Source organism: Scyliorhinus torazame, chromosome 9, assembly GCF_047496885.1.
Source record: "Scyliorhinus torazame isolate Kashiwa2021f chromosome 9, sScyTor2.1, whole genome shotgun sequence".
Classification (NCBI taxonomy): domain Eukaryota; kingdom Metazoa; phylum Chordata; class Chondrichthyes; order Carcharhiniformes; family Scyliorhinidae; genus Scyliorhinus; species Scyliorhinus torazame.
This window is the reverse complement of record NC_092715.1, coordinates 202,355,209-202,640,509: the sequence shown is the minus strand read 5'-3', so window position 1 is coordinate 202,640,509 and position 285,301 is coordinate 202,355,209. Positions and strand designations below refer to the sequence as shown.

At 49.7% G+C, this 285,301-nt stretch overlaps 3 protein-coding genes across 10 annotated transcripts in view; 1 reads left to right on the top strand and 2 right to left on the bottom strand.

Annotated features, from left to right (window-relative positions):
* Positions 1–43,710: 43,710 nt before the first annotated feature.
* Positions 43,711–196,109, bottom strand: LOC140429688 (glyoxylate reductase/hydroxypyruvate reductase-like). 5 transcript variants are annotated; one of them, XM_072516991.1, is made up of 10 exons: positions 196,001–196,109; positions 195,400–195,454; positions 100,893–101,023; positions 94,996–95,068; positions 88,226–88,342; positions 85,519–85,607; positions 61,736–61,840; positions 60,684–60,819; positions 45,750–45,898; positions 43,711–45,623 (listed from the first exon to the last, which is right to left on the bottom strand). In XM_072516991.1, the coding sequence occupies exons 1-10, from the start codon at positions 196,092–196,094 to the stop codon at positions 45,502–45,504; spliced, it is 1,071 nt and encodes a 356-aa protein (XP_072373092.1). In that variant the 5' UTR covers positions 196,095–196,109; the 3' UTR covers positions 43,711–45,501. The 5 variants fall into 5 exon arrangements, with proteins under 5 accessions (XP_072373092.1, XP_072373091.1, XP_072373093.1 ...); XM_072516990.1 differs by lacking the exons at positions 195,400–195,454; positions 196,001–196,109 and adding an exon at positions 141,548–141,767; XM_072516992.1 differs by lacking the exons at positions 195,400–195,454; positions 196,001–196,109 and adding an exon at positions 141,548–141,764 and having other exon boundaries at positions 45,750–45,880.
* On the top strand, positions 195,922–227,806 carry LOC140429686 (uncharacterized). Of its 2 annotated transcripts, XM_072516989.1 has the most exons (7): positions 195,922–196,028; positions 197,365–198,651; positions 204,492–204,661; positions 219,696–219,822; positions 220,547–220,655; positions 221,865–222,007; positions 226,677–226,828. In XM_072516989.1, exons 2-6 carry the CDS (start codon positions 197,543–197,545, stop codon positions 221,982–221,984), a joined length of 1,635 nt encoding a protein of 544 aa, XP_072373090.1. In that variant the 5' UTR covers positions 195,922–196,028; positions 197,365–197,542; the 3' UTR covers positions 221,985–222,007; positions 226,677–226,828. The 2 variants fall into 2 exon arrangements, with proteins under 2 accessions (XP_072373090.1, XP_072373089.1); XM_072516988.1 differs by lacking the exon at positions 221,865–222,007 and having other exon boundaries at positions 195,923–196,028; positions 226,677–227,806.
* A 53,176-nt stretch (positions 227,807–280,982) lies between these two features.
* Positions 280,983–285,301, bottom strand: part of zcchc7 (zinc finger, CCHC domain containing 7) — a 387,489-nt gene continuing 383,170 nt past the window's right edge. For all 3 annotated transcript variants that reach the window (XM_072516987.1, XM_072516986.1, XM_072516985.1), the window contains one exon: positions 280,983–282,085. In XM_072516987.1, the coding sequence (XP_072373088.1) occupies positions 281,502–282,085 (584 nt within the window). In that variant the 3' untranslated portion in view covers positions 280,983–281,501. The remainder of the gene's footprint in view (positions 282,086–285,301) is intronic.

Sequence of the window (285,301 nt, the reverse complement as noted above, 5' to 3'; positions counted from 1 at the left end):
GTGGAGGGGAAGAGTGGGGGCGGGGGTGGAGGGAAGAGTGGGGGGGGGGAGGGAAGAGTGGTGGGGGGGGAGGGAAGAGTGGTGGGGGGGAGGGAAGAGTGGTGGGGGGGGGAGGGAAGAGTGGGGGGGGGGAGGGAAGAGTGGTGGGGGGGAGGGAGAGTGGGGGAGGGAAGAGTGGTGGGGGGGGAGGGAAGAGTGGTGGGGGGGGAGGGAAGAGTGGTGGGGGGGGAGGGAAGAGTGGTGGGGGGGGAGGGAAGAGTGGTGGGGGGGGGAGGGAAGAGTGGTGGGGGGGGTGGAAAGAGTGGGGGGGGTGGAAAGAGTGGGGGGGGTGTGGAGGGAAGAGTGGGGGGGGTGGAGGGAAGAGTGGGGGGGGGGTGGAGGGAAGAGTGGGGGGGGGTGTGGAGGGAAGAGTGGTGGGGGGGGGGGTGGAGGGAAGAGTGGTGGGGGGGTGGAGGGAAGAGTGGGGGGGGTGGAGGGAAGAGTGGGGGGGGGTGGAGGGAAGAGTGGGGGGGGGGTGGAGGGAAGAGTGGGGGGGGGTGGAGGGAAGAGTGGGGGGGGTGGAGGGAAGAGTGGGGGGGGGGTGGAGGGAAGAGTGGGGGGGTGGAGGGAAGAGTGGGGGGGTGGAGGGAAGAGTGGGGGGGTTGGAGGGAAGAGTGGGGGGGGGTGGAGGGAAGAGTGGGGGGGTGGAGGGAAGAGTGGGGGGGGGTGGAGGGAAGAGTGGGGGGGGATGGAGGGAAGAGTGGGGGGGGAGGGAAGAGTGGTGGGGGGGGGAGGGAAGAGTGGTGGGGGGGGGAGGGAAGAGTGGTGGGGGGGGGAGGGAAGAGTGGTGGGGGGGGGAAAGAGTGGTGGGGGGGTGGAGGGAAGAGTGGGGGGGGGGTGGAGGGAAGAGTGGGGGGGGGTGGAGGGAAGAGTGGGGGGGGTGGAGGGAAGAGTGGGAGTGGGGGGTGGAGGGAAGAGTGGGGGGGGTGGAGGGAAGAGTGGGGGGGTGGAGGGAAGAGTGGTGGGGGGGGGAGGGAAGAGTGGTGGGGGGGGGAGGGAAGAGTGGTGGGGGGGGGGTGGAGGGAAGAGTGGGGGGGTGGAGGGAAGAGTGGGGGGGGGTGGAGGGAAGAGTGGTGGGGGGGTGGAGGGAAGAGTGGGGGGGGATGGAGGGAAGAGTGGGGGGGGAGGGAAGAGTGGTGGGGGGGGGAGGGAAGAGTGGTGGGGGGGGAGGGAAGAGTGGTGGGGGGGGGGAGGGAAGAGTGGTGGGGGGGGGAAAGAGTGGTGGGGGGTGGAGGGAAGAGTGGGGGGGGGGGTGGAGGGAAGAGTGGGGGGGGGGTGGAGGGAAGAGTGGGGGGGTGGAGGGAAGAGTGGGGGGGGTGGAGGGAAGAGTGGGGGGGTGGAGGGAAGAGTGGGGGGGGTGGAGGAAGAGTCGGGGGGTGGGGGGGTGGAGGGAAGAGTGGGGGGGGGTGGAGGGAAGAGTGGTGGGGGGGGGAGGGAAGAGTGGTTGGGGGGGGGAAGGGAAGAGTGGTGGGGGGGGTGGAGGGAAGATTGGTGGGGGGGGGTGGAGGGAAGAGTGGGGGGTGGAGGGAAGAGTGGGGGGGGTGGAGGGAAGAGTGTGGGGGGGGTGGAGGGAAGAGGGGGGGAGGGAAGAGTGGGGGGTTGGAGGGAAGAGTGGGGGGGGTGGAGGGAAGAGGGGGGGGGGAGGGAAGAGTGGGGGGTTGGAGGGAAGAGTGGGGGGGTGGAGGGAAGAGTGGGGGGGTGGAGGGAAGAGTGGGGGTGGGGGGTGGAGGGAAGAGTGGGGGGGGTGGAGGGAAGAGTGGGGGGGGGGGTGGAGGGAAGAGTGGGGGGGTGGAGGAAGAGTGGGGGGGGTGGAGGGAAGAGTGGGGGGTGGTGGAGGGAAGAGTGTGGGGGGGGTGGAGGGAAGAGTGGGGGGGTGGAGGGAAGAGTGTGGGGGGGGGTGGAGGGAAGAGTGGGGGGGTGGAGGGAAGAGTAGGGGGGGTGGAGGGAAGAGTAGGGGGGGTGGAGGGAAGAGTGGGGGGGGTGGAGGGGAGAGTGGGGGGGGTGGAGGAGGGGGAGGAGGGGGGGGAGGGGGGAGGAGAGAGGGGGGGGAGAGAGGGGGGGGAGAGGGGGGGAGGAGGGGGGGAGGTGGGGAGGGGAGGAGAGGGGAGGGGGGGAGGGGGGAGGGGGAGGGGGAGGGAGGGAGGGGGAGGGGGGAAGAGGGGAGTGGGGGGGAGTGGGGGAGGGGAGTGGGGGGGAGTGGGGGAGGGGAGTGGGGGGGAGTGGGGGAGGGGAGGGGTGGGGGAGGGGAGGGTGGAGTGGGGGGAGGGGAGGGGGTGGAGTGGGGGAGGGGTGGGGGGTGGGGGGTGGAGGGGGAGGGGGGAGGAGGGGGGAGGGGTGGGGGAGAGGAGGAGGGGGAGGGGTGGGGGAGAGGAGGAGGGGGGAGGGGTGGGGGGGAGGAGGAGAGGAGGAGGAGGGGGAGGGGTGGGGGGGAGGAGTGAGGGGGAGGAGAAGAGTGGGGGGGGGGAGGAGTGAGGGGGAGAGTGGGGGGGGAGTGGGGGGAGGAGAAGAGTGGGGGGGAGGAGTTGGGGGGGTGGAGGGATGGAGTGGGGGGGTGGAGGGGAGGAGTGGGGGGGTGGAGGGGAGGAGTGGGGGGGTGGAGGGGAGGAGTGGGGGGGGTGGAGGGGAGGAGTGGGGGGGGTGGAGGGATGGAGTGGGGGGGTGGAGGGGAGGAGTGGGGGGGTGGAGGATGGAGTGGGGGGGGTGGAGGGGAGGAGTGGAGGGGAGGAGTGGGGGGGTGGAGGGGAGGAGTGGAGGAGTGGGGGGGTGGGGGGTGGAGGGGAGGAGTGGGGGGGTGGAGGGGAGGAGTGGGGGGGGGGTGGAGGGGAGGAGTGGGGGGGTGGAGGGGAGGAGTGGGGGGGTGGAGGGGAGGAGTGGGGGGGGTGGAGGGGAGGAGTGGGGGGGTGGAGGGGAGGAGTGGGGGGGTGGAGGGGAGGAGTGGGAGGGGAGGAGTGGGGGAGGTGGAGGGGAGGAGTGGGAGGGTGGAGGGGAGGAGTGGGGGGGTGGAGGGGAGGAGTGGGGGGGGAGGAGTGGGGGGGGTTGGAGGGGAGGGGAGGAGTGTGGGGGGGGGTTGGAGGGGAGGGGAGGGGAGGAGTGTGGGGGGGGTTGGAGGGGAGGGGAGGAGTGGGGGGGGTTTGGAGGGGAGGGGGGGGTGTGGAGGGGAGGAGTGTGGGGGGGGTTGGAGGGGAGGGGGGGGGTGTGGAGGGGAGGAGTGGTGTGGAGGGGAGGAGTGGGGGTGTGTGGAGGGGAGGAGTGGGGGGGGTGGAGGGGAGGAGTGGGGGGGGTGGAGGGGAGGAGTGGGGGGTGGAGGGGAGGAGTGGGGGGGGTGGAGGGGAGGAGTGGGGGGGGTGGAGGGGAGGAGTGGGGGGGTGGAGGGGAGGAGTGGGGGGGGTGGAGGGGAGGAGTGTGGGGGTGGAGGGGAGGAGTGTGGGGGGGGGGTGGAGGGGAGGAGGGTAGGGCGGTGGAGGGGAGGAGGGTGGGGGGGGTGGAGGGGAGGAGGTTGGGGGGTGGAGGGGAGGAGGGTGGGGGGTGGGGGGGTGGAGGGGAGGAGGGTGGAGGGGGGAGTGTGGAGGAGGGTGGAGGAGGGTGGAGGGGGGAGTGTGGAGGAGGGGGGTGGAGGGGAGGAGTGTGGAGGGGGGGAGGAGTGTGGAGGGGGGAGGAGTGTGGAGGGGGAGGAGTGTGGAGGGGAAGAGGGGAGGTGTGCGGAGGGGGAGGAGTGAAGGAGGGAAGAGGGGAGGAGTGTGGAGGGGGGAGGAATGTGGAGGGGGGAGGAGTGTGGAGGGGGGGGAGGAGTGTGGAGGGGAGGAGGAGTGTGGAGGGGAGGAGTGTGGAGGGGAGGAGTGTGGGAGGGGAGGAGTGTGGAGGGGGGAGGAGTGTGGAGGGGAGGAGGGGGAGGAGTGTGGAGGGGGAGGAGTGTGGAGGGGGTGGGGGGGAGGAGTGTGGAGGGGGTGGAGGGGAGGAGTGTGGAGGGGGTGGGGGGGAGGAGTGTGGAGGGGGGTGGGGAGAGGAGTGTGGAGGGGGTAGGGGAGAGGAGTGTGGAGGGGGGTGGGGGGGAGGAGTGTGGAGGGGGGTGGGGGGAGGAGTGTGGAGGGGGTGGGGGGGGAGGAGTGTGGAGGGGGGTGGCTGTGTGGGTGGGAGTAGTGTGGAGGGGGGTGGGAGGAGTGTGGAGGGGGGTGGGAGGAGTGTGGAGGGGGGGTGGGAGGAGTGTGGAGGGGGGTGGGAGGAGTGTGGAGGGGGGTGGGAGGAGTGTGGAGGGGGGTGGGAGGAGTGTGTGAGGGGGGTGGGAGGAGTGTGGAGGGGGGTTGGGAGGAGTGTGGAGGGGGGTGGGGAGGAGTGTGGAGGGGGGTGGGAGGAGTGTGGAGGGGGGGTGGGAGGCGTGTGGAGGGGGGTGGGAGGAGTGTGGAGGGGGGTGGGAGGAGTGTGGAGGGGGGGTGGGAGGAGTGTGGAGGGGGGGTGGGAGGAGTGTGGAGGGGGGTGGGAGGAGTGTGGAGGGGGGGTGGGAGGAGTGTGGAGGGGGGGTGGGAGGAGTGTGGAGGGGGTGGGAGGTGTGGAGGGGGGGGTGGGAGGAGTGGGGGGGGTGGGAGGAGTAGTGGGGGTGGGAGGATTGGGGGGGTGGGAGGAGTGGGGGGGAGGAGTGGTGGGGGGGAGGAGTGGTGGGGGGTGGGAGGAGTGGGTGTGGGGGGGGTGGAGGAGTGGGTGTGGGGGGGGTGGGAGGAGTGTGGAGGGGGGGTGGGAGGAGTGTGGAAGGGGGGATGGGAGGAGTGTGGAAGGGGGGTGTGGGAGGAGTGTGGAGGGGGGTGGGAGGAGTGTGGAGGGGGGGGTGGGAGGAGTGTGGAGGGGGGGTGGGAGGAGTGTGGAGGGGGGGGTGGGAGGAGTGTGGAGGGGGGGTGGGAGGAGTGTGGAGGGGGGGGTGGGAGGAGTGTGGAGGGGGGTGGGTGGAGGGGGGGTGGGAGGAGTGTGGAGGGGGGTGGGAGGAGTGTGGAGGGGGGTGGGAGGAGTGTGGAGGGGGTGGGAGGAGTGTGGAGAGGGGGTGGGAGGAGTGTGGAGGGAGGTGGGAGGAGTGTGGAGGGGGGGTGAGAGGAGTGTGGAGGGGGGGGGTGAGAGGAGTGTGGAGGGGGGGGTGGGAGAGTGTGGGAGGGGGGTCGGAGGAGTGTGGAAGGGGGAGGAGTGGGGGGGAGGAGGAGGGGGGAGGAGTGTGGAGGGGAGGGGAGGGGGAGGGGAGAGGGGGAGTGGGGGGAGGGGAGGGGAGGAGGGGGGAGTGGGGGAGGGGAGGTGGGGGGGGGGAGGGTGAGGAGGAGTGGGGGGGAGGAGTGTGGAGGGGGGGAGGGTGGAGGGGAGGGTGAGGAGGGGGAGTGGGGGAGGGGAGGTGGGAGGGGGGGAGGCGGTGAGGAGGAGTGGGGGGGGGAGGAGTGTGGAGGGGGGGAGGGTGGAGGGGAGGAGGGGGGTAGGAGTGGGAGGAGGAGTGGGGGGAGGAGAAGAGTGGGGGGGGAGGAGTGGGGGGAGGGAGTTGGGGGATGGAGGGAAGGAGTTGGGGGGGGTGGAGGGAAGGAGTGGGGGGGTGGAGGGAGGAGTGGAGGGAGGAGTGGGGGGGTGGAGGGGAGGAGTGGGGTGGGGTGGAGGGGAGGAGTGGGGGGCGGTGGGAGGGGGAGGAGTGGGGTGGGGTGGAGGGGAGGAGTGGGGGGCGGTGGAGAGGGAGGAGTGGGGGGGTGGAGGGGAGGTGTGGGGTGGTGGAGGGGAGGAGTGGGGGTGGTGGAGGGGAGAGTGGGGGGGTTGGAGGGAGGGGGGTGGAGGGGAGGAGTGTGGGGGGGTTGGAGGGGAGGGGGGGGTGTGGAGGGGAGGAGTAGGGGGGGTGTGGAGGGGAGGAGAGGGGGGGTGGAGGGGAGGAGTGGGGGGGTGGAGGAGGGAGGAGTGGGGGGGGTGGAGGGGAGGAGGTGGGGGGGGTGGAGGGGAGGAGGGGGGGGTGGAGGAGAGGAGTGGGGGGTGGAGGGGAGGAGTGGGTGGGGTGGAGGGGAGGAGTGGGTGGCGGTGGAGGGGAGGAGTGGGGAGGGGAGGAGTGGGGTGGGGTGGAGGGGAGGAGTGGGGGGCGGTGGAGGGGAGGAGTGGGGGGGTGGAGGGAGGTGTGGGGGGTGGAGGGGAGGTGTGGGGTGGTGGAGGGGAGGCAGTGGGGGGGGTGGAGGGGAGAGTGGGGGGGGGGTTGGAGGGGAGGGGGGGTGGAGGGGAGGAGAGTGTGGGGGGGTTGGAGGGGAGGGGGGGTGGAGGGGAGAGTGGGGGGGTTGGAGGGGAGGGGGGGTGGAGGGGAGGAGTGTGGGGGGGTTGGAGGGGAGGGGGGGTGTGGAGGGGAGAGAGTAAGGGTGGGTGTGGAGGGAGGAGAGGGGGGGTGGAGGGGAGGAGTGGGGGGGTGGAGGGGAGGAGTGGGGGGGTGGAGGGGAGGAGTGGGGGGGGTGGAGGGGAGGAGTGGGGGGGTGGAGGAGAGGAGTGGGGGGTGGAGGGAGGAGTGGGGTGGGGTGGAGGGGAGGAGTGGGTGGCGGTGGAGGGGAGGAGTGGGGAGGGAGGAGTGGGGTGGGGTGGAGAGGGAGGAGTGGGGGGGCGGTGGAGGGGAGGAGTGGGGGGTGGAGGGGAGGTGTGGGGGGTGGAGGGGAGGTGTGGGGTGGTGGAGGGGAGAGTGGGGGGGGTGGAGGGGAGAGTGGGGGGGGTTGGAGGGGAGGGGGGGGTGGAGGGGAGGAGTATGGGGGGAGGGGAGGAGTATGGGGGGGTTGGAGGGGAGGGGGGGTGGAGGGGAGGAGTGTGGGGGCGTTGGAGGGGAGGGGGGTGTGGAGGGGAGGAGTAGGGGGGTGTGGAGGGGAGGAGAGGGGGTGGAGGGGAGGAGTGGGGGGGTGGAGGGGAGGAGTGGGGGGGTGGAGGGGAGGAGTGGGGGGGGTGGAGGGGAGGAGTGGGGGGGTGGAGGGGAGGAGTGGAGGGGTGGAGTGGGGGGGGTGGAGGGGAGGAGTGGGGGGGGGTGGAGGGGAGGAGTGTGGGGCGGGTGGAGGGGAGGAGGGTGGGGGGGTGGAGGGGAGGAGGGTGGGGGGGTGGAGGGGAGGAGGGTGGGGGGGTGGAGGGGTGGAGGGGGGGTGGGAGGAGTGTGGAGGGGGGTGGGAGGAGTGTGGAGGGGGGTGGGAGGAGTGTGGAGGGGGGTGGGAGGAGTGTGGAGGGGGGTGGGAGGAGTGTGGAGGGGGGTGGGAGGAGTGTGGAGGGGGGTTGGGAGGAGTGTGGAGGGGGGTGGGAGGAGTGTGGAGGGGGGTGGGAGGAGTGTGGAGGGGGGGTGGGAGGCGTGTGGAGGGGGGTGGGAGGAGTGTGGAGGGGGGTGGGAGGAGTGTGGAGGGGGGGTGGGAGGAGTGTGGAGGGGGGGTGGGAGGAGTGTGGAGGGGGGGTGGGAGGAGTGTGGAGGGGGTGGGAGGTGTGGAGGGGGGGTGGGAGGAGTGGGGGGGTGGGAGGAGTAGTGGGGGTGGGAGGATTGGGGGGGTGGGAGGAGTGGGGGGGAGGAGTGGTGGGGGGTGGGAGGAGTGGGTGTGGGGGGGGTGGGAGGAGTGGGTGTGGGGGGGGTGGGAGGAGTGTGGAGGGGGGGTGGGAGGAGTGTGGAAGCTGGGATGGGAGGAGTGTGGAAGGGGGGGTGGGAGGAGTGTGGAGGGGGTGGGAAGAGTGTGGAGGGGGGGTGGGAGGAGTGTGGAGGGGGGGTGGGAGGAGTGTGGAGGGGGGGGTGGGAGGAGTGTGGAGGGGGGGGTGGGAGGAGTGTGGAGGGGGGTGGGAGGAGTGTGGAGGGGGGGTGGGAGGAGTGTGGAGGGGGGTGGGTGGAGGGGGGTGGGAGGAGTGTGGAGGGGGGTGGGAGGAGTGTGGAGGGGGGTGGGAGGAGTGTGGAGGGGGTGGGAGGAGTGTGGAGAGGGGGTGGGAGGAGTGTGGAGGGAGGTGGGAGGAGTGTGGAGGGGGGGGGTAGAGGAGTGTGGAGGGGGGGGTGAGAGGAGTGTGGAGGGGGGGTGGGAGGAGTGTGGGAGGGGGGTCGGAGGAGTGTGGAAGGGGGAGGAGTGGGGGGGAGGAGGAGGGGGGAGGAGTGTGGAGGGGAGGGGAGGGGGAGGGGAGAGGGGGAGTGGGGGGAGGGGAGGGGGAGGGGGAGGAGGGGGGAGTGGGGGAGGGGAGGTGGGAGGGGGGGAGGGTGAGGAGGAGTGGGGGGGAGGAGTGTGGAGGGGGGGAGGGTGGAGGGGAGGGTGAGGAGGGGGGAGTGGGGGAGGGGAGGTGGGAGGGGGGGAGGGTGAGGAGGAGTGGGGGGGGAGGAGTGTGGAGGGGGGAGGGTGGAGGGGAGGAGGGGGGTAGGAGTGGGAGGAGGAGTGGGGGGAGGAGAAGAGTGGGGGGGAGGAGTGGGGGGAGGAGTTGGGGGGATGGAGGGAAGGAGTTGGGGGGGTGGAGGGAAGGAGTGGGGGGGTGGAGGGGAGGAGTGGGGGGGATGGAGGGGAGGAGTGGGGTGGGGTGGAGGGGAGGAGTGGGGGGCGGTGGAGGGGAGGAGTGGGGTGGAGTGGGGGGCGGTGGAGGGGAGGAGTGGGGGGGTGGAGGGGAGGTGTGGGTGGTGGAGGGGAGGAGTGTGGGGGTGGAGGGGAGAGTGGGGGGGTTGGAGGGGAGGGGGGGTGGAGGGGAGGAGTGTGGGGGGGTTGGAGGGGAGGGGGTTGTGGAGGGGAGGAGTAGGGGGGGGTGTGGAGGGGAGGAGAGGGGGGGTGGAGGGGAGGAGTGGGGGGGTGGAGGGGAGGAGTGGGGGGGGTGGAGGGGAGGAGTGGGGGGGTGGAGGGGAGGAGTGGGGGGGGGTGGAGGAGAGGAGTGGGGGGTGGAGGGAGGAGTGGGGTGGGGTGGAGGGGAGGAGTGGGTGGCGGTGGGAGGGGAGGAGTGGGGAGGGGAGGAGTGGGGGTGGGGTGGAGGGGAGGAGTGGGGGGCGGTGGAGGGGAGGAGTGGGGGGGTGGAGGGGAGGTGTGGGGGGTGGAGGGGAGGTGTGGGGGTGGTGGAGGGGAGGAGTGGGGGGGGTGGAGGGGGAGAGTGGGGGGTTGGAGGGGAGGGGGGGTGGAGGGGAGGAGTGTGGGGGGGTTGGAGGGGAGGGGGGGTGGAGGGGAGGAGTGTGGGGGGGGTTGGAGGGGAGGGGGGTGTGGAGGGGAGGAGTAGGGGGGTGTGGAGGGGAGGAGAGGGGGTGGAGGGGAGGAGTGGGGGGGGTGGAGGGAGGAGTGGGGGGGTGGAGGGGAGGAGTGGGGGGGGTGGAGGGGAGGAGTGGGGGGGTGGAGGGGAGGAGTGGAGGGGTGGAGTGGGGGGGGTGGAGGGGAGGAGTGGCGGGGGGTGGAGGGGAGGAGTGTGGGGGGGGTGGAGGGGAGGAGGGTGGGGGGGGAGGAGGGTGGGGGGGGTGGAGGGGTGGAGGGGGGTGGAGGGGTGGAGGGGGGAGTGTGGAGGAGGGGGGTGGAGGGGAGGAGTGTGGAGGGGGAGGAGTGTGGAGGGGGGAGGAGTGTGGAGGGGGAGGAGTGTGGAGGGGAAGAGGGGAGGAGTGTGGAGGGGGGTGGATGGAGTGTGGAGGGGGGTGGGAGGAGTGTGGAGGGGGGGTGGGAGGAGTGTGGAGGGGGGGTGGGAGGGAGTGTGGAGGGGGTTTGGAGGAGTGTGGATGGGGGTGGGAGGAGTGTGGAGGGGGGTGTGGGAGGAGTGTGGAGGGGGTGGGAGGAGTGTGGAGGGGGGGTGGGAGGAGTGTGGAGGGGGGGGGTGGGAGGAGTGTGGAGGGGGGGTGGGGAGGAGTTTGGAGGGGGGGTGGGAGGAGTGTGGAGGGGGGGTGGGAGGAGTGTGGAGGGGGGGTGGGAGGAGTGTGGAGGGGGGGTGGGAGGAGTGTGGAGGGGGGGGTGGGAGGAGTGTGGAGGGGGGGTGGGAGGAGTGTGGGGGGGGGGGTGGGAGGAGAGTGGGGGGTGGGAGGAGTAGTGGGGGTCGGAGGATTGGGGGGGTAGGAGTGGGTGTGGGGGGGGTGGGAGGAGTGGGTGTGGGGGGGGGGGTGGGAGGAGTGTGGAGGGGGGGGTGGGAGGCGTGGGGAGGGGGGGTGGGAGGAGTGTGGAGTGGGGTGGGAGGAGTGTGGAGGGGGGGGGTGTCAGGAGTGTGGAGGGGGGGGGTGGGAGGAGTGTGGAGGGGGGGGGTGGGAGGAGTGTGGAGGGGGGGGTGGGAGGAGTGTGGAGGGGGGGTGGGAGGAGTGTGGAGGGGGGGTGGGAGGAGTGTGGAGGGGGGGTGGGAGGAGTGTGGAGGGGGGGTGGGAGGAGTGTGGAGGGGGGTGGGAGGAGTGTGGAGGGGGGTGAGAGGAGTGTGGAGGGGGGGTGGGAGGAGTGTGGGAGGGGGGGTGGGAGGAGTGTGGAGGGGGGTGGGAGGAGTGTGGAGGGGGGTGAGAGGAGTGTGGAGGGGGGGTGGGAGGAGTGTGGGTGGGGGTGGGAGGAGTGTGGAAGGGGGGGAGGAGTCGGGGGGGGAGAGGAGGAGGGGGGAGGAGTGTGGAGGGGAGGGAGGGGAGGGGGAGGGGAGAGGGGGAGGGGGGCGGAGGGGGGAGGAGGGAGGGGAGGTGGGAGGGGGAGGTGGGAGGGGGAGGTGTGAGGGGGAGGAGGGGGGGAGGGGGAGGAGGGGGAGGAGGAGGGGGGAGGGGGAGGGGGGAGGAGGGTGAGGGGAGTGGGGGAGGGGAGGGGAGGGGAGGAGTGGGGGGGAGTGGGGGAGGGGAGGGGAGGGGGAGGAGTGGGGGGGGAGTGGGGGGAGGAGAAGAGTGGGGGAGGAGTGGGGGGAGGAGGAGGGGGAGGAGTGTGGAGGGGAGGGAGGGGAGGGGGGAGGGGAGAGGGGGAGGAGGGGGGAGGGGGCGCAGGGGGAGGAGGGGGCGGAGGGGGAGGGGAGGTGGGAGGGGGAGGTGTGAGGGGGAGGAGGGGGGGAGGGGGGAGGAGGAGAGGGGAGGGGGAGGAGGGGGAGGGGGGAGGAGGGTGAGGGGAGTGGGGGAGGGGAGGGGGGGAGTGGGGGAGGGGAGGGGGGGAGTGGGGGGAGTGGGGGGGAGTGGGGGGAGGAGAAGAGTGGGGGGGAGGAGTTGGGGTGGAGGGAAGGAGTGGGGGGGTGGAGGGGAGGAGTGGGGGGGGTGGAGGGGAGGAGTGGGGGGTGGAGGGGAGGAGTGGGGTGGGGTGGAGGGGAGGAGTGGGGGGGGTGGAGGGGAGGAGGGTGGGGGGGTTGGAGGGGAGGAGGGTGGAGGGGGGGAGTGTGGAGGAGGGGGGTGGAGGGGGAGGAGTGTGGAGGGGGAGGAGTGTGGAGGGGGGAGGAGTGTGGAGGGGGGAGGAGTGTGGAGGGGGAGGAGTGTGGAGGGGAAGAGGGGAGGCGTGTGGAGGGGGGAGGAGTGAGGGGGGAGGAGTGTGGAGGGGAAGAGGGGAGGAGTGTGGAGGGGGGAGGAGTGTGGAGGGGGGAGGGTGTGGAGGGGGGAGGAGTGTGGAGGGGGGAGGAGTGTGGAGGGGAGGGGGGGAGGAGTGTGGAGGGGGGGAGGAGTGTGGAGGGGGGGATTGTGGAGGGAAGGAGGGGGGAGGAGTGTGGAGGGGGAGGAGTGTGGAGGGGAGGAGGGGGGGAGGAGTGTGGAGGGGGGAGGAGTGTGGAGGGGGTGGGGGAGGAGGGTGGGGGGAGGAGTGTGGAGTGGGGTGGGGGAGGAGAAGAGTGGGGGGGAGGAGTTGGGGTGGAGGGAAGGAGTGGGGGGGTGGAGGGGAGGAGTGGGGGGGGTGGAGGGGAGGAGTGGGGGGTGGAGGGGAGGAGTGGGGTGGGGTGGAGGGGAGGAGTGGGGGGGGGTGGAGGGGAGGAGGGTGGGGGGGTTGGAGGGGAGGAGGGTGGAGGGGGGAGTGTGGAGGAGGGGGGTGGAGGGGAGGAGTGTGGAGGGGGAGGAGTGTGGAGGGGGGAGGAGTGTGGAGGGGGGAGGAGTGTGGAGGGGGGAGGAGTGTGGAGGGGGAGGAGTGTGGAGGGGGAGGAGTGTGGAGGGGAAGAGGGGAGGCGTGTGGAGGGGGGAGGAGTGAGGGGGGAGGAGTGTGGAGGGGAAGAGGGGAGGAGTGTGGAGGGGGGAGGAGTGTGGAGGGGGGAGGGTGTGGAGGGGGGAGGAGTGTGGAGGGGGGAGGAGTGTGGAGGGGAGGGGGGGAGGAGTGTGGAGGGGAGGGGGGAGGAGTGTGGAGGGGGGGAGGAGTGTGGAGGGGGGGAGGAGTGTGGAGGGGAGGATTGTGGAGGGGAGGAGGGGGAGGAGTGTGGAGGGGGGGAGGAGTGTGGAGGGGAGGAGGGGGGAGGAGTGTGGAGGGGGGAGGAGTGTGGAGGGGGTGGGGGAGGAGGGTGGGGGGAGGAGTGTGGAGTGGGGTGGGGGGAGGAGTGTGGGGGGAGAGGAGTGTGGAGGGGGGTGGGGGGGAGGAATGTGGAGGGGGGTGGGGGGGAGGAGTGTGGAGGGGGGTTGGGGGGAGGAGTGTGGAGGGGGGTGGGGGGGAGGAGTGTGGAGGGGGGCGGGGGGGGAGGAGTGTGGAGGGGGGCGGGGGGGAGGAGTGTGGAGGGGGGTGGGGGGGAGGAGTGTGGAGGGGGGAGGAGTGTGGAGGGGGTGGGGGGGAGGAGTGTGGGGGGGAGGTGGGGGGGAGGAGTGTGGAGGGGGTGGGGGGGAGGAGTGCAGAGGGGGGTGGTGGGGAGGAGTGTGGAGGGGGGTGTGGGGGAGGAGTGTGGAGGGGGGTGGGGGGGAGGAATGTGGAGGGGGGTGGCTGTGTGGGTGGGAGTAGTGTGGAGGGGGGTGGGAGGAGTGTGGAGGGGGGTGGGAGGAGTGTGGAGGTGGGTGGGAGGAGTGTGGAGGGGAGTTGGGAGGAGTGTGGCGGGGGGATGGGAGGAGTGTGGAGGGGGGTGGGAGGAGTGTGGAGGGGGCGGTGGGAGGAGTGTGGAGGGGGCTGGGAGGAGTGGGGGGGGTGGGAGGAGTAGTGGGGGTGGGAGGATTGGGGGGGGTGGGAGGACTGGGGGGGAGGAGTGGGGGGGTGGGAGGAGTGGGTGTGGGGGGGTGGGAGGAGTGGGTGTGGGGGGGGTGGGAGGAGTGGGTGTGGGGGGGTGGGAGGAGTGGGTGTGGGGGGGGTGGGAGGAGTGTGGAGGGGGGGTGGGAGGAGTGTGGAAAGGGGGGTGGGAGGAGTGTGGAAAGGGGGGTGGGAGGAGTGTGGAGGGGGTGGGAGGAGTGTGGAGGGGGGGTGGGAGGAGTGTGGAGGGGGGGTGGGAGGAGTGTGGAGGGGGCGGGAGGAGTGGAGGGGGGGGTGGGAGGAGTGTGGAGGGGGGGGTGGGAGGAGTGTGGAGGGGGGGGTGGGAGGAGTGTGGAGGGGGGGTGGGAGGAGTGTGGGGGGGGGTGGGAGGAGTGTGGAGGGGGGGGTGGGAGGAGTGTGGAGGGGGGGTGGGAGGAGTGTGGAGGGTGGTGGGAGGAGTGTGGAGGGGGGGTGGGAGGAGTGTGGGAGGGGGGTGGGAGTGGGGGGGGAGTGGAGTGGGGCGGGGAGGAGTGTGGAGGGGAGGGAGGGTAGGGGGAGGGGAGAGGGGGAGTGGGGGGAGGGGAGGGGGGAGGGGGAGGTGGGAGGAGGGGGGAGGAGGAGTGGGGGGGAGGAGTGTGGAGGGGGAGGGGAGGGGGAGGGGAGGAGGGGGGAGGGGAGGGGGGAGTGGGGGAGGGGGGGGAGGGGAGGGGTGGAGTGGGGGAGGGGAGGAGGGGAGGGGGAGGAGTGGGGGGAGGAGTGGGGGGGAGTGGTGGGGAGGAGAAGAGTGGGGGGAGGAGGGGGGGAGGAGAAGAGTGGGGGGAGGAGTGGGGGTGTGGAGGGACGGAGGGGGGTGGAGGGGAGGAGTGGGGGGGAGGAGTGGGGGGGTGGTGGGGGGAGGAGTGGGGGGGTGGTGGGGGGAGGAGTGGGGGGGAGTGGTGGGGAGGAGAAGAGTGGGGGAGGAGGGGGGGGAGGAGAAGAGTGGGGGAGGAGTGGGGGGAGGAGTTGGGGGGGTGGAGGGAAGGAGGGGGGTGGAGGGGAGGGGTGGAGGGGAGGAGTGGGGTGGGGTGGAGGGGAGGAGTGGGGGCGGTGGAGGGGAGGAGTGGGGTGGGGTGGAGGGGAGGAGTGGGGGTCGGTGGAGGGGAGGAGTGGGGTGGTGGAGGGGAGGAGTGGGGGGTGGAGGGGAGGTGTGGGGGGGTGGAGGGGAGGAGTGGGGGGGTGGAGGGGAGAGTGGGGGGGTTGGAGGGGAGGGGGGTGGAGGGGAGGAGTGTGGGGGGGGTGGGAGGGGAGGGTGGTGTGGAGGGGAGGAGTAGGGGGGTGTGGAGGGGAGGAGTGGGGGGGGAGGGGAGGAGTTGGGGGGTGGAGGGGAGGAGTGGGGGGGTGGAGGGGAGGAGTGGGGGGGTGGAGTGGAGGAGTGGGGGTGGTGGTGGAGGGGGAGGAGTGGGGGGGGTGGGGGGGTGGAGTGGGGGGGGTGGAGGGGAGGAGTGGGGGGGTGGAGGGGAGGAGTGGGGGGGGGTGGAGGGGAGGAGTGGGGGGGGTGGAGGGGAGGAGTGTGGGGGGGGTGGAGGGGAGGAGTGAGGGGGGGTGGAGGGAGGAGGGTGGGGGCTCTGGAGGGGAGGAGGGTGGGGGGGTGGAGGGGAGGAGGGTGGGGGGGGGGTGGAGGGTGGAGGGGGGAGTGTGGAGGAGGGGGGTGGAGGGGAGGAGGGTGGAGGGGGGAGTGTGGAGGAGGGGGTGGAGGGGGGAGGAGTGTGGAGGGGGGAGGAGTGTGGAGGGGGAGGAGTGTGGAGGGGGAGGAGTGTGGAGGGGAAGAGGGGAGGAGTGTGAAGGGGGAGGAGTGAGGGGGAGGAGTGTGGAGGGGAGTTGGGAGGAGTGTGGCGGGGGGATGGGAGGAGTGTGGAGGGGGGGTGGGAGGAGTGTGGAGGGGGCGGTGGGAGGAGTGTGGAGGGGGGGTGGGAGGAGTGTGGAGGGGGCTGGGAGGAGTGGGGGGGGTGGGAGGAGTAGTGGGGGTGGGAGGATTGGGGGGGGTGGGAGGACTGGGGGGGGAGGAGTGGGGGGGGGTGGGAGGAGTGGGTGTGGGGGGGTGGGAGGAGTGGGTGTGGGGGGGGTGGGAGGAGTGTGGAGGGGGGGTGGGAGGAGTGTGGAAAGGGGGGTGGGAGGAGTGTGGAAAGGGGGGTGGGAGGAGTGTGGAAAGGGGGGTGGGAGGAGTGTGGAGGGGGTGGGAGGAGTGTGGAGGGGGGGTGGGAGGAGTGTGGAGGGGGGGTGGGAGGAGTGTGGAGGGGGGGTGGGAGGAGTGTGGAGGGGGCGGGAGGAGTGCAGGGGGGGGTGGGAGGAGTGTGGAGGGGGGGGTGGGAGGAGTGTGGAGGGGGGGTGGGAGGAGTGTGGAGGGGAGGTGGGAGGAGTGTGGAGGGGGAGGGGAGGGGGAGGGGAGGAGGGGGGAGGGGAGTGGGGGGAGGGGAGGGGGAGGGGGAGGTGGGAGGAGGGGGGAGGAGGAGTGGGGGGAGGAGTGTGGAGGGGGAGGGGAGGGGGAGGGGAGGAGGGGGGAGGGGAGTGGGGGAGTGGGGGAGGGGAGGGGAGGGGTGGAGTGGGGGAGGGGAGGAGGGGAGGGGAGGAGTGGGGGGGAGGAGTGGGGGGGAGTGGTGGGGAGGAGAAGAGTGGGGGGAGGAGGGCGGGAGGAGAAGAGTGGGGGAGGAGTGGGGGTGTGGAGGGACGGAGGAGTGTGGAGGGGGCGGGAGGAGTGCAGGGGGGGGGTGGGAGGAGTGTGGAGGGGGGGGTGGGAGGAGTGTGGAGGGGGGGGGTGGGAGGAGTGTGGAGGGGAGGTGGGAGGAGTGTGGAGGGGGAGGGGAGGGGGAGGGGAGGAGGGGGAGGGGAGGGGGAGGGGAGGAGGGGGGAGGGGAGTGGGGGAGGGGAGGGGGAGGGGGAGGTGGGAGGAGGGGGGAGGAGGAGTGGGGGGAGGAGTGTGGAGGGGGAGGGGAGGGGGAGGGGAGGAGGGGGGAGGGGAGGGGGGGAGTGGGGGAGGGGAGGGGTGGAGTGGGGGAGGGGAGGAGGGGAGGGGAGGAGTGGGGGGGAGGAGTGGGGGGGAGTGGTGGGGAGGAGAAGAGTGGGGGGAGGAGGGGGGGAGGAGAAGAGTGGGGGGAGGAGTGGGGGTGTGGAGGGACGGAGGGGGGTGGAGGGGAGGAGTGGGGGGGTGGTGGGGGGAGGAGTGGGGGGGTGGTGGGGGAGGAGTGGGGGGGAGTGGTGGGGAGGAGAAGAGTGGGGGGAGGAGGGGGGGAGGAGAAGAGTGGGGAGGAGTGGGGGGAGGAGTTGGGGGGGTGGAGGGAAGGAGGGGGGTGGAGGGAAGGAGGGGGGTGGAGGGAGGAGTGGGGGGGTGGAGGGGAGGAGTGGGGTGGGGTGGAGGGGAGGAGTGGGGGCGGTGGAGGGGAGGAGTGGGGTGGGGTGGAGGGGAGGAGTGGGGGTCGGTGGAGGGGAGGAGTGGGGTTGTGGAGGGGAGGAGTGGGGGGTGGAGGGGAGGTGTGGGGGGGTGGAGGGGAGGTGTGGGGGGGTGGAGGGGAGGAGTGGGGGGGTGGAGGGGAGAGTGGGGGGGGTTGGAGGGGAGGGGGGTGGAGGGGAGGAGTGTGGGGGGGGTGGGAGGGGAGGGGGGGTGTGGAGGGGAGGAGTAGGGGGTGTGGAGGGGAGGAGTTGGGGGGTGGAGGGGAGGAGTGGGGGGGTGGAGGGGAGGAGTGGGGGGGTGGAGGGGAGGAGTGGGGGTGGTGGTGGAGGGGAGGAGTGGGGGGGTGGGGGGGTGGAGTGGGGGGGGTGGAGGGGAGGAGTGGGGGGGTGGAGGGGAGGAGTGGGGGGGGGGGTGGAGGGGAGGAGTGGGGGGGGTGGAGGGGAGGAGTGGGGGGGGTGGAGGGGAGGAGTGTGGGGGGGTGGAGGGGAGGAGGGTGGGGGGGCTGGAGGGGAGGAGGGTGGGGGGGTGGAGGGGAGGAGGGTGGGGGGGTGGAGGGGGGAGTGTGGAGGAGGGGGGTGGAGGGGAGGAGGGTGGAGGGGGGAGTGTGGAGGAGGGGGTGGAGGGGGAGGAGTGTGGAGGGGGGAGGAGTGTGGAGGGGGAGGAGTGTGGAGGGGGAGGAGTGTGGAGGGGAAGAGGGGAGGAGTGTGAAGGGGAGGAGTGAGGGGGAGGAGTGTGGAGGGGAGTTGGGAGGAGTGTGGCGGGGGGATGGGAGGAGTGTGGAGGGGGCTGGGAGGAGTGGGGGGGGTGGGAGGAGTAGTGGGGGTGGGAGGATTGGGGGGGGTGGGAGGACTGGGGGGGGAGGAGTGGGGGGGGGTGGGAGGAGTGGGTGTGGGGGGGTGGGAGGAGTGGGTGTGGGGGGGGGTGGGAGGAGTGTGGAGGGGGGGTGGGAGGAGTGTGGAAAGGGGGGTGGGAGGAGTGTGGAAAGGGGGGTGGGAGGAGTGTGGAGGGGGTGGGAGGAGTGTGGAGGGGGGGTGGGAGGAGTTTGGAGGGGGGGTGGGAGGAGTGTGGAGGGGGCGGGAGGAGTGGAGGGGGGGTGGGAGGAGTGTGGAGGGGGGGGGGTGGGAGGAGTGTGGAGGGGGGGGTGGGAGGAGTGTGGAGGGGGGGTGGGAGGAGTGTGGAGGGGGGGGGTGGGAGGAGTGTGGAGGGGGGGGTGGGAGGAGTGTGGAGGGGGGGTGGGAGGAGTGTGGAGGGTGGTGGGAGGAGTGTGGAGGGGGGTGGGAGGAGTGTGAGAGAGGGGGGTGGGAGGAGTGTGGGAGTGGGGGGGGAGTGGAGTGGGGGGGGAGGAGTGTGGAGGGGAGGGAGGGTAGGGGGAGGGGAGAGGGGGAGTGGGGGGAGGGGAGGGGGAGGGGGAGGTGGGAGGAGGGGGGATGAGGAGTGGGGGGGGAGGAGTGTGGAGGGGGAGGGAGGGGGGAGGGGAGGAGGGGAGGGGGGGAGTGGGGGAGGGGGAGGGAGGGGGGAGGGGAGGGGTGGAGTGGGGGAGGGGGAGGAGTGGGGGGGAGGAGTGGGGGGGAGTGGTGGGGGGGAGGAGTGGGGGGGGAGTGGTGGGGAGGAGAAGAGTGGGGGGAGGAGGGGGGGAGGAGAAGAGTGGGGGAGGAGTGGGGGGAGGAGTTGGGGGGGTGGAGGGACGGAGGGGGGTGGAGGGGAGGAGTGGGGGGGTGGTGGGGGGAGGAGTGGGGGGGAGTGGTGGGGAGGAGAAGAGTGGGGGGAGGAGGGGGGGAGGAGAAGAGTGGGGGAGGAGTGGGGGGAGGAGTTGGGGGGGGTGGAGGGAAGGAGGGGGGTGGAGGGGAGGAGTGGGGGGGTGGAGGGGAGGAGTGGGGTGGGGTGGAGGGGAGGAGTGGGGGCGGTGGAGGGGAGGAGTGGGGTGGGGTGGAGGGGAGGAGTGGGGGTCGGTGGAGGGGAGGAGTGGGGTGGTGGAGGGGAGGAGTGGGGGGTGGAGGGGAGGTGTGGGGGGGTGGAGGGGAGGAGTGGGGGGGTGGAGGGGAGAGTGGGGGGGTTGGAGGGGAGGGGGGTGGAGGGGAGGAGTGTGGGGGGGGTGGGAGGGGAGGGGGGGTGTGGAGGGGAGGAGTAGGGGGGTGTGGAGGGAGGAGTGGGGGGGGAGGGGAGGAGTTGGGGGGTGGAGGGGAGGAGTGGGGGGGTGGAGGGGAGGAGTGGGGGGGTGGAGGGGAGGAGTGGGGGTGGTGGTGGAGGGGAGGAGTGGGGGGGTGGGGGGGTGGAGTGGGGGGGTGGAGGGGAGGAGTGGGGGGGGTGGAGGGGAGGAGTGGGGGGGGTGGAGGGGAGGAGTGTGGGGGGGTGGAGGGGAGGAGTGTGGGGGGGTGGAGGGGAGGAGGGTGGAGGGGAGGAGGGTGGAGGGGAGGAGGGTGGGGGGGTGGAGGGTGGAGGGGGGAGTGTGGAGGAGGGGGGTGGAGGGGAGGAGGGTGGAGGGGGGAGTGTGGAGGAGGGGGTGGAGGGGGAGGAGTGTGGAGGGGGGAGGAGTGTGGAGGGGGGAGGAGTGTGGAGGGGGAGGAGTGTGGAGGGGAAGAGAGGAGGAGTGTGGAGGGGGGGAGGAGTGTGGAGGGGGGAGCAGTGTGGAGGGGGGAGGAGTGCAGAGTGGAGGAGGGGGGAGGAGTGTGGAGGGGAGGAGGGGGAGGAGTGTGGAGGGGAGGAGGAGGGGGGAGGAGTGTGGACGGGGAGGAGTGTGTAGGGGCTGGGGGAGGAGTGTGGAGGGGGTGGGGGGGGAGGAGTGGGGTGGGGGAGGAGTGTGGAGGGGGGTTGGGGGAGGAGTGTGGAGGGGTGTGGGGGAGAGGAGTGTGGAGGGGAGTGGGGGGGAGGAGTGTGGTGGGGGGGAGCAGTGTGGAGGGGGGTGGGGGGGGGAGGAGTGTGGTGGGGGGGGAGGAGTGTGGAGGGGGGTGGGGGAGAGGAGTGTGGAGGGGGTGGGGGGAAGGAGTGTGGGGGGGGAGGAGTGTGGAGTGGGGTGGGGGGGAGGAGTGTGGAGGGGGGTGGGGGGGAGGAGTGTGGAGGGGGGAGTGGGGGAGGAGTGTGGAGGGGGGTGGGGGGGAGGAGTGTGGAGGGGGGTGGCTGTGTGGGTGGGAGTAGTGTGGATGGGGGTGGGAGGAGTGTGGAGGGGGGGTGGGAGGAGTGTGGAGGGGGTGGGAGGAGTGTGGAGGGGGGTGAGAGGAGTGTGGAGGGGGTTTGGGAGGAGTGTGGAGGGCGGGTGGGAGGAGTGTGGAGGGGGGGTGGGAGGAGTGTGGAGGGGGGTGGGAGGAGTGTGTAGGGGGGTGGGAGGAGTGTGGAGGGGGGTGGGAGGAGTGTGGAGGGGGGTGGGAGGAGTGTGGAGGGGGGTGGGAGGAGTGTGGAGGGGGGTGGGAGGAGTGTGGAGGGGGCGGTGGGAGGAGCGTGGAGGGGGCGGTGGGAGGAGCGTGGAGGGGGCGGTGGGAGGAGTGTGGGGGGGTTGGGAGGAGTGTGGAGGGCGGGTGGGAGGAGTGAGGGGGGGTGGGAGGAGTGGGGGGTGGGAGGAGTGGGGGGGAGGAGTGGGGGGTGGGAGGAGTGGGTGTGGGGGGCTGGGAGGAGTGGGTGTGGGGGGGTGGGAGGAGTTTGGGGGGGGGTGGGAGGAGTGTGGAGGGGGGGGTGGGAGGAGTGTGGAAGGGGGGGTGGGAGGAGTGTGGAGGGGGGGTGGGAGGAGTGTGGAGGGGGGGTGGGAGGAGTGTGGAGGGGGGTGGGAGGAGTGTGGAGGGGGGGTGGGAGGAGTGTGGAGGGGGGGTGGGAGGAGTGTGGAGGGGGGGTGGGAGGAGTGTGGAGGGGGGGTGGGAGGAGTGTGGAGGGGGGGTGGGAGGAGTGTGGAGGGGGGGTGGGAGGAGTGTGGAGGGGGGGTTGTGAGGAGTGTGGGGGTGGGTGGGAGGAGTGTGGGGGGGGTGTGAGGAGTGTGGAGGGGGGTGGGAGGAGTGTGGAGGGGGGGTGGGAGGAGTGTGGAGGGGGGTGGGAGGAGTGTGGAGGGGGCATGGGAGGAGTGTGGAGGGGGGGTGAGAGGAGTGTGGAGGGGGGGTGGGAGGAGTGTGGGAGGGGGGTGGGAGGAGTGTGGAAGGGGGGGTGGGAGGAGTGTGGAGGGGGGTGGGAGGAGTGTGGGAGGAGGGGGGAGGAGTGTGGAGGGGGGAGGAGTGTGGAGGGGAGCAGGGGGGGAGGAGTGGAGGGGGGAGGAGTGTGGGGGGGGTGGGAGGAGTGTGTGGGGGGGGTGGGAGGAGTGTGTGGGGGGGTGGGAGGAGTGTGGAGGGGGGGTGGGAGGAGTGTGGAGGGGGGGTGGGAGGAGTGTGGAGGGGGGGTGGGAGGAGTGTGGAAGGGGGAGTGGGAGGAGTGTGGAGGGGGGGTGTGGAGTGTGGAGGGGGGGTGGGTGGAGTGTGGAGGGGGGGTGGGAGGAGTGTGGAGGGGGCGGTGGGAGGAGTGTGGAGGAGGGGGTGGGAGGAGTGTGGAGGGGGGTGGGAGGAGTGGGGGGGTGGGAGGAGTGGGGGGGAGGAGTGGAGGGGGAGGAGTGTGGGGGGGGTGGGAGGAGTGTGTGGGGGGGGTGGGAGGAGTGTGTGGGGGGGTGGGAGGAGTGTGGAGGGGGGGTGGGAGGAGTGTGGAGGGGGAGTGGGAGGAGTGTGGAGGGGGTGTGGGAGGAGTGTGGAAGGGGGAGTGGGAGGAGTGTGGAGGGGGGGGTGTGGAGTGTGGAGGGGGGGTGGGTGGAGTGTGGAGGGGGGGTGGGAGGAGTGTGGAGGGGCCGGTGGGAGGAGTGTGGAGGGGGGGGTGGGAGGAGTGTGGAGGAGGGGGTGGGAGGAGTGTGGAGGGGGGTGGGAGGAGTGGGGGGGGTGGGAGGAGTGGGGGGGTGGGAGGGGTGGGGGGGAGGAGTGGGGGGGGGTGGGAGGAGTGGGTGTGGGGGGGATGGGAGGAGTGGGTGTGGGGGGGTGGGAGGAGTGTGGGGGGGGTGAGAGGAGTGTGGAGGGGGGGTGGGAGGAGTGTGGAGGGGGGTGGGAGGAGTGTGGAAGGGGGGTGGGAGGAGTGTGGAGGGGGGTGGGAGGAGGGTGGAGGTGGGGTGGGTGGAGTGTTGAGGGGGGGCGGGAGGAGTGTGGAGGGGGGGCGGGAGGAGTGTGGAGGGGGGGCGGGAGGAGTGTGGAGGGGATTTGGGCGGAGTGTGGAGGGGGGGTGGGAGGAGTGTGGAGGGGGGCTGGGAGGAGTGTGGGGGGTGTGGGAGGAGTGTGGAGTGGGGGGTGGGAGGAGTGTGGAGGGGGGGTGGGAGGAGTGTGAAGGGGGGGTGAGAGGGGTGTGGAGGGGGGGTGGGAGGAGTGTGGGAGGGGGGGTGGGAGGAGTGTGGAAGGGGGGTGGGAGGAGTGTGGAGGGGGTGTGGGAGGAGGAGTGTGGAGGGGGGGGTGGGAGGAGTGTGGAGGGGGGGTGGGAGGAGTGTGGAGGGGGGTGGGAGGAGTGTGGAGGGGGGTGGGAGGAGTGTGGAGGGGGGGTGGGAGGAGTGTGGAGGGGGGGTGGGAGGAGTGTGGAGGAGGGGTGGGATGAGTGTGGAGGGGGGGTGGGAGGAGTGTGGAGGGGGGTGGGACGAGTGTGTGGGGGGTGGGAGGAGGGGTGGGGTGGGAGGAGTGGGGCTGTGAGGAGTGTGGAAGGGGGAGGGTGGGAGGAGTGTGGAAGGGGGAGGGTGGGAGGAGTGTGGAAGGGGGGGTGGGAGGAATATGGGAGGGGGGTGGGATGAGTGTGGAAGGGGTGTGTGGGAGGAGTGTGGAAGGGGGGGAGGGGGTGGGAGGAGTGTGGAAGGGGGGGAGGGGGTGGGAGGAGTGTGGAAGGGGGGAGGGGGTGGGAGGAGTGTGGAAGGGGGTGTGGTAGGAGTGTGGAGGGGGGGTGGGAGGAGTGTGGAGGGGGAGGTGGGAGGAGTGTGGAAGGGGTGGGTGGGAGGAGTGGAAGGGGGGTGGGAGGAGGGGGGGAGTGTGGAGGGGGGGAGAGGAGTGTGGGGGGAGGGAGAGGAGTGTGGAGGGGAGGGAGAGGAGTGTGGTGGGGGGGAGAGTAGTGTGGAGGGGGGGAGAGGAGTGTGGAGGGGGGAGAGGAGTTTTGAGGGGGAGGAGTGTGAAGGGGCAGAGTGAGGAAAAGGGGGGAGGATTGTGGATAAGGGGGGTGGATAAAGGGGGGGATAAGAGGGGGGTTGGGGGGATAAGGGGGGGTTGGGGGGGATAAGAGGGGGGGTTGGGGGGGGATAAGAGGGGGGTTGGGGGGGATAAGGGGGTGGGGTTGGGGGGGATACGAGGGGGGGGTTAGGGGTGTTAAGGGCGGATAAGAGGTGGCTTAGTGGGGATAAGGGGGAGGATAAGAGGGGGGGGATAAGAGGTGGGGGATAAGGGGGGATAAGAGGGGGGGATAAGAGGTGGGGGATAAGGGGGGGAGAGAGGGGTGGATAAGGGGGTGATAAGAGGGGTGGATAAGAGGGGGAGAGGGGGGGAGAAGGGGAGGAGAGGGGGGATAAGAGGGGGAGGGGGGATAAGAGGGGGAGGGGGGATAAGAGGGGGAGGGGGGATAAGAGGGGGGGGGGATAAGAGGGGGAAGGGGGGATAAGAGGGAGAGGGGGGGTAAGAGGGAGAGGGGGGGATAAGACGGGGAAGGGGGTATAAGAGGGGAAAGGGGGGATAAGGGGGGGGATAAGAGGGGGAGAGGGGGGATAAGAGGGGGGGATAAATGGGGGGGATAAGAGGGGGGTATAAGAGGGAGAGGGGGTATAAGAGGGAGAGGGGGTATAAGAGGGAGAGGGGGTATAAGAGGGAGAGGGGGTATAAGAGGGAGAGGGGGTATAAGTGGGGGAGAGGGGGGATAAGAGGGGGAGAGGGGGATAAGAGGGAGTGAGGGGGGTGAGAGGGGGGATAAGAGGGGGAGGGGAGGGGGTAAGAGGGGGAGGGGGGATAAGGGGGAGGGGGATAAGAGGGGGAGGGGGAGGGGGGGATAAGAGGGGGAGGGGATAAGAGGTAGGGGGGATAAGAGAGGGGGGATAAAAGGGAGGGGGGATAAGAGGGAGGGGGCGGGGATAAGAGGGAGGGGGGGATAAGAGGGAGGGGGCGGGGATAAGAGGGAGGGGGGATAGGAGGGGGCGGCGATAAGAGGGGGGGGATAAGAGGGGGAGGTGGGTAAGAGGGGGAGGGGGGATAAGAGGGGGAGGGGGATAAGAGGGAGAGGGGGGATAAGAGGGAGAGGGGGGATAAGAGGGAGAGGGGGGATAAGAGGGAGGGGGGATAAGAGGGAGGGGGATAAGAGGGGGGATAAGAGGGAGGGGGATAAGAGGGGGGATAAGAAGGAGGGGGGATAAGAGGGAGGGGGAGATAAGGAGGGGGGGATAAGAGGGAGGGGGTATAAGAGGGGATAAGAGGGAGGGGTGGGATAAGAGGGGGGGATAAGAGGGAGGGGGGGATAAGAGGGGGGATAAGAGGGAGGGGGGATAATGGGGATAAGAGGAGAGGGGATAAGGGGGGAATAAGGGGGGGGGAGAGTGGATAAGGGGGGAGTGTGGTTAAGGGGGGTAGATAAGGGGGGGGAGTGTGGATAAGGGGGGGAGAGTGTGGATAGGGGGGGAGTGTGGATAAGGAGGGGGGAGAGTGGATAAGGAGGGGGGTGTGGATAAGGGGTGAGTGTGGATAAGGGGGGAGTGTGGATAAGGGGGGTTGAAAAGGGGGGGAGTGTGGATAAGGGGGGGGAGTGTGGATAAGGGGGGAGTGTGGATAAGGGGGGGGGAGTGTGGATAAGGGGGGAGAGCGTGGATAAGGGGGGGAGAGTGGATAAGGAGGGGGGAGTGTGAATAAGGGGGTGTGTGGATAAGGGGGGAGTGTGGATAAGGGGGGGAGTGCGGATAAGGAGGGGGAGTGTGGATAAGGGGGGGAAGAGTGTGGATAAGGGTGTGTGTGGATGGAGTGGGGAGTGTGGCTGGGGGTGGGGGGATTGTGGAATGGGGGGGGGGGAGTGTGGATCAGGTTGGAGTGTGGATCAGGGAGGGGTGTGGATAAGAGGGGTGGATAAGGGGTGTGTGGATAAGAGGAGGGGTGGATATGTGTGGGGGGGTTGGGTAAGGGAAGGGTGTGTGTGGATAAGGGGGGGTGGAGTGTGGATAAGGGGGGTGGGGGGTGCGGATAAGAGGGAGGGTGCGGATAAGAGGGCAGGTGTGGTGCAGATAACAGGGAGGGGGGTGCAGATAACAGGGGAGGGGGTGCGGATAACGGGAGGGGGGTGCGGACAACAGGGGAGGGGGGGGTGTTGTGTTATGTAATTTGGAATAACACAAGCTGCCACTTGATGCAGTTTTGAGTAAAAGGTGCTCCAGACTTAGAAGTGAGTTCAATGTGTTTTATTGAACTATTAGCTGAGTTCTCAATGAGTTCCACTCTCTGCTAATCTAAATGCAGTAACTCAGTCTAACTGAACCAGCCTTGCTCTCAGCTACGTGCTGGGGTGTGATGCTGAGGATACACCCTGTCTCACTCTGTAGATGTTGGTCTGTGGAAAGAGGCGGGGTGTGAGTGCCTCATCACTTTTATAGTGAAATACCACCCCTGAGTGTCCTGACTGCTCATTGGTCATGTCCTATTCTGTGTGTTCATTAGCTGCATGTTTGCATATCATGACATCTCCCTTTTTTTATGTTTTGTTGGCGTATGTGAATGTATTTACATGTGAATGAGTCTGTCTAACGTGACTGACGGAGGACAACAGAACAGAGCAAACAAAACAAATGTTCACAAGTCCAGTCTCTGAGGCCTGGGTCTGATCCTGGTTGACCACCGGAGAGGTGGCGGAGGGGACGATGGTGCCTTGACAGGCGGGATGGAAGCCTGACTGGTGGCCTCGTGGTGCGAGGTATCAGGAGGTGGCAATTCAACATATGAAGGAGAAAATGGTTGCACGATGGAGCCATCAGCCATACGTACAACATAAGAGCGGGGCGCGGCCTGTCGAACAACGACAGCCGGGGCAGACCACCCACCATCCGGTATCTTGATCCTGACAGTGTCTGCCGGGGATAGCATGGCCAGATCGGTGGCATGGGCATCATAGCCCTGCTTTTGACGGTCTCTGAGCTGCTTCATCTTCTGCAGCACCGGGAGGTGATCCAGGTTGGGCAGGTGTATGGCTGGATCGTCGTCCGCAGGTCGCTGTTCATCAGGAGTTGAGCCGGCGACATGCCAGTGGACAATGGAGCCGCCCTGTACGCGAGCAGTGCAAGGTGTATGTCGGAAGCAGAGTCCGCGGCCTTGCAGATGAGCTGTTTCACAATGTGCACCCCTTTCTCGACTTTTCCATTGGACTGCGGATAGTACGGACTGGAGGTGACATGCTGGAAATTGTATGACCTGGCAAACGTGGACCATTCTCGACTAGTAAAGCACGGGCCATTGTCGCTCATGACGGTGATTGGGATGCCATGCCTTGGGAACGTCTCCTTACAGGCTTTGATGACGGACCGAGGGGTGAGGTCCGGGAGCTTCAGCACCTCAGGGTAATTCGATAAATAGTTGATGATCAATACGTAATCGTGATCATTCGCATGAAAGAGGTCGATGCCAACCTTGGACCACGGAGAGGTCACTATGTCATGCTGTTGGAGTGTCTCCTTGCTCTGCGCTGGCTGGAACCGCTGACAGGTAGCACAGGTCAGGACCATGTTTGTGACGTCCTGGCTGATGCCGGGCCAATAGACAGCTGGCCGGGCTCTGCGTCTGCACTTCTCAACGCCCAGGTGTCCCTCATGAATCTGACGCAGCACCAAGCTCTGGCGACTGAGTGGAATGACAATCCTGTCCAGCTTGAGGAGGATACCTTCTCATCTGTCGCCAGGAGAGTGCTAGCACACAGCTGCACCTGTGATTCGATGTGCTGGATGATCTCCAGCGGTTCGCTGTGGGGGGGGGGGTGACGGAGCGGGACAATGTATCAGTGATGATGAGCTCCTTGCCAGGTGTGTACACCAAGTTGAAGTCATACCTCCTAAGTCTAAGCAGGATTCTCTGCAACCGAGGCGTCATGTCGTTCAGGTCCTTGTGGATGATGTGGACCAGAGGCCTATGATCCGTCTCGACAGCGAATGTCGGCAGGCCGTAGACAGAATCATGAAATTTGAAGACGCTGGTGAGAAGACCCAAGCACTCCTTCTCAATCTGTGTATATCTGGTTTCAGTGGGCGTCATCACCCTTGATGCGTAGGCTACTGGTGTCCAAGATGATGTGTCATCTCATTGAAGCAACACCGCATCAATGCCATCCTGACTCGCACCTGTGGATATCTTTGTCTCCCGGTCCGGGTCGAAGAATACCAGGACTGGTGCAGTGGTGAGCTTGGCTTTCAGCTCCAGCCACTCTGTCTGGTGTGCCACCTTCCACTCAAAGGCAGTTGACTTTTTCACCAGGTTGCGTAGGGCCGTGGTGTGTGTGGCCATGTTTGGAATGAACTTGCCCAGAAAATTGACCATACCCAAGAAGCGCAGCACCGCTTTTTTTGTCTTCAGGGATCTTAGATCTGGTCACCTAGGAACTTGAGCGCCGATGTGCCAAAACAACATTTGGACCTGTTTAACTTTAGGCCGTTGGCATGTACACAGCGGAATACCTTCTGGAGACGGGACACATGTTCTTCAGGGGTCTTGGACCATATGATGATGTCGTCCACGTACACACAAACCCCTTCAATGCCTTCCATCATCTGCTCCATGATGCGATAGAATATCTCCGATGTCGAGATGATGCCAAATGGCATGCAATTGTAGCAGTATCTGCCAAAAGGCGTGTTGAAGGTGCAGAGCCTTCTGCTGAACACTTCCAGCTGGATTTGCCAAAATCCCTGTGATGCATCCAATTTGGTGAAGAAGCGCGCGTATGCCATCTCACTCGTGAGTTCCTCCCGCTTCGGGATGGGGTAGTGTTCCCGCATGATATTCTTGAGATCCTTGGGATCAATGCAGATGCGCAGGTCCCCCGAAGGCGTCTTTACGCACACCATCAAGCTGACCTTGGATATGATGCCTTTTTGCTGAAGATCCTTGAGCAGTGCCTTCAAGCCCTCTCTCAGTGGAGCAGGAACTCGTCGTGGTGCATGGACCACTTGCTTGGCATCAGGTCATAGCAGAATCTTGCCCATCCCATCGAACACATCTGGATACTGGGCGAGGATGTCGTCGATGCCGGACTGAAGATCCACATGGGAGGATGTCGTGGTGTAAACCCTTTGAATGAGGTTCAGCTGCTTGCAGGCGTGCGCACCTAGTAGGGATGCCCTGTCCGGTTTAACAATTTCAAAGTGTAACCGTGCGTGTGTGTGTCGGTTGGATACGTGCAGATGGCAGGATCCCAGTGCCGTGATGGCATTCCCGTTGTCATCCAGGAGCTTGCAGGCAGCTGGAAGGACCGTGGGGGGCTTCTTAATGCGTCTGAAGTCTGCCTGTGAGAGGAGGTTGGCAGAGGCACCTGTGTCCCGCTTGAACTGGATGGGCAGTGGTTGACCTTCATCACTGCTTGCCATTCGTCCTCGGAATCCATAGCTAGGATGGATTGGACTTGCGATGAGTCTGGTGTGGCATATTCACACGTTGTAATAATGCCCACACGGTAGGCGTTGTTGCACTGCCGGGATCAGAATCCTGTAGGCGTTGTTACACACTCCGGATGCGCCGTCGTCAGAATTGAAATGAAAATCGCTTATTGTCACAAGCAGGCTTCAATGAAGTGACTGTGAAAAGCCCCTAGTCGCCACATTCCGGCGCCTGTTCGAGGAGGCTGGTACGGGAATTGAACCATGCTGCTGGCCTGCCTTGGTCTGCTTTAAAAGCCAGCTCTTTAGCCCTGTGCTAAACCAGCCCCTACCTTGAGTTTGCAGATAAGGATACCTTATTTGTTCAGATGACAGAAGCTTCAAAAACGTTTCTGGGGAAACATTCAATTCCGATGGCTCTGATGACCCAATAGGTCAGTCTGCAATAAAGCAGAATATGCAAGATACACTACTAACAGGATGGCAAAATCGTACGGCTACGAACAGGTTCCAAGACTATAGGAGATCGGGACCCGGAAATTATGAAGACAGAAACCAGGGGAGGGGGGGTTTGGATAAAAGGGGAGGGGGGGGTGGATAAGAGGGGAGGGGAGGGGTGTGGATAAGAGGGGAGGGGAGGGGTGTGGAGAAGAGGGGAGGGGGGTATGAATAAGAGGGGAGGGGGTGTGTGAATAAGAGGTGAGGGGGGTGTGGAGAAGAGGGGGGTGTGGATAAGAGGGGAGGGGGTTGTGGATAAGAGGGGAGGGGGTTGTGGATAAGAGGGGAGGAGGGTGTGTGGATAAGAGGGGAGGGGGTGTGCGGATAAGAGGGGAGGAGGGTGTGGATAAGAGGGGAGGGAAGTGTGGATAAGAGGGGAGGGGGGTGTGGATAAGAGGGGAGGGGAGGGGAGGGGGTGTGGATAAGAGGGGAGGGGGGGTGCGGATGGGAGGGAGGAGGGTGTGTGTGGCTGGGAGGGGAGGGGTGTGTGGAGAAGAGGGGAGGGGGTATGAATAAGAGGGGAGGAGGGTGTGTGGATAAGAGGGGAGGGGGGTGTGGATAAGAAGGGGTGGATAAGAGGGGAGGGGGTTGTGGATAAGAGGGGAGGAGGGTGTGTGGATAAGAGGGGAGGATGGTGTGCGGATAAGAGGGAAGGAGGGTGTGGATAAGAGGGGAGGGAAGTGTGGATAAGAGGGGAGGGGGGTGTGGATAAGAGGGGAGGGGAGGGGAGGGGGTGTGGATAAGAGGGGAGGGGGGTGTGGATAAGAGGAGAGGGGGGTGTGGATAAGAGGAGAGGGGGGGTGTGGATAAGAGGGGAGGAGGGGGTGCGGATAAGAGGGGAGGGGGTGTGGATAAGAGGGGAGAGGGGTGTGTGGATAAGAGGGGAGGGGGTGTGGATAAGAGGGGAGGGGGGTGCGGATGGGAGGGAGGAGGGGGGTGTGGATAGGAGGGGAGGGGTGTGTATAAGAGGGTGGGGTGTGGATAAGAGAGGGGGGTGAGGATAATAGGGGGGTAAGGATAAGAGGGGAGGGGGAGTGGATAAGAGGGGAGGAGGGTGTGTGGATAAGAGGGGAGGGGGGGTGGATAAGAGGGGGGGTGGATAAGAGGGTGGGTGGATAAGAGGGGAGGATGGTGTGTGGATAAGAGGGGAGGGGGGTGTGGATAAGCGGGGAGGGGTGTGTGGATAAGGGGGTGGATAAGAGGGGAGGGGGGTGTATGGTTAAGAGGGGAGGGGGGTGTGGATAAGAGGGGGGGTGGATAAGAGGGGAGGAGGGTGCGTGGATAAGGGGAGGGGGGGTGGATAAGCGGGGAGGGGAGTGTGAATAAGAGGGGGGGTGGATAAGAGGGGAGGAGGGTGTGTGGATAAGGGGAGGGGGGGTGGATAAGCGGGGAGGGGGGTGTGTATAAGAGGGGGGGTGGATAAGAGGGGAGGGGGGGTGGATAAGAGGGGAGGGTGTGTGTGGATTAGAGGGGAGGTGGGTGTGTGGATAAAAGGGGAGGGGGGCGTGGATAAGAGGGGAGGGGGTGTGGATAAGAGGGCAGGGGGTGTGTGGATGGGAGGGGAGGGGCGTGTGGATAAGAGGGGGGGTGGATAAGAGGGGAGGTGGATAAGAGGGGGGTGTGGATAAGAGGGAATGGGGTGTGTGGATAAGAGGGGAGGAGGGTGTGGATAAGGGGGAGGGGCTATGTGGATAAGAGGGGAGGAGTGTGTGGATAAGAGGGGGGAGTGGGTAAGAGGGGTGAGGGTAGGGGGGGTAAGGGGAGGGGAATGTGTGGGTAAGAGGGGGGTTGTGGGTAAGAGGAGAGGAGGGTGTGTAAGAGGTGAGTAGGTGTGGGTAAGGGGAGGGGACTGTGGGTAAGGGGAGGGGGTGTGTGGGTAAGGGGGGGTGGGTAACAAGGGAGGGGTGTGTGGGTGAGAGGGGGTGTGGGTAAGAGGGGAGGGGTTGTGGCTAAGAGGGGAGGGAGGTGTGGGTAAGAGGGAATGGGTGGGTGTGGGTAAGAGGGGGTGTGGGTAAGAGGGAAGGTGTGTGGTTAAGGGGCCAGGGGGATGGAAAGGGGAGGGGGTGGGTAAGAGGGAAAGGGGATGGGTAAGAGGGGAGCTCTGTGTGTAAGGGGGAAGGGGGGTGGGTAAGAGGGGAGGGGGGTGGGTAAGAGGGGAGGGGGTTGGGTAAGGGGGGCGGGGGTGTGGGTAAGAGGGGAGGGTGTGTGGGTAAGATGGTTGGGGCGTGTATGTAGGAGGGGAGGGGGCTGTGGGTAAGAGGGGAGGGGAGGGTGGTTGTGGAAAAGGGGACGGGGGGTGTGGGTAAGAGGGGAGGGGGGGTTGGTAAGAGGGAAGGAGGTGTGGGTAAGAGGGGAGGGGGGTTGGTAAGATGGAAGGAGGGTGTGGGTAAGAGGGGAGGGGAGGGGGCGTGGGTAAGAGGGGAGTGAAGGTAAGTTGTGGGAAAGAGGGGAAGGGGGTGTGGATAAGAGGGGAGTGGGGATGTGGGTAAGAGTGGAGGGCGGCATGTGGCACAGTGGCTAGCACTGGGACTGCAACGCTGAGGATTCGGGTTCGAATCCCAGCCTTGGGTCACTGTGTGGAGTTTACATATTCTGCACATTCTTCCCATGTCTGCGTGGGTTTCACCCCCAGAATCCAAAAATGCGCAGGTTAGATGGATTGGCCTTGCTAAATTGCCCCTTAATTGGGAAAAAATATAATTGGGTACTCTAAATTTATTTATTTTTAAAGGGGGGGGGTGCGGGTAAGAGCGGAGGGGAGGGGGGTGGTAAGAGGGGAAGGGGGGGTGGTAAGAGGGGAAGGGGGGGTGGTAAGAGGGGAGGGTGGGGTGGGGTGGTAAGAGGGGAAGGGAGGGGGTGTGGCAAGAGGGGAGGGGTGTGTGGGTAAGGGGATTATGTGGGTAAGAGGGCGGGGGGGTATGTGGGTAAGAGGGACGGAGGGTGTGGGTAAGAGGGGAGGGGGGTGTTGGTAAAAGGGGGGGTTGGGTAAGAAGGGAGAGGGGTGTGAAAAAGGGGAGGGGGGTATGGGTAAGAGGGGAGGGGGTGTTGGTAAGAGTGGAGGGAGTGTGTGGGTAAGAGGGGAGGGGAGTGTGTGTGTAAGAGTGGAGAGCGGTGTGTGGGTAAGAGGGGAGAGGGGTGTGGGTAAAAGGGGAGGGGGGGTGTGGGTAAGAGGGGAGAGGGGTGTGGGTAAGAGGAGAGGGGGTGTGGGTAAGAGGGGAGGGGGGTGTGGAGGGGGGTGTGGGTAAGAGGGGAGGGGGGTGTGGGTAAGAAGGGATGGGGGTGTGGGTATGAGGGGAGGGGGGTGTGGGTAAGAGGGGAGGGGGTGGGTATGAGGGGAGGGAGGTGTGGGTAAGAGTGGAGGGGAGGTGTGAGTAAGAGGGGAGGGGGTGTGTGGGTAAGAGGGGAGGGGGTTGTGAGTAAGGGGAGGGGGGTGTGGGTAAGAGGGGAGGGGGGTGTGGGTAAGAGGGAAGGGGGTGTGGGTATGAGGGGAGGGGGTGTGGGTAAGAGGGGAGGGGGGTGTGGGTAAGAGGGGAGGGGGGTGTGAGTAAGAGGGAAGAGGGTGTGTGGGTAAGAGGGGAGGAGGGGTGTGAGTAAGAGGGGAGGGGGGTGTGGGTAAGAGGGGAGGGGGTGTGAGTAAGAGGGGAGGGGTGTGTGGGTAAGAGGGGAGGGGGGGTGAGTAAGAGGGGAGGGGGTGTGTGGGTAACAGGGGAGGGGTGTGTGGTAAGAGGGGAGGGGGGTGTGAGTAAGAGGGGAGGGGGTGACTGGGTAAGAGGGGAGGGTGTGTGTGGGTAACAGGGGAGGGGCGTGTGGTGAGAGTGGAGGGGGGGTGTGAGTAAGAGGGGAATGGGGGGGTAAGAGGGCCAGAGTGTGCTGACAATTGTGTCGCAAGCCGGGGGGGCTTTCTGCCAGGGCCGAGATGAATAGTGGGGTGTGGCCAGGAGGTGGGCTGTGGGGTCAGGACTGGACACGGAATACCGTTGCCGCAGCCGGCAAGGCAGCCATGCAGCTGCACACACTGCTAACAGCCCACTTTGAACCTGGTGCCACGGGTCACCTAGGTGTCCCCCCAGACGACCCATCAGTTGAAGGGCACGCTCCAGCACATCTTTTTGGCTGGGATAAATGTGTGTGGGGAGTGGAACATATATGTGCGGCTGCAGCTTGTCAGCCTCCCGAGTGTCAATCACGGACCCGGTGTATCCCGCACCATTTTTCACGCGGCACCGGTGCTAGCCCCTCAACAGTAGTGGAATTTGGTCCAGGTGCGCCGGTGTTTTTTCTGTCATAAAAGTCCACGTAAAAGTTCGGCTCACCGGTCTATTGTTCCCAGGCTTTTTGCTGCGACCCTTCTTAAACAAGGGCTCAATATTTGCTACCCTCCAATCTTCAGGCACTTCACCTGTGGCTGTCGATGATTCAAATATCTCTGCTAGGGAACCTGCAATTTCCTCCCTTGCCTCCCACAACGTCCTGGGATACATTTCATCAGGTCCTGGGGATTTATGTACCTTGATGCGCTTTTAGACTTCCAGCACCTCCTTCTCTGTAATATGTACACTCCTCAACACATCACTATTTATTCCCCCAAGCTCCCTAATATCCATGCCTTTCTCAACAGTAAATACCAATGAGAAATATTCATTGTGGATCTCATCCATCTCTTGTTGATCCGCACATAGATGACCTTTTAGATCCTTAAGAGGCCTACTCTCTCCCTAGTTACTCTTTTGTCTTTTATGTATTTGGAGAAGCTCTTTGGATTCTCCTTTGCCTCATCTGCCAAAGCAATCTCATGTCCTTTTTTCCCCTCCTGATTTCTCTCTTAACTCTATTCTGACAACCTCTATACTCTTCAAGGGATCCACTTGATCCCTGCTGCCGATGCATGTCATATGCCTCTTTCTTTTTGACCAAGGCCTCAATATCCCAAGTCATCCAGGGTTCCCTACTTCAACCAGCCTTGCCCTTCACCCTAAAGGAATGTGCTTACCCTGAACCCTGGTTAACACACTTTTGAAAGTCTCCCACTTACCAGCCATCCCTTTGCCTGCCTACAGACTTCCGCAATCAACTTTTGAAAGTTCCTGTACCATCAAAATTGGCCTTGCCCCAATTTAGAATTTTAACTTTTGGGCCAGATCTATCATTTTCCATAACTCAAAACAAATGGAATTATGGTCACTGGTCCTAAAGTGATCCTTCACTAACACTTCTGTCACCTGCCCTTCCTTATTTCCCAAGAGGAGGTCATGTTTTGCCCCTCTCTAGTCTAGTCAATTCTACCCATATAAATTCAGGCGAACCCTCGGATATATCCCTTCTCAGTACTGCCGTGATATTCTCCCTGATCAAAAACGCAACTCCCCCTCCTCTCTTACCTCCTGTTCTACCTTTCCGATAGCATCTGTACCCCGGAACATTGAGCTGGCAGTTCTGCCCCTCCCTTAGCCATGTTTCACTAATAGTTATAATATCCAAGTCCCACGTACCCACCCATGCCCTGAGTTCATTTGCCTTGCCCATCAGGCTTCGTGCATTGAAATAAATGCAGTTTAATCTAGACTTCATTTGCTCTGTGCCTTGCTTTCTCAGACCATCTGTCCGGTCATGTTTTGTACACTTTCCCTGAGTTTTATTTCTCTTAGCCTTACTGGATCCATTACCTGAGTTCTCCACAGACTCTGTACTCTGTACTGTGGCCCGTTTTGATTTTTGACTTTGGTTTCTCTGCCTTTCACTTTTCCCTTACTGCCTTTTGTTTCTGTCCCCACTTTACTTCCCTCCGACTTCCTCCATCGGTTCCCATCCCTCTGCCACATTAGTTTAAACCCTCCCCAACAGCACGAGTAAACACGCCTCCTGGGACATTGGTTCCAGTCCTGCCCAGGTGCAGACCATCCAGGTAGTACTGGTCCCACCTCCCCCAGAACCAGTTCCAATGTCCCAGGAATTTGAATCCCTCCCTCTTGTACCATCTCTCAAGACACATATTCATCTTATCTATCCTGACATCCCTACACTGACTAACACGTGGCACTGTAGGTCCTACTTTTTAGTTTAACTCCTCCTAACTCCTTAAATTGTAGGACCTCATCAGGTTTTTACCTCATTGTTGGTGCCTATATGCACCACGACAGCTGGCTGTTCACCCTCGCCCTCCAGAATGTCGTGCAGCCACTCCTAGACATCCTTGACCCTTGCACCATGGAGGCAACATACCAATCTGGAGTCTTGTTTGCATCCGCAGAAATGCCTGTCTATTGCCTTTGCCATTGAGTTCCCTGTCACTATAGTGCTGCCACTCTTTTTCCTGCCCTCCTGCTCATCAGAGCCAGCCAAAGTGCCATGAACCTGGCTGCTGCCACCTTCCCCTGGTGAGCCATCTCCCCAACAGTACCCAAAACAGTATATCTGGTTTGGAGGGAGGTGACCACAGGGGACTCCTGCGTTGCACAGGTCAAAGAGAAGCGTTGCGCAGGTCAAAGAGACACAGCCTGAGTGAGTGAGACACAGACAGAGTGAGAATTTGAAACTTGGTAATTTGGTGCAGTGAGGTAACCAGGAAAGGTAAGTGATAAATCTAATTCTGTTGTTTTTCAGTTAAAAGTGCAGTGTAGATTAGTGTCTGATTGGCTGAAGCTGCCCCCACCCTAATTGCTGAGAGGCAGTTATCTGGCAGTCACCTGAGGCCTGTTTAGGGGCACAAAGGTACACATTGTATTCTTCTCTTTGAAGTTTAAGTAGTGTGAGTCATCCTAAAGTCTTTATAAAAGACAGACAGAAAGCGCACTGAGTACGCGTTGTGCAGGTCAAAGAGACACAGCCTGAGTGAGACACAGAGTGAGAATTTGAAACTTGGTAATTTGGTGCAGTGAGGTAACCAGGAAAGGTAAGTGATAAATCTAATTCTGTTGTTTTTCAGTTAAAAGTGCAGTGTAGATTAGTGTCTGATTGGCTGAAGCTGCCCCCACCCTAATTGCTGAGAGGCAGTTATCTGGCAGTCACCTGAAGCCTGTTTAATTACCAGTGAGGTAATTCGGTGAAGAGTGGGAGAAGGTGCTTTTTCCTTACTGTTTTGTTCTCTCTCTTTCTTCTGGCCTGTAACGTTTAATCAGCAGGGAGAGAACCTGAGGACATCTGAGACCCTCAGAAGGTAAGTAAGTGATTTTTACTCATTTTTACTTTTATTACCTTTTCAAATTGTGTGTGTGGGCGGGGGGGGGGGGGGCTGAAGTGACATCACAGAAAAGCTGTGACCTGAGTGGCTGGTTGGGAATCTACACTAAATTTAAAAAATTAAGCATTAGTAACTAATTAAACATAATTACTTAATTATAATTTAGAGGGGTACCTCAGCCAGAGATCGGAGAGTACTATATTTAGCTTTCACATTTATAGTAGAAATATAGTGCTAGGAAACAGATAGTTAACAGTAACTTAAATTTTTTTTTTTACTTTTAACTTTAATTTACTGATTAATTGACGCAATGTCAGTTATAGGGGTGCAGTGCTCTGACTGTGAGATGTGGCAGGTCCGGGAGGCTTCCAGCGTCCCGGATGGCTTCATCTGCAGAAAGTGCACCCAACTGGAGCTCCTCACAGACCGCATGGTTCGGGTGGAGCAGCAATTGGATGCACTTAGGAGCATGCAGGTAGCGGAAAGCGTCATAGATAGCAGTTATATAAATGTGGTCACACCCAATGTGCAGGCAGAGAAATGGGTGACCACCAGAAAGGGCAGGCAGTCAGTGCAGGAATCCCCTGTGGTTGTCCCCCTCTCGAACAGGTACCCTTTGGATACTGTCGGGGGGGATAGCCTATCAGGGGAAAACAGCAGCAGCCAGAGCAGTGGCACCACGGCTGGCTCTGATGTTCAGAAGGGAGGGTCAAAGCGCAGAAGAGCAATAGTAATAGGGGACTCTATAGTCAGGAGCACAGATAGGCGCTTCTGTGGACATGAAGGAGACTCCAGGATGGTATGTTGCCTCCCTGATGCCAGGGTCCAGGATGTCTCCGAACGAGTAGAGGGTATCCTGAAGTGGGAGGGCAAACAGGCAGAGGTCGTTGTACATATTGGTACTAACGACATAGGCAGGAAGGGGCATGAGGTCCTGCAGCAGGAGTTCAGGGAGCTAGGCAGAAAGTTAAAAGACAGGACCTCTAGGGTTGTAATCTCGGGATAACTTCCTGTGCCACGTGCCAGTGAGGCTAGAAATAGGAAGATAGAGCAGCTAAACACGTGGCTAAACAGCTGGTGTAGGAGGGAGGGTTTCCGTTATCTGGACCACTAGGAGCTCTTCCGGGGCAGGTGTGACCTATATAAGGACGGGTTGCATCTAAACTGGAGAGGCATAAATATCCTGGCCGCGAGGTTTGCTAGTGTCACATGGGAGGGTTTAAACTAGTATGGCAGGGGGGTGGGCACGGGAGCAATAGGTCAGATGGTGAGAGCATTGAGGGAGAACTAGGGAATAGGGACAGTGTGGCTCTGAGGCAGAGCAGACAGGGAGAAGTTGCTGAACACAGCGGGTCTGGTGGCCTGAAGTGCATATGTTTTAATGCAAGAAGTATTACGGGTAAGGCAGATGAACTTGGAGCTTGGATTAGTACTTGGAACTATGATGCTGTTGCCATTACAGAGACCTGGTTGAGGGATGGGCAGGATTGGCAGCTAAACGTTCCAGGATTTAGATGTTTCAGGTGGGATAGAGGGGGATGTAAAAGGGGTGGCGGAGTTGCGCTACTGGTTAGGGAGGATATCATAGTTGTACTACGGGAGAACATCTCAGAGGGCAGTGAGGCTATATGGGTAGAGATCAGGAATAAAAAGGGTGCAGTCACAATGTTGGGGGTTTACTACAGGCCTCCCAACAGCCAGCGGGAGATAGAGGAGCAGATAGGTAGACATATTTTGGAAAAGAGTGATAACAACAGGGTTGTGGTGATGGGAGACTTCAACTTCCCCAATATTGACTGGGACTCACTTAGTGCCAGGGGCTTAGACGGGGCAGAGTTTGTAAGGAGCATCCAGGAGGGCTTCTTAAAACAATATGTAGACACTCCAACTAGAGAAGGGGCGGTACTGGACCTGGTATTGGGGAATGAGCCCGGCCAGGTGGTAGAAGTTTCAGTAGGGGAGCATTTCGGGAACAGTGACCACAATTCAGTAAGTTTTAAAGTACTGGTGGACAAGGATAAGAGTGGTCCTAGGGTGAATGTGCTAAATTGGGGGAAGGCTAATTATAACAATATTAGGTGGGAACTGAAGAACCTAGATTGGGGGCGGATGTTTGAGGGCAAATCAACATCTGACATGTGGGAGGCTTTCAAGTGTCAGTTGAAAAGAATTCAGGACCGGCATGTTCCTGTGAGGAAGAAGGATAAATACAGCAATTTTCGGGAACCTTGGATAACGAGAGATATTGTAGGCCTCGTCAAAAAGAAAAAGGAGGCATTTGTCAGGGCTAAAAGGCTGGGAACAGACAAAGCCTGTGTGGAATATAAGGAAAGTAGTCAGGTACTTAAGCAAGGAGTCAGGAGGGCTAGAAGGGGTCACGAAAAGTCATTGGCAAATGGGGTTAAGGAAAATCCCAAGGCTTTTTACAGGTACATAAAAAGCAAGAGGGTAGCCAGGGAAAGGGTTGGCCCACTGAAGGATAGGCAAGGGAATCTATGTGTGGAGCCAGAGGAAATGGGCGAGGTACTAAATGAATACTTTGTATCAGTATTCACCAAAGAGAAGGAATTGGAAGATGTTGAGTCTGGAGAAGGGTGTGTAGATAGCCTGGGTCACTGAGATCCAAAAAGACGAGGTGTTGGGCGTCTTAAAAAATATTAAGGTAGATAAGTCCCCAGGGCCTGATGGGATCTACCCCAGAATACTGAAGGAGGCTGGAGAGGAAATTGCTGAGGCCTTGACAGAAATCTTTGGATCCTCACTGTCTTCAGGTGATGTCCCGGAGGACTGGAGAATAGCCAATGTTGTTCCTCTGTTTAAGAAGGGAAGCAAGGATAATCCAGGGAACTACAGGCCGGTGAGCCTTACTTCAGTGGTAGGGAAATTACTGGAGAGAATTCTTCGAGACAGGATCTACTCCCATTTGGAAGCAAATGGACGTGTTAGTGAGAGGCAGCATGGTTTTGTGAAGGGGAGGTCGTGTCTCACTAACTTGATAGAGTTTTCCGAGGAGGTCACAAAGATGATTGATGCAGGTAGGGCAGTGGATGTTGTCTATATGGACTTCAGTAAGGCCTTTGACAAGGTCCCTCATGGTAGACTAGTACAAAAGATGAAGTCACACGGGATCATGGGTGGATACAGAACTGGCTAGGTCATAGAAGGCAGAGAGTAGCAATGGAAGGATGCTTTTCTAATTGGAGGGCTGTGACCAGTGGTGTTCCGCAGGGATCAGTGCTGGGACCTTTTCTGTTTGTAGTATATATAAATGATTTGGAGGAAAATGTAACTGGTCTGATTAGTAAGTTTGCAGACGACACAAAGGTTAGAGGAATTGTGGATAGCGATGAGGACTATCAGAGGATACAGCAGGATTTAGATTGTTTGGAGACTTGGGCGGAGAGATGTCAGATGGAGGTTAATCCGGACAAATGTGAGGTAATGCATTTTGGAAGGTCTAATGCAGGTAGGGAATATACAGTGAATGGTAGAACCCTCAAGAGTATTGAAAGTCAGAGAGATCTAGGTGTACAGGTCCACAGGTCACTGAAAGGGGCAACACAGGTGGAGAAGGTAGTCAAGAAGGCATAGGGCATGCTTGCCTTCATTGGCCGGGGCATTGAGTATAAGAATTGGCAAGTCATGTTGCAGCTGTACAGAACCTTAGTTAGGCCACACTTGAGTGTTCAATTCTGGTCCAGAAGGATGCGGAGGCTTTAGAGAGGGTGCAGAAGAGATTTACCAGAATGTTGCCTGGTATGGAGGGCATTAGCTATGAGGAGCGGTTGAATAAACTCGGTTTATTCTCACTGGAACGACGGAGGTTGAGGGGCGACCTGATAGAGGTCTACAAAATTATGAGGGGCATAGACAGAGTGGATAGTCAGAGGCTTTTCCCCAGGGTAGAGGGGTCAATTACTAGGGGGCATAGGTTTAAGGTGAGAGGGGCAAAGTTTAGAGTAGATGTACGAGGCAAGTTTTTTTACACAGAGGGTAGTGGGTGCCTGGAACTCGCTACCGGAGGTGGTGGAAGCAGGGACGATAGTGACATTTAAGGGGCATCTTGACAAATACATGAATAGGATGGGAATAGAGGGATACGGACCCAGGAAATGTAGAAAATTGTAGTTTAGTCGGGCAGCATGGTCGGCACGGGCGTGGAGGGCCGAAGGGCCTGTTCCTGTGCTGTACATTTCTTTGTTCTTTGTTGCCTTCCTACTCTTCTGTCTGGTGGCCACCCATTTCCTATCTCCCTCAGTAATCTTTAACAGCGCTGTGACTAACTCGCTGAACATGCTATCCACGACTTCCACAGCATCATGGATGCTCCAAAGTGAATCCATCCACAGCTCCAGAGCCGTCAAACGGTATAACAGAAGCTGCAGTTGGACAAACTTGACGTGAGGACTGGAAGGGTCCCTGAATTCCCACATCACACAAGAGGAGCATGACACGGGTCTGGGATCACCTGCCATGACTTAACCTTTAATTTAACAACAACTACAATACAAATAGAAAAAAAGAAAAGAAAAATTACTTACCAGTCACCAGCCAATCACTTACCTGCTGGCTGTGATTTCATGGTTTGATTTCTTTCTACCTCCCACTTACCCTCGAGTCTCCCTCATAGGTCCGCCTCTCCACTCCTCTCGATGATCAGCACCTCTTTCCCCTCAGCACCGAACTCCCACTCAGCTCCAAATTCTCAATACCCTCACTCTGGCTGAAATCTCACTCTGGCTGACTGGACATGTGCAAGCTCTCTGGTTGTGCGCATGCCTAACCTACTGCCTTACATACAGCTGAGGTGAGCTGAGATGACACACACAAGTTTAAAATTCCTAAGTAATCGCCCCTATTGAGGCCCTAATCAGGCCTCATGGAGGGGGGAGGGAAGATGGAACAAAGAGAGGGAGGGCCGGGCAAGGGGAGCTTAAGATCATGGCTGATCCTCTATCTCAACTCGTGGAGAATTCGTCAGGTTCACACTGAGTGAAGACATTTCTCCTCATCTCTATCCTAAATGGCCTACCTCCTATCCTGAGACTGTGACCCTTTGTTCTAGAACCCCCCCCCCCCCCCCCAAGCTAGAGGTAACAAACAGGGGATGTAGGTGAGGGTGGGGAGGGGGGCCCAGAGCCCTCTCCCACTTCACCCATATGGGTGGAGGTAAGAAATAACAAGGGGAAGACGTTGGTGAGAGGAGGAATTTCTTCTCTGAGAGGGTAGTGAATCTGTGGAATTCTTTATCGCAGAGAGCTGTAGACCCAGGTCGTTAAGTATGTTCAAGGCTGAGATAGACAGATTTTTCATCAACAAGGGAATCGAGGGTTATGGGGATAAGACGGGAAACTGGAGTTGAGGATTATCACATCAGATTATTCATGATCTCATTGAATGGTGGAGCAGACGTGATGGGTTGAATGGCCCACTTCAACTCCTATGTTTTATGGTCATATGGTCTCCCTGTAGCCCTGCATGCACATTCTTAATTTTCAAATGCATTAGCAGTTCAGAGAGGCTATTCAGGAAGGCCCCGCCTTCTCAACCTCACCCCTTGCCTGAGGTGTGGTGATTCTCAGGTTAAATCACCACCAGTCAGCCCTCCCTTCAAAGGGGAAAGCAGCCTATGGTCATCTGGGACTATGGTCACTTTACCTTACCTTACCCTAGAAGCTTTTCAGATTAATTTATTAGACTAATTCCAAAGAGGCAGCATGGTGGCGCAGTGGTTAGCACTGCTGTCTCACGGCGCCGAGGATCCAGGTTCGATCCCGGCCCCGGGTCACTGTCCATGTGGAGTTTGCACATTCTTCCTGTGTTTACGTGGATCTCACCTCCACAACCCAAAGATGTGCAGTGTAGGTGGATTGGCCATGCTAAATTGCCCCTTTGTTGGGAAAAAAAAGAATTGAGTACTCTACTAAAGAAAACTAGACTAATTCTCAGAATGGGCAGCTTGTCTTGTGAGGAAAGTTTGGAGAGGTTGGTTTTGTATCCACTGGAGTTTAGAAGAGTAAGAGGCAACTTGATCGAAAGCTTTAAGATCCTGAGGTGTATTGACAGGAAAGATGTGGAGAAGACGTTTCTTTTTGTCAGAGAATCTAGAACTAGGGGTCACTGTTAACAAATAAGGGGTTGCTCATTTAGGGCAGATGAGGCAAAATCTTTTCTTTCAGAGGATTCTGAGTTTCCGGAACTCTCTTTCTCAAAAGGCAGTGGAAGCAGAATCTTTGATTTTGAAGGCCGAGATAGAGAGATTCTTGATTAGCAAGGGGGTGAAAGGTTATTGGTAGGCAGGAATGTGGGGTTGAAGTTACAAGCAGATCAGCCACGATCCTCCTGAATGGCAGAGCAGGCTCGAGGGGCCGAGTGGCCCACTCTTCCTAATGTGTACGTTTGCACAAATAATCCAATTCCCTTTGAATGCCTCAGTTGAATCTGCCTCCACCACACTCTCAGACAGTGCTTTCCAGATCCTACCACCTGTGTCAAAATGTTTTTCCTCACGTCGTCATTGCTTCTTTTTGTCGTTGCACCCACTGGTTCTTGACCCTTTCACCAATGGGAAGTTTCTCCCTGTCTACTCTGTCCACACTCCTCATGATTTTGAATACCTCTAACTAACTCTCCTCTCAATCTTCTCTTCCTCTGGGAGAACAGCCCCAACTTCTCCAATATAAAAGCAAAGTACTAGTAATGCTGGCAATCTGAAATATAAACAGAAAATGCTGGAAAAACCCAGCGGGTCTGGTAATATCTGTGGAGGGAGAAACAGAGTTAACGATTTTGAGTCCGTATGACTTCAGAACAGAAGCAGAACTCTGAAGAAAAGTCATGCAGACTCAAAACATTAACTCCCAATGATGCATTTGCCAGCATTTTCTGTTTTCATCCTAACTTCTCCAAACTGCCCGTGGTACTCAAATTCTTCATCGCTGGAACCATTCTCGTGAATCTTTTCTGTATCCTCTCTAAAGCTTGCACATCCTTCCTATAAATGTGGTACCCAGAACTGGATGTAGTACTCTAATTGAAGCCAAACCACTGATTTATCCAAGTTTAGCATAACGTTCTTGTATTTTTGCTCCATGCACCTGTTTAAAAAGCTCAGGATGCTCTATGTTTTATTAACCGATAATTACTTCAGCATTTTATGAGGATTGAAGAAATGGCAAGACAGCACAGGAAGTTAAACTGGCTGTTTTAAGCTGTTACTTCCAACTAACTAGATGTTAACTTGCGTGCAGTAACACCTGCTTCAAAGAGTCTAAGTGTGAAGTGAATAGTTTCATTTGCAATCATATTTTCCGTGCTTGGAATATTTCCCCTTTTGAGATCTCTGGACCTTAATGGTGGGTCAGTTCTTCTGTTGCCTGGTGGCGTGAACACCATTTGCATCTCATGAATTCTCATTAAAACAGTTGCTCACTGAAATCTCGTCAGGCATTCCAATCTTGCATCATGCCATCAGGAAATCATGTCAGCCTTAAACCCATTTGAAAAAGTGACGTACCTAAGGCAGACCTCAGTTTATTTGAGACTTCGAGGTGAGTGCAACGTACATATCTGTAGTCAATGCAGAACCATTGGCTACCTATCATTATGGCATGGCTGCTTTGGTGCAATGACACTGAGCTTCTAAATAACCATCCAGTATTATGGTAGGTCTGGCAGTAACATATATTGGTGGTGACATTTAACCTACTCTCACAGCTTCCTTTGTAAAGAGGAGTCTTCACCCACATTAATGCTGTGTCAAAACAAGGTGTTTTTACCTTGTTTGCATACGTGGGTGAAATTGCATATTGTTATCATGCAGATTCACCTGCCTGCTAACCTCTTGTCAGCCCTCTTATCATTGTAAACAGTGGAATATCGCTTTGCACAAAGCATTTACATCAATTGCCACTGTCAGAGACAACATTTATTTGCTGTCTACTTCCCGTAATCAGTATGATTTATATTCAAAGAGGTGTGTCTTACCTTTGAATGTGTATGCCAATTAAATAATTCAACAGCAAGCTTTTTTGAGTTTAAAATACAGAAGGCTATTTATTATCTCACTTACCCCAAATTAATGCAGTGTTACACATGTGGTCTAACTCAAGCATACACACACACACAAAGATTGGATAAAGATAGTACACTTTGACAGATTACAGTTAATTCAGTCTCTGACTTCTAATTTCCAGCCTCCCACATGGCAGGCCTGTGGTTTCTTGAATGGATTTGATGATTTAAAGTTGAAGTGAGGGTCTTGTAAAGTGAAGGGTTCACAGCAGGTTGCAAGGTTTCTTGTTGTCAAATATCTAGGAGGTTGGTTCTCAGTTGAGCTTTGAAACTGGAACAGGTTAAATACTTAGCTTGCTTGATAACCTGCAGCTATTTTCAGAGTCTGGTTCTCAGACTGGTTGATGACTGATGATTTTGATAGATCTGCTGTGTGCAGGAATTGTAAGGATGCAGTCCCGGAAACCAGCTTTGATCAGATGAAAGCTAGGTTTAACACTTCTCAGGCCCACCCAGTGTAATGTGAATGGGGGGGGGGGGGGGGGGGAAGATTGGAGAAACTTGGGATTTCCAGCCTTGAAAGGAGTGAACCTGATAGTGCTGAGCAATATAGTAAATGGTGGGTCAGCTATGGCTCAGTTGGAAACACTCTGAGTCTGAAGGTTTTACATTCAAATCCCGCTCCAGAACTGGGGACAATAATCAAGGTTAACATTCCAGTGCAGTAGAGGGAGTGCTGCACTACCAGAGGTGCCGTCTTTCAGATGAGATGTTAACATGTGGCCCCAGTCTTTCCTCTCAATTGGACATAAAAATCCCATGGCACTATTTGAAAGAAAAGAGAACTTATATCTGATGTCCTGGCCTATCTTTACCCCCTCAATCAACATTACAAAACAGATTATCTGGTCATTATCACATCGCTGTTCGTGGCTGTGCGCAAATTGGCCCTCACTTCTCCTACACTAAATCAGTATCTCCACTTCAAAAATCCTTTATTGGCTGTAAAGCACATTGAAATGTCCAGTGGTCGTGACAGACACTATTCTTTCTGTTTATGGTGTAGAAAAATATATCTGGGTATAGGGTTGACAGGAACTTAACATAAGACAGATATTGGGAAGAGTGATTAATATTGAGTCCATAAGCCTCCACTACCTTAGCTATAAGTTCAGATTTTAATGAGCAGACTGGCACTGCGATGCAAAGGGGTAGAGTATGGTGAACATTTGGATGAGCTAAGATAGGGTGAGCTTCCTCATTCCATATTTACCCTGTAAAGGGTTCACACTTCAATTATTTGCTGGACGCCAGTAGTTTAAAAGTTTGATTGACACAATTTATGCCTAACAATCTTTCCCTGCATTCAAACAAAAATAAAAGATGCAAAAGTAGATATCAAATGTGATTTAAGAGACTTTTGCAATTGTGTACAACCCAGTTCTTTTTTCTTACAGATATCCTCACCTCCACACTCCACCACTAACTTGGCAATTACTGAATCAGAGATCAGTCTCAAAATGCCACTTTACAGTTATTCTGATTCTCTCTTAAAATACAGGCAAAAAGTAACTAGGTTGCACTTAAAAATGTGAGTTTTAGTAACCATTTTTCAGAGATAAATGACTGATATTAGAGTTTATGAGCAGTTCCAACTTTATTACAAGCAAGGTTCATTTCTTTGAAACAGCTGAACAAGACTTTTCATATTTGTAATCTTATAACTAATCAGGGGTGCATCAAGTTTCAGGTCATGGGCTCTATGATAGAAGGTACCCTCCTAGCTAGAGCACAACCTCCCACCTCACAGGGTCAGCTCCTTGGGCATCGGTTCATCCTTGAGGCCTGCCAGGAGGTTATTGACGGTCAGCACAGCCATGGCAGTGCGAGTGGCGATGGTAGCACTTGCGACATGTGGCAGAATAACTGGAAGTACAACATGAAATGAACCAAACTGAAGTGGTAGCATATACTTTATGTTGCAACATAACAAAATCTAAATTACACAAGATATTAAAGAGCAGCAATTTCTTTTTCAGTGTTGTGACTTACCACAGTTTTTCAGTGCAAAGAGAGGATGGTCGGTGGGTAATGGTTCAGGAACAGTGACATCCAATCCTGCTGAACCAATCTGACCAGTAGTCAGAGCCTGATAAAGATCATTCTGGTTCACCACAGCTCCTCTGTGGAGGAAAAGACAACTTTAACAATATTTAGCCGATTTTAGATGTTTCCCTCTGCACTGCAAACAGAATCTGAATTAGAAAACGGAATACGCTCATTCTACAATCTGAAGATATAAACTGCTGCAGAGACAGTGTAAGACTTGTCAAAAGCTTTCAGAGTGCTGGTTAGAGGTTGCTCAGAAGCAGACCAGGGTTTATTACCGATGTTCTCACCAGCCTGTGGTTTCCCCACTTTCTATAAAACCGCAAATGCTGTTGGCCATTTTTATGGCTCCATTTACCCTTTCAGAGAGTCATATATTTCAGTCTTTTCAGTCACACCCTTTAGGGTCCTTCCATCAATTGTATCGTCCTATTTATTATTCTTCCTCCCAAAATGTTTACCCCACATCAAATTGCATCGGCTGCCTGTCTGCCCATTCTGTTTTCCTGTCTATAACTTTCTAAAGTTTTACAATCCTGTTCATTATTGAGTAAGTCCCAAACATCGATGTTCATTGCAAATGTTGATGTTGTGCCCCTATATTCCAGTTGTTATCATTTGTATATGTCAAGTAGACCCAGACCTGATCCCGGGTGTACAACACTTGCAACCCTTCTCCAATCGCAGCAACAATACCCCATTATCGGTGAGGGGGTATAGCTCAGTGGTAGAGCATTTGACTGCAGGTCAACAACCCCCAAACCATCAACCAAATTTCTATCCATGTCTTATATATTTCCTTTTATACCATATACCTGAATTTTGTTAATAAGCCTTGAGACATCTTTTTGAAAATCCATGTAAACAACATCTGTATTCCACCGTCTATCCAGTAATTTTAAAATAATCTACATCTACACATCTACAACTTGTCTTTAACAACATCATGCTGCGTATCTGTGAATAACCCACCCATTTCTAAATGTTCACTAATTTTATCTGACATTATGGATTCTAATCAGGCATGCGGATGCTGAGGCGAACACCCAAAACCCCATCCATACCCACCAGCCCACTATTCACTATGTAGAAAGCTCATGAGATCAATACAGACATTGGAAAGTCTGTAAAATGCTCATTAAACTGCCACTGCAAATGCCATGCATTTATGACTATCTGGATCATATGCCCAATAATGGTAAATACAAAATAAGTACTAGGCACCAATCAGCAATACCACTAGTCATGCCTGAGTCCCCAATGTGACAAAATATTGGATAACACCTCTCTATAGTGACATGGTCCCTTTGAACAGACACCCACTCATTTCATAGACTTTAACTGGTGTGGAAAGAAGGCAGGAGGAGACTTAAAAAAAAAAATTAGAGTATCCAATTCTTTTTATTCCAATTAAGGGGCAAATAAGCAAGGCCAATTCACCTACCTTGCACATCTTTGGGTTTGTGGGGGTGAGACCCTCGCAGACATGGGGGAATGTGCAAACTCCACACAGACAGTGACCCGGAGCCGGGATCAAACCTGGTCCTCAGTGCCGTGAGACAACAGTGTTAAATACTGTGCCACAGTGCTGCCTCTGGCAGGACGAGATCTGTTGTTGATGTAGAATAGAGGAAGTTTTACCCTGAACTAGACCGAGCTGTAAGTAACCTGGAATGATCATTAGTGACATGGGGTGGAAAAAAGTCGGAAATGTTGCATTTTTTAACCTGAAATCACAAATTTCACCCATTGTTGGACCTAATGAAGACTGGATATGTTTTACATGGAAAAAAGTCTAACAGCACACAAGACAGCGAATTGGCCCATCTTGATGGTATTGGCTCTTTGACAGAGCTAGCCAGTTAATTGCAATCACCGAATCCTCTATTGCACGACAAATGTTTCCATTTCAAGTAGTTCGCAATTTCCTTTTGAAAATTACGAATGAATCTGCTTCAATCACCTTTTCAGCTAGCACCTTCCAGATGATGATAACTCTCTGTGTAACAAAAATTTCCTCATTCCAGCAACTACTTCCATACTCCACCCTCCCATCTCAGTGCTTTTGCCAATTATCTTCAATCTGCATCGTCCTCTGGTTATCGAATGCCCTGCCAGTGGAAATAGTTTCTACCTACTCCATCAAAACCTCTCAATTTTGAACACTCATGTTAATAGGTTAGTTCCTATTTCTCTACCAGCCATAACTGTAACCCAAGTAGTCTCCTCTCTCATTAGCAATGGCGTTGCCAACGGAGCTGAAATTCCTGGTCATTTCCATCCAAGCTGTAAGTTTCATAGGGTCAGTCCGGACTGTCCATGCCAGCTATAAACATTTTATTAAGGTATTTATGGTTTTACAACAACAACAAAATAAACAATGTACATGAATTTATAAACATAGTGCAAAAGCCGTCTTCCTCCGTTACAGGTTCCACCGTTACAAACCTGCTACTCTAAACTAATCGAACTTCCACACCCCCCCCCACCCCCCCCCCCCCCCTCTGCAAAGAAGTCGACGAACGGCTGCCACCTCCGGGCGAACCCTAACATTGACCCTCTCAAGGCGAAGTGGATTTTCTCCAGACAGAGAAAGCTAGCCATGTCAGTTAGCCAGGTCTCCGTCGTCGGGGGCTTTGGGTCCCTCTAAGCTAATAGAATCCGTCTCCGGGCTATCAGGGAAGCAAAGGCTAGGACGTCTGCCTCTTTCTCCTCCTGGATTCCTGGGTCTTCCGACACTCTGAAAATCGCCACCTCTGGACTCGGTGCCACCCTTGTTTGCAACACCTTGGACATGACATCCGCAAACCCCTGCCAGAATCCCCTAAGCTTCGGACATGCCCAGAACACATGGACATGGTTCGCTGTTCCTCCCGCACACCTTGCGCACCTATCTTCTATCCCAAAGAACCTGCTCATCCGGGCCACTGTCATTTGGGCCCGGTGAATGACCTTAAATTGTATCAGGCTGAGCATGGCACATGTTGTGGACGCCCAGAGACCATCCTCCATCTCTCCTCCTAACTCCTCTTCCCACTTGCGTTTCAACTCCTCGGTCTGCATCTCCTCTGACCCCATGGGTTCCTTGTAAATGTCAGAAACCCTCCCTTCTCCCACCCACACTCTAGAAACTACCCTGTCCTGTATCCCCCTTGGTGGTAGGAGCAGGAAGGCTGAGACTTGCCTACGTAGGAAGTCCCGCATCTGCAGGTACCTAAACTCCTTTCCCCTCATCAATCCAAATTTCTCCTCCAGCTCCCTCAGGCTAGAAAAGCTCCCCTCCATAAACATATCCCCCATCCTCTCAATCCCTGCTCTCTGCCATCTCCGAAACCCTCCATCCATCCTTCCCAGGGCGAACCAGTGATTATTACAGATTGGAGACCACACGATGCTCCCTCCGCCCCACATATCTCCTCCATTGCCCCCAGATCCTCAGGGCCGCCACCACCACGGGGCTGGTGGAGTACCGTGCCGGTGGGAATGGCAGAGGCGCCATTACCCTCGCCCCCCAAACTGATGCCCTTGCATGAAGTCGCCTCAACACGCTCCCATACCGACCCTCCCCCGACCACCCGCTTCCTAATCATGGCTATATTCGCCGCCCAATAATAATTACTAAAGTTTGGCAGAGCCAGCCCGCCCTCCACCCGGCTCTGCTCAAGCATCTCCTTTTTTACTCGCAGGATCTTACCCGCCCATACAAAGCCAGTGATTACCTTATTGATCCATTTAAAATAGGACCGTGGAATAAAGATGGGGAGACACTGAAACACAAACAGGAATCTCGGGAGGACTGACGTTTTCACTGTCTGTACCCTCCCAGCCAGTGACAGCGGGAGCGCGTCCACCTCCGAAAGTCGTCCTTCATTCGGACTACTAATCGGGCCAAATTTAACTTGTGCAGCCGTTCCCATTCCCGTGCCACTTTGATGCCTAGGTACAGAAAGCTTCCCCCTACCACTCTAAACGGCAGCTCTCCCAGTCGCCTCTCCTGTCCCCTTGCCTGGACTGCGAACATCTCACTTTTCCCCATATTTAGTTTATACCGCGAAAACTGGCCAAATTCCTCCAGAATCCTCATGATTTCTTCCATCCCCTCCAGTGGGTCCGTTACATACAGGAGCAGGTCGTCTGCGTAAAGCGAGACTCTGTGTTCCCTTCCCCCGGGATCAGCCCCTTCCAGCCCTTTGAGGCTCTCAGAGCAATTGCCAGTGGCTCTATGATTAACACGAACAACAGCGGGGAGAGGAGGCATCCCTGTCTCGTCCCCCGATGCAGCCTGAAATAGTCTGATGTTGTCCTATTCGTCTGTACGCTCGCGACATGAGCCTGATACAACAACCTGACCCAGTCAATAAAGCCCCGCCCAAATCCGAACCGTCCCAGTACCTCCCACAGATATTCCCATTCCACCCGAAAGCCTTCTCTGCATCCATTGCGACCACTATCACCACATCCCTACCTTCTGGGGGCATCATAATAACATTTAACAACCTTCTTACATTGGCCACCAACTGCCTACCCTTAATGAACCCCATCTTGTCCTCCCCAATCATGTCTGGAACACAGTCTTCAATCCTAGAGGACAAGATTTTGGCCAGCAGTTTGGCGTCCACGTTCTATAGGGATATCGGCCTGTAGGACCCGCATAGCTCCGGATCCTTGTCCCGCTTCAGGATCAATGAGATTGTGGCCTGTGACATCGTCGGGGGAAGCACCCCACGTTCCCTTGCCTCATTGAATGTCCTCATCAACAGAGGCCCCAATATCCCAGAGAACCTTTTATAAAACTCCACTGGGTACCCGTCCGGCCCCGGGGCTTTACCCGACTGCATGGCCTTCAGACCTTCTGCTATCTCCTCCAACCCGATCGGGGCCCCCAGCCCTTCTACCAACCCCCCCCGTCCACCTTCGGGAAATTCAGCCCCCCTAAAAAGTGCCTCATCCCCTCCAGCCCCGTTGGGGGTTCCGACCCATACAGCCTACTGTAAAACTCTTTGAACCCCTGCTGAGTCTCCTACCAGGTTCTCTTCTCCGTCCTTTACTTTCCCAATCTCCCTGGCTGCCTCCCTCTTTCTAAGCCGCTGCGTGAGCATTCTGCTGGCCTTCACGCCATGCTCATAGATCGCCCCCCCTCACCTTCCTCAGCTGCTCTACTGCCCTCCCTGTAGTTAACAAGCCAAAATCCGCCTGTAGCTGCCGTTGTTCCCTTACTAGCCCTGCCTCTGGGGTCTCCGCATACCTCCTGTCGACCTACAGTATCTCCTTTATCAGTCAGTCCGTCTCTGCTCTGCCTGCCTTCTCCCTATCGGCCCGTATCGAGATCAGCTCCCCTCTAACAACCGCCTTCAATGCCTCCCAGACCACCGCCGTCGAAACTTCACCCGTGTCATTGACTTCCAGGTAGTTCTGAATACATTTCCTCAGCTGCTCGCACACCTCTTCGTCAGCTAAAAGTTCCTCGTCCAGCCTCCAGTGCAGGCGCTGGCTGCTCTCCTTGCTAACCTGTAGGTCAACCCAGTGCGGGGCAGGACCTGAGATTGTGATTGCTGAATACTCCGTGTCCACTACCCCCGTCAGTAGAGCCCTATTCAAAATAAAAAATCAATCTGAGAGTACAATTTATGCACATGTGAGTAGAAGGAGAATTCCTTCACTCTCGGCTGCCCAAATCTCCCTGGGTCCATCCCCCGCCCCCCCATCTGCTCCATAAACCCCTTTAGCTCCTTCGCCATTGCTGGCACCTGCCCGCCCTTGAGCTCGACCGGTCAACCCAGGGTCAATAACTGTTAAAGTCCCCTCCCATGACCAACTTATGCGAATCCAGGTCCGGAATCTTCCCCAACATCCTCTTTATAAACACCACATCATCCCAATTTGGCGCGTACACATTTACTAGAACCACCTGCAACCCCTCCAGTTTCCCACTGACCATAATGTACCGGCCTCCCACATCCGCAACTATTCTTCCTGCCTCAAATACCACTCGCTTATTTTTTTTAAAACAAATATTTTATTAAGGTATTTGAAAATTTTTATAACAGTAACAAAAACAATGACATCAACATGGTAAAATAAACATTTCCTCCCCCAGCCCAATCTTCACACACCTCAGCCATACAACAATCTGCCTGCACCCCCCCCCCCCCCCTCCCACCCCCCTTGGAATACTGCACCTGCTGACATTTTTAATTTTCCCCGAGAAAGTCGACGAACGGCCGCCACCTCCGGGAGAGCCCTAACATTGACCCTCTTAAGGCAAACTTCATTTTCTCAAGACTGAGAAACCCAGCCATGTCACTAACCCAGGTCTCCACACTCGGGGTCTTCTTGTCCCTCCACATTAATAAGATCAGTCTCCGGGCTACCAGGGAGGCGGCCAGGACGTCGGCCTCTTTCGTCCCTTGAACTCCCGGATCTTCCGACACTCCAAAGATATACCACTCGCTTATTAATCAGGATCGCGACCCCTCTAGTCTTCAAGTTCAGCCCCGAGTGAAAAACCTGTCCGACCCATCTGATAAGTTACTCTAAGGTGCGTCTCCTGTAGCATTATCACGTCCGCCTTCAGTCCTCTCAAATGCGCAAACACGCGTGCCCTCTTAACCGGCCCATTTAGCCCTCTCACATTCCATGTGATCAGCCTAGTTGGGGGGCTCATCGCCCCCCCCCCCCTCGCCGATCAGCCATCACCTTTCTTGGGCCAGTCTCCAGCCCGCACCCCAAGCATCCGCCGGCCCTCCCCTAGGCAGCCTCCACCCTGACCTCCTTTCTGTCCCACAGCAAATGTCCCTCCCCTGTCAGCAGAACATTTTACCCCCCTCCCCCCACCCTAGTAACAGCACTATGTAAACCGACCCCTTCGACAAGCATAACATCTGCTCACCCCCCACTACGCTTCTGTGAGCTAGCCCGCCCAGCTAGCTTGGTGATCCCCGCCCATGGCACCAGACATTCTCCCACCTATTGTTCCCCCCCCTCCCCACCCGGCTCGGACGCACATATTCAAAAGAAAAGCAGTCCCAGCACAATTGCCCTAAAAAAAGAAAAAAAAACATTTTAAACAAAGAAAAGATCGAACGGAAGATCCAGCATCTAACAAACACACCTCCATCCCCCATCAGTGCAAATGTAAACTTTAACTCATTCAGCTCTGCGACAGGCTCCAAATCAATACAGAAGGCAGAAGGCATTACAAATAACGTCCCAAAAAAACAAGAAACCTTTTTAACGTGCGCTTTGCAGCAAAGTTCAAAGTCCTCAGTCCGCCACCAGTCTTTTCCTTCTAGCGAAGTCCATCACTTCCTCGGGCGACTCAAAATAAAAATGTTGCTCCTCATACGTGACCCAGAGACGGGCCGGATACAGCAGTCCAAACTTCACCTTTTTCTCAAAAAGCCCTGAGAGATTACATCACTCAGGCTGGAAGCAACCTCATTCATTCTGATTTATCTGATTGAGCCTGCTCTTCTCCTGGCCACCTCCGCACTTAGATCCTGATAGATCCACAGGATACTGTTCTCCCATTTACAACTCCGTGTCTGCCTGGCCCACCGTAAAATACGCTCCTTGTCCAAGTACCTGTGGAATCTCACCGCCATTGCCCTCAGCGGGTCCCCCACTCGCGGCTTCCTCGCGAGCTCTCTGTGAGCCCTGTCGACCTCCAAGGGTCAGGAGAACATCCCATCCCCCAGCAACTTCTCGAACATGCCCGCTATGTATGCCCCAGCGTCCGCTCCTTCGGACCCCTCCGGGAGACCGACGATTCTCAAGTTCTGCCGGCGGGACTTATTCTCTCGGTCCTCCACCTTCTCTAGGAACCTTTTCTGCTGGTCTCTCAGCATCCCCACCTTCAATTCCCCCTCAGTTTGAAGTTCCTCCTGCTCAGCCAGCGCCTTCTCTACTTTCTGGATCGCCCGACCTTGGGCATCCAATCCAAGTTCCAGCCGCGCAATTGATTCTTTAATCGGGTCCAAGCATTCCTGCTTCTGCTTGGCGAAGCCCTCCTGAATAAACTGCACCAGCTGCTCTGTTGACCACTGGGTCGTCAAGCCAGGACTCGGGTCATCCGCCATGCTTTCTCCCGCTGCAGCTTCAGCCCAAGCCTTCTCTGTTCATCTATTTCTTCCTCTGCGAGCGCTTCTAGTCCGCTTCGCCATGCACTAATGTAGGAATCCACTCCACAATTGCCTCGACCATCAATTTATCAAATCAAGTCCGATAAAAAATCGGGGGGAAAGGTCCAAAGGTCCAACCCGAGCGGGAGTCACCAAATGTGCGACCTACTCCTTCATAGCCGCCACCGGAAGTCCTGTCCACGCCAGCTATAACTAGTTTGCAACATTGTTATTACATTCAGTGGGGGGGGGGGGGGGGTTTGATTTAAACAGCCCTGAGAGATTACAGGCTGGAACCAACCTCATTCATTCTTTTAGCCATGGCACTGACACTCCTTGGCTCTCAGCCGAGTACAATTCTGTGTTTTCTTTTCATGGCTGCATCGCTGAAACCCTCATATCCGTCCTATTCAGAGTTGGGAGATGGTCTCAGTCTCCAGCAAGCTCTCCCCTGGGCTGTCCCATGACCTAAGAATGCTCTTTCATGTTGGTGCAGACCCTGGTGCATCACCATATAACTCTTGTGGAGTGGCAATGTTTGTGTTGGAAATTATGATGGTGAACCCTCAGGATTTGTTTTTAAATGTATTTTATTACAAATATGTATCAAAGCAGGTTACAGCAAATAAACATCCCGGGCAACATATTTCCCAACAATCAACTATACAGTCTGTACAGATTTTTCCCCTTTTTCACCCCTCCCCCTCCGTTCCTCATCCCCTCTCCACCCACCCCCCCTGTGACGAACAGATCCTCAAACACAAAGAACAAAAAAGAACAAAGAAATGTACAGCACAGGAACAGGCCCTTCGGCCCTCCAAGCCCGTGCCGACCATGCTGCCCGACTAAACTACAATCTTCTACACTTCCTGGGTCCGTATCCCTCTATTCCCATCCTATTCATGTATTTGTCAAGATGCCCCTTAAATGTCACTATCGTCCCTGCTTCCACCGCCTCCTCCGGTAGCGAGTTCCAGGCACCCACTACCCTCTGCGTAAAAGACTTGCCTCGTACATCTACTCTAAACCTTGCCCCTCTCACCTTAAACCTATGACCCCTAATAATTGACCCCTCTACCCTGGGGAAAAGCCTCTGACTATCCACTCTGTCTATGCCCCTCATAATTTTGTAGACCTCTATTAGGTCTCCCCTCAACCTCCTTCGTTCCAGTGAGAACAAATCGAGTTTATTCAACCGCTCCTCATAGCTAATGCCCTCCATACCAGGCAACATTCTGGTAAATCTCTTCTGCACCCTCTCTAAAGCCTCCACATCCTTCTGGTAGTGTGGCGACCAGAATTGAACACTATACTCCAAGTGTGGCCTAACTAAGGTTCTATACAGCTGCAACATGACTTGCCAATTCTTATACTCAATGCCCCGGCCAATGAAGGCAAGCATGTCCTATGCCTTCTTGACTACCTTCTCCACCTGTGTTGCCCCTTTCAATGACCTGTGGACCTGTACTCCTAGATCTCTTTGACTTTCAATACTCTTGAGGGTTCTACCATTCACTGTATATTCCCTACCTGCATTAGACCTTCCAAAATGCATTACCTCACATTTGTCCGGATTAAACTCCATCTGCCATCTCTCCGCCCAAGTCTCCAAACAATCTAAATCCTGCTGTATCCTCTGACAGTCCTCATCGCTATCCGCAATTCCACCAACCTTTGTGTCGTCTGCAAACTTACTAATCAGACCAGTTACATTTTCCTCCAAATCATTTATATATACTACAAAGAGCAAAGGTCCCAGCACTGATCCCTGTGGAACACCACTGGCCACAGCCCTCCAATTAGAAAAGCATCCTTCCATTGCTACTCTCTGCCTTCTATGACTTAGCCAGTTCTGTATCCACCTTGCCAGCTCACCCCTGATCCCGTGTGACTTCACCTTTTGTACTAGTCTACCATGAGGGACCTTGTCAAAGGCCTTACTGAAGTCCATATAGACAACATCCACTGCCCTACCTGCATCAATCATCTTAGTGACCTCCTCGAAAAACTCCATCAAGTTAGTGAGTCACGACCTCCCCGTCACAAAACCATGCTGCCTCTCACTAATACGTCCATTTGCTTCCAAATGGGAGTAGATCCTGTCTCGAAGAATTCTCTCCAGTAATTTCCCTACCACTGAAGTAAGGCTCACCGGCCTGTAGTTCCCTGGATTATCCTTGCTACCCTTCTTAAACAGAGGAACAACATTGGCTATTCTCCAGTCCTCCAGGACATCCCCTGAAGACAGTGAGGATCCAAAGATTTCTGTCAAGGCCTCAGCAATTTCCTCTCCAGCCTCCTTCAGTATTCTGGGGTAGATCCCATCAGGCCCTGGGGACTTATCTACCTTAATATTTTTTAAGACGCCCAACACCTCATCTTTTTGGATCTCAATGTGACCCAGGCTATCGACACACCCTTCTCCAGACTCAACATCTACCAATTTCTTCTCTTTGGTGAATACTGATGCAAAGTATTCATTTAGTACCTCGCCCATTTCCTCTGGCTCCACACATAGATTCCCTTGCCTATCCTTCAGTGGGCCAACCCTTTCCCTGGCTACCCTCTTGCTTTTTATGTACGTGTAAAAAGCCTTGGGATTTTCCTTAACCCTATTTGCCAATGACTTTTCATGACCCCTTCTAGCCCTCCTGACTCCTTGCTTAAGTTCCTTCCTACTTTCCTTATATTCCATGCAGGCTTCATCTGTTCCCAGACTTTTAGCCCTGACAAATGCCTCCTTTTTCTTTTTGACGAGGCCTACAATATCTCTCGTTATCCAAGGTTCCCGAAAATTGCCGTATTTATCCTTCTTCCTCACAGGAACATGCTGGTCCTGAATTCCTTTCAACTGACACTTGAAAGCCTCCCACATGTCAGATGTTGATTTGCCCTCAAACATCCGCCCCCAATCTATGTTCTTCAGTTCCCGCCTAATATTGTTATAATTAGCCTTCCCCCAATTTAGCACATTCATCCTAGGACCACTCTTATCCTTGTCCACCAGTACTTAAAAACTTACTGAATTGTGGTCACTGTTACCGAAATGCTCCCCTACTGAAACTTCTACCACCTGGCCGGGCTCATTCACCAATACCAGGTCCAGTACCGCCCCTTCCCTAGTTGGACTGTTGACATATTGTTTTAAGAAGCCCTCCTGGATGCTCCTTACAAACTCCGCTCCGTCTAAGCCCCTGGCACTAAGTGAGTCCCAGTCAATATTGGGGAAGTTGAAGTCTCCCATCACCACAACCCTGTTGTTTTTACTCTTTTCCAAAATCTGTCTACCTATCTGCTCCTCTATCTCCCGCTGGCTGTTGGGAGGCCTGTAGTAAACCCCCAACATTGTGACTGCACCCTTCTTATTCCTGATCTCTACCCATATAGCCTCACTGCCCTCTGAGGTGTCCTCCCGCAGTACAGCTGTGATATTCTCCCGAACCAGTAGCGCAACTCCGCCTCCCCTATTACATCCCCCTCTATCCCGCCTGAAACATCTAAATCCTGGAACGTTTAGCTGCCAATCCTGCCCTTCCCTCTGTAATGGCAACAACATCATAGTTCCAAGTATTAATCCAAGCTCTAAGTTCATCTGCCTTACCCATAATACTTCTTGCATTAAAACATATGCACTTCAGGCCACCAGACCCGCTGTGTTCAGCAACTTCTCCCTGTCTGCTCTGCCTCAGAGCCCCACTGTCCCTATTCCCTAGTTCTCCCTCAATGCTCTCACCTTCTGACCTATTGCTCCCGTGCCCACCCCTCTGCCATACTAGTTTAAACCCTCCCGTGTGACACTAGCAAACCTCGCGGCCAGGATATTTATGCCTCTCCGGTTTAGATGCAACCCGTCCTTCTTATATAGGTCACACCTGCCCCGGAAGAGCTCCCAGTGGTCCAGATAACGGAAACCCTCCCTCCTACACCAGCTGTTTAGCCACGTGTTTAGCTGCTCTATCTTCCTATTTCTAGCCTCACTGGCACGTGGCACAGGGAATAATCCCAAGATTACAACCCTAGAGGTCCTGTCTTTTAACTTTCTGCCTAGCTCCCTGAACTCCTGCTGCAGGACCTCATGCCCCTTCCTGCCTATGTCGTTAGTACCAATATGTACAACGACCTCTGCCTGTTTGCCCTCCCCCTTCAGGATGCCCTCTACCCGTTCGGAGACATCCTGGACCCTGGCACCAGGGAGGCAACATACCATCCTGGAGTCTCTTTCACGTCCACAGAAGCGCCTATCTGTGCCCCTGAATATAGAGTCCTCTATTACTATTGCTCTTCTGTGCTTTGACCCTCCCTTCTGAACATCAGAGCCAGCCGTGGTGCCACTGCTCTGGCTGCTGCTGTTTTCCCCTGATAGGCTATCCCCCCCGACAGTATCCAAAGGGGTATACCTGTTCGAGAGGGGGACAACCACAGGGGATTCCTGCACTGACTGCCTGCCCTTTCTGGTGGTCACCCATTTCTCTGCCTGCACCTTGGGTGTGACCACATTTACATAACTGCGATCTATGACGCTTTCCGCCACCTGCATGCTCCTAAGTGCATCCAATTGCTGCTCCAACCGAACCATGCGGTCTGTGAGGAGCTCCAGTTGGGTGCACTTTCTGCAGATGAAGCCATCTGGGACGCTGGAAGCCTCCCGGACCTGCCACATCTCACAGTCAGAGCACTGCACCCCTCTAACTGACATTGCGTCAATTAATTAAAATTTAAATTTAAATTTAAAAATATATATATATATATATATTTTAAAAACAATTTCAAAGTTACTGTTAACTATCTGTTTCCTAGCACTAGATTTCTAATAGAAATGCGAAAGCTAAATATAGTACTCTCTGATCTCTGGCTTAGATACCCCTCTAAATTATAATTAAGTAATTATGTTTAATTAGTTACCAATGCTTAATTTTAACACGGTCACAAACATCCCCCACTTTTTCTCAAACCCCCCTGCTGAGCCCCTTAACTCATACTTTATCTTCTCTAACCGCATGAAGTTGTACAAGTCACCCAACCAAGCCGCTACCCTCGATGCCCACCGCCATTCCAGTAAACTCCGCTGTCGTGTAATCAGAGAGGCGAAGGCCACGGCATCAGCACTTCCTCCTCTCCATGAGCTCCGGCTTCTCTGAAACCCCAAAAATCACCACCAAAGGGTCCAGGTCCACCTCCTCCTCCACTATCCTGGCTAAGACCGCGAACACTCCCGCCCAGAATTTTCCCAATTTTTCGCAACTCCAAAACATGTGCGTGTGTTTCGCTGACCCCCGCCCACACCTCTCACACTCATCTGCTACCCCCTGAAAGAACCCACACATTCTCGCCTGAGTCATATGCACCCTGTGCACCACCTTAAACTGTATCAGGCTCATCCTTGCACAAGAGGAGGTCCCGTTTACCCTTCGCAGTGCCTCATCCATACTCCCCAATTAATCTCCCCTCCCATCTCCGCTTCCCATTTCTCCTTGATCTTTACCACCCTCTCACCTCCCTTCTCCCCCAGCCGCTTGTATATATCCCCAATTCTTCCCTCCCCTTCCACATCCGGAAGCAGCAGTCGCTCCAGCAGGGTGTAACCCAGCAACCTAGGGAACCCCCTCCAGACCTTTTGTGCAAAGTCCCTAACCTGTAGATACCTGAACTCACTACTCCTCGGCAGCTCTACCCTCTCCCTTAGCTCCTCCAGACTGGTGAATCCTTCATCCAAATACAAATCCCTCACCTTGGCCAGCCCCACTTTCCTCCACCTCCTGTATACACTATATCCATCCCCCCCGGCTCAAACCCATGATTCTCGCACAGCGGTGTTAGCACCGACATTCCTTCCATCCTAAAATGCCTCCTCAGCTGATTCCATATCTTCACCGTGGATTGCACAACTGGGCTCCCTGAATATGTATTCTGAGCCATTGGCAACGCTGCCATAGCCCTCAAACCAGACCCCTTACAAGATTACTCCTACATCCTAACCCACTCTATCCCTTCTCCTTCCCACCACCACCGCACCTTGTCCACATTCGCCGCCCAATAATAATGAAGCAAGTTCGGCAATGCCAACCTCGCCTACTGCCTCTGTAGCAGGGTCCTCCCCACCCTCGGCACCTTCCCCGCCCATACAAAGTCCGAGACCATTGTGTCTATTTTCCGAAAAAAGGCCTTTGGTATAAAGATTGGGAGAGCCTGAAAGATAAACAAGAACCTCTGCAGAATATTCATTTTCACCACTTGGACCCTCCCCGCCAACATTAAATGCAGTGTATCCCACCTCCTAAGATCCTCCCTGGCCTCCTCCACCAGCTTCGTTAAGTTCCACTTATGGACCCCGTCCATTCCGTCGGTACCTGAATCCCCAAATACCTATGCACCCTCAGGATTATCGTCCTCTTTCAAACTGTCTTCTTCTGCAAGGTCCAAGTGCTGAGAAGTACTGTGAACAATGTAATCCATAAGTAGACCTGTCAAAGTGACAGCAATCTAGCATAGAGACAAGCAGCCCTCAGTACTATTATATTTTGTCAATATAAATGAAGGACAAGCTATGGAGAACAGAATACCTTGTTTGAGAACCTCTCTGTTCATAGTGAATAGAATAGCCATTTCTAGTTGGTAACACACTAAAGTAAACACATAGAAATACAGGAGTTTTATTTTAAATGTGCATGGAGGTAAATTCTCAGGTCAGTCCTTTACCCCATACGCTAGGCCTACCCCCATCTGAAAACACCTCAGTAAACCAGAGTCCATGCCTTACCTGCTCGTGTTGATAAACACTGCCGTCTTTTTCATTTTTGAAAATAAATCTTTGTTGCACAAGCCGTTTGTCTCCGGAGTCAAGGCACAATGCACTGTCACAAAGTCCGATTGCTCTGCCAGTTTATCCAGGGGCACTGCAGTGGAGGAGTCAACATCAGGACTTGCATTGGCCAAAAGCAACTGAACTTTCCATTTTTACACCGTCCCCAATTTGATTGTGTAGTGAATATATGTTCAATAGTGGTTTTCAAGGGGGAATTGGATGAATATTTGATTAACAACAATTGCTGGGTTATCAGGAAAGAGCGGGGAAGTGGATTTCTTTTCAAAGGACTTGGTACAGACTCAATTGACAGGATTTACATTTAGAGCAAGGTTGGAAATTGTGGAAAGGCAGAGGGTTGCAAGCCTGGTGTCTTCCTGCCACCATGCCATCCTGCCAGCGATGGCGAGATCAATTGGACCATCTGAGTGGCCAATTCAGGATCTCTTCCTGCCTCCCCTGGCATTTTACCAGTGGTTGGGAGTCCCTCCACCGCATGAAGAGGTCACATAGTGATACCTAGCGGGCTATGGGGAGGGGTGGGCCACATCTATTTGGGCACTCTTTGAGCCATGGAGGCTCACTTGGGCTCTCCAGGACAGGCAGCCGTCCTTAATAGGGCCTGACTGACAAGATATGGACCAGATTTCTCAGCACAAGCTCATCTATGGTTAGACCACTATATATTGTGCATGACTAGTTGCTCTTGACAAGGTGGTGGTGGGTATTCTTTCTGAGTTACAATTCTGTTATACAACAGAGTGACCTCTGGAGCACATCAGAGAACATTGATGTGGGACTAGACACACAGCTAGACCGGATCTGGTAAGGACAGCCAATTTCCTTTCCAAGGGGACATTAATAAATCAGTTGGATTTTTGCAACAACCTGACAGCTTCATGATCATTGTAATCTGATGCATAGATTCACAAATTATCACTGATATATGCACAAACACTTTCACAGTTATAAATGGGCCAGATAGCCTGGCGCCACTGCTCCCTCACCATATTCAGCCTGTATCTCTGCAGCAATCTCCGGCTTTGGCTCAAAATCCGTGTACAGAAATTTCTTTACACCAAATGGCTTCAAGCGCCGTGCAACAGCTAAACCTTTGGAGAGACAAAAGGCAACGTCAACCCATCCTGTCATTAAAACCTTTTAAAATTGGGTCTGACCTCCAATGGGATTGCACACAGCAAGAGTCAGGAAAATGTGACGTCTTCAGGTGCAGTGAAGACAAAGAGCCAGAGTGATCATTGGTCCAGCATGTACAATAATAATCCGTCTTCAATTCATAGTCAGCCCTTTGGCCTTTATTTTAGTACTTTGAAATTGCACAAGTGGGAATCCCATTGGCTGGAGGGAGGACAGTGCACATCCATTTCAGATTTTGGGTAATTACAGCAAATCCACAAATAATTTTGTTTGCTGAGAGCCTATGTTGGAGGTCCTGGGACTTTTGTGGGGGTGAGGAGCGCATTAAGTGAGCTAACCTACAAAACCTGGAGTAAACCGCATTATAAAATTCACACGCGTCTGTTCATTGTTAGAGTCAGTAAATTAACTGATTTTGCTTGCTGTATTATATCATTGCTGTGTGTAACCAGCGCTATTCACTCTGTTCCTTGGTGGCACACATTAGCAGGGGCTTGCTATCACAATTGGTTAACACTACTTAAAGGCAGCCTGCATCTCTAAAAGGGGAGGTGCACTCTGTGGTTGCAAGAAATGGTGAGAATATTTTCAAAAGAGCATCTGGACTGTGACATTTTTGTGCAATGGCTGAACAAGCGAGAGAGTGAGCACCAAGGTTTTCTGACAATGCACCGGACGTCTTGGTCCAAGAAGTGGAAAGAAGCAGAGACGCCCTGTATCTGCAGGAGGCCTGCCAGACCCTGTTCAGGATGCAGCGTGAGAAGTAGCAGGGGAGGGTTATGCCAGGAGTGTTGCTCCAAGAACATGCAGTGCAGGAAGAAGAACAATGATCTTGCACGAGCTGTCAGGGTGAGTGAATTCACCTTCAAATGGCAGATCCTACCAACTGCATCACCGACCACATCCACTGCTTGAGCAACTCCAACCCATCATCCAACTAACAATAAGCTTTATCAATCAGTATTCAAACCTAATATTCATTTCCCCAAATAAACAAAATACTGCAGATGCTGGAATCTGGAACAAGAACAGAGGAAGCTGGAAAAATTTAGCAAGTCTGCCAGCATCTATCAGGAGAGAAACAGAGTTAACATTTTAAATCATGGACTCTTTGTCGGAACTGACAGGAGGGCAAATGTTAGAGCAAAAGAAACTGTAACAAAAGTATCACTGTTAAGAATTTAAGAACAAATGAGAGATGGCCCAGTGTGAGAGGAGGAGGAGTTTTGCATTGAGACAATACATATATGAATATTTAAAAAAAGAAGGGGTGGTATTTAAGATGGAGGAGAAAGGTCAAAATCTAAAGTTGCCAAATGCAATGTTGAATTGTGAGGGCTGTAATGTACCTAACCGGAGGATGAGATGCTGCTCCTCCAGCCTGCACCGGGCTTCTCTGGAGGATTGCAGCAGATCTACGCTCTGCAATCCTGCCACATCCAGTCATGAATGGTGATGGACAATTAAACAACTCACTGGAGAAGGAGGCCATCCCCATCCTCAATGATGGAGGATCCCAGCACATCTGTGCAAAAGACAAGGCTGTAGCATTTGCAACAATCTTCAGCCAGCAGTGCCGAGCGGATGATCCACCTTGGTCTCCTCCGGAGATTCCCAGCATCACAGATGTCAGTCTTCACTCCACATGATATCAAGAAAAGGCTGAAGGCACCGGATACTGCAAAAGCTACGGGTCCTGACAATATTCGGCAATAGTACTGAAGACTTGTGCTCCAAAACTTGCTGCACCCCTAGCCAAGCTCTTCCAGTACAGCTCCAACACTGGCATCTACCTGGCAATGATAAAAATTGCCCATGTGTGTCCTGTACACAAGAAACAGGACAAATCCAACCCAGTCAATTACCACCCTATCAGTCTACTCTCCATCATCAGCAAAGTGATGGAAGGAGTCATCAACAGTGTTATCGACCGGCACCTACTCAGCAATAACCTGCTCAAGGACGCCCAGTTTGGATTCCATCAGGGTCACTCAGCTCCTTATCTCATTACTGCCTTGGTTCAAACATGGACAAAAGAGCTTAATGCCAGAGGTGAAGTGAGGGTGACATCAAGGCAGCATTTGACCGAATATGGCATCAAGGAGCCCTAGCTAAACTGGAGTCGATGGGAAAAAACTCTCTGCTGGTTGAGGCCATACCTGGCAGAAAGGAAGATGGTTGTGGTGGTTGGAGGTCAACCATCTCAGCTCCAGGACATCACTGCAGGAGTTCCTCAGGGTGGTGCCCTAGGCCCAACCATCTTCAGCTGCTTCATCAATGACCTCCCTGACCTCCCTTCCATTATAAGGTCAGAAGTCGGGATGTTTGCGGATAACTGCACAATGTTCAGCACCATTCGCGACTCCTCAGATATTGAAGCAGTCCATGACAAATGCAGCAAGACCTGGACAATATCCAGGCTTGGGCTGAGAATTGGAAAATTACATTCATGCCACACAAGTGCCAGACAATGCCATCTCCTGCAAGAGAGGATCTAACAATCGTCCCTTGACATTCAATGGCATTACCATCGCTGAATCCTGGGCATTACATTGATCAGAAACTGATCTGGACTAGCCATATTGATACTGTGGCTACCAGGCCAGGTCAAAGGCCAGGAATCCTACGGCGAGGAACTCATCTCCTGAACCCCCCAAAGCCTTTCCACCGTCTACAAGGCATAAGTCAGGACTGCAATGAAATACTCTCCACTTGCCTGGATAAGTGCAGCTCCAACAACACTCAAGAAGCTCGACATCATCCAGGACAAAGCAGCCCACTTGATTGCTCCTCCTTCCCCAAATATTCAATCCCTCCACCATCAATGAACAGTGGCAGCCGTCTGTACCATCTACAAGATGCACTGCTGGAATTCACCAAGGTTCCTTAGGCAGCACCTTTCAAACCCACAACCACTACCATCTAGGACAAGAGGCACAGATACCTGGGAACCCCACCACCTGGAGGTTCCCCTCCAAGTCATTCACCACCCTGACTTGGAAATATATCACTGGGTCAAAATCATGGAACTCCCTCCCTAACAGCACTGTGGGTGTACCTACATTTCAGGGACTACGCGGTTCAAGAAGGCAACTCACCACCACCTTCTGAAGGCAACTAGGGTTGGACAAGAAATGCTGGCCTAATCAGCGACACCCCCATCCCGTAAATGAAATTTAAAAAAATTGAAGCAGGCCAACGACGGACATGTATAAATACAAAATGGTGCTGAGTTAAATTGTGAAGATGAAGAAAAATTCTGACTCAATCTTACTGTCACAGGATGAGGTTCCTCACTAGGATTAGTAAGATTCGAGCAAGAGCAGTTGGGATAGAGCACATCCTGAGCGAGACACAGCCAGAGTGAGGGAGTGTATTTGGAAATTTGGAGTAAGGTGGGAATTGACTGTTTTCAATAAAACAATGGAGATTAAGGGCAGCCTGATAGAGGCCTACAAGATTGTGAGAGGCATGGACAGAGTGGATGGGCAGGCACTCTTTCCCAGGGTGGAGGGGTCAATCACTAGGGGGCATAGGTTTAAGGTCAGTGGGGCAAAGTTTAGACGAGATGTTCGAGGCAGGTTTTTTACAAGAGGGTGGTGCGTGCCTGGAACGTGCTGCCAGGGGAGATTGTGGAAGCAGATACATTGACGGCGTTCAAAAGGCATCTTGTCAAATACCTGGATAGGATGGGTATAGAGGGATATGGCACTAGGAAGTGCTGAGGGGTTTGGCCAAGGGTGGTATCATGACTGGTACAGGCCTGGAGGGCCAAAGGGCCTGTTCCTGTGCTGTATTGTTCTTTGAACTGGTAAGTTTTTAAAAGATTTTTAAAGTTAAGTAGATTAGTTGAAAGGTTATCAAGGTAGCTGACTCAATTGTGTGACAGTTAACTCTCAATCACCTAAAGCCTTAATAGGAACTCAATAGGTATTGATTACTGATTACTGTTGAAGCTTAATGAGTGTGTGATTCATCTCAGCTCTGTTTAAGAAAGGGATTGTTGGAAGCACCCATGAGCACTTGATAGCGAGCACAGCCTGAGTGAGACACAGCCAGAATGAGTGAGTGCATTTGGAGCAAGGTGGGAATTTTTTGAGGTGACTAGATGTGTAGATTAGGGTAGTGCAGTTGACTTCAGTCAGGCTTTTGTCAAGTTCCTTCATGGGAGACTGATGAAGAAGGTAAGGGCTCATGGAATCCAGGGCAATTTGGATCCAAAATTAGCTTAGTGGCAGGCGGCAGATGGTCAAAGGTTGTTTTTGTGATTGGAAGCCTGTGTCCAGTGGTGTACCACAGGGATTAGCGCTGGGTCCCTTGTTGTTTGCAGTATACATTAATGATCTAGATGTGAATATAGGGGTATGATCAGTAAGTTCACAGATGACACAAAAAATGGTGGTGTAGCAAATAGCGAGGAGGAAAGCCTTAGATTACATGATGACATAGATGGGCTGGTCAGGTGGGCAGAACAGTGGCAAATGGAATTTAACCCTGAAAAGTGTGAGATTCGGGGGAGAATGTCCAAAGATCCCTGAAGGCAGCAGGACTGGTAGATAAGGTATACAGTATACCTGCCTTTATTAGCCAAGGCATAGAATATAAGAGCAGGGAGGTTATGGTGGAGCTGCATAAAACACTTGTTAGGCCACAGGTAAGGTACTGTGTGCAGTTCTGGTTACCATACTATAGGCAGCCTGATTTACGAGGATGCTGCCTGGGCTGGAGCATTTCCACTATAAAGAGAGGCTGGTTAGGCTAGGGTTGTTTTTCTTAGGAGGGGACTTGGGGATTGAGGTGTACAAAATTATGAGGGATGTAGATAGGAAGACACCTTTTCATCTTCGTAGAGGGGTCAATAACCAGGGGGGCATAGATTTATGGGAAGGAGGTTTAGAGGGGATTTGAGGAAAATCTGGAACTCACTGCCTGAAAGGGTGGTAGAGGTGAGGACCTTCACAACATGCTAAGAAGCATTTAGATGAGCACTTGAAATGCCATAGCATACAAGTCTATGGACCACGTGCTGCAAAATATGATTAGAATAGATTGGTGTTTGTGGCTGGCACAGTCACAAAGGGCCTCTTTCTGTGCTGTAAAACTTTCTGACTCACTAGTTCTGCTGCAAAGGAGTCAGATGGGAACTTTGAAAAAGGTTGGTGGGTGTGCATAACCAAATACTTGGTGCACTAGAAAGCCTATGTACAATGTCAAGGAACATGATAGGGTCCGGCACCAATCTTGCACAAGGATTGCACAGAGCTTGCAGCCCATCTTTTCCATTAATGGAATAGGTGGTCACCTCTGGTTCAGCACATCCGTGGACCCCAGCGTGCCATAGTATCTGATAGCCAGTATCATCGCTTGCATTGCAGTTCTAACAGCTTCTAGCAGTGGAAGCTCCAACTGCTGTGCTTGTGGCTCTAAATACCACTGTTCAAAGCAGCTTTGAAATCCAATGGAGAAGGATTTCTTAGGAGCTGTCCTGGAAGAGTGGCAGTGGTTTCATGGAACACTACTCTGCTGTCCACTCTCAACATGACTGCATTCCTACTCTCGCCATTGGCACTCTGCCAATGTACTTATTTTTGCCTGTTAGCCAGCCAACTCAGCCTGCTACAATCCAGGCCAAGATGGTAGACTCTGAATCCTCCAAGCCCAGAGCAGCTCGAGACTGCCTCTGGAGGCCATTTGCATTTATCCTTAGCAGCATTCCACCTTCTATGCTGCAACGACTGGAAAGAACCGGTCCTAGGAGCACTAGGATGGACAAAGATACAATTTATAAAATTAGTTTAAACTGTGCATTTTCTGGTGGTTTTTATGTGTGCTGTCAGGGAGAGGATGATGCTCCATGGTGGAAGGGTTATGGCATTGTTGCTGAATAGAATACTAGGAGAGCTTATGAATTTATGTGACTATGTAAAGTCCAGCAGAAAGGGGCTGTCTAGGTTTTATAGAATCACAGAATAGTTACAGCACAGAATGTGACCATTTGACCATGTAGCTCGCTGCCTACTCTCTCACCCTTTCCCTATACCCCTGTAACTATTTTTCTCTTCCAGTGCTCCACTAATTCCCTTTTGAAAACTACAATTAAGTCTCCACCCACCAAACACTCAGGCAGTGCATAACCACTCACTGAGTAAAAATGTTTTTCCTTATGTCACATTTGCTTCCTTTGCCAATCACTTTAAATGTGTCCTTTGATTCTCAACCTTGCCACCAACGGGAACAGTTTCTCTCTAATGACTGTCTCGACCCCTCATGATTCTGACCACCTCTATCAAATTTCCCCTCAACCAGCTTGTCTCTTAGGAGAGCAACCCCAGCTTTGCCAATCTATCCACAAAACTGAAGTCGCTCGACCCTCGAACCATTTCATATTTAAAAATACATTTCTGGGATGTGAGCATTGTTGGCAAGACCAGCATTTGTTGTCTGTCACTAATTGTTCTTGCGAAGGTGCTGGTGAGTCACCTTCTTAAGCTGCAGCAGTCTATCTGCTGGAGGTACAAAACAGTGCAGTTAGGAAATAAGTTCCAGGTTTTTGACCCAGTGACAGTGAAGAGACAGGGCAACATAGTCAGGATCATATGTGACTTGGAAAGGAACTTTCAGGCGGTGGTATGTGTTTGCTGCCCTTGTCTTTTCAGGTGGTAGAGATTTGCATTTTGAAGCTGCTTTCAAAGAAAGCTCTTGAGTTCCTGCAGTGGATCTTGTAGAGGGCATACACTGCTGCCACTGTGTGCTAGTGGTGGAGGGAGGAAATGTTTATTGTGGCAGATGGGCTGCCAATCAAGCTTCTTGAGTGTTGTAGGAGATTCTTGCTTGGAGATGTCATTGCTTGTCACAGTGTGGCAAAAATACTACTAGTCACTTGTCAGCCCAAGCTGAATGCTTTCCAGGTCTAGCTGCAGGTAGGGATGGACTGCTTCAGTATCTGAGTTGAGAATGGTATTAGAACATACAGTGCAGAAGGAGGCCATTCGGCCCATCGAGCATGCACCGACCCACTTAAGCTATCACTTCCGCCCTATCTCCATTACCCAATAACCCATCCTAACCTTTTGGTCAGTAAGGGCACTTTATCATGGGCAATCCACCTAACCTGCATGTCTTTGGACTGTGGGAGGAACCGGAGCACCCGGAGGAAACCCACGCAGACACTGAGAGAACGTGCAGACTTCGCACAGACAGTGACCCAGCGGGGAATCTAACCTGGGATCCTGGCACTGTGAAGCCACAGTGCTATCCACTTGTGCTACCGTGCTGCCCTATTGAAAGCCTTATAAGTACTGTGGCTCTGGAAATGCAGGCACAAGCTAGGAATGGGCTGGAATATTTTACACTTGTCTGGATGAGTGCAGCTCTAACAATATTCACCACCAAGTCAAAGCAGCCCAATGACAGACACCCCATCCACCACCTTAAACATTCACTCCCTCTATCACTGATGTACAATCTGCATACAAATTACGCGACACATTTCAGCAACTCACCAAGGCTCCATCAACAGCACCTTCCAAACCTGTGACCTCTACCACCTAGGGCAGCAGATACCTAGGAACACCACCACCTGCAAGTACCCATCCAAGTCACACACCAACCTGATTTGGAACTATATCGACATTCCTTCACTGTCTCTGGTCAAAATCCTGAAACTCACAGCACTGTCAATAACACTTCCTATCACTTTTCTGATGGTCAAGAAGGGACAGATGGGGTAGTAATTGAGTGGATGGGATTTGTCCTGCTTTTTCTGGATTGGATATACCTGGGCAATTTTCCACGTTGTAAAGTAAATGCCAGTACTGTAGCTGTACTGAAACAGCTTGGCTAGGAGCATGTCTTATTCTGGTGCACAAGTCTTTGGAACTGCATTCGGGATGTTCTCATAGCCCACAGTCTTTGCTACATATAGTGCTTTCAGCCATTTCGTAATATAAGGTGGACTGAATTGAATTGACTGAACAAAGAAAATTACGGCCCAGGAACAGGCCCTTCGGCCCTCCCAGCCTGTGCTGATCCAGATCCTTTATCTAAACCTGTCGCCTATTTTCCAAGGATCTACTTCCCTCTGTTCCCCACCCGTTCATATATCTGTCTAGATGCACCTTAAATGATGCTATCGTGCCCGCCTCTACCACCTCCACTGGCAAAGCGTTCCAGGCACCCACCACCCTCTGCGTAAAAAGCTTTCCACACACATCTCCCTTAACCTTTCCCCCTCTCACCTTAAAATAGTGACCCCTTGTAATTGACACTCCCACTCTTGGAAAAAGCTTGTTGCTATCCACCCTGTCCATACCTCTCATAATTTTGTAGACTTCAATCAGGTCCCCCATCAACCTCCGTCGTTCCAACAAAAACAATCCTAACCTACTCAATCTTTCTTCATAGCTAGTTCCCTCCATACCAGGCAACATCCTGGTGAACCTCCTCTGCACCCTCTCTAAAGCATCCACATCCTTCTGGTAATGTGGCGACCAGAACTGCACGCAGTATTCCAAATGTGGCCTATCCAAAGTCCTATACCACTGTAACATGACCTGTTGACTCTTGTACTCAATACCCCGTCCAATGAAGGCAAGCATGCTGTATGCCTTCTTGACCACTCTATCGACCTGGGTTTCCACCTTCAGGGTACAATGGACCTGAACTCTCCGATCTCTCTGTACATTCATTTTCCCCAGGACTCTTCCATTGACCGTATAGTCCCCTGTTGAATTGGATCTTCCAAAATGCATCACCTCGAATCTGCCTGGATTGAACTCCATCTGCCATTTCTCTGCCCAATTCTCCAATCTATCTATATTTTGCTGTATTCTCTGACAATCCCCCTCGCTATCTGCAACTCCATCAATCTTAGTATCATCTGCAAACTTGCTAATCAGACCACCTATACCTTCATCCAAATCATTTATGTATATCACAAACAACAGTGGTCCAAGCACGGATCCCTGTGGAACACCACTAGTCACCTTTCTCCATTTTGAGACACTCCCTTCCACCACTACACTCTGTCTCCTGTTGCCCAGCCAGTTCTTTATCCATCTAGCTAGTACACCCTGAACCCCATGCGACTTCATTTTTTCCATCAACCTGCCATAGGAAACTTTATCAAACGCCTTACTGAAGTCCATGTATATGACATCTACAGTCCTTCCCTCATCAATTAACTTTGTCACTTCCTCAAAGAATTCTATTAGGTTTGTAAGACATGACCTTGCCTGCACAAAACCATGCTGCCTATCACTGATAAGTCTATTTTCTTCCAAATGTGAAATAGATCCTATCCTTCAGTATCTTCTCCAACAGTTTGCCAACCACTGATGTCAAGATCACAAGTTTATAATTCCCTGGATTATCCCTGCCACCCTTCTCAAACAAAGGGACAACATTAGCAATTCTCCAGTCGTCCGGGACCTCACCCGTGCTCAAGGATGCTGCAAAGATATCTGTTAAGGCCCCAGCTATTTCGTCCCTCGCTTCCCTCAGTAACCTGGGATAGATTCCATCCGGACCTGGGGACTTGTCCACCTTAATGCCTTTTAGAATACCCAAAACTTCCCCCTTCCTTATGCCGACTTGACCTAGAGTATTTAAACATCCATCCCTAACCTCAACATCCATCATGTCCCTCTCCTTGGCGAATACCGATGCAAAGTACTCATTAAGAATCTCACCCATTTCCTCTTGACTCCACACATAAATTCCCTCTTTTGTCTTTGAGTGGACCAATCCTTTCTCTAGTTACCCTTTTGCTCCTTTTGTACGACTAAAAGGCTTTGGGATTTTCCTTAACCCTGTTAGCCAAAGATATTTCATGACACCTTTTAGCCTTCTTTATTGCGTGTTTAAGATTTGTCCTACTTTCCCGATATTCCTCCAAAGCTTCATCAGTTTTAAGTCGCCTAGATCTTATGTATGCTTCCTTTTTCATCTTAGCTAGTCTCACAATTCCACCCGTCATCCATGGTTACCTAATCTTGCCATTTCTATCCCTCATTTTCACAGGGACATGTCTGTCCTGCACTCTAATCAACCTTTTCTTAAAAGACTCCCACATCTCAAATGTGGATTTACCCTTAAACAGCTGCTCCCAATCCACATTCCCTAGCTCCTGCCGAATTTTGTTATACTTGGCCTTTCCCCAATTTAGCACTCTTCCTTTAGGACCACTCTCATCTTTGTCCATGAGTATTCTAAAACTTACGGAATTCTGATCGCTATTCCCAAAGTAATCACCGACTGAAACTTCAACCACCTGGCTGGGATCATTCCCCAATACCAGGTCCAGTATGGCCCCTTCCCGAAATGGACTATTCCCATACTGCTCTAAAAAACTCTCCTGGATGCTCTTTACAAATTCTGCTCCATCTACGCCTCCAACATTGAGGCATTTGAGCAATGAGGGCATTGAAACGTTTATTGGATAAACATATGGATGATAATGGTATAGTGTAGGTTAGATGGCTTTTGTTTCGGTGCAACATCGTGGGCCGAAGGGCCTGTACTGCGCTGTATTGTTCTATGTTCTATAACACTACATGAGTCCCATTCAATGTTGGGGAAGTTAAAATCTCCCATCACGACCACCCTATTGCTCCTACATATTTCTATAATCTGTCTACATATTTGTACCTCTACTTCATGCTCGCTTTTGGGAGGCCTGTAGTAAAGTCCCAACAATGTTACTGCACCCTTCCTATTTCTTAGTTCTACCCATATTGCCTCAGTGCTCGAATCCTCCATAGTGCCCTCCTTAATCACAGCTGTGATATCATCTCTAACCAGTAATGCAACTCCTCCACCCCTTTTACCTCCCTCTCTATCCCTCCTGAAGTATCTATACGCTGGGATATTTAGTTGTCAATCTTACCCTTCCCTCAACCAAGTCTCAGTAATACCAATAACATCATATTCCCAGGTACTAATCCAAGCCCTAAGTTCATCTGCCTTACCTGCTACACTTTTCACATTAAAACAGATGCACCTCAGACCACCTGTCCCTTTGCGTTTATCATTTTTTCCCTGTCTACTCTTCCCCTTAGTCACAATGAGTTTATTATCTAGTACCTTCCTGGCTTTAGTTGCTGCCTCTTTACTGACCTCTAACTTCCTAATCTGGTTCCCATCCCCTGCCACATTAGTTTAAAACCTCCCCAACAGTGTTAGCAAAAGCACCCTCTAGGATATTGGTTCCAGTCCTGCCCAGGTGTAGACCATCCGATCTGTAATGGTCCCACCGCCCCCAGAACCGGTTCCAATGTCCCAAAAATCTGAACTCCACCCTCCTGCACCATCTCTCAAGCCATATATTCATTCTGACTATTCTTGAATTTCTACTCTGACTGTCTCGTGGCACTGGTAGCAATCCTGAGATTACTACCTTTTGAGGTCCTTTAACTTATCTCCTAACTTCCTAAATTCTGATTGTAGGACCTCATCCCGTTTTTTACCTATATCGTTGGTGCCTATATGCACCACGACAACGACTGCCATCTGTGATGATGTGGACCTCCAAAAGAGGACAGAACTGAAGATGATTGTAAATGCTTCAACTTTACTTTTTGCACTGATGTGATTGGTCCTGCAATCATTGAGGATGAGAATATTTGTGAAGTTTAATTATCCATCACCATGCATTTGAGGTGGCAGGACTACAGAGTTTGGGGATTGTGTTGATCTGTCTACTTCCACTGTTCGGTATGCCTTTAATCTTGTGTTGTACCAGGCTGACATCTCATTTTTGTTGTATCTGTGGTACTGTTCCTAGCATGCTTACTTGTTCTCTTCATTGAACCAGGACTGATTCTCTGGCTTAATGGTAATGGTAGGGTTGGGGAATATGCTAGGCCATGAGATTGCAGATTGTGATTAAATATAATTCTGCTGTTTATGGCCTGTAATGCCTCATGGAAATTCAGTTTTAAGCTACTTGATCTGTTCTGAATCTATCCCATTTAACGTTGTGCTGTGCGACACAACACAATGGGGGATGTCCCTCAAGTGTGAGGACGGGAATTATTCTCCACAAGGATTGTGTGGTGGTGATTCCTGTCAATACTGTCATGGACAGATGCATTTACAAAAGGCTAGCTGAAGAGGGTGAGGTAAAGTTTTATTTCCCTTGTTGGTTCTCTCACCTTCTGCCCAGTCTGACAATATGCCTTCAGGATTCAGCCAGCTCGTTCAGTAGTGGTACTTCTGAGCCACTGTTGATAATAAACATTGAAGTTCTCCAATGAGAGTACATTCTGTGCCATTGCTACCCTCCAATGTTTCTTCCAAGCGATGTTCGACATGGAGGAGTACTGATTCATTAAATGGGGAAGGCGTTAGGAGGTGATCCAACAGGCAATTTCCTTCCCCATGTTTGCCATGAAATGTCATGGGGTCCAGCATGAATGTTGAGAACTCACAGGGCCACTCTCTCCCAATTGTATAGCACTATACTGCTGCTTCTGGTAGGTCTGTCCTTCTGGTGGGACAGGTCATACCCAGGGATGATGGTGGAGGAGTCTGGGACATTGGCTGTAAAGCATGATTCCGTTGTCAAAATCAGGCTGTGGCTTAGGCAGCACTCTCATATATTTGGCACAAATAATCAGATGTTAGTGAGGAGGACTTTGCAGGGTCAAATAGGCAGGGTGTACCATTGTTGCTTCCGGTGCTTAGGTTGATGCCTGGTGGTCCATCCATTTTTATTCTTTTTGACTTGGAGTTTGATATAATTGAATTGCTTGCGAGACCATTTCAGAAGGCAGTTAAGAATTAACTACGTTATCGTGGGTCTGAAGTCACATGAAGGCCAGACCAGGTAAGGATGGCAGATTACTCTCCCTGAAGGACATTAGTGAACCAGATGGGTTTTTATGACAATTCGGTAGTTTCATGGCCATTTGTACTGAGACTAGCTTTTGTCCTCTGGATTACTGCAACACTGCCATTACTAAATGCACCTTCTCTAAAGCCTTCATATCCTTCCTAAAATGTGGTGCCCAGAATTGGACACAATATTCCACTTAAATCCAAATCATTGTTTTATAAAGATTCATCATATCTTCATTGCTTTTGCACCCCATGCCTCGCTTTATATTGCCCAAGATCCCATGTGCCTTATTAACCACTTTCTCATGCTGCCTTGCTGCATCAATGTCTTGTGCAAATATACCCTACCGTTCTCTCTGTTCTTATACCCACTTCAGAATTATACCCTTTAGTTTATATTGCCGCTCCTCATTCTCCTACCTAAATCACATCACTGCACTAAATTTTATGAGCCACATTCGTCCATTCCACCAGCCTGTCTATATTCTCTTGATGTTTATTACTATCTTTCTCACAGTTTACAATACTTCCACGTGTCAACTGCAAATTTTGAAATTCTGCCCTGTACACCCAAGTCATTAATATATCTCAAGTACCAGATAATGGGGAGCCCCCTTGTATACCTTCCTCCAATTTGAAAAACAACCATCCACCAATGTTCTCTGCTCCCTATCACTTTGGATCCTTGCTGCCACTGTCCCTTTTATTCTAAGGGTTTCGATTTTTACTGGCAAACAGAGGGTGGTGAATTTGTGGAACTCTCTACCCCATAGTGCAGTTAGTGCAGTGGAATCGGAGTCATTAAATGGTTTCAAGGAGATAGATATATTTCTGATTGTAAGAAATGGGTTAAAGAGATATGGGCAACAAGTGGGGATGTGGATTTGAGATCAGTCATGATCTGATTGAATGGCGGAGCAGGCTCAAAGGACTGAATTGCCTACCTGTGCTCCTAATTCCTATGTTCCTTATGCGCCTGCTCCTCATCTGATAAATGGTGGCAAGAACAATTCTCTCAGTGGCGAGGCTGTGCAACATACTAGCACAAATTTAGATATTCGCTCAGCTGAGTAATGCAGGACACCAGCAGCGCAATGTCTGCAAGGCAAGTGTTTTTTATGACACAGATGGTGTGCTCCACAATGTTCTCATTTGTAAGCATAATGCTTATGCATGCAGTGGTTCTGAACTGGGATGAAGGACCATGTTGACATATGGACGATAAGGGAATAGTGTAGATGGGCTTTAGAGTGGTTTCACAGGTCGGCGCCACATCGAGGGCCGAAGGGCCTGTACTGCGCTGTAATGTTCTATGTTCTATGTATGGGTGGTGGTATCCCCTGTCACCAAATAGTTGGCCTTTGACCTGCCATGGTGGGTCAAATATAACTCCTGCAGAATGAGGGAACTGTGAATACTGCCAGGTTAACGGGCATTAATTTATATGGTGTGCTGCCTGTGTTGTACACCAGCTGTACATTGAGGCAGTGGAATACCATTCAATTCACGAAAATGGTCACATTCACATGAGGTTTGTGCAAGACAATATGCTTGCAATCAATGACAATTGCCCCTTAATTGGAAAAAAAAATAATTGGGTACTCTAATTTATTTTTAAAAAGTATAGGAAAGTTCCAAGAGTGGGTAGGATTGTACCAGGAGACAAAATAAATAGTCCAGCAGCTAATCTATAACCAGGGGTGGGGATGCTTCACGCCAGTTAACCTCCCACATCTGACCAAAAGGTTAAGATAGTGTGTTGCTGAAACATTTCAGAATGGCAGCATTTCGGTCAAATCAGCAATGCAGACTGCAATGCACTATCAATTATCACAAAGACGAGAATAGTGGAACAATCGAGGCTTTATTGAGCAAGATGTTGAGCTTCCTGTAGCTGGAACCAGAATGGCTGCAGTACAGGAGAGCGTACACATTTATACACCGCCTACTGGACAGAGCCAGCAGGCAGGGATTTACCCTTGTACTTCTAATATACGGGCAGTGCCGTAATACATATAATATACTACTCGTGGTGACTACCACATTCCCCTGTTTAAAAAAAGAGTCCGGCGGGGATGGTGGAAAACATTACATGTTAAGTCTGTCGGGGGCCTTGACCCTCCTCTGCGATCGCCTCAGTCCTGCTGGTGATCTGGGCGCCGACTTGGTCACCTGTGACTCCGGGAGCGTGTTGTCCTCATCTTCGTTATCCCTGAGTGGGAGGACGGATCCTGCTGGAGTGGGGGCTGTGGTGAGGTTCGCTGGAGGGAGGGTGAGTGGTGCAGGGGTTAATGAGGCAGCCGGGGGGGGGGGGGGGGGCGGCGGCGGTGGTGTCAGGTCGTGGGTGGGGATCCCGCGGGTGCCAGGTCCTGGAGGGAGACTCTGTCTTGGCACCCGTCGGGGTGTGCCACGTAGGCGTACTGCGGGTTAGCATGTAAGAGGTGGACTTGTTTGACCAAGTGGTCCGACTTATGGGTCCGCACATGCTTCCGGAGGAGGACGGGTCCAGGAACTGTCAGCCATTTTGGGAGCGAGACCCCGGAGGTGGACCTCCTGGGGAAGGCAAATACACGTTCGTGAGGGGTCTCATTGGTCGCGGTGCAGAGGAGCGAACGGATGGAGTAGAGCGTGTCGGGGAGGACCTCCTGCCAGCGGGAGACTGGGAGATTTTTAGACCGCAGGGCCAGCAGGACGGCCTTCCAGACCTTCCCGTTCTCCTTCTCCACCCCGGGGGTTGTAGCTGGTCGTCCTGCTCTAGGCGATGCCCTTGCTGAGCAGGAACTGACGCAGCTCATCACTCATGAAAGAGGATCCCCGATCGCTGTGGATATAGGTGGGGAAACCGAACAGAGTGAAGATGGTGTGCAGGGCTTTGATTACCGTGGCAGAAGTCATATCGGGGCATGGGCTGGCGAAAGGGAACCGGGAGTACTCATCAATCACGTTCAGAAAGTACGTGTCGGTGGAGGGGAGGGGCTCTTTGAAGTCCATGCTGAGGCGTTCAAAGGGGCGGGAGGCCTTCACCAGATGTGCTCTGTCTGGCCGGTAGAAGTGCGGCTTGCACTCTGCGCAGACTTGGCAGTCTCTGGTGACAGTCCTGACCTCCTCAATGAGTAGGGCAGGTTGCGGGCCTTGATGAAATGGAAGAACCGGGTGACCCCCAGGTGGCAGAGGTCATAGTGGAGAGCCCGGAGTCGGTCCACTTGTGCGCTGGCACATGTACCACGGGATAGGGCACTAGGGGGCACGTTGAGATTCCCCGGGCGATACAAAATCTCGTAATTATAGGTGGAGAGCTCGATCCTCCACCTCAAGATCTTGTCATTTTTGATCTTGCCCCGCTGTGTATTATTAAACATGAAGGCAACCGATCATTGGTCAGTGAGGAGAGTGAATCTCCTGCTGGCCAGGTAATGCCTCCAATGTCGCACAGCTTCCACAATGGCTTGGGGCTCCTTTTCGACAGAGGAGTGCCGAATTTCAGAGGCATGGAGGGTGCGGGAAAAGAAGGCCATGGGCCTGCCCGCCTGGTTGAGGGTGGTGGCCAGAGCTACGTCCGATGCATCGCTCTCCATCTGAAAGGGGAGGGACTCGTCAACCGCGTGCATCGTGGCCTTGCGATGTCTGCCTTGATGCGGTTGAAGGCCTGGCGGGCCTCAGCTGGCAGGGGGACAACTGAACTGAATGAGTGGGCGGGCCTTGTCTGCATAATTAGGGACCCACTGGACGTAGTAGGAGAAAAACCCCAGGCATCAATTCAGGGCCTTGGGGCAGTGGGGGAGAGGGAGTTCCAGGAGGGGGCGCATGCGGTCAGGGTCGGGCCCTAGGACTCCATTTTCCATGACAGAGCCAAGGATGGCAAAGCGGTTGGTGTGGAACACGCATTTCTCCTTATTGTATGTGAGATTAAGGAGTTTGGCGGTCTGGAGGAATTTTTGGAGGTTAGCGTCGTGGTCCTGCTGATCGTGGCCGCAGATGGTGACGTTATCTAGGTACGGGAAGGTGGCCCGGAGTCCGTACCGGTCAACCATTCGTTCAATCTCTCGCTGGAAGACCGAGACCACATTAGTGACACCGAAGGGAACCCTAAGGAAGTGATAGAGACGGCCATCTGGTTTGAACGCAGTGTATTGGCGGTCCTCCCGGCGGATGGGGAGCTGGTGGTCGGCGAACTTCAAGTCCACTGTGGAAAAGACTCGATATTGCACAATCTGATTGACCATGTCAGATATGCGTGGGAGGGGGTACGCTTCAAGCTGCGAGTACTGATTGATGGTCTGACTGTAGTCAATGACCATCCTGTGCTTCTCCCCAGTCTTCACTACCACCACTTGAGCTCTCCAGGGGCTGTTGCTGGCCTCAATGACCCCTTCCCGCAGAAGCCGTTGGACCTCCGACCTGATGAAGGTCCTGTCCTGGGCACTGTACCGTCTGCTCCTGGTGGCGACGGGTTTGCATCCGGGGTGTGGTTTGCAAACAGGGAAGGTGGATCGACCTTTAGGGTCGTGAGGCCGCAGACGGTGAGCGGGGGTAGGGGTCCGCCGAAAAGTTAGACTTTGGAGATGGCATTGAAAATCCAGGCCAAGTAACCGGGCAGTGCAGAGGTGGGGGAGGACGTAGAGGCAGAAGTTGCTAAACTCTACGCCTTCGACGGTGAGGGTCGCGATGCAGTACTCCCGGATTTCCACGGAATGGGATCCGGAGGCCAGGGTGTACCAGGAGGGAGCAGCACCTTACCGTAGTGGGGTGGATGAAGCTCTCTGTGCTCCCGGAGTCAAAAAGGCAGGTCGTCTTGTGCCCATCAGTCTTCACCGTCGTTGTCGCGGTCGTTAGGTTGCGGGGTCGGGACTGATCCAGGATGATCGAGGCGAGCTGCGGCAGATGCTGGGAGGTCCCGGGCTGGTCAGCGGTGGTGGAGGTAGCGGCAGGCGATGAATGGCCAGACGGGCAGGGGTCCTGAGACGCCGTCCAAAATGGCGCTGAAGATGGTGGCGCCCATGGGGCGCACATGGCGGGCGGCAAAGATGGCGGCACCCACGGGCCGCACGTGGCTTGCGGTGAGAAAGATGGCAGTGCCCACGGGCCGCACGTGGCTTGCGATGGGGAAAATGGCGGTGCCCCTGGTTCGCACGTGGGGTTGTAGGAACGCCGGGCCTGGAAACAGCGGCGACCGACCGGGCCTGGCAAACAGAAGCGAAGTGTCCTTTCTTCCCACACCCGTTGCAATTCGCGCTCCGCGCCGGGCAGCGCTGCCTGGGGTGTTTGTTTTGCCCGCAAAAATAACACTTGGGCCTCCCAGAGTTGGCTGGCTGCCACGCGGTGCAGGCTTGTGGTCAGCTGGTGTCGGCAGCTGGTGGGGCCCACGAGGGTGCCGCGCGGTCGGGGGCGTAGGACTGAACATTACGGGAGGCCGCTTCTAATGAATTAGCGAGCTGCCTAGTCCCCGCAAGATCGAGCGTACCCCCTTCCAGTAGCGCTGGCGGACATACTGGGGGGATAGCCTATCAGGGGAAAACAGCAGCAACCAGAGCAGTGGCACCACGGCTGGCTCTGATGTTCAGAAGGCAGGGTCAAAGCGCAGAAGAGCAATAGTAATAGGGGACTCTATAGTCAGGGGCACAGATAGGCGCTTCTGTGGACGTGAAAGAGACTCCAGGATGGTATGTTGCCTCCCTGGTGCCAGGGTCCAGGATGTCTCCGAACAGGTAGAGGGCATCCTGAAGGGGGAGGGCAAACAGGCAGAGGTCTTTGTACATATTGGTACTAACGACATAGGCAGGAAGGGGCATGAGGTCCTGCAGCAGGAGTTCAGGGAGCTAGGCAGAAAGTTAAAAGACAGGACCTCTAGGGTTGTAATCTCGGGATTACTCCCTGTGCCACGTGCCAGTGAGGCTAGAAATAGGAAGATAGAGCAGCTAAACACGTGGCTAAACAGCTGGTGTAGGAGGGAGGGTTTCCGTTATCTGGACCACTGGGAGCTCTTCCGGGGCAGGTGTGACCTATATAAGAAGGACGGGTTGCATCTAAACCGGAGAGGCATAAATATCCTGGCCGCGAGGTTTGCTAGTGTCACACGGGAGGGTTTAAACTAGTATGGCAGGGGGGTGGGCACGGGAGCAATAGGTCAGAAGGTGAGAGCATTGAGGGAGAACTAGGGAATAGGGACAGTGGGGCTCTGAGGCAGAGCAGACAGGGAGAAGTTGCTGAACACAGTGGGTCTGGTGGCCTGAAGTGCATATGTTTTAATGCAAGAAGTATTACGGGTAAGGCAGATGAACTTAGAGCTTGGATTAGTACTTGGAACTATGATGTTGTTGCCATTACAGAGACCTGGTTGAGGGAAGGGCAGGATTGGCAGCTAAACGTTCCAGGATTTAGATGTTTCAGGCGGGATAGAGGGGGATGTAAAAGGGCAGGCGGAATTGCGCTACTGGTTCGGGAGAATATCACAGCTGTACTGCGGGAGGACACCTCAGAGGGCAGTGAGGCTATATGGGTAGAGATCGGGGGCGAAATTCTCCTACCCGCCCCGCCACATTTCTGCCCCGACCGGCCGGCGGGAGTCTCCGTAACACCGGCCAGTCAATGGGGTTTCCCATTGTGGGGCAGCCCCATGCTGTCGGGAAACCCCCGGGCGCCGGCAAAACGGAGACTCCCGCCGGCAGAGAATGACGCCCCAGGAATAAGAAGGGTGCAGTCACAATGTTGGGGGTTTACTACAGGCCTCTCAACAGCCAGCGGGAGATAGAGGAGCAGATAGGTAGACAGATTTTGGAAAAGAGTAAAAACAACAGGGTTGTGGTGATGGGAGACTTCAACTTCCCCAATATTGAATGGGACTCACTTGGTGCCAGGGGCTTAGACAGGGCGGAGTTTGTAAGGAGCATCCAGGAGGGCTTCTTAAAACAATATGTAGACAGTCCAACTAGGGAAGGGGCGGTACTGGACCTGGTATTGGGGAATGAGCCCAGCCAGGTGGTAGATGTTTCAGTAGGGGAGCATTTCGGTAACAGTGACCACAATTCAGTAAGTTTTAAAGTACTGGTGGACAAGGATAAGAGTGGTCCTAGGATGAATGTGCTAAATTGGGGGAAGGCTAATTATAAAAATATTAGGCGGGAACTGAAGAACATAGATTGGGGGTGGATGTTTGAGGGCAAATCAACATCTGACATGTGGGAGGCTTTCAAGTGTCAGTTGAAAGGAATTCAGGACCGGCATGTTCCTGTGAGGAAGAAGGATAAATACAGCAATTTTCGGGAACCTTGGATAACGAGAGATATTATAGGCCTCGTCAAAAAGAAAAAGGAGGCATTTGTCAGGGCTAAAAGGCTGGGAACAGACGAAGCCTGCGTGGAATATAAGGAAAGTAGGAAGGAACTTAAGCAAGGAGTCAGGAGGGCTAGAAGGGGTCACGAAAAGTCATTGGCAAATAGGGTTAAGGAAAATCACAAGGCTTTTTACACGTACATAAAAAGCAAGAGGGTAGCCAGGGAAAGGGTTGGCCCACTGAAGGATAGGCAAGGGAATCTATGTGTGGAGCCAGAGGAAATGGGCGAGGTACTAAATGAATACTTTGCATCAGTATTCACCAAAGAGAAGAAATTGGTAGATGTTGAGTCTGGGGGAGGGTGTGGAGATAGCCTGGGTCACATTGAGTTCCAAAAAGGCGAGGTGTTGGGTGTCTTAAAAAATATTAAGGTAGATAAGTCCCCAGGGCCTGATGGGATCTACCCCAGAATACTGAAGGAGGCTAGAGAAGAAATTGCTGAGGCCTTGACAGAAATCTTTGGATCCTCACTGTCTTCAGGGGATTTCCCGGAGGACTGGAGAATAGCCCATGTTGTTCCTCTGTTTAAGAAGGGTAGCAAGGATAATCCCGGGAACGACAGGCCGGTGAGCCTTACTTCAGTGGTAGGGAAATTACTGGAGAGAATTCTACAAGACAGGATCTACTCCCATTTGGAAGCAAATGGACGTATTAGTGAGAGGCAGCACGGTTTTGTGAAGGGAAGGTCGTGTCTCACTAACTTGATAGAGTTTTTCGCCGAGATCACTCAGATGATTGATGCCGGTAGGGCAGTGGATGTTGTCTATATGGACTTCAGTAAGGCCTTTGACAAGGTCCCTCATGGTAGACTAGTACAAAAGGTGAAGTCACACGGGATCATGGGTGAGCTGGCAAGGTGGATACAGAACTGGCTAGGTCATAGAAGGCAGAGAGTAGCAATGGAAGGATGCTTTTCTAATTGGAGGGCTGTGACCAGCGGTGTTCCACAGGGATCAGTGCTGGGACCTTTGCTCTTTGTAGTATATATAAATGATTTGGAGGAAAATGTAACTGGTCTGATTAGTAAGTTTGCAGATGACACAAAGGTTGGTGGAATTGCGGATAGCGATGAGGACTGTCTGAGGATACAGCAGGATTTAGATTGTCTGGAGACTTGGGCGGAGAGATGGCAGATGGAGTTTAATCCGGACAAATGTGAGGTAATGCATTTTGGAAGGTGTAATGCAGGTAGGGAATATACAGTGAATGGTAGAACCCTCAAGAGTATTGAAAGTCAAAGAGATCCAGGAGTACAGGTCCACAGGTCATTGAAAGGGGCAACACAGGTGGAGAAGGTAGTCAAGAAGGCATACGGCATGCTTGCCTTCATTGGCCGGGGCATTGAGTATAAGAATTGGCAAGTCATGTTGCAGCTGTATAGAATCTTGGTTAGGCCACACTTGGAGTATAGTGTTCAATTCTGGTCGCCACACTACCAGAAGGATGTGGAGGCTTTAGAGAGGGTGCAGAAGAGATTTACCAGAATGTTGCCTGGTATGGAGGGCATTAGCTATGAGGAGCGGTTGAATAAACTTGGTTGTTCTCACTGGAACGAAGGAGGTTGAGGGGAGACCTGATAGAGGTCTACAAAATTATGAGGGGCATAGACAGAGTGGATAGTCAGAGGCTTTTCCCCAGGGTAGAGGGGTCAATTACTAGGGGTCATAGGTTTAAGGTGAGAGGGGCAAGGTTTAGAGTAGATGTACGAGGCAAGTCTTTTACGCAGAGGGTAGTGGGTGCCTGGAACTCGCTACCGGAGGAGGTGGTGGAAGCAGGGACGATAGTGACATTTAAGGGGCATCTTGACAAATACATGAATTGGATGGGAATAGAGGGATACGGACCCAGGAAGTGTAGAAGATTGTAGTTTAGTCGGGCAGCATGGTCGGCACGGGCTTGGAGGGCCGAAGGGCCTGTTCCTGTGCTGTACATTTCTTTGTATACACAGACTTCATGCCCGTGATGTAAGCATCTCTAATTAAAAGTTCTGTGTGCTGGACTGCCGAAACTGCCTGGCAGTTACAGTTTCTACCTAGAATGTGCAGGGCACGCCAGAAATCGTCCAGAGACTCCCCGGGGAGTTGCTGTCTCGTGGCCAGGAGGTGCCTGGCGTATACTTGATTTACTGGTCGAATGTAATGTCCCTTCAGGAGCTCCATCACTTCGGAGTAGGTGGGCGCATCCCAGGTGAGGGGAAAAATGTCAGGGCTCACCCGTGAATAGAGGACTCAGAGCTTCTGCGAGTCCGAGGGTTCTTCAGCGGCTGTCCTGAGGTAACTTTCGAAGGAGGCTTGCCAGTGGTCACAGGCGGACGTCGCGTTGGCTGCTTGAGGGCTCAGCTGCAGGCGATCAGGCTTGATGCGGAGATCCATCGTTTAAAAAATCTTGCTCAATAAATTGATGCACTATCAACTACCACAAAGACGAGAATAGTGGAACAATCAAGGCTTTATTGAGCAAGATGTTGTGCCTCCTGTAGCTGGAACCAGAATGGCTGCAGCACAGAACAGCACACACATTTATACGCCGCCTACTGGGTGGAGCCAGCAGGCAGGGATTTACCCATGTACCTCTATTATACGTGTCGTACCGTAATACATATAATATACTACTAGTGGTGACTACCACACAGACTGACTGGCGTTTTAATATGCCTGAACTGCAAGCTACCATCAAATGTTCGGTGTGCACGTACAAATCCCTTTGCTGATGCCCAGTGCACTTCCCATCAGAAGTTTGCATGCACCATTTCTGATGTCATGAGTGCTCAATGGTCCTGGGAGTGGCTCACAGAAGAGGCTACACAGCCCAACTGTGCTCCCCTCCATTATTAAAATCAAGCAGCAAAAACATACAGATCTGAAACTCTGTCCGAACATGCTGGCTCAAATTACAACTGAGCCCTTTTAAGTATGAATGACGTACAAACCAAGACTACATGCAGGTCTGACAATCAACTTTGTAATTATTATCCATCTTCAGTGAAGGGTAGTCAAGGTGCAGCTGGAGTTTGAGAAGAATAAAGCCCTCACAGAGCACTTGAAATCCTGATTCTTAAATGACAGGAAGTCAGCGTGCAGGATGTTTGTTTTAAAATAAGACCTTCCAATGAGACTGTGTAGTGAAGTAGAAACACAATCTTCTCCCTACCTCCCACCTGAATTACCAGTCAAAATTGATTATTCCAGATTTTTGGGTGGAACTTTTTTATTTTGAGCTTTGGACTCCATTCCCCCCCCCCCCCCCCCCCCGCCCACCCCGTGTCATCCACCATTCTTTGTCCAGAGAGTGGGAGGAGACCTGTGCCCTTCTTCTGAATAATATAGCCCTGTGTCTAATCAATGGAAGCTTGTAAGAAATGCAAAGTGATTCTTCCTTGGATTTTCTTTTCCTTTCTGTGAGAATGGATTAAGACAGGCTAAACAGTCTTCTTGTCTACAATTATTTTTGTGATGAATGACTCACCTATTCTTCCCAGTCCCACGATCCCCACAGTGCTGTCGGACAGTCCATTGCCACAAAGCCACATGGGTTTCCATGTGCCCCAGCCACCGCTGGAAGTAGAAGAGTTTCAGGTTATAAGAGCGTTGCAGATTGGATCGAATCAACTTGAAACCTTTTTTGAACATCACATTTTGAAAGATGAAAGAACCATTCTAATACATAAACTTGCTGAGCTAGAAAAATATACAGGTCCAGAAACTGGCTATGGCCCATTTTTGATCGTAGGCAGTCCCACAGTCCAAAGACGTGCAGGTTAGGTGGATTGGCCATGCTAAATTGCCCTTAGTGTCCAAAAAGGTTAGGAGGGGTTATTGGGTTACGGGGATAGGGTGGAAGTGAGGGCTTAGGTGGGTCGGTGCAGACTCGATGGGCCGAATGGCCTCCTTCTGCACTGTATGTTCCATGTTCTAGATTGGGTTTTGGGTCTTATTGACATTATTTGGAAGAACTGCTGAATTTCAGGTGCTTGCCTCATTTCAACAACTCATGAACTCATTAACTCAGTGGAGCAGTTCTGGTGAACTTTGAGCAATGAGTGAGTCTCTAGCATAGATTTCAACCCAAAATGCCCGGTTTGCCACCCAAAAATGGCTTACTATCCTATTTGCATCAGAGCTCTGACAGCTGCCATACTCGAAGGAACCTCTCAACAACCAGCAGAAATGCTGCCAGTTTTAAGCAGGACCCAACGCACACCCTGAAGACCCAACCGCCCATCAGGTCAGGGAAAGACCCAGAGGGGGACAGGCATCATTGGTCGTTCGAGGAGATGATGGACAGCATGTACTGCAGGAGGCTCCGTCTCAGCAATGAGGCAGTGCAGCACCTACGCCATGTCCTTGTGGACTTGGCACCCGTGGAGGAGGACACCCACTCCTGGTGGCCTTGAAGGTCACTACAGCCCTGAACTTTATTTATTTTAAATTTAGAGGACCCAATTATATTTTTTCAATTAAGGGGCAATTTAGCATAGCCAATCCACCTACCCTGCACATCGTTCTGTGTTGTGGGGATGAGACCATGCAGACACGGAGAGACCTGTCTTCTAGGAGAATGGTACACCAAATGGGAGTGAAAAATATACGTAGGACAGGTAGAAGGGGTGGTCTTAGAATGAGGAGAGACGAAAGGAGGCACATCTGTAAATTAACCTCCGAGGTCCCAGAGAAACTAACTGTCTGTCTGCTTTGTTCTGGGATCGAAGCTGAGCCACCTCTCAGAACAGGGACATACCAGTTAACAGAGGTTGGTCGTTATCAGAGGTTGGCCTAATAACTCGATTATATACTCCAATCTTTCTTTGTAATCCAAGAGGAGGTATTTAGCCTAATCCAATTGAATTAATTAGGAGAGATAGAAATAATGACAGGTCGATGTAATGTATATTTTATATTCATGCATGGGTTGTGGGTATTGCTGGCAATGATAGAATGGTTGCAGCGGAGGTCATTAGACTCGAGCATGTCCATGTTAGACCTCCTATAAGAATTAGTTAGCTAATCCCACACCCTGCCTTTCCCCCGTAGTCCTGCAATATTTTTCTCTTCAGGTGACTATCTATTTCCCAATCTTCCTCTGCCGAATGCTAAGGCAGCGCATTGCAGATCCTGACCATTTCCTGCATAAAGACGTTTTTCCTCATGTCGCCTCTGTTTTCCTTTTGCCAATCACTGCCTCTGGTTCACTGCCCTTCCGCCGCCGATGGGAACAGTTTCCCCCTATCTACTTTGCCCAATGCAGGATTTTATTGCCCATCCCTAGTTACCTTGGGAAGGTGATTATCATAGATTATCATAGAATTTACAGTACAGAAGGAGGCCATTCGGCCCATCGAGTCTGCACCGGCTCTTGGAAAGAGCACCCTACCCAAGGTCCACACCTCCACCCTATCCCCATAACTCAATAACCCCACCCAACACTAAGGGCAATTTTGGACACTAAGGGCAATTTATCATGGCCAATCCACCTAACTTGCACATCTTTGGACTGTGGGAGGAAACCGGAGCACCCGGAGGAAACCCACACACACACGGGGAGGATATGCAGACTCCGCACAGACAGTGACCCAAGCCGGAATCGAACCTGGGACCCTGGAGCTGTGAAGCAATTGTGCTATCCACAATGCTACCGTGCTGCCCTTGTGGTGGGTCTTCTTAAATTTTCCCCAGCCGCACCCTCAGAACAGTAACCAGTGAAGGATTAGCAACATGGGTCCGAATGAGATTTTGCTTTCACAGGACACAAAAAGTGCCCACATTATTTAGAGGGAAAACCCAGAAATAAATGTAATTTGTAGCACTTGAACCTTTGTGTATTGTAAAAATCGGCTGAAGGACAAAGCTAATTTTGTATTTGAAAATGGGCACATGTTGGCTGGAATTCTCCGGCAGTTGCGATCACTTTTCCCACCAGCAGCACATCTCCGCCCACTGGTTTCCTGGCAGCATGGGTTGGCTACAATGACAAATCTCATTGACAAGTGGCGGGAATTCAGAATTCCGCCACCAGGAAATGACGCGCTGCAGAGAAAGACACAGCTGGGGGACCAGCAATCCCATCCCTCATCTTCGATACAACTGACATGGTAACTGCACACAACTGAATCCAATCCCCTTTGCTTTAAACATTAAGTGATAAATTTCAGGCAGTAACATAAAGGTCAACTTACTTTTTGGCTTCAGCTACTGCCTCCATCAGTCGACGAGCCGTCGCCAAGAGCAAGGCCACGGTGAGTTCAGCAGTGGCATTGGTCAGGACATCGGGGGTGTAGCCCACTCGAATTCCCCTTCAAACACAGGAAATATGGAAATCATTATTCCACTTTGCAATAGGCTCAGTCACTGTGTAATTTTCAAACTTGTCTTGAACTTTTTTTGTGTTTAAAGTTAAAGGCAGGGTTTGCCTCACACCTGGAAACCAGAGACCTGTAGGAAGTGGCCTTTGTTTGTTAGCCACAGACAGTTTTGATGTTCTGATTACATTAAGCTAACCCACAGCTACTGAGCAGTGAACAACACTTGTGCTGTGCCAATTGTTTCGAGCAGCCATTACTAGAGACAGATGAATAAATAAAGCCCTGAAAGACAGATTCACAGTTTTTCATCTCATTGAACTCACAATGACATTTGGATGAATCAAAGAGAAAAAGGATATTAAACATGAGTGTTTATGGGGCTGCTAGAAGGAGGACATAATGGAGAGATTCCGTCATAAATGAGGAACAGGCTTGTGATACAAAAAAAGTGTAATAACTGCAAGAGTCAAATTGAGTGACGGTGTGTTTTCACCATCATTAACAATATTAACATTCTTGCTGACCTGGTGGTCAGGTTGCACATTTTGGATATCTGAAAGGAGAAAGAAAGAAGGGTATGGTTGTAGTGGAGAGAGTGGAGGAAAACAAGAAGTGTATGCTCACACCATCTGCAGCCTATAAATCCGAAGAGATTGTGGAATGAGGAAGAAGTGGGATATAAGAAGGGGAATTAAGTTTGAGGATACTCTCATCTTTGCTGATTTCAGCCTGACCGTTGACCACTGCTTCAGCAATGGGCATTTCCGTAATGGTCAGCACTGTCTCCACCATGGGGTTAGGTTGGGCAAGCACATCTATCTGTTCCTGAATTGGCCTTGTAGCCTCCAATTGTCCACCATGTTGTGACATGCCTTTAAGGAATAGCAGCAGGCATCACTAGAAGTGAAGTGTGTCATCTAATCCAGTCTTAGTTTCACTTGGGCTTGTGAGCTGAAAACACACACCGCTCCAGTGCTGATGTCTTCAAGCTTTCTATCCGTGTATTTATGTTCTAATCTGCCCAGTTTAAATAAATGAACCCACAACACAGTAAGTGTTTGGTGCCTTTATATCATTAGAAAAACACAGCATAGTGTTCAGGGATGGTCAAACAGCCTGGCAACAAGATTAAATACAGATCAGGACATGGTGAACAGCCTTAAAATGTGCTACATAGCATGAGATGACCCTTGATGTTTTAATCAGACCACAACAAGTTCACGGTGTTGACATCACATCTTGGTGACTGCACAGAAAGGATTTAAAGACATTGTGCAGAGAGTGTACTCAAATGAAGAGCTGGTCAGCAGATGGATCACTCGTGGTGAGATTGCAATGCATAACCTGTCAGTTCCTGAGAGGAACAATGCGTTGAGAGGACCAGCATGAGTTTAGTTCAGCTGGAAAGACTAGTGGCCTGGGCAAAGTCTTCATATAAAAGTTTGCGATTATAAAGTGTGGCTTCAGGACAATTAAATATAATGAATAAAATGAGGAGAAACGTCAAAGTGATATTGTTAGCATATCCACTAAGAACCCTAGTTTGAATGGGATGCAGCTGACCGACTATCCGAACTCTCCCTGTTTAGATATGTGTGGTGAATGTATTATGCCAATAATCCACCATTGTATTTGTATCTGTGCTGTTGCCCTTGTATTTGTATCTGTGCTGTGCTGTTGCCCTTGTGGGCTCCTCCTATGGGCCATTGTATGGCATTATCCAAAGGGGAACATGTTGGGGCCTGTACAGGCTCGGCCCCTTGAAGGGAGGTATAAAGAGCAGTCGACCTGTCGGTGGTTCTAAGTATTGGATCAGTCGCAGGCAGACACTGTTCTAAGTTGATTAAAGCCACAGTTTACTTCTACTCCCGTCTCGAGTGAATTGATGGTCGCATCAATTTAATCAACTTAAACGCAACTATGGAATCGGCCCTCAAACCTGACCGACTGGAACTCGATCCGCAGGCCGTGGAAGCGAAATAAATTTTTTCGCACTGCCTGCTTCAAGGCATATTTCGCAGCCTCCTTCACAACTTCCGTCACCGACGAACAGAAGCTGAGCCTCCTCCACGCACAGGTGAGCCATCGAATCTCTGTTCAACCCGACGAGGCCTCCTCCTACGCAGAACCCCTCGCGATGCTCGAACACCTCTATGTACGTGAATGAGGTCTACGCGCGACACATCCTCACCACTCGCCGCCAGCGCCCCGGGGAATCGCTAGAAGACTACCTACGCGACCTCAAAGCCCTCACACGCAGCTGAAACTATCAGGCCGTTACGGCCACTCAACATATGGAACTCGCCGTCCGAGACGTCTACGTGGCGGGAGTCCGGTCCAACCACGTGAGACAGCACCTCCTCGAAAAGGGGGCCCTGGACCTGGATCAGACGGTAAAGTTAGCCTCCTCTCTGGAAGTAGCGTTCCAGAGCCTTAACGCGTTCCCGGCTGACCACGCGACCCCCTCGTGGACCCTGACCAAAGACTACCCCAGGCCTGTGCCGCGCGGCCGCCCGCCCACCATGGAGGACTACCCTGCTAATTCTGCGGCCAGTCCCAACACCCCCGGCAGAACTGCCCGGCCCGTAACGCGAACTGCAGCAGCTGCGGGAGAAAAGGACATTTCACCAAAGTTTGCCTGGCCAGGTCCAAGAACTCTAACTCACAGGCCCGATCCTCAGACTCACAGGCCAGCAGTGTGGCAGCGTGTCTGCCGACTCCACCCCCTGTAGATGCGTCATCAGCCTCGTACTATCCGTGGGGGCAGCCATCTTCCAGCCCTCACAGCACGTGCCACTCACGGGGGCTGCCATCTTGGCCATCCTCTCCCACGCGGCCGGCCACATGCGATCCATGGGGCCGCCATCTTGGACGCCATCTTCCTCACCGCTCGCCACGCTCGACCAACGGGGGCCACCATCTTGGCCGCCATCTGCTACGCCGCTCGACGCATACGATCAACAAGGGCAGCCATCACGGAACCACCCCAATACCTCCGACCACGCCAGCTACCCACAACTCAGCGTGGTCACCCTGGACCAGTCGCGACCCAAGCACCTCCGGAGCTCCATGATGACTGTCCCGGTAAACGGGTGCGAGCGCCTTGCCTTTTTGACTCCGGAGCACAGAGAGCTTCATCCTCCCGGACATGGTAAGACGCTGCTCGCTCCCAATTTTCCCGGCGCACCAAACCATCTCCCTCGCCTCTGGGTCGCACTCGGTGCAAATCCGAGGGTGGATTACTGCAACCCTCGCAATACAGGGCACCTCGTACGCCAATTTTAAATTATATGTGCTCCCAGACCTCTGCGCTCCTCTCCTATTGGGACTAGATTTCCAATGCAACCTCAGGAGCCTAACCCTGAAGTTCGGGGGGGCCCCTACCCCCACTCACGATATGCAGCCTCGCAACCCTAAAAGTCGACCTTCCCCCACTCTTCGCAAACTTCACCGCCGACTGCAAACCAGTCGCCACCAGAAGCAGGCGGTAGAGCATGCAGGACAGGACTTTTATCAGGTCCGAGGTCCAGCGACTCTTGCGGGATGGAGTCATGGAGGCCAGCAATAGCCCCTGGAGAGCTCAGGTGGTGGTCATCAAGACCAGGGAAAAGAACCGGATGGTTGTAGATTACAGCCAAACCATAAACCGGTACACGCAACACGGATGTGTACACCCTTCCCCGGATTGCAGACATGGTAAACCAGATCGCACACTACCGGGTGTTCTCCACGGTGGATCTGAAGTTTGCATACCCCCAGCTCCCAATCCGCCCGGAGGACCGCCACTACACGGCTTTTGAGGCAGACAGCCGCCTTTTCCACTTCCTCCGGGTCCCCTTTGGCGTCACGAATGGGGTTTAGGTGTTCCAAAGAACAATGGACCGAATGGTGGACCGGTACGGGCTGCGGGCCACATTTCCGTACTTGGACAATGTCACCATCTGCGGCCATGATCAGCAGGACCATGACGCCAACCTCCATAGATTTCTCCAAACCGCCTAAACCTCACGTACAACAAGGAGAAATGCGTTTTCTGCACAACCAGACTAGCCATCCTCGGCTATGTCGTGGAAAACAGGGTTCTAGGACCCGACCCTGACCGTATGCGCCCCCTCCTGCCACTCCCCCTCCCCCACTCTCCAAGGCCCTGAAGAGGTGCCTCGGGTTCTTTTTCATATTATGCCCAGTGGGCCCCCAACTATGCGGACAAAGCCTGCACACTAATCCAGGCCACCATCTTCCCACTGGCGACTGAGGCCCGCCAGGCCTTCAGCTGCATCAAGGTGGACATCGCCAAAGCCGCGATGCGCACGGTGGACGAGTCCGTCCCCTTCCAGGTGGACAGCGACGCATCGGAGGTCGCTCTCGCCGCTACCCTCCATCAAGCAGGCAGACCGGTAGTGATTTTCTCGCGTACCCTCACCACCTCTGAAAATCGGAACTCCTCAGTTTAAAAAGAGGCCCAAGCCATCGTGGAAGCCATATTGCACTGGAGGCACTACCTCGCTGGTAGGAGGTTTACCCTCGTCACCGACCAACGATCGGTAGCCTTCATGTTCGATAATACGCAGCGGGGCAAAATCAAGAACGATAAGATCTTGAGGTGGAGGATCGAACTCTCCACCTACAATTACGATATAATATATCATCCTGGGAAGCTCAACAAGCCCCCAGATGCCCTGTCCCGCGGCACATGCGCCAGCGCGCAAGATGACCGACTACGGGCTATCCATGATGACCTCTGCCACCCCGGGGTCAGCCGGCTTATCCACTATATCAAGGCCCCCAACCTGCCCTACTCCACCAAGGAGGTCAGAGCTATGACCAGGGACTGCCAGATCTGTGCGGAGTGTCAACCGCACTTCTATCAACCAGATAAGGCCCACCTGGTGAAGGCATCCCGGCCCTTTGAGTGCCTCAGTATCGATTTCAAAGGGCCCCTCCCCTCCAATAACCACAATACATATTTCCTCAAAATTACTGATGAGTTCTCCCGCTTCCCCTTTGCCATCCCTTGCCCCGACATGACCACGTCCACCGTCATTAAAGCCCTACATAGTGTCTTCACCCTGTTTGGGTGCATCGCTGGCAGGACCAGAGAATCCCACCGCCAGCAAATGGTCGGCGAATTCAGGCTTGTGTTTTAGTCAAATCACTAGCCAAAATCAGACCTAACTGGGGAGCTACACTGAACATGTGCAGCATATATTTACAGGAATAATACCTGGATTCGAAGGGTAAATTGTAAAGAGAGTTTGCACAAATTAAGGTCATATTCCCTGGAATTTAGAACGTTAATGGGACAATCTGATTGAAGTTTAATATATTGGTCGGAATTCTCCGGTCATTGCGATTCACTTTTCCCAGAGAATCCCGCCACCAGTGAACGGCGTGCCACCGAGAAACACGTGTCCGGGGAACCGGAGAATTCAACCCAATAAAGGAAGGGCTAGTTTTTTTCTAACTTCCCTTAAAGGGGAGTCCAGTACTGTGGACAACACTGAGGGCACAGTCTAAAGATTAGAGACAGGCCTTTCAGGAATGAAACTAAATGCTGAACTTTATGAGCCACTTATGGGCAGGAAAACAGGCAGGTGGACCCGTAAATTAGGGCACCATGTCATTGGCGGCATACACACTGCCAGTCCACCCACCCCTACCTGCTCTGTCACCTGTCTGTCGCCCAGTTGAGGCTCTTAAGTGGGAAATTAATGCTCAATTAAAGTCTCATACCCCCCTCATGATGCCTAGTATGTCTCTCAGCTCCTCGCTGGAGCTCGACAGCCTGACCCTGGAGAGATCTTGGACATATCTCAATGTGCAGGTCCAACTCTGACACCACCTGCATTACCAACAATGACCACTGCCCCTGCATGGCACTGCCAGTGTGCAGAGCTGCTAGCCTTTGATTGGCTGGCAGTTCTGTGAGGTGGGAATTCCTCCTGGAGTCAGAGGGAAGTCCTGCCTCACACTAATAAAAGCGGCAGTTCCCTAAATGTTAACGAGGGCGAGTCGGCTAAACAGATGTGGGCCCAGCCCCAAAATTTACATTGGTGTGCAGGGAGCCCGCTCTCAGTGCAAAATCTAGCCCCAAGAAACTTCTACACAAAAAGGGTAGTGAAAGTTTGAAACATTCTACTGGAAATGTCAATTGATGCTAAGTTAATTGTTAATTTTAAATCTGAGATTGATAGAGTTTTGTCAATCTCGGGTATCAAGGAATTTGGGGCAAAGAGGGTTGTATGGAGTTATCTCCCAGACTAGCCATGATCTTTTTGAATGGTCTATTCCTGTTCCTATGTGATGGCTCAATTAATTTAACTCTAACAGCCAGCAGGCAGGAGAGATCCTTCCACGCCCCCCCCCCCCCCCCCCCCCGCCCCCAACTAGTCTGGGCTGAAATTGAACCCAAAACCCAGTGATGATAGGCTAGTGTCTGATCCATTGTGTTACTTGAGTCGGGTGTCTATATTTCTCAAGAGTGTAGATATCGGATAACAATAAGCATAGCACATTGCTGTATAGTTTGTGAGATTCAAAACTCTACAATAAATAGGCAAGTTAATGAGAGTATAACATTATACATAAGGGTCTTTTAGTGTATGAAATTGATAACATTGGCATTTTATTTTCAAATATTTTACCTTTTTTTAATTTCTTCCGGAGAGAGATGATCAAACCCCACCGACATGGTGCTGATAACTTTCAATTTGGGCCCTATATCAGGAAAAAAAATCTCAAAATGAAATCAAGCACATAGCAGTTCTGTACAATGTTGAACTTAGCCTGAGAATTAAAAAGTTTTCACATTTTACTAGCTAGCTATTGCAGCCAATGAGAATTGTTATTACATTACGAGCGTCCAATTGAAGGCCTGGGTGAGCCTCGTCTCTGTCGCAGAAATTCTGTCTCAGAGTGGGAGGTTATAAGTTCAAGACTCATTCAAGACAGTTCTGCAGATGAGAGTTCCAGGACTGGATTTAACATGACGCCGTAGTCCCTGCTGTTTTGGCTAAAAGGTCCGTGTGGGATGTCCACTCATGAGTAATTTGGCTGCCTGATAGGAATTGGGCAGCCTTTTTACTATTAATTGAGTTGAGGCATGACTTCCACCCCTCAGTAACAGGCGGTGATTGTGTGGTTGCACAAATTTGTCGAGAAGGAAAAGATTGTACGACGGGCCAGGGAGAAGTGCGACTGTGAATGGGAGGCGAATTGTATCCAAATATATCAAGATATTGGTGCAAAGCTGGCAAAGAGACATGTAGGATTCAACAGGGCCAAGGCGGTGTTGTAGGGAGATTTGGTTTGAGGTGCTGTACCCGGCGAAACTTTGGGTTACACTTGAAGGCCGGGAGGACTATTTTGAAACACCAGAAGAGGCTGAAGAGGCTAATGACTTTATAAGGTATCATAAACTGGGGGAGAACTGGGAGTTGGTGTGAAATGGAGGAACTGTATCTGCAAAGGTTGGAAGTTATGGTAGTTATATGTTGCCAGAGGATGGGATTTATTTTGTCTTTTTTTTCTTGTACTTTGGGGAATTATACATTTGAAAGTTTGTAAACACCCCCCCAGCCATGCCGTCTGTGGTGTTTTTCTTTTTGGAGAAGACGATTTGTGACTTTGGGTGTTTTTTTCTTTCCGGGTAAGGGGTGTGTATGGTGGGGCCCGCTGGATGGGGTTGTAATTTGAGGGGTATTCAGGTGGTGGTGGGGCCGCTTGCACAAGCCAAGAAGGAATTGGGGGGGGGGGGGAGGTTGTGCAGGGGAGGGGGCTTTGAGCGGGAGCTGCCACGCTGGCAGGTAATGCTGGTGAATGGAGGTGAGGTGGAGAGAAGGCCGTGAGTGGTGTCGGGGTCGGAAAGGGGGAGGGGGATTGCGATTTGGCAGAGTTGGAGACTGAGCGCAATCATGGATGGAGAGGGGAACTATTTTGGATGGGCCTGATTGAGGTGGTTTTGGATGAGGTAGAGCCAGAGAGGGACGATGGAGGACGGCAGAGGGAAGTAGAGGAGCAAGCCTCCGGTAAGAATTGCAACATGGAACGTTCAGGGGTTAAATGGACGGTTAAGAAGTCCCGAGTTGGACTTCCGGTGACGGCGGGCGGGAGGCGGCTGCACAATGGAGGGCTCCCGTTCGGGAACAGCATTTACGGGGCTTTAAGCCCGGTCCCAGGGTCCACGGAGGCGCCAGAAGCAGGGAGAAGGCACGGAGGAGACACAGTGAAGACACAGAAAAAAAAAGAAAAATGTCGAGGGTGAGCAAAAAAACGGCCATTAAAAAAACAGGTGAAGGGCCGTCGAGGAGTGGAAAGGTCACCGCGGGGTCACCAAGAAAAATGGAGGCTGGAGCACCAGGGGAGGCCGCATTGCTTACGGCTGAAGAAATAACTAAGGTGATGGTGGCGGAATTCGAAAAGCAGTTGGCGCAGATTGCGAAATGTATGGAGACGGCGAGGAGGGAGGTTTTGAGTGTGCTGGTGGAGGAGGCGGTTTCCCCGGTGAGGACGGAGGTGGCGAGTGCAGTGGCGGAGGTGCGAGAGCAAGGGGAGGCGCTGAAGGAAGTGGAGGAGATGTTCTTGCAGCACAGTGATCAACTTGCCTCGATGGGGAAGGAGATGCGGAAGGTGATGGGCACTAACAAGGATCTGGGAGGAAAAATGGAAGACCTGGAAAACAGATCCAGGCGACAGAATTTGAGGATTGTGGGGCTGCCCGAAGGAGTTGAAGGACCGAAGCTGACTGAGTATTTTGCCGCGATGCTGGCAAAACTATTAGGGGAGGATCCCTGCCGATATGAACTGGATCGGGCTCATCGGTCGTGGAGGCCTGTACCAAAGGCGAGTGAGCCGCCAAGGGCAGTGACTCTGTGCTTCTGTAGGTACAGTGTGAAGGAGAAGGTCCTGAGCTGGGCCAAGCAGAAGCGGGTGGTGCAGTGGGCTGGAGCTGGTATACGTGTATACCAGGACTTTACGGTGGAGCTGGCAAGGAGGCGAGCTGCCTTCAACCTGGTGAAGAGGGCACTGTACATTAGCAAGGTGCGGTGTGGCATTGTATATCCAGCGAAGCTGAGGGTGACGTACAAGCTCAGGGACTTTTATTTTGGAACGGCGGAAGCAGCGGAGGAGTTTGTGAAAGCAGAAGGACTATGGCAGAACTGACAAATTGAGGAATGGCCATGTGCCGATGTAACCTCATGACTGTATTTTCTTCTTTTTTGTATCACTGCGTGCGGGTGTAGAGGCGAAAGGAGGCAATTTGGACAAGGGAAGGGACGGAACTTTCTCTCGAAATGAAGGCTCTTTGGGGTGTAGGTGGATATGAGGGGTTTGTGTGCTAAAAGGGGATCTTTGGGCTTTCCTAGGGCCGGGCAAGTGGGAAAGGGACCCGGGCGGGGGCCTCCACGCTGGCCGGTTTAGGCTGGCCAGTGAACGGGAGTGAGGTGGGGGAGGGGCTGCGGCCATCGGAGCCTGGCAGAACAGGGTCCGAGTGGTCTAGCCTGGGGGGGGAAAGTTGGGGGGAAGGAACTGAGGTTGGGAGGAGGAGTTTTACAAGAGGCAGTGGACGGAAGGAGCTGGAGACTTGGAGGGGGGGGCGGGGCTGTGTAAGATTAAGGGTGACTACGGGTAATCCCTGATTCCTTTTTGTCATTTGTTTTTGTAAACATGCGGGCTGAGGTTTGGGGGTCGGTGGGTAGATGGGATCGTTGTTACGATGGGGAGTGACATATCTTGCTGACTGTTGTTTATTGTTGATGGATGTAAATGTGGGAGAAAATGTGAAAAAGGAGGCGAATAAAAAAAAATTTAAAAAAAAAAAAAAAAGAGGTCCCGAGTTTTTGCGCACCCGAGGAGTTTGAAGGCGGAGGTGATCTTTTTACAAGGGACTCGCCTCCAAGTGAAGGACCAGGTTAGGTTGAGGAAGGGTTGGGTGGGAAGACTCAAAGTCGCTGGGGTGGGGGAGGGGCGGGGGGGGGGGTGGGTTGTCATTTTGTTGAACAAAAGAACTGGGTTTGTGGGGGCCAAGGAAGTGTGGGACCCGGGGGGGGGGGGGTGCTAAAGAGATATGTGATAGTGAGTGGGGTGCTGGAGGGGTTGCCGATGATGCTAGTCAATGTATATGCTCCAAATTGGGACGATGCGGGATTTGCGAGGGGTTTGCTGGGAGCTAAAGAGTTGGTAGAAAGGAAGAGGTTGCAGGGGCCGTTCGATAGGTTGACGATGGGAGGGGTGGTAGGGCAGCAACGGAGAGCGAGGGGGGTGCAATATAAATGTGGTGAGAAGGCATGCTAAGGAGGCAGTCTGCTTCCAGGGAAAAAAGGTGCGACTAGAGAAGGGGGAGGTACTGTCAGAGACAGGAGGATAAATGAGGTGTCCAGTTGGTACAACGAGAAGTTGTACAGGGCAGAGCCGGGTGGAGAGTAAGGAATTATGGGATGATTCCTGGATGGATTAGAGTTTCCAAGGTTTGAGGAAGAGAGGAGGCAGGCATTGGAGGAGCCGGTGGGGCTGAGGGAGGCGATTGACAGCGTTAGAGGGATTGTCGGGTAAGGCTCCAGGGCCCAACGGCTTTCCAACAGAGTTTCAACCGCATTTGTTGGGGATGTTCAATGAGGCGATATGGTTATGACTCCGTAGTGGGGCGAGTGCCGGAGGTCATTGTCTCTATGGATGCAGAGAAGGCTTTTGATCAGGTGGAGTGGAGGTATCTATTTGAGATCTTGGGTAAATTTGGGTTTGGCCCTAAGTTTGTGGCCTGGGTGTGTCTGTTATATGTAGCTCCGGTGGCAAGTTTATGTACAAATGAGACAAGTTCACGGAGATTTGGGCCACAGAGAGGTATGAGACAGGTGTCCACTGTCGCCGTTGCTGTTCGCGCTGGCGATTGAGCTCTTGGTGATGGGCCTTAGGGAGTCCGTGGAGTGGCAGGGGATTGTGAGAGGGAGCATCGGGTGTCGCTGTATGCCGACGGCCTGTTGTTGTTCGTTTTGGACAGTATGGGGAGGATCATGGGAATATTGAAGATGTTTGGAACCGTCTCTGGGTATAAGTTAAATGTCAGGAAGAACGAGGTGTTTACGGTGAATGCGATGGGGCGGGGGCCAACTTGGGGATGTTACCATTTAAGGTAGCTAGGGAAAGATTCAGGTACTTGGGAATCAGTGACGAGGGAATGGGCAACTTTGGTGGAGGAGATGAGGGGGGATTTTAAGAGATGGGATACATTACACCTAACACTGGCAGGGAGGGTGCAGGTTGTAAAAATGAATGTGCTGCCAAGGTTCCTGTTAATTTTCCAAACCTTCCTGAATTTTCTCCCAAAGGCTTTCTTCAGGAAATTGGAGACAATGTTTTCAGAGTTGATATGGGCGGGGGAGGTGCCGAGGGTAAAGAGGGCCCTGCTACAGGGGGAGAAAGTGGGGGTTGTCATTCCCGAACCTGCTATTGGGAGTGAATGTGGAGACGTCGGAGAGAATTCTATCATAGAATCACAGAAGCATAGAGTTTACAGTGCAGAAGGAGGCCATTCAGCCCATCGATTCCGCACCATACCTTGGAAAGAGCACCCTACTTAAGCCCACACATCCGGTGGCTCAAGTGGTGAGGATCAAGAGCAAATGGGTGGAGGAGTTGGGGGGGGGGGGGGGGGGGAATGGGCAGGGGTCTGTGGTGTGAGGCAATGTTCGTCGGGAAGATGGGGAAGGAAAGGGATGGGGAAAGTGTAGGGGTTAAAATGGGAAAAAACTGTACAAACCGTAGACTTGAGTTGTGGAGTGTATTGGGGTATATGTTAACGTTTTTACACATGTTTGGAACAAAATACACTTTTAAACAAAAAGAAAGCCATTGGTAAGATTGGATTGCAGGCATTTCAAAAGATATCCCTGAAAGTTCACAGACAAATTATTCTGCCGGGATCCAAGGGAGAGAGAGAACAGCTAGACTCAGCCTCTGTTATGTAGGAATGTGGGTGAGCGTTTACGCTCGTATTGATAAAAACATATTTGTGAGGATGTAAAATAATGCTGGAAGATTCACAGAGCTTGAGCTAGAGAGAGGATCTGAAAGATAACCCTCACTGTGAAGGACAATTCTGGGGTTACCAGATTGAGAAAGAAACAGGAGTAAACCCTCAGGAGCTGAGACTCACATGACTGATTCAAGGAGAACTGAATGGCTACTTATTGAGATAATGTAAAGTATAATTGTTAAGTGGGATTTGTCCGTCGTGTTGAAAGTAAAAGGGGAAAGTTCTGTTCTGCGCTTTTTAAATATAAGTTGGCTACCAAAATAGTGTTTAATCCAAATTGCTTTTAGTTTGTTTATTACAGTAAAAGTTTTACAACATGAATTCTTGTTATGCTATCCGTTCAGCTATTCATTGGAAGTTCAAATTTATTTTAAAAACGTATTGGTCTGTATGGGGGTCATAGCAAAATACTCAATGAGCTTTCTGCAAATAAAAGATATCATTACATACTTCAGATTTTAAATTTAACAATCACAAAGCACATCATTACAGAGGTTGAATAGTTTATACCTGCAGCATCTAGAAGTTCCTTGTCTATTTTCTCAGTCAATAAACAGTACAGACCATCTATTCCGGCAACTCCTTTCAACAGTTCTGTACGAGGGACAGGGTCATCAGAATCCCAATGCTTCACATCACAGCTGAAACAAAAAAAAACACCAAAATGGACCTGTTAGATTGTGGATCCGTGGGAGGACAATATCTTCGGACCATTGAGCCCCCTCCGCCATTCAAATAGATCATGGCTGATCAACTACCTCTTTTGCCATTTTCCCTAAGATCCCCATATCCCTTCATGAAATCATAGAATTTACAGTGCAGGAAGCCATTTGCCCCATCGAGTCTGCACTTACCCACTGAAAGAGCACCCTACTTAAGCCTACACCTATGCCTCCATCCTATCCTCGTAACCCAGTAACCCCACCTAACCTTTTGGACGCTAAGGGGCAATTTAGCATGGCCAATCCACCTAATCTGCACATCTTTGGCATGTCATTAGTAAATGGAAATTTATCTTCTGTCTTAAACTTGTTTAATGATTGAGTTTCCACAGCCTTCTGGGGTAGAGAATTCCAAAGATTCACTACCTTCTGAGGCCTCTTGTTCCTGCTGGTGGCCAAGGCTGAGCTGCTTCCGCTGCTGGAAAAATGCTGCAGAGGGGGGGGTGGAGACGGGGGGGGGGGGGGGGGGGAGGAGAGAGACGGGGAGGGGGGGGAGAGACGGAGAGGGGGGGAGGGGAGGGGCAATCCCATAAGACTGTACGACACAGGAGCAGAATTAGGCCATTCGGCCCATCGAGTCTGCTCCACCATTCAATCATGGCTGATATGTTTCTCACCCCCATTCTCCTGCCTTCTTCCCATAACCCCTGATACCCTTGTTAATCAAGAACCTTTCTATCTCTGTCTTAAAGACACTCAGTGATTTGGCCTTGAGTTCCACAGATTCACCACCCTTTGGAAGAAATTCCTCCTCATTTCCGTTTTAAAGGATCGTCCCTTCAGTCTGAGGCTGGGCCCTTGAGTTCTAGTTTTTACTACTAGTGGAAACCTCCTCACCAAGTCCACTCTATCTCGGCTTCTCAGTATCCTGTAAGTTTCAAGAAGATCTCTCTCCTCATTCTTCTAAACTCTAACGAGTGCAGACCCAGAGTCCTCAACCACCCCTCCTATGACAAGCTCTTCATTCCAGGGATCATTCACAGCCGCTTATCTTCATTCCAGGGATCATACTCAGCCCCTCTGATTTTATCTTATATCTTGAACCGCTGCTCTTTAGTTGAAGAGTTTAAGCTTATCTTCTAATTCTGATGAAGAATCTGCACAGGAGTCTTACTTTTTCTTTATTGTAAAGCTTTAATTGCAAAACTTTGCTGTTTCAGTTATTCAAGATCTATTTTCTGCTGCAGTTAAGTGTGGCTCCCCCTGCTGGATGGTAGCAGCCACAGCACACATTCCCACAATAGCCCTGAATGACGTCCTGGACAGGGATTTCTCCCAATTGGTTGCTGTGACTTCTGCTTCCCAACAATACCCTGCCATTTTCAGTGGATTTTAAAATGGAGCAGCTGGGCAGGGGTTAAACCTACAGGCCAAATGTAACACTGCAGATCAAGCAGGCCACTGCTGTTCCCAAACATTCAGACTTCCATTCAGCGAACTTTCTCCGAAGGAAACCCACACTATCCCCCCACTCCGAAGAGAAGCTGGTGCACGACCAGAGGGTCGGCGGGAATCCTGGGACTAACCCAAATAGCATGGGTGAAAGTTATTCCCTTCCCCAGTGAGACTTATGGAACTAGGCCTTCCCATCTGGTGTTGAGGAACGCAGCTCTTTTGATTTTGTGCCCTGGTCATAGAATCATAGAATCATAGAAGTTTACAGCATGGAAACAGGCCCTTTGGCCCAACCAGTCCATGCCGCCCAGTTTTTACCATTAAGCTAGTCCCAGTTGCCCGCACTTGGCCCATAACCCTCTATACCCATCTTACCCATGTAACTATCTAAATGCTTTTTGAAAGACACAATTGTACCCGCCTCTACTACTACCTCTGGCAGCCCATTCCAGACACTCACTACCCTCTGAGTGAAGAAATTGCCCCTCTGGGCCCTTCTGAATCTCTCCCCTCTCACCTTAAACCTATGCCCTCTAGTTTTAGACTCCCCTACCTTTGGGAAAAGATGTTGACTATCTACCTTATCTATGCCCCTCATTATTTTATAGACCTCTATAAGATCACCCCTAAGCCTCCTACGCTCCAGGGAAAAAAGTCCCAGTCTATCCAGCCTCTCCTTATAACTCAAACCATCAAGTCCCGGCAACATCCTAGTAAATCTTTTCTGCACTCTTTCTAGTTTAATAATATCCTTTCTATAATAGGGTGACCAGAACTGCACACAGTATTCCAAGTGTGGCCGTACCAATGTCTTGTACAACTTCAACAAGACGTCCCAACTCCTGTATTCAATGTTCTGACCAATGAAACCAAGCATGCCGAATGCCGCCTTCACCACCCTGTCCACCTGCGACTCCACCTTCAAGGAGCTATGAACCTGTACTCCTAGATCTCTTTGTTCTATAACTCTCCCCAACGCCATACCATTAACTGAGTAGGTCCTGGCCTGATTTGATCTGCCAAAATGCATCACCTCACATTTATCTAAATTAAACTCCATCTGCCATTCGTCGGCCCACTGGCCTAATTGATCAAGATCCCGTTGCAATCCTAGATAACCTTCTTCACTATCCACTGTGCCACCAATCTTGGTGTCATCTGCAAACTTACTAACCATGCCTCCTAAATTCTCATCCAAATCATTAATATAAATCACAAATAACAGTGGACCCAGCACCGATCCCTGAGGCACACCACTGGTCACAGGCCTCCAGTTTGAAAAACAACCCTCTACAACCACCCTCTGCCTTCTGTCGTCCAGCCAATTTTGAATCCAATTGGCAACCTCACCCTGGATCCCGTGAGCTTTAACCTTCTGCAACAACCTACCATGCGGTACCTTGTCAAAGGCTTTGCTAAAGTCCATGTAGACAACGTCTACTGCACTGCCCTCATCTACCTTCTTGGTCACTCCCTCAAAAAACTCAATCAAATTTGTGAGACATGATTTTCCACGCACAAAGCCATGCTGACTGCCCCGAATCAGTCCTTGCCTCTCTAAATGCTTGTAGATCCTGTCTCTCAGAATACCTTCTAGCAACTTACCTACTACAGACGTTAGGCTCACCGGTCTGTAGTTCCCAGGCTTTTCCCTGCTGCCCTTCTTAAACAAGGGCACAACATTCGCCACTCTCCAATCTTCAGGCACCTCACCTGTGGCTGCCGATGATTCAAATATCTCGGTTAGGGGACCCGCAATTTCCTCCCTAGCCTCCCACAACATCCTGGGATACATTTCATCAGGTCCCGGGGATTTATCTACCTTGATGCGCTTTAAGACTTCCAGCACCTCCTCCTCTGTAATATGCACACTTCTCAAGCCATCACTATTTATTTCCCTTAGTTTCCTAACATCCATGCCTTTCTCCACCGTGAATACCGATGAGAAATATTCATTCAGGATCTCACCCAACTCTTGTGGCTCTGCACATAGATGTCCTTGTTGATCCTTAAGAGGCCCGACTCTGTCCCGAGTTACTCTTTTCCCCTTTATGTATCTGTAGAATCTCTTTGGATTCTCCCTTGCATTATTTGCCAAAGCAATTTCATGTCCCCTTTTTGCCCTCCTGATTTCCCTCTTAACTCTATTTCGACAATCTCTATACTCTTCAAGGGATCTACTTGATCCCAGTTGCTTATGTACGTCATATGTCTCTTTCTTCTTTTTGACCAGAGTCTCAATATCTCGAGTCATCCAGGGTTCCCTACTTCTACCAGCCTTGCCCTTCACTCTAAAGGGAATGTGCTTACCCTGCACCCTGGTTAACACATTTTTAAAAGCCTCCCATTTACCAGCCGTCCCTTTGCCTGCCAATAGTCTCCCCCAATCTACCTCTGCAAGTTCCTGTCTGATACCATCAAAATTGGCCTTGCCCCAATTAAGAATTTTAACTCTTGGGCCAGACCTATCATTCTCCATAGCTATCTTAAAACTAATGGAATTATGGTCACTTGTCCCAAAGTGATCCCTCACTAGCACTTCTGTCACTTGCCCTTCCTTATTTCCCAAGACGAGGTCAGGTTTTGCCCCCTCTCTAGTCGGTCCATCCACATACTGAATGAGAAATTCCTCCTGAATACACTCAACAAATTTCCCTCCATCCAAGCCCCTAATGCTATGGCTGTCCCAGTCAATGTTGGGAAAGTTAAAGTCCCCTACTACTACCACCCTATTATTCTTGCAGCTATCTGTAATCTCCTTACATATTTGCTCCTCAATTTCCCGCTGACTATTTGGGGGCCTGTAGTACAGTCCTACCAAGGTGATCTCTCCCTTCTTATTTTTCAGTTCCATCCATATAGACTCAGTGGGCGAACCCTCGGATATATCCCCTCTAAGTACTGCCATGATGTTCTCCCTAATCAAAAACGCCACTCCCCCTCCTCTCTTACCTCCTGTTCTATCCTTTCTATAACATCTGTACCCCGGAACATTGAGCTGCCAGTCCTGCCCCTCCCTTAGCCATGTTTCAGTCATAGCTATAATATCCCAGTCCCATGTGCCCGTCCATGCCCTGAGTTCATCCGCTTTGCCCGTCAGGCCCCTTGCATTGAAATAAATGCAGTTTAATGTAGACCTTCCTTGCTCTCTGCCCTGCTTTCTCTGGTCATGCTTTACACACTCTCCCTTCCTGCCTTTTGTTTCTGTCCCCACTGACTTCCTACATCGGTTCCCATCCCCCTGGCACATTAGTTTAAACCCTCCCCAACTGCACTAGCAAACACCCCCCCGAGAACATTGGTTCCGGTCCCACCCAGATGCAGACCGTCCGATTTGTACAGGTCCCACCTCCCCCAGAATCGGTCCCAATGTCCCAGGAATTTGAAACCCTCCCTCTTGCACCATCTCTCAAGCCACGTATTCATCCTAGCTATCCTGTCATTCCTACTCTGACTATCACGTGGCACTGGTAGCAATCCTGAGATTACTACCTTTGAGGTCCTACTTTTTAGTTTAACTCCTAACTCCCTAAATTCAGCTTGTAGGACCTCATCCCGTTTTTTACCTATATCGTTGGTGCCTATATGCACCACGACAGCTGGCTGTTCACCCTCCCCCTCCAGAATGGTTACAGTGCAAGCTTTTGCCAGGGGTGCGCCAGTGCCGAGAGGGTGTGCAGAACATGCTAGGAAATTCCACTGGGCCGCTGACACCCTGCATCACACAAGAGGGGGAAAATAATTGCTGTTTACTGGCCTTGAAATGTTGTGAATGCAGGTGGCATGAAAATTTCCAAAGCTGCATTTATACTGTTGGCACTTTTGGTCATTGTCAATGTGTCCCGTTGCCACTAGGGGGTGATAGATGCATATTTAAAATGCATTTATTTCATAAAGGGGCCTAAGTCTTTCATTGTGTCCCAACTAAACAAAAAGCTGGGCCAGACTACGTAGTGTCAGAAGGTTGTGAAATAAGCATATTCTTCCTCTGGCCTCATCATTACAATAATTCTTAAGGCTCAAAAAAAGTCCCCTGTCAGTATCCCTCGCATAATTTCATAGGGAGACAGTGATGTAGTGGTAATATTACTGGGGTAGTAATCCAGCAACCCAAAATAATGGGCTCAAATCCCACCATGACTCGAATTTAAATTCAATTAATAAAAAAAACCATGGAATATAAAGCTAGTCTCAATGGTGACAATCATTGATTGTTGTAAAAAAAAACAACCATCTGGTTCATTAATATCCCTGTAGGAAATAAAATCTGCCATTTTAAAAAATATAGATTTTTATTGAAGATTTTAACATTTTATATTGAGAATTTACAAAGCAAAACCAAACTAGGACATGTATCAACAAAAGAAAAACTTCCAACAGACAACTCTAAATAACCCCCCTTTATGAAAATACTTTGCATGCAAACTTTACATGGCGGAAATCTGCCAACTTTAGCTGGTCTGGTCTAGCCTACATATGTTATTTGGGTTTGGAGTCTGAAATGGCCTAGCAAACAATTCCGTTCCGAGGGCAATGGGAGTGGGCAACAATTGCTGGCCTTGCCAGTGATGTCCACTCCTTGTGAGACAATAAAAACCAAGCTGACTGACTAGAGGACAGCCTTGAAGACACCAACAACAGGAACTTCGGGTGGGGCATGTATAGTAAAATATGTGCAGGGACATGTAAGCAGAGCAGACATGCTCACACTGTATTGTGTGCCATTAAAAATACACAATAATGATTGTAATTGAGCAAGTACCTGAAAATAAGGTATTTGCACCTAACGGATACTTCTATTGTACTGGCTAATAAGGGATGCACAAGATTCCAATCTTCAAATGCCCCAACCACAAATTCTATATGATTTGGGATTACATCAGGTGGTGTTTTATTTCTTCATGGGTTATTAAAATGTCCAGTTTGGAAAAAAAAATACAATGTTGCATTTATTTACAGTAATGCCTATCTCATCTTTGGGGTGTCATAAAGTGCTTCCCAGTTAATTAGGTACTTTTTTGAAGTGTGGTCAGTGTTGTAACATTAAAAAAAAAGACAGCCAATTTACACCGCAAGCTCCCATAAACAACAATGAAGAAATGACCAAAGAATGTGTTTTAATGATGCCGGCCAAGGGATAAACATTGGTCAGGCCATCAATGAGAACTCCTTTTCTCCGTTGCAAACAATTCCATTAAATCTCTTTTGCCAGCATTGTCTACTAGAAATAACGGACTAGCCAATGGTGTACCTACGATGATGCCACCTTAGCCACATACACTAATTTTGGAAAACATCTTATACATACAGGCACGAAAATGTACTTTGTGTACATTTACTGAAACATATACCATCATTCATAATCAATGATCAAAAAACAATTGCACACTTTACCTGTCTAGACCTGGATTAATTTTGCTTCCAATTTCCACCCCTCTATGGTCCATCTCCAACACTTCCCTTCCTTGACTTTTCTATCTCAATGAATGGGGATAGACTGTCCACTAGTATCCATTACAAGCCCACCGACTCCCACAGCTACCTTGATGACAGCTCTTCATGACCCACATCCTGTAAGGACACTCTCCATTCTCTCAGTTCCTTCGCCTCCGTTGCATCTGTTCCGATGATGCCACTTTCCAAAATGGTGCTGCTGACATGTCTTCATTCGTCCTTAATCATGGTTTCCTACCCATTGTGGTCAACAAGACTCTCAACCGTGTCTGACCCATCCCCTGCACCTCTACTCTCACCCTTCCCCTCCCTCCCAGAACCAGGATAAGGTCCCCCTTGTCCTCACTTTTCACCCCATCAGCCTCCGCATTCAAAGACTCATCCTCCGAAAGTTTTGTCAATTCCAGTATGATTCTACTACCAAACATATCTTCCCCTCACTCCCCCGTCAGCATTGTGCAGGGATCGTTCCCTCCGAGATACCCTGGTCCACTCCTCCATCATCCCAACACCTCGCCCTCTTCCACGCACCTTCCCATGCAATCGCAGAAGGCGTAACACCTGCCCCGTTACCTCCTCCCTGCTCATCTCCCAAGGGCCTAAACACCCTTTTCAAGTGAAGCAGCACTTCACGTGCACCTCCTTCAATCTAGTCTATTGCATTTGCTGCTCCCAATGCAGTCTACTCTACATTGGAGAGACTAAATGCAGACTGGGTGACGGCTTTGCAAAACACCTCCGGCCCATCTGCAAGCAGGACTCAGACCTTCTTGTCGTTTGCCATTTCAATTCACCGTCCTACTCTTATGTCCACATGTCCGTCTTTGGCCTGCTGCAATGTTCCAGTGAAGACCAGCGCAAACTGGAGGAACAGCACATCTCCCACAGCTACCTTGACTTCATCTTCCGATTAGGCAAGTTACAGACTTCTGGACTCGAACTTTGAGTTCAACAACTTCAGACTGTGAACTCACTCCTCCACCTTCCCCCCACATTTATATTTCTATCAATTTATTTTCATTTCTTCCATAGATCTGTTTTTCCCTTGCTATTGTTGTCCTCCCACCCCACGTGGACCATCCGATCTCTGTTCCTAGTTGTTCTTTGACACACTTCTTACCTTTGTTCTGCCATTAACACATTCTAATCTCTTAATGTGCAACTATAAATACTAGTTTTGATTTGACTTAAATTACTATTTTGAAGTTGATCTGAATTACTATTTTTTAATTGTTTAATTTGACTTAAATAACTATTTTGGATTGATTTTAAATTACTATTTTTAAGTTAATTTAAATAACTATTTTAATTTCAATTAAATAACTATTTTTAATTTGTTGTCAGATCTAGAGGGATAAATACTCAGTTTTTAAAAAAAAAATCTAATTAAATAGTATACGGGGATTGGATTTAATCTGACACAAAAACATCTTTCTAAAGTTTAATTTAAAGGAATAAATCATGGCAGGACAGCTCCAAGGCATGGTCTGCTCCTCTTGCTCCATGTTCCAGTCCCCAGGGTCAGCATGTGTGCAGGAAGTGTCTCCAGATACAGCTCCTGGAGGCTCGAGTTTCAGAGCTGGAGCAGCGGCTGGAGACACTGTGGAGCATCCGCGAGTCAGAGAGCATCGTGGATAGCACGTATAGAGAGGTGGTCACACCACAGGCTCAGACTCCGCAGGAAGGAAGGGCAAGGGTGACCACCAGACAGAGCAAGAGAGCGAGCCAGGTGGTGCAGGAATCTCCTGTGGCCATTCCCCTGCAGAACAGATATACCATTTTGGATACTGTTGAGGGGAATGGCCTCTCAGGGGAAAACAGCAGCAGCCAAACTCGTGGCACCACGGTTGGTTCTGCTGCTGAGGGGAGGAGTAATAAGTGTGACAGTGTAATAGTTATAGGGGATTCAATTGTAAGGGGAATAGACAGGCATTTCTGTGGCCACAAACGAGACTCCAGGATGGTATGTTGCCTCCCTGGTGCTAGGGTCAAGGATGTCTCGGAGCGGGTACAGGACATTCTGGAGGGGGAAGGTGAACAGCCAGTGGTCGTGGTACACATCGGTACAACTGCCATAGGTGAAAAAAGGGATGAGGTCCTAAAAGCAGAATACAGGGAGCTAGGAAGGAAGTTAAGAAATCGGACCTTGAAGGTAGTGATCTCAGAATTACTACCGGTGCCATGTGCTAGTCAGAGTAGAAATGACAGGATTCATAGGATGAATACGTGGCTGAAGAGATGTTGTCAGGGGGAGGGTTTCAGATTCCTGGGGCATTGGGACCAGTTCTGGAGGAGGTGGGACCTGTGCAAACTGGACGGGTTACACCTGGGCAGGACTGGAACTGATGTCCTAGGGGGGCTATTTGCTAGAGCAGTTGGGGAGGGTTTAAACTAATATGCCAGGGGGATGGGAACTACGCAAGGAGTCAGAGAACGAGGGAGCCAGGTCAAAAGCAAAAGGTAGGAAAGTGAATAAGAAAAGTGATAGGTGGAGAAACCAAGGGCAAAATTCAAACAGGGCAGTAGAGAAAAATATTGGGAGCAAGACAAGCATTGTGAAAAAGACAAACTTAAAGGCTCTGTGCCTCAATGCACGGAGCATTTGCAATAAAGTGGATGAACTAATCGCGCAGATAGATATAAATGGGTATGATATAATTGGGATTACGGAGACATGGCTGCAGGGTGAACAGGGATGGGAACTGAATGTCCCAGGGTTTTCAGCATTTAGGAAATACAGGCATAAAGGAAAAGGTGGTGGCGTGGCACTGCTGGTTAAAGAGGAAATTAACACAATAGTGAGAAAGGATATTAGCTCTGACAATGTGGAATCTGTGTGGGTAGAGTTGAGAAATACCAAGGGACAAAAAACATTAGTGAGTGTCATACATAGACCCCCAAACTGCACTGGTGAGGTTGGGAAAGGCATTAAACAAGAAATTAGATATGCATGTAATAAGGGAATATCGGTGATCATGGGTGATTTTAATCTTCACATAGATTGGGCAAATCAAATTAGCCACAATGCCGTAGAGGAGGAATTCCTAGAGTGTCTCCGGGATGGTTTTCTTGACCAATATGTGGAGGAACCAACTAGAGAGCAGGCCATCTTAGACTGGGTACTGTGTAATGAGAAGGGAATCATTGCCAATCTGGCTGTACGAGATCCCTTGGGGATGAGCAACCATAACATGATAGAATTTTTTATCAAGATGGAGAGTGAAGTAATTGATTCGGAGACTAGGGTGCTGAATCTTAATAAAGGGAACTATGAGGATATGAGGCGTGAGTTGGCCTTGATAGATTGGGGAGAGTTACTTAAAGGGATGACAGTGGATAGACAATGGCAAACATTCAAGGAACGAATGGAGGAACTACAGCAACTGTTCATTCCTGTCTGGCACAAAAGCAAAGATGGCTTACAAAGGAAATTAGAAATAGTATCCGATACAAGGACGAAGAATACAGATTGGCCAAGAAAAATAATAGGTCTGAGGATTGGGAGCAGTTTAGAATTCAGCAAAGGACAAAGGGATTGGTTAAGAAGGGGAAAGTACAGTATGAAAGGAAGCTTGCAGGGAACATAAAGACTGACATTAAGAGTTTCTACAGATATGTGAAGAGAAAGAGACTGGTAAAGAGAAATGTAGGCCCACTACAGACAGGATCAGGGGAATGCATGATAAGGGACAAAGAAATGGCTGAGCAATTGGATACATACTTTGGTTCTGTCTTCACAAATGAGGACACAATTCAGATCCCAGAAATGTTGTAGAATGAAAGGTATAGTGAGAGGGAAGAACTGAAGGAGATCAACATTAGTAGAGAAATGGTGCTGCGAAAACTGGATTGAAGGCGGATAAATCCCCAGGGCCTGAGAATCTGCATCCCAGAGTGCTTAAGGAGGTGGCTCTGGAAAAAGTTGGTGCGTTGGTGGTCACCTTCTGGGATTCTATAGACTCTGGAACTGTACCTGCAGATTACTTCACTCCGATATTCAAAAAGGGAGGTAGGGAGAAAGCAGGGAATTATAGACCAGTAAGCCTAACATCAGTAGTGGGGAAAATGCTTGAATCCACTATGAAGGACTTTATAGTGGAACATTTAGAAAGCAGTGGCAGGATCAGTCAGTCAGCATGGATTTATGAAGGGAAAATCATGCTTGACAAATCTGTTGGAATTCTTTGAAGAGGTAACCAGTACAGTCGACAAGGGGGAGCCCGTCGATGTGGTATATTTGGACTTTCAGGAGGTGTTTGACAGAGTCCCGCATAAGCGATTATTGTGCAAAATTAAAGCGCATGGGATTGGGTGTATTTCGGTGGATAGAAAACTGGTTGGCAGAGAGGAGTAGGGATTCATGGGTCCTTTTCAAATTGGCAGGCAGTAACTCGTAGGGTACCACAGGGATCGGTGCTAGGACCCCAGCTGTTCAGGGGGCCTCCGGATTTTTTTTTTTAAAATTAAATTTTTTCAAAAGTTTCCCGCGAAATCAGGAGCAGGGGAACTGGGCCCTCGGGAGAGGAGCGATCCGGCCCCCCCCCCCCCCCCCCCAGCAGGGTGCGACGAGCGGCGGCCCGGACCGAGCAGCGGGGAACAAAACGGGGACCGTCCGACCGACCCTCCCCCCCCCCCCCCCCCCGGCAGCGAACACCATGAGGCAGGAACAAAGAGGGACTCCGGACCAGAAGCCTCTCTCTCTCTCTCTCTCTCTCCCTGGGTGAGTGAGGGAAAAGGAAGGAAAAAAGAACTTTTGCAAAAACAAAACTCTGAAAAGAAAACTTTTAAAACTTAAAAAACAAAAACAAAACTATTTTTGCACTTTTCTTGTTCTCACCCAAAACAAGTTCACCTGAGAAAAATTTTATAAAAGAGGAGGAAAATAAAGTGGCAAAGGAGAGAAGGGAGGGGAGAAGAAAAAGGGAAGGGGGGGGGGAGAAAATAAATAAATAAATAAGAGGGGGGGATCGGGGGAAAAAAAGGGGCGGGGGGAAATGCCAGAAGGGTGCAAAGCAGAGGGAGAAGGGGCACCAAAGGCAGACGGGGCAATGGACGAGCCAGTTCAGGCGAGCCAATCAGCGAGCAAAGCGGCAGAACGGAAGTATCGCCGCATCAAAAAGAGCTGGGCAGACAGGTGCAGTGTCCCCCGGGGCCAGAGGGGAGCTGGAACTGGAAGGCAGCCTTTGCCGATGCACTGAGGGAACATCAGCAGGTAAACAAGGCAGAGGCTAGGGCAGATATAGAGGCCGCAGTGCAGGCAGCAATGGCCAAGGCCCTGGCGGAGGTGCAGCAGGCCCTGGGCAGAGCAGAGGAGAAATTGGACGCCCAAGGGAAGAAACTGGAAGCCCAAGAGGCGACCATCAAGGAGCTGGAGAAAGCAGCAACTGACGTGAGCGACTGGATCATGGCCCTGGAGAGGGAGGTGGCGAGACTGGGCACAACACAGGGGAGCCTGAAGGGCAGACTAGACGACCAGGAAAACTGCTCGAGGAGGCAAAATGTCAGGATAGTGGGCTTACCAGAGGGGATCGAGGGTAGAAACCCCACGGCATACGTGGCCGAGATGCTGGGCAACTTAATGGGGAAGAAAACCTTTCCCAGCCCACCAGAAATGGACAGAGCACACCGGTCGCTGCGCCCGAAGCCCAAAGCAGGGGAACACCCGAGAGCAGTTATAGCTAAACTGCACCGGTACCAAGACAGGGAAACAATCCTGTGCTGGGCCATGAAAAACAGAACCTGCAAATGGGAATGACATGCCATTAGAATTTACGAGGACATTGGGGCAGACCTAGCCAGGAGACAGGCCGAGTTTAATAGAGCGAAAGCAGCTCTTCACAAGAGTGACGTGCATTTTGGTATGCTGTACCCAGCGAAACTTTGGGTCACATACCAAGAAAGAGAATACTTCTTTACAGCCCCTGCTGAAGCAAACAAGTTTGTCGAGGAACACGGGCTGGAAAACCACCAGCGAAGGTAGAAATGAGGGGCCCCTGGCAGGGGGCAACAACACTCCGACGGGGGGGAGGGGAGGGGTGAGGCAACGCCAGGACCTCCAGCCCCCGCCACGGCGAGCGCACCCTGAGCTAAGAACAGACCACTGCCCGAGGGACCGCTTCAGGTGGGAGGCCAGGCCCCAGCACGAGGGAACGAGAGTAGCGGAGAAGGGAGAGCAAGCAAGAGGAGTGCAGGGTAGGATGGGGGAAGAGCAGGCAGAAAACCGTAGAGGCCGGGCAGGGGAAAAGCGAGACAGTAACTCCCGAGAGGGGGGCCACCATACTAGCGGGAAAGCTAGCGTCGGGGGCATGCAACAAAGCAGGGCCGCAGCGCGCCCCCAACAGGGGGGAAGGCGCCAGGCTGGAGGTGGGGGGGGGGACCACTCAACAGAGACGGGAGAGCAAACCGGGACAGGAACAGGGGAAAGAGGGACAAAGGAGGGGTACAAGGGAGAGGGGGAAAAGGGGAGAGACCGGGAGGGGGGGGGGGAACACAGGGAAGGAGAGACCGGGGAGGGGCGACACAGGGAAGGAGGGACAAACAGGGCTAGAAAAGGAATCGGGCTACAAAGTGCCACAACCAAGGGCTCGAAACAAGGAATCGCTGCAAGCACCCACCCAGCACAGTCTCTCGGCGAAGGGAGACCCCAGAGTGCAGGGGACTACCCCGCATGGCGGACGCACAGTGGGCGGCCATGTCGGGTGCCCCCGGGACAAAGGGAAACCCTGGAGCGCAGGGACCCGACCGCATGGAGAGAGCAGTGACAGCGGCCATCCTGGACGGCCCCCTAACAAAGGGAAACCCCGGAGGGCAGGGGTGCGTCCACCAGGTAAGTATGGTTAATCCCACAGGAGCGAGGGGCCAGAAGCCCCCCACCAGGATAGTCACCTGGAACGTAAGGGGACTCAACGGCCCAGTGAAGAGGTCCAGAGTCCTCATCCTCCTAAGAAATATGAGGGCCGACATAGTCTCCCTCCGAGAGACACACCTGAGAGAGCAGGATCGACTGCGGGTAAGAACGGGCTGGGTGGGACAAACCTACCATTCCTGCTATGGAACAAGGGCCAGGGGGTGGCAATATTGATCGGCAAGAGGACGATGTTTAGGGCAACAAAGACGGTTACGGACCCAGGGGGACGGTATATCATGGTCGGCGGGGTCCTGGATGGGGCACCGGTAGTACTAGTTAACGTGTACGCACCCAACTGGGACGACACAAGCTTCATCAAGAAGACCATGGCAGAAATCCCTGACATAGCGACGCATCGACTAATCATGGGGGGGGGGGGGTGGACGGGACTTCAACTGTGTACAGGACCCAAAGACAGACAGATCAAACCTCAAGATGGGGAAAACCTCAAGCATGGCAAGGAAACTCAGTCACTTTATGGAGCAGATGGGAGCGGTGGACACCTGGAGGTTCGCCCACCTGAGGGAGAAGGAATTCTCCTTCTTCTCCCCAGTACACAACGTATACACCAGAATTGACTTCTTTGTGGTAGGGAAAACGGTGCTTCCGGGGATAGACAAGGTGGGAATACTCCGCAATTGTGATATCAGATCACGCTCCACACTACATGGATGTGAGGCAGGAGATGGGCAGGGCCCAACGCCCACATGGAGGTTGGACGTCGCCCTACTAGCGGACAAGGCCTTCAACGAAAGGTTATCACGGGCCATTGCAGAGTACACAGAACAACCAGAACGGGGGGGTCTCAACCTCCCCGTTCTGGGAAGCACTAAAGGCCGTACTAAGAGGGGAAATCATCGCTTTCAAAGCGCAAAGAGATAGGGAGGAAAGGGTGGCCAGGCAGCAGCTGGTCGACTCCATACCGGAGGTAGACCGTAAATACTCTGAGGCCCCGACCGTAGAGCTCCTGGCGGAGAGGAAAGAGCAACAAAGGAATTTTGACCTGCTCTCCACCAGGAAAGCAGTGCTTCAACTCAGCCAAGCACATGGGACCCTATACGAACACGGAGACAAAGCCAGCCGCCTGTTGGCACACCAGCTGAGAAAGCAGGCAGCCACCAGAGAAATTGCACAAATCAGGGATACCAGAGGCATGCTAGAAACAGAACCAGAAAAGTTCAACAAAACCTTCTAAGCCTTCTACCAAGGGCTGTACACCCAGAGCCCCCAATGGGGGAGTCTGGGATGAAACGGTTCCTTGATGGACTGGACATTCCAGTCGTGGGGGAGGGCAAAAAACGGGGCTTGGAAGCACCACTAGCAGTGGGAGAGATCATGGACAGCATTAGCTCCATGCAGGCGGGGAAGGCGCCGGGACCCAATGGGTTCCCGGCGGACTTCTACAAACAATTTGCGACAGCACTGGCTCCACACCTGCGGGAGATGTTCACAGACTCGCTAGTGAGGGGCACACTGCCGCCCACGCTAGCACAGGCCTCAATCTCGCTGATACCTAAGAAAGACAAAGACCCAACAGAATGTGGGTCATACAGACCCATCTCACTGCTGAATGCAGACGCCAAAATACTGGCCAAGATTCTAGCCAAAAGGCTAGAAGACTGTGTACCTGAGGTGGTCGCAGAAGACCAGACGGGCTTTGTCAAAGGTAGACAGCTTAATTCGAACATCAGACGCCTGCTGAACGTGATAATGACCCCCTCCGGAGAGAGAACACCAGAGGTGATCGTCTCCCTAGATGCAGAAAAGGCCTTCGACAGAGTTGAATGGAAATACCTCATAGAGGTACTGGAGCGGTTCGGGCTTGGAACAGGGTTCACCTCCTGGGTAAAACTCCTATACAACGCTCCCATGGCGAGCGTACGGACCAACAACACCAACTCCCGATACTTCCAGCTGCACAGGGGCACCAGACAAGGGTGCCCACTGTCCCCGCTGCTGTTCACTCTAGTGATTGAATCACTATCAATCGCGCTCAGAGCAGCAAAAAGCTGGAGGGGGATCCGAAGGGGAGACAGAGAGCACAGAGTCTCACTCTTGCAGATGACCTGCTCCTCTACATTTCGGATCCACAGAGCAGCATGGACGGAATCATCACGCTCCTGAAAGAGTTTTGCGCCTTCTCGGGCTACAAACTCAACATGAGCAAAAGCGAGATCTTCCCGGTACACCCACAAGTAGGTGGGGCAGCACTAACGGGACTGCCGTTTAAACAAGCCCGACTCAAATTCCGCCACCTGGTGATCCAAATAGCCCATGACTGGAAAGGGATCCACAAATGGAACCTCACCAGTCTGACAGAGGAAGTAAAAAAGGACCTGTAAAGATGGAACACACTCCCACTCTCCCTTGCGGGGAGAGTCCAGACGATCAAAATGAACGTGCTGCCCAGGTACCTCTTCCTATTCAGATCCATCCTGATCTACATCCCCAAGGCCTTTTTCAAAGCACTAGACAAACTAATCATGGCGTTCGTATGTGGGAGGGGAAGAATGCTAGGATCCCAAAGAAGGTCTTACAGAAAACAAAATCCAGGGGGGGGGCTAGCCCTCCCAAACCTACAATTCTACCACTGGGCGGCGACGGCCGAGCGAATAAGGGGATGCATCAAGGAGCCAGAAGCCGAGTGGGTGCGCACGGAAGAGGCCTCCTGCATGGGGACCTCCCTCCGGGCCCTCGCCACGGTGGCGCTCCCATCCCCATCCCCACCCAAAAAACACTCCAGCAGCCCGGTGGTAATAGCCACCCTCCAGTCCTGGAACCAACTACGGCAAAAATTTGGCCTGACCAGAATGTTGGGTAAAGCTCCCATCTGCAACAACCATAGGTTCACGCCAACGCTGACTGACGCCACCTTCAAAAGGTGGGGACAGGACCGAAGGACACTGACAGTCAGGGACCTATACACGGACAGTAGGATCGCAACACTGGGCGAACAGACAGAGAAATTCCAGCTAGCCAGGGAGAACGAGCTAAGATACCTGCAACTAAAAAACTTCCTACGAAAGGAGACAGGGGCATACCCACAATCACCACGACAGACATTACTGGAAGAGTTACTGGACGCAAGCATACAAGATGGGCTACATTCTAGAGTTCTAAAGGAGACAGCTGAAGAAATAGTGGAGGCGTTAGTTATGATCTTTCAAAAGTCACTGGAGTCAGGGAAAATCCCAGAGGATTGGAAAATCGCTGTTGTAACCCCCCTGTTCAAGAAGGGAACAAGGAAAAAGATGGAAAATTATAGGCCAATTAGCCTAACCTCGGTTGTTGGCAAGATTCTAGAATCCATTGTTAAGGATGAGATTTCTAAATTCTTGGAAGTGCAGGGTCGGATTAGGATAAGTCAGCATGGATTTAGTAAGGGGAGGTCGTGCCTGACAAACCTGTTAGAGTTCTTTTGAAGAGATAACAAATAGGTTAGACCAAGGAGAGCCAATGGATGTTATCTATCTTGACTTCCAAAAGGCCTTTGATAAGGTGCCTCACGGGAGACTGCTGAGTAAAATAAGGGCCCATGGTATTCGAGGCAAGGTACTAACATGGATTGACGATTGGCTGTCAGGCAGAAGGCAGAGAGTTGGGATAAAAGGTTCTTTTTCGGAATGGCAACCGGTGACGAGTGGTGTCCCGCAGGGTTCAGTGTTGGGGCCACAGCTGTTCTCTTTATATATTAACGATCTAGATGATGGGACTGTGGGCATTCTGGCTAAGTTTGCCGATGATACAAAGATAGGTGGAGGGGCAGGTAGTATTGAGGAGGTGGGGAGGCTGCAGAAAGATTTAGACAGTTTAGGAGAGTGGTCCAAGAAATGGCTGATGAAATTCAACATGGGCAAGTGCGAGGTCTTGCACTTTGGAAAAAAGAATAGAGGCATGGACTATTTTCTAAACGGTGACAAAATTCATAATGCTGAAGTGCAAAGAGACTTGGGAGTCCTAGTCCAGGATTCTCTAAAGGTAAACCTGCAGGTTGAGTCCGTAATTAAGAAAGCAAATGCAATGTTGTCATTCATCTCAAGAGGCTTGGAATATAAAAGCAGGGATGTACATCTGAAGCTTTATAAAGCATTAGTTAGGCCCCATTTAGAATACTGTGAGCAATTTTGGGCTCCACACCTCAGGAAGGACATACTGGCACTGGAGCGGGTCCAGCGGAGATTCACACGGATGATCCCAGGAATGGTAGGCTTAACATACGATGAACGTCTGAGGATCCTGGGATTATATTCATTGGAGTTTAGGAGGTTGAGGGGAGATCTAATAGAAACTTACAAGATAATGAATGGCTTAGATAGGGTGGATGTAGGGAAGTTGTTTCCATTAGCAGGGGAGACTAGGACCCGGGGGCACAGCCTTAGAATAAAAGGGAGTCACATTAGAAGAGAGATGAGGAGAAATTTCTTCAGCCAGAGAGTGGTGGGTCTGTGGAATTCATTGCCACAGAGGGCGGTGGAGGCCGGGACGTTGAGTATCTTTAAGACAGAAGTTGATAAATTCTTGATTTCTCAAGGAATTAAGGGCTATGGAGAGAGAGCAGGTAAATGGAGTTGAAATCAGCCATGATTGAATGGTGGAGTGGACTCGATGGGCCGAATGGCCTTACTTCCACTCCTATGTCTTATGGTCTTCTAGATAAAGGAAACTGTAGTGACATGTATGACCGACTGGTAGAAGGGACCGACACTGTATTGGACGCAACAAGAATGAAGTGGGAGGAGGACCTGAGGATCGAAATAGGGTGGGGACTCTGGAGCGAAGCACTGCATAGGGTCAACTCCACCTCCACGTGCGCAAGGCTCAGCCTGACGCAACTAAAAGTGGTGCATAGAGCCCACTTAACAAGAACCCGTATGAGTAGGTTCTTCCCGGAGGTGGAGGACAGATGTGAGCGGTGCCAAGGAGGCCCGGCCACAGTCCTGCCCCAGACTTGTGGAGTACTGGACTGCCTTCTTCGAGGCAATGTCCAAAGTGGTGGGGATGAGGGTGGAACCATGCCCGAAAGTGGCGGTCTTCGGGGTTTCAGACCAGCCAGATCTATTCCTGGGGAGGAGGGTGGACGCCCTTGCCTTTGCCTCCCTGATCGCGTGACGTAGAATCCTGTTCGGTTGGCGGTCAGCAGCACCACCCAAAGCTGCAGACTGGCTGTCCGACCTCTCGGAATCTCTCCAAATGGAGAAAATCAAATTTGCCATCCGAGGGTCAGACAGCGGCTTCCACAGAACATGGGAGCCATTCACCCGATTGTTCCGGGACCTGTTTGTGGCCAACAAACAAGCAGAATAGCCAGGTAGCCAAGAAACAGGGGAGAGTAGCCAAAGCATCAGAGGGAGAGATAGACCGAGAGGGGGGGGAGGGGGGGGGCAACTGTACAGAGCTGCTGCTGTTGAGCGGGGGCATAATACCGTCCGATGGCTTCTCAGGGAAAATGTAAACGTCAGCAGCAGCAGCGACCCGTAGGGGAGTGGGCGTGAATGCTCCGTTGGGAGGGTGTGGGAAGACTGAGGCGCGTGGGGTCACGTCTAGTCAATTGCTATTGTATATTCTCTTTTTGCACTATGTTAATGTTCACTCTATTTTGCTGTGTTAGGATTATTACTATTTATTATGAAAAACTTTGCAAAACTTTAATTTAAAAAAAATATTTTTAAAAAAAGGTTTGGCGAGTGGGCAAACCAATGGCAGATGCAGTATAATTTGGATAAGTGTGAGGTTATTCATTTTGGAAGCAAAAACAGGAAGGCAGATTACTACCTGAATGGTTGTAAATTGGGAGAGGGGAGTGTGCAGCGGGACCTGGGTGTCCTTGTGCACCATTTGCTGAAGGTAAGCATGCAGGGGCAGCAGGCGGTAAAGAAGGCTAATGGTACATTGGCCTTCATTGCGAGAGGTTTCGAGTATGGAAGCAGGGATGTATTGCTGCAATTGTACAGGGCCTTGGTGAGGCCACACTTGGAGTATTGTGTGCAGTTTTGGTCTCCTTCTCTGAGGAAGGATGTTCTTGCTCTCGATGGAGTGCAGCAAAGGTTTACCAGACTGATTCCAGGGATGGCGGGACTGTCTTATGAGGAGAGATTGACAAGATTGGGATTGTTCTCGCTGGAGTTCAGAAGAATGAGGGGGGATCTCATAAAGACTTATACAATTCTAACAGGACTAGACAGGGTAGATGCAGGGAAGATGTTACCAATGATGGGTGTGTCCAGGACCAGAGGTCACAGTCTGAGGATTCAGGGTAAACTATTTCGGACAGAGATAAGGAGATATTTCTTCACACAAAGAGTGGTGAGCCTGTGGAATTAATTTCCACAGGAAGTAGTTAATGCTAAAACTTTGAATATATTCAAGAGGCGGCTGGATAATGCACTTGGGGAGAATGGGATTAAAGACTATGGGGAGAAAGCAGGATTAGGCTATTAAGTTGGATGATCAGCCATGATCGTGATGAATGGTGGAGCAGGCTTGAAGGGCCAAAAGGCCTCCTCCTGCTCCTACCTTCTATGTATCTATGTATCAGCACTTTTCTTAGCCTTGATCACCCCCATTTACATTCCCTTTATCTTTCTGTCCATGGCATCTTTGCCAATCTCCACCTATCGCTGGCCCCCTATCCAGCCTCACTGCTTCATCCCCCCCATCCCCACAACAATATAAATATGTCATTTACCTTTTTGACTTACTATCTCACTGACAAATGTAAAATGGCTAAAGTCCACATGCATGTCCATGTGAATGAGCACAGGCACAAGGACAGTGCTTAGTACTTGATTTTTATTTACTGATTCAAAATACAATTAGCCACATCTGGCATCCTGATTAATTATGTGTGGCTGGTGGCTAAAGAATTGGATAACACTGATTTATGTCTCCTGGAGTAGTTTAACTTCTAATGCAAAAGATGGAAAATTATATCTTTCTGTTTCAAATCTGTAGTAAATGACATTTTAGGAAGAAATATCAAAGTTCATCCAAAGCATTTTGAATTGAAGCAACTGGATAACCCATTAACTGAACTGTGTCGTTGATTAACTACGGTGAATGAGTGGGGACATTCCTTCTGAAAAATGGGAAAAATACTTATTTTCTTCATAATGTGCCAACCTGCTAATGAAATTGCATGAATATGTGGCCTTGTAATGTGGAATTTTTTGTATGTTCTTAGTTATGGAGAAAATCCTCCGTTTAAAATAATCAGAAGGAATGTCACCTCGATCAGTGGAATAAGGATACACTGGAAAGGAACATGTTTGCTGTTTGAGAGAGGCTGCTGTGTACAATGGCAGATGTGTTTGGCCACATAACAGTTGCCTCTGTGCTTCTTGTGAATCTTTTCTTCACCCTTTCTGAAATTTTCACATTCTTCCTGAAGTATAATCTTTTTTTAAAAAAATTGTTTTTAAAAATAAATTTAGATTACCCAATTAATTTTTCCCAATTAAGGGGCAATTTAGCGTGGCCAATCCACCTACCCTGCACATCTTTGGGTTGTGGGGGCGAAACCCAAGCAAACACGGGGAGAATGTGCAAACTCCACACGGACAGTGACCCAGAGCCGGGATCGAACCTGGGACCTCGGCGCCGTGAGGCACAGGGGCTAACCCACTGCGCCACCGTGCTGCCTTTTTCCGAAGTATAATGTCCAGAATTGCACACAATATTCCAGTTTACATGTTTATCGTAACAAGAAAGAACTTGTATTTACATACTCAGGATATCATTATGCAATATCGACAATGCAGTACCCTCCAAATTTGCGACCTCAATCAACTACAAAGATAAGGGCAGCAGGAGCATGGGAACTCCAACATCCACATGTTCCCTTTCCAATTACACACTACCTTGACTTAGATATCGATCGTTGTTCATTTACTGTCAGAGTCAAAATCCTGGAATTTCCTTCACCATAGAACTATTCAAAAATGTAGCTCACTACATTTCTGAGAGCAATTAAGAATGGGTAATAAATGCCAGTCTTGTCAATGATGCTGTATTCCAAGAATGATTTTTTAAAAAAAATTTCCTCTGAAGTTGAACAGCTAATGCTTTACCAGCAAAAAATAGGAAGGGCCAGCAAACAGTAATGAGATAAAGGAATAGGCACTTTCCTATTGAAGGAATGTTGATCAGAACATCAAGATTAAATTGTATGCATCTGAACAGACAGATGGTGGATTATCTTAACATCTCACTTGAAGGGGCTGGTTTAGCACACAGCTAAATCGCTGGCTTTGAAAGCAGACCAAAGCAGGCCAGCAACACTGTTCACTTCCCATACCAGCCTCCCCGAACAGGCGCCGGAATGTGGTGACTAGGGGCTTTTCACAGTAACTTCATTGAAGCCTACTTGTGACAATAAGCGATTTTCATTTCATTTCATTCAAACGCAGTGCCACCAATAATGCGGTACTCCCTCAGTAGGGCATTGAAGTTTCAGTCAGACTTTTGGTCCAGAAATTGATTCATGTTGGCCTGCCATTGCGATCATGGCATTGGAATTGGTAAACCCAATATACAGGTGCTATTAGCTCCTATATCTGGTTCACCTGCTGTTGAGTCTTTGTGTTTTTGAGTATAAAAATTGGCAAGTCATGTTGCAGCTGTATAGAACCTTATTTAGGCCGCACGTGGAGTATAGTGTTCAATTCTAGTCGCCACACTACCAGAAGGATGTGGCGGCTTTACAGAGGGTGCAGAAGAGATTTACCAGGATGTTGCCTGGTATGGAGGGCATTAGGTATGAAGAGAGGTTGAATAAACTTGGTTTGTTCTCACTGTAACGAAGGAGGTTGAGGGGGCGACCCGATAGAGGTCTACAAAATTATGAGGGGCATAGACAGAGTGTATAGTCAGAGACTTTTTCCGAGGGTATAGGGGTCAATTTCTCAGGGTAGAGGGGTCAATTACTAGGGGGCACAGGTTTAAGGTGCGAGGGGCAAGGTTTAGCGGAGATGTATGAGGCACGTTTTTTTACACAGAGGGTAGTGGGTGCCTGGAATTCGCTGCCGGAGGAGGTGGTGGAAGCAAGGACGATAATGATGTTTAAGGGGCATCTTGACAAATACATGAATAGGATGGGAATAGATGGATACGGATCTCGGAAGTGTAGAAGATTTTAGTTTAGACGGGCAGCGTGGTCGGCGCAGATTTGGAGGGCCGAAGGGCCTGTTCCTGTGCTGTACTTTTCTTTGTTCTTTGTCGACATAAGTTTGACACAGCACTTGTTCTGGCAATGCACAGTCACACTGTTTCTCTTCTTGTATATGACTGTGTACAGCCTTAGGGTAAAATGGTGTTGACGAATGTGATATAAAATAGTTACTTTAGAGATATTAGTTAATGTAATGTAGAGGTAGGCCAGTCTAATTCTGGTGAGTTCACAGACAAAGGATTTCAGACCGCATGGAAAAGCAGGAAGAGGTGTGTCCACCAAAGCAGGAGAAAAGGATGCTGAGTAATAGGGGCCAGAGGAAGGGATTGGAAGTGAGCCAATCAGAATAGATCAAACAGGTCAGGAGGGATATAGGATGACCTATGGGCGTCGAGTATGTGAAACTTGATACCATTTAAATTGATTTGCAGAGATCCCTTTGTCTCTTTGTTCATTCGCTTTCCTGGATGTAGGAGACTGGATGTGTCCTATGTTTCTGTGAAAGGAATCAAGCTTGCAAGCTAAATAAAATAACTAATGCTGTACCTGCAAATCCATCTCGACTTTTATTGAGGCCAGACTGACAGGTAAAGAAACTTGGGATTCAACATTTGGTGCCGAAAACCCGGGATTTCTCAAGACGGTTCTGACCAACTGCAAAATCAGAATTAGACTGGTTATGAACAGGAGGATGGGGAAAGAGGGCCCACAATGCAGAACTGGAAAATGACCACGCATTGATTTTTCCCCTCTTCTTATCGTCTGGTCACTCGCGGTTGGTATGGAAAGATCGTCTCGACGAAATCAAAGGTCAGTCTGGGGATTACCAATTTAATTGATGGGATTTCATATTGTTGATTCGGCTTGGGTTAGGGTTTTGAGTTGATGTGACATCTCGAATGATGGTTCAATTCCAAGTATAAGTGTTTTTAAGGCTGATGTGACTTCAGTACTGAGGGTTCAGTCTATCAGGGATAGTCAGCATGGCTTTGTGAAGGGTAGGTCATGCCTCACAAACCTTATCGAGTTCTTTGAGAAGGTGACTGAACAGGTAGACGAGGGTAGAGCAGTTGATGTGGTGTATATGGATTTCAGCAAAGCGTTTGATAAGGTTCCCCACGGTAGGCTATTGCAGAAAATACGGAGGCTGGGGATTGAGGGTGATTTAGAGATGTGGATCAGAAATTGGCTAGCTGAAAGAAGACAGAGGGTGGTGGTTGATGGGAAATGTTCAGAATGGAGTTCTGTCACAAGTGGAGTACCACAAGGATCTGTTCTGGGGCCGTTGCTGTTTGTCATTTTTATCAATGACCTAGAGGAAGGCGCAGAAGGGTGGGTGAGTAAATTTGCAGACGATACTAAAGTCGGTGGTGTTGTCGATAGTGAGGAAGGAAGTAGCAGGTTACAGAGGGATATAGATAAGCTGCAGTGCTGGGCTGAGAGGTGGCAAATGGAGTTTAATGTAGAGAAGTGTGAGGTGATTCACTTTGGAAGGAAAAACAGGAATGTGGAATATGTGGCTAATGGAAAAGTTCTTGAAAGTGTGGATGAGCAGAGGGATCTAGGTGTCCATGTACATAGATCCCTGAAAGTTGCCACCCAGGTTGATAGGGTGGTGAAGAAGGCCTATGGAGTGTTGGCCTTTATTGGTAGAGGGATTGAGTTCCGGAGTCAGGAGGTCATGTTGCAGCTGTACAGAACTCTGGTACGGCCGCATTTGGAGTATTGCGTACAGTTCTGGTCACCGCATTATAGGAAGGACGTGGAGGCTTTGGAGCGGGTGCAGAGGAGATTTACCAGGATGTTGCCTGGTATGGAGGGAAAATCTTATGAGGAAAGGCTGATGGACTTGAGGTTGTTTTCGTTAGAGAGAAGAAGGTTAAGAGGAGACTTAATAGAGGCATACAAAATGATCAGAGGGTTAGATAGGGTGGACAGTGAGAGCCTTCTCCCGCGGATGGAAATGGCTAGCACGAGGGGACATAGCCTTAAACTGAGGGGTAATAGATATAGGACAGAGGTCTGGGGTAGGTTCTTTACGCAAAGAGTAGTGAGGCCGTGGAATGCCCTACCTGCTACAGTAGTGAACTCGCCAACATTAAGGGCATTTAAAAGTTTATTGGATAAACATATGGATGATAATGGTATAGTGTAGGTTAGATGGCTTTTGTTTCGGTGCAACATCGTGGGCCGAAGGGCCTGTACTGCGCTGTATTGTTCTATGTTCTATGTTCTATATGGGTAGAAAGGCTGATGCGACTTCAGTACTGGGGGTTCAGTCTATTATATGGGTAGAGAGGCTGATGGGACTTCAGTAGTGAAGGTTCAGTCTAGAATAACTGTTTTTAAATCTGAAAAGGATTCAACTCCATGTGTGAGTTCTGATTCGGCTTGGGTTAGGTATGGAGTTGATGGGACATTTGAAATTGAAGATGGTTCAACTCTATGTGTGAGTGTTTTAAATATATAGTTGATTAAGCTAAAATTGTACCCTTGGACTGTGGTGGCGAAGGGCACAGTTCTGAGGACTAGTTGAGATTGTGGGGAATGCTGCATATTGGTTGAAGCAGAAGTCGATCAAAGGGTTAACAGCAGCAGCCAAAGTTAAAGACAGACAGTGCTTCTCACTCAGGCCTTGAGATAACAGCAGCAGCCTGTAGTGTAATCGGATACCTTTCCTTTGAGTCAGTGAACTCCAGCAAAGTTACGTTTTGAATTAATTAAAGGAAACCAGTGGGTTTCTCCACCTCTTTGATAAAAGTTATTATTTTCGAAAGCAATTGATTGAAATTGCCAGAATCTTAAGTTTTACTTACTTGAAATAATGTTTATCTCATTTTATCTGGAGATTAATAGAAACTTAAAGAAGATCACGGACACCATTTTAAAAAGTGTAAATCTGGAGATGATAGTTGACTTTGCCAACATTTTTGTGAATGTAAGAAAAACTTGTTAAAAGAAAAATTGTTAAGATAAAGAATTAATTAAGTTGTAAATGTTATACAAGTTTATGTTAAGCAAATCGTAAATTTAGTTCTGAGTTGAGATCAGAGCTAAGCTTGCAAGTTGCAGTAATTCAATTTGAATTTTCAAACATTTTTAAGTTTAAAAAAAAAACACTGTTAGAACCTTTTCAATCGCTTTGCCAAGAAAAAAAAAACGCGCAAGTAGAGACAGGAAAGGCACGGGTCAAACAAAAGATGAGCTACGTCGTTCAATGGCTGGCCTTGAATTGACAGAAAATGTTATATTCAATAATTTAGAAAATGTTCACTAAAAGTTCCGACTGCACCTGTAGCATTGTCTGCACTAATTCCAGAACCACCAGAGTATAATAATTGATATCCAGTCACTGCTCCCAGATTCCAATTATGCCAGTAACGCAAGCCCTTTTGGGTGATAGTATGGGTCCTGATTTACCATCTTCACGATCAGTAGAGAAAGAGGAGCTCTGTTCCGCAAGCCCAGTTAGCTCTAGGACCAGATCTCGGACAGCGAGAGAGGGGCTTGATCCTCACCAGAAACAATTAAGTATACCACCTAAGTCTCTCCAAACTAAGGAGAAACCACAAGGTTCGGGAACAAAGGAAGCTACAACAGATGATTTTGAAGAGAAAGAACTCCCTCTAGTGACAGGGAGAGACGTCGAAGTCTTGGAACAACCAGGGGAAATAGCTAGAGTGCCCCCTGGTGAGATTCGGAGACAGTTGCCGATTAGGAAGATACCAAACCCACCCAAAGGGACCCTCAGCTCCTTTTTATGGCCCACCGCATGCATCAACAGCTTTACAACTGCCGCCCCCTCTGAGGGGCCATTGGTCTACTGGGAGAAGAGGACGGGGCAGATATAGAGGGAGCAATGCATGTTTTCATTGCGGCCGTGCAGATCACTGGCAACAGGAATGCCCCTTTAAAAGACAGGCAGGGAAGGAGATTATCCGACCCAAAGGAGGGGGTACCCACCAAGGGGAGGACAGACGAGATACACTGACTTCTCCCAGGCAAACCCTTTCCCAACACAGGATTGACTAGCTAATTTAGTCATAAGGACTCTCCAATCGGACAGGGAACCTATTATCTCTCTGCAGATAGGAGATCAACATCACTCATTTGTAATCGACACTGGAGCAGTCATGTCTTCTGTGCAATCAGAACTTCGACTACCACTATCCGACCACACGCAGCAATTGTCGGGGTTCCAAGGACAGGTGTGTGAGTATCCTATTTCTGAACCTGTGACAGTCACTTACGAGAATAAGTCTGCAGATCATCAGTTTGTAGTGACTACTGGATTGGACTGTAACTTGTTGGCCCGAGATTTACTGTGTATCTTCCAGCTACAGCTAGAGTGCGGAGACGAGGGGGTAACGGTTAAATCATGGAGGATGAGACAACAGTGCTATATTTCTATCACCCCACAGTGGTGGACGTTAGACATTGAACATTCACTGCATCACGTTACCCTGGCCTATGACAGAACCGGACAAAACAGGGAGTTGGAGGACAAATACCGGCCATTAATTGGGACCGAATGGCCAGTCAAGGTTACAGCCACAGTCACGGGAAAAGAAGGTACAGCCGATTTTGTTACAATATCACCACATTTATGGCCACAGTCAGCTTCGGTAAGCCCTCATATTACACGTCAGGTCCACGACCAGTACCATGCCAGGGATCTGGGACGAATGGTAAGGAGGGCAGTGGATCATTCGGATCCAACAGAGTACGCACTTCAAGTCATGCCGGACGGCACTACCATAAAATATTTTGAGGTCCCTGAAACAATTAACACTCGACTGCAGCATCATTGGGGACATGATGTGTTGGAATATGTCAATCCACAGGTCTGGGCGGAATACCCATCACAAGTGGGAAAGACAAATGTTACACCTATTAAGGTAATGATTAAGGATCATGTAAAGCTACCTTCCATTCGGCAATACCCCCTGAAATCCCAAGCTGCTCCGTCTATAGACAAATTAATTCAAGAGCTGTTGCAACAGGGTATTTTGGTCCCTTGCCAATCAGAATGTAACACCCCCATACTTGCTGTGCCTAAACCAGCCAAACCAGACCAGTACCGATTAGTACAGGATTTACGTTCAATCAATGCCATCGCATAGCCGTTACATGCTCTCACCCTCCAACAGGATATTACGGTGTATAGCTCCCACTCGGTCATCGGACTACTGAGGCAACTGCAGACTCAGCATCTTACCGCAGCTCGTCAGAATAGGTATGAGGTATACCTTTTGAACAATCCACGTCTGACATTTAACCACTGTACCACCATCAATCCAGCCTGTTTTCTTAGTGGTCCCCCTGTCCATGAAGACGCACCTGGCCACGACTGTTTAGCCTGGATTCAGGAAACTACCACAATAAGGGGCGATTTGAGTGACATTTCGTCAGAACAACCTGACATGATTATGTGTGGTCAAATATCCCACCGGGGTTTAGTTAATGACTTACTGCAGGCCCTCCTTATGCCCGCGCAGATTTCCGTTATTAAATGCGCTGCCCACACAAATGGTAAGGCCCCAGTTGACGTTGGTAATGAACAAGCAGATTGTGCAGCGCGGACAGCCGCGCAAATTCAGCAAGTAATGGTGCCTAAAATGTTAAGTCAGACTAACCGATCTACTATAAATATGTCTGCTTCTGACAAGTCAATGCCAACCATCCAAGACGTCATAAGGTTACAGGAGGACGCTCCTGAGAGTGATAAACAAATGTGGAAACGGTTAGGTTGTACATATGATTCTGTTTCCTCTTTATGGACCACGCCAGCACATCAGACTTGTATGTCTGATGTACTGGCTTTATAGGTCATTGAATGTGTACACTTTGCAACTCATTGTGGGGCTCGAGGGACTAGTGATTTGTTGCTGGACACTTGGTGGCACCCTAAAATGCAGGGGTTGGCCCAAAGCATCAGTAATCGGTGTTTGATTTGTCAGCAATATAACACCGGAAAAGGTATCCCTTGTGGGATGGGGCAAACCCCGTTGCCCAGTGGTCCCTTTGAGACGCTCCAAATGGATTACATTGAGTTGGAAAGGTGTCAATGTTATAAATATGTTTTGGTCATTGTGGATGTGTTCAGCAGATGGGTCGAGGCGTATCCGACTATCGATAATAAAGCTGCTACTGTGGTTAAAGTTCTGATGCGGGAAATCATTCCCCAGTACAGTAGACCAGCTCAGTTGAGTTCTGATAACGGGCCTCATTTTCTTGGACAGATTAACCTGCCTCCCTTCTCCAGTGCTATTTTACAGGTGTGGAGCATGATGGGGTGGCTACGCACCGTCTGTGTGCTATTTGGCCTCACCTCGCTTGGAGTGTTATTGGCAATGGACATGGAAAAGGGGAATATTACCAACCAATCTACAAGGATACATCACCTATGCAAAGGTGATGTTCTTCGCTGCCCCCATATATGAGGACATGGTATCGACTCATGGAAGGTCGTCAAAGTTAAGGAGAATGCAGGAGTCATGAAGCAATTGCACCAGTCCCGGCGATGGGAAGGGAACATTATATGGACATTGCCTTGTTTTTGGAATACATGTAAATTTGATTTTGGATGTGTTAAGATTGGTGCAATAAAGGTAACATCAGGCCGTCAGGAGAGCGTAGGAAGAGGCTATGAGAAAGAGAGGGGGACTAGAGAGAGGACGGGGCGTGTGAGAAGGGAAGTACAGCTAGAACGTAGGTTACCGGGAGATACACTTAAGTTAGTTAAAGGCCAAACTGAGGAAAACCCGGGTAGTATGAATCTCTTTTACCAGATTTACCACCGCTTGTATGGCCACGGACGGGTTGTCTGCTACCCGAACCCCGCAGCAGTGTCTAGGTTATTTTCTGTTTCACCGCTTTGGGGCACTCCCCAAACGGTGGTTCATTGTCAGCATTCCGAGCCACTGCCCGAGCAAGTCACTCTTCCTTACGATCCGGGCTCAGCACCACCGGCTATTTGCCTTCCCCTTCCTCGGGATAATTACCATTCACAGTACGATAGGCTGCGACGGTGGAGGGCGTACAAACCTAGCCACTTCACTCCCAATAGGGATTCCCGGTCGTACGAGAATTGTTTCCGCAGTGAAGGATACGGCTGTTTGCTGGTAGAGGTGGAAACGAATATAACATGTCTGTTCCCCACCTGTACGGACAGGAGGTGCCATATCACCCAGGCGTCTGGCCAATGCGTTTGTTACAACACCACTTGCGTTCCATTGAACGCCAGCCTCCAGCTCCTTTGTGGCTGGGCGAATGTCTCTCATATCACTGGTGGGACTAGGGCTTTCCGCATTGCTAGGCGGCCCGAATGGGCGTTTCAAAGCTGGATAAACTGGGCTACTGGGGGATCCTTACGCAACCGATATACTGATTGTGATGCTAGCCTGCACACGGAGCAAGGATACTACTTTTTATTTAATGGCACAGCGACCAACGTTTTGTCACCCCCATTTCCCCGCCAAATTGCTATAGGGACTCTAGTCCCTACCACAGTCCCCTGCCCTTCGGCGTGGAAGCTGCATAATCAGTTAGCACGCCGGGCAGTCTCTGCTGAATTTTGCAAGAACTGGAAAAAACCTCAGGTTCTCGCACCCAACCGGGGCCACTCAGCCGGATGGGGAATTCTGAGCGTCTTGACACTGGGAGGTGTGGGGGGTTCCTTGGCTGTCAGTGATAGGAATTATTTTATTTGTGGCCTTACCATCTTGGGAAATGAAACCTTGGGAGCCCTCGGGGCAATAATCAAGGAATTGTCTCAGCTACGGTTGTTTGCAATGCAGAACCGGTATGCTCTTGACTATCTTCTGGCCCGTGAGGGTGGGGTATGCGCCATAGTGCAGGGCAAGTGTATCATGGGAGTTCAGGACTTGACCGCTAATATCACTAAATTTATGGATCACATACGGGATCACCTGGACGGAATGCAGGATCCTGGCTCTTGGGGTAACTGGGGATTTGGGGGTTGGAAGGACTGGTTGATAAATATGGCCATGTATTTAGTGGTGGCTATCGGCTGCATCTTTGTGGGCCTAGCTATCCTTAAATGTGTGTTGGGTAGAATGCGGGGTGCACTGGAACAGATCAACGCCCCTAAAATCTTAACTGTTAAAATCCATGAGGGTGCAGCAGATGAGGGGGGGCTAAGCCAGGAATTGGAAATGCAGCGATGGATCTTTTTAGATGAGGAACCGTAGCTATGGATTGGATAGTTCGGTTATCATGGAATGATAAAAGGAGGGAATGACGAATGTGATATAAAATAGTTACTTTAGAGATATTAGTTAATGTAATGTAGAGGTAGGCCAGTCTAATTCTGGTGAGTTCACAAACAAAGGATTTCAGACCGCATGGAAAAGCAGGAAGAGGTGTGTCCACCAAAGCAGGAGAAAAGGATGCTGAGTAATAGGGGCCAGAGGAAGGGATTGGAAGTGAGCCAATCAGAATAGATCAAACAGGTCAGGAGGGATATAGGATGACCTATGGGTGTCGAGTATGTGAAACTTGATACCATTTGAATTGATTTGCAGAGATCCCTTTGTCTCTTTGTTCATTCACTTTCCTGGATGTAGGAGACTGGATGTGTCCTATGTTTCTGTGAAAGGAATCAAGCTTGCAAGCTAAATAAAATAACTAATGCTGTACCTGCAAATCCATCTCGACTTTTATTGAGGCCAGACTGACGGGTAAAGAAACTTGGGATTCAACAGTGAAAGCACCTTACTCAGTCTCTCCAGTCTCAGCAGTACTTGATAGCCCGGCATTCTATCAGACTGTCTGGCTCCCCTTCTGTGATCTGCATAAAACTTTGCAGTGCCCTTTGTCACTGCATTATGATCGCGAATCGCCGATCAATACTGATGTCCCTCAGCTCTGGATTCTTGGTGCATGTCCTGCATCCTAATAGCAGCTCAGCTTTGCTCTGTCATATTATAGAGTGTGAAGTTGCTCTATGCTTGAACACATTTTGCAGCAACCCCTCTTTCCAATCTTTGCCCTCAGTCTGAATAATACTCATCTGTTTTGACTGCCTGGGTGCAGTCTGTGATGGTGAATGCCTGTGATTTGCATGTAATCTGCAAAGTTTGTGAAATAAATTAATAATAATCTTTATTATTGTCACAAGAGTGACTGGTAGGCCAAACCTTGCAAATATTTCAGTCAATGCAGAAACCATTTTCTCTGTTGTAGATCTCATCACAACATGTTCATAGTAACAAGTGTAATAGTCGATCACCACTAGTACGGACTCTTCTGACTGAAGTGGACCCAAGATATCAACTGCCACATCTTCCCATGGTCCAGCCAGTAACAATTTGCTGCATCCAGGCTCTGGTGAATTGAGTCTGTTGCCAAATTGACAACCATGACATGTTTTGACAAACTGCTCCACATCTTTCTTCATCCCTGGCCACATTACTTTGGTTTGTAAGTTTTGCTAAGTGCCAACAATTTCCAAGTGGCTCCCATGAACTCACATCACCAGTCCAGGCCTTTTGTGGCACAGCAAGTTTGCTGCCTCTGAGAACACACTTCCCAATTGTGCACAGTTCAAAGTGATGCATGCTTTATCTGGGAAATTCTCCCAATTTCCAGCTTGGGTTTTCTGTCTGGTGTCATCCAATTCTGTACCCTTGTCTGACTCTCTTTCAATCTCTCTCTAGTTGTCATTGTTCTGCGTGTAGCATGAACTGCCATAAACCATACAAATGATTCTACTTGCTTCTCTAGTGAGGATTGGTGTGTTTGATCCTCCCTCATTTGTTGTGACAGTGGGTCAGCAATGTTCATCTTTCCAGCAATGTGAAGTACTGCTGGAGTCTCAACATCCACCTTTCGATTCTGGCACATGGTTTGAGGGAAATTGAAGTTTAATGATTTGTTTTAGTTTAGTTTGCACACAGTTGAGGTATGCCGACCCAATATGGTTTTATGCTGAATTCTGGGACACAAGCTCATCACATGATGTGGTCTTGATATCACACTCAAACGTGACAAGGGACAAAGAACATATGACCTTAAGGTGGTAATATAAGACGCAAGATTGAACAATTACTGGTACAGAACTATCCGACTCCCTCGCAATTAAAATTTCTGTTCTTGAAATTCGAAGTCCTATTGTGCAAAGAAAAAGTGACTTTATTTCCCACCGTGTAACCATCTTTGATTTTGTAAGTTTCGGCTCAGGTTCTGTAAGTAGCTTTTGTAACTCTGTAGTTCTTTTAAAGTTATATATCTGTTAGTTGAATATACTGTGTTATGTTTACCAGACTGATCACCAAGAAAAGGTTCACCATTCTTCTCAATCACTACAAATCTTGTCTTTACATTCCAATCTCCAGCTCTCACATCCACAATTAAGTATCTAGCAGTTTCCAGTGGGGTTTTGGATGTGTAATGTCATGTGGGAGTACCTTTAAGATATGGATGTTTAAGCAATGTACCTTTAAGAAAACAGTGATGCCATAGAGTGGGTGGAGCTCAGCTCAGTTCAGCCATTTTGAAGTTTGGTTTTGCAGTTTAAAACGTGCCTGGCTGTTTTGCTATGAGCTGATTAAAAGGAGAAAGCCAGTTTGAGACAGCAGCTTGAGAAGTTCTGGTTTGCTGTGAGTTGCTTGAAGGGAGAAAGCCAGTTGGAAAAAGCAGTTTGTGTGTGTCTGTGTGTGTCCAGAGAGCTGCAGGAAAAAAGCAAGGTACTGGAGCTGAAGTCAACCAAGCTAATATGTCTCTGCCATTCTACAGAATATATATATATCCTTTAACCTGATGTGATACTGTTTAAAGGTGTTAAGTCTCTTGGAAGTTTGAAGGAACATTTTAAGGAGTTGTTTACTGTTGCAATGTTTTCTTAACTTTGAAGTAAGGGGTGTTCAGAGATCCAATGTTTATTTAAGATGTTAAGTTGAGTTCATGGAATAAACAGTGTTTTGTGTTTAAAAACCCACGTGTCCATAATTGTAATCCCACACCTAGGGAAAAAGCCGTGTGCTATGAAAAGCAACAAATACATTAAAGGGAGAGGTTGGTTGAACTCCATGATACATTTTGGGGTTATGAAAACGCCTCGCCCATAACAGTAACAATAAAGCTTTGTACACATTTCAAGATCTGCACTCGATTCTTTCTATCTTCAGTTCATTTCACAGTGCTCTATCGATGACTTAATGTCTGAATTTACATTAACACCAACAGCAATCATTGGAATTTTCTTGTGGTAGCTTCCATTGACAGAAAACATGTATCCATAGAATCTTGACAGTACAGAAGGAGGCCCTTCAGCCCATTGAATCTGCACCGAGCGTCCAGAAGAGCACTCTCCCTGGGCTCAATTTCCCACCCCATCCCCATAATCCCACACATTGATCATGGCCAATCCACCTAACCTGCACATCTTTGGATTGTGGGAGGAAACTGAAACACCCAGAGGAAACCCACGCAGACATGGCAGAATGTGCAAACTCCACAGTCCCAAAGACTAGAATCGAACCTGGGTCCCTGGTATTACGATCGCAGACTTGACCCCAACAGTGGCTAGGAGACAGCACAGAAACTCCAATATTTTGTTTTAATTTTGTAATACTGTGAGGAAAGGATACCTCGCTCCAAGATTGATTTCACGAAAAATAAGAATGCGGTTAATCAAAACAAACTCTATTACTAACACGGTATTAAAATATCACACTACATAATAGCTTACAATTATCGCTTAAAAAAATGTTATTTAGTACAATGAATACAGTAACCCTTAGCTATACTACCTTTATTCCCATTCAAACAACAACAAAAACCCACTCAGTTCTCAATCCACTGTTAAAATACAGCTAGCGCTCAGCAATACCTGCTTTACAGAGATGTTCTTTGAGAAAGGGAGATCCTGTGACACTGCTTTAAAGAAAAACTCTGAATCCTATCAGAACCATGCAAGAAACTCTGGCTGTATTTCTTCAAAAGCTTCTTCAGCTCACCTTCTAATCAGGCCATTCTGAACTGCTTGGAAAGACTGTTATCTATCCACAGATATATTTTATGAACTGCAGTGAGAGCAAAATGCTTGACTTCTGCTCACAGCGCCATCTAGAACTTCCACTGAACTGCTTTTCTGCAAAATGCCTGATACCTTAGCTCCACCCAATAACTACATCATCTTACCAAGTTGAAATATAATTAAACTCCACAGGGAACCCCCCTCCCCCCAAATCCAAACAAAGCTGCATTAGCCCATGCTTTTTACAGTGCCTTAATTGCACCGCTGGCTCCCAACCTTTCAAACCAGGATTTGTTAAAACATGACTGCAGCAGTCATACACACACTAACCCAGTTTTTTTTAACCCTTATTGCACCAAATATCGTTAATACCATATATCTGAAATTCCTACATTCATATCACTGGTGCTGTTTAATCACTGTGCCACCGTACTGCCCTTGATTGTTTTTCGTCTCCTCACTCTCTGCAGCATCTCACAGTTCTGATACTTTCATTTCTTTTTGCTTTATGTGGTTTGCCAGGCTTCCCTATCTGTCTGCGAGGCTTCCCCTCCATCTCTCTGTCCAGCTTTGCTTCGACACTTCATGGCAAAAATGATCTTTATCACCACATTTTCTGCTCATCTTCCCTTTGGCAGAACCGAGGTATCTCTTCCATAGTACCCCAGGTTGCCACATCCAAAACATTCTCTTTCAGATTTTGCTGTTTATACTTCTACGAAGCTGGATTCTTTTGCGCCACTCAGTTAACCTCAACTTTTATAATGCCAAAAAGCAAGGGACCATGTTTCATGCTGTGAAATTGTGAATCCATTGCTTCCAATGTGGCTGTTATTTTCAAAATATCATCCAATATTATGTCACCTTCTACTTTCAGCAGTTTAAACCTCAATTTATCCGATGTGCAATGTTGGACCACCTGACCCATTATCTGGTTATTCAGATCCGTCACAATATAATTTCATCCATCCGCGCCGGCCTCAAATAAGTCACAAATTGGGTGACTGTTTCCCTCTTTCTGTCTCATCTGATGGAAAACATACCTTTGGAATGTGACATTTGGCAATGTCACATAATAGTCCCACAGAGCTTTCCCTACACTTCATAATTCGGCTTTTCTCATGTGTCAGACAACATCTTGAAAGTCTCCCTCACTGAACCATCCACATTGAACAACAAGCAGGCCCCTAACTGTGCTTCCTGCGCCACCATTGCCCCACCCAAAAAACAACTGCGACAGTCAGCTTATGCTTCAAACGCCTCCTGCCACACTTTCCGTTTCACTTTGAAAGTGCTGGCACGACCATTGGATCAAACGGCTGTGCTGAATGTAAGAAATTGGTATATATATTGTATTTTATAGCTGTTACAATAAAAACAATTAAGCCTGAGTTCAGGAATATATATGTGTTTCAGTATTATTAAAGAATCTAGGTTAAGGTTTCCAGACACTGGCTGCAGAAGGTGATTTCTCTCTCCATTGGTTTCTATTGGTGGTCTCCTCATGGGGACTCCTTCCCCAGCTCCCCCCCTCTCTCTGGGACCTCTCTCTCGTCACTCTCTGGGTTCCCTCTTTGGGACCACTCCCTATCCCCTGTCCCAGGGCCGTTCTGTTATGATGCCCCACTCCTGGGTCCTGTGATTTGATTTTCATGCCGGTTTCTTCCATGCAGGCTCACCAGGCACTTGTCCCCAGACTGGAGATCTCAGAATGCTGCACATGCACCATCCACTCCTGATCTGGGCATGCGTGCAAACTCCCATGGCACCCTGAAACTTGTAGTTCCCATCCTCAAGTAAGTCAGGATTCCTAAACCTTACACTCATGGCTTTTCAAAGGATTATCTGATGTTATGTCAGGGATGGAGACAGATCCTCTAGAGTCTTTGGGCAGTGAAGAGTTTGCATTTGTTTTATGGAATTTTCTGAACTAGCCCCATTGAAACAAGTGAGTGGTGCCTGAATTCAGATTTGAGGTTACAGCATGGGTTGGAGTGGGGTCGGTTTTATTTGTAGACCCCAAACTACCAAAGGGTTGATAAGAATTTTGAGATAACAAAAGAGGGCATTCTTTCTATTCTATTCAATTCAGTTGCACGCTATGGAATGTTTTGAGATGGCCTTTATTTAAAGGGTTTGTTGATCTCGATTCTCTTATCATGACCAGATTTTTATCTGTTGCTGGTGAATATTTTATTGGAATCATTTACTTTTCTGGAAGGGAGCAAAGTTTAAACCCATTTCCAAATATGCAGCCCCATAGCCTCTCTCTCCCTCACTGTTTTGGAACCACACTTTAACTCACTCTTTCTCAAAATAAAGCTCCTACTTTCTCTACTCCTAATTTCTCTCAGCTTTTTCTCCTTTCTACAATTTTCAACTCTTTAAAACCTCAACTTGCCATTGTGACTTCTCAATTTACTTCATTTTTGTTTTATCCTTTTCAGCCTAAGTCTTGGTCCTTCATTTCAATTTTCCCATTAGTTAAAATAGTCTGAATGAGGATGGAGATGAGCTTCAGCAAGTTGAGTTACAAACCAGGTTGAACCATCGCTCACCTCCCCCGACCCACCACTTCATCCCAGAATAACCACTTTGCATGTAGTGTTTCCTGCAAAAGCAGGGCCGGGATTCTCCCCTACCCGGTGGGGCGGAGGGTCCCGGCGGGGTGGAATGGCGGGAAGCACTCCGGCGTTGGGCCGCTCCAAAGGTGCGGATTTCTCCGCACCTTTAGGGGCCAAGCCCTCACCTCAAGGCCTTTGGCGCCATGCCAGCCGGGGCCGAAGGGACTCCACCGGAAACCCGCGCATGAGCGGGAGCGTCAGCGGCTGCTGACGTCATCCCTGCGCATGCGCAGGGGGATCACTTCCGCATTGGCCATCGCCAGCCGGAAGGAAAAGAGTGCCTCCATGGCACAGGCCCGCCCGCGGATCGCTGGGCCCTGGGGGGGCACCCCCCGGGGCCAGATCGCCCCGCACACCCCCACCCCCCCAGGACCCCGGAGCCCGCCCATGCCGCCAGTCCCGCCGATAAGGTAGGTAGTTTGCGTCACGATGGCGGATCTGGCATGACAGCAGCGGGACTTCGGCCCATCGCGAGCCGGAGAATCGCCGGAGGGGGGGGGCATCGACCAACGTGATTCCCGCCCCCACCGAATTTTTGGTGCCGGAGAATCCGGCGGCTGGCGGGGGCGGGATTCACGCCGCCCCCCCCCCCCCCCCCCGGCGATTCTCCGACCCGGCGGGGGGGGGGGGGGTCGGAGAATCCCGCCCAAAGTCTTTTTTTTGCACAGCGCGTGGCTAATCATAACATTATTGTCGGAATGTCATGATTGTATTTACGCTTTGTAAGACTGGACAGGGAGCACTGGCTAAACCTCTGACCTACAACGCATGAGAATTTGCCAGTGACTCAGAAACATGTCCAAAAATGTGAACATTATGGTCATGAACACGGTGGCTGAAAGTCCTTTCATCAATGGACTCTAACAAAAATTAAGTGGTGATTGATGAGATGCTCCATAGATTTTAGCTGATCAACCAAACTGCAAATTAATAGCTGCCCTGGCATGGACAGTCCATGCAAAGATTTAGCTTCAAAATGGTGGGGGCTATAGTACTTATCAATTGGTCTATGGAAGGAATCCGTGCCCTAGAAGGGACTACATTTAGCTCATTTTTTTTCTGTACACTTGAATGTTTCCATTACGGTGGAAGTCTGATAAAATTCAGAGTTCTAAGGCATCACATAAGACCAGGTCGGCAAAACTTTAATGCTGGGGATTTAACGTACTATAAAAGGGTCATAAAGGGTGGAAAGATCTGGGTAAAGTGATAGGATGTGAAGACATGACAGCAAGTCCTCATCAGAGTAGTTAAATTAATAAGGTCTGCTCATCTTGGTTCATTCAGATGGATTACAAACTTTCAGAATCTGAGCAATTAATAGAAGATGATGAGGCATCCTGTACCTCACATACTCATATATTTGACAGTTATGAGGAATAAAATACAGTGGATAAGAGGCCGGATGGCAATAGGCAGAATGATACCGATACACAGAACAGGGATGTCATATCCAGTCCCATCCTGCTTAGACTAGGTACCCAAGTGACGTACATACCAGAATCATCCAGTCAATGGAGGGATCATAGAATCTACATGGTAGAAGGAGGCCACTCAACTCATCGAGTCTGCACCGGCTCTTGGAAAGAACACTCTGACTTACTGAAAGTAGGCTGTACTCAACTAAAAGCAGATCCAGGAATGTTCTACTGGCAGCACAAAGAGAAACTCTCCAGCATCTTTATGATGCAAGTTGATGATTTCCTATGGGGACGTTTTGTGGAAATTAAGCAATTTGTTTAAAAATAAGGAAAAAGGGAAATTTAAAATTGGAAGTGAGGGGGCCTCGAATTGGGGTAACTAATTTCCCCTGGTTGTTCCTTTGAAATTACTCCTGTTTTCCAAAATGATTATTTGGGGTTGTCGCTATACAGCAACTGAGGTGCAGCAATTGATAAAGTAGACTAAGTGTCAGTCTGGGAGTGGGACTGATTGCTATATGGACAGAGATAACCAAATACTTTGCAGTTAAAACACAATCCAGGGAACCGCTTTGAGAAACTCCCTTGCTCAGTCCGCAAGCATGACCCCAACCTTCCTGTTCCGTGCCATTTCAACTCAGCATCTTGCTGTCATGCCCACATGTCCAGCCTTGGCCTGCTGTAATGCTCCAGTAAAGCCCAACGCAAGCTGGAGGAGCAGCACCTAATCTTCGGATTAGGCACATTACAGTGCTCAGGCCTCAACACGAGTTCAACAATTCTAAACTGTGACCATTCCCCTCCATGACTGGGCTCAGCGATAATGCCCCTTTGTTCTGCCAACATATTCCTGTTAAGGTTGAATGAGTTACCACCAGAGACAGTGGCCCTAAACATCATTTTCCCTTCAGATGCTAACTGGCTTGTTGTGTATGTCCAGCATTTGCAATTTCTCTTTTGAATTGACTGCACCACATCCGGTACTTGTACCATTGGAATTGTAATGAGAAGTCACAATGTTGAGATAGGAAGGAGACAGGAGGGGGAACAAAGGTTCTTGCATAGGGACCGAGCCCAGAGGAACAAAACAACATTTTAAAGAAATCCTGCCAATCCCCTTCATGAAGAGCAATTAAATAACTTAAGTGTTAAAGACCCTGTGGACAGGATTGTTTTGACATTCTGTCCCTCACGATCTCCGGATTATTTTTGTTTTCTGATTTGGATCACTGGAACTGATTCCAGTCCCTTGTCCCACTGATCCACACTCAGTACTCAGGGTTCCTTGCAATTTCAACTTCAAGTTTCATAGTTTAAATAAAGTAGCTGTAAGTCTTGACAACTGACGGGTTAGTCTCTGCAAGTGCAATTTAAAAGGTCTCAACGGTAGGTGGCTTTGACATATCCCCCTGCAACGAGAATGCTGCCTTAAGGAAGACACTGACCCTTTCATCTGTCCCCTGCTCCTTACTCACATGCCCGAGTCCTGGAGCAGCCGCAGAGCTTCCCGGGGTATCCTGCGAGTCACATACACCCTCGCCAGCTGCCGATTCCCCTGCATGGTGTGTCCCGCTTTACTGGTCACAGCTCGGTTCAGCTCTGTCAGAATACCGCGGCTCAAGCCCCTCAGCCACATACTGCCAGCTCAAACCGCCAGTGCAAACAGGGACTTTGAGATGCTCCTTTCCAGTGCTTCTAAGTTTATTCAAACAAGAGGCGGCTCCCACATTGCCCAATGTTTGATCTAACTCAGGCCGCCCTGGACATGGGCCAGTTTTGCATGAATAATCGTCCAGCACATGGGTTTTGATCCCTGTGCCGGATGGATTTGGCATCGGCCTCCTTGCTCTACCCATGGTGGAGGTTGTGGCACTGGGGGTTGGAGCTGCTTTTGGCAGAAAACTTAATACAAGTCGTCCAGACCAAGTGACTTATCCACTCTAATCATTGCCAGCCTTTCCAGTACATCCATCTTAGAGGCAATGCATAGCAGTCACAATCTCAATTTATTGTAGTTAGCTGATGGTCTGTCAACCACTGTTTGTTGATGTACCATTTGTCAATGTACTCTCTTGATTATTCTTTCTGTCTACCATGTACATACTGTGTACGTTGCCTTAGCCGCAGAAAATACTTTTCACTGTACTTCGGTACATATGACAATAAATAATCAATCAATCAATTAAGCAAACATCATACTTTGCCCCTGCCCCTCCCCAACCCAACTCCCCTCCCTCCCCCCATCACCTCGGCCAGGCCCGACTCCCCAGGCGGCACGGTGGTTAGCACTGCTGCCTCACGCTCCAAGGACTCGGGTCCGATCCTGGCCCTGGGTAATTGTCTGTGTGGAGTTTGCACATTCTGCCCGTGTCTGCATGGGTCTCACCCCCACAAACCCAAAAATATGCAAGGTAGGTGGATTGGCCATGCTAAATTGCCTCTTAATTGGAAAAATGTTAAAACATTTTTTTTTAAAGATATCGTCATGATGCACAATCAATGACCACAGAAGTGAGGTTGTAGTCCAACTGAAGGCTTTAATAAGCTAGATGTTTCCCCCAGCAGCTCAGGTACAGAATGAGGGCTGCTGGGGCGGCACGGGTTCTTATACCCCCCTAGCAGGGCGGAGCTACCATACAGCTTGACCAATAGTAAGCATACAACATCTACCAATGGTGTTCCAGCATTACCAGGTACCGTAATACCTCTACACAGACTGCCACATTCACCCCGTTAAAAAAGTCCGGCGGGGGTGGTGGCCTGATACTACAAACATGGTAACGCGGTAGAATTAGTTATGGAGGTACTGTAATACCTCCGTACAGCGTTTTGTAACTATTTACAATTCTATTAGCTATTTACAATTTATGATTTAAATTTACAATTTAAAATGAAGCAATCAGTCGATCGGGGGCCCTGGTCGTCCTCTGAGATCATCGGAGCTTCGGTGGTGACTCCGGTGGAGGCTCGGGCGTCTGTGACTCCGGGAGTGTGGCCTCAATCTCTGTGGCAGCTTCGACACCCCTAGATGGCGCTGGTGGGGAAAACGGTTGACCTGGGAAGGGAGCGCCTGCGGGGTGCGTCGGTGGGTGGGGGGGCCTAGACGGGGCCGGCGGAAGGACCAATCCTCCTGTAAGGTGCCCTGGTGGAAGGGAGGGTGGGACTGATGGCTGGGGTGTGCGTGGGGCTCCAGGTCTCCTAGGGAGACCGTATCTTGTCAGCCGTCGGGGTACTGGGGGTTAGCGTGGAGAAGATGGACCCTCTCGACCAACGGGTCCGACTTGTGCGCCCGCGCGTGTTTTCGGAGCAGGATGGGTCCGGGAGCTGCCACCCAGGTCGGGAGCGAGGTCCCAGAGGAGGACTTCCTGGGGAAGACAAGGAGCCGTTCGTGAGGTGTCTGGTTGGTTGTGGTACAAAGCAGTGACCGGATGGAGTGGAGGGCATCCGGGAGGACCTCGTGCCAGCGGGAGACCGGGAGATTCCTGGACCGTAGGGCCAGTAGGACGGTCTTCCAGACCGTTCCGTTCTCTCTCTCTACCTGTCTATTACCCCGGGGATTGTAACTGGTCGTCCTGCTCAAGGTGATGCCCTTGCTGAGTAGGAATTGACGCAGTTCGTCGCTCATAAAGGAGGACTCCCTATCACTATGTATGTAAGCGGGGAACCCGAACAGTGCAAAGATGCGATGGAGGGCCTTGATGACGGTGGTTGCGGTCATGTCGGGGCAGGGGATGGCGAATGGGAACCGGGAGTACTTGTCAATCATGTTCAGGAAGTACGTGTTGCGGTCGGTGGAGGGGAGAGGGCCTTTGAAGTCCATGCTGAGGCATTCAAAGGGACGGGAAGCCTTTATCAGGTGCGCTCTCTCTGGCCGGTAGAAGTGCGGTTTGCACTCCGCGCAGATTTGGCAGTCCCTGGTGGCTGTCCTGACCTCCTCGATGGAGTAGAGCAGGTTGCGGGTCTTGATAAAGTGGAAAAGGCGAGTGACCCCCGGGTGGCAGAGGTCCTCGTGGAGGGCTCGGAGGCGGTCCACTTGTGCGGTGGCACATGTGCCGCGGGATAGGGCATCAGGAGGCTCGTTTAGCTTCCCGGGGCGATACAAGATCTCGTAGTTGTAGGTGGAGAGTTCGATCCTCCATCGCAAGATCTTATCGTTTTTTATCTTGCCCCGCTGTGCATTATCGAACATGAAAGCAACCGACTGTTGGTCAGTGAGGAGAGTGAATCTCCTGCCGGCAAGGTAATGCCTCCAATGTCGCACAGCTTCTACTATGGCCTGGGCCTCCTTTTCGACTGAGGAGTGGTGGATTTCGGAGACATGGAGGGTACGTGAGAAGAAGGCCACGGGTCTGCCCGCTTGGTTGAAGGTGGCCGCCAGAGCTACGTCAGACGCGTCGCTCTCGACCTGGAAGGGGAGGGACTCGTCGATGGCGTGCATCGTGGCCTTTGCAATGTCCATTTTGATGCGGCTGAAGGCCTGGCGGGTCTCTATCGACAGGGGAAAAGCTGTGGATTGGATCAGGGGACGGGCCTTGTCCGCATAGTTGGGGACCCACTGGGCGTAGTAACTGAAAAACCCTAGGCAGCCTTTCAGGGCCTTGGAGCAGTGAGGGAGGGGGAACTCCATAAGGGGGCGCATGTGTTCAGGGTCGGGGCCTATAACTCCATTTCGCACTACGTAGCCGAGGATGGCTAGGCGGTCGGTGCTAAACACGCATTTATCCTTGTTGTATGTAAGGTTATGGATCTTTGCGGTCTGGAGGAATTTTCGGAGGTTGGTGTCGTGGTCCTGCTGGTCGTGGCCGCAGATGGTGACATTATCGAGATACGGGAATGTTGCCCGTAAACCGTACCGGTCAACCATTCGGTCCATCTCACGCTGGAAGACCGAGACCCCGTTGGTGACACCGAAGTGAACCCTTAAGAAGTGATAGAGCCGCCCATCTGCCTCGAAGGCAGTGTATTTGCGGTCACTAGTGCAGATGGGGAGCTGGTGGTAGGCTGACTTAAGACCTTGTAATGCGCGATCCTGTTTACCAGGTCGGATATGCGGGGGAGAGGGTACGCGTCCAGCTGCGTAAACCTGTTGATGGTCTGACTGTAGTCGATGACCATCCTATGCTTCTCCCCGGTCTTTACCACCACTACTTGAGCTCTCCAGGGACTGTTGCTAGCTTCAATGACTCCTTCCCTCAGTAGCCTTTGGACCTCTGACCTAATAAAGATCCGATCCTGGGCACTGTACCGTCTGCTCCTGGTGGCGACGGGTTTGCAATTCGGGGTGAGGTTCGCAAAGTGTGAAGGCGGATTGACCTTGAGGGTCGCGAGGCCGTGGACAGTGAGGGGGGGGGGGGTATAGGGCCACCGAATTTGAAAGTTAGACTTTGGAGATTACACTGGAAGTCTAAACCTAGGAGTGTGGCCGTGCAGAGGTGGGGAAGGACGTAGAGCCGGTAATTTTTAAACTCCCTTCCCTGGACTGTGAGGTTTGCTACATAAACCCCTTTATCTTTACTGAGTGGGAGCCGGAGGCCAGGGAGATTTTTTGATTAACGGGGTGGACGAGGAGAGAACAGCGCCCCGTGCCCGTTGATAAGTACAATCGTTGTAGCAGTTGAGAGTGTTCGAGGCCGGGACTGATCCAGAGTCACCGAGGCTAATCGCAGCAGTTGAGTGTTCTCTTCGGGCGGTGTGTGGTCAGCCGAGCTGGGGTCCTAGGAGTCCATCCAAGATGGCGGCTCTCATTGGTCGCACATGGCTGGGGGTGCACAAAATGGCGGCACCCATCCATCTAACGTGGCGACAAGATGGCGGTGCCCGGGGGCCGCACGTGGCCTTGGAGTAGGAAGATGGCGGCACCCACTGGCCGCACGGGGACTGTGGAGAGGTTTGTGGCGGCGATCCGCATTCGCCGCCGGAGACCGCGGCGACCGCATGGGCCTGGAATACCACCACAATATGGCCCTTTTTACCGCATCACTTGCAGGTGGATGCGCGGGCCGGGCAGCGCTGGCGAAGGTGCTTGGCCTGCTCGCAAACGTAGCTGCGGGGCCCCCCGGGGTTGCCAGGCCGCCTTGCAGCACAAGCTTGTGGGGGGGTGGGGGATGTCTCTGGGTCGGCTGCGGAGGGGTTCCACGCTGCCCAGGGGGCTGCCGCATGGTCAGGAATGTAAGCGCGGGCGTTTCTGGAGGCCACGTCCAGGGAGCCGGCAAGGGCCTATGCCTCCTTGAGGCCGAGGGTGTCTTTTTCCAGCAATCACTGGCCGATCTGGGAGGACAGCATACCTGCCACGAAAGCATCCCGGATCAAGAGTTCTGTGTGGTCGCTCGCCGAAACTTGTGGGCAGCTGCAGTTTCTCCCCAACACCAGGAGTGCACGGTAAAATTCTTCCCGCAATTCCCCAGGGATTTGTCGCCTCGTTGCTAGCAGTTGTCGGGCGTAGACCTGGTTTACTGGGCGGATATAATGTCCTGTTAGCAGCTCTATTGCCGCATCGAAGTCTTCCGCGTCCTCAATGAGGGTGTAAATTTCCGGGCTCACCCTCGAGTGCAGGACTTGCATTTTCTGCTCTCCCGTGGGTGTGTTTTCGGTCGTTCCGGGATATCCTTTAAAACACACCAGCCAGTGCTTGAAGATTGCCGCTGAGTTTGCCGCATGGGGACTGAGTTGCAGACACTCCGTCTTGATTCGGAGCTCCATCCTTTTAAATCTAGCTTATTAAATTGATGCACGATCAATGACCACTAAAGCGAGGTTGTAGTCCAACTGAAGGCTTTAATAAGCTAGATGTTTCCCCCAGCAGCTCAGGTACAGAACAAAGGCGGCTGGGGCGGCATGGGATCTTATACCCCGCCTATCAGGGCGGAGCTACCATACAGCTTGACCAATAGTAAGCATACAACATCTACCAATGGTGTTCCAGCATTACCAGGTACCGCAATACCTCTACACAGACTACCACACTTATATACTTACCTTCTGGTTTACGGCAGCTAATGTCACAAAATAGACTCACCTGATGAAGGAGCTGCGCTCGGAAAGCTAGTGATTTGAAACAAACCTGTTGGACTTTAACCTGGTGTTGTAAGACTTCTTACAAAATAGGGGCCATGGCTTACTTACCTGCGTTAATTTGTCGTTGATGGTGGGCCCAGCGAGCGAGCTGCACTTAACAGATTTCACCTGGTGTGAGTCGGAGGCTTGAGCAAAATAGGATCACATGGATTTCCAGGTAAGCACTTTCGAGTGGTGGGGCAATCCAACTCAATTGACACTTCATCAGAAGTTATGCCCATATCTCCTTATGTGGCTTATTGTCACATTTTTCTTGATAGTGCTCTTTTAATGTGTCTTAGGATGTTTTACTATGCTAAAGCTGTTGTGTAATTTATTAATACTGTTTCTCACTAAAGTTAGGGATGTGTGGCAAGCTATATTTATGTTTCTTGTTTCTCACTTATTTTCATGCTGAAAATATCCCACACTATTTGTAAAACAGCAGTTTGCGATCATGCAAAGTAGCCAGTTGAAATATGTACTTTCTCTTGATGATATCAGCTGGTATCTACCCGGTCCTTTCGAGGCAAGGTGGAAAAGCAACGGAACCTCCCGGCGGAATGACTACAATAAGTGGTGCTGCCTCCAGCGGGTTTCCCAGGAATGAGCTGCTCAACAGGGGTGGGTAGGAAGGTAATCAACGTAATTAAGCCCTGAATCAAAGGCCCATAGTCACACAAGACCACCCTGTGCCTGGAGCCCAGCAACACTTAGGCGTCAACCAGTCGGCGGGAATTCGAGGGACACCAGAGGTTGATCAAAATGTCAGTATCAGGGAGTCACAAAGCTCAAAGAGGTTCGATTGTGGCCACAGGCGTTCCTGGGAATGGGTTTCCCTGCTATTGGTCACCTATTGGAAGATCCTCCCTGCTGGCCACTGCTTATTCGAGTGGGGAAATGCAGGAGATCCTGCTCATCTAATTTTGTTTCCACCTGCTCCAAGTTATCCCCACATTTAACATCCCACCCGATCAAAACCCACCTATTCATGGGGTTCAACTTTCCACTTTTGAACCCGATTGTGTCACAGTTGACACTTTTAAGAATATATAGATAATTAAATCGTAGTAAACAGTGGGTTTACGCCAGCTGCAGCCTGCTTGGTTGAGGTATAAAATATAGATTAAATCCTCCAATCAGAGTGCCTGCTCTGGTGGTTGCTTTATACCGTCCTATTGTTATATATCATGGGATTGCCACAGATTGTTTAAAAGCGCAGTATTTTCAAATTTCACTTTGTTTAATTAGTAACTTTTCTGCAAATAGAATGTTGGTTTCCTGTCCTGCTGACCTTTTGACTGCATTACCCAGAATATTTCAAATGCACTTTGAACATTTAGCATATTTAGCATAACTGCTCTTTTATCTCCTCGCACCCCCCCCCACTTTTTGGCCTGCATGTTCTCATTTTGCTCAAACTTGGTGTGTACAAATGTTCAGAGATTTAATCATAATCCTCATCAGTGCTGCTTATGACCAGCTTGCTGGAGATGCAATTGAAGTGTGACAAACTGAACAACATCCCTTTTCCCTTCTCCTCAAATAGAACATTTCACTGCTGTCGTGGGCTCAAGCCAGCAATCTGAAGACTCTGAGACAGATCAGTGAGAATGACAGCCAGTCCCAAGAATTGGGCTGACAACCTTTCAGTTGTGAGTCAAACATATAACTGCTTGAGCTATTGGGCCACCCTTATTCTATTGTTAAGAGTGCAACAAGACTTCGAAAGCTTAATACCTCATCTAAATATCGCACACATATTCAGGACATGGGGCCAAAAAACTCAGCAACCATTAATCCTCTGTGAGCTGCTCTCGTATTTCTAGCTCTGAAATCAAAAGTGTCTTGTTTTCAAAAGTTTGTTTCCTGACAACTGTGAATTAAAGAATCCCCACCTTAAATCATTTTTAGCCTGCAAGACATAAGTTGGCCCAGGGGAATAGTGAAACATAACAAACATCTGCACAATTGCTACCCTTCTCTTAGCTTAGAACTGCCTTGTACATATTAAGTGCAATGATGAAATAACTTTTAATGTGTTTTAAATTGTATACAATGTTTAATGGGAACATCCATCAGGGTGGAAGATGCTTTAACAATTCCAATGGCCCACAGCTACCGAAATCTGGAACCAGAACAACTTGAAGAAAACAAACATTTTTGTCACGGGTGGTTAAAGAGGTCAACCTCTGTGACTTGTTCAAGCCATATAGAGAAAAACAAATGAAAACTACATGCAGATAATATTAATAGTTAGCATTACCATTTTGCATCCACACTAGTTCTGCAAAAACTCTCATGCATGCTTGCACTTTTTATTGTGCATAGAGAAAAACATGTGGGCAAAATACTGACAAACGCTGTAAACGTTTATGAAAATAGTCAAAGAACCAAATAGAATATGGCACAAAAAAACAGGCCATTTGGCCCATCTGCTCTATGCCAGTGTTTATGCTCCACAAGAACCTCCTCCCACTCTCTAGCCCATATTTTTTGTAATTCGTCGATGGGTTGCAGGCATCGCTGGCTGAGCCAGCATTTATTGTCCATCGCTGAGGGAATTTAAAAAAATAAAAATAAAATTTTATTAAGGTTTTCACAGAATATCAATAACAAAATGAAAAAGGAACCAAACAAGGTTAAATACAAAACAGTCAAAAAACAACCCTCCATACCCCCTCCCCCCTGTACATAAATAATAAATTGACACCCCAACTTAACACAAAGCCAACATAGCAAATATATAGACCCCCTCAGATCCCCCAGTGTAAATAAACATAAATAAAGTAAACCACCGCCCCCCCCCCCTCCCTGAGTTGCTGCTGCCATTGACCAATGTCTACCGTTCTGCCAGGAAGTCTAAGAACGGTTGCCACTGCCTGAAGAACACTTGTACCGACCCTCTCAAGGCGAATTTCACCCTCTCCAACTTACTAACCCCCAGGATTCCACGCTTGGGGGCCTCGCGTCCTTCCACTGAAGAAGAATCCTCCGTCGGGCTACCAGGGACGCAAAGGCCAGAATACCGGCCTCTTTCACCTCCTGCACTCCCGGCTCCTCTGCCACCCCAAATATTGCAAGCCCCTAGCCCAGTTTGACCCTGGATCCTACCACCCTCTACACCGTCCTCGCTACGCCCTTCCAAAATTCCTCCAGCGCTGGGCATGCCCAGAACATATGGTTTGCTGGGCTCCCTGAGCACCTAACACACCTCTCCTCACCCCCAAAAAACCGACTCATCCTTGTCCCGGTCATGTGTGCCCTGTGCGGCACCTTAAACTGTATGAGGCTGAGCCTCGCGCACGAAGATGAAGAGTTCACCCTCCCTAGGGCATCTGCCCACATCCCTTCCTCAATCTCCTTTCCCAACTCCTCCTCCCACTTACCTTTCACCTCCACCACCGAGGCCTCCTCCTCCTCCTGCATCACCTGGTAAGTTTCTGAGATCTTCCCCACTCTCCCCCCCCCCCCCCCCCCCCCCCCCCGGAGAGCACCCTGTCCTGTACTGTGCGTGGCAGCAGCTGCGGGAATTCCACCACCTGCCGCCTGGCAAATGTCCTTACCTGTAAGTACCTGAAGGTGTTCCCTGGGGGGAGCCCATACTTCTCCTCCAACTCAGCCAGGCTCGCGAACTTCCCGTCCACAAACAGGTCTCCCAACCTTCGTATCCCTGCCCTGTGCCACCCCGAAAACCCTCCATCTGTCCTCCCTGGGACGGACCGGTGGTTCCCCCGTATTGGGGTCCACACTGAGGCCCCAACTTCCCCCCTGTGCCACCTCCACTGTCCCCAGATTTTGAGGGCAGCTGACACTACCAGGCTCGTGGTATACCTCCTTGGAGGGAGCGGCAGCGGCGCCGTTGCCAGCGCCCCCAGACTCATACCCACACAGGACGCCGTCTCCAGCCTCTTCCATGCAGCCCCCTCCCCTTCCATCACCCACCTGCGCACCATCGTCGCATTGGCGGCCCAGTACTACCCACAGAGGTTGGGCTGCGCCAGCCCCCCCCCCCCCCCCCAATCTCTACCCCGCTCCAGGAACACCCTTCTCACCCTCGGAGTTCCTCACGCCCACACAAACACCATTATGCTCCTGTTAACCCGCCTAAAAAAGGCCTTTGGGAAAAACACGGGGAGGCACTAGAATAGGAACAAAAACCTTGGGAGCACCGTCATTTTGACTGACTGCACCCTACCCGCCAAGGACAGCGGCAACGCGTCCCACCTCTTGAACTCCTCCTCCCATTTGCTCCACCAGCCTTGTGAAATTAAGCCTATGCAGGGCCCCCCAGCTCCTGGCCACCTGGACCCCCAAATACCTGAAGCTCCTCTCTGCCCTTTTTAGTGGGAGCTCGTCAATCCCCCTCTCCTGGTCCCCTGGGTGAACCACGAACAGCTCGCTCTTCCCATGTTGAGCTTATACCCCGAGAAATCCCCGAATTCCCTAAGGATCCTCATTCGCTCTGGCATTCCCCCCACCGGGTCCGCCACATATAACAGCAAGTCGTCCGCATAGAGCGACACCCTATGCTCCTCCCCACCCTGCACCAACCCCCTCCAGTTCCTAGACTCCCTCAGTGCCATAGCCAGGGGTTCAATCGCCAGTGCGAAGAGCAGGGGGGACAGGGGACACCCCTGCCTCGTCCCTCGGTGCAACCGAAAGTACTCAGACCTCCTCCTGTTTGTGGCCACACTCGCCATCGGGACCTCATACAACAGCCTGACCCACCTGACAAACCCCTCCCCAAACCAAAACCTCTTCAGCACCTCCCACAGGTACCCCCACTCTACCCTATCGAAGGCTTTCTCAGCGTCCATCGCCACCACAATCTCCGCCTCCCCCTCCCTCGCCGGCATCATGATAACGTTCAGAAGCCTCCGCACATTCGCGTTCCAACTGCCTCCCCTTCACGAACCTCGTTTGGTCTTCAAGGATGATCTGCGGCACACAATCCTCAATCCTCGTGGCTAAGACCTTCGCCAGCACCTTGGCATCTATGTTTAGCAACAAAATCGGCCTGTAAGACGCACACTGCAGGGGATCCTTGTCCCGCTTCAAGATCAAGGAGATCATTGCCCGGGACATCGTCGGGGGCAAAGCCCCCCCCCTCCCTTGCACCATTAAAGGTCCTAACTAGCAACGGGCCCAACAGGTCCATATATTTTTTATAGAATTCGACCGGGAAACCGTCCGGCCCCTGTGCCTTCCCCGCCTGCATGCTCCCTATTCCTTTGGTCAGCTCCTCCAGCCCAATTGGGGCCCCAAATCCTGCCACCAGTCCCTCCTCCACCTTCGGAAACCTCAATTGGTCCAGAAAGCGGCCCATCCCTCCCTCCTCCAGTGGGGGCTGGGACCGATACAATTCCTCATAAAAGTCCCTGAAGACCCCATTGATGCCATCCACACTCCGCACCACACACCCTCCCCTGTCCTTAACTCCCCCGATCTCCCTAGCTGCGTCCCACTTACGAAGCTGATGCGCCAGCATCCGGCTTGCCTTTTCCCCATACTCATAAATCGCCCCCTGGGCCTTCCTCCACTGCACCTCCGCCTTCCTGGTGGTCACCAGGTCGAATTCGGCCTGGAGGCTGCGCCTCTTCCCCAACAGTCCTTCCTCAGGCATCTCCACATACCTCCTGTCTACCTTCACCATCTCCCCCACCAGCCTCTCCCTCTGCTCCCTCCTCTCCGTGTGGGCCCTAATGGAGATCAGCTCTCCCCTAACCACTGCCTTCAGCGCCTCCCATACCATCCCCACTCGGACCTCCCCATTATCGTTGGACTCCAGGCACCTCTCGATGCTTCCTCGGACCCGCTCACTCGCCTCCTCGTCCGCCAAGAGCCCCACCTCCAAACACCACAACGGGCGCTGGTCCCTCTCTTCCCCCAGCTCTAAGTCCACCCAATGCGTTTTCCGAAATGGCTATCGCTGAGTACTCAGTATCCTCTACTCTCGCTATCAGCGCCCTGCTCAAAATTTAAAAAGTCGATCCGGGAATAAGCCTTATGGACATGTGAGAAGAATGAAAATACCCTAGCCCCCGGCTATGCAAATCTCCAAGGGTCCACCCCTCCCATCTGGTCCATAAACCCCCTCAGCACCTTAGCCGCCGCCGGCTTCCTACCCGTCCTAGACCTGGAGCGATCCAGTGCCGGATCCAACACCGTGTTAAAGTCTCCCCCCATTATCAGGCCCCCCACTTCCATATCTGGGATCCGACCCAACATGCGCCGCATAAAACCCGCATCGTCCCAGTTCGGGGCATACACATTGACCAGTACCACCTTCTCTCACTGCAGCTTACCACTTACCATTATGTACCTACCGCCATTATCTGCCACAATGCTCGACGCCTCGAACGACATCTTCTTTCCCACCAAGATCGCCACCCCTCGATTTTTGGCATCCAGCCCCGAATGAAACACCTGACCTACCCACCCTTTCCTCAATCTTACCTGGTCTGCCACCTTCAGGTGTGTCTCCTGGAGCATGACCACATCCATCTCCTCGAACCGCTCTTGCCATTTCTTGTGGAGCGCCTCGTGCGCTTCCACCTTTACCGCCAGGTCTAATATCTCGTCCTCGTTGTCGGAGATCTTTTGTCGGGCTTCGCGGATCGCCACCCCCTGGGCCGCCTGTGTCTCCAGCAGCTTATCGATAGAAGCCTTCATCGGCTCAAGCAGGTCCGCTTTAATCTCTCTAAAGCAGCGCTGGATAACCTCCTGTTGCTCCTGCGCCCACTGCATCCACGCTGCCTGGTCCCTGCCCGCCGCCATTTTGTTCTTCTTCCCTCGCACCTTCTTCGGGTCCACCACTACTTTTTTAGTCGCCCCGCTCCTGGTAAAAGCCATGTACTGTCGGGGAACTATTCTATTCTCCTTTCCACAGCGGGAAACGTCGAAAGAATTCCGTTGGGGGCCCTGAAAAGAGCCCAAAAGTCCATTTTTTGCGGGAGCTGCCGAATGTGCGACTTAGCTTCGCATAGCCGCAACCGGAAGTCATCGCTGAGGGAATTTAAGAGTCAACCACATTGCTGTGGGTCTGGAGTCACATGTAGGTCAGACCAGGTAAGGACAACAGATTAAGTTCCCTGAAGGACATTAGTGAACTAGATGTTTTTTTTCCGACAATCAACAGTGGTTTCGTGCTCATCATTAGACGTTTAATTCCAGATTTTATTTTTATCAAATTCAAATTTCACCGTCTGCGATCTGCCACCATCTACCATGGTGGGATTTGGACCCAGATCCCCAGAGCATTTCCCTGGATCTTTGGATTACCATTTCAAAGATAAACCACTATGCTACTGCCTCCCCAGGCACACCCTCTTTTCTCTTCACATTGTCTCTCTATTTCCATAGCCTTGATGGCAGGCGAGAACATCGATGGTCACTTTCTTGTATCCCTCAGAACCCTTATTCCCCAGTTCAATTTCAATTACTTTCTTATGTATTGAAACAAGAAAGTCTCCCCAAGTCAATTACTTTCAACCTGCTGATTTCACAGTACTTCTGCAGCCGCTGATCTGATCAACCATTCACTCACTCCAGCTTTAATGTCGCTATCCTCCACCAAACATTTACTCCTCTCATCTTAGAATCATAGAATGCAAGAGACTATTTAGCTCATCATGGCTGTGCCAGCTACTAGGTGGAGCTATCTGATTAGTGCCAGTTTCTGCACATTCTCTATTCCCCTGTATATTTTTTCCCTTTGAGTATTTATTCAATCTCTTTTGAAAGTTATTATTGAATCTACTTCCAACACTCTTTCAGGCAGTGCATTCCAAATCATAACAACTTGCTGTGTAAAAACGAAAGTCACCTCTAGTTCCTTTGTGAAATATCTTAAATCTATGTTCTCAGGTTATTGACCCTCCTACCATGAGAAACAATTTCTTTTTATTTACAACAGAATCCTTCGTTGAACACCTCCAACAAATACTTCCTTAACCTTCTCTTCTTTACCTTCTCTTTACTTTATCTTTAAAGAGAAAAACACCAGTTTCATTGATCTCCCCACGTACATAAAGTCCTTCACCCCTGGTGCCATTCTAATAAATTTTATCTGCAATTTCTCTTAGGGCTAGATGTCCTTCTTAATGTGTAGTGCCCAGAATAAGTGTCAATAGTCCAGCTGGGGCCTCACTAGTGTTTTATATTATGGGCAGATGGGAAATGGTAGAATGGCTCCCCTCTTTTTCCACTCCTCAATTGACAGCGACAAGTGTTTTTGAAAGAAATAAAAAGAATTCTAAGATGGATCACCAGGGTAGAGAGAGGGCCGTATGGATCATGGATGTTGTGCTGGAGGCCCATATAATAGAGGTGAAAGGAAGGGGGGAGACCATATTTCCATAGGAAGCTGTGAGACCCTCAGAGAACGCCCTTTGAAGGGAGTGAGAACAGGTTTCCATAGAGATCAATTCCCACAATCTGGCCCTGTGTACCACACAGCAGCACTGGAAGAATTTGAATGATTCCACACAAATGGTAAAGTCAGTGAATGAATCTGCACGTCATCGCCATACCACCAACTTTTAATGCTGCTCAATGCACTGCAATCCCATCACTCATACCAGTAGTAGCCCTTAGCACTTAGGGCTCATTCCTGACATTCACATAATCCACGTCACCGTTACACACCTTCCACTGAACCCAGCCTGACACCCACCTCTTGCTGCCTCCACATAACCCGAGCTACTTAGCACTTTGCCCAGAGTGCGACATATTATTGGAATCATGGAATCGTAGAATGATAACAGCATAGAAGGAGGTCATTTTGCTCATCATGTCTGTAGCACCTCTGTGCAAGATAACTCAGCTGGCTTCACTCCCCAGCCCTTTCCCCACAGCCCTGAAAACCTCTCTTTTCCGGTGTTAATTCAATTCCATTCTTGCTTCACGGCGCCGAGGAGCCGGGTGCGATTCCAGCCCCAGATTACTGTCCGTGTGGAGTTATCACATTCTCCCCGTGTCTGCGTGGGTCTCACCACCACAACCCAAAAATATGTGCAGGGTAGGTGAATTGGCCATGCTAAATTGCCCCTTAATTGGAAAAATAATTGGCTACTCTAAATTTTTTTAAAAACTCAATTCCCTTCTGAAAGCCACAACTGAATCTGCCTTCACCAGATTCTCAGGCAGTGCATTCCAAATCCTCGCTACATAAAAATGTTTTTCCTCATGTTGCCATTAGTACTATGGCAATTCACCTTACACTGGAGTCCTCTGCTTCTCAACCCTTCCACCACTGGGAACTTTCGGTCTGTCTACTCTGTCTAGATCCTTCATGATTTTGTAAAATATTTTAATTCTCCATTTTCACCTTTTCTCCAGAAATTACACCCCACCCACAAGCAGTAAATGGTAACAAATACAAAGTCAATTTCCTTATCAACAACAACGATCCCATCTTCCCACCACCCCAAGCAACGACCCACCTGACAATATAAACATCAAATAGAACAAACCCTCCCACGGTGGGACAAACAAAGGAGAAATAAAAGAGAAAGGAATTAGGAATTGCCTATGGTCACCATTAACCAAGAGAGTCCCTCCCACCCCCCCCTCCCCTAACATTCAAAGCCATCCAATCCCTGAAAGAGTACCATAGATGACACCCATGCATTGCAAGCCCCTCCCCCTCCCTGGCTCCTCCCCTCCACTTCCTCTTAGAAAAATCCTCCCCTCAACCTCCGTTTCTTCCCCCCATCTTTCCACCCCAGCTAGACTCACCGGGACCTATTCTGCCAGGCTCCGATGGCCGCAGCCTGTCCCCCCACCTCACTCCCGTTCACTGGCCGGTTTAAACCGGCCAACGTGGAGGCCCCCGCCCGGGTCTCTTTCCTCCTTGCCAGGCCCCAGGAAAACCAAGAAATCCCCTTCAGCACACAAACCCCGCATACACACCCAAGCTCCAAAGAACCATCATTGCAAGTGAAAGTCCCCTCTCTTCCCTTGTCCAAGTACATACAACGTTGGCTTATTTAGCACATACACCCGCCGCAGTGAAAAAATAGTTACATGAGGCTACATCAGTACATGACCACTTCTCAATTCAAACACAGTCCTTCTGCCTTTGCAAACTCCTCCGCTGTTTCTGCCCTCCCAAAATAAAAGTCCTTGGATTTGTAGGTCACCCTCAACTTAGCTGGGTATACTATGCCGCACTGCACCTTGCTGATGTACAGCGCCTTCTTCATCCGGCTGAAGGCAGCCCGCCTCCTCGCCAGCTCCACCGTAAAGTCCTGATATATACGTATACCAGCTCCACTCCACTGCACCACCCGCTTCTGCTTTGCCCAGCACAGGACCTTCTCCTTTCACGCTGTACCTACGAAAACAGAGTCACTGCCCTTGGCGGCTCACTCTCCTTTGGTACAGGCCTCCACGACCGATGAGCCTGATCCAGTTCATATCGGGATGGATCATCACCCTCCCCCAATAGCTTCGCCAACATCGTGGCTAAATAGTCAGTTGGCCTCGGGCCTTCCACTCCTTCGGGAAGACCCACAATCCTCAGATTCTGTCGTCTGGATCTGTTTTCCAAGTCATCCATTTTGGCTCGCAGACCCTCGTTGATCTCTATCAGCTTCCCCATCTCCTTCCCCATGGAGGTAAGTTGATCGCTGTGCTGTAACAATGTCTCTTCCACTTCCTTCAGCGCCTCGTCTTGCTCCCGTACCTCCGCCACTGCGTTCAATACCGCCGCCCTCACCGGGGCAATCGCCTCCTCCACCAGCACTTTCAATACCGCCCCCATCTCCTTCCTCATCGCCTCCATGTGTTTTGTGAACTGCCTTTCGAGTTCCGCGGCCAACACCTTAGTCATTTCTTCAGCCGTGGGCAATGCGGCCTCCCCTGGTGTCCCAGCCTCCACTTTTCTTGCCGTCCCTGCAGTGACGTTTCCACTCCCCAACGGACTTTCAGCTGTTTTTATCACGGCCGTTTTTTTACTTGTTCTCGACATCTTTCTTCACTGTGCCTTCTCCCTGATTTTGCCGCCTCTGTTACCACTGGGACCGGGCGTTAGACCCCAAAAATGCTGTTCCCGAGCGGGAGCCCTCCAATGTACGGCTGCCTCCCGCCCGCCTTCACCGGAAGTCTCCTCCTTCATGATTTTGAACACCTCTATCAAATCTTCTCGCAACCTTCTCTAAAGAGAACAGCCCCAACTTCTCCAATCTATCCATGTAACTGACATTCCTCATCCTCAAAACCATTCTGGGATATCTTTTATGCATTCTCTCTAGAGCTTCACATCCTGCCTAAAGTGTGGTGACCAAAATTGGGCATAATACCCCAGTTGAGGCCAACCCTATGTTTTATAAAGGTTCATCATAACTTCCTTTTTTTTGTATTCATGCCTCTATGTATAATACTCAGGATTCTATATGCCTTTTTATATGCTTTCTCAAACTGCTTGGCCGCCTTTTTTTTTTAAATTTAGAGTACCCAATTCATTTTTTCCAATTAAGGGGCAATTTAGCCTGGCCAATCCACCTAGCCTGCAGATCTTTTTAGGCTGTGGGGGCGAAACTCACGTGAACACGGGGAGAATGTGCAAACTCCACAAGGACAGTTACCCAGAGCCGGGATCAACCTGGGACCTCGGCGTTGTGAGGCAGCAGTGCTAAGCACTGTGCCACCTTGCTGCCCTGCCTGGCCACCTTCACTGACTTATGCATATTTACCCCCAAATCCCTTCGTTTCTGCAATCCCTTTAGAATCATACACTTTATTTTATACCATTCACTTCTCTGCATTAAATTTAATCTAGGACTTGTCCTCCCAAGCAGCCAGTCTTTCTATGTTATCTTGAAGTCTATCACTATCCAAGTTGTGTCATCTGAAAATGTTGAAATTGCACCCTAAACACCCAAAATCATTAATATATATCAAGACAAGCAGTGGCCCTATTACTGATCCCCAGTCCATACTTTCCTCAAGTCTGAAAAACAACATTTCACCACTGCACTGTTTCCTGTCACTTAGCCAATGCTGTCACTGTCCCTTTTATTTCATAAGCTCCAACTTCATTGGCAAACCTGGGGCGAAATTCTCCCCCAACGGCGCGATGTCCGCCGACTGGCGCCAAAGACGGCACCAATCAGACGGGCATCGCGCCGGCCCAAAGGTGCGGAATGCTCCGCATCTTTGGCGGCCTAGCCCCAACATTGAGGGGCTAGGCCGACGCCGGAGGGATTTCCGCCCCGCCAGCTGGCGGAAATGCAGCGCATGCGCGGGAGCGCCAGCGGCCGCTGACAGTTTCCCAGCGCATGCGCAGGAGCGTCAGCGGCCGCTGTCAGTTTCCCACGCATGCGCAGTGGGGAGAGTCTCTTTCGCCTCCGTCATGGTGGAGGCCGTAGCGGAGGCGGAAGGGAAAGAGTGCCCCCACGGCACAGGCCCGCCCGCGGATCGGTGGGCCCCGATCGCGGGCCAGGCCACCGTGGGGGCACTCCCCGGGTCAGATCGCCCCGCGCCCCGGAGCCCGCCCACGCCGCCTGGTCCCGCCGGTAAATACCAGGTTTGATTTATGCCGGCGGGACAGGCAATTTCTGGGCGGGACTTCGGCCCATCCGGGCCGGAGAATCCAGCGGGGGGTCCCGCCAACCGGCGCGACCCGATTCCCGCCCCCGCCCAATCTCCGGTACCGGAGACTTCGGCGGGGGCGGGATTCACGGCGGCCTACGGCCATTTTCCGACCCGGCGGGGGGGTCGGAGAATGACGCCCCTGGTATGTGGCACTTTATCGAACACCTTTTGGAAGTCTACGTACACTATATCAACTGCATTACCCTCATCAACCCTCTCTGATACCTCATCAAAAATTTCAATCAAATTAGCTAAGCACGATTTACCTTTAACAACGCTTTCCTAAGTAATCCACACTTGTTCTAGGTGACTTAACTTTGCTCAGATTATCACTTCTAAAAGCTTTCCCACCAAAGAGGTTAAACTGACTGGCCTATTGTTGCTGGGCTTATCCTTTTTTGAAAAAAAGGTGTAATATTTTCAATTCTCCAATCTTCTGGCACAACCCCATTATCTAAAATGATTATGGTCAGAGCCGCCAATATTTCCTCTTTTAATTCCCTCAGTATCAGTGGATTCATTCCAACCAGATCTAGTGAGTTTATCAACTATAAATACACTAAGTGATGGAAGGAATCATCCTTCCATCATAGGGTGGCACAGTAGCACAATGGTTAGCACAGTTGCTTCACAGCTCCAGGGTCCCAGGTTCGATTCCTGGCTTGGGTCACTGTCTGTGCGGAGTTTGCATGTTCTCCCCGTGTCTGCGTGGGTTTCTTCTGGGTGCTCCTGTTTCCTCCCATGCTAAATTGCCCTTAGGTTAGGTGGAATTACTGGGTTACGGGGATTGGGTTGACGTGTGGGCTTAAGTAGGGTGCTCTTTCCAGGAGCCGATGCAGACTCGATGGGCCGAATGGCCTCCTTTTGCACTGTAAATTCTATGATTCTATGATCAACAGTGCTATCAAGCAGCACTTACTCAGCAATAACCTGCTCACGGATGCTCAGTTTGGGTTTCGCCAGGGTCTCTCAGCTCCTGACCTCATTTGTACCTTGGTTCAAACATAGACAAAAGAGCTGAATGCCAGAGACGAGGTGAATTCAATCTCCAATTTGAAAGAAAGGTAGAATCAGATGTAAAGGTGTTACAGTTAAATAAAGGTAACTACAGGGGCATGAGGGAGGAACTGACGAAAATCGACTGGGAGCAGAGCCTCGTGGGAAAGACAGTAGGACAGCAATGGCAGGGGTTTCTGGGAGTAATTGAGGTCACAGTACAGAGGTTCATCCCAAAGAAAAGAAAGGTTATCAGAGGGGGGATTAGGCAGCCATGGCTGACAAAGGAAGTTAGGGAATGCATCAAAGCAAAAGAGAAAGCCTATAATGTGGCAAAGAGTAGTGGGAAGTCAGAAGATTGGGAAGGCTACAAAAACAAACAGAGGATAACAAAGCGAGAAATAGGAAAGAGAGGATCAATTATGAAGGTAGGCTAGCCAGTAACATTAGGAATGATAGTAAAAGTTTCTTTAAATACATTAAAAACAAACGGGAGGCAAAAGTAGACATTGGGCCGCTCCAAAATGACGCTGGTAATCTAGTGATGGGAGACCAGGAAATAGCTGAGGAACTAAATAAGTACTTTGCGTCAGTCTTCACAGTAGAAGACATGAGTAATATCCCAACAATTCAGGAGAGTCAGGGGCAGAGTAGAATATGGTAGCCATCCCAAAGGAGAACGTGCTAGAGAAACTAAGAGGTCTAAAAATTGATAAATCTCCGGGCCCAGATGGGCTACATCCTAGAGTTCTAAAGGAGATAGCTGAAGAAATAGTGGAGGCGTTGGTATGATCTTTCAAAAGTCACTGGAGTCAGGGAAAGTCCCAGAGGATTGGAAAATCGCTGTTGTAACCCCGCTGTTCAAGAAGGGAACAAGGAAAAAGATGGAAAATTATAGGTCAATTAGCCTAACCTCGGTTGTTGGCAAGATTCTAGAATCCATTGTTAAGGATGAGATTTCTAAATTCTTGAAAGTGCAGGGTCGGATTAGGACAAGTCAGCATGGATTTAGTAAGGGGAGGTCGTGCCTGACAAACCTGTTAGAGTTCTTTGAAGAGATAACAAATAGGTTAGACCAAGGAGAGCCAATGGATGTTATCTATCTTGACTTCCAAAAGGTCTTTGATAAGGTGCCTCACGGGAGACTGCTGAGTAAAATAAGGGCCCATGGTATTCGAGGCAAGGTACTAACATGGATTGACGATTGGCTGTCAGGCAGAAGGCAGAGAGTTGGGATAAAAGGTTCTTTTTAAGAATGGCAACCGGTGACGAGTGGTGTCCCGCAGGGTTCAGTGTTGGGGCCACAGCGGTTCTCTTTATATATTAACGATCTAGATACGTGACTGGGGGCATTCTGGCTAAGTTTGCCGATGATACAAAGATAGGTGGAGGGGTAGGTAGTATGGAGGAGGTGGGGAGGCTGCAGAAAGATTTAGACAGTTTAGGAGAGTGGTCCAAGAAATGGCTGATGAAATTCAACTTGGGCAAGTGCGAGGTCTTGCACTTTGGAAAAAAGAATAGAGGCATGGACTATTTTCTAAACGGTGACAAAATTCATAATGCTGAAGTGCAAAGGGACTTGGGAGTCCTAGTCCAAGATTCTCTAAAGGTAAACTTGCAGGTTAAGTCCGTAATTAAGAAAGCAAATGCAATGTTGTCATTTATCTCAAGAGGCTTGGAATATAAAAGCAGGGATGTACTTCTGAAGCTTTATAAAGCATTAGTTAGGCCCCATTTAGAATACTGTGAGCAATTTTGGGCCCCACATCTCAGGAAGGACATACTGGCACTGGAGCGGGTCCAGCGGAGATTCACACGGATGATCCCAGGAATGGTAGGCCTAACATACGATGAACGTCTGAGGATCCTGGGATTATATTCATTGGAGTTCAGGAGGTTGAGGGGAGATCTAATAGAAACTTACAAGATAATGAATGGCTTAGATAGTGTGGACGTAGGGAAGTTGTTTCCATTAGCAGGGGAGACTAGGACCCGGGGGCACAGCCTTAGAATAAAAGGGAATCACTTTAGAACAGAGATGAGGAGAAATTTCTTCAGCCAGAGAGTGGTGGGTCTGTGGAATTCATTGCCACAGAGAGCGGTGGAGGCCGGGACGTTGAGTGTCTTTAAGACAGAAGTTGATAAATTCTTGATTTCTCGAGGAATTAAGGGCTATGGAGAGAGAGCGGGTAAATGGAGTTGAAATCAGCCATGATTGAATGGTGGAGTGGACTCGATGGGCCGAATGGCCTTGCATCCACTCCTATGTCTTATGGTCTTATGGAAAGCGACTGCCCTTAACATCAAGACAGCATTTGACCGAGTATGGCATCAAGGAGTCCTAGCTAAACTGGAGTCAATAGGAATCAGGGGGGAAACTCTCCATTGGTTGGAGTCATACATGCACAAAGGATAATGGTTGTGGTGGTTGGCGGTCAATCATCTCAGCTCCAGGACTTCACTTCAGGAGTTCCTCAGGGTAGTGTCCTAGGCGCAACCATCTTCTGCTGCTTCATCAATGACCTTCCTTCCATCATAGGGGCAGAAGTCGGGATGTTTGTGGATGACTGCACAATGTTCAACACCATTCGCGACTCCTCAGATAATGAAGCAGTCCATGTCCAAATGCAGCAAGACCTGGACAATATTCAGGCTTGGGCTGACAAGTGGCAAGTTACATTCGTGCCACACAAGTGCCAGCCAATATCCTCCTACAAGAGGGGATCTAACCATCGCCCTATGACATTCAATGGCATTTCCATCACTGAATCCACCACAGTCAACATCCTAGGGATTACCATTGATCAGAAACTGAACTGGACTAGCCATATTAAGACTGTGGCTACCAGGGCAGATCAAAGGCTAGGAATCCCACGGCGCGTAACTCACCTCCTGACCCCCCAAAGCCTGTCCACCATCCACAAGGCACTAGTCAGGGTGTAATAGAATACTCTCCATTTGCCTGGATGAATGCAGCTCCAACAACACTCAAGAAGCTCAACACCATCCAGGACAAAGCAGCCAGCTTGATTCCTCCTCTTTCCACAAACATTCACCACTGACGAACAGTGGCAGCCTTGTGAACCATCTTCAAGATGCACTGCAGTAACTCACCAAGGTTCCTTAGGCAGCACCTTCCAAACCCACGACCACTATCATCTAGAAGGTGGGGCAGCACGGTAGCATTGTGGATAGCACAAATGCTTCACAGCTCCAGGGTCTCAGGTTCCATTCCGGCTTGGGTCACTGTCTGTGCGGAGTCTGCATATCCTCCCCGTGTGTGCGTGGGTTTCCTCCGGGTGCTCCGGTTTCCTCCCACAGTCCAAAGATGTGCGGGTTAGGTGGATTGGCCATGCTAAATTGCCCATAGTGTCCAAAATTGCCCTTAGTGTTGGGTGGGGTTACAGGGTTATGGGGTAGGGTGGAGATGTTGATCTTGGGTAGGGTGCTCTTTCCAAGAGCCGGTGCAGACTCGATGGGCCGAATGGCCTCCTTCTGCACTGTAAATTCTATGATTATAGAACTAAGGTCAAGAGCAGAAGATACCTGGGAACCCCACCAACTGGAGGTTTCCCTCCAAGTTACTCACCACTCTGACGTGGAAATATATCGCCTTTCCTTCACTGTCGCTGGGGCAAAATCTTGGAACTCCCTCCCGAACAGCAGAGTGGGTGTACTTACACCTTAAGGACTGCATTGATTCAAGAAAGCAACTCACCACCACCTTCTGAAGGGCAACTAGGGATGGGCAATAAATGCTGGCCTAACTAGCAACGGCCACTTATGGTCACTATTGACTAGATGTTCCCTACTTTTATTTCTCTCATCTGCTCTGGTTTATTCCCCATCACTAGGTCCCTGTTGAAACATTGGCATATTGGGTTTGAAAGGAACCGTGTATACATTGTAGGAAGTTAATTCCCTTATCCCTTTTATCAATTAGAGTTGTTCTGCTGTGATTATTATTCTATATCTTTTGCTCAATTCCCTCACTGACCTCTTTGTATTTTCTAATTATGTTGTACCATGCAGTTGAAAGCAAAAATCCATAAAGCTGTTTTGGCTGTCTGGTGCCAGGGTTCGGGATATCTGCTCAGGGCTTGAAAGAAACCTGTAGTGATCGGGGAAGGATCCAGTTGTCATGATCTATGTAGGAAAGGTTTATGACATTCAAGAAGGATAGGAAACTGGGGGAAAATGGGTGGTGTGGCTCTGTTAATTAAAGAGGGCATTAGTACTGCAGTGAGAGATGATCTTAATTCTAACAATTAAGACGTAGAATCAGTTTGGGTGGAATGAAGAAACAGCAAGGCAGAAAACATTGGTGAGAGTTGTTTATGTTAGCCTCTGGCTGCTGTTGAGTAAAGAGTCAAGAGTTCTGCTCCTTTTCCCAAGCACCCTTATTTTTCTTTGAACACACTCAGCACCAAACTTTATCATCACATCACATGCCCCCTAAGGCCACCTGTAGCCTCTGAACATATCAGTGCCAATTATTGGATCAATGAGACATCTACTTGGAATGTTTTGTTACCCATTCTTTAACAGTCTCCCCTTCTTTGGAGAAAAAAAATAATTTGGTGAAAACAAAATTACAAGAAACTCAAAAACACACACAATTTCCCCCTCTTTTATTTTTTGCATTTTTGTTTGAAGGAAAACACCAAAACAGTCACAGAAACAGGCGCCCTTCATTAACAATATCCAAAAGTTTCTGTGAACTAGCCCCTCTTTTTGTTAAACAGTCAGATAATCGATAGCTACCGTCGACTCATTTAATTTTTGCTATCTCCCCTCTGTCCAACATCTGCTTCAAACTTGCAATGTCTATCCTTAGCCTTTTCTCATTGACACTTTTTGTAGAGTGCACATTTTCCCACAGGGATTTATTGTCAATGTGCCACTCAATGGGTATGTTACCCAAATCCCCTAATCCCAAAATGTCTGTCAATATCGGAGATATATAAAAAGCCATATCCACCACCTCTACAAGGCTTAAAGTATGAGCAGCCAAAGTGCTTTTGACCACTCTCCTTATTTTCTTTGTTTCTCACACAAGAGGGCAACATTTACCATTGTTCCCCATAAGGAAAAATGTAAACCTTCCTGCGCTTGAAACCCCATTCCATAAATTTGCATAGGACGCATCACTATAAACCATGAGTTTCAAGTGCCTAAGATCACCTCAAACCGGGAATCTCAAAACACACTCCTGCATTTTTAGTTTGACCAACACTTTATTTGCCCTCATTATGTCTTCCACTTTAGGATCATTCATTTTTGTACTCAACTCTAAGACATCAAAACTAACATCCGGTCTAGTCTGTCTACCTAACCAATTCAGTTGCCCAATTAAACTTCGCAGTTGCTCTTTTTTCATCTTTGAAATCACTGCGTCTTTTTGTGAAACCCGACTACGAATAAATGCTATTGGGCTGGTGCTCTCCAAATAAGATTGTTGACGTAAAGTTGCCCCTAACCTAGTCTGACCAATTTCAGTCCAATATATTTTAATGCACCGGAAGCCTTTTTTGATTTTTAACTTACTTTTTCGGACCTTTTTTTTCTCAGAGCAGCAGGAAACTGGAAGTCGGCCGTGGGGAGACCTGGGAAGGTTTGTATTTCCCAATAAATTGTAACAGTGAGGAAACCCAAGACACTACACGTGTAGTATCTCCCACCCTCCCTCCTCCTCTAATCTAAAAAAAAAGACTCAGTGCTTTGAACAGGTAAGCTATTTACTTTTTTTTTCTTTCCTTTTTACTAAGAGACTAAGTAGAGGTGATGGCAGCTAGGGCAGTGGAATGTTCCTCCTGCAGAATGTTCGAGGTAAGGGAGACCACCGGTGTCCTTGCTGACTTCACCTGCGGGAAGTGCAGCCATCTTCAGCTCCTCACAGACCGTGTTAGGGAACTGGAGCTGGAGCTGGATGAACTGAGAATCATTCGGGAAGCTGAGGGGGTGAAAGTCTGAAAACACGCACGAACAGACTCAAAAACAGCTTCTTCCCCACTGTCACCAGACTCCTAAATGACCCTCTTATGGACTGACTTCATTAACACTACACCCTGTATGCTTCATCCGATGCCAGTGCTTATGTAGTTACATTGTATATGTTGTGTTGCCCTATTATGTATTTTCTTTTATTCCCTTTTCTTCTATGTACTTAATGATTTGTTGAGCTGCTCGCAGAAAAATACTTTTTACTGTACCTCGGTACACGTGACAATAAACAAATCCAATCCAATCCTGAGAACAAAGGTAGCTGGGTAACAGTTAGAGGTGGGAAGAGGAGGAAGCAGTCAGTGCAGGGATCCCCTGTGGTCGTTCCTCTCAACAATAAGTATACCGCTTTGGATACTGTTGGGGGGGGGGGATGGGATTACCTAGCAAGGGAAGGCTGCAGTGTCCGTGTCTCTGGCACAAGGTCCAGCTCTGGTGCTCAGAAGGGAAGGGGGGAGATTAGGAGAGCACTAGTTATAGGGGACTCAGTAGTTAGAGGTACAGACAGGCGGTTCTGTGGGCACGGGCGAGACAAACTCGGATGGTTTGTTGCCTCCCAGGTGCCAGGGTCCATGACGTCTCGGATCGTGTCTTCAGGATCCTTAAGGGCGAGAGGGAGCAGCCAGAGGCCGTGGTGCACATTGGTACAACGACGTAGGTAGGAAAAGTGGTGTGGATGTAATAAACGAGTTTAGGGAGTTAGGCTGGAAGTTAAAAGCCAGGACAGACAGAGTTGTCATCTCTGGTTTGTTGCCGGTGCCACGTGATAGCGAGGCTAGGAATAGGGAGAGAGTGCAGTTGAACACGTGGCTGCAGGAATGGTGTAGGAGGGAGAGCTTCAGGTATCTGGATAATTGGAGTGCATTCTGGGGAAGGTGGGACCTGTACAAGCAGGACGGGTTGCATCTGAACCAGAGGGGCACCAATATCCTGGGAGGGAGGTTTTCTAGTACTCTTCGGGAGGGTTTAAACTAATTTGGCAGGGGAATGGGAACTGGATTTGTAGTCCAGCAATAAGGTAGCCGATGTTCAGGACGTCAAAGTGTGTAGTGAGGCAGTGGGGAAGGTAACACTGACAAAAGAGAGTACTTTCAGGCACGAAGATGGGTTGAAGTGTGTATACTTCAACGCAAGAAGCATCAGGAATAAGGTGGGTGAACTTAAGGCATGGATCGGTACTTGGGACTACGATGTGGTGGCCATAACGGAAACTTGGATAGAAGAGGGGCAGAAATGGTTGTTGGAGGTTCCTGGTTATAGATGTTTCAATAAGATTAGGGAGGGTGGTAAAAGAGGTTGGGCGGGGGGAGGTGGCATTGTTAATTAGAGATAGTATAACAGCTGCAGAAAGGCAATTCGAGGAGGATCTGCCTACTGAGGTACATAGAACATCGAACATACAGTGCAGAAGGAGGCCATTCAGCCCATCGAGTCTGCACCGACCCATTTAAGCCCTCACTTCCACCCTATCTCCGTAACCCAATAACCCCACCTAACCTTTTTGATCACTAAGGGCAATTTATCATGGCCAATCCACCTAACCTGCACGTCTTTGGACTGTGGGAGGAAACCGGAGCATCCGGAGTGTTGCTAATTGTGTTTCTCTTTATTTGGCTCTGAAGATGGCAGCCAATATGGTCGCCTTCCTTAATTCTAACTACGTTTTGCTCTAGAGTCGCCAGGTATCTCTCGATACCGCCACAAGGTTCAAATCCGAATACTGATCAAAGACTCGATACACCAGTTAGTAAGTTCAAACTCAATGCTCATTTATTTACACACAGTCAAATATACTCGTGCACAAAATACAGACTAAACTATCACTACTGCTAAAGCCTATACTTAGCTTCAGGCACCCACTCAGTCAGAGGAACAATGGCCGTTGCTCGGTTCTGAAGCTGCTGGGGTTGAACTGGTATGGAATAACAGCTAAGAGCGTCTGTCTAGTAGCGTGCGTTGACCTTGGACTTGCTTGTTCTGATGCAGCTTTGGCAGGTCTCTCCTTGGTGAGAGCCGGAGCCACAAGAGAGCGATTCTCTCTTGGGGGATCCTTCTTATACCCAAAAGGGGCTTCGCGCACTTTTGGGCGGGACTTGAACTTGGCCTCAATTAATTGAGTCATTTCCCAATCGTTCCTATCGATTTCCTCCAATAGAGGGGTGGGTGCCCTGATGGCTGGGCATGTCCTAGGTGGCCGTTGGCCTGCTTTGTTCTGGTCTCCTCTGGCGCCAGGGTGTCTGCCTTGGTATAGTTTACTGTTTTGTCCCCGGAGATGGCTCATTAGTATGGCAATGGCTTTGCAGTTTCAGTCTTGTCTGGGAGCTGTGGCCCCAATCAACAGACAAACCCTACACCTGCTTGCTTTCTCAGTATTGTCCATTTTCCCTGCTATCTTTGCAAAGTGTCCATTTTGTAATCGGGAAGTGGCCATCCCAGATGGCTACAGAAGGCAACCCACGCAGACACTGGGAGAACGTGCAGACTCTGCACAGACAGTGACCCAGCAGGGAATCGAACCTGGGACCCTGGCGCTGTGAAGCCACAGTGCTATCCACTTGTGCTATCGTGCTGCCATAGTATGAGTTGAAGTCAGAAATAGGAAAGGAGCAGTCACCTTGTTAGGAGTTTTCTATAGGCCCCCCAATAGCAGCAGAGATGTGGAGGAACAGATTGGGAAACAGATTTTGGAAAGGTGCAGAAGTCACAGGGTAGTAGTCATGGGTGACTTCAACTTCCCAAATATTGAGTGGAAACTCTTTAGATCAAATGGTTTGGATGGGGAGGTATTTGTACAGTGTGTCCAGGAAGCTTTACTAACACAGTATGTAGATTGTCCGACCAGAGGGGAGGCCATATTGGATTTGGTACTTGGGAATGAACCAGGGCAAGTGATAGATTTGTTAGTGGGGGAGCATTTTGGAGATAGTGACCACAATTCGGTGACTTTCACTTTAGTAATGGATAGGGATAGGTGCGTGCAACAGGGCAAGGTTTACAATTGGGGGAAGGGTAAATATGATGCTGTCAGACAAGAACTGAAGTGCATAAGTTGGAAACATAGGCTGTCAGGGAAGGCAATTGAAATGTGGAACTTGTTCAAGGAACAGATGCTACATGTCCTTGATATGTATGTCCCTGTCAGGCAGGGAAGAGATGGTCGAGTGAGGGAACCATGGTTGACAAGAGAGGTTGAATGTCTTGTTAAGAGGAAGAAGACTTATGTAAGGCTGAGGAAACAAGGTTCAGACAGGGCACTGGAGGGATACAAGATAGCCAGGAGGGAACTGAAGAAAGGGATTAGGAGAGCTAAGAGAGGGCATGAAAAATCTTTGGCGGGTAGGATCAAGGAAAACCCCAAGGCCTTTTACACATATGTGAGAAATATGAGAATGACTAGTGCGAGGGTAGGTCTGATCAAGGACAGTAGCGGGAAATTGTGTATTGAGTCTGAAGAGATAGGAGAGGTCTTGAACGAGTACTTTTTTTCAGTATTTACAAATGAGAGGGGCCATATTGTTGGAGAGGACAGTGTAAAACAGACTGGTAAGGTCAAGGAGATACTTGTTATGAAGGAGGATGTGTTGGGCATTTTGAAAAACTTGAGGATAGACAAGTCATCCGGGCCTGACGGGATATATCCAAGGATTCTATGGGAAGCAAGAGATTAAATTGCAGAGCTGTTGGCAATGATTCTTTCGTCCTCACTGTCAACAGGGGTGGCACCTGGGGATTGGAGAGTGGCGAATGTCGTGCCCTGTTCAAAAAAGGGAATAGGGATAACCCTGGGAATTACAGACCAGTTAGTCTTACTTCGGTGGTAGGCAAAGTAATGGAAAGGGTACTGAGGGGTAGGATTTCTGAGCATCTGGAAAGACACTGCTTGATTAGGGATAGTCAGCACGGATTTGTGAGGGGTAGGTCTTGCCTCACAAGTCTTATTACAGTTAAGCATCAGGCGACCATGTACGGCCTGGATGAGCGAGAGCATGTAAAGCTCACCGTTTTAGACCCTTCAGTAGCAGCAGCCCTTCCCGACCCACAGAATGTAGGAGGAGGCACCCTTGCAGAAATGCATACCGCGATCCTGGATGCGATCGGGTATAACTGGGGTGACCCCGTAGATGGCCTCAACAAATGTAGGCAAAAGAAATCCGAGCACCCCACAGCGTTTGCTGGACGCCTGTGGATTCACTTTGCAGCAGTCTTTGGAGACTTAGACCGTGCCCATTTGTCCCCAGCCAACATGGCCAAATGGACCCGCACCCTTATCTCCCATGCCACAGAAACAGGACAGAAAGCTTGCACGAGTTATGATCCCTCAGAGGAGGCCCATAACGAGAAGTGGGTAGCGAAAAGATTGTCCCGCGCTTGGGAGCAATCTATACAAAGTAAACCCGCAGTCAAGAATCCCGAGGAAAAGCAGGCCGGTGCAGATATGCAGGCAGTAAAAACACACCAGAACCCCACATGGGTGAATGAGGGAAAGAACAGCTCCCCACCCAAGTCACAGGAGTGTTACAACTGCGGAAGTTGGGACACTTCGCAAGAGAGTGCAATGCCCCTAAAAAGCCAGAGAGCCCAGCAGACGGGCACTCTGAGTAAGAAGACAGAGCCCATTCATAGAGTTAGCGCCCGTTCAGATCAGACGGACCTGACCGGAACGGACTGACGGTGTACGGGCTCCCCCAGTTGGGTCTGCGACACCCTTTGGGATAGGTCCGGGCGACCGGTAGTTGCAGCAAAAATTCGGCGACAGCCCATCGAATTTCTCTGGAACACAGGAGGGTCCCGCACCACAATAAATTCCCCCACCCTGTTTCAAAAAGACACGTGGCCCACCACAGCCACTATCACCCTCAGCGGCTTTACAGGCCACTCACAGCAGGGACACATCACAGCCCCTGGACCAATTCAAATCGGTACCATCACCACCAAGCACCCCGTAGTTTTAGTTGACCTGCCCCACACAGCAGAACACATTCTGGGAATCGATTTCATGAATTCCCATAATCTTTCATTCGATCCAGTCAACCAGTGTGTCTGGAAGATGGCAAAATCCGCAAGAGCCCCCGCAACGCTCAACATAGGAGAGTACACGAACAAAATTAGCGCAGTAGGTGAATTTTGGTTCAACCCGACCACGCTTAGTACGGACAAGCAGGTTAGGGCAGTTCTGCAAAAGAACAGGGCAGCGTTTGCGACCCACAAGCACGACTGTGGACGGATGACTGGCTCCGTACAAATAACTGGACCTGACCCTAGACCCCAAAAACAGTATGGATTTCCCCAGGAGGCAGAGGGAGAAATCTCAAAGGTCATAGAAAGCTTATTAGAGCAGGGCGTAATTAGATCAGTAGCCTCCAATAATAATGCCCCGATTTGGCCAGTGAGAAAGCCCGACGGATCATGGCGACTGACCATCGATTACTGGGAACTCATCAAAGTCACCCCCGCAGCAGCCCCCACAGTAGCAACAAGTCCCGAGACCATGCTCAAGCAGGGACTCAATTCCCGATTCTTTACGGTTTTGGACGTCAGGGGCGAAATTCTCCCGAAACGGCGCGATGTCCGCCGACTGGCGCCCAAAACGGCGCCAATCAGACGGGCATCGCGCCACCCCAAAGATGCAGAATGCTCCGCATTTTGGGGGGCCGAGCCCCAACATTGAGGGGCTAGGCTGACGCCGGAGGAATTTCCGCCCCGCCAACTGGCGGAAACGGCCTTTGTTGCCCCGCCAGCTGGCGCGGAAATGACATCCCCGGGTGGCGCATGCGCAGGAGCGTCAGCGGCCGCTGACAGTTTCCCACGCATGCGCAGTGGAGGGAGTCTCTTCCGCCTCCGCCATGGTGGAGACCGTGGCGGTGGCGGAAGGGAAAGAGTGCCCCCACGGCACAGGCCCGCCCGCGGATCGGTGGGCCCCGATCGCGGGCCAGGCCACATTGGGGGCACCCCCCCGGGGCCAGATCGCCCCGCTCCCCCCCAGGACCCCGGAGCCCGCCCACGCCGCATTGTCCCGCCGTTCAAAAGGTGGTTTAATCCACGCCGGCGGGACAGGCAATTTATCGGCAGGACTTCGGCCCATTCGGGCCGGAGAATCGAGTGGGGGGGCCCGCCAACCGACGCGGCCCGATTCCCGCCCCCGCCGAATATCCGGTACAGGAGACTTTGGCAACCGGCGGGGGCGGAATTCACGGCAGCCCCCGGCGATTCTCCAACCCGGCGGGGGGTCGGAGAATGACGCCCCAGTAATGGATTCTGGTCCATTCCATTGGCAAAGGCGTGCCAGTACAAATTTGCCTTCACCTTTAAAGCACAGCAGTACACGTGACATGCCTGCCACAAGGATTCCACAACTCCCCCTCCATTTTCCACCGACAGCTGGCAAATGGTTGAGCCAAATTCTCTCGCCCCGAATGTCTGGTTCAGTATGTAGACGACCTACTGCTGCAGACAGACACCAAGGAAGAGCACATTGAGCTTCTGTCCGAAGTCCTGGAACTCTTACACTCAATCGGTTGTCAAGTCAACCCCAAAAAGGCCCAGATTTTGGAAGATAAGGTGATATAGTTGGGAACAATTATCACACATGGTAAACGCGAGATCGAGCATAAAAGGATTGACTCGATTGCTAAATTGCCTCTTCTCCAGAACGTTTCAGCCCTCTGGTCGTTTTTAGGACTGGTTGGTTACTGCCGAAACCACATTGACGGTTTCGCCAGCAAGGCAGCGCCCCTGTCAGACCTCCTAAAGAAGGGAGCCCCCTGGGAATGGCTTCTGCAGCATACAGATGCTGTGGACTCTTTAAAACAGGCACTCATAGCAGCCCCCACACTACAAGTTTCAGACCCGCTTTCCCCTTAAAAAGGTAGCGACCACAGACCGCACCCTTTCAGCTGTGCTCCTCCAGGAACGGCACGACCAGTTAAGGCCCGTAGCTTACGCCTCCAGAATTTTAGATGCTGTGGAGCAGGGATTTTCCGCCTGTGAGAGGCATCTGCTCGCAGTTTTCTGGGCAGTGCAGTATTTTTCATATATTACCGGACTGAACCCCGTTACAATTCTCACCGAACACACCCCCACCCAACCTTTACTGGACGGACGACTCAAGGACGGTACAGTAAGCCGGATTAGAGCAGCGAGATGGACCCTTCTCTTGCAGGGACGGGACATCACTGTTAAAAGGACAAAGACGCACACCTATTTAGCCGACAATTTACAGTACCCCGGAACCCCCCATGAATGTGAGACTATCTCTCCACACCACAACACAGGCCCCTTTATTGCAAAAACACCCCCCAGAAAGATAGGTAGTTCAACCCAGAGCCCCCAGCACACGGACACGTGTGATCCCATAAATCTATGTGGATGGATCTTCCACAGTCTTGGATGGGAAGCGCATAACAGGTTGCGGTATCTATATCGAGGGCGCGCAGGGACGCGCCCTTGAGGAAATATTGTTCCAAAACTTCCAGACCACTTAGGCGCACAGGCAGCAGAGCTCACGGCCATCGCGTATATAGTGGAACACCCAGATTCCTTCCCCAGCCCAGCAAACATATACTCGTACAGCCTCTATGTCTGCAACAGCCTCACGGAATTTCTGCCCCTGTGGAAAGCAAGAGGATTTGTTTCCGCAGATGGAAAACCCCTCCCCTCAGCCCCATTGCTCCGTCACAGTTTAGAGAGAGCACAGAACAGGACGTTTGGGATAATCAAAGTCCGCAGTCACCATCGTTCCTCCCCCCTCTGGAAATGTAAAAGCCGACGCACTGGCTAAAGCAGGTTCCAGGCATGGATATTGTTGGATACCCCCCGAAAGCGCACCAGTGAGTGCAGTTCAGATCTCACAGACAAAGATCGAGGATCTAGTAGAGGCCCAGAAGCAGGACAGCAATCTCACGGAGATTGTAAAAGGAAAATATCCAGCTCCCTATGAGAAGTTCAAAAATGCACTGACCACACATGACGGTGTGGTGTTAAAAGACACCCTTTATGTGGTTCCTGAACAGGACAGGAATCAACTGATTTGTTTGTTCCATGACGGTCATGGACATCAGGGAATCGATCCCACTACAGCCGATCTCAAGCGGCTTTGTTGGTGGCCGAATTTCAAGGATGATGTAAATCACTACATCGAGAATTGTCTTATCTGCGCCCAGAATAATCCGGACAGATATGCCAATAAGGCTCAACTCAGCCACAACCCGACCCATTAATGGCCCCTGGACTAACCTCCAGATTGATTTTATAGGACCATTGCCCTCTTGCAGTAATGGCTATAAATATGTACTTGTGGTAATTGACACATTTACGAAATAGGTGGAAGCATTCCCAGCCCGCACGAACACTGCAAAAACCACAGCCAAGATTTTGACCCACCACATCTGTACAAGATGGGGACTCCCCCGCAGCATTGAATCAGACCAAGGTTCCCATTTTACGGGACGTGTCATGCAGAACGACCTCACAATATTTGGCATCACCCAAAAATTCCACATAGCATACCACCCACAGTCGAGTGGTATCATGGAGCGCATGAATCGGACCCTAAAATCCACCCTCAGAAAAATGGTCTAGCAGAACAACACCACTTGGGACTCAGTAATACAATTTCTACTTCTACAGGTTACACCCCACACACCCTCATGACCAGACGCCCCATGAAAGGCACAGAATATTTGTTAGGTTTAGACTTGACCAGCCCCGAGGTGACGACCCTAACACACGAGAAAGCAGTACAGCAATGAGTTGAAAATGTTAAAACGGCTCAGCTAGCAGCCGCAGTAAAATTGGGTACCAGAAAGAAACAGAGCAAGGCTTGTTTCGACAAGACCGTGCATGCGACTGAGTACAGCATAGGACAGCAAGTTATGCTCTCTGTATATAACCCCAGCACATTCCTGGCACCAAAATACTCGGGTCCGTACTCCATTGCGGATAAAGTAAGCCCTTCCGTATATAAAATAAAGTACCCCAACGGTAAGACTGCGTGGTTCCATATAAACCAGCTGAAGGCATATGGAACACAGTCTAACCACGCACACCACGTCATGCTCGGCGCAGCACACCACACCCCGCCCACAGCCAACGTAACCCTACCATCTCCCAACACGTCCAGCCCAGCCATGGACTCGACCTCGACTCCACCCCCGAAATATACACTCCTCCCCGGAACGCCCACAGACTGCAGCAGCAGAGACAGCGACTGTGACTCGGACGATAGCCACAGCACGCCTCCCTACTATCCCCATGCAACAGGACCCAGCGGTTCCGACTACGATCAAGTGATCCCTTCATGATCACTTTCCTAAACAAACCCCACCACCGACCACCGAACCACACTGACGACCCCGATTCTGTCCCCACAACTAGACACCAACAATTGGCACCGAGATAACTCGTTCCGACTCGTCCGCAATGACGAGAGCGACCCCACCTCCCACCATGCAACCCTTTCAGCCCTGATACACTCAAGAGTTTGGCACCCGGGAGAAGATGACGACCTTGGGTCTGACTCCCAAACCGAGAACCCCTTTGCCACCCTGTTCGCAACCGGGAACTGAGGTGTCCAGATAATGTTTTAAAGGAACCGCTTGGAAGAAGTGGTGTCCTTTCTGATGGAACCTGCAGAATGTTTTATGTTGTTTGTAAGTTTGTTTTATGTTGTATGTTAGACAGGAAAAAAAAATATTCACGGCCCCACGCCTTTTCGGCCGAAACCTCTGAGGACTTGCCCACAGAGACTCACTATTGCCAGACACTAGTTCAGCGGAACTAGCTTGTCTGCAGAGACTTGTTAAGGTACCAGATGCCCGTTCGTAACTGCCCTTCTGGTTCGAGGGAAAGAACCACTACGGCAACCCCCCACGATGATTACATTTCTTGCCCGTACTTGTCGGTTGCTCAGGCTCAGGTTGGAGAAACGGCTTGGGACACGCCCTGCCTGGGAACCCCTCTCTGGTCAACTACGCTCGGGTAGGAGAGACACAGCATTGGTAGCCGTCCTACCCGGGGACTCCATCCAACTCTTACCCGTCGCGGCCCATACGCACCTCATTTTGGAAATTTTAGTTCAAAAAGTTTTGTTTTCTTTCAGGTAACCCTTAGGTTGCCAACCATATGCTATTTACATCCTGAAACATTTGGATGATAAATTACGCAGTCTGCGAGACGGCTCGCACTGGTTCATTATTTGGAAGTGTGTCTTGTCCTAAAATTCGATTTTTTGAAAAAAAAAGAGGGAGTCACATATAGTGACCAATTATAAAGGAAGTAATTGGCACTAAAGGACAGACTATCGTACGAGATGTTAAACAAAGATAGTTACAGACACTATGCCTGTTTCCACAGAACTCCAGAAGCTCCAGGACCGGAGAAGAAAAGAAAAGAAAAGGAAAGAGAAGAGCCATGAGGACTTCCTCCACATGGATCAGCATCATACTAATGGACATTTGGTTGCGAGTGAACGCGAACCCCATGACTTCCAGCCCCCCAGCCGTTAATGTTTCACTTCCCCACAGTACCCAGAGCCCAGTCATCAGCGACACCACATCATCTTGGTGTGCCAGGTTTATAACCTGGTACTCTGTCATATGTAATAGAAACCTTACTGGTATTGGCGATACTCTGCTGCATCGTGCAGACTATGTGTCTAAGGAAATGGAGAAGGAGAGCCTACCGCGCTCGAACTCCGGTATATCGGATCAGATCCCCTATTTTCGGATACAACCAGACCCCCGACCCCCGCGATCTATAATAAAGAGCATTCACTTGCGTTTTATTGTAAATAAAGAAATGTAAAGAACTGTTCATGAGCAAATTGTACGATCCTGAGCTTGACTGCCAAGCCAGGAAAACGGTGTATAAACTGCTATGATTTTGTTGTATGGTTGAGGAAGGTAGAATGATGAAATGTTTAAGTGAGTGTAGTGTATTAAGAGTAGTTAGAGGTTCCCAGTTTATTGTTTTGTAATGCATGTCCATGTTTGACATAGCGCCCTTAGACATAGCGCCCTTAGACATGTCAGTTAAAAGTTTTTGCATAGTTATGGTCAGTGCAGAGGCCATGAAGGAAGTGCCCCCCCAGGTCAGGGAATGGAAAGCAACATAGTTATGTGATCCTTCACGCTTCGCGTTAGGATCACAAGGAGGGAATGTAGCCACTTAAAATGGCCAACTCCCGATTCAAAATGGCAAAGGCTGATGGGAAAGTCAGCCAACAAGACAAAAACCAGCAGCTGCAGGTTGGCTGTGTATTTACCTCTGGAAGGGCCAGACAATATCGATACCAGCAACCATCAGCATAATAAAACAACAGCCATCTGCATACTAATGAGCAATCCCCGGGAACAATAAGCAACATTTAGACACACAAAGCAAAACCAGACTCTTCGGTGCCAGCAGGAGCCTACACAAAAGGAGATGAACGAGCACCTCAAGACCGCCCATCGATCAGGGAACCGCTCCAGCATTGGAGAAAATCGAACCAAGCGATTGGGACAAAGTCCAATCACTTGGGACCAAGTACAGGGTCCGCCCCGAAAGGCGGGAAGCCCCTGGGGACTATAAGAATTGAGCCCCAAGTTCAAATCGCTCTCTCTTCACTCTTCCTCAGCTCTTCACCTCTTCAGCAGCTCCTCTTCAGCTCTCCTTCCTGCCCGGGTCACCCAGCAACAACGAACCAACATTGACCGTGACCGGAGCAGTGAAGATCGAACTCGTAAGTTGAATTCAATGCTCGCTACGAGATAGGCGCTCCTAGCTACCAATCTGTACTAACTTCGAATCCCGCAGGCTCAGAACCCGAACGAAAGGCCATTTGTTTCCCTGACCTGGTGGGCCAGTTCCAAGTTAAGTATAGGCCTGTTAGTTGTAGAAGTAGCTTAGACGTAGAATTTGTGCATGAGTAGTGATTACTGTATATAATAAATGTGCTATGATTTAAATCTTACTAATCGGTGTATTGGATGATTGATCATTACTCGGACTTGAACCTCATGGCGGTATCATAAAGATACCTGGCGACTCGAGAGCAAAGGTAATAAAACAGAGCAATTGAACTAAGGCAAAGTTAGCAACAGACTAACTGGCCTATAATTATCAGGGTCATTCGTATTCCCTTTCTTGAACAGAGGAACAACATTCGCCACTCTCCAGTCCTCTGGCACTATCCCTGTGGACAGCGAGGACCCAAAGATCAAAGCCAAAAGCTCTGCAATTTCATTCCTTGCCTCCCAAAGAATCCTAGGATGTATCCCATCTGGCCCAGGGGACTTGTCAACCCTCAGGTTTTTCAAAATTGCTAATACATCCTTCCTCAGAACATCTACTTCCTCCAGCCTACCCACCTGAATCACACTCTCATCCTCAAAAACATGGCCCCTCTCCTTTGTGAACACTGAAGAAAAGTATTCATTCAATGCCTCTCCTATTTCTTCTGACTCCATGCACAAGTTCCCACTACTGTCCTTGACTGGCCCTACACTCATCATTCAAACCTGTTGCTAACTTTTGGTTGGTTCTTAATTTGGCTCTATTTAATCACATTTGCTCAAGAGTCGGCAGGTATCTTTCGACACCGCCACAAGGTTCAGAACCGAATACTGATCAATGACTCGATACACCAGTTAGTAAGTTCAAAAGCAATGCTCATTTATTTACACACAGTCAAATCTACTCATGCATAAACTCTACGAACTAAACTACCACTATTACTAAAGCCTATACTTAGCTTTGGGTGTCCACTCAGTCAGAGGAACAATGGCCGTTGCTTGGTTCTGAGGCTGCTGGGTTGAACTGTTTACAGGGTAGCAACTAGGAGCGTCTATCTCGTGCGTTGACTTGGGACTTACTTGGTCTGATGCAGCTGCTAGGTAGGTCTCTCTCTTTGGTGAGAGCCAAAGCCAAAGGAGGAAAATTCTCCCTTGGGTGATACCTCTTATACTGCAAAGGGCTTTGCGCTCTTTTGGGCGGGCCTTGAACTTGGCCTCAACTAATTGGGTCTTTCCCAATCATCTGTATTGATTTTCCTCCAATAGAGGGGTGGTTCCCTGATCGCTGGGCGTGTCCTGGTGACTGTCAGTCTGCTTTGTCTTAGCTTCTTCTGGCACCGGGGAGTCTGTCCAAACATTGTGTGTCTAAATGTTTCCCTTTTGTCCCCGGAGATGGCACATTAGTATGTAAATCGTTTGGTAGTTTCTGTCCTGTCTGAGCATTTAAGGTTCTAATCAACAGACAGAGCTTGCACCTGCCTGTTTCTTAGCATTGTCCAATTTTCCCTGCATGCTTTGCGGGTGTCCATTTTGTAATCGGGACGTGGCCATCTCAGATGGCTACAAACCATATACATGTTTGTTCAACTTCCAGACTACCCCTTCTGTGTTAGCTGCCTCTTTAGGAGGATGGAGAAAAATGTCTCTCTGAATCTGCTGCCCCTGCAAAAAGCCAGCTTTTATATCCATAGATTTGCATTCCCATGTCTTTGTGGCTAATAGAGCCATGAAGATCTTTAAAATAATCTTTCCTGCCGTAGGTGAATCTACCCTTAAATCCTGATCTTCTAAATTTTGTTCAAATCCCCTTGCCACAAGCCTGGTCTTTGCCTTACAAGTCCCAACTGGAAGAACCTTTTCCATGCAAATCCATCTGTGGGATAGAGCTCTTCGTTCCCTATCCGGTACTTCCGCGTATACCCCAAATTCACTCCAACTATTGTTATTGAAAATATGGAAAGATGTGTCACTTGAAACATGGAAGTCTGGCAATATCTGGTCTGAGAGAAACATGAGAGAATACAGGGCAAGATCCCACAAAGGGTTAACAGCAGCTGCAAAGAGCAGGATTGTAAAATGCAGATAGCCTTAGTCAAGCAGGCTTAGCAAACAGGATGTTTGTATGAAGCTAAAAACAATGGTTCACACCTTCATTGAAATTAACTATCTTAGTAAGCAGCTGGAAAGGAAAGGATGAGGTTCAGTTGAATTTGGTGACAATTCTAGGTGTGAAATTCTACTAACATCAAGTAAATTAAAGAAAACTGGAGACTATCAGTCTACGAGAAACATAATTTAAAGCCAAACTCAAAGTCAAAATTATGAGCTGGGGACACAATTGGAAAATAAAACTATAGAAATGACCAGGACCAAAAGTCACACCCTCTTGAAACCAAAGCATTTTTGAATATCACAAAGGAACTTTGAACATCACAAAGGAAACAATGTAATCAGAGACCTGAGAGGGGACATTGTGTCAAAATGAATACTTAGTTGTATTAGAATGTTTAGATCAAAGATACTTTTTACAATCAAAGTGAAATAAAAGGTACTTTACAATAAAGTCATAAAAACGTAATAACTGTTAGAAAGAGAATATAAACCCAGAGACCAGAGCAGGAACTACCAGAACTCAGAGAGCGAGAAGCAGAGAGTCGGAGAAGCAGAGCAGGAACAAGAGAAGCAAGCAGAGCAGCTTACAGTCAGCTCAGTCATGGGAAAGATAAGACATAGTAGCCGAGCTCACCAGCGAATACATCTAAAGAAGACCAGATTTTAAAACGATTGATCGTCAAGTTGGGCCTGAAGGTTCCTTCAACCAACCAGAAGGATCCAGAAGCAAGATCTTTTTACTTTTCTGTAATGACAGTGATTGCATCTTTTAAAAGAAAAAATATATAATAATAAAATAACTTAATTTAACCTGAAATAGTGGTTGTTCCAAAGACTACTTTATTTCCTTAGCAATGTGGGACCCAGGATCGATGCTACTAAGTGGTAAGTAGATGAAATCTTCGGTGAAGGTATGGGTTATACCGGGGGATAACTTGAAAATATAGCTTGACCTGAATAGCATCCACCGAAGCCTACATCGGAGTCAGTGAGTGAGAATCCCTGTTCACCATTTAGAATGTCAGCCCTTTTTGGTACAGGGGGACTTCCAAGAATAGTGGTGAGTTTTCAACAACACTATGCAGTTCTTGCTGTTTGGCATCGTTGATAACTTTTTCATCCAATTTGTTGGAGGCCATCGAAATCTCACATGCATGTGGGCTTCTACTCCTAGTAGCATTCATAGTCTTACCCATGTTCCGAGACCTTGACAAACTATGTCCCCTATCCCGCCTGGTATCTCGTTCTGTACTGCTACTGCTTGATCTTTCCCTTCTGCTGTGCGATGTCCTTTCAATAGTTCTCGACCTTTTCCTGCGAACCTGTTCACTATCCGATGTACTATCTGAACTGGCACTGCGTTTCTGTGACCTCCATGGTTGAACTTTGTGTTCCCAATCCATTGTCTAGACACCTCCCCTGAATGCTGTACATTCATCTAGTGTTTATACTTTCCAGTGGCCTTCCGTGCCCTACTAACAATAGTTGCATCCTTCTATTAACTAGACCCTTCAGGCAAGTATGTCACTTTTGGCAGTTGTCCTTTCGGAAAAATGGCTTGTTCTAATTCATCAGAAGTATTGTGTTCCTCCACAGAAACCCTGTCTATATCAATTAACTGGTCCTCATAGTTCTGTAGCACGTGCGTACCAGATGACTGGTTCCTCACCATGTCTGTCTGCTCTGTCTAAATTTGAAAATTTGTAATCTGTACCCATTATCCTTGATGAATGTACCCTATCAGTCTGATTGCCATGCTGCAAAATAATTGTTTTGCCATCTATGCCTATGATCTTCCCTGGGCCTTTCCATTCATTAAAATTGTCTCTCTTATAATATACTATGTCTCCTTGCTGAAAAACAGAATTTGATGGCTGTACATTATGCCTTAAAAGCTCTGCGAATTCTTTCAGAGACTTCTGCCTCCAAAAAAGCTTTTCTACTGCTATGTAATGCATTTAAATGCTCAGCAAAGGCAGAGTTAATTGTAGTCCCTTCCCAAGCTGAAGGCTGGTCATCCAAAATGAATGGAATTTTAGGATTTCTACCAAATACTAATTGATAGGGACTATATCCCCCAACCATCTGCAATGAATTCTTCGCATGTACCGCCCATGCTAAGGCTGAATTTAATTTGCAATTTGGTCTATCTGCCGACATTTTCCAGAACATGTCATCTATTACTGCATAGTTTCGTTCACACACACCATTACTAAATAGGCTTTCCGCAGCCGTATTCATGACTGTGATATTCAGGTTTTCACACATATCCCTAAACTCATCATTAGCAAATTCTCCCCCGTTGTCTGTAAGGAATTTTGCCGGTGGGCCCATTCCTGTCCCCATCCATTTTTCCAAAATCTGATCCAGGATTACTCTTTTTTCTTTACTTCGTACAATGGTTGCTTGACTAAATCTGGTTACTAAATCTACAAAATGCAAAATAAATATATTGTTAGCTTTATCCCAGACCTTAAGGTCCATGGCCACAATGTTGTTAAAATCCCTGGCCAAAGGTAGGGTTACTATCGGTCGTGATGGTGCCCTTCTATACTTCTGACAAACCTCACAGCGATCACTAACCTGTTCTATCAGCTTTGTATAGTCTTCATCCCTTACCCCTGCATCCTTTAATACATTTTTCAGCCTCCGAGGAGACGGATGTACAAATTGCGTTTGCAGTTTTAATACAACACGGTTTTTATCAGCTAAAGTGCCATTTCCAGCTGCCAATAACACATCCTTAGCAACTGCACCTGAAATATTATTTGTCAGTAATGGAATACAATAGTGTCCCGACTGTGTAAATTGTAAGTCCACCGTCTTTCCAAAAACTGTTGCTTCTCCTGTTCCATATCCAGTTTCATGAGTGCTTTCTTCATTGACGGTCTGCTCAGAAGCAAGGTATCTCACTTGATACAACATCCGTGCTAATGAAATGATTCACCCTGGCAATATTGCAAGGGATCACACTCTTTTTAGCGACTTCAGAGTATTATCATCCCCAAACCTGAAACTTGTGGAACTTTCAAATTCCTTAACCTTGATACGATTTTCAGCATTCAAAGAGTCCGAGTAATATTTTAACCAGTCAATTCTACACACAGTAGATGTGCAGCCACTGTCCAATACAGCACAATTGGAGGATTCTGTAATCAACACCCTCATTACCGGATAAAACTGCTTGTTGACAGGACAATGCCTTCTTTCTGGTCACTATCTTTTTCCTATTCCAACTCTTCCATGTCATGTGTAGCTTCAAACACTCTATCATAATGTGTTGGGACAGTTGAAAGCATAATGGTATTGAGAGTCACACCGAAAACATCGATTTATCATACCCCAGGCATTTCTGGGGTTCATTTTCCTATTTCCATTCTCCATGTCCCTCTTTCTATTAAAAGTTTTAAATGAGTTTCTGTCGTCATAATTTACGGTCCAATCTCCTTCCATATTCTCGTAACCTGTTCGTATCCATATGATCTCGCCATCCTGTCAGTAGTGTATCTTCCATAGTCTGCTTTATCGCTGACTGACCCATTTGTGACCTGAGAGCCATAGGAATTGAATGTTTCCCCAGGAACTTCTTTAAGGCCTCTATCATCTGATCGAATAAGGTATCATTATCCGCAAACTTAACTCCTGTCAAAACCAGGAACCTATCCATATTGGACACTCTAACACGTCTAGTAACTAAAATGCCAACACAGATTGTGGAAATTCCAGGCGGTGTTTGTGCAGCCTTTTGTATAGTCTGCTAAGTTCCATTATATAGTCCTCAATAGAGATATCCTCTGTATTCTGGAATCTAACGAATTCTGACCAGGCTTCATACGCACTTAACAAGTCATCCTTTTGATAAATCTTATCCATAAACTGTCTCCAGACCTTCTTCTGAGTCTAACTCTTCCAATTCCAATTCAGAAAACACTTTGCTTCGGATTTTACTCTCATAAGGTAGAGAAAGAGCCAATGCCATACCTTGTTTCCTCTTTCCCAAGGCAGTTATCTTAGTCCACATAACAATTGCACTTCTCCATTGGTCGTACGATTCCCTTTCAGAAAATAATGGTGGATAGTCATATCTGGCCATCATTATCCGAGGTTCAGCCATATTTTCTTTTTCCTTCTCACTCACTCCTTGGTTGATGAAAAATGTTGGGTTTTTTTCCTGGAAAAGTATCTTTCAGCCCTTTACATTTATACAGCAACCATCCTCTGCTACCAATGTTAGCCTCTGGCTGCTGTTGAGTAGAGTCAAGAGTTCTGCTCCTTTTCCCAAGCACCTTTATTTTTCTTTGAACACACTCAGCATCAAACTCTATCATCACATCACATGCCTCCAAGGCCACCTGTCGCCTCTGAACATATCAGTGCCAATTATTGGATCAATGAGACATCTAATTGGAATGTTTTGTTACCCATTTCTTAACAGTTTATAGGCCACCAAACAGCAGTGGTAATGTAAACACAGTATAAATCAGGAAAATAGAGGTCCGTGGAGGTAATACAGTAACAATAAGGGATTTCAATCTACATATAGACACGGTAAACTTAATTATTCCTAATGTTGTGGAGAACAAAGTCTTGGAATGTATGCGAGAGCAATACATTGAGTAAACAACTAGGGAACATGCTATTTTAGATGTGGCATTAATAATCTTGTTGTAAAGGTGCCTTTCGTAAAAAGTGACCATAACATGATAACATTTTACATTAAGTTTTAAGTGATAGTTCAATCTGTTAGTTCAATCAGAAACTTGGGTCTTAAATCTAAACAAAGGAAACTACGAACGTATGATGGGTAAATTGGCTATGGGAGATTCGGAAACTGTGTTAGAAGGTATGACAGTAGAAAGGCAATAGCTAACATTTAAAGAATATATTGTTTTTTAAAATAAATTTAGAGTACCCAATTATTTTTTCCATCTTTGGGTTGTGGGCATGTAGACACAGAGAGAACGTGCAAACTCCACATGGACAGTGATCCAGAGCCGGGATCGAACCCGGGGTCCTCAGCGCCGTAGGCAGCAGTGCCAACCACTGTGCCACCGTGCCGCCCTGAGAACTAATATATTGTTTACAACATAAGTACATTCCTTTAATACACAAAAATCCAGCAAGAGCCGTTTAAAGTTGCTAAAAAAAAGGCAAGTGAGCAAGGATCGAGAGAATGGGGGATTTATTTATAGACGGGAGCTTCCCCTGTTTGAAGGATTAGGAGGAGAAATTTGAATTGCCAGCTGGAAACGGATTCAGGTATCTGCAGGCACGGGATTTTTTGTGAAGGCATGTTTCGACCTTTCCACTCCTACCGCCATGGGGGATACAGGACAGGGTAGTTTCTAGAACGGGTGTGGGAGAGGGGAAGGTATCGGATATTTAGAAAGAATTCATGGAGTCGGAGGTAACTCAGATAGAGGAGCTAAAGGGCAAATGGGAAGATGAGCTAGGGGGAGAGATAGAGGCGGGTCTGTGGGCGGATGCCTTGAGTAGAGTCAATACATCCTCATCATGTACCAGGCTCAACCTGATACAATTTAAGGTAGTTCACTGGGCACACATGATGGTGGCCCGGATGAGCAAGTTTTTTAATGGTAGAGGACAGGTATGCAAGGTGAGCGGGGGGGCCAGCAAATCATGTCCATATGTTTTGGGCATGTCCGAAGGGTTCTGGCAGGGTTTTGCAGATGTCATGTCCACGGTACTAAAAACACGGATGGTGCCGAGTGCAGAGGTGGCGATTTTTGGAGTGTCGGAAGATCCGGGAGTCCAGGGAGCGAGAGGCTGACGTCTTGCCTTTGCCTCCCTGGTAGCCCGGGGACGGATATTGCCAGCGTGGAGGGACTTGAAGCCCTGAAATCGGAGACCTGGGTTAGCGACATGGCTGGATTTCTCAGTCTTGAGAAAATCAAGTTCGCCCTAAGAGGGTCAATTCTTGGGTTCGTCCGGAGGTGGCAGCCGTTTGTCGACTTCTTCGGGGAAAATTAACTGTCAGCAGAGGCAAAAGATTTAAAGGGGGGGGTGGAACGTTAGGTTATTTTCTGTTTAGGGCAGGACAGACTTGTTAGGGATGGAGATGATTTATGCAATATGTTTATATTTGGGTTTGCATTGTTTGCTGTTGTTGTTACTGTTATTATTATAAAATTACAAATACTTAAAATGTTTATTTAAAAAAAGGCAAGTGTGAGGACTTGGAGCATTTTCGAATTCTGCAAAGTAGGACCAAGGAAAATCGAATATGAGAATAAACTAATGATAAGCATAAAAATGGACCGTAAAAGCTTTTATAGGTATGTAAAAAGAAAAGGATTATCAAAAACAAATGTTAGTCCATTACAAGAGGAGTCAGGAGAATTTATTAGGGAATAAAGAAGTGGCATAAATACTAAATAAATACTTTGGGTGGAATTTGATGGTAAAACTTTCCAAGTTAATGTGTGGCGGGTTTTTCATTGAGTTCCCCACCATTATTCAATGACACTTAGTCACCTTTTTGGGCTCTGGGGTATCTTACCGGTCTAGTTCACACTTCAAATTTTTTTCGCACTGGGGAGCTGGACTCAGAGATCAGGCCACCATTTTGAAAGGGTGCCCCGATCTCTAAGTGAGCTTGTGGATCCCCACACCACCCACCCATGGGCAATATCACCCACACACACATGGGCACGACCCCACACTCCCCCAAGTGAGGATACCCCGCTATGGGGCTCCTGGGGCCCCCCTCTTCAGGCCCCCCATACCTCCTTCCAGGCCCCCTCCCCTCCAGGACCCCTACCTGTCACACCCCCCCCAACCACCCAGACGCACCGACCTAAATGCCCTGCACCCCCCCACCCATCAAACCACCCCTCCATGGGCATAGCCCCCTGTAGCCCTGACGCTAGGTAATGGCACCCTGGCACCCTTGCACTGCCACCTTTAAACCCTGGCAGTGCTCCTGCCAGCTTGGCAGTGCTCCTGTAAACTTGGCAGTGCCACCCAGGCACCTTGACAGTGCCAGGGTGGCAGTGCCAATGTGCCAGCTGGACCGTACCAAGGTGCCCACCTTCCAGATGTAGGGCCAGGGGGCCACTCTGCACTGACCCTGACCACCCAGGGGTCTCCGATGGCCTTGGCGACTCCCCGGGTGCCGTTCTGCCTGGTCCACATTTGTGTGGACCAGTACTGAACGGCGCCCGGCTGCAGCCTCGCTGGGAGGCTGGTAGATCCGGGGAGACCGGTAGATAGCGGGTGAACTCACCTAAGTAGGTTTAAACCCTACTTACCCAGGCACAGTGTTTGGTCACGCTCCTTTTGGGCAGGGTTCCAGTTCGACACCTCGTGGGACTCTGGTATATCCCATAAGGCGTAAAGGCTGTCGGGAAATCCACGGGGGCCTCTCACGGATTCTGCCAGCGCATTGCGCTTGAGTGAGAGCACCACGCAGCCGGTAGATCACGCCCTTTGTGTCTGTCTTCAAGGATGAGGTATTAAAAGCCTCCCAGGAATAATGGCGAATCAGTATAGACGAGGAACTGTAATATACTAATATTGGTAAAAACAAAGTACTAGAGAAATTAATGGGATTAAAAGTAGATACATTCCCTGGACCTGATGATCTACATCTCAGAGTGTTAAAAGAGGTGGCTGTAGAGATAGTAGATGCTTTGGTGGTCATCTTCCAAAATTCTATCGACTCTGAGACGGTCCCTGCAGATTGGAAGGTGGCAAATGTAACCCCACTGTTTAAGAAAGGATGGAGAAAGAAAATGGGGAACCGCAGACCTGTTAGCCTGGCATCAATTGTAGGGAAAATTATAATCCAGGCTTTCCTGCTGGGTCCGGCTGTTTAAATTTTTTAAAAGCTGTCTTTCCAGCATCATCTTAAATCAAAGGCTTGTTTTCACTTTGTTGGCTACTGATAGGCACACAGCAGCCAGAGCACTTCGTATATTACAGTTTCTGGTTGGATGAGCTGGAAATAGCAGCAAAGTCAATTTAAATTCACACGCAGGGCCGAGAGTGAAGGCAACCAGACAGCGGAACAAGGTAGGTCACATCCATGGGGCAGGAGGGGCCGGGGCTGTGGGGGCCAAGGGACTCAAGTGGTAAGAGTGGGGAGGGATCCAGGTAAAGGTACAAAACTGAAGGCATGTGAAAGGGTCCGTTGAACAAGCAGAGGAATCCTGCCCAAAGAAATGAGCATGGAGAATCACTAGCAAAGTCTCGCATTCAAAGTATCGTCTTGCATCTTTGCCTTTGTCCATATATATGTTTCTGGAACCTACCTCTTCATTCACCTGAGGAAGGAGCTGTGCTCTGAAAGCTAGTGATTCAAAACAAACCTGTTGGACTTTAACCTGGTGTTGTAAGGCTTCTTACTGGACAGAAAAGATGACCGAGGTGATGGCTTTGGAACTCAAGAAACAGTTCGCAAAGCACATGGAGGTGATGAGGAAGAATTCGATGGCAGCATTGAAGGTGCTGGTGGAGGAGGCGATTGCCCCGGTGAAGGCGGCGGTGTCGAGGACTTTGGCTGAGGTGCGGAAGCAGGGTGAGAAAGTGAAAGCAGTGGAGGAGGCCTTGTCGCAACACAGTGATCAACTCACCTCGATGGGTGAGGAGCTGCAAAGGGTGGTTGAGGCCAACAAAGGTCTGCGAGCCAAGTCGGAATACCTGGAAAACAGATTTAGGCAGCAGAATTAGAGGAACGCGGGCCTGTCCGAAGGGGTGGAGGGCCCGAGGCCAACTGAGTACTTTGCCAAGATGTTGGCGGAGCTTTTGGGGGAGGGAGAAGATCCCTCCCCGGTACAAACTGGATTGGGCTCATTGGTCGTTGAGACCCAAACCAAAGGCGAATGAGCCGCCAAGAGCAGTGATTATTTATTTCCATAGGTACCATGTGAAGGAGGAGGTCCTGAGTTGGGTGAAGCAGAAGCGGGAGGTGCAGTGGGCTGGAGTTGGTATTCATATTTACCAGGACTTAACCATAGAGTTGGCAAGGAGGCGGGCGGCCTTCAGCCAAGTGAAGACGGCACTGTATAACAGTGGTGTGCAGTTCAGCATAGTGTACCCAGCTAAGTTGAGGGTGACTTACAACTCCAAAGACTTTTATTTTGAGAAGGGGGAAGCGGCGGAGGTATTTGTGAAGGCAGAAGGACTGGGTCAGAAGTGAGAAATGGGACTGAGGACTGGTCTTGGACCAAGGATAGGGGCGAATGGAAGATTGTATATAATTCTATTTTTTATTTCCTGTTGTTATATGTGTTAAATGGGGTGAAGTTGCCTATTTGGATAAGGTAAGAGTGGGGATGTTTTGTAACAATGGTTTTCTGGAATTTGTGTGTTTGCAGTGGGTTTGTTTGTTTGAAGGGGATTTGTTTGTTTTCTTGGGACCAGATGCGGGGAGGGGGTTGGTGGGGGGTGGGGCCTGGGCAAATCGGCTAGTGAACGGAGGTGTGGTGGGGGGGAAGGGGCTTCAGCCATTGGAGCCTAGTTGAACAGGTTTCGATGGGCCTAGGAGGTGTGAAAAAGTGGGGGAGGGGACTGAAACTAGGTGAGGTGTCTTCAAGAGGAAGTGGATGGGGGGATTCAGAGAGTGGGGGGGGGGGGGGGGGGGGTTTGATGGCAACAATGGGACGGGCGGCCAAGCCCAGTGGGTAGGGCTCAGAGTTATGATGATGGCGGATAGGGGGGGGGGGGGGAGGGGGAGACCCCCGATCAAATCAGTTACGTGGAACATGAGGAGTTTGGGGGGGCCAGTGAAGAGGTTGACGGTGTTTGTGCATCTAAAAAGCTTAAAGGCCGATGTGGTTATGTTACAGGAGACTCATCTGAGGATGAAGGATCAGGTGAGGCTCAGGAAAGGTTGGGTAAGTCAAGTATTTCACTCGGGGTTCAATAGCAGGGCACGGGGTTAGCGGTTTTGGTTAGTAAGAGAGTAAGGTTCCAGATGGAAAAGATGGTCGGGCACCAGGGGGTATATATGTGATAGTAACAGGAGCATTGGAGGGGAGGTTGGTGGTGTTGGCCTGTGTGTATGGTCCTAACTGGGATGATGCAGGGTTTGTGAGAAAGGTGTTTGAGGGCATTCCAGATGTGGATTTGCACGAGCTAATAGTGGGAGGGGACTGGAACTTGGTGTAAGAGCCAAGGTTTGATAGGTCACAAAGGCGCTGACTGGGCTCGTACGTAAGGGGAATGGAAGGGTTGCACCAGTGGAGGTTCTTGCACCCGAGGGAGTGGGAGTATTTTTTTTTCTCTTCAGTTCACAAGGTTTATTTGAGGTTAGACTTTTTTGTAGTAGGGAAGGCGCTGTTGGCTGGGGTCAGGGGATCAGAGTATTTGGCGATCGCAATTTCGGATCATGCGCCGCATTGGGTGGACATGGTCTTGGAGAAGGGGACAGTGCAGAGACTAGGGTGGAGAATGCACGTGGGGTTGCTGGGGTACTGAAGCTTTTGTGAGAAGACCGGGAGGGTGATTGAGGAGTATGTGGGCTTTAACTGCACGAGGGAAGTATCGCAGACAGTGGTATGGGGGGCCCTGAAGATGATGGTGAAAGGGAGGTGATATCATTTAAGGCCAAGGTGGATAGAGGAGCATGAAGAACATCAAAGGCTTATAGATGAGATGTTGGAGATGGACAGGAGGTACGCAGGGGATGCAGATACAGCACTTTTGGACAGAAGGAGGGAGCTACAGGCTAGCTTTGATCGGGGAAGGCGGCGTGCCAACTGAGGGGGGCAAGGGGAGCAATTTATGAGTATGAGGAGAAGGCGCATGTTGGCAAGCCAACTTTGGAAGGAGGTGGCGGCGAGGGAAATTGTCCAGGTGTGGGATAGGATGGGGAAATTGGTGGTGGCCCTGGACCAGATTAATAAGGTGTTCAAGGAATTTTATGAAAATTTGTATAGGTCGGGGCCACCGGGGCACGATCAGAGGATGAGGGAGTTCCTGGTCGAATTGGAGTACCCGAGGTTGGAGGAGGAAGATAGGGCCACACTGGAGAGGTTGGTAGGGGACCAGGAAATAAAGGAGGCAATTGGGAGTATGAAACCGGGGAAGGTAGTGGGGCCAGATGGGTTCCCAGTACAGTATTTTTTTTTTTTTTTTAAATTCCCCCCCCCCCCCCCCCCAACTCTGGTGCCGTTTCCCCCCCCCACGCCCCCCCCCCATTCTGGTGCCGTTTCCCCCCCCACCCATTCTGGTGCCATTACTCCCCCCCCCCCTTCCATTCTGGTGCCATTCCCCCCCCCCCCCCCCCCCCCCAAGTCCCTCCCCATTCTGGTGCCGTTTGCCAGTACAGTATTATAGTACATAGTACATAGAACATACAGTGCAGAAAGAGGCCATTCGGCCCATCGAGTCTGCACCAATCCACTTAAGCCCTCACTTCCGCCCTATCCCCGTAACCCAATAACCCTTCCTAACCTTTTTGGTCACTAATTTCAATTTATCATGGCCAAGCCACCTAACCTGCACGTCTTTGGACTGTAGGAGGAAACCGGAGCACCCGGAGGAAACCCACGCAGGCACGGGGATAACATGCAGACTCCGCACAATGACCCAGCGGGGAATCGAACCCGAGACCCTGGCGCTGTGATCTCCAAAGTATTACAAGAAATTTAAGGATAAATTGGTGCCGCTGATGGTGGGGATGTTTAAGGCGGTGATAGGAAAGGGGGTGCTACCACAAACATTGGGGCAGGCCTCAATCTCCTTGTTGTTGAAGAAAGATAAGGATCCAACGGAGTGTTGGTCGTACTCTCTGTCTCCTGTTGCCCAGCCAGTTCTTTATCCATCTAGCTAGTACACCCTGAACCCCATACGACTTCACTTTTTCCATCAACCATCCATGGGAAACGTTATCAAATGCCTTACTGAAGTCCATGTATATGACATCTACAGCCCTTCCCTCATCAATTAACGTTGTCACTTCCTCAAAGAATTCTATTATGTTTGTAAGACATGACCTTCCCTGCACAAAACCATGCTGCCTATCACTGATAAGTCTATTTTCTTCCAAATGTGAATAGATCCTATCCCTCAGTATCTTCGCCAACAGTTTGCCTACCACTGACGTCAAGCTCACAGGTCTATAATTCCCTGGATTATCCCTGCTACCCTTCTTAAACAAAGGGTCAACATGAGCAATTCTCCAGTCCTCCGGGACCTCACCTGTGCTCAAGGATGCTGCAAAGATATCTGTTAATGCCCCACTATTTCTTCCCTCGCTTCCCTCAGTAACCTGGGATAGATCCCATCCGGACCTGGGGACTTGTCCACCTTAATGCCTTTTAGAATACCCAAAACTTCCCTCTTCCTTATGCCGACTTGACCTAGAGTATTTAAACATCCATCCTTAGCCTCAACATCCGTCATGTCCCTCTCCTTGGTGAATACCGATGCAAAGTACTCATTAAGAATCTCACCCATTTCCTCTGACTCCACGCATAAATTCCCTCTTTTGTCTTTGAGTGGGCCAATCCTTTCTCTAGTTACCCTCTTGCTCCTATATAAGAATAAAAGGCTTTGGGATTTTCCTTAACCCTGTTAGCCAAAGATATTTCATGACCCCTTTTAGCCCTCTTTATTGCGCGTTTGAGATCTGTCCTCCTTTCCCGATATTCCTCCAAAGCTTCATCAGATTTAAGTCGCCTAGATCTTATGTATGCTTCCTTTTTCATCTTAGCTAGTCTCACAATTCCACCTGTCATCCATGGTTCCCTAATCTTGCCATTTCTATCCCTCATTTTCACAGGGACATGTCTGTCCTGCACTCTAATCAACCTTTCCTTAAAAGACTCCCACATTTCAAATGTGGATTTACCCTTAAAGAGCTGCTCCCAATCCACATTCCCGAGCTCCTGACGAATTTTGTTATACTTGGCCTTTCCCCAATTTAGCACTCTTCCTTTAGGACCACTCTCGTCTTTGTCCATGAGTATTCTAAAACTTACGGAATTCTGATCGCTATTCCCAAAGTAATCACCGACTGAAACTTCAACCACCTGGCCGGGATCATTCCCCAATACCAGATCCAGTATGGCCCCTTCCCGAGTTGGACTATTTCCATACTGCTCTAAAAAACTCTCCTGGATGCTCCTTGCAAATTCTTCTCCATCTACGCCTCCAACACTACATGAGTCCCATTCAATGTTGGGGAAGTTAAAATCTCCCATCACGACCACCCTATTGCTCCTACATTTTTCTATAATCTGTCTTCATATTTGTACCTCTACTTCACGTTCGGTTTTGGGAGGCCTGTAGTAAAGTCCCAACAAAGTTACTGCACCCTTCCTATTTCTTAGCTCTACCCATATTGCCTCAGTGCTCGAATCCCCAACGTGCCCTTCTTAATCACAGCTGTGATATCATCTCTGACCAGTAATGCAACTCCTCCACCCCTTTTACCTCCCTCTCTATCCCTCCTGAAGCATCTATACCCTGGGATATTTAGTTGCAGTCTTGCCCTGCCCCAACCAAGTCTCAGTAATACCAATAACATCATATCCCCAGGTACTAGTCCAAGCCCTAAATTCATCTGCCTTACCTGCTACACTTCTCGCATTGAAACAAATGCACCTCAGGCCACCTGTCCCTTTGCGTTCTTCATCTCTTCCCTGTCTACTCTTCCCCTTAGTCACATTGAGTTTATTATCTAGTACCTTACTGGCTTTAGTTGCTGCCTCTTTACTGGCCTCTAAGTTCCTAATCTGGTTCCCATCCCCCTGCCACATTAGTTTAAAACCTCCCCAACAGTGTTAGCAAAAGCACCCCCTAGGACATTGGTTCCAGTCCTGCCCAGGTGTAGACCATCCGATTTGTAATGGTCCCACCGCCCCCAGAACCGGTTCTAATGTCCCAAAAATCTGAACCCCTCCCTCCTGCACCATCTCTCAAGCATCTCTCACGTATTCATTCGGACTATTCTTGAATTTCTAGTCTGACTGTCTCGTGGCACTGGTAGCAATCCTGAGATTACTACCTTTGAGGTCCTACTTTTTAACTTATCTTCTAACTCCCTAAATTCTGATTGTAGGACCTCATCCCGTTTTTTACCTATATCGTTGGTGCCTGTATGCACGACAACTGGCTGTTCACCCTCCCCCTTCAGTATGTCCTGCAGCCGATCTGAGACATCCCTGACCCGTGCACCCGGGAGGCAACATACATCTTCGGGAGTTTCGTTTTCGACCACAGAAACGCCTGTCTACTCCCCTTACGATTGAATTCCCTATGACTATAGCCCTGCCAGTCTTCTTCCCGCCCTTCTGTGCAGCAGAGCCAGCCACGGTGCCATGAGCCTGGCTACTACTGCCTTCCCCTGGTGAGTCATCTCCCCCAACAGTATCCAAAACGGTGTACCTGTTTTGGAGGGAGATGACCGCAGGGGACAGCTGCACTGCCTTCCTGCTCTTTCTCTGCCTTTTGGTCACCCATTCCCTGTCTCCCTCACCAATCCTAATCTGCGGTGTGACCAACTCACTGAATGTGCTATCCACGACCTCCTCAGCATCGCGGATGCTCCAAAGTGAGTCCATCCGCAGCTCCAGAGCCGCCATGCGGTCTAACGGGAGCTGCAGCTGGTCACACCTCCTGCACATGAAGGAGTCAGGGGCATCGGCCGTGTCCCCGAACTCCCACATTGAGCACGAGGAGCATAACACGGGTCTGGGATCTCCTGCCATTTTTACACTTTACCTTAACTGATTACAAATATAATACCAAATAATGAATAAGTGAAAGGAATAAGGATTTTACTTACCAACCCACAAAGAGTTAAATTTCTCCTAGCTACTTACCTTCCCGACAGACCCCTGGCCACTGCTCCCGCCGAAAATCTGAAGGCCGCTTCTCCTGCAAGGTAAGTTTTTAAAGGGTAAACTTACCTTCCCAACAGATATTCACTCAGCCCCTTAGGTTAGAGGAGGTGGAAGGGCGGAAGACACTACAAGTGTAGTGTCTCGGGTTTAGCAACCGCCCAACTTAAATAGAGGTAAAAATCAAACACTTAAGCACCTACCTGATTCCCAAGCTGCACCCCGGCTCCCCCTCTCTCTCACCAAACTCCCCCAAGAGTAAATACTCTTGTCCAGCAGTATTCCACCCAGCTGGACTTCATGTCACTTTACCAAAGTCATTTGGACGGATTTTGTTTTTGTTTCTTCACCCAGAAAGTCCCTCCCTATTTGATCCCCTCAATAGGATGTCTGGACTGAATGGAGCTGCAGGAACCATCCCCTCAGCCCCACTCAGGAATCCACTGTGGTCAGTGAGCTCTGTGAAATGGTCTCTGAGGGACCGGTCACCTAGCAACCACTACCCCGCTGTCCTCTCCCAGGGCCGCCGGCCTCCGCGAAGCCGGGGTCAGAGGGCAGAGTTGGCGGCCGGTGCGACGCTTACCGGAGAGCGGGTCGAGGCTCCTCACGATGTGAGTCCCGGGTGAAGGAGGAGAAGGCCCAGTTGTGAGGGTGGCTTCTTTAGGGCTCTGCCTCATTCTTTCTTTGGGGGGGAGGGAGGTGAAGGCCGCAGTCCGGCTGCCTCCACAGGTTGGAGTTGGGTTTTCTGTGCCCAGCAGCAGCAGTGTCGCCGTCTGCAGAGTGTGGCCGGGTCCCTGGCGTTGCTCACGGGTGCTCAGCCACAAAGGAAGCCGGACCAAGTGTGTGCCCGAGCTCGCTGGGCTGTGGGATATCCCGGCGACAGCGCAGCCTTCCCTGTGCCGGCTTTGCTGCCACTTCCCCAGCAGACCCCCCTCTGAATTGGGCCGAGAGCGGGCGGTGTAACTGCAGCTTCACAGATCCGTTAATTTCTGTCCTTCCTCACAAGGTGACAGCCAACGTCAAGGGAAATGTGAGGAATTAGCTGCGGATCAGAACAAAATAAATTGAGACACTGCGAAAACCCACTTAAACGAGTGAAGTATGCCAAAATAAGTCCTGTTGAAATGAGGGAATTTAATTCCCGTGAGTGAACTTGAAGTACTTACATGAGCGTGAGGGGTTAGGGTTCTGTATTAATTATAGAGATAAGGATGACTGACTGTAGGTTATTAAAATGTTTTGCTCAACTGCAGCAGAATTGTTAAAGTCTGAAACTTGCATTTTCAATTTGGAAATGACCCAGTTATATCTTTCACCTCTCTTGACCCCTTCCCATTGTCTATAAATTGTCAGACTGCTTGTCGGTGATCTGTACTGGATGAGCAGAAATTTTCTCTGACTAAATATTGGAGGGACTACAACCATTATTTTCTGTCCTGTGACAAACTCAGTTTCATTGCCTTTGATTCCATGCTTTCCTTGACTGCTGTCTGAGACTGAACAGGATTGCTTGCAACTCTGAGATGAACTTCCAACCACATAACCGCACCATCATTAAGACTGTCCATTGTAGCATTGCCCAACTCTTTAAGCTGCTCCACTAAAAGTGGCCACCCCTTCAGCTTCCTTGGCTCGAAGAACTGCAATTCCCCTTTTAAACCTTTCAACCTTATTACTTCTTTACCTCTTTCCTCTTAAAAGTTATATTTTTGACCAAGCTTTTGGTCATCTGGCATGATATCTCTTTATGTGGCACAGTGTCAAATTTTATTTGATATCACTCCTGTGAAGATTCAGGTGATGCATTGCAATGATAAAAGCATAAATGCAAGTAGCTGTGGGTGGGTTCAAACATAAAACTGTAAGGAGGTCAAGCGTCTCTTCTGTTGAATTTAAAGTAATAACCCCTTATAATTTTAGTGACCATTTTCAATGGTTTATTTTCAGCGCACAGATTGAGGACAAGCAGCTTTCCTTGAGGAATGTATTGGATCATGGATTACTGCAAACTTCAGACTTTATAAAGCATGTATGGTGCTTGATTTGAGGATAACCTTCGATCTAACTTTGCTGTCTCGTTTTGAGTCTTGATGCAAGTGTGAATCTGTTGAATCTTTTGGAGAAAATGGATAATTCTTCCTGTATTAAGGGATGTTACAATCACTGTCAAGCAATTCTTCAGAAACTTTCTGAACAGCGTGCAATGGGTTTGTTTTGTGATATTGCAGTTGTCGTAGAGGGAAAGACTTTTTATGCTCACAAGAACATCTTGTCTGCGTGCAGCAGCTACTTCTACACAACCCTAAGCAAGAATAACCAGGAATGCACAGTTGTTCTGGATATGGTCAGCCTGGAAGGCTTTAGCCATTTGTTAGAGTTTTTTTACACTTCTCAGGTCCCAGGTTGTCATAGAAATGACTTCCTTTCAGCTGCCCAGAGTCTGAATGTTTGTGTACCAGTAAGACTTCACATGGAGAACAGTGGAATAAATGGGAGTGGCCAGAAATCAGGCGAAGAGGTCTGTAAAGTAAAGAATGCTCTTGTCAAAAAACAAGAGGTGGAATTAGATTCAGAAGACCTGGACCTGCCGAAGAGAATTAAGGAGGATAATTCTGTACAGGTGGTGAGTCCACAGTGTAACGCTGATGTGAACAATGAATTAATTGTTAGCAGAAAGATGCACAGTGTATGCCTGGCCAAAATCAAAACTCGATTGCAGACTGCCAGGTTAGCTAGGGCAATCTCTTCTAGCAGAAAATCTCGGCATCCAAAGACCAGACTAATTCATGTGAATGGGAGGAAGGAGAAACAAGAGAATATTACCAAATCAGAGAATTGTAAGGTTCCATGTCAATGGACTAACATTCCAATAAGTGAATCCCAGAGAAAGGCAGTGCCTGAAATAGTGAATATGGCTTTGGAGGAGAGAGACTCGAGGTGTGATAATCATGATAGTGCCGGAAATAGCAACAGTGTTTTGCCATCTTTGAAAGCGGAATGCTCGCTCGCGACACATTGTAGCAGGCCAAAAAGATCAAGGAGGAAACCAGGGAAGGATTCTGCATTCATAACCGGGGGCCTTTCAGGAGATGGAGATGACATTCTGGAAAGGAAACGAGTGAGATGTGAAGGCTGTAAGAAGTTGCTGGTGTACACATGCTACCTTTCCCATCAAGTTTCCACTGGTGAGGAGTCCTTCAGGTGTGATGATTGTGAGAAATTGTTCAGTTACAGGTGAGTTACTGCCTGTACAGAATCCTGGATTATCACAGCAGTCTATCTAGTACTTCCAATATCGATAAGATGTGTTGTGTAGCCAGTTAGCATTTTTTTAAAAATTCATGTTAGAATGTAGGCAATGTTTGCCAGGATGGGGGTGGACCACCTTCTTGAAGCAGTTTGTCACAACTGAGTGACTTTAAAAGACAATTAACAGTCAACCATGTTGGTGTGGGGCTGGCGTCACATGGAGGCCAGACTGGTTTAGGATGCCCGCTTTCCTTCCCTAAATTAGTGAAATAGACAGGGTTTTATAACAATCCAATGTCTTCTTTTACTTTTAGCCACTTTTACAGATATCAGATTCAGATTTTCAGATTTTAAAAAGCACTAATTTCAGCTTCCCAATATGCCATGTTGGAGTTTGAACTCCTGTTCATTAGTCCAATAACATAATCGCTACATTACCATGATGGCTGTCTTTAGCTATTTTAGTGCACCCCAGTTTCCTTTTTAATTCTTGTCTGCAGTTTGAGTCTGTCCTTATGAACCCTGTGTTTTTTGGGGAAAAGAGGAAGGGAAATCTGGCACAAGGACATCTGCAGGTACATACAGAGAATCACACAGACTCAAAAACGTGCCTCTCCCACAACTCCCCATTTCAATCCCTTCGGACAGGGTGACATCCATCCCACAACATTAAAATGGCCCGAACCAAAGTTATGAATGAGATCCTCAGTAAAAATATTGTATCTTACCTGCTCATCAACTTCTCTGCAATTGAACTTCACACAGTTGGCTACGTCACCCTTGTTCAATATCTTCCCTTTGTTCTCCAGTTTGATGGGATTGTAGTCACTTGGTTCCACAGGGGTTTTCCAGCAATGACGTCTCTTCCCATATCTGCATTGTCACCTTGGGAGTACTCCTCCTCCTCCTCCATATGCTACCCCTTGGCAACATTTGATGATGGTGTGATTCCACATATATGCTGACAGCTCCAAACTCTGGACACGATCTTCCAGTCCTTCCTGCTGGTAGCATCTTCTGGTTCCTCAAAGACGACCCCGCAGTGGGACGGACGACCCACATGAAACACCGTGCACATCGGCATGACAGGAAGATCCTGCCGGCAGCCAATGGGAGTCACCACCACTGCCAGAATACATGCCGCAGGGAGGCTGAAACATCCCGTCCTCTATCTCACCTCCACTGCGTCTGTATTGTCAAGCCTCATTCTTGGAGAAGTTACAGTGGGGAGGTGGTAGTGGTGTAGAGGTTATGTCACTGGACTAGCAATCCAGAAGGCCTAGGCTAATACTATAGGGACATGGGTTCAAATCCCACCATGGCAATTAAATAAAAAAATTGAACATAAACCTAGTCTCAGTAATCAGGACCATGAAACCTATCACTAATGTCCTTTAGAGAAGGAAATCTGTCATTGTTACTTTGTTTGGCCTACAGCCCACAGCTTCCCTCTGAAATGGCCTAGCAAGCCACTCACTTGGATAAAAAGACTGCAAAGTCTACAAAAAAGAATGAAACCGGACTCTCCGCCTAGCATCAACCTAGGCACCAAAAATGATTGGTAAATCCAGCCCTGGCTTATGCCAAAATTAGGAGAACTGTCTCACAGCCGAGCCAAGCAACAGCCTAACATAGTCATACTCACTGAATCATACCTTACATAGAATGTGCCAGACATCATAATCCCTGGGTATGTCCTGTTCTAGCACAATGGGATACAATCGGGAGGGAGTTGCTCTGGGATTCCTCAACATTGACTCTGGACCGAGAGAATTCACTTGGTAGTAGGTCAAATATTGTCAAGAGACCATTTGCTGTATACTACCTAATACCCCCCCCTCAGCTAATGAATCAGTGCTCCACGGTGTACACCACTAAAGGTCTCTCATACGCTGGGTGGGGGACCTCTATGTCCATCACCAAGATTGGCTCAGTAGTACTACTATTGGCCGAGCTGGCCGTGTCCTAAAGGACATGGCTGCTAGACTGGACAGGTGGTGAAGAAACCAACAAGAGGGAAAAACCTTCTTTACCTGTAACTTGCCAGTCTACAGAATAAGTAGGTGTGAATACCACACAGTGCTTGTGAAGTTGAAGACCTGTCTTCATATTGAGGATGCCCTCCATTGTGTGTGCGGCACTACCACCATGCAAAATGGGATAGATTTAGAACAGATGTAGCAACTCAAGACTGGGCATCAGCAGCAGAATTGTACTCAACCAAATCTGTAACCTCATGGCCCAGCATATCCCCCACTCTACCATTATCATTAAGCCCAGGTGATCAACCCTGGTCAATGAAGTGTACAGGAGGGCATGCCAGGAGCAGTACCAGGTATATCTAAAACTGGGGTGTCAACCTGGTGAAGCTACAACACAGGATTAGCATGCCAAACAACACAAGCAGCAAGTGGTAAACAGAGCTGACCGATTCCACAACCAGATCTAAGCTCTACAGTCCTGCCACATCCAATCGTGAATGGTGGATAATTCAACAACTTACTGGAGGAGAAGGCTTTACAAATAACCCCATTCTCTATGTGAGAGAGTCCATGGCTAAAGCATTTGCAGACATCTTCAGCCAGAAGTGGCAAGTGCATGATAAATCTTGACCTCCAGAGGAATCCTGCATCATTAATGCCCGTTTTCAGTCGTTTCTTTTTTAAAATATTTTTATTTGCCCTTTTCACATTTTCATCATATTCACAACAACGAATAATTAACAATAACAACAAATACAATGGCAATCCCCTAGCCAACAATCCCCTTATCCCACCCACCCTCAAACAGTTCCCAATATTTTGAATACAAAACACCAATGAAAAAGATTCTTCAATAACTTCTACATCCAAACCCGCCCCCCCCCCCAATGTTCAATGTCATCCAATTCATGAAAATGCTTGATGAACAAGGCCCATCCTCCCTTCCATCCTCCCCCTCTACACGAACTTCACTTTCTCGAGCGTTAAGGACTCCAACAGATCCCGCCGCCACGCTGAGGCACAGGCAGAGAAGCCGACCTCCACCCCAGCAGAATCCGCCTTCGAGTGATCGGCGGAGGCTAAGACATCTGCCTCTGCACCCGCTTCCATCCCCTCCGATCCAACACCCCGAATATGGCTTCTAGGGGGCCTGATTTGACTCTCACGTGCAGCACCTTTGAGATTACCCTAAAGACCTCCCTCCAATACCCCTCCAGATTTGGGCAAAACCAAAACATGAACGTGATTTGCGGGGCCCCCGCCTCAGCGTTCACAAACATCCTCCACCCCCTCAAAAGCCGGCTCATCCTCGCCCTTGTGAGGTGCGACCTATACACCACCTTCAACTGTATCAGCCCCAACCTAGCGCATAAATTTGATGCATTCACCCTCCGTAGCACCTCCCACCACAACCCCTCCTCCATGCCCTCCCCCAACTCTTCCTCCCACTTTACCTTAATCCCATCTAATGATACCTTATTTCCCCCAAAATAACCCCATAAATCACCGACACTACCCATTTCTTCAATCCCCCCGTCGTCAATATCTCTTCCAACAGTGTGGCGGCCGGTGCCATCGGAAAGCTCTGTACCTCCTTCCTGGCAAAATTTAGGACCTGCATATACCTAAACATCTCCCCCTGTCCCAACCCATATTTCTCCTCCAGCTCCTCCAACTTCACAAACCGGCCTCCCAGAAACACGTCCTTTAATACCCTAACTCCTCTCTTCCCATCTCCGAAAATTCCCATCCCACCTCTCTGGTTGAAATCTATCATTCCTTCGAATCGGCATTTCCCTTGACCCCGCCCACAACCAAGTGCTGGCGTGACTGCCTCCAGATCTTGAGCATCGCCACTACCACCGGACTCCCTGAGTATTTACCCATGATCATCGGGAGTGGCCCTGTTGCCAACACCCTCAACCCGACCTCCTGCATAGACTCTCCTTCATTCTAACCCACTGGGAGTGCCCCCCCCCCCCCCCTCTAACTCAGCTCCTCAACTTCTCAGCATTCGCCGCCCAGTAATAATGGCAGCCTACCCCACCCCTGCTCACACCACAAAATATTTGCTTGTGTCCAAATTTAGTTTGTACCCGAGAAAGACCCAAACACTCGAAGCAGCTCCAGTATACCACCCATCGACGCACTGAGTTCCGACACATATTGTAGCAAGTCGTCTGTACAAAGATACGTATAAAAATCCTGGAACTCTCTCCCTAAGCACTGTGGGTATTCCTACACCACATGGACTCCAGCGGTTCAAGAAGGTGGCTCACCACCACCATCACAAGGGCAATTAGGGATGTGCAATAAATGCTGGCCTTGCCAGTGACGCCCAAACCCTGTAAAAGAATAAAAGCTGCAGTAAACTTCAGCTAAATACCAAAAAGGCTATAACCAACACCATTAGCCCCGGCCACTATTTTGTGATGAATTGGACTGATTGGAACCTCGGTGTCCTGCTGTACCTACAGCTAAGCTTCTAATCCATGCCCTCTTCATCAAAAGGATTGTTTATTTCCATCTCTGTGCATCGCCCATCTTGGCCCCTGCTATTGAATCCCTCATCCATGTCTCTGCCATCTTCTGACATTACCTTTGGACAATTAGCTAATGAGAAAAGAATTGCAACCTCAACAGGGAAAGAGTGTGGGGGTGCAACTCGCTGAGTTCTTCCAGAGAGCTGCCATGGATGTATCGGATGAATGAGTTCCTCCCGTGCTGTAACTATTTTTCCAATTGTATTCTAATGTTTTCTGGAACAGCTTCTGATTCTTCACCCGATGTAAACTTCTGTTCATCCAAATATCTGCTGCTCCATATTCTATTCCGCACCAAGTTCCATCCAACCATCGAGCTACATATTTCTTGTCAAGGTTGCTCTATAAATGCAAGCTTAAATCCTACCTTAAAAGATAAATCCTTGGGTTAAAAAGTGATTTTAGAATTGTAAACCGATAAAACTTCAGTAACTAATCTGGATTGGTGGCTTTCAATATTGTTAGTCTTTTTATTTGACTAAAACAAAATAAATATGTGGCGATGTGGGAAAATAATTGGTTTACAATCTCTTTTATGGCAGGGGTGGTGGCGGCAGATGAATAGGTAAGTAAATTGGGGTCTTTTTAAAGGCCCTTAAATTATAGAAGGATGTAAAATTTTTTGCAACCTTCTGGTAACCTGCTCCATGGCTTGTCCAAGAACCACTAACCGTAAACCTGGGTCAAGACGGGGGAAGAGTTTGTCTGCACTGATGTGCTTTCTGGTACTTAAAAAAAGTTATTCGTTCATGCAATTTGGTCGTAGCTGACGAGGCCAGCATTTGTTGTCCATCTCAAATTGCCCTTTCTGAGAGCAGGTGACTCAACTGGGTCTGGAGCCACTTGTCAGCCAGACTAAGTAAAGATAACAGATTTTCTTCCCTAAAGGCTATTAGTGAATCAGATGCATTTTAATGATAATTGATAGTTTTATGGTTGCCATTACTGAAACTAGCTTTCAATTCCAGACTTTTTAATGAATTGAATTTAAATTCTACCAGTTGCCATAGTGCAATTTGAATCTGTGTTCCCGGAGCACCAGCATGGGCCTCTGGATTGCTAGTCCAGTGACATTCCAGTACATCACCATCTCCCCATATGAGCAGAGAAAACTTGGTTCCAGTCAGTGTTGTACCTTAATGGTGATTTTGAGACCAAACCTGCCATGAGCAGTTGATTTTGCACGATCAAGCTGAAGTTTCCTGGCTGCCTTGAGAATCCTGGGCAACTGTGATTTTTTTTCTTGGAAGATGTACTGGAGGTTAAGAAAGTGGCTAATTTGATGTGACTGTTTCTCTAGTTGCCAGCTAAGCCAGCACCAGAAAACCCATCACAGCAAAAAGTTATATCAGTGCGACCAGTGTGGAAAACAACTCAAATCCATGGAGAAGCTGCGTGACCATGTGGCGTACCATGGAGATGCCAGGCCCCATCAGTGCAGTCTGTGTGACAAGGCATACAAGGTGAAAAGTAAGTACGAGTAGCTGGCAGCTCAATTATTTTCAGGCAAACGTGTTGTGTGATCATCCCCTGGTGGTCTTACAATTATATTTCACAGCTCAGTACATCACTGTGGTGAAAATCCACCTAAATACCTTGGGAGATGAAATTCAGTGTTATAGATAGATTGCATTTATTTTCGACTGACTTCAGTGGTAAAGAAGACTGAACAGGGTATACAATAGATGTCTCCTTATTGTGTCACTACATCTTCCCTCTCCACTGTTCCACACGAGCTCTGGTTTGAGATTTGAAGACCGTCAGCGCCTCAGGACCACATGGCTCTCAAGGGAATTCTCAATGTTGTTTCATTGTTTGAGATACCTCCCTACAGTCATAGTTGACAGAATTCATTTGGCCACATCCCCACTTCTGTATGAAGGCCTTGTAGCGGCTGACGCCTGATCTGCTACCAATTGTTTTATGCCACCGCTGAAGTTGAATTTCACACCCTCCCCTTTTTGCAGATGACTTTTGCAGTAACAGTGCTGTAAACGCTTTTGTGTGCAATTCAAGACTTAAAGGTCTCCACACCAGCCTGTGCAGTGGGACCGATATACTTGTACTTAAAATCCAACAGATTTACAAAGTAATATTTATAGTAAAATTGTGGCAGGTGGATTTCCATACAGACAAAGTATGAGGTCATCTACTTTGGACCTAGAAAGGATGGAAGAGGTGACTTTCTTTATGGTGTAAAGCTGGACACAGTGGGGGTTTGAAGCGACTTGGGCATTCATGTACACTGATCATTAAAATGTCATGGACAGATACAGAAAATAATAAGAAAGGCAAAAGGAATGGTGGCCTTGTGGGACTCACACACAGGGAGATGGGGGTAGCGGTTCTGTTGCAGGTATACAAAGGTCTAGTTAGACCACATCTGGAGTACTGTGAGTAAACCTGGGCACCACACCTTGGAGGAAGTGAAGTGTAGATTTACCAAAGTGATACCAGGAGTCCAAAAAGCTAAATTATGAGGAGAGATTACACAAACCTGGTTGTATTCCCTAAATGTAGAAAATCAAGGTGTGATTTGATTGATGTTTATAAATTCTTAAGGGGAGCTGATGGAGAATTTAGAGATAAACTAATTCCACTGGTTGGGGAGTTTAGGACTAGCGACACAGCCTAAAAATTGGAGCCAGACCATTCAGAAGTGAAGTTAGAAAACATTTCTACATACAATGGGTAGTAGAAGTTTTGAAAACTCTTCCGTAGTTGATGCTTGGTCAGTTGTTAATTTTGAATATGGGATTGATAGATTTGTACCAAAACGGTGGTTAAGGGCGGCACAGTGGTTAGCACTGCTGTCTCACGGTGCCGAGGACCTGGGTTCGATCCCGGATCCGGGTCACTCTCCGTTTGGAGTTTGCAGATTCTCCCCATGTCTGCGTGGGTCTCACTCCCCCAAACCAAAGATGTGCAGGGTAGGTGGATTGGCCACACTAAATTGCCCCTTAATTGGAAACAAAAGGGTGGTTAAGATTGACCTGAGCCACAAGTAGTGATCAGGAGAGCAATTCGACTGTACAGCTCTCCCTTAGTACTGCAATGAAATGTCAGCCTTGATTATGTGGCCAAGATCCTGGATCTTGGAATGATGGGTATTGCAACTGACCTACAGCTGACAGCTAAATGGGAATCTGTCGCCTTGATATGCAACTCTATAGAATGAATATTTAGAACGTTTCAACCCCTACAGCATAAAAAAATCCAGTGCCAGCTGTCTCTGGCCTTTTGTTTTATCCTAGGTCAGACTTTTACACTTCCATGAATTTGAAGATGTCAGAAATCTGATGTACTTTCTCTTGGCGTTTCATGAAACTAGTTTCCAATGTTTGCTGTAATTCCATGTTATAAAATGGGCAAGGAAAAGTTTTGCGTCCACAGTGCAATAATTTTTGAATTGGGTTATGTTGCTAAAAAATCTTCACAAACATGGGCGTCATATAAAGACTACATATTGCTCCTTACATTGTATTCATGTTCTGAGTTGTGTGGTTTATGATAAATCGTATTTTACCACAATTTTCATTCTTCTTCAGCCTGCAACTTGCATAAACATTCATCAAATTAGTACCTATGAGAAAAAATAGTACAAAATATCCAGTGACGTATTGATAAGGCCCTGACTTTGGATTCAATTCCAGCTGATTTTAGGAGGCAACCTAAAATATCTTTTGGACCCTAAATTGGATCATTCCAAACCTAAATCTCTTGTCCTATCCGGGATGGACTGGGCTTTGTCTCCCATTATGGCACAGATGAGGGGGATAAGATCCCTGGCACCTTTTGCACCTGAATGACAGGGATTTTTCCTTTTTTTTTCACATGTCCATCATGTGTATTCCTGCATTGATTTAAACAAAATCTTGGATAGGGTTCTCTTTCCTTTGGCAGTGGTGGCTGAATACTCAACAATTGTTATTTCTGACCACGCCCCACATTTTGTTCATCTATTACTGGAGCCCAGCCTCCCCTAATGCCCACCCTGGAGATTAGATACTACTCTGCTGGCAGATAAAACATTTTGTAAGAGTTTGTCTACCTCCATAGATGATTATGGTAAATTAAACAAAACAAATTCAATCTTTCCTTCCACGCTTTGGGAGGCTCTTAAGGCTCTTGGAGGGGGGGGGACTTATTTCTTATAGAGCGTACATGCGGAGGACGGCAAAGTTGGAGCAGTCTGGCAAGGCTATCAATTATCAGCCAATATACATCGCCTTTTAAACGTAATTTTTTTCCCTTTCCCCTGCACCCAAGCTGGTGGATTCCATCTTAGGGGTGGATCACCAATACTCGCTCGATCCTAACCCGCAGCTATTGGCAAGCAGGAAAGAAATTAGACCCAGCTCGAGCTACTGTCCACTAACAACGCTGTACATCAGTTACAAAGCTTCAGGGGTACTTTTAATGAGTGTGGGGAGAAGGCCAATTGGCTTCTGGCTCACCAACTCAAACGATAAGCGACGTCCTGTGAAATCCCTCAGATACTCAATCTGGGCGCCAATCTCGTTTCCACCCCTCTCCACAGCCTCTTACTGTGGCTTTTAGATCCTATTACTGAACCTGCATAAATCAGAGCTCCTTGCAGATAAATCGATCACGTCTGACTTTCTGGATGGTCTGTTGAGGTTAGCAAGAGTTGTGAGTTGGACTCCCTGTTATGCCCTGGCAAGATTTTAAAATATATTGGGCTGAGGCCCGAGACCAGGGCACTATGTAGGGAGGGTGCTCCACGTCGGATGGCTCCCACCTAGGAGGAAGAAAGAAGGCTGAAGCCTGGTCCCAGGGGAGCTCTGGGTGAATGCAGAGGAGAAAGAAAGAAGGTTTCAGGAAGTTTGGTAAAAGTTGTTTTTTTCTCTCCCCTTTTTTTAAAAAAAAAAAGAATAAGTCAGATTGATGAAGGACGGGAGGGTGAAGGGGGAGAGAGGAGAAAAGAAAGAAGATTAAAAAAACAATAAGCCGCTGAAGGATGCGAAGAGCAGCGTCGAAGAAAGGAGGAAACGCGGGTTCGCCGCTGAAGGAGAAGACGAGCAAAAGTGTTGACAGGATGGCGGAAGCCGAGCTGCAAGGTGGGGCTGCACTAACGGTGGAGAAGATGACTGAGGTGATGGCGTTGGAGCTGGAAAAACAGTTTGCAAAGCACATGGATGCCTTGAGGAAGGAGACGGCGGTCCTGTTGAAGTCGTTGGTGGAGGAGGCAATCGCACCGGTGAGGGTGGCGGTGGCAAAGGCATCGGCCGAGGTGAGAGAGCAGGGCGAGAAAATGAAGGAAGTGGAGGAGGCCATGTCATGACACAGCGACCAGGTCACCTCGATGGGGGACGAGCTGCGGAGGGTGGTGGAGGTTAACAGAGGACTCCGAGCAAAGCTGGAAGACTTGGAAAACCGCTCAAGGCGGCACAATTTGAGAATTGTGGGCTTGCCCGAAGAGACAGAGGGCCTAAGGCCAACGCAATACTTCGCTAAGAAGTTGGTGGAGCTGATAGGGGAGGGTGAGAGCCCCACCCTGTACGAGCTAGACCGAGTTCATCGTTCATTAAGGTCGAAGCCCAAAGTGAACGAGCCCCAAGGGTAGTAATTATCTGCTTCCCTAAGTTTTGCATGAAGGAGAAGGTATTAAGCTGGGCGAAGCAGAAGCGTGAGGTGCTGTGGGATGGTACTGTGGTTCGGATCTACCAGGACTTGACGGTGGAGTTGGCAAAATGAAGAGCGGTGTTTGGGCGAGTGAAGGCCGCTTTGTACAAGAAGGGGGTGCGATTTGGTGTGGTGTACCCGGCGAAGTTGAGAGTAACCTAGAACGCCAAAGACTTTTATTTTGAGGCGGCTGAGGCGTTCGTGAGGGCAGAAAGCTTGGGACAGACGTGAAGAGCAGAACTGGAAGAGAGACTGGACTGTGTTTGAGCAGCTGGAAAATGTATAAATGTTACAACTTTCTTTTTACTGATTTGTATTGCAATTTACTTCTCTTTGCATTGTTACAGAATTCAAGTTAATGGTGTTCTGTGTTGCGACGGTTAAATGTTATGTTAGTGAATTGTAGGTGTTGGATTGTTGGGTGTGTTTTGGTGTTTCTTTCTCTGGGACTGGGTGGAAGGGGGCGAGATGTCTTGGCGGGGGGAGCCACCCGCGCTAGCTAACTAAAGTCAGCTAGTGAACGGGGGTGAGGTGAGAGGAGGGCTGCGGACATCGGAGCCTGGATAGCAGGCTTCAATGGGCCTACGAGGTGAGCGAGAGGGGGGGGGGGGGGATGGATGGATGTTGGGGGATGTTTTTGTAGGGGAGGTTCTTGGGAGGGGGGGCTAGGGGTTCGATGTTAACAATGGACAGGGGCGGGTCAGGCTTATGGTGCAGGGCCCGGTGGTATGGTGATGGTGGATAAGAAAGGTGGGGGGGGGTTGAGAGACCAGTAAGGATAGTCACGTGGAAAGTGAGAGGGCTAGGAGGTCCGGTCAAGGGTGCTTGTGTTGATCTCCAAATTTCTTTCTCTGTCAGTCTGGCCTCAATAAAAGTTGAGACGGATTCGCACGTAAACAGAAGTTATTTATTTAGCTTGCAAGCTTAATCATCTTACAGAAATGTAAGAGACATCCAGCCTCTTTCATTCCAGAAAACGACTGAACTAACAGACAAAGGGATCTCTGCAAAATCAGTTCAAATGGTATCAAGTTTCACATACTCGACGGACATAGGTCAGCCTATGTCCCTCCTGACCTGTTCGATCTATTCTGATTGGCTCACTTCCAATCCCTTTCTCTGGCCCCTATCAATGAAGCATCACCCTCATAGACACACCTCTTCCTGCTTTTTCCATGCGGTCTCAAATTCCTTTGTCCCTAACTGCAAAAATCAAAGTGGCTTATTTCTACATTACATTAACTAGTAACTCTAAAGTAACTATTTTATATCACATTCGTCAGTCCCTCCTTTTATCATTCCATGATAACCGAACTATCCAATCTATAGCTACGGTTCCTCATCTAAAAAGATTCGTCGCTGCATTTCCAATTCCTGTCTTAGCCCCCCTTCATCTGCTTCACCCTCATGGATTTTAACAGTTAAATTTTTTTCTCGGTGATTGGAGCGGTGATCTGATCCAGTGCACCCAGCATTCTACCCATCACACATTTAAGGATGGCCAGGCCCACAAAGATGCAGCCGATAGCTACCACTAGATACATGGCCATATTTATCAACCAGTCCTTCCATCCTCCAAATCCCCAGTTACCCCAAGAGTCAGGATCCTGCATCCCGTCCAAGTGATCCCGTATGCGATCCATAAATTTAGTAATGTTAGCAGTCAAGTCCTGAATCCCCATAATACACTTGCCCTGTACTATGGCGCATACCCCACCCTCACGGGCCAGAAGATAGTCAAGAGCATACCGGTTGCGTAAGGACCTCCCAGTAGCCCAGTTTATCCAATTTTGAAATGCCCATTCGGGCCGCCCAGCAATGCAGAAAGCCCTATTCCCAACAGTGATATGAGAGACATTCGCCCAGCCACAAAGGAGCTGGAGGCCAGCGTTCAATGGAACGCAAGTGGTGCTATAACAAACGCATTGGCCAGACGCCTGGGTGATATGGCACCTCCTGTCCGTACAGGTGGGAAACAGACATGTTATATTTGTGTCCACCTCTACCAGCAAACAGCCATATCCTTCACTGCTGAAGCAATTCTCGTACGACCGGGAATCCCTATTGGGAGTGAAGTGGCTAGGTATGTACGCCCTCCACCGTCGCAGCCTATCGTACTGTGAATGGGAATTATCCCGAGGGAGGGGAAGGCAAATAGCCGGTGGTGCTGAATCCGGATCGTAAGGAAGAGTGACTTGCTCGGGCAATGGCTCGGAACGCTGACAATGAACCACCGTTTGGGGAGTGCCCCAAAGCGGTGAAACAGAAAATAACCTAGACACCGCTGCGGGGTTTGGGTAGCAGACAACCCGTCCCTGGCCATACAGACGGTGGTAAATCTGGTAGAAGAGATTCATACTACCCGGGTTTTCCTCAGTTTGGCCTTTAATTAACTTAAGTGCATCTCCCGGTCACCTACGTTCTAGCTGTACTTCCCTTCTCACACGCCCCGTCCTCTCTCTAGTCCCTTTCTCTTTCTCATGGTCTCTTCCTACACTCTTCTGACAGCCTGATGTTACCTTTATTGTACCACTTTTAACACATCCAAAATCAAATTTACATGTATTCCAAAAACAAGGCAATGTCCATATAATGTTCCCTTCCCATCGCCGGGGCCGGTGCAGCTGCTTCATGACTCCCGCATTCTCCTTAACTTTGATGACCTTCCATGAGTCGATACCATGTCCTCGTATATGGGGGCAGTGAAGAACATCACCTGTGCATAGGTGATGTATCCTTGTAGATTGGTTGGGGCTACACAGATGCATAATATTCCCCTTTTCCATGTCCATCGCCAATAACACGCCAAGCGAAGTGAGGCCAAATATCAGACAGACGATGCGTAGCCACTCCATCATGCTCCACACCTGTAAAATAGCACTGGAGAAGGGAGGCAGGTTAGTATCCGACCTTTTACAGTAGTGGAGATGGGCTCAATTTACAGTGATGTAGGTGGACCCAAGCACTTCGCCCCTCCACTTTAACTGCTGTGGGGGTGGTAAGGAGAACTTGGAAGGGCCCGTCCCATCGCGGCTCCGACCCCTTCCTAGTCCAATTTTTGACCATTACATAACTACCGGGCTGGACTGAAAGTGAGCTAGGTACTGGGCAATGGCTCGTGAGCCGCGCGGACTTGGCCATGGAGTTCCTTGAGCACTTGCGTAAGGGCTAGAACATAGGTGGTCATTTCCTCAGTCATCTGATGAAACTGAACCCGTCTGGGAACCTGCAGGCTCCAGGGAGTTCTAAGAGGCCTGCCATAGAGAATCTCGGCGGGAGAGAGCCGGGCCGGTCCCGCAGGTGTAACCCGCAGCTGGAAGAGGGCAACGGGGAGCAACTTAAGCCATGTCAGTCCCGTGTCTGCTCTTAATTTAGCCAATTTAGTTTTGAGGGTCTGATTGTGTCTTTCAACCACCCCGGCTGCCTGTGGTCTGTAAGCACAGTGTAACTGCTGGCGTATGCCCAACTGGGAGCAAAACTCCTTGTTAATTTGTCCAATAAAATGAGGCCCATTATCAGAACTTAACTGAGCTGGTATACCGTACCGGGGAATGATTTCCCTCATCAAGACTTTAACCACAGTAGCAGCTTTACTATAGATAGTCGGATACGCCTCAACCCATCTGCTGAACACATCCACAATGACCAAAACATATTTATAACATTGACACCTTTCCAACTCAATGTAATCCATTTGGAGCGTCTCAAAGGGACCACTGGGCAACGGGGTTTGCCCCTTCCCACAAGGGATACCTTTTCCGGTGTTATATTGCTGACAAATCAAACACCGATTACTGATACTTTGGGCCAACCCCTGCATTTTAGGGTGCCACCAAGTGTCCAGCAACAAATCACTAGTCCCCCGAGCCCCACAATGAGTTGCAAAGTGTACACATTCGATGACCCATAAAGCCAGTACATCAGACATACAAGTCTGATGTGCAGGCGTGGTCCATAAAGAGGAAACAGAATCATATGTACAACCTAACCGTTTCCACATTTGTTTATCACTCTCAGGAGCGTCCTCCTGTAACCTTATGACGTCTTGGATGGTTGGCATTGGCTTGTCAGAAGCAGACACATTCATAGTAGATCGTTTAGTCTGACTTAACATTTTAGGCACCATCACTTGCTGAATTTGTGCGGCTGTGCGCGCTGCACGATCTGCTCGTTCATTACCAACGTCAACTGGGGTTGTACCATTCGTGTGGGCAGCACATTTAATAACGGAAATCTGCGCTGGCAGAAGGAGGGCCTGCAGTAGGTCATTAACTAAACCCCGGTGGGATATTTGACCACACATAATCATGTCAGGTTGTTCTGACGAAATGTCACTCAAATCGCCCCTTATTGTGGTAGTTTCCTGAATCAAGGCTAAACAGTCGTGGCCAGGTGCGTCTTCATGGACAGGGGGACCACTAAGAAAACAGGCTGGATTGATAGTGGTACAGTATTTAAATGTCAGACGTGGATTGTTCAAAAGGTATATCTCATACCTATTCTGACGAGCTGCGGTAAGATGCTGACCATTCGCCCCATATCCCTGGCATGGTACTGGTCATGGACCTGACGTGTAATATGAGGGCTTACCGAAGCTGACTGTGGCCATAAATGTGGTGATATTGTAACAAAATCGGCTGTACCTTCTTTTCCCGTGACTGTGGCTGTAACCTTGACTGGCCATTCGGTCTCAAGTAATGGCCAGTATTTGTCCTCCAACTCCCTGTTTCGTCCAGTTCTGTCATAGGCCAGGGTAACGTGATGCAGTGATAGTGGCTGTTCAATGTCTAACGTCCACCACTGGGGGGTGATAGAAATATAGCACTGTTGTCTCATCCTCCTCTTCGCTGATCCACCCACCCAAAGTCACTATATTGGAGCTCCTGCTGGTAAACTACCATTTCTGCCGCTTGTTGGGATCGCAGATCATCCTTTTTCATTACATACTCAGTCTTAACCTTTGTAACTGAGCCTCCTTCTTGGCCTACACCCTCCTTCCAGTAAAATCTGACTGCCCTTGCCATCTGGGAAGGGTCGTTCTCTGTCCAATTCATGTTATTACATTTCACAGCAGTAACCACAGAAGGTGGTAGGCAATGCATTAACATAGCACAGTATTGAGGGGAATTCTGACCATTTTGATACAGCAAATCGCCTGACTGCCCCCGGTAGATTTCATTAAAACGCCCCAGACATTCCTATGGCTCATCAATCTTCCTAGGTTTTAGGTCTAAGATAACAGAAAGATTTATGGGCCTTTGAAATGTGCTATTCAACGCATTCAAGATCTGTGTCCTTCTTTTCTCTATTTGCTCTCTTTTTTTTTTAAAACTTAAAAATGTTTGAAAATTCAAATTGAATTACTGCAACTTGCAAGCTTAGCTCTGATCTCAACTCAGAACTAAATTTACAATTTGCTTAACACAAACTTGTATAACATTTACAACTTAATTATTTCTTTATCTTAACAATTTTTTCTTTTAACAAGTTTTTTTTTCTGTTACATACACATAAGTATTAGCAAAATCAACTATCATAAGTATTAGCAAAATCAATTATCATCTTCAGATTGACACTTTTTAAAATGGTGTCCATGATCTTCTTTAAGTTTCTATTAATCTCCAGATAAAATGAGATAAACCTTATTTCAAGTAAGTAAAATTTAAGATTCTGGCAATTTCAATCAATTGCTTTCGAAAATAATAACTTTTATCAAAGAGGTGGAGAAACCCACTGGTTTCCTTTAATTAATTCAAAACGTAACTTTGCTGGTGTTCACTGACTCAAAGGAAAGGTATCCGATTACACTGCAGACTGTTATCTCAAGGCCTGAGTGAGAAGCACTGTCTGTTTTCAACTCCGCCTGCTGCTGTTAACCCTTTGAGAGACTTCTGCTTCAACCTCACAATCTCAACTAGACCTCGGAACTTTACAGTCCAAGGAGACAATTTTAGCTTAATCAACTATATATTTAAAACACTCACACATAGAGTTGAACCATCTTCAGATTTAAAAACAGTTATACTGGACTGAACCCCCATCTATTGAAGTCCCATCAGCCCCTGAACCCATATAATAGACTGAACCTTTATTATTTAAAGTCCCATCAGCCTCTGAACCCTAATAATAGACTGAACCTTTATTATTTAAGTCACATCAGCCTCTGAACCCCGATAATAGACTGAACCTTTATTATTTAAAGTCACATCAGCCTCTGAACCCCGATAATAGACTGAACCTTTATTATTTAAAGTCCCATCAGCCCAAAACCCTAACCCAAGCCGAAACAACAATATGAAATCCCATCAATTAAAGTGCTAATCCCCAGACTGACCTGTGATTTCGTCGAGGCGGTCTTTCTGTGCCAACCGCGAGTGACCAGACTAATCAGACGATAAGAAGAGGGGAACAATCAATGCTGGTCGTTTTCCATTTCTACATTGAGGGCCCTTTGTTCCCGTCCTCCTGTTCATAATCAGTCTAATTCTGATTTCGCAGTTGGAACAGGATCGCCCAGAGAAATCCCGGTTTTCGGCACCCAATGTTGATCTCCAAATTTCTTTCTCTGTCAGTCTGGCCTCAATAAAAGTTGAGACGGATTCGCACGTAAACAGAAGTTATTTATTTAGCTTGCAAGCTTAATCATCTTACAGAAATGTAAGAGACATCCAGCCTCTTTCATTCCAGAAAACGACTGAACTAACAGACAAAGGGATCTCTGCAAAATCAGTTCAAATGGTATCAAGTTTCACATACTCGACGGACATAGGTCAGCCTATGTCCCTCCTGACCTGTTCGATCTATTCTGATTGGCTCACTTCCAATCCCTTTCTCTGGCCCCTATCAATGAAGCATCACCCTCATAGACACACCTCTTCCTGCTTTTTCCATGCGGTCTCAAATTCCTTTGTCCCTAACTGCAAAAATCAAAGTGGCTTATTTCTATATTACATTAACTAGTAACTCTAAAGTAACTATTTTATATCACATTCGTCACTTGCGCATCTTAAAAGTTTGAAAGCCGATGTAGCAATGCTGCAGGAGACTCACTTGAAGGTGAAGGACCAGGTGAGACTTAAAAAGGGCTGGGTTAGCCAAGTGTTTCACTCCGGATTTGATGGAAGGGCTCGAGGGGTAGCGGTGTTGGTCAGCAAAAGGGTACGCTTCCAGATGGAGAAGGTGGTGGCAGATCAGGGGGGTAGATATGTGATTGTGACAGGGGCACTGGAGGGGAGATTACTGGCGCTGTTAAGTGTATACGGTCCCAATTAGGACGATGTGGGATTCGCGAGGGAGGTGTTTGGGGCCATTCCCAACTTGGACACGCATGAGCTGATTGTGGGGGGGGGGACTGGAACTTGGTGCAGGAGCCAAGGTTGGACAGATCACGGCCGCGCTCGCTTGTCCCATCAGGGAGGCGAAGGCGCTGGCTGGGCTAATGGTGGAAATGGGAGATGTGGACCCTTGGTGGTTCCTGCACCCAAGGGAACGGGAGTACTCGTTTTTCTCAGCGGTTCATAAGGTATACTCGCGGATCAACTTTTTGTGGTGGGAAAGGCTTTGCTGGCTGGAGTCAAGGGGTCGGAATACTCAGCAATTGAAGTGTCAGATCACGCTCGACATTGGATGGATATGGTGCTGGAGAAGGGGGTAGCGCAGAGACTGGGGTGGAAACTGGATGAGGGGCTTTTGGGGAACCAAGTGTTCTGTGAGAAAATTGAAAAGGTAATTAATGAATATGTAGGTTTCAATTGTACGGGTGAGGTGTCGAAGGCAGTCGTCTGGGAGGCTCTAAAGGCGGTGGTGAGGGGTGAGGTAATTTCGTTTAAGGCCAGGGTGGACAAAGAGGAGAGGTTGGAGCAGCAGAGGGTAATAGATGAGGTGTTGGAGGTAGATAGGAGGTATGCAGACGATGGGGACCCAGCGAAGCTGGAAAGAGGAAGGAACTACAGGCGAGCTTCGACCGACTGTCCACCAGGAAGGCGGTGCGCCAACTGAGACGAGCAAGGGGTGCAGTTTATGAACACGGAGATAAGGCAGGTCAGCTCCGGAGGGAGGCAGCGGCAAGGGAAATTCTTCAGGTCATTCATTGCCTCTGGCCCTCACTCAAGCCTCTTTTTCTTTGCTCCTTAAGAGGGTCAAGGACCCCACCAAATATGGTTCATATCGACCCATCTCACTTTTAAACTTAAACTTTTAAGCTGCTCCTAAGGTTCTGGCGCTCCGGCTGGAGCCTTGCATCCCAAGTATAATTTCGGAGGAGCGAACGGGCACCGTGAAAGGCTATCAATTATCGGCCAATGTACATCGTCTTTTAAACGTAATTTTTTTCCCTTTCCCCTGCACCCAAGCCTGAAGTGATAGTATCACTTGGCGCTGAAAAAGCACTTGAAAGGAAGGAATGGAAATATTTGAAATTATTGGGAGATTTCGATTCGGCCTTAAATTTGCCTTTTGGATCCGCATGCTATATAATGTCCCTACAGCCAGCGTTCACACAAATACTGTACACTCAGATTACTTCCCCTTAAATAGGGCACTAGACAGAGCTGCCCTCTTTCCCCATTTCTGTTCACCATGGCAATACAGCCTCTATCTATAGTGTTGAGGGCCTCTAATCAGTGATGGGGTGGAGCATCGGGTATTGCTTTGTGCAGATGACCTACTTCTGTATATTACAGACCAAACTTACTCTATAGATGGCATAATGAAAACACTTAATACCTTTGGCTCCTTCTCTGGCTACAGATTAAATCTAGGAAAGTGAATGTTTTCCGGTTAATCCCGCTGGAAGGCGAGCCCACTTAGGCACGTTACCTTTCTGCTTCTCTAATACAAGTTTTCACTACTTCGGGGTCAGGGTGGCCCACAATTGGGTCTCACTTCATAAGTTAAATTATTCAAGCTTGATCAATAATGTTAAAGCGGATCTATAGATCCTCTGTGGCAGGAGCCAAAAAATTAAAATGAATGTACTCCTTAGGTTTCTACTTTTCTTTCAACGTCTTCCCATTTTTCTGCTCAAACCCTTTTTTATTAAGGTTAACAAATTGATATCTGCTTTTATTTGGGCGGTTAAGAATTCCAGGATCAGCAGCGTTCTACTCCAAAGGGACAGACAGGGGTCTTGCCCCCCCCCCCCCAAATGTTGTTTTACTGGGCTGCTGACATCCAAAGAATTATGTTGTGGATCAGTGACCCCAATTCTATTTGGAGCCAAATGGAGGCTCACTGTGCACTTCGTTAGCCCCTATTTGTATCAATCACCTTTTCTTGCCTTCTGGATTGTACCCATCATTTAAATCTTGGAAAGCAAAGAGACTTGAGCATTTTGGGGGCCTATTTATAGAAGGGAGGTTTTCCGAGAGCTGGCTGACAAATTTCAGCTACCCATCTCGAACCTTTTTTGTTATTTTCAAGTCCGTGACTTTTCTCGTAAGGTTTTCCTTCCTTTCCTTGTGGCTCCACCTTTCTCTTTGGTGACGAGGATTTTACCCTTGTCTCAGCCTGGCGAGGGGTCTATTTTGGACCTATATGGCTATAGTCTCTCGTCAGATCCCGCCCCACTAAACTGGGTGAAGGTGAGATGGGAGAGTGAGCTGGGCCCTAATACTAGTGAGGCTTGGAGGGAGGACCTTTACAGGGTCAACTCCACGTCCTCATGTGCCCGGTTGAGCCTAATTCAGTTCACGGTGCTACATAAGACGCACTTGGCCAAGGCAGGAATGTGTTTTATTTTCCAAACGTGGAGGACCGAGATGTGATCGCTGTTCGCTTGCCCCAGCTAACCATACGCATATGTTTTGGTCCTGCCCCAAACTCGCCAGCTTCTGGGCTTCCTTTTTTAGCACCATGTTGGAGATAGTCCGGGTTGATTTAAATGATGGCCATTGGTAGCCATGTTTGGGGATTTGGATTCACCAGTGTTTCACTCTGGGGTAGGGGCAGACATTGTCGCTTTTGCCTCACTGATAGCCTGGAGGTGAATATTGCTTAGTTGGAGGTCTCGTATTCTGCCCAAAGCTTCTGCCTAGTTGGGTGACATCATGTCATCCCTCCATTTAGAGAAAATTAAGTTCACCATTAGGTCAGTGGGGAAGCTCTACCTGAGATGGCAACCATTTATTTCCTTTTTTAAGGATCTAGACATTGTCCGCTGTTAGGGGTTTATTTATAGTGTTTAAATTTAATATGTGTTTTTGCTTTATATTTGCTTTAAATTTTTGTTTTTACACTATTGTGTTTTTGTCGGTTGATTGTTATATAAAACTTGAATAAACATACTTTAAAAAAATCTTTGGATTCAGTTCTCTGTTGACTCAGGTAATTGGGTTCATTGTTGTTGGGCCAGGGAGCGGAGAAAGTAAGCAATGTTCTTCTGATCGCTCCTTGTGACTCTGTTAAATTGCCCACCGAAATTATCTAGCACGCCACTTAGCTGTATCAAAAATTAATTAGGGGTTGGAAGTAAATTCTGGCCTTGCCACTAGCATCTACATTCCCACAATAATGAATTAAAAAGGAAATTCTCCTATGCGGATGTTTGTGAAGACAGGGTAAGCCTCTGTTGTGATGTGCTTTCCCCAGCTTGAATAACGTGCCAGTGTTGGCTGTTTGAAGTCACTCAGAATAACTAGCCACTTGTGTGAGCTAATGGAGTGCTGCTGGCATCCTTGAAACAATACCCCTGCAAGGTTTGGCGACTGTGAGATGTTTGGTGCTGTGCACAGAGTATGCAAGAGAGGGCAGCAATTGATTTTGAAGTTCCTGTGATTGTGTATTTACATTACACTGATTGCACTGAAATCTAAATGGTCACCACTACACTTCATTAACAGGAGTTTAAAATATCTTTCAGATGACTTAACCCAGCACATCCGTGTGAAGCATATGGAAGCATCAAAGGGCAAACCACCCCTGGTGCAGCTGTGTGAATTCTGCGGTCAAGCTGTGAAACACTACAAGAGCCACAAGATTTTCTGCAGGTAAAGAGTGGAAGAAGTGGAGTTCTGGGAGGGTGGGCAGCGAAATCCAAGAAAGTTAAAGAAAACTTACATTTTTAGAGGACCATTCACAACCCCTGAATGTCTCAAAGCCCACTGCAGCAAGTGAAGTATTTAGAAATAGTCACTGTTGTAGGAACATGGCAACCACAAGTACAACAAGATCTCTCAAACTGCATTGATAGATGGCCAGATAATCTGTTCTAATAATATTGGGTGAGAAATCCCCTGCTTTTCTTCAAAATAATGGCAGGGAATCGTTTATGTCCGACTGAGGGGGCAGACAGGGCTGCGGTCTTAATCAAACACCTCTGACAGTGCAACATTCCTTTGGTCCTATGGTGACGGAATCAAGAACAAGGTGACACAACTAAGGAGTGAAATCAAGAAGCATTGTTTACAGCAAGGCTATTGGAATTCTGGAACTCATTTCCCTCAAAACGCTGTGGATATTCAATACTGAGAGATTATTTGTTAGGTAGGATACTCGAGGAGTATGAACAAAAGATGGTTAAGTGGAGTTGGAATACTTAGTGATCAGCCATAATCTAATAGGATGAGCAAACAGGTTCAACCGGCTGAATGGCAATACATCTGTTCCTAATGCTTTAAAGGGGTTATTTTAGATCCATGAACTCTTTATGCTGAAGAAATTTGGATTATTTAATTATTGCTAACATTTCTTTCCTTCCCCTTTGATCCACAGTGGCATTAAGAAGTTCCAGTGCAAGTTTTGTCTGCAGGCATTTTATCGCTTGTCTGAGTTGAAGAGGCACACGTGGACCCACACAGGGGAGCTGCCTTATCAGTGCCGAGTAAGGACTGTTTGAAACCATATAACTCTATAACGGTGATGGTTTATTGGAGGTGGGGATTATGTAACGGTGATGGTTTATTGTAGATGAGGTTTGTATAAAGGTGATGGTTTGTGTAAAGGTGATGGTTTATTGTAGGTGGGCTTTGTATAAAGGTGATGATTTATTGTAGGTGCGGTTTGTGTAAAGGTGATGGTTTATTGTAGGTGGGGTTTGCGTCAAGGTGATGGTTTATTGTAGGTGGGGTTTGTGTAAAGGTGATGGTTTATTGTAGATGAGGTTTGTATAAAGGTGATGGTTTGTGTAAAGGTGATGGTTTATTGTAGGTGGGTTTGTGTAAAGGTGATGGTTGTAGGTGGGTTTGTGTAAAGGGTAGGTGGATTTGTGCAAAAGTGACGTTTATTGCAGTTTGTGTAAAGGTGATAGTTTATGTAAAGGTGATGGTTTGTGTAAAGGTGATGGTTTATTGTAGGTGGGTTTGTGTAACAGTGATGGTATGTATAAAGGTGATGGTTTGTGCAAAGGTGGGGTTTGTGTAAAGGTGATGGTTTATTGTAGGTGGGTTTGTGTAAAGGTGATGGTTTATTGTAGCTGGGGTTTGTGTAAAGGGTAGGTGGATTTGTGCAAAAGTGACGTTTATTGCAGGTGGGGTTTGTGTAAAGGTGATGGTTTGTGTAAAGGTGATGGTTTGTGTAAAGGTGATGGTTTATTGTAGGTGGGTTTGTGTAACAGTGATGGTTTGTGTAAAGGTGATGGTTTGTGTAAAGGTGGTGGTTTGTGTAAAGGTGGTGGTTTGTGTAAAGGTGATGGTTTCTGTAAAGGTGATGGTTTATTGTAAGTGGGTTTGTGTAAAAGTGATGGTTTATTGTAGGTGGGGTTTGTGTAAAAGTGATGGTTTATTGTAGGTGGGGTTTGTGTAAAGGTGATGGTTTATTGTAGGTGGGGTTTGTGTAAAGGTGATGGTTTATTGTAAGTGGGTTTGTGTAAAAGTGATGGTTTATTGTAGGTGGGGTTTGTGTAAAGGTGATGGTTTATTGTAGGTGGGGTTTGTGTAAAAGTGATGGTTTATTGTAGCTGGGGTTTGTGTAAAGGTGATGGTTTATTGTAGGTGAGGTTTGTGTAAAGGTGGTGGTTTATTGTAGGTGGGGTTTATGTAAAGGTGATAGTTGTGTGCATAACAAGTGCCATCATTAGACTCTCCCTCTTCAGGTAGAACACAGCTGGATCCAGATTAAATTCATTCGACCGCTGTTTGGACCCTTTCTCAGACCACTCCTTATTACTGAAGTATGGCTTTTTTCCATAACTGTTGGCCAATGTCCTGACTGAAGTTATCAATTGGAGCTGAATTGGTGAGATTTTTGTTTTCTAGGTCCATGCCGAATTTAAGCTGGTTTGAAATTGTACAAATCACATTTTAGTTAGACTTGAGGAAATTTTTGGTCTGAGCTGAGCTTGAACACTGCTTCCCAGATGTCATCCCCAGGTCCCCCCAAAAAATCATTGAACACATCGGGGAGCAGCCGTGAGTCTGAGCTCTGCTGGTCTGTAATGTTCAGCAGTTGCTGAATCAAACCATCAAATGTTTAGAGGAACCATGTCGATGGGAATTCTAAAATGTAACCTGCATTTCTTCAGTTATTTTCCTCTTCTTGCATCTAGTGTTTATATTTGGTAGCAAAAGATCTGGGTTCCTTAAAAGCCGTACTGTAGGTTTACAAAATTTTGAGGGATGTTGATTATATGTTGCTGACATTTCTACAAACTGTTCACAGATTTGCAAATATCACAACAGTGTTGAGGCTCAACTGCAACACCAGGCAAGGCTGCTCTGTAATGTTCAGCAGAGATTGCGCAAAAAATTAAAATAAAGCTAATTAAAATACGACTGTGGTAAAGGAAAATTGGAAAAGACTTGAACTGTCCCCAGCTAACCATTGAATGGTTGTTGGGTCTTCATTTTTACGAGAGAGTTTGATGTGGGGTGAATTCTTTTTATTGCTGAACAGTCTAAACTCTGGTTTCCATGGGTTGTGATGACATCGGATTTAATTGGACCCATTTCTACTTCATCTGCTGACTATGGCTGTCCTGATAGCCTTATCTGTTCTTTGTATATTTAGTATACTTCAGAAGCTCTCTGAGATATAAACGTTTTGTGCCTTTGCACACCTGCTTTTGGGATAGCTGACCATTATATTGTAGGATATGCTAGTGACCCTGGCTCTCATTATTGTAACAAATATTGTCCAAATTAGAATAAAATTAATCCTATACACCTACCAGCAAGAGAGGAGAGTCCTGAGCTACAAATAGTGAAAGTAATTTAATATAGTTGTTATCATGGTGAGAATTAAAATAAACACATCCGGACAGGGAATGCGCTGAGGTTTCACAATCTTTTTAAAAAAAAATATTTCTTTATTCTCCTTTTTTGCATTTTCTCCCAAATTTACACCCACCAACAATAAACAATAATCAGGAATAACAAATAATCAGTAACAAATATGTCAATCCCCATATCGATAACAACGGTCGCATCCTCCCACCAAACCCAAAACATTCGCCCACATGTTCACATAAACAACCGACAAAAAGGAATCAGGAATCACCCATGGCCACCATTAACACCCATCGCCTCCCTTCCCCCCCCCCAACCCTCCCACCCACCCCGCCCAACTAATGTTCGAAGTTATCCAGTTCTTGAAAGTGCATAATGAATAACGCCCATGAATTGTGGAACCCCTCCATCCTTCCGCCTCAGTTCAAACTTTACCTTCTCAAGAGTCAAGAATTCCAACAGATCCCCCCGCCACGCCAGGGCACAGGGTGGAGAGGCTGCTCTCCATCCCAGCAGGATCTGCCTTCGGGCGATCAATGAGGCGAAGGCTACAACATCTGCCTCCGCACCCGTTTCCAACCCTGGCTGGTCCGACACCCCGAATATGGCCTCCCGGGGCCCGAGTCCAGTTTCACGTGCACCACTTTAGAAATTATCCTAAAAACCTCCTTCCAGTAATCCTCTAGCTTTGGACAGGACCAAAACATATGAACTTGGTTAGCGCCCCACCCCCCGCAACGATCACACACATCTTCTACTCCTTCAAAGAATCGGCTCATCCTCGCCCTCGTGAGGTGTGCTCTGTATACCACCTTCAGCTGTAGCAGCCCCAACCTCGCGCACAAAGTGGAGGCATTCACTCTCCGGAGCACCTCACACCAGAACCCCTCCTCCATATCCTCTCCCAACTCTTCCTCCCACTTTGCTTTGATCCCTTCCAGCGGTGCCTTCCCCTCCTCCTAAATAGCTCTGTAGACCGCTGACACTACCCCTTTCTCCAGTCCCCCTGTCAGCACCTCCTCCAGCAATGTGGAGGCCGGCTCCTCCGGGAAGCTCTGTATAGATTTCACGATCTTAATGGACAACTACAGTGAATTGTGGTGATACTTTAATATATCAGTGAAATGTCTGCATATGTTGGTTTGGAATGTAAACAGACTTGTTTGTAAATGAGTAAACTCACCCAATGCATTAAACAAAGTTAATCTTTGCCTTTCCTCAGTGGGAATACTGAGTCACAAGGTTCAAGCCTCACTTGTGACTTGAACACATCATCTGAGATGCAATGTAAATGCGGGAGTGTTGCAATGAATATGATATTAAACCACAGACCCGTTTGCGTGTTCTGATGGATGTAAAAGATCCCATGGTACTTGTCAAAGAGGAAAAGGGGGTTCTGTGTGTCCTAACCAATATTTATCGTTCAACCAACACCATCAAAATATTGCCTGGTCATTCACTCCACTGCTATCTGTGGGAATGTGATGTGCGCAAATAGGCTGTGTTTACCTACATAATGGTGAATACACATCAAAAGTACCTCACTGGTTAGAAAACAGAGTAAATATTCCAGGGCTTTTCTCTCTTTCCCTTTTAAGGACTAAATCATGTCTCTCACTGCTTTGGAGCTTTTATTTTCTTCATTTATGTGATGTGAGCGTCACTGGCTCGGCCAGCATTTATTGGCCATCCAGAATTCCACTTGAGAAGCTGCTGATGAGTCACCTTCTTGAACCACTGTAATCCGGGTGCTGTAGGTACATCCACAATTATTTTAAGGAGGGAGTTCCAGGATTTGATCTAGCGATAATGAAAGAATTCCAGGCAAGTGGAGAGTATTCCATCATGCTCCCAACTTGTGCCTTGCAGATGCTAGCAGGCTTTGGGAAGTCAGGATGAGTTACTCTGCAGAATTCCCAGCCTCTGACCTGCTATTGTTGCCACAGTATTTGGGGCTGGTCCAGTTCAATTTCTAGTCTGCGCTAACTCCTCACAGTGTTGCTGGTGGGAGATTCAGTGATGGTAATGCTACTGAAGTCAGAGGAAGATGGTTAGATTCTCCCTGATGGTCATTGCCTTGCACTTCTGTGGTACAAACGCTACTTACTACTTACCATCCTGAATGTTGTTCAGGTCTTGCTGCTGCATGTGGGCATGGACTGTTTCAATATCTGAGGAGTGACGAATGGTGCTGAATATTATGCAATCATCAGTGAATAGGGCGGCATGGTGACTTAGTGGTTAGCACTGCTGCCTCATGGAGCCGAGGACCCAGGTTCGATCCTGGCCCTGGGTCACTGTCTGTGTGGAGTTTGGACATTCTCCCCGTGTCTCCGTGGGTCTCACCCCACAACCCAAAGTTGTGCAGGGTAGCTGGATTTGGCCATGATAAATTGCCCCTTTTTAAAAAAAATAATAAATCTGAACATCCCCACTTCTGACCTTTTCATGGAAAGAAGGTCGATGGTGAAGTAGCTGAAGATGGTTGGGCCTAGAACACTACCCTGAGGAACTCCTGCAGTGATGTCCTGGAACTGAGATGATTGACCTCCAAGAATCACAATCATCTTCCTTTTGTGCCAGGTATGACTCCAATCAGCAGAGGGTTTCCTCCCTGATTCTGCAAATGGTAACTGGGACTCAATCACCTGTAGGTTGACAGGAAAAGGCCAGCTTCCAAGAAACTAGAGCTGATTAAAAATGGAAAATTTTAGCTGGCTCTTTGAGGGGGTAGAAGATGTGTGTGAACGTTGCGGGGGGAGCCTCGCAAACCACGTTCATATGTTTTGGTCCTGTCCAAAGCTGGAGGATTACTGGAGGCGTTTATGGTAATCTCTAAAGTGGTGCACGTGAAACTGGACCCGGGCCCTCGGGAGGCCATATTCGGAGTGTCGGACCAGCCGGGGTTGGAACCGGGAGCGGAAGCAGATGTTGTAGCCTTCGCCTCGTTGATCGCCCGAAGGCGGATCCTGTTGGGATGGAGATCAACCTCTCCACCCTGTGTCCTGGCGTGGCGGGGGGGGGGGGACCTGCTGCAATTCTTAACGCTTGAAAAGGTCAAATTTGAACTGAGGGAAAGGATGGAGGGGTTCTACAATTCATGGGCGTTATTCATTGTGCACTTTCGAGAATTGGATCACATCGAACATTAGGGGCTGGGAGGGGGACTGTAAGTGTTAATGGTGATTATGGGTGATTCCTGATTCCTTTTTGTCATTTGTTTATGTTAACATGCGAGCTAATGTTTGGGGTTTGGTGGGAGGATGGGATCATTGTTATTGATATGGAGATTGACATTACATTCGTTACTGATTATTGTTGATTGTTGGGTGTACATTTGGGAGAAAATGTGAAAAAGAATAAAAAATATTTTTTTTAAATGGAAAATTTTAAATTTGTTCCAAAATCTAATTGTAGAAAAGGAAATGTTCTGAGTTACGAATTCTGTATATTTGCAGTATGTGTCTATTTCCTGTAATAACCTGTGGTCACTGACCCACATTGGCTCCCAGTAAAGAAACGTCTTGACCTTAAAATTCTCACTTTTTTCACATTCTTCCTTGTTTCTCCCTATCTCCATAATCTTTCTGTACTCCATGCCGTATTCCTGCACTCCCTGCTGTGTTGCACTTTCCTACAGTAATCCTGTATTCACCTGCAGTATTCTGGTTTTGCACTAGGTATGTGGAAAACGCTGCCGTCATCCCAGTAATCTGAAGAAGCACATTAGAACAGTTCATAAAGAGGAGATCCGAGTGCAGATCGACAAGGAGCATGCCTCACCGAAGCTTCTGAAGGACTTTCTACCTCGAGAGATGGAAAATGATTGCTTGGTCATGGTGAACAGCAGCTTCCTGGACATTACTCAATCTGATATTCGGTTGGGTGGATCAGTGCCCTCTACGATACCCTCTTTCACAACTGGCATAGCAATTCCAGATGCAGTGCCAAGCATGTCACATGTGCTCTGCACTGCTCCAGTTGATTGTAATGCTGTCATCCCACCTATGTACCCAACTGTCTCCGTTGCTTTAGAAAGGCACCACGATAAGATGATGAGTCCACTTCCGTCCTTCAAGTCCCTTCTTACTAGCCCCCATGTGGATATGCTGCAGAATCCTTTTCACCAGACAACAACCTTAGGGCAGAAGCTCCAGTGACTTTAGAAATTGACTTATAAACTGGGGAAACACTGCACAAGATGGAATTATCCACCAGGTTTGCATTTATTAACATATTTTCCTTCGTGCAAACTGTGGCCTGCAAATTGACAGAACACTTTAGAAGATAGTTGTGGTCTTATTTTCAAATTGACCTGCTACATTATATTTTTCTGTATTCCATGTTTGTTATTGACGATAGCTTACAAAGGCATTACTCCCCCCACCACATGGGTCTAATAGATCTGTTAAAATAAGTGTGAATTTGTTGAGTTGCTGTTAAAGCAGTGCTTAATCCTAAAAGGAGACAAGAGAAGTAGATTTACTGATCAACCTTGCCTCCTGACTCCCTCCGCCCGTACCAAGGTAAGGAGTGTTGGTATTGTTACTACAATTCAATAGAACATGGGACTCTCCAGTGTAAGATTTGACAAACAACATGGGAAACGTATATCACTGTATTCCCCAAAACACATGCTGAGTGAAGCACGTAGATTATGAATTTCTCTGGAAACTCCATGTTTTTGGAAGAACTCTGGTTGTTTTGTTTGTTTTCCTTTTCTGTGATCGACCACTCTCACTGGCACCAACAGTATTCATTGTGTGAGCCAAGAACACTAAGACTAAATAAAAACTCACTGCTCTCCCAATTTGGATTTTAATGTCTCGATTGCAGACGTTCCTCTGTTGTGTGTTAGTGCTGATCATTGACCCTAGCTCCCCATTGCCCTAAACAAAGTGACTGTTAATATGCCGTGGCTGTTTGCTGCTTGTACTTCGGGGGACAAGGTACAGTATGCAGCACATCGGTCCACTTGTAGATCAAGAATTTTTCTGATGAAGACATTTTTATAAAGTCATATAGGAAATATCACAGACATGAAATTATTTTTAACATGTTTTAAGTTGTTACCACAAGTTAAAATTGGGGTGGGGGGGGGGGGGGGGGGGAATGGCCAGCATATTCAAGCCATAGAAACAAAAAAACTAATTTTTTAATGAGGCTAGTCCTGTAATGAGCTTTGAGTGGCTGGTTAAATTGTTACGATAGCTGAACTGCTTCATTGGAAATTTCAAAATGTACTACATTAAAAAAAAATTACATTTTTAATAAAAGAATTCTGTCCTTGAGTTTTAAATTACAGTGAAGCCTTTTATCATACCAGCAGCTCATATAGCATCTTTAATGTCGTAAATTATGGAAAAGGCACTTCACTGGAGTGTTATTTAAAACATTTGAAAGTGAGCCAGATGAGATATTGTGACAGTTTTTGGTCACCTTGCTCAAAGTGGTATATTTTAAGCAGGGTTTTAATGGAGGAGCGAGAGAGAGAGGTAGAGAGATTTAGGGAACTTGGGGCCTGGGCAGCTGAAGATGTGGCCCAGTTGATGATGGAGTGATGAAAATCAGGGATGTGCAAGAGCGCAGAATCAGAGGAGTGCCGGTATCTTGGAGCATTATAGGACTGGAGGAAGTTACAGAGATGGGAAAGGATGAGCCCACATCACTGGTAAACTGAGCACAAAGTTGATGTGTGAATGGGACTTGGTTTATGCTGGACACGCTGTAGGGTATTGGATGAACTCAAGTTAATGGAGGGTGAAAGACGGGAGATCAGGAGAATGCTACAATTGTCAAGTCTAGAGGTAACCGGCTGGGAGAGAGTTTCAGTGGCGGATGAGCTGAAGTAGGAGTGTAGTTGAACGATGGTAAAGAATGATAAAAGCTGCTAATTGCAATCGATTACAGGAATCAGAGTAGAATGTCCTGGCAATGTACAGTATAACTATCAACATTACAGTAAAGATGAGTTAAAGTTGTATGGCAAGGTGGCACAGTGGTTGCACTGCTGCTTCACAGCTCCAGGGTTCAACTCTGGCCTCGGGTGACTGTGGAGTCTGCACTTTCTCCCCGTGTCTGCGTTAGTTTCCCCCGGGTGCTCAGGATTCCTGCCATAGTCCAAAGATGTGCAGGTTAGGTGGATTGGCTATGTTAAGTTGCCCCTTTAGTGCCCAAAAGGTTAGGTGAGGTTACAGGGATGGGGTGGAGGCGTGGGCTTAAGTGGGGTGCTCTTTCCAAGGGCTGGTGCAGACTCGATGGGCCAAATGGCCCCCTTCTGCACTGTAAATTCTATGATTCCAAACCAGACCCCAACAGAGGCTAGGATACTGGCCCGAAACCCCACTATTTTAGTTAATTTTGTAAGACTGAGGAAAGAATGATTCGCACCATGAGTGATTGCATGAAAAAATAGGGATTGGTATTTTAAAGCAAAACTTTATTATCTTAAACATCACACCTAAAATAGCGTACAATTACCCCTTAAACAATACTACTAAATACAGTAAATACAATACCCTTAGTTACTTTCTCTATTCCCAATTAAACAACAAGAATGAAAAAACATATAGTTCTCAGTCACAGAATAATATAGCGCAGAAGAGGCCCTTCGGCCCATTGAGCCTGTACCAACACATGAAAAAACCTGACCTCCCTACCTAATCCCATTTGCCAGCACTGGGCCTTCAATGTTATGATTGCCAAGTGCTCATCTAGGTACTTTTTAAAGGATGTGAGGCAACCCGCCTTTACCATCCTCCCAGGCAGTGCATTCCAGACCGTCACCATCCTCCGAAAAAGGTTTTTCGTCAAATCCTCCCTAAACCTCCTGCCCCTGATCTTGAACTTGTGCCCCCTCCTAACTGACCCTTCAACTAAGGGGAACAGCTGCTCTCTATCTATCCTGTCCATGCCCCGCATAATCTTGTACACCTTGATTAGGTCGCCCCCTTAATCTCTGCTCCAATGAAAACAACCCAAGCCTATCCAACCTCTCTTCATAACTTAAATATTCCATCCCAGGCAACATTCTGGTGAATCGCCTTTGCACCCCCTCCAGTGCAATCGTATCCTTCCGATAATGTGGCAACCAGAATTGCACACAGTACTCCAGCTGTGGCCTCACCAAAGTTCTAAATAGCTCCAACATGGCCTCCCTGCTTTTGTAATCTATGCCTCGATTAACCTGCCGTTCTGCCTTCAGAGATCTATGGACAAAGGTCCCTTGTTCCTTGGAACTTCTCAGTATCAGACCATTCATTGAATACTTCCTTGTCACATTACTCCTTCCAATGTGTACCACCTCACACTTTTCAGGGTTAAATTCCATCAGCCACCTTGCTGCCCATTTGACCATCCCGTCTATATCTTCCTGTAACCCAAGACACTCAACCTCACTGCTAACCAACCGGCCAACCTTTGTGTCATCCGCAAACTTACTGATCCTACCCCGCACGTAACTACATCATTTATATAAATGACAAACAATAGGGATCCCAGTACAGATTCCTGAGGTACGCTACTGGATACTGGCTTCCAGTCACTGAAGCAGCCATCTGTCATCAACCTCTGCTCCTACTGCTAAGCCAATTTTGAATGCACTTACAAGCTACCCTGTTTCCCGTGTGCATTTGCCTTCTTTATAAGCCACCCATGTAAAGGCTTTGCTGAAATCCTCGTAAACTACATCAACTGCACTATCCTCATCTACACACCTGGTCACCTGCTCAAAATTCAAATTTGTTCGGCATGAACCTCCCTCAGACAAAGCCATGCTGACTATTCCTGATCAAACCTTACACCTCCAAGTGGAGATAGGGGGCTGGATTCTTCAGTCGCCGACGCCAAAATCGCATTCAACGACCGGCCAGAGAATCCAAGTTTAAAACAGAATCGGGTGCGGGGCAGCATTCGCGATGCTCCGCCTCCTCCAAAGCACGCCGAGCCACGTATCGACGGGCACAAGACATTGCCTAAGGCCAGCCCCCCCGGTGCTCCGCCCCTGACTGGCCGAGTTCCTGATGGCATAGGTCTCTCATGGTCTCACCCGTCGGGAACTCGGCGCGGCGGCTGCGGACTCAGTCCAGCGCCACCACAGTCGGGGGAGGGCCAATCCGTGGGCAGGGCAAACATTATTCGGGGCTGGGGGCACTGTGGGGGGTTGGTCCGGGGTGCGGGCCGGGTCAGCAAGTGGCCTCCGCCATGAAGCACGGTGCGGCCGCCGCCGTGCGCACGCGCAGCCACAGACCCGGAAATTCTCCGGGGCATATCGGCAGCTAGAGCCGGATGCTCTATGCTGCCGTCCTGCTAGCCCCCAGCAAAACGGGGAATAGATGGCCGTTTTGCACCAGTTTTCCTGGCGTAAAACGCCACCGTTCCCATGCCGGCGTGGGGATATAGCCCCAGAATTGGAGAATCCAGTCCAGAGTCTCTGCTTCTGAATTTTCTCCAATCGTTTCCCTACCACTGATGTTCCCTGGCTTATCTCTCCAACCCTTCTTAAATAGTGGAACCACATTAGATGTTATCCAGTCCTAGGGCACCTCCTCCTAGGCCAGAGAGGAATTAAAAATTTGGGTCAGAGACCCTGCAACCTCCTCCCTCGCCTTCCCCAGCATCCTGGAACACAATTCATCCAGACCTAGAGATGTGTCCACTTTTAAGCCTGCCAACACCTCCAATACCTTGTTACTCCCTATGACAATTAGCTCAAGAACCTCACAGTCTCTCTCCCCGAGTTCTATATCTACCTCCCATTCTCTTGGGTGAAGACAGATATTAAGTATTTATTCAACACACTACCAATGTCCTCTGGCTCCATCCACAGATTTCCCTGTTGGTCCCTACTCTTTCCCTGGTTATCCTCTTCCCATTGATACACTTACAGAATATCTTGGGATTTTCCCTACTTATACCAGCCAGGGCTTTCACGTGTCCCCTCTTTGCTCTCCTAATTGCTTTCTTATACACCATCCTGCAATTTCTGTACTCCACTAATGCTTCTCAATCCATTCTACATCCCAATGGCACAGAGTAATACTTGCTTTCCAAAACAGGTTTGGCCCATGTTAGAACCCCTGCAGACTCTGGCTGGAGATCTTCAAAAAGCTGTTTCAACTGGTTTGTTTCAGCTTCTTCCTGGTCCTCAGACAAGTCTGCACTGCTTTAAATACTATTAATCTTTTTTAACTATCCTACTATGAGAACAGAATACTTTACTTGTGGTCTAAAAGGTAGCCAGATCAGAACTCTACTCAAAAAGCTTTCTCAGAATGTCTGAATACATTAGCTCCACCCAACAATGACATTATCTTCCCAAGTTGAAAACAAATTAACTCCTCAGGTTGAAAACAAATTAACTCCCCAGGGACTCCCCCTTAGTCAAACAACAGTGCATTAGCCCAGTGAAAAGCCATTAAATCCTGCCCATAATCTCCATTTTCAGCTTTTAGTGGGGCTTCATTGATCTTCACCACACAATTTCCCTTTATTTAACTCCCACTAGAGCCAGGGAGCCAACTTCAAACAAGGTTTCATTTTGTTCCACATGAATGAACTAAACATCCCATTATTTCCTTTTTTTACCCCAATAGACAACAAGATTGAGATTGTAACCTGAGAAAAGACTAAGGGAGCGATTCACCAGCCTCGTTACGCTCTCGCTCAAGCGTAATGAGGCCGGTGAATAGTGGGAGAGGCCAAAAACGAGATCTGTGACAGGTGGCAAACAGTTTGCGATGCAAGCAGCCCGCTCCCATAGGCAAAATTAGGATTGCGCCGTAGCGAGGCGAGAAACCAATTGTCACCACCTAAGCCCATTTCCGTACAATTACCGAGAGCCACCCCATATCCAACAGCTTCCTGTTATTCAGTGGCCTCATCAGCAATTGCTCATGCTGGTGCCGATTAGTACTCCTTTTGAAAAGCGTGAATCTAGCAGAACGGCTTCTGTGGGGAGCTGAGAAGGCGAGTAGCCATCTTTCCTCACAGGCAAAGAGCCCGGGAGCGCTGGGCTTGCTACCCCAGTGCTTGGTAGGGGTGTGGGACCCTCCGCAGGGGTGGACCACCATGCATTGCAGAAGGAAGTGACAGGGGCACATATTGGTTTTACGAAAAGGTGCTTCATGTGCTGTAGAAACCCCACTCCCGATGGTGCGCCCCCCCCCCCCCCCCCGGCATCCAGCCCTCCACTCCCGGTGCCCTCACTGTGCCTGGGCCTCTTAACTCTACCACTACGTCTAGGTGTTTCCCCAGGATGCATATTAGACGTGGAGGCAGCCAGCTGCTTACCTCATCCTGTGGCTTTCACTGCCCCTGGCGGACGTCCATTGGGGGCTCTGGGGCCTGAGGACCCAGCTCACTTGTCGGCAGCACATGCACAGCCATGCCGCCCTGTCCCTTGTGCTGACTGAAAGACACAACCTCATCAGAGGGGTGGAACCTGGGAAACTGGTGGCCACCGTCGTCACTCCATGGAACAGGTACTTGCTTGTCCCCTCCTCCGGTCGGTGCCTATAGGGCCCTGGATTTCACTTTGGGATGGAGGGGCAGCTGGTTCAAACCCCAGCTGTCTCTGCATTATTTGGCTCTGCCAACCCTGGCGGTTCCCCATGGTCCACACCATTGTGTTGATGCCCTCAGCAATGCTCTTCAGTGACTGGGACAAGCTCTGCAGTGCCTCGGCCAAGCCCATCTGAGAGCGGGACATGTCCTGCAGAACCTCATCAAGGTCGGCCTGGTTCTGGGTGACATCCTCCAGCGAGTCGGACATTCTGCCGAGACCCTCAGACAAGACTGTCACCGACAGCACAACGCCTTGGACACCTTCGCTAATGGTGCTGACGTCGTGCACCAGGCTTCCGCTGCGGTCGCCATCCCAGCACTGTTGGCCTCGGTGCCACGCATTGCCGGTGACATCTGCGCCCGTAGCCTCTGGGATTTCTCCAAGCGGCTATGGATCTGCTGGAGTGACACTGACATCTCCCTCTGAACACCTAGGTTGGTCCCTATCGTCAAATCAGTTCCGGGTGACCCTGTTCCACAGGCTCAACATCAGGCTGGGACCCAGCTGTGTCCTGGGATCAGCAGTCCTCCGAGTGCTGTCTCTCCTGGGGGTTCCTGCCTCCACCTGAAGTGTATCATCAGCTGTGGTGTTCACCAGATTGTACCACAGAAGCTTCTCCAGTAACATTTCCCACCGAGGTGTGTGTATCTGTGCTGGTGGAGGGTGGGGACGACAGCTGTGCTGCGACCACGGTTGCATCCTCGGAGCTCTCCTCCAAGGTGTTCTCCTCGGAGTCAGGAGAGGGTGCTGCCCGGGATGGGCCGGCTCTGTCGGTTGGAGGACCTGCAGGAGAATTGACGTGGTCAGTGGGGGGGATGGGTCAGTCAGTAAGGCAATCACTACTCACGTCTGACAGGTTCTCCGGGTGGAGCCTGGTGGTTCCTCACCTCTGCAGCATCCGCCAGCCTCTGGGTGGGTGACTGCCCTGTCCTTGGTCACACCGGTCACCTCCAGGGCACGTCCTCGAAGGAGGTGAGGATTCTTATGTCTGGCACCACTCCACTGGTCTGGGCACTCTCCCGATGATTGTGGGAGAGTTTTCCTGAGGAGACACAGCGAGGACACCGTTTGCCACACGTGTGGTTCACGGTGATGGGAGAGGGAGTGTGAAGGCAGGCTTGTGGGGGTCTGAGAGGAGAGGGACGGCTCGGAGTCACATGGGGACTTGGGGGTGTGGGTGGGTGCTCCCTTGGAGAGGGGAGGGGGCCATTGGTGTCTACTCACTTGTGACTCGTTGACCTTCCTGCACTGCTGGCCAGTCCTCCTGGTCATACCCCTTGAGCTGACAGCTGCCACCACTTCATTCCAGGCAGCACTGGCTGACTTGTGGTTCACCCTCGGGTGAACAGCCCATCCTGGCCTCCACCGCATCTAGGAGCCTCCCCAGGTCAGCATCTCTGGACCGGTCTCCTCGGGCCATTGTTGCGAGCTGGCTGGGGTTGGCTGAGCAAGTGTAGCTTAAGTGCTGCTCGACCTTGTAAGCGGAAGGCTGGTGAGCACTGTCCTGGCGAATCAGCTGGCAAGCCTTCATTTGCGACGAGAAGCCCGTGAGGATTCGTTAAGTGGACCAATTAACGTTGAATAGCGTTGCCAGTCTCGCTGGGCCAAGTGTCAAGAAGCAAGAAGTTCGTGGCAATTCCCGCTCGCTGCCACACTTAGAATTGGGCCTATTCACTGCATCAATAATAGCTGGAATGGAAACATCTGGCTTAGATACAAATAGCAGCAGGTCATCCGCGTAAAGCATGATCTGATGCTTCCTCCCTCCACTATAGCCCAGAAATTAGAAATTGAAGGATCCTGTCTAATTGCCTCTGCCAGAGGCTCTAATAGCTATTGGCAAACAATAATGGGTACAAGGGGCACCTCTGTCTAGTCATTTGCAGGAGGTTAAAATTCTCAGACCGACATCTATTCGTAAGCACTACTGCCAGAGGACCTTGATAAAGTACATGTATCCACTTAACGTACTTCCCTCCCAATCCAAATTTCTGCAGCGTATAAAACAAATAATTCCATTCATCCAGGTCAACAACTTTCTCTGTGTCTAGGGAAATCATTAACCCATCTAACGCCTGTTTTTGAAAGATCTGAATAACATTCAATAATCTCCTGACATTGTTACAAGAATTCCGGCCTTTAATAAACTCAGTTTGATCTGTGACTTCCTCGTGTGCAAGGATGGGCCTGATACAGTTCACAGGGTAAATATGACTTGGGCAAGAATGAGTGGGTTCTTCCGGGGGGTGGCCCTGGTGCCATTGTTGCGAGCTGGCTGGGGTTGGCTGAGCAAGTGCAGCTTAAGTGCTGCTCGACCTTGTAAGCGGGAGGCTGGTGTGGGAATTGTGTGCTCTCTGAATTGTTTATATTTTGTAACCTTTTATTATACGTTTGGAATAAAATATATATATTTTTTTAAAATCCTGTCTGATCACCCTGGATGATAGCGGGAGAATTCCCTCCAAGCACTGCCAACACTTTAGACAACAGTTTCAAATCTACATGCAGGAGAGAGATTGGCCAATAGGATGCACTCTCTTCTGGATTCTTGCCTACCTTTGAGGAAAACAGGAACACGGTCAGGGATCACAATACTGCCTATAGAGAACAGGAGGCCACGAGGCGCAGGATCGCACACGACATGAAGAAATAGTCAATTCTAGTGTGACATTGATGAGGCGAGCAGAGAAAAAAGTGAATTATTTATCCTTGGGATGCAGTGTTCTCCTCATGCCCAAATACCCAATCTCCTCACAAAATGAAGCTACAGCCCGAGGCTGTTGGGTGGGAGGATATTTGATCACTCGGAGCTTGTCCACCAAGTGGATAAGGTGACAATTGAAATCCCCACCAAACAAAGGAGTTAGCCGACGCCCATTCAGCAAAGTCTATGAAGACCGTAGTAACAAATTCAGGGGAATGATTTGGTGGACTGTACACGTTCATAATTGAAACAGATTCTCAATATAAAAGTCCCTTCACAATCATATATCTATGCCCCTTACCCTTCACACAGTTCTCTACCTTGAAAGGAACATTTCCATTGATGAATATCGCTGCACCCTACTGGTTGGGAACAAGGCACAAAAGGCCAGGTATCTGCTTGGTTTATTCCTGAACTCATACAGCTTCTGTTTCGCAAACTACCTGCCATACCACACGGGCAGCACGGTAGCATAGTGGTTAGCACAATTGCTTCACAGCTCCAGGGTCCTAGGTTCGATTCTCGGCTTGGGTTACTGTCTATGCGGAGTCTGCACGTTCTCCCCATGTGTGCGTGGGTTTCTTCCGGGTGCTCCGGTTTCCTCCCATAGTCCAAAGATGTGCAGGTTAGGTGGATTGGCCATGCTAAATTGCCCTTCGTGTTGGGTGGGGTTACTGGGTTATGGGGATGGGGTGGAGGTGTGGGCTTGGATAGGGTGCTCTTTCCAAGAGTCGGTGCAGACTCGATGTGTCGAATGGTCGCCCTCTACACGGTAAATTCTATGACTTACACAACACACCCCTTGGCCAGATGGGGCACACTGAAGGGTGGTTTCCATTTAAAATAAATGGAAGGCCCTGAGATTCGTAAGGATAACACATTCAGTACAGTGATCAATTTTTAATGCCCCTCTGCTAATATGGTAGATAACACAAGATCAGGTGGGAAGTATAACAAGGAAAGAATCTGGATATTGCAGTGAGCTGTTGAATGTTACTCCAAATGATTGCCTTCTATGGTTTTGACAAATAACTTCATTGAAGCCTCTGTGCTTCTGCTGCATAGCCGCTGAGAAATCTTGTAAGAGAGAGACCCTTGCCCCCTCATGGAGCCAGATCCAATACCCTGGCGATCTGTGAAGCCATGAAAATGAGTAATTACAGATCGGGGACGTTGGTTGTCCCTAGGTCTCAAAGACAGGATTCAATGTGCCCTTTCCAACTTAGTACACCCAGGTTTCGCAGCCAATTAAAAAATATGTGGCAGCCAGCTCTCAAAAAATGTAACAGGTATCTTACCCTCCACTCCTTCTGGCAAACTGGCCTGGTTTGGCCATTTTTCTTCTGGCCTCGGTTCTCCAGATCCTCCAGTATTTTTGACATGCAGCAGTTTTCTAAGGATTGGATGCAGGCGTCAGCTGAGCAAGTTAAATTTTCAGCTTTCATCGAGCCTTTTATTAGTATTCAGCAGCTCCATCTCATCAGCACTAACATTCTGTTCAATGATTCGAGAGCGAAGGATCAAAAGCCGACTCAAGGATCAAGTCACGATACTGAGGAGTCAGCTCCACCCCAGTTGCATCCGACTGCTCCCTTCCATCGACAATTGTCAGGATTCCTTGGCATTTTTCTCCAACACTCAGTCAGAAATCGTCTAAGGACATACTATGGAGTAGTCACTCCCAGATTAGGTAAGTATGTGTTGCGTAAGCAGGATAAATGAAGGATTAAAGACTGAGTTGTGCCGGAGGCCACAGAAACAGTGCTATTTCTAAAACTGCATTGTATTCCCCCCCACTTCGAGTTTCACATGTCCAGTAATAGAACATAGAACATAGAACGATACAGCGCAGTACAGGCCCTTCGGCCCACGATGTTGCACCGAAACAAAAGCCATCTAACCTACACTATGCCATTATCATCCATATGCTTATCCAATAAACTTTTAAATGCCCTCAATGTTGGCGAGTTCACTACTGTTGCAGGTAGGGCATTCCACGGCCTCACCACTCTTTGCGTAAAGAACCTACCTCTGACCTCTGTCCTATATCTATTACCCCTCAGTTTAAAGCTATGTCCCCTCGTGCCAGCCATTTCCATCCGCGGGAGAAGGCTCTCACTGTCCACCATAACTAACCCCCTGATCATTTTGTATGCCTCTATTAAGTCTCCTCTTAACCTTCTCTCTAACGAAAACAACCTTAAGTCCATCAGCCTTTCCTCATAAGATTTTCCCTCCATACCAGACAACATCCTGGTAAATCTCCTCTGCACCCGCTCCAAAGCCTCCACGTCCTTCCTATAATGCGGTGACCAGAACTGTACGCAATACTCCAAATGCGGCCGTACCAGAGTTTTGTACAGCTGCAACATGACCTCTTGACTCCGGAACTCAATCCCTCTACCAATAAAGGCCAACACTCCATAGGCCTTCTTCACAACCCTATCAACCTGGGTGGCAACTTTCAGGGATCTATGTACATGGACACCTAGATCCCTCTGCTCATCCACACTTCCAAGAACTTTACCATTAGCCAAATATTCCGCATTCCTGTTATTCCTTCCAAAGTGAATCACCTCACACTTCTCTACATTAAACTCCATTTGCCACCTCTCAGCCCAGCTCTGCAGCTTATCTATGTCCCTCTGTAACCTGCTACATCCTTCCACACTGTCGACAACACCACCGACTTTAGTGTCGTCTGCAAATTTACTCACCCACCCTTCTGCGCCTTCCTCTAGGTCATTGATAAAAATGACAAACAGCAACGGCCCTAGAACAGATCCTTGTGGTACACCACTTGTAACTGAACTCCATTCTGAACATTTCCCATCAACCACCACCCTCTGTCTTCTTTCAGCTAGCCAATTTCTGATCCACATCTCTAAATCACCCTCAATCCCCAGCCTCTGTATTTTCTGCAATAGCCTACCGTGGGGAACCTTATCAAACGCCTTGCTAATGCTCATTTTCAATACCTTCCCCATGACATGTTAAGCTAATTGCCCTATAGTTTCCTGTTTATTGCCTCCCTTCTTGAATAGAGGAATTATATTTGCATAGGGAATGTCAGAAAATTAACACAAACACATAGAATTTACAGTGCAGAAGAAGGCCATTCGGCCCATCGAGTCTGCAGCTGCCCTTGGAAACAGCACCCTACTTAAGCCCACACCTCCACCCTAATCCGTAACCCAGTTGTGGTGATATGCATCACTGTAAATACACAAAGGGTTAATGTAATTACACTACGACTAAGTAAGGAGCACCAGAGACATCATGACATGCAGACATACAGCTAATGAACAGGACACGACCAATGAGCAGTCAACACTACCACAAGGGGGCATTACACCCCTTGAGAGGTGACACTACCACAAGGGGGCATTACACAATCCATATATAAGGACAGGGCACACATGCTCTGTCTCTTTCCACAGGCGACACTTAGAGAGTAGGACAGGGGCAGATCAGAAGCATCACACCCACCACGTGGCTTAGAGCAGACTGGTTAGTTAGACTGAGTTACTTTATAGCAAGATTAGCAGGAGAGTCAAAATCATAGAGAACTGTGCTAATGGTTCAATAAATCACATTGAACTTACTTCAATGTCTGGAGTATTTTTTGGTCAAAGCTGCATCGAGTTGCAGCCTGTGTATTCCCAGAGTACATAACACGACATGGTACCAGTAGTGCCTGTTGAATCTATATCGTTCAACTCAGCAAGATCCATGACCACCAGCAACAGCACCCAGGCAAGATGATCGAGATTCCGGTTCCTCAGCAGCTCAGGTACCACGGCAATCTCAGTGCCAACTGGCGTGCATTCAAGCAGAGATTTGAGATTTACATGGTAGCATCCGACCTAGATGGCGTGGCCGATGCTGAGAAGATAGATCTTCTACTCACCATTGCGGGTGAAAGTGCAACAGAAATCTTCAACTCCTTCAAGTACTCCAAAGGCAGGACAAGAGAGACTTGCAGACAGTCCTGGACAAGTTTGAAAACTACCGCGAGGTGAACACAACAAATCGGTAAAACTGGCACCTATACTCACCACGAGGCAAAGGTAGGCTTGCAACAGAAGCAAATGGCAATTTTGATTGGTAGCCATCTTGCGCAAGGAGCCGCACATGCGCAGTTCCCGAGAAGACGGGAACCGGCGAAACTGTTTTGTGCATGCGCGAGAAGCCGCGCATGCGCAGTTGTGCAAAGAGCGCACAGTGAAAGATAAGCGATCTGCGCATGCGCAATCCATTCCTACACTCTACGTCACAAGCATCATGACTTCAGAGGCCCCGGACCACGCCCACATAAAGGGGAAATGTCCGAAAATATTGAAAAAAATTTAAAGCCAGAAAACACAATTCCTTCACCTGGAACGACAGCACAATGTCTGAACTTCGACCAGTAGCTGAACGTAACCTCTGCAGAACCCTGCAACAAGCAGTTAGCACCACCCGAAGAGGTGATTTTGTCCTTGAAGACTACGACTCAGACGATGATTTCATCATTGGACGTGGCAACCTCAGTACCAAATCTGAACCGCAACGAGATGTGTTGTACATTGCAGCATCCGACACAGTCATGGATGAGTTCTTCGGATTTGAGGATCCTCAGCCCAGCATAGACGACATCCCGACCCATGAGTACAGGATTCTGCTGCGGCCTGACGTCAAGAGACAGAGCGGTACAAGCCCACCGAGAGCTGCCTGACGCCAAGTGAGTGGTCCACGCACCACACAGAGTTCCCGACTCCACACAGAAAGCGATGACAGACTCCACAGCGAGCTCGTTGACAGACTCCACGGTGGAAGCAACGCAAGACTTCAGAGCGCAGTCCTTTCATGAACAAGACCATGAAGGTCTAGCAACCTTATCTGAGCAACCAGCAGCAGACGATGCAAGTCTGCCACGCTCAAGTGCACAGCAAGACGACTATCACAGTCTACCCAGATTATTTGAGCCACCAGAAGACTCTGACAGTCTACCCAGTTCATCTAACCGACAAGAAGACACTGAAGGTCTACCCACTGTATGTGTGACAAGTGACAAAGGCTTCACAATTCCCATACAAGATGTCGACATCTCAGCGAGACTGACTGACCTCAGCTAGTATGTACAGAGGCAGTCGACAATCAAAGTGAGGCTACGAGTGACTCCAGTGACACCACGTTAATTCAAACCTCATCTGCTCGAACCTTTCCACAAGAATCTGAAATGACTCCAGACGGAGAGCATCAGGAAACCAAAAGTGATTCAGGTGAACCAGAAAGGGCTCCAGACGGGGAGCATCGACAAGCCAAAGATCATTCAAGTGAACCGGACATGACTCCAGACGGGGAGCGCCGCGGAATCAGAGACGGCACGCTCAATAAAACAACAGATGCCACAAAGGACACTGACACAAGTAACTTTGTGAAGGACTCAAATTCTCCACTCGGTGTGGTCATTAAGCGCAACAAACACAACAACAAAACCTACAAAAACAACAAAGACAACAACAAGAAGCGTACCAGAGGCAACAAACACGACAAGCACGTCAATAACAACAACAATAGAACAACAACTGGTACGACATGTACAACTCTGCCCATGAAGGACAATGTTACTGCTCAGCTCAGAACAATGGCGAGAGTGCAAACATACCATGGCATGTCAACGCATCTTACCAATTCACGTTTGCTAAACTATGGACAAGCAAACCAGCTTTCAGGAAAGATGTCATCAAGAATTGCTACCAAAAGCATAAAAGAAAAAGAGTCCACCTCAGACAATGAAGTGATGTGACCATTTGAACACATCCTGATGACTTCTTGGTTACGTAAACACAGGACCACTGATGGCATTCACAAGGAAATGACAACATCAACATCAACACTTCAATAACAAAACAAGAAAGCCACTCGACCATATAAATTCATGAAATTTGGACTCATAAATGTTATTTGGTATTGTATAATCATCACTGTCATCATGACTTGTACATGTCATCACTTACCTACCTGTTTTGTTCAATTTTCTTTAACCAAGTACAGAAAATATGTAACACGAAAAAAGGGGGATGTGGTGATATGCATCACTGTAAATACTCAAGGGGTTAATGTAAATACACTACGACTAAGTAAACACTAGAGGGAGCACCAGAGACGTCATGACATACAGACATACAGCTAATGAACACATAGAATAGGACACAACCGATGGGCAGTCAAGACATCCAGAGGTGACACTACCACAAGGGGGCATTTCACAACAATATATAAGGACAGGGCACACATGCTCTGTCTCTTTCCACAGGCGACACTTAGAGAGTAGGACAGGGGCAGATCAGAAGATTCACATAGTTGCTATGTGAAGATTTACCACTTGGCTTAGAGCAGACTGGTTAGTTAGACTGAGTTACTATAGCAACATTAGCAGGAGAGTTGAACTCATAGAGAACTGTGCTAATGGTTCAATAAATCACATTGAACTTACTTCAACGTCTGGAGTATCTTTTGGTCAAAGCTGCATCGAGTTGCAGCTTGTGTTATCCCAGAGTACATAACACAACACCAGTAACCCTTTTTGGACACTAAGGGCAATTTATTAAGGCTGATCCACCTAACCTGCACATCTTTGGACTGTGGGAGGAAACCGGAGCACCCGAAGGAAACCCACGCAGACAGGGGGAGATCCGCACAGACAGTGACCCAAGCCGGGAATCGAACCTGGGACCCTGGAGCGGTGAAGCAACAGTGCTGACCACTGTGCTACCATGCTGCTACTATTCCATTAACAACATTTTTATTTGTTTCATTGTCCACCACCATTCACGACTAGATGTAGCAGAAGTACAGAGCTAAGATCTGATCCATTGGTTGTAGGATTATTTAGCTCCATTTATCACATGCTACTTCTGCAATTTGGCATGCAAGTAGTCCTGTGTTGTAGCTTCAGCAGGTTGAAACTTCACTTTTAGGTTTTCCTGATGCGCTCCCTCACTCTTTAATGAACCAGACTTATTCCCCCGGCTTGATGGTCACAGTAGAGTGGGGATATGCTGCACCAAGAGGTTATAGATTGAAGCTTAATGAAATTCTGTTGATGCTGATGGGTCACAGTGTTTCATGGATTCCTAGTTTTGAATTGGTGGATCCATTCAAAATCTATCCCACTTAGCACAGTGGAAGCGCCACACAACACAATGGAGGATATGCTCAATGTGAAGGCTGGAAATTGCTTCCACAAGGACTGTGCAGTGGTCACGCCTGCCAGTAGTGTCATGGACAAATGCATCTGGGATAGGCAAGTCAGTGACGATGAGGTCAAATATGTTTTTCCCTCTTGTTGGTTCCCTCACCACCTGCTGCAGACCCAGTTTAGCAGCTATGTCCTCTACACTGATGCTACCCAGCCATTCTTGGTCCTCTACCCAGAGAGCATTCTGTGTCCCTGTTACCTTCAGTGCTTCTTCCAATTGGTGTTCAACAGGTAGGAGTACTGATTCAACAGGTGAGGGGGCGTAGCTGGAGAAGTGGGTGGGGTATTGGGGACGGTAGGTGCTAATCCGCAAGAGGTTTCCTTGCCCAAGTTTGACTTGATGCTATGGGACTTCATTGGATCTGGAGTCAATTTTGAGAATTCTCAGGGCCATCACTGCGTGTGGCAGTAGGCCAGGACCCTACCCAGCGATGCTGATGGTCGTGTCTCCGACATTGACTATCAGATATGATTCAATGAGAAGAACTGTCAGGCTGTTGCTTGACTAGTCTGTGGGACAGCTCTCCCTATTTTGGCTCAAGCCCCATATGTTAGTAAGGATGGCTTTTCAGGTCGATTCCAGTTCCTAAGTCGATACTAAGTGGTCTTACTGGGTTTAATCCCATTTTGACTTTGTGGCAGTTTGAGCCACATTTGAGCTCGTCAGGGCATTTCAGAGGACATTTAGGAATCAAACAAACTGCTCTGGGTCTGGAGTCACATGTGGGACGCAAGAAACAGGAGCAGGTGTAAGCCATTTGGCCCCTCAAGCCTACTTCACCATTCACTAAAACCATAGGCCAGACCAGGTAAGGACAGCAGATTTCCTTCCCTCAAGAGAATTAGTCAACCAAATGTGATTTTACAGCAATGAATTCATGGTTGCCATTATTTAGACACACTTTTAATTCCAGATTTATTCATTGAATTTCATCAGTTGCTGTGGAGGGAGTTTAACCAATGTGTCCAGGTTATTAACACAGGCCTCTAAGTTACTTGTCCAGTGACATTACCACTACACAACTGTCTCCCCTAGTCCACTGCCTGGTTATTCAAATAAGAGTACAATGGTGGAGAAGGCCTTTCCTTGGTGTGTACTGATGGGGAATTCCTCCAGTGTATCTTATGTCTTGCAATTCTACTAATGCCACTCCAGGATATTCTAAAATCTCGGCACAAGTGTTAGCTACACTTTAGTAAAAGGAAGGAAAATCCTGCCGATGCTGGAAATCAGAAATTTAAAAAAACCCAGAAAATGCTGGAAACATCTGTGGGAGAGAAATAGAGTTTGCATTTCAGGTTGATAACCTTTTGTTAGAGCTTCCTTTTTACTTTGGGCATTATTGTAAAGCATGGGATATCGGAGCAGCTGCCTATTATACATCTTGTCCGTCGACATTGTAGCGCTGTGAAACAAACAAATTGGATTGGGGTGAGGTTTTGTTTACATCCTGTAAAATGTTGATGAGAGGATTTACAAATGGATGATGAAAAAGTCTCGGGGCTAAGTAGGAGAGAAATAAAACTGGATCTAGGGCAGAAATGGTCAGCACAATATGCCTCCATTGTAACATTCCCGTGGATGGCTCTACCAGAATGACCTACACTACTTCTGCACTGCCTGCCCCTATGTTCAGCACTCCCTGATCCATTTCCTCCTCAGCAGGCTCCCCTCATCTGCCACTCCCTCATCCACCTTCTCATCTGACCACTCCATGTAAGAATATAGCCGCAAATGGGAATTTTGAAGGGTTACGCCAAGCTAAATGATCCAAACCTTTTCTCCAAAACTACTATTCTGCAAAAATAAGCTGCTTCGGACAGTCTGCCGTCTTGTTATTTAAAAACCTAATTATCATTGACTGGGGAAAATAACAGAATGAGACTTAGGTCTGTTTACGGAAATGAGAGAACATTTGAAACTTGTTGAAACAAAATTAATGTAATCACTTTTTCACTGTTTTTCCATATTAAACTATGCTGATTTAAAGTTTAATATTAAGGTTGCCAGTCTATAAATTTATAATTTTAGTTTTGTTTCTCATTTGTTAAAATTAAGGAAAGGTTGGGTAAAATGCAAGTTTTATTTACAGTTAGAAGTAAACTGCCTGCGGTGGGATTGTCACGGGTGGAACAGAAAATTTGAGGGGCCATCTAAAGGTCTGTTGACGTTGGGGGGGAATTTCCGGTCTCGGGGAGAGTGTGACAGGAAAATCCCGTCCCCTGTCTTCAGGCTCCAGCGCTGCGTCATCAACCATGGAAATGGAAATGCAACGCAGAAAAAGCTTGTGCTGAGGCTAAGAAGCTGATGTGCTCAATCACAGAACCTGCAATGCTTATGATTAATGGAATTTTCTGCAGTTCTATTTTTTGGGGTACATGCAAAAAGCTTTTGGTCGTTTTCAATGTAGAACACACAAGTGTAAGTGCCTAAGTGAGCAGAAGAAACAGGGAAGGAGCAAGCTTTTTACCCAAAGAGTAATAATGGGTAATAAAGTTCTCAGTTCATTTTTCACGCTGCTTATGTATAAATAAAATCATAAGTTATCACTTCCATTTGTCCCCAGATGGAAACAGGATCATTGAACCAGATCACTGAACCATAACAATATATTCTCAATATTGGCTGCCCAATAGTAAAACAATAAATTGGGTAGAGCCAAGCCCACAGACTGCCTATCACGTTGGAGCAAAGCCCCATGGATCCTTGGTGTCTTACACTTCCAAGTAAAGGAGGACACTAAATTATTGACTTTGACAAAAAAGGACTTGAGAAGAAAAATGGAGAGTCATTGAAAAATAAATAAAAATCTTGGGAGCACGTTCATTTTAATAGGCTGACTCCTACCCGCCAAGACCTCGGTAATTCGGACTTGACATCATCAGTCAGACTGGTATGATTTATTTTATGAAGTAATGCCCAATTGTGGGCCACCTATACACCAGATAATGAAAGGTAGTCTTGGAAAGGTGAAAGGTGAAAAGGTAGCATCCCAATTGGGCTCTCCTCCCCGGGGGGTTAACCGGGAAGCATTCACTCTTGTCCAAGTTCAAATTGTACCTGGAGAAGGAGCCAAATCTCCTAGCAGCTTCACTATCTCATCCATAGAGGGCACTGGTCCATAATATAGAGAAGTAGGTCATCCGAGTAAAAGGAAACCCGATGCTCCACCCCTCCTCGATTTATCCCCCTCCACTTAACAAAGGAGCTCAGCGCTATAGCAAGCGGTTCTAATGCCAAGACAAACAGGAGCGTAGACAGTGGGCATCCATGTCTTGTGCCCGATTCAAAGGACTGTAGTTATGAGAGATCAATCCAAACTGTCCAAGAATCTCCGCTTTAGGCACTGAGGAGAGGAAAAGGACAACGTTTGACAAAGCCTATCTAATCCTCCCAGATCACCTCTGCGAGGCAGGGCTTCAGCCGCAGCACCAGCAGTTAGGAAAGTAACATAACATCCGTATTTAAGAGTGTTATAAGAAGCAAGTAACAACACCAACACCAGATCCATTCTCGTATTGCCCTTTCTGTATTGGACATAATTATTGTAATTGTTTCTCTGGCACCCAAATGTATATATATATATACCTCCCCAGTCCCCCCCGCAAACATGTGTCTATTTATTTGTTAAACGTAATATTGCCAACTATACCGAGTTGCTGTTTTTAAGCTGGTGTACAACATCCCACCAGTTTGCTTTTTTATACTTCATTCTGTGTACATAACTGTAAATTTACTGGGCGGGATTCTCCGACTACCCAGCCGGGTCGGGGAATCCCCGGGGGGGCGGTACGAATCCCTCCCCACTGCCCCGCCGCCGGCTGCCATATTCTCCGGTGCTGTTTTTTGGTCGGCAGTGCGATTCCCGCCACGTCGGTCAGGGGCCGTTGGCAGCGGCCCCCCCGGCGATTCTCATGGCTGTCCATTTTTGGCCAGCCCCACCGGCGTGAGTTACTTATGGTCCCACACGGCAGGACCTGGTTGGTAAGTCGGCGGGGGCGGTCCTCGGTGGGGCGCTGGGGGATCCGACCCTGTGGGGGGCCTGCACGGTGGCCTGGTCCGAGATCGGGGCCCACCGATCTGCGGGCAGGCCTGTTCTGTGGGGGCACTTCTTCCTTCCACGCCGGGCCCCTGTAGGGCTCCGCCATGGCCGGCGCGGAGAAGAGAACCGCCCGCGCATGCGCCAAAATACGATGGCCAGTCTGCGCATGCGCGGAATCATGATGACCACTCCGCGCATGCGCGAGATCACGACGGCCGTTCCACACATGCGAGAACTCGTACAGCCCCTTCGGCGCTGGCGGTGCCAACCCCTTCGGCATGAGAATTCCTCACCTTGGGGGCCCGTTGACGCAGGAGTTGTTGGCGCCGGTTTTCCCGCCAGCGTGGGGACTTAGTCCCTGGAAGAGAGAATCCCGCTTACTATGTTCAGAAACCCAATAAAAAACATTTTTTAAAAAAGTGTTATCTGTCGATATGTTGGGTCTTTGTCTTTCTTGAGAATCAAGGAGATAGAGGCCTGTGTGAAGGTAGAGGGCAATGAACCCTGGGATAAGGAATCATTAAACATATCCAGGATTTAAGGTACCAACTGCTCCACAAACCTCTTATAAAATACAATGGGGAAGCTGTCTGGGCCAGGGGCTTTACCAGTCTGCATCAACCCAATGCCTTTCCTAATTTCCTCTGGGCCCAACAGGGATTCCAACTCCTTGCTTCTCTCCCCCTTCACAGCTGGGTTGAATAAGCTGTCCAAAAGGTCAGTCCCTCTGCTGGAAGTTCCGATCTATAGAGACACCGATAAAAGGATTCAAAAGATGCATTGACCTGAGGATGGGTGGAAACCAGTCTGCTGCTTGAGTTACGTACCTGTATGATCTCCCAGAAAGCCGCCTGTTGCTTTAGCTGGTGATCTATGACTGGCCTTCTTCCCGTATACGTTACAGCCTCGCAGCTGGCCCACCGCTCTGTCTGTTGACAATAACTCAATTGTGACTGTAGCTGTATCCTAATAGTCAACAACTCACTTGTAGGGGTAAGTGTGTACTGGTGGTCCACCTCAAGAATGGAGTCAACTAGCCTTTGCTGCTCCGCACTCACTGCCTTCACCATGTGCACTTTGGAGGAGATAATCTCCCCCCCCGAGGACCCCCTTAAGTGTTTCCCCCAGAGTAGAAGGTGAGATAGGGTCATTTTTATTACTTTTCATATATTCCCCAATCACGATGGACATACGTTCACAAAATTTCTTGTCTGCTAATAATGTTGTGTCCAATCTCCATGGCGGATGTTCCTTGTGCCAAATCAACAAAGTGTGGGGCATGGTCCGAAATGACAATCGCTGAGTAACCAGCCGTCACCACGAAAGGAGAGACCTACCCACCACAAAAAAAATCGATCCGCGAGTCTACCTGATGCACAAGTGAGAAACATGAAAACTCTTTATCGCCATGGTGTAAAAAGCACCAAGGATCTACCCTCCCCCCCTCCCCCCCCTTATATTCCATGAAAAACAACAAAACTTTGGCCACTCCTTCCCCTCAAAAGTCACTCTTAGCCACATCGGGTACACCACACCAAATCGGACTCCACTTTTGTACAGGGCAGCCTTGGCTTTGTTGAACGCAGCCCTCTTCTTCTCCAGCTCTGCTCCCATGTCTTGGTAAAACCTGATGGTGCGGGCCTCCCATTTGAAGTCACGATGCTCCATCGCCCATCTCAGAATCCGCTCTTTCCCTTTGAAGCTATGGACTTCACTATTACCACACGCGGTGGATCCTCAGGAAGAAGCCTCAGCCAGAGTATACGGTGGGCTCGGTTCAACTCCGGAGGGGACGTGAATCCATCCTCCCCCACCATCGTCCTGAATATCTCTGCAAAGTATTCCATGGGCATTGGGTCTTCCACCCTCTCTGGCAGCCCCACAATTTGAACATTTTACTCCTGGACCGATTCTCTAAATCATTTCCATTGGCCGTCAGCGATTTCTTCGCTTTGGCCGCCAGAGACATCTCCGCTTCCAGTGAGGCAATCTGACCACTATGTCTAGAAAGGGTCACTTCCATGTCCTTTATCGTGGCTCCATGGGCTTTCACAGTTTTGTTGGTCATCTCCAGAACCACTAGGATGTGGACCAAGGCCGCCTCCATTGATTTCCGGAGGTCCTCTGACACAACCCGCCAGTGTTTATCGAATTCTTTGCCAAGGTACTTGAAAGCACCTTGGCCATTGGTGGAGTGGTCGGAGCCCCAGAGGCTACCTCCGCCATTTTAACTGCCGACGATCTCTGAGAGGCCTCCGATTCTGTCTACAAACTTCTACTGTCTGCCCTTTTCCCCCTGACATTTCTGGGCATTTCACTTAAATAGGATCCTTGTCCCATTAATTATGTGGGGTTTTCAAAAGAAAATACCCCCTGAAACTAAGAGAAAAGGGCAAAAGGTGCAGTGTTCTCTTGGGAGCCACCTCGTGTTTGTCTTTCCCCTACGTAACGCCACTGGAAGTTCCATTAGTTTCAATCTCATTAATAAGATTGAAGTCGAATGCAGTGGCCTCCCAGGAATTACCTGACTCCCCAGCAGGCCGTCACGTGGGCGTCGTTTAGTACTCCTTTTCAAAAACGTGAAGATGGCGCAATGGCTGCTGAGGGGAAGTGAGGAGGGGAGTAGTAATTTCCATTTTCGGCATGCAGCTCATGGGCACCGGAGATGCTGCCCCAATGCTCAGGGCAGGGGGGTGGGGGGGGGGGGGTGGGTGTTGGCCTTGGTCGGGAGGCTGAAGCTGAGGCTATTGGGTTGTGAGGCCTTCAAGTCATCTTTAAATATTGTGGAGACCTATAACAGAAGTAACCACAGCTTCAGCCTGTCTGTCCTATCAAACTCTCCCAGGTCAAAATCTTGCTGTGGCTTCTATCTTGAAAGTCATTTTCACCCCCTTTGACTGTGAGCAGCCTCTAACTTCATCGCTGAAGGCTATTTCAAATGAGGAATTAGCCTTGTTAGTTGTGAGAGTAAATTCCTCAACTCTCAAGTGCCTCCTCAAAGGCACAGGTGCCATATCTCAGAGGACGATTAGTGCACTGCATATCCAGCAAACATTGATGCCTGAACTCTATGAGCATCAGCACAATAGAAGCAGCTGCCAATAATCAAACACCAAAGAGCAGGGATTCAGCACTGGGGATTCTCTCACGGCCAAAAGGTAAGAGTGTGTGGATGAAGGAAGGGGAGCTGAGCACGGCCTCCCTAGTATTCCCGCAGAGGTCTGGGTCAAAGGGTTCCATATCTGGCCAGGGGTGAGCGTGCAGGGTGAGGTTTGTGAGCACAACTGGCTTGCTGGATGGAACTCTGAGAGAAGGCGGACAGTCATGGTAAGGGTGGGGTTGCTTGGGAGATTTGAGGGTCCCAGGATAGAAGCCCTGATTGCCAATCTCTCTCTCCAATTACTTCCAGATAAAACTATGTTTACTGGTGTAGATCCCGCAGAGGCTGCCTTCACTGTGCTTGTGGCAGCCGAGGCAGGCAGACGCCGTAGACGACAGCAGCGACAACGCAGGTTGGAGCCGCATGCTAGATGGGTTGGGGGGCTGGGTTTATAGCAGGTGGCAGTGTAGGCACCACCTACATGAAGGGGTTGTGCTTGTAGGTGCCAGGGGGTTCTGAGGAACACGCTTGAAGATAGGGTGTGGGGAGGGATCGAGGTGTCAGCCACTGGCTTGGGGGTTGCTTTGGGAATTTGAGGGGTGGCAGACAGAACTGATAAAAGGGAGAGGTGGTAACTTACCCTTGCAGCTCGTTGGAGGCCGTTAGTCTTTTTCCAATGTTGGATGGTGCGCCTCCTCCTCATGCTGCCCGCACTGACAGCCACTGCCACCCAGGTGGCATTGCTCACCCTGCTGCTGGTCCTCTGACCCCCTCAGGGGATTGAGTTCCGGCTTCTCATCCATAGCCTCGAGATCCCCATAGCAAGGAGCAGGACTGCGCGCTGCCATGCTTGTGTGTTGACTGGGAGTAATTGGCGAGGAATCATTTAAAAGCAGCTCCCCTTGCTAGCAGTGAGCAGCTGAGGCACAAGTCTGGTGAATCAGATGATCAGGGAACCAGAAATGTCGAGAATCTCGTGGGGGCTCATTTTTGGCACTAAGTGCCTTTGAATATGGGTGGCGATTTCACCAACGTGTGGGTCGCAAAACCACCCGCCAAATGCGCCCCAAAATTAACTTTAACTTTGGTCTGCTGAATCACATCCTATAGCTGGTAGCGGGTTATTCAATTTGGATGTTGTTTGGGAACAGGAGAAGTTTTACAGAGTTCAGGTATCATAGATATATATTTTAACAAGGAGTACATTCCATAGAAACTGTGTGCGTTTAGTAATTCATACTCTTAATTGTGTGACAGTAGAGTCGTCATGTTTGTGTGTATTTGCCTTTTCTTTACTTCAATAAATAATCTTTAATAATTGTTACGTGATGACTGGGCGATTTATTCTCATTGGGGTTTTGCATGTCTCCTCACACCAAAACAAAATAAAATGGCAACCCCCACAAAGCGTGTTCCAAGTTGCGATACCTTCACAAATAGTATCAGCCTGCTTTGTGACATCGGTCTGTTAAATATACAGTCCGAAGGAACTTCAGATTTGATTACACCTTTATCAGGCTCCCACTCATCCGCTCCTGATTGCTTCCCCTCATCAGGCTCCAACTCAACCAACCTCCAGTGAAATTCTCCGTTGCTAAGTAATGTCTTAAGAACACAGACAGCCACATTGATATCATTGCCAGCCTCTGTTAAACAATCCGGACCATGGAGCAGTTGCTTCAATACCACTAAAGTCTCCTCCTACATTGACTTTGGTGGAAGTGTAAGCCTCATTGTACTGCTCCATGGCTAGAGGCCATGATCATAGAAAGGTTAGGAACCAAAGGGACAAGGGGTAGCAAAGGCCTCCAACTGGTCCCTGAGAAAAGTATGGCCTGCAAAGGACAGTGGTGGGTGGGAGGATTCATGGTGATCAGCACGGACAGTAAAGACGGAGATCTACCTAATATCTCCAATGGAAGTTTCTGGGGGTGTAAATGTTGAAAACCACTGCAATTTTCACTGGCACACAAAGCTGTGTTTGGTTTGAGATTGTGGCATCAGGTTCTCTTCCAGAGGTACTGTACTAACATCCTGCGAAGCTGGAGACTCCCAATGGTAATCGAACCTCTGAGACCCAAGAGTACCCACTTCGGGCTGTACGCCTACCTAGGATGGGTGTGGAGTCCCTAAAGTCAGCATTCTCCTTTTTTTCACCTTTCCCCACTTCACATAAAGTATGTAAATAGGAGTCCCAAAAGGCAACCCTCACCCTGCTTTTTGCACTGGTTTACCTCCCAAAAGTAACAGGCTCAATCATATCAATGTTCTGCAAGGAAAATATTGGGTTATGCCAAATCAGCAACACCCTTTTAGCTTTTTAACTTTTTTCACAGAGCCCTCTTTGGGTGCTGACCCATAACCTGTGGCGGACACCCATACATCAGGTCACATCTCACAGAGAATGCTTTGCTCTCCGCCCATCTCTACAGTGGATTGTGCTTCTGTGGGCTCTTAGGTCAGGAATATATGCCTTGCTTTTATTCTGCCCTAGAATCCTGGATAAGGGTGAACCTTCTGGAAATAACTCATCGGCTCAAAGAGTCCTTACGTTAGGTATTAATCATGGCACATTTCTTTCCGAGTCAGAAGATCTTAAGTTCAAGTATTCCAGAGACTTGAGCACACAATCTAGGCTGACATGTCGGTGCAATATTGAGATAGTGCCACACTATAAAAGCTTCATTTTTCAGACAGAATGTTAAACCAAAGTCTCCTTTGCCCTCTCTGGAACTTTTAAAGGATCCCATAATGCAATATTTTTAAAGAATAGGCTTGTAGACCACAAAGGTACAAAAAATACCCAAGAGCTTTATTGGAAAAGTGTTTCCTCTACAGGCTGTTAGGATAGACTGCCTGTTTACTTGTGCCAATGGCCAAAGGCGTCATCAATACATCACGTGATTGGACTCTTACAATGACCTTGTTCCAATTAGGAATACACAACACTTTCCTCCCCCTTTACATTGGAGGTTCCTGCAATGAAACACAAGATAACATTAACAATCAAAATTTCCAGGGATGACGGGACTGTCATATGAGGAGAGATTGACTAGGTTGGGATTGTTCTCGCTGGAGTTCAGAAGAATGAGGGGGGGGGTCTCATAGAGACTTATAGAATTCTAACAGGACTAAACAGGGTAGATGCAGGGAAGATGTTACCAATGATGGGTGTGTCCAGAACCAGGGTTCACAGCCTGAGGATTCAGGGTAAACCATTTCGGACAGAGATAAGGAGACACTTCTTCACACAAAGAGTGGTGAGGCTGTGGAATTCATTACCACAGGAAGTAATTGATGCTAAAACTTTGAATATATTCAAGAGGCGGCTGGATATAGCACTTGGGGAGAATAGGATCAAAAGCTATGGGGAGAAAGCAGGATTAGGCTATTGAGTTGGATGATCAGCCATGATCGTGATGAATAGCGGAGCAGGCTCGAAGGGTCAAAAGGCCTCCTCCTGCTCCTATCTTCTATGTATCTATGTATCAAAATTTATAATCTGATCTGAAGGATTAACAAACATAACAGTCAATAAGTTAGATGTTTTGGAAGACATCAACTTCTGTGTGGTTTATGGTGACCCTCAGGCATCTGTTTTTTCGTGTTGACTGCAACCTCTGGTGTTTTTGGTTTAGTTTGGATGTCGTCTGTTGTTCTCTCAACCTGGGTCGACAGAGTGTTTGGAGGTTGTCTTGGTGTTGAAGTGCCCTCAACTGCGATAGTCTTCCACAGTTGTTTCTGGCAGTATCAGATTATATCACTAATGGGTCCAGCCCGGTAGTCTCCGGCCCCACACGATGCTCAGTCTCTGCCAGGCAAGGTGACGCCGGCACGGTTCACTTGTGGTATTGAAAAATGGGGACCGAGCACCGTGGCTACTGAGGGAGAGAGAGGAGGTAAGAAAAGGTTCTAAAGGCACAATGGTGGGCTGACAGTTGTGCCGCTGGTTGGGGCATGTCTGCCAGGGCTAGGGGGGAGAAGCGAAAGGGCAACCAGGATGTGGGTCATGGGTTCAGGGTCTGCAAGGCCCACCTAGAACCCCGGGAGAACACCCTTTCCCAGTGGCAGTCAAGGTGGTGGTCATCCTGAGCTTTAATGTCTGGGATCTCGCAGTCCATGCACTGGTGCATCCGTGCCGTCACAGATGCCCTATATACGTACTATATAAACTTCAATGTAGACCTAGCCACCGAGGGCAAACCTGGGGGGTGCCCCCGACTGTCCCAGGGACCTTGGCCTGTGCCGTCTTCCAACACCCGCACCCCACACCGACCCCCCCCACCCCCCCAACCACCATCTGGCACACCCCCTGTACCCAGCTCGCCCAGCCAGCCCATCCCTCACACCCTTCGGATAGAGGACCCGAGGCAGTTTGGAACATGAGTGAACAGTGTTTATTTGTGACTGTGCTATGTACAATAAATGTGCGCTAGTCCCTAACGCTGTCCTATGTGCTGCATCCGTTCCAACTTAACTGGTGTCAACCTTTCCAGTCTTATCTGATCTTTTTTAAAAAATGTAATTTTTCCAATTAAGTGGCAATTTTAGCGTGGCCAATCCACCTACCCTGCGCATCTTTGGGTTGTGGGGCAGACAAGCGGAGAATGTGCAAACTCCATCTGGACAATGAACCAGGGCCGGGATTGAATCCGGGTCCTCGGCGCCGTGAGACAGCAGTGCTAACCAATGCTGCCCTTCTTACGTGTTCTAATGCTCCGTCTAGGTGGGTCCCCAGATGTTGCATCAGATGTGAAGCTGCGGCTTGTCAGGCTCGTGGGTGCCATTCCCAATCCCAGCGAATCACACGCCGGCGTGAATTGGAATTGGATTGGATTGGATTGGATTTGTTTATTGTCACGTGTACCGAGGTACAGTGAAAAGTATTTTTCTGCGAGCAGCTCAACAGATCATTAAGTACATGAGAAGAAAAGGGAATAAAAGAAAATACATAATAGGGCAACACAACATATACAATGTAACTACACAAGCACTGGCATCGGATGAAGCATACAGGGTGTAGTGTTAATGAGGTCAGTCCATAAGAGGGTCATTTAGGAGTCTGGTGACAGTGGGGAAGAAGCTGTTTTTGAGTCTGTTCGTGCATGTTCTCAGACTTCTGTATCTCCTGCCCAATGGAAGAAGTTGGAAGAGTGAGTAAGCCGGGTGGGAGGGATCTTTGATTATACTGCCCGCTTTCCCCAGGCAGCGGGAGGTGTAGATGGAGTCAATGGATGGGAGGCAGGTTCGTGTGATGGACTGGGCGGTGTTCACGACTCTCTGAAGTTTCTTGCGGTCCTGGGCCGAGCAGTTGCCATACCAGGGTGTGATGCAGCCTGATAGGATGCTTTCTATGGTGCATCTGTAAAAGTTGGTAAGAGTCAATGAGGACATGCCAAATTTCCTTAGTTTCCTGAGGAAGTATAGGCGCTGTTGTGCTTTCTTGGTGGTAGCGTCGACGTGGGTGGACCAGGACAGATTTTTGGAGATGTGCACCCCTAGGAATTTGAAACTGCTAACCATCTCCACCTCGGCCCCGTTGATGCTGACAGGGGTGTGTACAGTACTTTGTTTCCTGAAGTCAATTACCAGCTCTTTAGTTTTGCTGGCATTGAGGGAGAGATTGTTGTCGCTACACCACTCCACTAGGTTCTCTATCTCCCTCCTGTATTCGGACTCATCGTTATTCGAGATTCGGCCCACTATGGTCGTATCGTCAGCAAACTGCACCAATGGTGCGAGTGCTGGCCCATTAGCATGTCCTGAATGGCTCCGGCAGTCGCACCTCCATCGGGACCGTGGAACACCCTCCACTCAGTCCCAGCATCGTGGATTGGTACTTGGGACTACGATGTTGTGGCCATTACGGAGACATGGTTAGAACAGGGACAGAAATGGTTGTTGGAAGTTCCGGGGTATAGATGTTTCAGTAAGAGTAGGGAAGGTGGTAAAAGAGGTGGAGGAGTTGCATTGTTAATCAAGGATAGTTTAACGGCTGCAGAAAGACAGTTCGAGGGGGATCTGCCTACTGAGGTAATATGGGCTGAAGTTAGAAATAGGAAAGGAGCGGTCACGTTGTTAGGAGTTTTCTATAGACCCCCAAATAGTAATAGAGATGTGAAGGAAGAAATTGCAAAACAGATTATGGATAGGTGTGGAGGTCTCAGGGTAGTTGCCATGGGTGACTTTAACTTTCCAAATATTGATTGGAACCTCTATAGGTCGAATGGTTCGGATGGGGCAGTTTTTGTACAGCGTGTGCAGGAGGGTTTCCTGACACAATATGTGGATAGGCCGACAAGAGGTGGGGCCACATTGAATTTGGTACTGGGTAATGAACCGGGCCAAATGTTAGATTTCTTTGTGAGAGAGCACTTTGGAGATAGTGACCACAATTCGGTGTCTTTCACTATTGCAATGGAGAGGGCTAGGGCCATACGGCAGGGCAAGGTTTATAATTGGGGGAGGGGTAATTATGATGTGATTAGGCAAGAATTAGGGAGCATAAGATGGGAACAGAAACTGTCAGGGAAAGACACAAATGAAAAGTGGAGCTTGTTCAAGGAACAAATACTGCGTGTCCTTGATAGGTATGTCCCTGTCAGGCAGGGAGGAAATGGCCGTGTGAGGGAACCATGGTTCACAAAAGAGGTTGAATGTGTTGTCAAGGGGGAAAAGGAAGCATATGTAAGGATGAGAAAATAAGGTTCAGTTGGGTCGCTTGAGGGTTACAAGGTAGCAAGGAATGAGCTAAAAAAAAGGGCTTAGGAGAGCTAGGAGGAGGCATGAGAAGTCCTTGGCGGGTCGGATCAAGGAAAATCTCAAGGCTTTTTACTCTTATGTGAGAAATAAAAGAATGACCAGGGTGAGGTTAGGACCGGTCAAGGACAGTAGTGGGAACTTGTGCATGGAGTCAGAAGAGATAGGAGAGGCATTGAATGAATACTTTTCTTCAATGTTCACCAAGGAGAGGGGCCATGTTTTTGTGGATGAGAGTGTGATACAGGTGGGTAGGCTGGAGGAGGTAGATGTTCTGAGGGAGGATGTATTAGCAATTTTGAAAAACCTTAGGGTTGACAAGTCCCCTGGGCCAGATGGGATATATCCTAGGGTTCTTTGGGAGGCAAGGGATGAAATTGCAGAGCCTTTGGCTTTGATCTTTGGGTCCTCACTCTCCACGGAGATAGTGCCAGAGGACTGGAGAGTGGCGAATGTTGTTCCTCTGTTCAAGAAAGGGAATAGGAATGACCCTGGTAATTATAGGCCGGTTAGTCTTACTTCGGTGGTCGGTAAGTTAATGGAAAAGGTCCTGAAGGATAGGATTTAGGACCATTTAGAAAGGTGCAGCTTAATCCGGGATATTCAACATGGATTTGTGAAGGGTAAGTCTTGCCTCACAAATTTGATTGAATTCTTTGAGGAGGTAACTAAGTGTGTAGATGAAGGTAGAGCTGATGTCGTATGCATGGATTTTAGTAAGGCGTTTGATAAGGGTCCCCGTGGTCGGCTCATGAAGAAAGTAAGGAGGTGTGGGATAAAGGGAAATTTGGCCAATTGGATAAGTAACTGGCTATCACATAGAAGAACGTGGTGGTGAATGGAAAATTTTCAGACTGGAGACCAGTTACCAGCGGGTGTACCACAGGGATCAGTGCTGGGTCCTCTGCTATTTGTGATTTTTATCAATGACTTGGAGGAGGGGGCTGAAGGTTGGGTTAGTAAATTTGCTGATGACACCAAGATTGGTGGAGTAGTGGATGAGGTGGAGGGCTGTTGTGTGCTGCAAAGAGACATTGATAGGATGCAGAGCTGGGCCGAAAAATGGCAGATGGAGTTTAACCCTGATAAGTGCGAGGTGATTCATTTTGGTAGGAAAAAGTTGAATGCGGATTACAGGGCCAACGGCAGGGTTCTGAGGAATGTGGAGGAACAGAGAGATCTTGGGGTCCATGTTCACAAATCTCTGAAGGTTGCCACTCAATTGGATAGAGCCGTGAAGGCCTATAGTGTGTTAGCATTTCTTAACAGGGGCTTAAGTTTAAGAGCTGTGGGGTTATGCTGCAACTGTACATGACCCTGGTGAGACCACATTTGGAATATTGTGTGCAGTTCTGGTCACCTCACTATCGGAAGGATGTGGAAGCATTGGAAAGGGTGCAAAGGAGATTTACCAGGATGCTGCCTGGTTTGGAGGGTAGGTTTTATGAGGAAAGGTTGAGGGAGCTAGGGCTTTTCTCTTTGGAGCGGAGGAGGATGAGAGGCGACTGAATAGAGGTTTATAAGATGATGAGGGGGTTAGATAGAGTGGACGTTCAGAGTCTATTTCCTCGATTGGATGTAGCTGTTACAAGGGGGCATAAGTATAAGGTTCAGGATGGGAGATATAGGAGGGATGTCTGAGGTAGGTTCTTTACTCAGAGAGTGGTTAGGGTGTGGAATGGACTGCCTGCTGTGATAGTGGAGTCGGACACTTTAGGAACTTTCAAGCGGTTATTGGATAGGCACATGGAGCACACCAGAATGACAGGGAGTGGGATAGCTTGATCTTGGTTTCGGACAAGGCTCGGCACAACATCGAGGGTCGAAGGGCTGTACTGTTCTATGTTCTATCACTCTCTTTTAAAAAAAAATATTTTTGTTAGGTTATTTGCAGGTTTTTATAATAATAACAATAACAGAGACATAAACATGGTACAATAAGCATTTCCACCCCCATCCCAATCTTCACACCCTCCAACAATAAGAAAAAAAAACAGTCTGGCCCCCCCTCCCCCTCCCCCCACACTTCTGCTGACATTTTAATTTTCCCCGAGAAAGTCGACGAACGGCTGCCGCCTCCGGGTGAACCCTACCATTGACCTTTTTTTTTTTTATAAATATTTTATTGAACATTTTTGGTCAACCAACACAGTACATTGTGCATCCTTTACACAATATTATAACAACACAAATAGCAATGACCTATTTTATAAACAAAAAAATGAATAAATAATAAATAACAAAAATGAAAACTAACCCTAATTGGCAACTGCCTTATCACAAGTAACACTCTCCAAAAATATAATTTAACAGTCCAATATATAATTATCTGTCGCAACGACCTATACATATTATACAGTATATATTAACAACCCTGAGAGTCCTTCTGGTTCCTCCCCCCCCCCCTCCCCCACCCCGCCCCCCCGATCCTGGGCTGCTGCTGCTGCCTTCTTTTTTCCATTCCATCTATCTTTCTGCGAGGTATTCGACGAACGGTTGCCACCGCCTGGTGAACCCTTGAGCCGACCCCCTTAGGACGAACTTAATCCGCTCTAGCTTTATAAACCCTGCCATGTCATTTATCCAGGTCTCCACCCCCGGGGGCTTGGCTTCTTTCCACATTAACAATATCCTGCGCCGGGCTACTAGGGATGCAAAGGCCAAAACATCGGCCTCTCTCGCCTCCTGCACTCCCGGCTCTTGTGCAACCCCAAATATAGCCAACCCCCAGCTTGGTTCGACCCGGACCCCCACTACTTTTGAAAGCACCTTTGTCACCCCCATCCAAAACCCCTGTAGTGCCGGGCATGACCAAAACATATGGGTATGATTCGCTGGGCTTCTCAAGCACCTCGCACACCTATCCTCCACCCCAAAAAATTTACTGAGCCGTGCTCCAGTCATATGCACCTTGTGTAATACCTTAAACTGAATCAGGCTTAGCCTGGCACACGAGGACGACGAGTTTACCCTGCTAAGGGCATCTGCCCACAGCCCCTCCTCGATCTCCTCCCCCAGCTCTTCTTCCCATTTCCCTTTTAGTTCATCTACCATAGTCTCCCCTTCGTCCCGCATTTCCCTATATATATCTGACACCTTACCATCCCCCACCCACGTCTTTGAGATCACTCTGTCCTGCACCTCTTGTGTCGGGAGCTGCGGGAATTCCCTCACCTGTTGCCTCGCAAAAGCCCTCAGTTGCGTATACCTGAATGCATTCCCTTGGGGCAACCCATATTTCTCGGTCAGCGCTCCCAGACTCGCGAACTTCCCATCCACAAACAGATCTTTCAGTTGCGTTATTCCTGCTCTTTGCCACATTCCATATCCCCCATCCATTCCCCCCGGGGCAAACCTATGGTTGTTTCTTATCGGGGACCCCCCCAAAGCTCCAGTCTTTCCCGTATGCCGTCTCCACTGTCCCCAAATCTTCAGTGTAGCCACCACCACCGGGCTTGTGGTGTAGTTCCTCGGTGAGAACGGCAATGGGGCTGTCACCATAGCCTGTAGGCTAGTCCCCCTACAGGACGCCCTCTCTAATCTCTTCCACGCCGCTCCCTCCTCCTCTCCCATCCACTTACTCACCATTGAAATATTAGCGGCCCAATAATACTCACTTAGGCTCGGTAGTGCCAGCCCCCCCCTATCCCTGCTACGCTGTAAGAATCCCTTCCTCACTCTCGGGGTCTTCCCGGCCCACACAAAACCCATGATGCTCTTTTCAATCCTTTTTAAAAAAGCCTTCGTGATCACCACCGGGAGGCACTGAAACACAAAGAGGAATCTCGGGAGGTCCACCATCTTAACCGCCTGCACCCTCCCTGCCAGTGACAGGGATACCATATCCCATCTCTTGAAATCCTCCTCCATTTGTTCCACCAACCGCGTTAAATTTAACCTATGCAATGTGCCCCAATTCTTGGCTATCTGGATCCCCAGGTAACGAAAGTCCCTTGTTACCTTGCTCAACGATAGGTCCTCTATTTCTCTACTCTGCTCCCCTGGATGCACCACAAACAACTCACTTTTCCCCATGTTCAATTTATACCCTGAAAAATCCCCAAACTCCCCAAGTATCCGCATTATTTCTGGCATCCCCTCCGCTGGGTCTGCCACGTATAGTAGCAAATCGTCCGCATACAAAGATACCCGGTGTTCTTCTCCTCCTCTAAGTACTCCCCTCCACTTCTTGGAACCCCTCAACGCTATCGCCAGGGGCTCAATCGCCAGTGCAAACAATAATGGGGACAGAGGGCATCCCTGCCTTGTCCCTCTATGGAGCCGAAAATATGCAGATCCCCGTCCATTCGTGACCACGCTCGCCATCGGGGCCCTATACAACAGCTGCACCCATCTAACATACCCCTCTCCAAAACCAAATCTCCTCAACACCTCCCACAAATAATCCCACTCCACTCTATCAAATGCTTTCTCGGCATCCATCGCCACTACTATCTCCGTTTCCCCCTCTGGTGGGGCCATCATCATTACCCCTAACAGCCTCCGTATATTCGTGTTCAGCTGTCTCCCCTTCACAAACCCAGTTTGGTCCTCGTGGACCACCCCCGGGACACATTCCTCTATTCTCATTGCCATTACCTTGGCCAGGATCTTGGCATCTACATTTAGGAGGGAAATAGGTCTATAGGACCCGCATTGTAGCGGGTCCTTTTCCTTCTTTAAGAGAAGCGATATTGTTGCTTCAGACATAGTCGGGGGCAGTTGTCCCCTTTCCTTTGCCTCATTAAAGGTCCTCGTCAATACCGGGGCGAGCAAGTCCACATATTTTCTATAGAATTCGACTGGGAATCCATCCGGTCCCGGGGCCTTTCCCGCCTGCATGCTCCTAATTCCTTTCACCACTTCTTCTACCTTGATCTGTGCTCCCAGTCCCACCCTTTCCTGCTCTTCCACCTTGGGAAATTCCAGCCGATCCAAGTAGCCCATCATTCTCTCCCTCCCATCCGGGGTTGAGCTTCATATAATTTTTAATAAAATGTCTTGAACACTCCATTCACTCTCTCCGCTCCCCGCTCCATCTCTCCTTCCTCATCCCTCACTCCCCCTATTTCCCTCGCTGCTCCCCTTTTCCTCAATTGGTGTGCCAGCAACCTGCCTTCTCCCCATATTCGTACTGTACACCCTGTGCCTTCCTCCATTGTGCCTCTGCAGTGCCCGTAGTCAGCAAGTCAAATTCTACATGTAGCCTTTGCCTTTCCCTGTACAGTCCCTCCTCCGGTGCTTCCGCATATTGTCTGTCCACCTGTAGAAGCCAAGTATTTCAAATACAACTAGTATAGGTAAAAGATAGCTGTTTAAGCATAAATGTTGAGCCCCAGTTTTTAATACCCATTTATACAGCATAATTCACTTTTACTGAAGTCCGTTGTTCTGGCAAATGCATATTTTCAAAGACAGTGTGACATTAAAACAGCACAGTTGCAAGATAATTTGACACTGCTTGTGCTAATTGTCAAGGACAGGGACTGAATACAAGGCACCATTATTCACAATGCAGATAACAGCTAGGTCAGAAAAGCTGATGTTGCACATTGAAGATGGACGGCTTGCCATCAAATCAAATGTGTTTGAGTCTAACCCAAACCAATTAGGATTATATTGGGGTGTAATTAGACGACTTAAGACAGATATGAAAGTGTATAACTGAAAAGTTTCTCCCCGCCATTTTTGTTTTTGGTTTTAGTGTTTAGTTTTTAGGTAATTGTCTTTGGGGGTTCTGTCAGCCTAACAGTCCGTGTCAGTGATGTTAGTCCACTTTTGACTTTGAGTTTGAGTTTAGCTGAAGATTAGCTTTCTCTCTCTCTTTATGTTTCATTGCCAGACTTTGACCTTTTAAAAGTTACTTTCGAGCTGTCTGCCTAAGCAAAGAAAGATAATGTCTGTAATTCTCTGAAAGCTTCGAATTGTCTACGAATTGCCTTTTAAATGACTTTCAAATTGTAATCAAGCGACTACAAATAAAACAATTCTTTTTTGGCACCTGAGAAGTTTATACTGCAAATTTCTGCTGAGTTCCAGTATTCGCAAAGTGCTACTGATAACCGAATAGCAGAGATGATATAAATTTCTTCAACTATACACAGTCGAATAATACAAGGAATCGAACAACTTAACACAGTCTACAAATAGTACAAATCTTATAACTTGTCGTATTGCGCCAGGACTTGATTCATCAACTAAGCTTCCCCCAAACTTGGCGTTGTTCGACAGGTTAAGATCCCATAAATTAAAGTTTCCTTTACCACCCTCAAAAGTTCTTGCAGCAACCGCTCCCGTTCCTTACTCTCCTGCTTCCCTTTATGTGCCCTTATTGATATCAGCTCCCCTCCACCGCCTTCAGCGCCTCCCAGACCACTCCCACCTGGACCTCCCCATTATCATTGAGTTCCAAGTACTTTTCAATGCACCCCCTCACCCTTAGACACACCCCCTCATCTGCCATTAGTCCCATGTCCATTCTCCAGGGTGGGTGCCCTCCTGTTTCCTCCCCTATCTCCAAGTCTACCCAGTGTGGAGCGTGATCTGAAATGGCTATAGCCGTATACTCCGTTCCCCTCACCTTCGGGATCAACGCCCTTCCCAGCACAAAAAAGTCTATTCGCGAGTAGACTTTATGGACATAGGAGAAAAACGAGAATGCCTTACTCCTAGGTCTGCTAAATCTCCATGGGTCTACACCTCCCATCTGCTCCATAAAATCTTAAAGTACCTTGGCTGCTGCCGGCCTCCTTCCAGTCCTGGACTTCGACCTATCCAGCCCTGGTTCCAACACCGTATTAAAATCTCCCCCCATTATCAGCTTTCCCATCTCTAGGTCCGGAATGCGTCCTAGCATCCGCCTCATAAAATTGGCATCATCCCAGTTCGGGGCATATACGTTTACCAAAACCACCGTCTCCCCCTGTAGTTTGCCACTCACCATCATGTATCTGCCCCCGTTATCCGCCACTGTAGCCTTTGCCCCGAACATTACCCGCTTCCCCACTAATATAGCCACCCCCCTGTTTTTCGCATCTAGCCCCGAATGGAACACCTGCCCCACCCATCCTTTGCGTAGCCTAACCTGGTCTATCAGTTTCAGGTGCGTTTCCTGTAACATAACCACATCTGCCTTAAGTTTCTTAAGGTGTGCGAGTACCCGTGCCCTCTTTATCGGCCCGTTCAGCCCTCTCACGTTCCACATGATCAGCCGGGTTGGGGGGCTTCCTACCCCCCCCCCTTGTCGATTAGCCATCCCCTTTTTCCAGCTCCTCACCCGGTTCCCACGCAGCTGTATCTCCCCCAGGCGGTGCCCCCCCGCCCATCCCCTCCCATACCAGCTCCCTCCTCTCCCCAGCAGCAGCAACCCAGTAATTCCCCCCTCCCACCCCCCCCGCTAGGTCCCCCGCTAGCGTAATTACTCCCCCCATGTTACCATTGACCTTCTTAAGGCAAACTTTATTTTCTCGAGCTGGAGAAACCCAGCCATGTCACTAACCCAGGTCTCCACACTTGGGGGCTTCGAGTCCCTCCACATTAATAAGATCTGTCTCCGGGCTATCAGGGAGGCAAAGGCTAAGATGTCGGCCTCTTTCGCCCCCTGAACTCCCGGCTCTTTCGACACTCCAAAGATCGCTACCTCCGGACTCGGCACCACCTGTGTTTTTAGCACCGTGGACATTGACTTAGGAAAACCCTGCCAAAACCCTCTTAAGCTTTGGGCATGCCCAAAACATGTGGACATGATTTGCTGGGCTTCCCGTGCACCACGCACACCTGTCCTCTACCCCAAAAAACATGCTCATCCGGGCTACCGTCATGTGCGCCCACCCGGTGGACTACCTTGAAGTATATCAGGCTAAGACTGGCACATGATGAGGATGTGTCAATCCTGCTTAGCGCAACCGCTCACAAATCCGCCTCTATCTCTCCTCCTAGCTCGTCTTCCCACTTGCCCTTAAGCTCCTCCACCGGAGTTTTCTCCGATTCCAAAAGTTCCTGGTTAATATCTGATATATTCCCCTCTCCCACCCAGGTACTGGAGACTACTCTGTCCTGTATCCCCCATGGCGGCAGCAGCGGGAAGTCCGGAAACTGCCTTCTCAAGAAGTCTCGCACCTGCAGATACCTAAACCCATTCCCTGCTGGCAATTCAAATTTATTCTCCAAGGCGTTCAAGCTGGGGAAGCTCCCATCTATAAACAGATCACCCATCCTCCTAATTCCTGCCCTTTGCCATCTCTGGAACCCACCATCCAGCCTACCGGTACAAACTGATGATTATTATAAATCGGGGTCCAAACCGATGCTCCCTCCACTCTCTTCTATCTCCTCCACTGCCCCCAGGTTCTCAGAGCCGCCACCACCACCGGACTTGTGGAGTATCGGGCTGGCGAGAACGGAAGAGGTGCCGTTATCAGTGCTTCCAAACTTGTGTCTTTACATGATGCGGCCTCCATCCGCTCCCACAACCTCTCCCCCACTACCCACTTCTTAATCATGGCTATATTAGCCGCCCAGTAGTAATTGCAAAAATTTGGCAGCGCCAACCCACCCTACCCCCGAGTGCACTCCAGCAACACTTTCTTCACTCGCGGGGTTTTACCCACCCACACAAAGCCCAAAATAACCTTATTCACTTGCTTGAAAAAGGCCCTCGGGATGAAGATGGGGAGGCACTGAAAGACAAACAGAAATCTGGGTAGGACCGTCATTTTCACAGTCTGTACCCTCCTCGCCAGTGATGGCGGGAGCATGTCCCATCTCTTAAAGTACTCTTTCATTTGTTCTACCAACCGGGATAGGTTTAACTTGTGCAGTGCCTCCCATTCCCGCGCCATCTGGATTCCCAGATAGCGAAAGCTCCTCCCTACCATTCTAAATTCCAACAGGTCTGAAATATACAAGAGCAGGTCATCTGCTTAAAGCAAGACCCGGTGCTCCAACCCCAGACCCAGCCCTTTCCAGTTCCTAGAGGCTCTTAACGCCATGGTCAATGGCTCTATGGCCAGCGCAAACAGTAGCGGGGAGAGGGGGCACCCTTGCCTCGTTCCTCGGTGTAGTTTAAAATACCTCGACATCAGCTGGTTCGTACGCACACTCGCTACTGGTGCCTGATAGAGCAACCACACCCAATCAATGAAGCCCTCCCCAAACCCAAACCTTCCCACCGCCTCCCACAGGTAATCCCACTCCACCCGATCAAAAGCCTTCTCCACATCCAGCTTCCACCACCTTCATCTCCCCTCCTTCTGAGGGCATCATAATAAAAGTCTTCGAACATTGGCTGTGAGTTGCCTTCCCTTTACAAATCCCGTCTGGTCCTCCCCTATCACCCCCGGGACACAATCCTCTATCCTTGTGGTCAGTATCTTAGCCAGCAGTTTGGTGTCCACATTAAGTCGAGAAATTGGCCTGTATGACCCACGTTGCTTTGGATCCTTCTCCCGTTTCAGGATCAATGAAATCAAGGCCTGCAACATTGTTGGGGGGAGGACTCCCTTCTCTCTTGCTTCATTAAATGTCCTCACCAACAGTGGGCTCAATATCTCTGAAAACATCTTATAGAATTCCACCGAGTAGCCATCCGGCCCCGGGACCTTGCCCGACTGCATGCCCTCCAGACCCTCAATTATTTCCTCAATTTCAATTGGGGCTCCCAGCCCTGCCACCAGATCCTCATCCACCCTTGGGAACCTCAACTGACCCCAAAACTGCCTCACCCCTCCACCCCAGCCGGGGGTTCCGACTCATATAAATTGCTGTAAAAGTCGTTAAACACCTCATTCACCCCCACTGGGTCCAGGACCGTAATCCCACCTCTACTCTTTACTCTCCCTATCTCCCTGGCTGCCTCCCTTTTTCTGAGCTGGTGCGCTAACATTCTGTTTGCCTTTTCTCCATACTCATAAATCGTCCCCCTTGCCTTTCTCAGCTGCTCCACTGCTTTCCCTGTGGTCAACAGCCCAAACTTCACCTGTAACCTCCACCACTCCCTCAGTAGCCCCGCATCCGGGGCCTCTGAGTATCTCCTATCCACCTGGAGTATCTCCTCAACTAACCTATCCCTCTCAGTCCGTTCCGCCTTTTCTCTGTGGGGCCCGTATCGAGATTAATTCCCCTCTGACCACTGCCTTCAAAGCTTCCCAATCCATTGCTGCCGAAACCTCCCACGTATCATTTGTTTCCAGTTAGTTTTGGATGGACTTGTTCACCCGCCCACAGATCGCTTCGTCTGCTAACAACCCACATCCAGCCTCCATAATAGGTGTTGTCCTCTCTCCAAACTAACCCATCAATCCACCCAATGTGGGGCCTGCTCCGACATTACGATTGCCGAGTACTCAGTATCCACCACCCCCGGTATTAGAGCCCTGCACAATACAAAAAAGTTGATGCGTGAGTATACCTTGTGGACATGGGAGAAAAAAGAAAACTCCTTCGCCCTTGGCCTTGCAAACCTCCATGGGTCTACTCCCCTCTTCTGTTCCATAAACCCCTTCAATTCCTTTGCCGCAGCTGGCACCCTCCCTGTCCTGGATTTTGACCGGTCCAATTCCGGATCAATGACTGTGTTAAAATCGCCCCCCATGATCAAGTTATGTGACTCTAAGTCTGGGATCTTACCTAACACCCGCTTCATAAATTCCACATTGTCCTAATTCGGTACATATATGTTCACGAGTACCACCCGCATCCCCTCCAGCTTGCCACTCACCATTATGTACCTACCCTACCCCCCCGCCCCCCACGTGTCTGGCACGATTCTCCCTTCCTCAAATGCCACCTGTTTATTGATCAAGATTGCTACTCCCCTGGTCTTTGAGTGCAGCCCTGAATGGAATACTTGGCCAACCCACCCCTTTCTCAATCTAGTCTGGTCTATAGCCTTTAGGTGTGTCTCTTGTAACATTGCCACGTCCGCCTTCAGCCCCCTCAAATGCGTGAACACGCAAGCCCTCTTGACCGGCCCTCTAATGTTCCATGTAATCAGCCTGGTGTCGTCCCGTCCCCCCCCCCCCCCCCCCCCCCCCCCCGTGACTAGCCATCACCCTTTTTAGGCCAGCCTCCAGCTCGTGTCACCGGCCTCCTCGAGTTCCCCCTCGGCATTCTCCGTCCCTGACCTCCCATTTGTCCCCTGTCAGCAAAGCAGCTCCGCCCCCGCTCCCTCCCCCCCTGGTAACAGCACCAGAAACCCAACCCCCCATATCAAGCTCCAGCTTAACACGTGCTCGCCCCCCACTGTGCTTCCGTGAGTCAGCTGACCTAGCTGACTTGATAGTTCCCACCCATGGTACCAAACAGTCTGTTTCCCCATTGTTCTCTCCCCGCTCCCCCCACTTGGACAAACATATTCAAAGCATCGCATTCCCTAATAAACAAACATCAGAAAAACCAGCATCACTCTCAAACGGAGAATCCCACACACTTGTGTTTAGCCCTGTTTTCAAATCGCAAAACCGGATGTTGCTTTTTCCTCTCAACAATTTCTCTTGTTTTAGGCGGCATTAGCAAATCAAATGCTGAGCCTAACTGGCGTTTACCATGAGTAATGCCGGAGAACTTTGGGTTATCGGATGTATTGTATTCCTGTCATCAGGAATTGGCGATATAATTTTTGCAATGATCCTTGGTCACAGGATACTTTCAATGAATGCTTCATTGTCTGAACAAACCTTTCAGCCAGCCCATTTGTGGCAGGTTGACAAGGAGGGGATAAGATGTGTTGGATTCCGTTCTCCTTTAAATAATTTGTGAAATCTTCCAAAATGAACTGTGGGCATTGTCACTCACAAGTTGTTCAGAGTAACCGAATCTTGCAAAAACCTCACCCAGTCTTTCTATTGTTCTCTCTGAGGACGTATTCTTCATAATGGTGACTTCAGGCCATTTGAATGAGTGTCTACCACAATGAAAAACGTTGGGGGCGATTCTCCGAGCCCCGCGCCGGGCGGAGAATCGCCGCAACCGCGCCATGACGCCAGCGCGCGATTCTCCGAGGTGCGGAGAATCGCGCCATTTGCGCTGGCGCGTTTGACGCGGCGCCAGCTGCTGGAATCGGCGGGGCCGCCGATTCTCCGGCCCGTATGGGCTGAGTGGCCGTGCGGATACGACAGCGTCCCGCCAACGCTGTTCACCCCTGGTCGCTGCCGGCGGGAACTCTGCCTGAAGGGTCGGGGGGGGGGCGGTCGTCTGTGGGGCGGGGAAAAGCGATCCTTCACCGGGGGGGGGGGGGGGGGGGGGCCTCTGATGAGGTCTGGCCCGCGTTCGGGGCCCACCAATCGGCGGGCCGGCCTCTCCCCTCCCCCCCCGGCCCTACTTTGTTGCGCGGCCCCGGAATCCCCTACACCATGTTGCTTAGGGTCCGGCGTGCTGAAGAAGTGCCCCGCGCATGCGCAGGATGGCGCGGCCCAACTGCGCATGCGCGGGTTGGCGCGGCGCTCATTTGGCGCTGGGGAGGCTGGAGCGGCGTGAACCACTCCAGCGTCGTGCTGGCCCCATGTGGGGGACAGAAACGGTCATACCCGGGCCCGTTTCGCGCCGTCGTGAAACGCGACCGCTGTTCACGACGGCACAAACATTTGGTCTCCATTTTGGAGAATCGCCCCCATTAATCCTTCGAATGGTTGAGCATTATCCATATGAACTGTTTGCCAAGCCCTTTTTGCCATTCCCAAGAGTGTAATGGCGCTAGTGGTGGCAGGTTTTAAATCTTTGCACAAGCCAAATACATGCCCGCCTTCTCTTTGATTTTGCTATCGAGCCCTGGCCATCAAAAATAGCTTCTGCACATCTCCTTCATCCTTACGATCTCACAATGACCTTCATGAAGTTGGTTTAGGACACGTTTCCTTAACAATGGCGGAATGATGACCCGGATTCCCCAAAAGAGACAACCAGCTTGTAAGGATAGTTAGAATTTTCGGACAACATATGGCTTCAACTCCGCAGTCTTGCCACAAAGAACGATGTCTATAACGTCTGACAGGAGTGGATTATTTCTGCTATACTTAACTTTTCCTGCAGCTACAGGAGTCTTATTGACTTCTTTGAAATAGAAAATCATCCCACTCTATTCATTGATGACTCTTTAAGTAAATGTAATCTAGAGAGTCCATCAGTATTCCCAACAATTGACGATGTTTTATTGTATATGTATGTGCTGGCAACAGCAATGCCCATCTCTGCATCCGGCTCGCTGCGTGATAAAATACTGGTGTGCGGCCCAATTATCGTCGTCAGTGGTTGATGACCTGTTAGGAAATTTCCTTCCACATAGGTATTGGTAAAAACGTTTGATTTCGAAAATGATGCCTAGAGCTTCCTTCTATCTGTCCATAGTTCATTTCTGCTTTGTTCAGGGATTTTGCTGCAAACACTATTACCTTCTCTTCACCATTGGGTATTGTGAGAAACCTCTGCTCCCACCCCATAAGTGAATATCGCAAGCCAGTTGCAAGGTAACTTCGGATCATGTGTTAGGACTTCTGACTTTAGTAGTGTCTTTTTAGCTTGTACGAAGGCCTTCTCACACTGATCTACCCATTTCCATTTCCTGTTTTGTTACAATAAGGTGTAAAAACTTGAGAATAGTTGCTAGATTAGGGACAAACCTTCCATAATAGTTTAATAAGTCCAGAAATGATTGAAGGTGATTTACATTTTGAGGTGCAGGTGCCTCAGTTATGGCTTTTACTTTTGAAGGTGATTTGTGCAGTTCCTTTGCATCTATGGACCCAGCACGTTTCCTCTGTCCTGCTCTGCTACCTGACACTTTGCATCTGTGATGTGCCCCAGGTATTCAATAGAAGATATGAAGAATTCCCATTTTTCCCCGTACTCTTAGTCTGTAATCTTCTAGTCTCTGGAGTATCACATCTAAAATTTTAAGACGTTCTTCTTCATTCTTTCCAGTGGTCAAGATGTCATCTAAGTAGTTTCACTCCTTCTAGAATTTGATCCATGGCAAGTTGGAACAACGCAGGTGCCAAATGCATCTTATATCTGAATAGCCCTTTGTGTCACGATTGTTAAATATTATTGTGAATCTGGATCCACATCTATCTGGAGATAAGCTTGACTAAGGTCATCTTTACTGAAATGCTGGCCTCCAGTCAACCCAGCAAACAAATCATCAATTCGAGGGAGAGGATACTGCTCTGCACACTGTACCAGATTGTGGGTGGCACAGTGGTTAGCACTGCTGCCTCACAGTACCAGGGACCCAGGCCTCGGGTGTCTGTGTGGAGTTTGCACTTTCGCCACGTATCTGCGTGGGTTTGCTGCGGGTGCTCCGGTTTCCTCCCACAGTCCAAAGATGTGCAGGTCAGGTGGATTGGTCATGCTAAATTGCCCCTTGCGGTGGGGTTGCAGGAATAGGGTAGGCGATTGGGCCTAGGTAGGGTGCTCTTTTGAAGGATCGGTGCAGACCTGGTCGGCCGAATGGTCTCCTTATGCACTGTAGGGATTCTCTGATTCTATGATAATGACTTTAAAATCATCACATATGCGTACTGAACCATCTTTCTTCATCGTGGGTACTATCGGCGTGGTCCAATCACTTATATTTATGGGTTCAAGGAACCCCCTCTTGACCAGCCTCTCTAATTCTCTCTCCACCTTAGGCCTGATGGCATCCAGCACTGGCCTAATCTTTAACCATCTTGCTTGGATTTCGTCCTTAATCTTTAGCCTGACTGAGATCTCTTTCATGCTTCCCAGCTCTCCATTAAAGACAATGGCTTGTTCCTTTAAAATCTTCAATTGACCTGCTTTGGACACCAACAAGAGATTTACCTTGGCCCAGTTTAATTTTATTCTCTCCAGGCAGGCTCTCCCCATTAGGGCTGAATAGGTACCCATAACGACGTGCAGTAGGTGGTCTGACTAATTAGCTGCACATTTACATCGATATAGCCCCTCAACAGAACTACTTCCTCCAGTTTAGGTTTTTAGTGTTATCTTTGAGGGTTGTAAGGTGATATGTCATAGTTTCTCTTGATAAACAGTTTCTGGTATCAATTATACCAAGTAAACTGCTACTCCAGTATCCACCTCCATTTTCACCAGTGATCCAGCCAGTAACGTTCTCCCCGTGTCTGTGTGTGTTTCCACCGGGTGCTCCGGTTTCCTCCCACACGTCCCGAAAGACGTGCTTGTTAGGTGAACTGGACATTCTGAATTCTCCCTCTGTGTACCCGAACAAGCGCCGGAGTGTGGCGACTAGGGATTTTCACAGTAACTTCATTGCAGTTTAATGTAAACCTACTTGTGACACTTGTAATGATTATTATTAAAGGAGTGACCCGTAATGGTTTGTTGTGCCCACAATGGCTAGTACGCTCAATGACATGGATGTTGTCTACATGGACTTTAGTAAAGCATTTGATAAGGTCCCTCATGACAGGCTGTGCAAAATATTAAATCACATGGGGTCAGGGATGAACTAGCTAGATGGGTTCAGAATTGGCTTGGCCATAGAAGACAGAGGGTAGCAGTGGAAGGGTGTGTTCCGAATGGAGATCGATAACTAGTGGTGTTCTGCAGGGATCAGTACTGGGACCTCTGCTTTGTAATATATATAAATGACTTGGAAAAAACAGTGGGTCAGATTCGCATGTTTGCGGATGATACTAAGATTACAGGAGTTGCAGATGGTGATGAAGATTGTCAGAGAATACAACAGAATATAGATAGGTTGCAAAATTGGGCAGAGAATTGGCAGATGGAACTTAACCCGGACAAATGCGAGGTGATTTCAAGATAGATCCAATTCAGGTGGGAGCTATAAAATAAATAGCAGAACCATCAGGAGCATAGAGACACAGAGAGATCTGGGCGTGCACAGATCTTTAAAAGTGGCAGCACATGTGGAAATGGTGGTAAAGAAAGCATATGGCATGCTTGCCTTTAGGACGGCGTGCCGAGTATAAAAGCTTGGAAATTATGCTAGTTATATAGAACGTTGGTTTGGTCACTTTTGGAATACCTGTTCCAATTCTGGTCATCGGACTACCAGAAGGATGTGGAGGCTTTGGAAAGAGTAGAGAGAAAGTTTACCAGGATGTTGCCTGGTATGGAGGGTATGAGAAGATATTGAATAAACTGAGATTGTTCTCCCTAGAGACACGGAGGCTGCAGGGCGACCTGATAGCAGTTTATAAAATTATTAGGGGTATAGATAGGGTGAACAGTTGGAGGCTTTTTCCCAGGGCGGAATTGAAAATCATAAGGGGGCACAAGTTCAAGATGAGGGGGGACAGGTTCAGTGGAGATGTGTGGGAAAGTTTTTTACACAGAGGGTGGTGGTAGCCTGGAATGCACTGCCATGTGAGGTGGCTGAGGCAGATACGTTAGCGACCTTTAAGACTTACCTGGATAGGCACATGAACAGACGGAGTATAGAAGGATACAGGCGGTTGGTCTAGATAGGAAACGTGATCAGCACAGGCTTGGAGGGCCGAAGGGCCTGTTCCTGTGCCATATTGTTCTTTGATATCTAACTGCGACTCTGGTCCTTCTAATGCACTTTTGCATCATGTGGATCCTTTTCCATCTATTCGGTTTTCCATTTGATACACTTGATTCTTGCTTTTTATAGTTCTTGTTTGGACTTGTTGTTTCTTTCCCCAACATGCACGTTCGATGCGCCCCTTTTTACCACAATTCCTGCATTTTGCACCAGCAGTCTGCTGCTGCCTGCCCAGTTTTGCACAAGCGGTGGTAATTTCAAACCTGTGTCTAGGTTTGTGTCTCAGCTAACATTTTATGGATTCTAGCCCTCAAACTTAATTGTTGGGCTTCCTTAGCTGGTAATTCTGATTTCTAAAGCTTTCTTTGTTTAGGTTGCTTTCTGTTTAGTCTTTTTTGGATAGCTTTGCTTACCCCACACTAGTCTGTCTCTAATGGTGTCATTGAAGACATCTCCAAATTCACAGTATTTAGCTGATTTCTTCAAAGTAGCCAGGAACTGGGATTGATTCACTTTCTTGTTGGTTACATTTATGGAACCTGAACCTTCTGGTGATTCCCAAACATTTAGGTGAGAAATGGCTCTGAATATCTCCACAATATCATAGGTTTTCTTGACTGCACCAGACTTCACAGGAGGTTGAGTATCCCCCCGCCCCCCACCCAATTGTATTCAGGAAAATTGGGAGTACCATATCTTCTGCATCTTTATTTGATTGGACAAAGTAATCAAATCTTTCAATATGAGCTTGGTGTTTGCATCATACAGTTTCACAGTGCCAAAAATGCCCATTTTTCTATGGAAAGGAATGGCGTAAGCACAAGGTACCATGAAATCTTTAGCACTAGCTCGCTCTTTTATTTTTACAAACAAGGTATCCCTGAGCTCAGCCTGTTTCCTTCAGAGTTTTGGAACACCCCCAGCTCTATACTATTGTTACAGGGTACTTGCTAGTCACAGTGCTCCCTGTACTGTTCCAGAGCACATGGCGAGCTTCTTTTCGATGTTGTTTCCTCCAAAATCTGTGTTTAAATTTTGGCTTCTTCAATGGCTGCTACCGATATTTCGCACCCCTCCGCCACCAGCTTTGGTGTAGTGAAGTTTATAGCTTCTTAATCCTTTTCATATGTCTGCGCATGGATCAACAGCTTTTCTCTATATTTTTTTTACTTCTCCGGAAGCTGCCAGCGTGGTTCCGACCTCCACATCACCAGTTTTCTTTGTGGTTGTTTGAAGGATCGGCTTGCAGACCACCAAGTTACAAACAAACAAGAGCTTTATTGTAAAGGCTGTTCAGATAGACTGCCCGAAATAGCCGATGAATTAATCAATATATCACATGATCGGACTCTTAAAAGTGACCTTGTTCCAACTGGGAATGAACTTGAATACACGACACAACATAATTTGAAGTAGAGCAGTTGAGTTCTCACTAGTATTCTGATCAATATTCATTCCTCAACCAGTTTTTAAAACAGATTACCAGATCAATTATCACATTCCTGTTTGGGGGCGCCCTGCGCAAAATGACTGTGCATTTTCTGCAGTAATCAATAGCTAACCTGACATTGCGAAATGTGCTGTATAAAAGTATTTTTTTAAATCTCCAATGCAAGCTCTGTTTAGGTTAGCTATGTAAGCTACATTGAGAGATTATTTGGATGATAAATCTGAAAGTCAAAAACACCTTCTGCTACCACACAAATGAGTAACGTGAATCTGAATTCAGTGTTGGTATGATACCAGGTAGACAGGCTGTGCATCTCAACAACTGGTGGATCATATCAAACAGCATGTCCCTTCACCTGTTCACAACAGGCCATAACCGCCCTGTGCTTCCAAAACGCAGAACACAATGTCTAATATTTGATGCGATTCCACGATTGGGCAGTACTTGCTAAACAATTCTGGGCAGTACGGTGACACAGTGGTCCAGGTACCCGGATTCGAGTCCGACATCAGGTAACTCTGTGTGTGGAGTTTGTACATTCTCACCGAGTCTGCGTGGGTTTCCTCTGGGTGCTCCGGTGTCCTCCCACAGTTTAAAGATGTGCAGGTTAGGTGCATTGGTCATGCTAAATTGCCCCTTAGGGTGGAATTGTAGGAATAGGGTGGGGATTGGGCTTAGGGAGGGTGGTTTTTCGAAGGGTTGGTGCAGACTCAATGGGCTGAATGGCCTCCGTCTGCACTGTAGGGATTCCATGAAACCTGAGTGCTATGAAATACATTAATAATCAATATAGGATTTTCAATCAGGTTCACAATGTAGCTCACATGCTTGCTAGAAGCTACATATATTTAGGGACCTGTCCTCTGCAGACAAAAGGAATATGTCCAGCCATTGTACCTTTTTTGAAAAAACAAAAGCTTTGGGGCCAACAGCTCCCTGCTACATTCATCATGGCAGTGTCTCGGCCATTTAGAGCAGACTTGCTAACCAATCATCACCCCTTTTCTCATGCAGTATAAATTGCTATTCTCTTTAAAATTTGGTATTCATGCGGCTGTCCTGATGAGTGCAAGACAAAAAGCTTCAACGACATGGTTCTTTTTTCAACAAAATTAAAGTGGTCTTTGTGAAAGGCAGCACGGGGCAGTGGTTAGCACTGTTGCCTCATGGCGCCGAGGACTCAGGTTTGAGTCTGGCCCCGGGTCACTGACATTCTCTCAGTGTCTGCATGAGTCTCACACTCACCCGAAAAGATGCGCAGTGCAGGTGGATTGGCCACACTAAATTGCCCCTTAATTGGAAAAAAATTGACAACTCTAAATTTAAAAAAAAAAGATAGTCTTGTGAAAACTAACAATTACAGCTGGCCTTTTTACTTCATAACACGAAAACGTGACATGCACAGACAACCTAAAGATTGGTGAGTTCCGGTTTTGGGATATAATCGGAGTTTTCCTCTTCCCATCATCTCACTACAAACCACATAGCAATAACGGATTCGGGAAAAAGTAGTTCAGTGAAGATAAAGGTTAATCATTAATTACCAGTGAATGAAACATCCTACATTCAAGATTTTCTCTATGGAAAGATGTAGTCATTACCTCAGTCCTGGCAACACCATCACTGGGAATGTGGTTAATCTTTTGAGGATTGCACTTGCATTTTTGTATCAGAGTAATAAATATTGTATCAAGATTAGATTTTTCATGGGTGTGCATTTGCAAATGTTTTTCATGTATGTCTCCAATTCAGTGTTATACCTGTGAAGGTATTCGAAATTGTATGGTCTTAAATCCACCTAAATGACAGGTGCTTTATAGTGCTTGTTTCTTGAAGTAATTCTGTCTGCAGAATTCCCTCCCCAAATCCCTGTTGAATAATTGTGAATGAACGGACATCACGCGACAATCACCAGACAGGAATGTTTGCTTCCAGTTGGGGAACACTTCAGCAGTCAAGGGCATTCAGCTTCTGATCTCCGGGTAAACGTTCTCCAAGGCGGCCTTCAGGACGCGCGACAGTGCAGAATCGCCGAGCAGCTTATAGCCAAGTTCCGCACACGAGTGCGGCCTCAACTGGGACCTGGGATTCATGTTGCATTACATCCACGCCCCACCATCTGGCCTGCGAAATCCTACCAACTGTCCTGCCTTGACACAATTCACACCTCTTTAACCTGGGGTTACCCCATCTCTGGATCTGTAAAGATTTAATCACCTGCTAATGCTCGCATTCCAAGCATTGTCTGGCATCTTTGAATCTGTCTATATATATGTTTCTGGAACATACCTCTTCATTCACCTGAGGAAGGAGCAGCGCTCCGAAAGCTAGTGACATCGAAACAAACCTGTTGGACTTTAACCTGGTGTTGTAAGACTTCTTACTGTGAATAATTGCAAAGGAAGAGACAGTTTATACCAACATTGATCAATTTGTTGCCACATGTAGCTAACTGGAAATCGAGATGCGACTAATTGCATATCCGATTAGTAAATGAAAATGAGTAAGAGACAATTATTGATCATGTGACCAAAATACTCATTCACAGTCTTTGCATGTGAACTTTAACCTCATTTTGCATTTTGTTGGTAAAATGGCAAGATGAAAAAGCAGAGTCTGCAAGTATTTTTGTTGTGAGTGCTTTACTTCCTTGAATACTAAATGATGGTGGATATATGTTAACTAAATACAAATATGCAGCAATTAGGTCTTTAAAAGAGGAACGAGGCAGTGAGGTTTAGGAAGGGACTTAATGGGTTGAGGCAGCTGAAGGCATAGCCTCCAATGGTGGAGCAATTATAATTGAGGATGAGCAAGAGACCAGAATAAGAGCGCATTTTTGGTCTTAATATTTCCTTACGTGGTTTGGTGTCAAATGTTGTTTGACAACTTTCCTGTAAAGTACCTTGGGATGTTGTATTATATGAACATACAAATTAGGAGTAGCAGTAGACCATTCGGCCCCTTGAGGTTGCTCCATCATTCAAGAAGATCATGGCTGATCGGATTGTGGTCTCAACACCACATTTCAACTACCCCCAATAATCTTTGTCTCCCTTCAAGATCTATCTACCTTATTCATGGCCCAATCTCCATCACTCTCTGGGTAAGAGAGTTCCTAAGACTTATGACTCTGAGAAAATAATTTCTCCCCATCTCTGTCTTAAACAGGAGACCCCTTATTTTTAACCTGTGCATCCTAGTTCTAGTCTTCCCAAGGGGAAATATCCTTTCGGCATCCACCGTCTCAAGTCCCCTCAGGATCTTATGTTTCAATAAGATCACCTCTCAATCTTCTAAACTTCAATGATGCAGGCCCAATGTGTCAAATCTTTCCTCATAAGATAAACCCACCCCCAAACCCAGATATCAGTGGTATGAGTGAGTCTTCTCAGAACTGTTTCTAATGCATTTATATCCTTTCTTAAATAGGGGGACTAAAACTATACAAAGTACTCCAGATTGTCTCAACAGCTGTACAACTGTAGCAAAAAATCCCTACTTTTATACTCCATTACCCTTTAATAAACAACATTCCACTTTCCTTTCTAATCATTTGCCGTACCTGCATAACTTTTGTGATGCATGTACTAGGACACACACATCCCGCTGTTCCTCAGAGTTCTCTAATCTCTTTCTGTTGTAAAAATATGCTGCTTTTCTATTCTTCCTGCCAAAGTGGACAAGTTCACATTTTCCTACATCTGCCACTCACTTAACCCATCTATATCCATTTGCATGCTCCTTAAGTTCATTTCACAACTGAACATCCTATCTTTGTGTCATCAACAAATTTAGCAACTAAATCTTCAGTTGCTTCATCCAACTCATTGATATAATGTAAATAGTTGAAGTCCCAGCACTATACCCTGGGCACTCCACTCGTTACGTCTTGCAAACTGGAAAAGATACATTTATGCCTACTCTTTGTTCTTGTTAGCTAACCAATCTTCTATCCATGCTAATGCGTTATCCCCTAATCCATGAGCTCTTATTTTGCATAGCAAATTTTGATGTGGCGTCTTGTCAAATACCTTCTGGAAACCTAAGTGCAGTACAGCCACAAGTTCCCCTTCATCCATGTTCATTGTTACTTCCTTAAAGAACTCCAATAAATTTGACAAACATAATTTCCCAATTCAATCCATGTTGACTCTGCTTGATTGCATTGAGGTTTTCAAAGTGCCCCACTATAACCTCTTTACTAATAGATTCCAACAATTTCTCAACAACAGATGTTAAGCCAACTGGTCTGCAGTTTCCAGCTTTCTGTCTCCTTCCTTGATTAGAGAAATCACATTCACTATTTCCAATCTGATGGGACCTTCCCTGAATCTAGGGAATTTTGGAAAATTAAAATCAATGCATCTATTATTCCTGCAGTCACTTCTTTTAAGACCCTAGGATGAAGTTCATCCAAACCGGAGGGCTTGTTATATTTTAGTTCTAATAATTTTCTCAGTATCTTTTCCCTGATGATTTAATTGTTTTAGGTTCCTCTTTCCTTCCTTTTCACCTCTGATTCACAGTTGAGGCTGGGAACTCTATGTGGGCAGAACTTATGCTCCTGGGGTCTTTGATTCTGGGGGAAGGCCTGCAGTTAGCCTGTCAAGTGCCTGAATGGCACAAGGTGGTGGGCTTTCTCGGAAAAAAGTTGGTGACTGAGACCCCACCCCCTCTTCAAGATCCTGCCCCAGAAGTAACATTGTGAGGGAAGGAAAGGGACTATCGTTGGATTTGCTGTGAGTACGATCAGATGGTTAAGAGTGGAACCAAGTGAGACAATCCCACTGATCTGGAGAACAGGGGTGTTAGAGGAGGTTTGTGTTATTGACCATGCCAAAGGCTGCAGAGAGGTCGACAAGGAATATTGCACCATGATCACAGTAAGCTCAATGTTCAGATTTACATACCATGTAAGCTTAAGTTTTTTTACATTTCGTATTGCATAAATTAGATAAAGCATAAAAGGGTTATATAGTGGCAGGACAGCTCCAACCTGTGTTTTTATGAATTTTGCTGGACATTGAGTTCGTAGGTGGTGTATGATATTTCAATAATCAGGATTGGGAACATAAATGAATGACTACAGAAGTTCTGAAAGAAAGAAATGGTGTGGGATGTGGCAGAAGTCATGATTCATGCCACATAAAAGTTCCAGAAACTAAAAAGTCCATTAAAAAGCAGAATCTTTAAGATAATAATCTTAGAATTAAACAGATCAAGATAACAAAATAGAAAGTACACTTAGACCATAAGACATAGAAGCGGGATTAGGCCAATCGGCCCATCGAGTCTGCTCCGCCATTCAATCATGACTGACATTTTTCTCATCCCCATTCTCCTGCCATCTCTCCATAGCCCCTGATCCCCTTATTAATCAAGAACCTATCTATCTCTGTCTTAAAGACACTCGCTGATTTGGCCTCCACAGCCTCCTGCGGCAAAGAGTTCCACAGATTCACCACCCTCGGCTGAAGAAATTCCTCCTCATCTCAGTTTTAAAGGATCGTCCCTTTAGTCTGAGATTGTCTCCTCTGGTTCTAGTTTTTCCTACAAGTGGAAACCTCTACTCTGTCAGATTACAGCCAGTGTAATGAATGAATATGTATCCCTACATATTGCTTTAACAAATTTGTTATGCAAAGATAAATGCTGAAATATTTAATAACTTGTAAAGTCACAGTACAAGCAATAATACAAGTCAAAGCAGACAGGTTACTGATTATAGGTAACCAAAGAAATAAACTAGACTCTAACCATACAGAATGTAACAAGCATGAATATTTATCTGAACTACATCAAACAAAACAATTAATCTGTATGCAAAAATGGTAAGTTGCTCCTTTCCTTTCACTGTTCATCAGGGCTTGGCTGAGAGGCTGTACAAATGCCCTGCACGCAGGTTTCAGTGCCTCTCCCTCCCCAGTGCAAATGCAACCCAGGGCGATTCATTCTCAAATTTACCCACCCCCCTACTGGGTGAAGCCTAACTTTTGTTTAGCTTCACCTAATGGCCTGGCGACATCTGGAGCTCTTTGTGTGTGTGTGCAAACTCATGAACTCCATATCAGTGAATTAATACAATGATTTTTACATTAAAAACAAGGGTTGGAGATTGTTGCTGTGGGTTCTGCTCCCTGAAACAAAAACTATTCACAATTTCTATTATTTTACAGATTCCTGAGATTTAATTTTAGAATGTTTCTTGCGCTTCTTTTCTTTCTGTTTCATTATTGAAGCATTAGCTGGGTCTGATGGAACTTCTTCTCTGACGTGTACTTTTGTTTTCTTAGTCTTGTTTCGCCTTTTCCTTGCCAGCTCGATAGTCTCTCCTTCTGTGTGTTTTTTCTTTTTCCTGATTTTGTTCCTCTTTCTTCTTGTTGGACCTAGATGTCCCGCATTGTGTGTGATATTACGATGCATAAACAACAGAGGGCTCTGTTGGGTTTTATACTGTGGGGCACTAATTGCTACTGACTGGGCTGCAAATCCTCTTGGAAAATCCTCATCAACACCTTCAGTGAAGGTTTTGGGACAATGGGAGGTTCGATGGTGATGCTTTGCTTTGCGTTTTGCCGTCCCACTGTTTCTTGTGAACTCTCTTCCCTCTTGTTCCATCCTTTTTTTCTTCAGCGCTTCTCTCTTCATTTTTTTCTTTGCTTTCTTGGTAAAGGAATCTTCACTTGCAGTCTGTGTGTGCAATCTCGGAGTCAGAAATCTTGTTTCCAGAAGCCCAGCTTCTTGTAGCACTGGAGGAAGAAGTTAAAATGAATGTTTAAAAAACTAGTACTGTGATCATATCAAAATTAAAATGTGGAAGATGAAGGTTACAGGCATAGAATGTAACTATCACATTTTCTATGATGCATCCAAACTAGTTCAAGAATACATACACCAATAAATGCAGGTTACATGTATACTGCCATTATTTTAAAAAATATTCCCTGGGATGGGGTGACACTCACTATCATGGCCCAGCCCTAGTTGTCTTGTAGGTATGTTAGACACAGAGGGCATGATTTAACCACGTGTTGTGCCTGGCGCGGATCTGGGCATGCCAGTTAAATAGCAGGAAAGGCCAAACTCATGATTTGTGCTGGGCACAAATCAGTTTGCTATCTAACTGGCCTGCTCCCGATGGAAAGTTCCAGATCACACCTAAATATGGTGAGCATGTCATTACCCATTAGGGCAGCACTGTAGCCTTGTGGATAGCACAATTGCTTCACAGCTCCAGGGTCCCAGGTTCATAGAACAAGAACATAGAACAATACAGCGCAGTACAGGCCCTTCGGCCCACGATGTTGCACCGAAACAAAAGCCATCTAACCTACACTATACCATTATCATCCATATGTTTATCCAATTCCAGCTTGGGTCACTGTCTGTGCGGAGTCTGCACATCCTCCCCGTGTGTGCGTGGGTTTCCTCCGGGTGCTCCGGTTTCCTCCCACAGTCCAAAGATGTGCAGGTTAGGTGGATTGGCCATGATAAATTGCTCTTAGTGTCCAAAATTGCCCTTAGTGAAGGGTGGGGTTACTGGGTTATGGGGATAGGGTGGCGGTGTTGACCTTGGGTAGGGTGCTCTTTCCAAGAGCCGGTGCAGACTCGATGGGCCGAATGGCCTCCTTCTGCACTGTAAATTCTATGATCTATGATCTACCCGTCATTTGCATTAATTGCCATATTATTAGCGAGATTGAAGTCAAATGCAATGGCCTCCTGGGAATTAACTGGCTCCCCAGCGAGAAATCATGCGGCCGTTGTTTAGTACTCCATTTTTAAAATGTGAAGCCTGTGCAATGGCTGCTGAGGGGATGCGAGGAGTTGAGTAGACATTTCCATTTTCTGGCCTGCGGCTCAAGGGCACCGGAGCTGCTGTCCCAGTGCTCTGGGGTGTGCTGGAGACGGGTGCTTCTCTTTGTGAGGCCTTCAAGCCATCTTTAAATATCGTGGATACCCATAACAGGGGCAACTATAGCTGCTGCGGTCTGTCTTACCAAAAATGTCCAGAACTGTGTCCTGCTCTTGGTTCTATGCTGAAGGTCATTTTAACTCCCTTTGATGGTGAGCAGCCTCAAGCTTCACAGCTAAGGCCATTGCTATTGAGGAATTGGCCTGGTTAGTTGTGAGAGCACTTCACAGCTCCTGGTTGTATTTGCTGCTTGCTCCTGCTGGTGACTGCAGATGCCTGGAGGCTGTTGTTGCTGTTTCCTTTTTTGTAGCCGGAAAGAAGAACAATTTTTTCTAAGATACCTTGGTCCTGGAACACCGGGCACAGGAGAACATAAGAGTCCAGAACGCACTCTGGTTTGAAGCAAAAGATACTGCGGGACCTGGTGCGTGACATTGTTCCAAATGGGCCACTAGCTAACACCATTGAAGAAACGCTTTCGCCGATTGCTGATGTTTTACTTGCTGGTGTGGTGAGTGCTGCATGTAACTGCACATCACTGTGGGTTAAACACGCTGGAAGTCAAGGATGTTCAACTGCACCTTGAGTGCCAGCGGAATATGTGGATGCCAGGATTTAGTTCTGGTGTGAGATTGGCCCGTGTGGGAGGGCCTCCACTGCTGCGGCTCCTGGATGGAGAATGGCCCTGATATGTGGAACATTACAGATCATTTCTACGACAAAGGTCTGGACATGATAACACATTCTCAGGCTTATCCTCCGTTACTGTTGAAGAGCCTGTGAAGGGTGATACCGTGTGTTTATTTTCTTTGTGCAAATGAGCTGATAGAGCTTTGCAATGGGACCATTATGGCACGGTGACATTTCCTTGTTTAAAAGTTAGTGTGATATGTGTAATGTTACGCAGTTTATTTTCAAATCTTTGTTACTATTGACCGTTTAATTTAAAAAAATTCTCAAGTGCCTTCTCATGAGTACACGTGCAATGTCTTAATTGACCCAGTGTTATGTTCTTTCTTGTAGCCGTAAAGAGAAAGGATCAGTAGTAAAAACTAATGGACTAAAGATGCAGGGGCGTTATGTATCAGAGTAACACCATTGGCTGGTGTAACGCGCGTGTTAAGCAATGACCTAATTGGAGTGTTTCACCATTGAACTCCGTTGGAGCAGCATCTTGTGAATAAACCCCTTGCACTATGTTTTTTCCCCATAAATTTAGAGTACCCAATTAATTTTTTTTCCAATTAAGGGGCAATTTAGAGTGGTCAATCCAACCTACCCTGCAAATCTTTGGGTTGTGGGGGTGAGACTCATGCTGACACGGGGAGAATGTGCAAACTCCACACGGACAGTCAACAGGGGATGGGATCGAACCCGGGTCCTCGGTGCCATGAGGCAGCAGTGCTACCCACGGCGACATCGTGCCGCCACATCCTTGCACTATGTTATATGAACTTGGCATGTGCCACCTCTGATTCTTTCTCTTTGCAGCTACAACAAAGAACACAACACTGGGTCAATTGAGATTTTCACTATTGAGATCCATAGAGTTTTTTGTTGGGTAAGGCACTGATTTAAGATAAGTAACAGTCCATAAGAACATAAGAACTAGGACCAGAAATAGGCCATCTGGCCCCTCGAGCCTGCTCCACCATTTAATAGGACCATGGCTGCTCTTTTTGTGGACTCAGCTCCACTTACCCGTCCGCTCACCATAACCCTCAATTCTTTTACTGTTCAAAACTCTACCTATCTTTGCCTTAAAAACATTCAACGAGGTACCTCAACTGCTACCTCAATGGTAGCACAGTGGTTAGCACAATTGCTTCATAGCTCCAGGGTCCCAGGTTTCATTCCTGGCTTGGGTCACTGTCTGTGCGGAGTCTGCACGTTCTACCAGTGTCTGCGTGGGTTTCCTCCGGGTGATCCGGTTTCCTCCCACAGCCCAAAGATGTGCAGGTTAGGTGGATTGGCCATTATAAATTGCCCTTGGTGTCCAAAAAGGTTAGGTGGGGTTACTGGGTTACAGGGATAGGGTGCAGGCATGGGC

What these genes read in the sequence shown, in the direction of transcription:
- LOC140429686 (XM_072516988.1), top strand. Translation starts at nt 197,543, where the DNA reads ATGGATAATTCTTCCTGTATTAAGGGATGTTACAATCACTGTCAAGCA. An exon ending in CAAGGCATACAAGGTGAAAA is followed by an intron (nt 204,662 to 219,695) that starts GTAAGTACGAGT and finishes AATATCTTTCAG; the next exon opens with ATGACTTAACCCAGCACATC. An exon ending in AGCTGCCTTATCAGTGCCGA is followed by an intron (nt 220,656 to 226,676) that starts GTAAGGACTGTT and finishes GTTTTGCACTAG; the next exon opens with GTATGTGGAAAACGCTGCCG.
- LOC140429688 (XM_072516990.1), bottom strand. Translation starts at nt 141,708, where the DNA reads ATGTGGCTGAGGGGCTTGAGCCGCGGTATTCTGACAGAGCTGAACCGA. An exon ending in CTGCTCCAGGACTCGGGCAT is followed by an intron (nt 101,024 to 141,547) that starts GTGAGTAAGGAG and finishes TTTTTGTTTCAG; the next exon opens with CTGTGATGTGAAGCATTGGG. An exon ending in CTTTGCACTGAAAAACTGTG is followed by an intron (nt 45,624 to 45,749) that starts GTAAGTCACAAC and finishes TTGTACTTCCAG; the next exon opens with TTATTCTGCCACATGTCGCA.